The sequence below is a fragment of the Ictalurus furcatus genome, chromosome 7, assembly GCF_023375685.1.
Source record: "Ictalurus furcatus strain D&B chromosome 7, Billie_1.0, whole genome shotgun sequence".
NCBI lineage: Eukaryota > Metazoa > Chordata > Actinopteri > Siluriformes > Ictaluridae > Ictalurus > Ictalurus furcatus.
The window spans coordinates 6,002,555-6,290,912 of record NC_071261.1 but is presented as its reverse complement, the minus strand read 5'-3'; the positions used below and the strand labels follow the sequence as shown (position 1 = coordinate 6,290,912).

At 39.6% G+C, this 288,358-nt stretch overlaps 11 protein-coding genes and 3 long non-coding RNA genes across 23 annotated transcripts in view; 5 read left to right on the top strand and 9 right to left on the bottom strand.

The window, feature by feature from the left end:
- Positions 1-44,934, bottom strand: part of b4galt2 (UDP-Gal:betaGlcNAc beta 1,4- galactosyltransferase, polypeptide 2) — a 163,937-nt gene extending 119,003 nt beyond the window's left edge. Inside the window, exons 1-2 of one of the 2 annotated variants that reach the window (XM_053628021.1) lie at positions 43,119-44,934; positions 15,539-15,997 (exon numbers count right to left, since the gene is read on the bottom strand). In XM_053628021.1, the coding sequence (XP_053483996.1) occupies positions 15,539-15,875 (337 nt within the window). In that variant the 5' untranslated portion in view covers positions 15,876-15,997; positions 43,119-44,934. Of the gene's footprint in view, positions 1-15,538; positions 16,624-43,118 lie in introns of those variants that run through there. The other variant, XM_053628023.1, reaches the window with a different exon arrangement.
- A 12,223-nt stretch (positions 44,935-57,157) lies between these two features.
- LOC128609529 (heat shock factor protein 5-like) lies at positions 57,158-62,640 on the bottom strand. The gene is made up of 6 exons (XM_053628020.1): positions 62,487-62,640; positions 60,228-60,752; positions 59,714-59,989; positions 59,388-59,479; positions 59,041-59,184; positions 57,158-57,672 (listed from the first exon to the last, which is right to left on the bottom strand). The coding sequence occupies exons 2-6, from the start codon at positions 60,721-60,723 to the stop codon at positions 57,625-57,627; spliced, it is 1,056 nt and encodes a 351-aa protein (XP_053483995.1). The 5' UTR covers positions 60,724-60,752; positions 62,487-62,640; the 3' UTR covers positions 57,158-57,624.
- A 10,933-nt stretch (positions 62,641-73,573) lies between these two features.
- On the bottom strand, positions 73,574-80,881 carry LOC128609528 (heat shock factor protein 5-like). 3 transcript variants are annotated; one of them, XM_053628018.1, is made up of 4 exons: positions 80,397-80,881; positions 76,254-76,770; positions 75,740-76,015; positions 73,574-75,600 (listed from the first exon to the last, which is right to left on the bottom strand). In XM_053628018.1, the coding sequence occupies exons 2-4, from the start codon at positions 76,747-76,749 to the stop codon at positions 75,464-75,466; spliced, it is 909 nt and encodes a 302-aa protein (XP_053483993.1). In that variant the 5' UTR covers positions 76,750-76,770; positions 80,397-80,881; the 3' UTR covers positions 73,574-75,463. The 3 variants fall into 3 exon arrangements, with proteins under 3 accessions (XP_053483993.1, XP_053483992.1, XP_053483994.1); XM_053628017.1 differs by having other exon boundaries at positions 76,254-76,774; positions 80,397-80,878; XM_053628019.1 differs by having other exon boundaries at positions 73,574-75,579; positions 76,254-76,774; positions 80,397-80,868.
- Positions 80,882-90,175: 9,294 nt separating this feature from the next.
- LOC128610671 (heat shock factor protein 5-like) lies at positions 90,176-96,616 on the bottom strand. 2 transcript variants are annotated; one of them, XR_008386394.1, is made up of 6 exons: positions 96,525-96,616; positions 94,865-95,385; positions 94,552-94,643; positions 94,205-94,348; positions 92,644-92,804; positions 90,176-90,221 (listed from the first exon to the last, which is right to left on the bottom strand). XR_008386394.1 is itself a non-coding variant. In XM_053630088.1 (5 exons), the coding sequence occupies exons 2-5, from the start codon at positions 95,358-95,360 to the stop codon at positions 92,751-92,753; spliced, it is 786 nt and encodes a 261-aa protein (XP_053486063.1). In that variant the 5' UTR covers positions 95,361-95,385; positions 96,525-96,616; the 3' UTR covers positions 91,156-92,750. The 2 variants fall into 2 exon arrangements, 1 of the variants encoding a protein (XP_053486063.1); XM_053630088.1 differs by lacking the exon at positions 90,176-90,221 and having other exon boundaries at positions 91,156-92,804.
- A 3,963-nt stretch (positions 96,617-100,579) lies between these two features.
- atp6v0b (ATPase H+ transporting V0 subunit b) lies at positions 100,580-107,353 on the bottom strand. Its single transcript, XM_053628016.1, has 8 exons — positions 107,095-107,353; positions 104,804-104,852; positions 104,521-104,604; positions 103,866-103,943; positions 103,690-103,759; positions 103,552-103,603; positions 103,241-103,431; positions 100,580-100,698 (listed from the first exon to the last, which is right to left on the bottom strand). Exons 1-8 carry the CDS (start codon positions 107,162-107,164, stop codon positions 100,672-100,674), a joined length of 621 nt encoding a protein of 206 aa, XP_053483991.1. The 5' UTR covers positions 107,165-107,353; the 3' UTR covers positions 100,580-100,671.
- A 10,224-nt stretch (positions 107,354-117,577) lies between these two features.
- Positions 117,578-121,431, top strand: LOC128609524 (uncharacterized). Of its 2 annotated transcripts, XR_008386240.1 has the most exons (6): positions 117,578-117,804; positions 118,103-118,193; positions 119,139-119,243; positions 119,573-119,600; positions 119,734-119,869; positions 120,322-121,431. It is a non-coding gene; the product is annotated as an uncharacterized LOC128609524 (long non-coding RNA). The 2 variants fall into 2 exon arrangements; XR_008386241.1 differs by lacking the exon at positions 119,734-119,869.
- Positions 121,432-123,073: 1,642 nt separating this feature from the next.
- Positions 123,074-124,978, bottom strand: LOC128609522 (cystatin-like protein). Its single transcript, XM_053628012.1, has 4 exons — positions 124,675-124,978; positions 123,896-124,009; positions 123,598-123,678; positions 123,074-123,475 (listed from the first exon to the last, which is right to left on the bottom strand). Exons 1-4 carry the CDS (start codon positions 124,861-124,863, stop codon positions 123,374-123,376), a joined length of 486 nt encoding a protein of 161 aa, XP_053483987.1. The 5' UTR covers positions 124,864-124,978; the 3' UTR covers positions 123,074-123,373.
- A 15,338-nt stretch (positions 124,979-140,316) lies between these two features.
- On the top strand, positions 140,317-145,508 carry LOC128609519 (heat shock factor protein 5-like). The gene is made up of 6 exons (XM_053628010.1): positions 140,317-140,712; positions 141,877-142,401; positions 142,638-142,913; positions 143,148-143,239; positions 143,445-143,588; positions 144,998-145,508. Exons 2-6 carry the CDS (start codon positions 141,906-141,908, stop codon positions 145,043-145,045), a joined length of 1,056 nt encoding a protein of 351 aa, XP_053483985.1. The 5' UTR covers positions 140,317-140,712; positions 141,877-141,905; the 3' UTR covers positions 145,046-145,508.
- Positions 145,509-153,962: 8,454 nt separating this feature from the next.
- LOC128610659 (protein FAM50A-like) lies at positions 153,963-270,040 on the bottom strand. Its single transcript, XM_053630076.1, has 15 exons — positions 269,819-270,040; positions 266,082-266,180; positions 265,866-265,963; positions 184,189-184,273; positions 180,453-180,552; positions 174,100-174,311; positions 173,532-173,813; positions 167,370-167,416; positions 167,043-167,109; positions 161,901-161,962; positions 159,833-159,909; positions 158,792-158,846; positions 157,945-157,993; positions 154,541-154,611; positions 153,963-154,394 (listed from the first exon to the last, which is right to left on the bottom strand). Exons 1-15 carry the CDS (start codon positions 269,832-269,834, stop codon positions 154,251-154,253), a joined length of 1,464 nt encoding a protein of 487 aa, XP_053486051.1. The 5' UTR covers positions 269,835-270,040; the 3' UTR covers positions 153,963-154,250.
- On the top strand, positions 185,514-193,924 carry LOC128609520 (uncharacterized). Of its 3 annotated transcripts, XR_008386239.1 has the most exons (6): positions 185,514-187,493; positions 187,605-187,730; positions 188,184-188,304; positions 191,794-192,138; positions 192,215-192,371; positions 192,564-193,924. XR_008386239.1 is itself a non-coding variant. In XM_053628011.1 (2 exons), the coding sequence occupies exons 1-2, from the start codon at positions 192,083-192,085 to the stop codon at positions 192,795-192,797; spliced, it is 639 nt and encodes a 212-aa protein (XP_053483986.1). In that variant the 5' UTR covers positions 191,579-192,082; the 3' UTR covers positions 192,798-193,924. The 3 variants fall into 3 exon arrangements, 1 of the variants encoding a protein (XP_053483986.1); XR_008386238.1 differs by having other exon boundaries at positions 185,514-187,730; XM_053628011.1 differs by lacking the exons at positions 185,514-187,493; positions 187,605-187,730; positions 188,184-188,304 and having other exon boundaries at positions 191,579-192,138; positions 192,215-193,924.
- LOC128609526 (uncharacterized) lies at positions 199,416-209,643 on the bottom strand. The gene is made up of 3 exons (XR_008386243.1): positions 208,521-209,643; positions 207,089-207,160; positions 199,416-202,729 (listed from the first exon to the last, which is right to left on the bottom strand). It is a non-coding gene; the product is annotated as an uncharacterized LOC128609526 (long non-coding RNA).
- On the top strand, positions 216,211-219,554 carry LOC128609525 (uncharacterized). Its single transcript, XR_008386242.1, has 3 exons — positions 216,211-216,282; positions 216,441-216,551; positions 217,320-219,554. It is a non-coding gene; the product is annotated as an uncharacterized LOC128609525 (long non-coding RNA).
- LOC128609518 (heat shock factor protein 5-like) lies at positions 226,537-231,751 on the top strand. 2 transcript variants are annotated; one of them, XM_053628008.1, is made up of 6 exons: positions 226,537-226,689; positions 227,821-228,341; positions 228,578-228,853; positions 229,088-229,179; positions 229,385-229,528; positions 230,937-231,751. In XM_053628008.1, exons 2-6 carry the CDS (start codon positions 227,846-227,848, stop codon positions 230,982-230,984), a joined length of 1,056 nt encoding a protein of 351 aa, XP_053483983.1. In that variant the 5' UTR covers positions 226,537-226,689; positions 227,821-227,845; the 3' UTR covers positions 230,985-231,751. The 2 variants fall into 2 exon arrangements, with proteins under 2 accessions (XP_053483983.1, XP_053483984.1); XM_053628009.1 differs by having other exon boundaries at positions 226,589-226,689; positions 227,825-228,341.
- Positions 238,683-255,265, bottom strand: LOC128609523 (protein FAM50A-like). Of its 2 annotated transcripts, none has more exons than XM_053628014.1 (8): positions 254,657-255,257; positions 247,879-247,940; positions 245,815-245,891; positions 244,765-244,819; positions 243,910-243,958; positions 240,484-240,554; positions 240,223-240,333; positions 238,683-239,454 (listed from the first exon to the last, which is right to left on the bottom strand). In XM_053628014.1, the coding sequence occupies exons 3-8, from the start codon at positions 245,889-245,891 to the stop codon at positions 239,446-239,448; spliced, it is 372 nt and encodes a 123-aa protein (XP_053483989.1). In that variant the 5' UTR covers positions 247,879-247,940; positions 254,657-255,257; the 3' UTR covers positions 238,683-239,445. The 2 variants fall into 2 exon arrangements, with proteins under 2 accessions (XP_053483989.1, XP_053483988.1); XM_053628013.1 differs by lacking the exon at positions 238,683-239,454 and adding an exon at positions 239,983-240,099 and having other exon boundaries at positions 254,657-255,265.
- Positions 270,041-288,358: the final 18,318 nt, after the last annotated feature.

The following is a 288,358-nucleotide window of genomic DNA, read 5'->3' as shown; positions in this document are numbered from 1 at the left end:
GAATAATTCCCCCCCCATCGAATTCATTTTTCAAATATATCTCTATTTTTAATGCTTACAAACACACACTTTTTTCCTATTCATGTGTACAAAGTCGAAAGACAACGTGTGTATGTACATTTGAATTTATATATGGATAAATATGATGGAAGTATATTAAAAAACAAAAAAATGGGTCTAAATACTAACTGTATATAGACGTCTGCAGCTACATGCTTATATGTACAGCCACATATCCATCTTCCTTCACAGCTCATTTAGCCAAAAAAAAAATGCTATTTTGTACTTCCCTTCCAGCTGCCAATAACATGCTCCTGTTTTGTCATTCATCATTTGGAGGAGTTTGCCGCTCAGACTAGTTAATGCATGGATATCCTAATAGCCACCTGTGCAAACTCAGGAACCGGAGCAATTTTCTTCCTGTGTCTGCCTTGTCATGTTTGGAATTCATTGATTCCATGTCCATACTCTTGCAGCAGCTACACTTCTCTAATATGACAGTATTAATCATGTGAATCCATTAACCCCGGGGTGGTGGTGGTGGTGGAGGAGTGAAACCCACTGAGCACACAGGAAGGCAGGCAGGTCATCAAGACAGGACAATTTTGCAGAAATGTGTGGCTCCACAGGAAGTAGCCTCGTTTAAACACAGTTACAGTGCCTGTGAGAGCTCTTTGCTGTCTTCATTAGAGTTATTTTGTATGTTTTAACAACTGAAGCTCCAGCAGTGCTGAAAAGGCATAGCCAACTCTGAATTCTGAACTGTTCAGTGGTTCAAGGGCAATAAGCAACCAACTTCATCATCATTACCATGTTATTCACATGTGACCCAACACCTCTAGGGCCTTTATTTCACAGATGTGCTGCAGTGTTTCTTGTGCAGTCATTAATTAACACATTCAATGAGGCCAAACATACAGTGGGACAAGTAGTTACAGCCAAGGAGATATTTTTTTCCATCAATCTTGTGGGTAATAAAATGTTTAAAAAAAGACAAAGAATCAAGACAGTGTGGACTCCTGAACGTGATCCCAACATTGTGGCACAACATTTTTTTTAATATTTCCATCCTGAACAAAGAAAGGTTGGGTACAAACAATAAGGTTAGATGCAAATTTGACTAAGCTAGTAGTCCCCATGTAGATCAATGTATATCATGTTAATCAGGATCTCTTACACTGGGGGGTCCCCCCCCCAAATTCAAACCCATCAACCATGACAAATTATCTACAGTATGTTTTTCACTTCCAGATATTAATCACCATTCACTGTAATGAGGGCAAATCATCTGACATTTGACCTGAAGGACGCATTGGTTGAACTGTCCAGTGATAAAATACAGCGTTTAATTCCAAGACGCCAGCTGAGTTTTGGATTTCAGTCGAGAGGGAAAACCCACAGTTATCCAAGGCTGCTATGGATGTACTGATGCCGTTTGGCACTACCCACTTGTGCGAAAAGACTTTCTCGGCACTCGTGTACCTTAAAAATATATACGGACCGCGACTGAACGTAGGGGATGATCCCCGAGTGGCGGTCTCCAAAATTAAACCAATAATGGACTTGCTGTGCTCCAAGCATTGTGCATACCCATCTCATTAGGTGAGGTTCACACTGAAATGATATTAGGCTACTTTTAAATAAAATGATGGTTGTTAGGTTGTTGTGTTCTGTTGTGTTGTTGTCATTATACTGTTTGGATAGGCCAATTACGTTTGTATAATTTAACCACCTCTGAGGATTGTGGCGGGGGGCGGGGGGGCGTGGTGAGTCATGGGCACCATTACTTTGAGGGTCATGGGCTGAAAATTTGGGAACCTGTGATTTAGAGTAAAAAAAAACCTTTACATTTGGGTGAGGAAGCTGGCGTTTTGAGTGGGTTTTTCACACCCTGTCATGTCGGGGGCTATATGCCACCGCAGTAGATATTAAGGTTAGCAGTTAATTATTTAAATGATGACCCATCATGGGAAACGATCCTACATGAATTCTTAAAGAGCCATTTTTTCAGAGACGGAGTGTGGGCTTAATTATCATGAACCAGAAGAGGATACACGGGTTAAAAACAACAACAGACTTCCTGTAAGAATAATGATCAGGAGCTAATTTGCTAGCATACTGACACATTAGCATAGCAGCTTGGGGGGGGGCAGCAATATCTTCCGTGAGCAATAAGCAGGAGCTGAAAAATTCCCTGATATCTTGAAGTTCTGGTGTACAGGAGCACGTTGATTTCCTGGTAAGATACGACTTTAATTTTAATTCTATAGAACTGAACAACAACATGAAGTAACGTGCGCACAAACACGCACATCACTCTCGGAATTCAGGCAGCCATTTCTCTCCGATTCAAGAACAATCACTGAAGACACTACGACGTTCCAAGCTGCAGATCTGAAACTCTACCCAGTATAGTGAAGAATGCAGGATTCAAAAACACATGTGAGGTACAGAGAGCTGTGTGACTTGTTAACTGTGTAACTTGCTAACAGCAGAAGAAAAAAAAGAAGAAAAAAAAATCCAGACAGACTTAACACACACCCACTTCAGAATCACCTCAGAGAAAGCTTGTTGTTTACATTGTTCTTTAAATTAAATGTAAGCTGTTTAAATGGTAAATGGTCATTTTAACCTTAGTTCCAAAGCACTTTACACTGGTTCTCATTCACCCATTCACACACACACCAATGGTAGCAGAACTGCCATGCACGGTGCTAGCTTGCCATCGGGAGCAACTTGAGGTTCAGTGTCTCGCCCAAGGACATGTGGAATCACGTGTGGGCCGGGAATCGAACCGCCAACCCTACGATTAGTGGACAACCCACTCTACCACCGGACCCACAGCCGCTTCATTTAATTTTGATTCATGGAAAGCTTTTGTTTCATTATATGCTGCTAAGAATCTGAATGGCCCACATGAACACTTCTCAAACACTGTATTATTATGTTTCAATTAGACTACTTTAATAAAATGGAAACCTAAGCACACTAGTTTGTGTGCCTGAAGTACACTAGGCAGGTACTACAAGCGAAACCATGACACACACGCCCACTAGCAATTAACAGAGAGATTTACAGGTGAAAAACAAGTGCTGCCAGTGTGAGCGTGTACTAAGAGTATAGTTTTTTCATAGTCTTTACATAGTAAGCAGGTACACCTGCTGTCATTTGGTTTGAATGATTCCTCATAGTTCAATAAAAAAAAAGAATCAAAAATATTTTAAAAGCATCAGCAAACAGAATCCAAACATTTTATTTCCCTTCTCTCTACTGCTCCTGACCCAGTCTTAAGCACCCTCACTGAAAAACTGTTCTCTCAGAAGGAGAATAATGGCATCCTCCCAGAGGAAATCATCCATCTCGCCTCTCTATGCCAAGTGGAAGTCACCTGACTGTCTGAGGTTTGCTGCTGCATGGCCAAACACAAACTCTGTACTTGCTCTCTTAGCCTGCTAATCAAGTGTATCGTGTGGAACCGTGACAAAGATAAGGAGCGTTGCTCTGGATGCTTGATGATGTTTTGCTGCTGTTTTAGTGGAGGCCAGCAGGAGATCAAGGGGGGGGGGGGGGGGGGGGGGGTCACTGTCATTTCTATAGTGGTACACTGCTGTGTATCCTGATTTCTTCTGTTTTTGTGTCTCTCTCATACTCAGTGTTGGGTAAGTTACTCAAAAAAACAAAAAAAAAACAAAAAGGAATCCACTACAGATTACTAATTGCTACTTTAAAACTGTAATCTGATTACATTACTGATTACTGCATGTAAAAAGTCATCAGATTAATAATTACTTTACTTTCACGTTACTTGAACCGGAAATTTTCACAGAAATAAGTCCTCTATAGTAAAACCTATAAAAATACACTACAAAGTGAAACTCAGAGTTCTTTCAGTAATTTAAGCACGTGTCGATGTATTTCATGACCAGAAAAAGTGGATCTATCATAAACCTTGCCACAGGTGTCGTCACTGTTTGTAGGATTACCAGAGTGATAAAATATAAAACTTTTCTAACTAGGCTAGTTTGATGTCACTAGCCAAGGGGAGGCAGAGCTAAGCTATCATTGTATTGCCATGCAAAGTACATAATCTTTCCTTATGCTCTGCTCGTATCATGGTCACATGAACTGGAACTTATATAAACATTTACACTCCTTGTTTTCCTGCTCAGCATCCGAGGATATTAGTGTTCAGTTACGTATTCAGAATTGTTCAGAATTCATGTTTCTCTCAATTATTGCAAGTTGCTGAGGCCCTGAAGCAGCAAAGCATCCCCACACCATCACACTACCACCACCATGCTCGACCATAGGTATGATGTACTTTTTGTAGAATTCAGTGTTTGGTTTACGGCAGATGTAATGTACCCCTGTCTTCCAATCAGTTTCACTTTCTCATCAGTCCACAGAACATTCTCCCAAAAGGTTTGAGGATCATCAAGTGTTTTTGGCAAAATTCAGACAAGCCTTAATGTTCTTCTGGGTTAGTAGTGGTTTTCTCCTCACCACTCTTCCACTCTTCCGCTCTTCCACCACCACTCTTCCATGCCATTTTTGCCCCGTGTCTTTCTGATAGTGGAGTCATGAACAGTGACCTTTATTGATGCAAGAGAGGCCTGTAGTTCCTTTGATGTTGTCCTTGTCTCTTTTGTGACTTCCAGGATGAGTTGTTGCTGTGCTCTTGGAGGAATTTTGCAAGGTCAGCCATTTCTGGGAAGGTTTACTACTGTGCAGAGTTTTTCCATTTGGAGATAATGGCTCTCACTGTGGTTCTTTGGAGTCCCAGAGCCTTTGAAATGTCTTTGTAACCCTTCCCAGACTGAAGTATTTCAATCACCTTCTTCCTCACCATTTCTGGAATTTCTTTCAACTTGGCAGAATGTGTTACTGGGTAAGACCTTTTACCCAACTTCATGCTGTTGAAAAAGTTCTATTTAAGTGTTGATGTGATTGAACAGGGTTTGCAGTAATCAGGCCTGGTTGTGTCTCGTCCAGCTGAACCCCATTATCAATGCAGTTTCATAGATTTGGGGAATTAGTAACTACGGGGGGCTGGGATACATTTTCACACAGACACAGTTGGTACTGGATAATATATAATGTTGTAATAAATAAAATTATCATTTAAAAAAAACAGTATTTTGTGTTTACCCAGGTTGCCGTTTGTTTTATCTTAGACTTTGTCTTGATTTCTGAAACAATTTAGTATGAGATATACACAAAAACAAAAATCAAGATGGGGACAAATACTTTTTCAGAGCATTGTATTTACACTCATCATAGTATAATGGCAAAATCTAGGCTCCCTGGGAAAGCAGGCATCATGAGTTTCACTTCTGATGATGACGGAGCCAAGAGAGCAAAACTGGCCGTAGTCTTTATGTGAGAGTACTCTATCCCCTGTCAATCAGAGCGATTCACAGGAATCTTTGAGCTTGTATGTGGAGGTGGGCCAATAGAACTTTCCCCTGAGTGAGTTCGTTTAACTGCCCTAACAAAGTGGCATGAGCAGCAGTCTGAAAAGATGTTTTAGCTGGGAGGAAGCATGCATTCACCTTCAATCTCCCTGATTGGTAGCTGTTGTGCTATAGAGGAGAAGTAGCTAGTGGGAGGGAATTGTCACCGACTAAACCTGGAGAGATAATGGGGTTTACAAAAAAAAAAAAACATGCAGAAAAGACAAGTCAATACCCACACGGCACCTGCCAGCTAAGCGTAAAAAAGACTAATATTTTCCTCAAAGATATATACATGAAAACTCTCATAGTAACACATTGCTATTATCAGATTAATAGAGGGAGTCGCTGAGCAGGACATACTTTCAGAGACATAAAAAAAATTACTTCTGGATCCTGGTCATCGTACTTGGGATGGTTTCCCACAAAGAATGTACAGAGTCCAGTTTATTTTTTTGTTTCAACTGTCCACCTTCATCAGTGCTTTTGAGCACTCCTACATTTATCACACTTTAAACTCCAGAAAATTAGACACAGATGTTCAAGATTAGCTGTCAGTTATTAGAACCTGCTTCGGGAGTGCAGGTGGAACCGGTCTTATTTAAACCTCTCATATCTAGTGTCTGGTGTTCTCTTTGCTATTGAGGTGTGTGGTGTCATCATGCCAAGATCTAAAGAGTTCTGTAAGGCCTTCAGAAAAAATGGTTGTGGATGCCTATGAGTCTGGCAAGGGATTTAAAAAGATCTCAAAATTATTTGAAATACGGCGCAGATTTCAAACGACTGCCGATTTCTCCAGGACTGGCCGTCCCAGCAAATTCAGCCCAAGAGCAGACCATCTGATGCAAAAAGATGCATCCAAGAACCCTAAAATTTCGTCACAGGATCCGCTAGTAAGTCCTGCAACTGTTGGTGTCAAAGTGCATGCTTCTACAATCAGAAAGAGATTTTCAAGACCAATGAGCATATAGGTAAAGACCAGGCCTTTTGGAATAATGTGCTCTGGACAGACAAATCAAAGATAGAGTTGTTTGGCCACAGTAACAGCAGACATGTTTGGCGCAGACCAAAGACAGCTTTTCAGGAGAAGCACCTCATACCAACTGTGAAGCACGGTGGTGGAAATGTTATGGTTTGGGGTTGCTTCACTGCCTCAGGGACTGGACAGCTTGCATTCAGTGATTCAACTATGAATTCTGCATCATATCAAAGAGAGCTTGAAGATCGTGTGAGGCCATCTTTCTGAAAGTTGAACCGAAAGTGCACCTTTCAACAGGATAGTGATCCTAAACACACTAGCAAATCCACCAGGAAATGGCTTAAAAAGAAGAAATGGAGTGTTATGGAATGGTCTAGTCAAAGCTGGATTTGAATCACATTGAAATGTTGTGGGGGGAATGTTGCTGAAACAGACAGTACATGCAAGAAAACCCTCAAACATCTTGCAACTGAAAGAATATTGCATGGAAGAGTGGTCAAAAATTCCAGCAAGCCTGGTGGACAATTATGCAAAACGCCTATAAGAAGTTATTTCCGCTAATACTAGCTTCTGAGGCCAAGGGCGTACTTCCATTTTCCAGAAGAATACCCCGTCTATTGATATTTCTGTTGAACAAATGACTAAAAAAGCTAATTTCCCTTGTGGGTTTGTTCAAGTATATCAACTTTATTAATAGTTGCTGTTTCAAAGAGGATCAAATGTTTGCTCGTCCAAATATGTCAAAAAATCCAACAATTTCCATGTGGTGTACTTGTTTTTTTCACACGACTGTAGATTGAGTGGAATTTATTTCTGTGAAGATAAGTTAGAGGTCCTTGTGTCTAAGGTTGCTGCAAAATTAAAAATATATATGTTTTTAGAAGCCCTAAAAACTTGCTATTAGTAAAATCAACTGTTAACACACTTTCAGGAACAGATGGTCCAGTAATTTGTGTTTTGCAATTTTATTTCACTGAAAGTAATGCTATTACGTAGGTGTATAAAAACAGTGTGCTGTTTCATATAAAGCTGTTTTAGGGTCAAAGTCTGGTAGAAAAGAGAATCATTGTCCAACCTCACCAGCAGGAAGTTACATGACCTCTTCAGAGCTGGGTTTATTCTGTAGTGCTCAAATAGCATGTAGCAATTTAAAAGAAACCGATTCATGTGCGTTGATCTACAAGTGCTTTCGAAATAAATACAGTACATGTTCTGCTGGAAAAGATGTTCTTTGTCTTTCAGCATGCACAAAAGTGGCACGTACTGTCATAACCTCTGCATCATTCCAGACTGTTGTAAATCTAACAAACTGAGCAGAGATGCAAATCAAGTTTCCACCGTGTATTCAAAAAGTCAGTAGAGCCGAAAAGACAAATGTCAAAAATACGAAACTTGACCGTGGTGATAAGCACTTAATCTGAACCAGGGTTCACTTGGACGAGAACCAAGAGCCCAGATTTTTTCCCCAGACCCGAGTTCAGTCATTTGGTGTCACCCAAAATGAAAAGTTGGTTAACAATCTAATATTTGTGCAGCCGTCAATTTTTGTCAAAGCAACTTTGCTTTATGCGTTTGTGTCCTAATTAAGATCGTATTCCAAAATGGTTGGCAGTGTTCTCGTCAAAGCCATCTGGCATTCCCCTAAGCTTTTTCCACGGACTCATTCGTCGTGTCTTAGCAGCCAAAATCCAACTTTCTACGCAGTCACGACATACTGTACATCCCGTAGCGCTGATTCGTCCAGCCAACATGTAGCCGAATCACGATTTTGACTCTCGCAAAGAGGTTCCTTTTGGCCTTCAGAACGACTGCACTGAAGTGCATCCCTCCTCCTCATAGCATCTTCCCTTAGCAGAGAGGAAGATGAGAGAGCCAGAGAGCCAAAAAAAATCTAAATAAAAATGATGTGCTGTGTTTGCTGGTGTGCCCATGTTAGACGGATTATAGTGAAGTGTCATGGTCCCGAAACGCTGGAACTTTCTACCTTTGTCTATCTACTCTTTCCTTCTTTAAGATCCAGTGTAAAACACAATTCCTTGCTTTTTCTCTTGTGAATTTTAAAATATCCTTAGTTTTGGAACAAAATTAAACTCAGTCATAGGTTTGGGTGCTGTAGCTATAAGCTTTAACTCCTTAAGTCCTACATATGTTGCTCACTCATGTTACTACACACCTTCATTACGTAGTTTCACTGTAGCTACCAAATAATTAGTCGTATCTCCCGATAGCAGAAAGCAGAAAGAGAAACCTTGGTCCCCCCCCTTTGGGGGGGGGGGAACACAATCACAAATCACTCATCTAAAGTGGAACCTAGAGTATACTCAGGGGGTTACAGTAATCACAAGGCTCCAAAAAAAAAAAAAAAAAACCAACCAAAAAAAAAACTTCTACTTGTCTGTTTTTAGCAAGGATTACATGCATACTTTCTTTCTTAGAAATATATGCTATAAATAACCCCACAAATGGCCTTGATCAAGGGCTTAACAGTGGCAGCTTTGTGCTGGGGCTTGAATCCCCAGTCTTCTGATCAGTAACCCAGAGCCTTAACCGTTGAGCCACCAATGCCCTAAGGGACCAAATGTAATTAGACAAGCTAACAATCATTAATCAAATTGTTATCTTTAATATACTTTGTTGCAAATCCAGTGCAGTGAATGACTGCCTGGAGTCTGCAACCCATAGATACCACTAGACGCTGGGTTTCTTCCCTGGTGATGCTCTGCCAGGCTGTTACTGGACCCGTCTTCAGCTCCTGCTTGTTCTTGGGGTGTTCTGCCTTCAGGAAGTGAAATGCATGCTCAATAGGATCCAGGTCAGATAATCGGCATGGCCATTGCAGAATATTCCATTTCTTAGCCCTAAAAGAAGTCTTGGTTTGCTTTCAAAGTATGCTTCAAGCCACTGTCCATCTGCACCGTGAAGTGCCATCCAATGAGATTTGAAGCATTTAGCCGAATGTGAGGAGATAATACAGCTCCATACACTTCTGAATTCATACTGCTGCTTTAGTTAATCAATAAATACACTGACAGCCATACATGCCCACACAATAATATGAGGTGGTCAGATCTGAATCTTCAGATCACAAGCAGTTCCTTCTCCGTACACTTCTGTTCCCATCGTTCTGGCACAAACCGTCGTCTCATCTGTCCATAGAATGTTGTTCCAGAACTGTGCAGATATTTTTGATTTATTTTTAGATGTTTTTGGTAAACTCTAATCCTGAATGTAAAGCTTTCTAAAAGGTTTACATCTTGTGGTCAACCCTCTGTATTTAGTCTGGTGAAGTCTTCTCTTGATTGTTGACTTTGACACAGATATGGTCTACCTCCTGGAAGTTGTTTTTCTTCACCAGGAAAAGAATTCTTCTGTCATCCACCACAGTTGTTTTCTGTAGTCTTTCGGCCTTTTGGTGTTCCCGAGCTTTTTGGACTTTGCATTAACAGCGAGTTAACAGCAACAGATTCCAAATGCAAATGCCACATTGGAATTAACTCTAGACCTTTTATCTGGTTACTTGTAAGTAAAATAACGATATAAGCCTCAACAGCTTAGCAGACAATTGTCCAATTACTTTCGGTCCCTTAAAAAGAGGGGCTGACATATAAAAAGTTCTGTAATTCCTACAGCGTTCACCCGATCTGGACGTACATACCCAATATCCATAATGCAATATACCCTAGTAGACAGCTAAAATAACAATAATTTTGTCAACGTGTAAATATTTATGGCCTTGACGGTATGTACGCTCAGTTGATGTCAGTTAGTATTGTCAGTCATTCCAAATTCATATGGCATTTGGCTCATCATCTGTTTTTACTCGGGAAAGACACTCTTTGGCATATTTTGGGTGATACAAAATGCATAAGTGCATAAGGCATTAAGCACCTATCAGATCTTAACATTTCTACAAGACCTGTTCAATTATTTGTGCATATAAGGTCAGGAGTTGAAGCATGAGGAAAGGGAGAGAGAGAGAGAGAGAGAGAGAGGAAAGCTAATACATATGGGTCGCATGATACAGCACAACTCAACAGCTCAAGAGCCCTAGTGAAAACTCATTAGAAGTGGACGGGTGGCAAAGGCCCACTGCTTGTAGGCATATCAAATGGTGATACAGTGCATTTGTTACAATAGGTTGCCTCATTACAGCCAGGAAAATGCAACCCAATGACATTGTAACTAATGAGTATTTTTACCCCCACTGATGACATGCATTGCTCAGAGAGAGGCAGTTCTCCCCGTGGCGGAGGTCCGGGTTCCGGTTGCATAACCACAGCTGCAGCTGATCTGTCATATTCACTGTGTAGCTTTTTTCCATCATAATAGGTATTAGTGCCATTCTTGTCTTTGCTTATTTCATGCTGAGGGATAGCAGATGGGAATAACAATAAAAGGAAGAGAAAAAAGAAAAAAAAAAAAAAAACAGGCAAAAAAATGGCAGACGTCATATTTTGGTCATACGTTGGAGTTTGCCAATATTTCTAATGCATTAACCCTTACAACTCTACCCTATTTTTGTCACTTCCTTCAGTATCTTCCATAGGCAGTAGTCATACGCAATCATCCTTTTTTTTTCTTGAGGTTATACAGATTTGTGGTAGAAAAACATTTTTTTTTTTTAATTCAAGTGTGATTTTATAACTCTGAGCGAAGTTCTTCTATTTCAAATGATCCATGCCTCATCGCAGAGAATCAAATAGTTCCCAAAAGTATGAAACCTGAAAACACTGATGGAAAAAATGGCTGCAAATTGCGGCCATCAGGTCCTAATAGGTAATGTCCCACTGACGTCCACGGTTTACCTTTCTGCCGTCACAATCTCACAATGCTGAGAAAAAATTAATAAACTGTGTGCTCCATAGCACTGTCGCTTTCCATCGCTCTGCTCATTGTATCTAATGCTGGACACCAACAAACATCCATTCCAGTACGTGCACACACACTCAAACTAGGGATGGTCCTTATGCCTAATTTTATTATTCGGATATCCATTAGGGTTTATGAGCGGATATTCAGTTAACAGTTAGCGCGGGGGGGGGGGGATTATTTAATATAATGTAATCAGGTATAATTTTCCACTGAAATTAAACAGTCCACATGTCAATTAAACCTTCTGTCAGAGACAGCAAAAATGGTTATGTCTGACAGATATAATGTTGAGGATTTTTTATAAAAGCACACAGTCTGGGCAGACGCGGTCTAAAGCCCCAGCACTGCCAAGCTGTCACTCTTGGGCCCTTGAACAAGGCCCTTAACCCTCTCTGCTCCAGGGGGCGCTGTATCATGGCCGACCCTGCACTCTGACCCCAACTTCCTAACATGCTGGGGTATGTGAAGAAAAGAATTTCATTGTGCTGTAATGTATATGTGATCAATAAATACTCATTATCATTATAATGTGGGTGATGAAGGACTTCTAGTGAGAATGATTGTGTGAAACGTTTTCATTATTACCGCCAATTTCTCCCCAGTTTGGTCACCTGTCAATGCCCAGCTCTCCCCTATCATATGACCGCTACCAACCAAAAAGTGGAAGGCTAACATGAGCTTCCTTCGAGACACGTAAAGCCAACCAACCACAGCTTTTCAAACTGCTCCTCATGCTGCATCACAGGGCAGAGTAACATACTGGGAGGAAAGCACTAATCGCCCTCTTCCGCATACAAAAGCTCACAGGGACAGTACATCATCCCTCCCACTCACAGAGCACGGCTCCCTTGCCTCCAATCAACAGATGGCTGTAGCATCGTTGGGATCTGACCTCGCGATCCTAATCCTAGCCATAATATTCCTTTTTTTTTTTTTTAAATCAAAATAAATGACGTGTCTGGCTCTCTGCACGATATCCAATCAAGCGTAAACTTTACATGCGTTTCTAATGAAATGGTAATAAACATCCTTCTGTTTCGAAAACGATCTTAAAAAAAAAAAAAAAAAGAAAATGTTAATTCTTATTAAAAATGATCTAAATATAAACAACAGCAACTATACTGTTAAATCTTGTTTGGTGATATGAAGCTCAAACATTTGCATCCCCAGTGACATTCTTTAATTCATTCATCTGAACGGGCCTCATTCAGGCGTCTTCTCTCTTATAAAGAGTCAATGCATTCATTTTAGGACATTTAAGGCATACACGCACGTGTCTGCTGTGGGCATTCACGTTAGGAGAAAGTCAAGAAACCAAATCATCATAAGTAATTTGTTTGAACATTACCGATAGTGGAAGGGGAAAAATAAATAAATAAATATATAAATAAACAAACAAACAAACAAACAAACAAACATAACTCGGAACTGGAATAAGCACAAAGACACTACTCAAAAGCGTGAAGACAAATAAGAAAATGCAAGGAGATTTGCAATAATGCAAAAGAATATAAAGGAATATCTGTAGAACCGAACTTGCATTTAACGTCTTGTTGATTTCATCATTCCGAAACAGAAGTGTGTAAACTTCTGAATAAGCTTCCGGTGCCTGGATAAAAGTGTTTACGGCCCGAGTCTCCACAGTTATTCACTCTTCTATGATTTGTTTTTCTTCCTTTTGTTCGGGTTTTTCTGCACAAATGATCACGTAGGCAACTTGAATTGCTTTTCCTTGTCAGCTTCCATTCAGATATTTCCTGCATTGTATGTGTTTACAAAAGACAGCCTGGGCATAAGACACTCGGCCTCCAGGTGATGGCAAATTTGCAAATAAATAAATAAATAATATATTGAAATATGAGTGCTGCAGTAATTTTAAGAGCTCAATAGCTGTTTATACGCAATCCAGTCCTTACAATTCTTGATGAAATCTCGGCTATCATAATTCTCACTCACTATTCACTGGCCAAATTTGTAAAGAACAATATGTGTATTTTATTACATTACTGTAGGAGAACATGGTGGACATATTTACCTAGGACATGTTTGTGAATAATGGCTCGCCTGCATCTTTTCATTACTGATTTACTGCAGAGCCAAAAAAAAAAAAAAAAAACAACCCCCCCCCCCCTAATTAACGTTATAATAAGGGTGTCGAGCACAGTGCATCCTCCAATAGTTGTTCAAAGGAAAGCAGCAATATTAATGGCTGGTTTATTAGTTAGTCACTGTTTCTGTGGGTGAAACCTCCGCCTTGATAAACATACTGTGTGTAATACGTGACGTTTTGGCAGGTTTTGAGTGAGATGGCGCATGTACCCATGACTCACTCACTCCATTCATTCATTCATTCATTCATGCATTTAATCATTGTTTAGAGGTCATGTTGATTTGCCTTTGGTGATGCCCACAAAACCCCCTAATAAAAGGCCAGAGTGGAACGCCAACATGACCACAGAAAAAAATTAAAAAATAAGCCTCTCTCTGAGGTAGAAGCTGAAGTATTTTTGACTCGCGTCTACGAGAATAAAAAAAATATATTATCTAGCCACAGCACCTAAAAAGGATAAAACAATATAGAGAGAAATAACAGAGGTGAATTCGGTGTCATCCATCATGCGCTTATATATGGTCAAAATAAAATGGTTTAACCCAAAACAGAGTTTAAAAAATAAATGAAGAAAGAAAGAAAGAAAGAAAGAAAAAGGATTACTGCTAATCAACAGAGTTTATCTGCTACCAGGGAAGGCCAAACCATGACGAAGCTCTTTTTTTAAATGGAACCGGAAAAAAAAATAAAAACATAAAATGTGTGTTTACATTGAATAAAAGATTTGAATTCGACAGCAGAAAACGTTTATAAAACACAGTAACGCGTTTACAGGATTTTCGTGAATACCAAACGTTTTTGTGTAAACGCTCACACGAACGGTTTCGGCTTGATGAACGAGGCCCACAGTCTCTCCCATTTTCTTCTGTAGGCTCGCTGCACTACAGGTGCTTGAGGTCATGTGGTACAAAGTCTATCACGCATGGACATGGGCAAAAGTGGAATAGCGGTCGTCTCTGTTCTAAAACGGTTGCACGAGTGCAAACGCCGCAGAATCGATGCTGTCCTTTAAGAAGAAGTATTACTACAGCATGTACTTGGCTTCAGAAAGCAACATATCTGATAAGTAACAGATTATAATCCGAATCATAAACGCAACTAGTGACTGGGAAAAGCAGGTTAGATAATACTCATGCATTTTTTAAATTTCGAAATATAGTTTGATTTCAATTTTAAACTAAATGTTCACACGCATTTATTTCCGACAGTTTGTTCAGTGTCCTCACAGCACGTGAGCGTTATCCGCATGGATATCGACCACGGTGACATTTCAAGTGTTTTAATAATTGGACTGTGTAATGATTAATCAAATGTTCACTTTTCACTGTCCAGACTGATCATCAAAATTTCCTTCAAGGGTGCATGCCCCCATTAACCCCCCCCCCCCCCCACGCCCCCCACCGAACCCCAACCCCGATTCCCGGAGAAGGTGCCGCGTTCAGCCACCAGGGTTTATGATGTTCCAGTGGGAGACGGTGAAGAGGCTCAGCAGCTCGGATGAAATGGGTCGTACCGAGGAGAATGCTGACACTAAATCGCTTCTCGATTCCCGTCTCTGTATAGAAAGCTGAGCAGCTTTTAGACTAATTACAATCTACAGAGAAGCCAATGCACTTTGGAGAGGAAGGCCAGCAGCTCTGGGTCTCTCTCTCTCTCACACACACACACACACACACACACACAATAAGCTTCTGTCATATCTCCCTGTTTATCCACCATCCTTGTTGTTCACTCTCACATTCCCTAACATAACGAGCTCTCTGATTGGCTCATCTCACTCTAGTTATGACAGATATTATATCCTCACCATTAAAAAGTCTTAATACCTGATACACACATTTACTTCATTTTAAACTCTCCCCTTAAGCTGCCAATAATTACAGACGGGTGCATATGACATTCCCAGAGCTGCCATTATCATACCTATGAAGATTTTGTCCTATTTATTTAGTTACTATGAGGCCCCAGGCCTTTCCTGAATCATTAGCTTACTGTCCCGTTCTAGTGATACAAAATAATGGCATTGACTAAACAGACTCATGGAATACTCAAAAGCGTTTGTCGGAAAATACCTGGAGAAATACACTCATATCATATCACAGCACATTAAGTTAAAGCACCTACCCAGTCCAGGTGGTATCTCTGGGCAAGGAGGAATAGGCTTGGGGGTTGTGTGTGTGCGGTTGAGCTCAGGCTTGCCGCTGAGTGGGAGCTGTTCTGAGGCGGGTACATAGCTGGGGAAGGTGGCATTGGGCCTGGCGCTGGAGTAGTTGTAGTAGGAATGGTGCGGCCAGCGTGAAGCGTTGGCGCCGCGGCCATTGTTGAAACGGCTGAAGATGTCAAAGCGCTGACTGTAGACGTCAAAGTAGAGGATCATCATGATGAGGAAGTGCACGAGGCAGAGCAGCAGCACAGCCTTGCAGACCCGCTCCAGAGTGCGGCCCAGCATCAGCCGGCTCATTGTCGAGGGCACGCGGCGCCCGCCGCTACAGTCATCCGCTCAGCAGCTCCCCCGCCTCGCTCCGCCCTGCCTCGCCTTGCCTCGCCTCACCTCACCTCTGGGCAGCAACACAGACGAATTACCTGCAGGAGATGAGATAAACACAATGTTGCTTGAGAAGGAATGACAAGTCTGGAGTAATCTCATGATCACGCCAGCATTTTTCTGAAGCTGTTCGAATTGCACACACAAAAAAAAAAAAAGAAGTCTTTTGTATTCTGTGTTTGAAAATCTGCTACTCAGATTCCTCTCAATGGCTGTTCAGATAACTAGCCAACCTCGAATGCTTGGATTTTTGCCAGCTTAGTCATGTATTTCATAGATTTTTAACCAACACGTGGGCTACAACAAGCTTTCATTATGTCAACACTTTCTTGCAGCCATTCATTTGACAGCCCTGATTTACCATGGAGCTCGCTTGAATTATTACACATCTGAACGCCACGGGAGATCACATTATTAAAGCCTCGTTCTCATTTGCATCTTCCCGGCTCTGTGCTGTGAACAAAAGTCCAAAAGCATTTTCGGAACCAAATGCGCCACACGCAAACAAACAGACAGAGATGAAGTTATTTTCACAACAATTGTAAGAAAATGACTTTCTGTAGACGTGCTCTCCCGGGCCTGGGATCAACCGGAGTGGCCACTGAAGCCTCACTGCAAGCCATTTCAGCACTGATGGCTTTTTCCCACTCAAGCAGAACTGGGGGAAGATGAGGGAAGCAAACAGAAGTCCGGGACGCTTGGCGCTAATTTATCACGCTCTTCTCTTCTGAAGTGATCACTGGTGACAACTTTGGAGGAAAAGACTCCAGATTTCACATTCGACTGCCTGGTGGGAACTCCCAGGTGGAAAGCTCTCAGTCTGGCCACTCCTTGCTAGGACCTTACAGCATGCGAGGGTGGTCGATGGACGATGTGCTCGAACATGTGTGCGGCTATGCAAAGACTGTCCTCGATGTGCCTATTCTCTCTGTAACAGGTGAAGCAAATCATAGCTCTTGTAGAGCTGAGCGCCATCTGGGAACATTGTATATCTGCAGAAACAGTAGCACACTTTCGCAAGCTCCCTCCTCTGCCCTACTTTTACCTCCATAATGAATCAAAGTCAGCAGACAATGAAGCACCGAACTTCATTTGGAGATCTCTTCTCTTCTTAAAATGCAGAAACCTGGGCAAGCAGCAATCTTCCCTTGTGGTGTTCTAGGATGGATAGACAGGAAAAAACCCTCAGTAAGAGCCCTCCACTTACAGCTGCAGGCAGCCTGCACTAACGCCCAATGGGCCCCAAAGACTATATCTAACATTATAATGCAGTCTTTTATTTAATGATCCCCCTCCTGTGAAAACTTCAGATACTGTTTGTTGTTTCACGGCTTCGGCTCATCTGGGAGCATCGATACAACGATTTCATAATGCAGTGCCAAAGTCCAAGTTTTTTGGTCAATACCGTATGAACGAGAGATGAATGTGTGAACAAGCTGAGCACAGAGAGAGAGCGAGAGAGAGAGAGAGAGAGAGAGAGAGACCTCAATAGTAATGATTGTGAAATATTCATCAGAAAAACTGCAGGGGCCTTGTAGAAAAGACTCCTGGCAACATCCTGGGCTGTTTATTCTCCTTGCAGTTATTACCAAACAGAGAGCTTTACAGTTTAAGTATTACGGTTGGTGCAGCTCAGAGAAGGGGTTTATGGGTAAGTGTAGCGCACAGAGGAACAGTATGGCATGTGTATCTGTGGCACTTTGCATCAACCAGCCTTCAGGCGAACAGTGACTGGCTGAAGTAGAGGGGTGTGTCTGGAAACATGACATTGTGACACCTCTTCCATGGGTTTTATCCAGGGTTTCAGAATAATACTGGAAATATAATTCCTTAATCTGACTGCAAACATGACATTGCGGTGATGCAGCGCTATAACGAGCATCCGGAAAGTGCAGCAAGATAAGGGAGGGGGGAGAGAGAGAGAGAGAGAGAGAGAGCTGCAGCTCTTCTCGTCATTATGTGCTCAGTTGTACTGGACACTGTATATAATACTAAAATAGTGTTTCAGTTCATCTTCGCTAACTAAAGTGTTAGGTTAACTAATATGAACATTAGGTAAAGGTTTATGCACTAGGGGCTTATTGTACGTCCTCTTTTATTACACAATATCCATGCTTGATTTTTTTTCTGTGAAGTAAATCAGAAAAACCCCAAAGTTCGCTAGAGGCGTAACGATACACCGCATTCATGATTCGATTCGGTTCACAATACTAGCGGCACCATTTCGATGTGATTCTCAAAATATTTCTACCTAAAATTTGTATGAAGAAAGATTATGACTGAAAAGACTCCTTTTTTTAAAATTTCCAAATCATAAACAATGCTAAACAAAGTGCATTTCTGTTTGTATAAAACGAAATAAATGAACAAACTGCTATGCGGTTTAATATTGTGTAGAAAACGCACTACAGGTTCACCAGATCTTAAAAATAATGCACAAATTTTTTTACTGAATAGACAAAGTCTCTGATCTGGAGAAAATGAGCGACTGAAACATAACGAGCTCAACAGCAGAGCCTGAGGCATCATCTTAAACGTAAATAGAGCTCCAAAGTCGGCTAAAATGACCACTTTCCGCTGCCTCTTTCTTGGGCACCGTAGACTGCAGCGGTGTGGGGCTGGTGTCGTTCGAAAGCAAATGAAGAGCCCTTTTGAACTGTTAACATGGTTGTGTAACCTTATAACCTAGAATGCATGTTGGTTGTCATGATCCAGAGCATAAGCGTTGTGTTCAGCATGCGCTCTCTATGGGTTGCGCAGATTGGGACTGGTGTTCAAACTGCATTAGACTGCACAATTATCAGAATGCGTACACTATACACGTTGGAAATCAACCATTTTAACGATGCACATCACATTTTTGCATCGCTGTCACACCCCTAGTAAACTGTATCAAAATGAAAAAAGACTTTTTTATTTTTTTAAACAAATAATAAGCAGTATAATGCTTATTAGAAAATCTGCCTCAGCACTAAAGCCACTTTCAATGGGCTACACAGTGAACTGGCACAGAAATAGCAGCAACGTATAAATATTTTACATTAAAGTCATAACTTAATGGAGGTTTCAAATATACAAGAAAGTCCTCCAAAACTGGCTACAAACTGGCAATGTGACAAGTGCAGAAAGCTAAAATTTTAATAAGACTCAGATTAAGCAGTGCTGATACAACATTTTATTAATTGGAAATTTAAAGCCAGCATTCACAATTCCACTGAAAGAGAATAAATGGAATATGACCAGCCTAGAGAACAAAAACCCTACAACCTAAATTAGCCAGAATGATAAAAGCCAGAGATAGGGACTCGGACTCAACGTTAATATAAAATGCTGTGTGCAATAAATGCAGCATCAAAATAAAGGACAGTAACATAATATAAGATTTTTTTTTATACTCAATGGCCACTTCATTAGGAACACAATATTATATATATATATATACACATACATACACACACACACACACACACACACACACACACACACACACACACATACATACATACATACATACATATATGAGCAAGAAAGAAAAAATTTTGTTACATCAGACTTGCAGCTCAGAGACTTGACTCAGACATGAAAAAGTGTCTTGTGAATATCTCTGATATGAGGTAGCCCCCAAAATAAACTATAGTGCAAGCAAGACCAACACAGGCTATGACTAAAACACACATGCACCTGACTGAGACGTTACTGATGTGGGCAGCATTAATCAGCCGAGGCTCTCTGTAGTATTGGCAAAGACATTAGCTGATATAACAACCATGGTATGCTTAATAAATTGTGTCAAGCAAAACAACAGGTGGAATTCAGATGTCTTTCAGGTGGAATTTAGATATCTTTCACAGATAAACATCTGTCTGAGCAGGAGGCCTGTCTTGCAGATACCAGATTGCTGGATTGGGCTGAAATCAATCAGTCTCTTACTGCATGCAATCATTAGTTCCAGTGTATTTCTCTCACTCTCTCTCGTCTTTCAAATTTGACAGCAGAGTATCTACAGAGACTTATTATAAGTAAAGGATATCTTATCAGTAGAAAAACATACCAAAATATTTAGCAGCCTTCTAGCACGATGCACAACGGCATGTTTTGGGTATAGGAATTACAAACTAAGCAAGAACTGTGGTGCTTGAATGTTTGCGAACCCTTTAGAATTTTCTACATTTCTGCTTAAATGTGACCTAAAACATCATCAGATCTTCACACAAGTCCTAAAAGTAGATAACAAGAACCTAAATTAAACAAATGAGGAAAAATATTTTACTTGGTCATTTATTTATTGAGGAACATGATCCAATATTACATAATTGTGAGTGGCAAAAGTATGTGAACCTTTGCTTTCAGTATCTGGCGTGAGCCGCTTGTGCAGCAATAACTGTAACTAAACGTTTGGGGTAACTGTTGATCAGTCCTGCACATCGGCTTGGAGGAGTTTTAGCCCGTTCCTCAGTACAGAACGGCTTCAACTCTGGGATGTTGGTGATGTTTCCTACATGAACTGATTGCTTCAGGTTCTTCCACAACATTTCTATTGGATTAAGGTCAGGACTTTGACTCTGCCATTCCACAACATTAACTTTATTCTTCGTTAACCATTCTTTGGTAGAATGACTTGTGTGCTTAGGGTTATGTATGTACACCACTGTATGTAAGGAATAAGGGTGGCGTGGACAGCTGAACAACTGATGTTTGGCAATTTCCATTGTGCCCATCATCCAAACCTGTTTTTTGTTTTTTTTCCTCCTAACATACACTAGCTGAGTGACTGCACATCTTGGATCACTGTTCCCCTTGCTCAATAAATAAACAGGGCAGACAAATCATAAATTTATTAGCTAGACAACCAGGCAAGTAAAATCTCCAGTGTGATCGCAGGAAAATTATACGAGTTTTACTCTGAAGTTTATTTTACTCGTTTTGTCAGTGTTTCCACATACCTGCATGATCCCGATTCATCTGTGCATGCTAATTAATCCACCCAGTAAAACTTATGCAACCATAATACACCTCAGCCAATGTGTGTAGTACAGCGGTGAGGTGTGTCACACCACCGTGAAGTGCATTCAGGGGGGAAAAAACATCATAATATAAAATAAAATGGGGACGTGAACTTGTGGGGAAATACAGAGGAAAACCCATGAGACTCTAAACAAGCCGAGTTGAATACGAAGCCCATCCATTCTTCACAGCCTCACCAGCTCATATTTATTTTATAGGAAGAACACTTCCCATACTTCTCATTCACAGCTCCATAATTCAAGGGCTCCATTTCAGTCCAGAAGACTGGATGTATCTGGGAGGCATTTTCCCACTTCACTCTCACTTCCAAGACCTGAAAAGTCCCAAAGCCAACCTCTTGGGGTCTCATCCAAAATAGATGAAAACAGCTTGTTTTGATAGCACTGATAGAATCACCTTCCAATTACATATATGCTGGAAAATACTTCATCTCACTTACAACTGCCAAGCATTTTTTTCCACCACAGTGTTCTACACCATGCGATCACATTTCAGTGCCCCCCCCCCAAAGTATTCAGTATTGGCAATATTGGCACCGTGGGTAAATTTGAGCAAAGAAGACTGTGAAAAATTGTCTATAGTTTAACCTTTTGTTAAAATAAATAAATAAATAAAAAATATCACAAAAATACTCTCATGGATATCAAACAAATGCAAAAACAACACAGGTTTATCCCCAAAAAATTATCTTTGTTAAATACACTTTCCTGTTCCTAGTCACCCAGGTGTACTAAAAATATCAGTGGGAATATACTTCAAAGATATTTTTCTTACATAGATTCATAGGGGTGCCTATAATTGTTGCACACCTATATTTAACAAAGAAATATATATATATATATATATATATATATATATATATATATATATATATATATATATATATATATATATATATATATATAAAATATATATTTATTTATTTTTTATTTTTTTGGATAAACCTGTGTGAGAGCAGAGTATTTTCTGTGAAGTTTTTGAATAACAGATCAAAAGGTTAAACAAAGAATTTTTCACAGCCTTCTTTGCTTATATTTACCAAGGGCGCCAATATTAGTACCGGGCACTGTACAGGACATTGTATATCTACTGGTACCCATTCTCCAACACTAGCTTTTCACACACACTGTTTGTCGAATCACATTACAGCCAGATGTAATTACACAAATGACGTCGTTGCATTCTCAGGAACACAAAATAACTTCATCTATGCAGAAAATGTTGGTTGTGAGTCTGACAGCTTACATTTCTAAAGGTATTTCTCGGAAAGCCTTGTGTGTTGAACAGCTTGCTTTGCTTAGACAGATATAAGTGAAGGTAAGATACTGTAACGTATGCTCTTACGCTGCCTAATGATTGCGCAGGCTGTTATTTAGGGAACGCAGTGGTACGTTTGGAAATCATACTCGTCTCAGGATATGTGTTTATAATGTAGACTCTATACTACAATGTGGTGTGAGTATGGATGCTTGGCCACTGTAAGAAGACATGACAGCCCAATGCTCTATTATTACCTTCACAAAGCATCGCATCCTCAGCAACAATACTGTTCCACAGTTTGAAAATAATAATAATAATAATAATAATAATAATAACAATAACAACAACTACAGCCATGCCATTGAACATCCAATCAAGCTCTGGCTATGTATCCTCAAGCAAATGAAAGCATCTGTAATAGTGTGCTAAATTTGTATGAAGGATCCTAGCTCTATTAAATGCTCAGTGAGGAGTTTAAACATTAATGAAGGGGGTTGATTTGATTTCCCTCAGATGCTCTTCAGACTCGGCTCGCTTCGTTACAGGGCATGGTTTGAGGCTTATCATTGGCGCTTATCAAGGTTACTTGGCTTAAATTACTCATGTCAGATTACAAGAGGCATGTGACATCTAGCGCTATATTTAAAGAGACAGATAATTGGTATCTACGATTAAAGAAGGGCTGTGTAAGTAACAGAAGCGCATACGGTAATTTAGTAATCGATTTAAATTAACAAGCCTGTAACGTTTGATCCGCCCTGCGTCGTATCGTCGCCGACTCTGCCAATAATGTGTGTATGACCACGGATGCATAGGAATGTGCAGGAGAATGGAGCTGGGAGAGAGGAAGAAATGACATCAATACATGTTTCTGACAGTATTAAAGATGTTAAAAGCTTTTTCATTCTTTGATTCAAATTGCTGTGGTATAATTGGAGTGAAACACTTCAAGACATGTTATTATTGGAATATAACTCAACTTCATGGTGGTAGTAGTTACTCCATTTCACGTTGGGATGCATCACAACACCCCGTGGATTGCTGGACACCCTGTTATGTTTTATTCATTTGCATATTATCAAACCCACACACAATCATTAATGACATCATCAGCATTCAAGAAAACTTTCTATTCTATTTCTACTATCTCGGGTCAATCCAAGGCCACTTGCTAGTCGCATACAGTCCCCTCTGAAAGTATTGGCACCTCAAAGCCAATTCTATTGTTTTCGCTTTACTCTGTAGACATTTGGGTGTGAGATCAAAAGATGGATATGAAATGACAGATCAGAATTTCAGCTTTTGTTTCCTGATATTTAAATCTAGATGTGTGAAACGATTTAAAACGTGGCACCTTTGGTGGCAGACCACCTGATTTTAAAAGGTGAGCAAAAGTATAGGCACAGATTAACAGTCTAAAGTAAACAACACTTAATATTTGGTAGCATCAACTGCCCCACTGACATCACTAAACTGTTGCATTTTTCATTTGTGTTGTTTTTCCAGGTGTGTACTGCAGCTTCTTTCAGTTCTTTTGTGTTTTGGTGGAAACTGGTCCTAGCTTCAGTCTCCTCTTCAGGAGGTGAAATGCATGCTCAATTGGGTTAAGGTGTGGTGATTGATTTGGCCAGTGTAAAGCCTGTCACATTGGCAGTGTGTTTTGGGTCACTGTCTTGCTGCATGATGAAGTTCCTCCCAATTAGATTAAATGCATTTCTCTGTAAATTAGTAGATAGATTGTTTCTGTACCTTCTGAATTTATTCTGCTGCAACCATCATGACTGACATAATCCATAAAGATTAGTGAGTCTGTTCCAGAAGCAGCCATGCAAGCCCAAGTCATGACACTACCTCCACCATGTTTCACAGATGAGCTTCTATGTTTTGGACCATGGGCAGATCCTTTCTTTCTCCACTCTGGCCTTTCTATCACTTTGGTAGAGGTTAATCTTGGTTCCAGAACTTTTGTGGCTCATCTCTGGATTTCATTGTGAATCCCGATCTGGCTTTCTAAATCTTACTGCTGATGAGTGGTTTGCATCTTGTGGTATAGTCTTTATATTTCTGCACTTGAAATCTTCTTCAAATGGTGGATTGTGACACCTTCACCACTGCCCTGCGGAGGTTGTTGGTGATGTCACTAACTGTTGTTTTCGAGTTTTTCTTCACAATGTTTCTGTCATAAAATGCTGTTGTTTTCCTTGGCCGACCGTTTCTACGTCTGGTTGCTAGCAAACTAGCGGTCTTGTTCATTTTCAGGACATAATAAATTATTGTACCGGCTCTGCCCAGCACTTGTGCAATGCCTCTGATAGATTTTCCCTCTTTTCCTAGCTTCAAAACGACTTGCTTTTCTCCCATAGACAGCTCTCAGGTCTTCATGTTGGTTTATCCTTTTTAACAACAAGTCTTCACAGACAAAACCTAGGGCTCAAACCAAGAGAAGACATTCAGAGCTATTCATTCATTGAACAATCAATTTAACAGAGCACACCTGGGCAGCAAGAAACCATGCTCTAAGTTGTTTAACACATCCAGATGTAAATATGAGGAAATGAAAGCTGAAGTTCTGATCTATCGTCTCATTCATCTTTTGATCTCAAACCCAAAATGTCTTCAATGTATAGCGAAAACAATAGAATTGGCCTCGCTGTTCCAATGCTTTCAGAGGGGACTGTACATCTGAGTTAAATAACCAGGTTTAATAAACAAACTATGATCAATCATTTAATCAAGTATAACTAACTCAACCACCATCAGCAAACTTCTAATTATTTTTAATCTTGGAAGAAAAAACGCTCTACAAAAGAAGACGCTGAAGGCAAAACTTTGCGTATCCGAGTTCATGCAAGCAATCCCTTAAACGGCTTGGACAATATGAAAGTAAACACATAAGCAATAGGGGAAAACAGAAGCTTTTCGAGCATGGCGTATGTGTCAGGGCCATAATTTGTCAGATCTTGAGGACTGTACAGAGCAGATAATCAGTAATGGCAGCAGGTGAGGAAAGCAGAGGTGAGCATCATTGACCTCTGACTGCCTCCTCATTATACTGTGAAACTGCTCATCTCATACTGGCAAACATCCCGCACTGGCGCGTACACATACCGACACCCCCCAATCATCTCCACTCCACATTGGTTCAATCAATCTAAGACCACCTAAGCATGCAAAAAAATCTAATACTTTATTAAAGTCGTTAATTATTTAAAAAAAGGATTATGAACTAACAGCCCTTTTATATTAAGCCTAACATGTTAACCTGCAGCTTGTTCCTGCACACTCTGTGACAGGAAATCGACGCCTACACCACTACATTCACTCACTACGTAAGGAATAACACACAAAAACGGTGTGCCGTTATAGAAAATGTTTATTCCTCTTATACCACAGCAATTAGAAGGTGGTTACAGTGATGATGCAGCGGGCTGTGTCGTGAGGTTTCCGGGTCTGAATACTGATGAAACCCCCAACCTGATTCTGTATCTTGGAGGTGGAAGCAAGATTTGAAAAACTAGATAGGTTATGGTGGATATTTTGGGTGGGAGAGGAATTGCCGGGGGGGAGGGGGGGTGGGGAATGCTCAGTAGAAGGAATGTTCAGGGAAGTGAGGCAGCTCCTGCTAATCAGCAATGATTTTTAAAGTAGACTATTGTGACATAGCGAATGGACTGCCCAAGCAACAGAAATGACTCAACGGATTTAAAAATAAATAAATAAATTTGAGTTAACGAGACACAGTGACATCCAACCAAACAAGTTTGAGCCATAATATACACAAGAAGAACTGGGACAGTGAGAAGAGCAACAGTAGGCTAGTGTTGGGGGCGATTTTTCACAATGAATTTGCTTAATTCGAATAATTATTTCAAAATGTTCTAGTCAAGATTGTGGATTACATACATACAGTGCTGCTTGAAAGTATGTGAACTTTTTGGAAATTTCTAAATATCGGCATAAATATGACCTAGAACATGATCAGATTTTCGCACAAGTCCGAAAAGTAGGTATAATAATAATAAAAATAATATACTTGTTCATTTATTTATTGAAAATGATCCAATATTACATATCTGTAATATCGATAATTAAAATAATCGACAACGAATTTCATTACCGGTTAGTTGGGTCTCTGATGTCACCGTGGATAAACCCAGTCAGTGATGTCACTTAAACGCATTTCTATGAATAAAACATGTGAAAAAACAGCGGAAGTCACAGAGTGAGCTGCTGTGGGAAAAGTTTCACGGTCCAGATTGTCCAAAACATGAGAATGTTCTATATTAAGAGCTTTAAACAAACTGGTAAGCGTGTTAACGTGGCTCGTCGTGTCAGACGCTGCAACAGATGCGTGTGCTGTTTAATGTGTTCCAGACATGTTTTCTTCAGCACAGGAGTAACATTTTTACCTTTAAATCTTTATCTATAAATGTTCGAAATTCACTCCAGTATTTCCATTTTACATAAAGACTCGTCCTGACAGCGAGCGAGTCTCCGTTACACTTCACTGAACGAGCGCAAGTCCACGCGCGCACGTCAATCAGAAAGGAAGCGCATTAACTCTGACTAAAATATTCATTTTGATCAAATACGTTGTTTGATGCTATATTTAGAAACAAAAGTAATTGTGTTTCGAGTTCGTGCTTTTGTTTTTCTTTTTTTTAGCATTTTTAATATAGTGATGTAACTTCTGCTTTAAAGCGTGTGGACAGTCAGTTAAATTAAACATTAAAAGTGTTAATACTTTTAAAAATCCTTTGCACAATGTATAGCAAATCAGCAGATTAAACGATTATGTATTTAAAAAATCGTTAGTTGCAGCCATAACGAGTATATTTTACTGTTTGTATCACTCCGCTTGTCTGTGTTTACTACCTAAAATTTTTATTCTAGAAATAGTTCCTTAGGCTGAAACTGTTACTATACTTGCTTGTCAGTCATTCTGTGCGTTGGCATGGCAACACAGAACGCTCCATCCAGCTGTGGCTTCTGTGGGAAATATTTACATTGCACAATAATGAACAAAATATTTGCTCATATTGTATCTGAAATGCGAGTTACCTGATATTATTTCTTCTTTATAGAACTGTTTTATAAAAGCAATCATCATGCCGTTGTAGTGAATATCAGCATAGCGGTGATTACCTGTGGCCTTGTGCCTACAGCCGAATCACAGTCATGCTGATATTCACTACAGCAGTACTCCTGGCCCGGTTGATATTGCTTATGCATACTTCCAGTGCTTTAATGGTCTACACGAACATGTAAGCAGTAGAAAGTTCGAGGATTTATCATAGAGACAGTTCTGTCCACCATGTTTTTCTTAAGGCAATGCTCAAGCATGATATATTGCTTTCACTGAGAAAGATAAATTCAATGCTACCTTCAAAATTTCAACAACGTGAAGTAGCCTTAAAAGCCGTATTTTTTTCCCCAACGTTCTCTAACTTCCCTAACAGAACATAAACCGTGCTCCGATAACATTTGCCCTGAGTTGAATACCTCAGTATTTGCTGCATAATGGCTTATCAGGACATGTCTACCTTCTTCAAACGCTTTAACAGAGACTATATGTTGGCATGGACACAACCTCCATAGCTCCTACTTCTCTCATTACTTATTTCATGGCAAAAGACCAAATTTCACTGGAATCACGTCAAGCAAGAAAGCAGAGCAGCAGCTAGGACGCCCATTTTAGATCACGTTAACAAGACTGTAGCTCATGATCAGACAAATTGGAAACGTACATAATCAAATCAAGCTCTTCTTGAAAAAACAGCATGGATAATAACATCGGGGGAAAATTAAGAGAGAAATAATTACCCTGCCGACTCAAATTCATTACATGTCTGCATCTTCCATATCATGTTACTTATCTGTGAATTCTGAGATCTACAACGCCCTCCACTAATATGGAGGGCCTTGGTAAATATGAGCAAAGAAGGCTGTGAAAAATTGTCTTTATTGTTTAACCTTATGATCTTTTGTTAAAAAAAAAGTGCAAAAATAGTCTCATGCGCTCATGGAGAAATATCTTTGTTAAATGTGTGTGCAACAATTATTGGCACCCTTTTAGTCAATACTTTGTGCTACCTCCCTTTGCCAAGATAACAGCTCTGAGTCTTCTCCTATAATGCCTGATGAGGTTGGAAAATACATGGCGAGGGATCTGAGAGCGTTCCTCCATACAGAATCTCTCCAGATCCTTCAAATGTCGAGGTCCACACTGGTGGAGTCTCCTCTTAAGTTCACCCCACAGGTTTTCTATGGGGTTCAGGTCAGGGGACTGGGATGGTCATGGCAGGACCTTGATTTTGTGGTCAGTAAAGCATTTTTGTGTTGATTTTGATGATGTTTTGGATCATTGTCCTGCTGGAATATCCAACCACGGCCCATTTGAATCTTTCTGGCAGAGGCAGTCAGGTTTTCATTTCATATCTGTTGATATTTGATGGAGTCCATGATGCTATGTATCCTAACAAAATGTCCAGGTCCTCTGGCAGAAAAACAGTCCCAAAACATTAAAGAGCCACCTCCATATTTAACCGTGGACATGAGGTACTTTTCCATATGGCTACCTCTCTGTGTGCTCCAAAACCACCTCTGGTGTTTATTACCAAAAAGCTCTATTTTGGTTTCATCTGACCATAGAACCCGATCCCATTTGAAGTTCCAGTAGTGTCTGGCAAACTGAAGATGCTCGAGTTTGTTTTTGGATGAGAGTAGAGGCTTTTTTCTTGAAACCCTTCCAGACAAATTGTGGTGATGTAGGTGACTTCAGATTGTAGTTTTGGTGACTTTCTGACCCCAAGCCACAACTAACTTCTGCAATTCTCCAGCTGTGATCCTTGGAGATGTTTTGTCCACTCGAACCGTCCTCTTCACAGTGTGTTGAGACGATATAGACACACGAACTCTTCCTGGTTGATTCAGAACATTTCCAGTTGAATGGAACTTCTTAATTATTGCCCTGATGGAGGAAATGGACATTTTCAATGCTTGTGCTATTTTCTTAAAGCCACTTCCCATTTTGTGAGGCTCAACAACCTTTTGCCGCACATCACAGCTATATTCCTCGGTCTTACCCATTGTTATGAATGACTAAGGGAATTTGGCCTGTGTGTTACCTCATATTTATACCCCTGTGAAACAGGAAGTCATGGTTGAACAATTTCCAGTTTCTAGTCACCCAGGTGTACTAAAAAAAAAGTCAAATCAATGGGAATATACTTCAAATATATTTTTCCTCATATGAATTCATAGGGGTACCAATAATTGTTGCACACCTATATTTAACAAAGTTGTTTTTGTTTTTTTTATAAACCTGACATTGTGTTTGATATCCATGAGAGCAGAGTATTTTTGTGAATTTTGTTTAACAATGAATCAAAAGGTTAAACAATAAAGATCATTTTTCACAGCCTTTCTCTGCTCATATTTACCAAGGCTGCCAATATTAGTGCAGGGCACTGTACATGCACTTACGTTTCCTTGTTTATCATTTTATAATGTTTGCTTTTAGTCTGGCCTTGCCCTTAAGCTCTGGCGCAGGACATAAAGCAGCTTTTCATTTCACAATTCTGTAACACAAACAGCTTTTACTGTTTAGTTCAAGGAAAAAGCACACTTAGGGCGAGCTGCAGAAAGTCAATCGAATGTAATAATATCACAATAAAAATATTACTTTAGCCCCCATTGCTGGCTTGCAATATATTTTCCTGCAATCAATCAAATACAGAGTACTTTTGTAAAGACTTTTGAGAATAATTCCCAGTCAGCATATGCGCACTAACATGCACGACATGAACCGCATGCCCACGACTCTAAAATTATAGAGATTTTCACTTCCTCGACATGGATGAAAGCTTAGATTTTGCCAGAACATCATCCTGCCAGGTTTGGCTTTGATGTCTGTGTCATTGATTTCTGTTCAAAGACAAAGGGATCTAACTGAAGGCTCTTGCTCCTCATTTAGCCCTAATCCCAGATGTTTAGTAGAGATGCAGGGTATTCTAAAATGTACTTTAAGCTTCAATGAGAGGTCTACGCTCGTCAAAGCAGTCTATACAATTTAACATGGTGAAATCCACATTAAATCTGTTTAATATACTACAGTGTTCAGCTTAGATATATCACTTCGTGCTCACAAGTGAAACTCACAAGAACTCACAAGAAAGAACTCTATAACAAGGCCTACCATGAAAAGCATATATACCAGCCGAAAGAACACGTTTTAATTTGTAAATGCACAAAATATGAAGTTGGTACCAAAATATATGTATTAAGGTATCAAATATGCCCCATTTTACTACAATATATTGTGGCTGATGTCTGCAGAGCTCTGCTAATCAACTATTTTATAAAAGCAGACCAAGACAGCATGATTTGGAGTTCCTCGGTCTTTCTCACTGCTGAATACACCTGATTTACATGTAACAATAATATGAACATTTATTTCTCCACTGGAGAAATGCTCAAGTTTAGTGAAGATTGTCACAATTTGCATTACGTTAAAAAAAAAAAATCTCAAAAGGAAGGTTTATTCATAATCAGCTGGACAAGTAACGAATACACGTAGGCTCAATGAGTCAAGTCATATGAAATTGCTACTCAATTTCAGTTCTGAAAGTCAATATTAAAATCAATATACACCAATAATTGGTGAAAAGGCTATACACATTCATTACATATCCAACTGATTGTGAATAAGCTTACCTTCTGAGATTTTTTTTTTTTTTTTTTACATCATAGAGACATAATTTCAATAAAGTATGAAGCAAATCTCAGATGGTCAGTCCAAAGTCCTCCGGTGAATTCACATGGATTGACCCATTATCATTTCTATAGTAACAACAGAGACTTGCATGATAAACGCTCCATATGAACATGTATTAATTGTTTATATGGTGAAGTTTTCTGTAAGGAGATATTTAGTATTTGTGGAAGTGTGTAACAGTCGGAGGTAAAGTAACATGTCAAGCTGCATTTTATTTTCTTAACTTCAAGAGAGAGAATCAAAGAGGTTGCCAAGGGAATGACTGCTTTTAGCTGCTATGTAAGGAAATAGCTTGTTTTGTGGATGATAAACCACATTTAATGTAACTATAAATGGATAAAGAGTATGACATTCTTCAATTAATAAAAAAAATAATCATTGGCAAATTGCTGTCATATAAAAAATAAAAATAAAAAAACCCCATCGGAACATGCTGGACAAGAAAAATAAATAAATAAATGTCTTGATGCTAACAGTAACTCACCACACCACCATGTTGGGATTAATTACTTGTAATTACTCCCTTTGCTTATTTTTCTTATACAGCGCTGTGAAAAAGTATTAGCCCTTCAAGATTTCTTGTTTTTGTGTACATCTCATACTAAATAGTTTTAGATCTTCAAACAAAATACAACATAAAACAAAGGCAATCTGACTTAATACACAATACACTTTTCATTCATTCATTTTTTAATAAAGCAAAAGAAGTTATCCAACATCCATCACCCATGTGAAAAAATAACTGCCCCCTTAAACTTAATATCTGTTTGTGCCACTTTTAGCAGCAATAACTGCAACCAAGTGCTTCTGATATCTGGAGATCAGACTTTCACTTACTTCTAGGACTAGGATTTACTCCTACGCTTTGGATCGTTGTCTTGCTGTGTAATCCAGTTGCGCTTGAGTTTTAACTCACAGACTGAAGACCGGAACATTCTCCTTTAGGATTTTCTGGTAAAATTCAGACGAGTCTTAACATCCTTCTTAATTAGCCGTGGTTTTCTCCTCACCACTCTTCCATGGATGCCATTTTTGACCAGTGTCTTTCTGATAGTGGAGACATGAACAGTGACCTTTATTGATGCAAGAGAGGCCCGTAGGTCCTTTGATGTTGTCCTTGGCTCTGTTGTGACTTCCTGGATGAGTCGTTGCTGTGCTCTTGGAGGAATTTTGGAAGGTCGGCCACTTCTGGGAAGGTTCACTACTGTGCCGAGTTTTTCCATCTGGAGATAACGGCTCTCCAAAAAGAGCTTTGTAACCCTTCCCAGACTGATGTATTTCAATCACCTTCTTCCTCATCATTTCTGGAATTTCTTTCAACTTTGCCATAGTGCGTTACTGAGTAAGAGCTTTTAACCAACTTCATACTGTTGAAAAAGTTCTATTTAAGTGTAAATTTGATTGAACAGGGTTTGCAGTAATCAGGTCTGGTCCAGTCTGGGGTTCTAGTCCAGTTGAACCCCATTATGAATGCAGTTTCATAGATTTAGGGAATTAGTAACTACGGGGGCAAATACATTTTCACACAGGCCCAGTTGGTATTGGATAACTTTTTTGCTTCAGGCTGCCTTGGTTTTGTTTTAATTTCTGAAACAATTTAGTATGAGATATACACAAAAACAGAAGAAACCATCACCTTACTTTAGTATACTGTGGTTTTCTGAACAGTTTCATACAAATCTCTTGAAAAAGAAAAAAAAAAGAAAAAGAGCACAAAGTTAACATGTCATGTTTTCTCATAAAGTCAGCGTACTAATTTGCTTCTGTAATTACTTCTATACAGTCCCCTCTGAAACTACTGAACTGAAATTCATTTGTTTTTTGCTGTAGACTGAAGACATCTGGTTTTGAAATCAAAAGATGAATATGAGAATAAAATGTTTATTTCCTGGTATTTAATATGTAGATGTGTTAAACGACATAGAACATACAAAATGTGCTATCAGACTACCCACTTTGTAAAAAAGCAAGCCATTTTGAAGCTGAGAAATGAGGGAAAATCAGAGGCATTGCACACAAACTGGACATAACCAATAGAACAATTTGGAATGCCCTGAAAAAGAAAGAAACCACACTGGTGTCATAAGCAACAGACACCGAATGGGTAGGCCAAAGGAAACAACAACAGCTGATGACAGAAACATTGTGAGAGCTGTGAAGAAAAACCCAAAAACAACAGTTAGTGACATCACCAACACCCTCCACAGGGCAGGGCTGAAGGTCTCACAATCTGCCATTCAGTGAAGACTTCCAGAGCAGGAATATAGAGGCCATAGAACAAAATGCAAACCACTCATCAGCAGTAAGAATCAGAAAGCTGATTGGAATTCGCAAAGAAATACAGAGATGAGCCTCAAAAGTTCTGGAACCAAAATTAAAAGTAAGTACACGCTTGGTCTCAGAAGCTAGTATTGCCCCCTTTAACAGAAATAACTTCTTGTAGACCTGTTGCATAATTGTCCACTGGTCTCAGACATCGGCTTTCTGGGATTTTTGACCACTCTTCCATGCAGTATTCGTTCAGTTGCAAGTTGTTTGAGAGTTTTCTTGCATGTACTGCCTGTTTCAAATCCCCCCACAGCATTTCAATGGAATTCAAATCCAGGCTTTGACTCGGCCATTCCATAACCCTCTATTGCTTCTTTTTTTAGACATTCCTTGGCGGATTTGCTCGTGTGCTTAGTATCATTATCCTGTTCAAATGTCCACTTTCGGTTCAACTTCAACTTTCAGACAGATGACCTCACTTTATCTTTAAGCAGGCTTTTTCCTGGCACGCCTCCCATGCAGGTCAAATTTGTGCAATTTCTTTCTGACTGTAGAAGCATGCACTTTGACACCAACAATTGCAAGACTTACTAGCAGATCCTGTACTGAAATTTTGGGGTTCTTGGATGCTTCTTTTTGCATCAGACGGTCTGCTCTAGGGCTGAATTTGCTGGAACAGACAGTCCTGGTGAAACTGGCAATAGTTTGAAATCTGTGCCACTTGTAGATGATTTTTCTTACAGTGGAATCATGTATTTCAAATCATTTGGAGATGTTTTTAAATCCCTTGCCAGATTCATAGGCATCCACAACCTTTTTTTCCTGAAGGCCTTACAGAACTTTTAGATCTTGTCATGATGACACCACACCTCAATAGCAAAGGGAACACCAGACACTAGCTATGAGAGGGGTATAAATAAGACCGGTTCCACCTGCACTCCATAAGCAGGTTCTAATCACTGGCACCCAATCATCAACACCTGATTCTAATTTTATGGATTTGAAGGTGTGATAAATGTAAGGGCGTACTTACGTTTCCCATCTGTTTTTTGTTTATTTAAATTGTGAAAATTACTACAAAACGTCAATTTTATGTGTCATTTGATATAATGTATCACCTTTATTAATAGGCACTGTTTCAAAGAGGATCAAATGTTTGTGTGTCCAAATATCTCAAAAAACCCAACAATTTCCATTGGGGTGTACTTATTTTTTTCCACACGACCGTAGATATAAATACCAGGAAATAAACGCTGAAATCCAATAGCTTCAGAGGGGACTGTAATTCACTGTATTGCATGTTTTTAGACTGTATCTTTAAGAAATCAGGCTCATTCATCAGGTTTTTATATAAGGAAGTACACACCATTACATAAGAAACACAAACTATTTTCACATACCCATGTGTGTTCTTGGTAAGTAGTTGCACTTCAGGGTTTTAAAAGCAGCAAAAGAAACTAGCAGACATTGTTTCGAGAATAAAGAAAACAGGTAAGTAGCTGGATTATGCTGAGATAATCTTTTTTAGCAGTTACCCTAAATGTCTATATCTAGTGCCTTTTGATAATGAGCCTGTATCCACCAAAACACTGTCAAGCATATGTGTGAACTACAAAGCTCATTTAAAGTGCTAACTGTGCTGCTTCTGCACCGACCCAATGCTTTGCTACACTACTGCGCTTAAAACCAGCTGGAAGTGGTGAAGTAAATGTTAAATGTGCTAAAATTGCTTACATATTTTTGCTGCCTTTCTTTAGCATTTAGCCTTTAAAATAGGTGCAAATTACATCCTAATAATGTTTTTTTTTGTTGTTGTTTTTTAACTTCAGTGTCAATTTCAATTTAAGCATTATGTAATTTGAAACTTTTCATTTGGGGAAAAAACAAAAAAAATTGTATAATATAAAATTAAATAACTATAAATAAATACTATAATTCAACTGTAGTTAAGGATATACATGTTTTTATTGTATACCTTTGTAACTGCTTAGTGCTTAATGCTAACGTAACGTTTTTTTCCATTTGAAACAATGGCAGCAGAGGCTTTAAAGTCCCCATGAAATGACTTGAAACAGGGTTAACCCCAATCCCTGTCTAAACTAAAATACGACAGTAGCTTTGTATGTTAAATATGTAGAACAGTGAAGAGTTTCACAAGTGCCTTTTTTCAGCTGTTTCACAATTTCACTTCGCCGCCTTCACCCACCCCTGTTGACGTGAATGAGGAAGACGTTGTGATGTTCTAGACGACGAGATGCCATGTGTTTTCAGAGTTATACCATGCACGTTTGAGTGGAGGTCGAGCATCAGCAGCACAGATGGGGACGGAGAACCACAGTGTCGTCACCAGGATGTGTCTGACATGTCTGAAAGGTATGCTTATAATTCATCTGAATTATTAAGCTACTTGATAAAATGATCTAACTTTCTCTTACTGATGGAGAAACCCTGACAGGGCGACACAAAGAAGGAATCCTGTTCTCAATCAGTCTGAGGAAGCAAGACGCTGAACAGCCCCGTGCTGGTATAAACACTCCTCTGAAAATTGTCGGTCACATAACTGCAATTTCCACCATTTTCGAGATGAATCCACTCCAACCATTTATCCATCAATTTTCCATACTGCTTATCCTACACAGGGTCACGGGGAGCCTGGAGCCTATCCCAGGGAGCTCGGGGCACAAGGCGGGCGACACCCTGGAAGGAGGGGCCAACCCATCACAGGGCACAATCGTACCCATTCACACACACGGACAATTTGGGAATGCCAATCAGCCTACAACGGATGTGTTTGGACTGGGTGAGGAAACCGGAGTACACGGAGTAAACCCCCCGAAGCATGGTGAGAACATGCAAACTCCTCGCACATAGGGTGCAGGCAGGATTCGAACCCCCCAAACCCAGAGGTGAGGCAAACGTGCGATCCACTAACCACCGTCCCCACCCCCCCCCAACGTTTTCTCTCAACTAAGGGATGGTTGGAAAAGGGAATAGTGTGAGAAGCAAGAAGATGCACAGTCAAAAACACAGAGACAAACCCTGTTTACTGCTAATCAGTGGCCACTGTAGAGCCAGACCATCTCCAGGGGCAGAACATTTACCTTCTAGAGAGCATTTAATTGGACAAACTCAATACTAATGACACGATGAATCAGCAAAAAAAAGTATAAATAATTTTCACAGAATTGATGGACTAAAAAATATTTTAGTTCCCCCCCCCCCCCCCCCAACACTAAGGGACAGAAACAAAAAGCTTTAAAACACCAAATTTGATTTCAGGGGAACTATAAAGTGTTCAATAGCATTAAAGTCTGAAGTCCATCCCACACAGAAACGTGTGGCGGAAAATGTGCGAAACTTTCCATCTTCAAAACAAACAATTTAGGGTGTTTTCACAGCTAGTTCATTTGAGCCTTCCAAATGCTCTCAGAGCGGTTCAGCGTGTATACGTGAACAAACCAAGTGATCTCAGACCCCCCTAAAAGGACTCAAAAGCGAACCGTAGTCGGACCACCTCCGGAAGCCAACTATCCTCAACACATAAGAGCATAAAAGTGTTTCTTTTGTTTCTCAAAAAATGAAGGAAAGAGGCGATAACAGAACAGCACTACAATGCAGGGTAAAAGTTTATATTAAAAAATAAATAAATAAAAAATAAAAATACAACAGAAGTACGAGCACCCGTGACAAAATGCGTCGAAGTGGACAGTCCGCTGAATTTAAAGCATCATGAAACACTAAACTACATTTTCTGAGATTTTAACAGTGTCCGTATCACACATCATAAAAGACAATCTTAGCATTCGGTCATTTTAATTGTAGGAGAAAACTGGTTAATTTCGAGCTTTTTTCCACAATTTTCGTCTTCCTGGTTTAAAATCTCGTCCCGTCACAGGCGGTGACGTAACAATGTACTATAGTACTTCGATGACGTGTCTGTCTCATAATTATTCACAAGTCTGAGTGTTCTTATCCGACGAGAAGATACCATCTCTTAATTATTCCTGACAGCACGTGGTGCTTTCCTACAGATGTAGTAGACGAGAGAGGCGTTCAAATGGGTCAGAGGTGTTCGATTCAGTGGTGTAAGAGTTCCAGTGTGTTTATTCTGGAGCGCGATGAGAACTGGAGAAAGGTGGACTTCAGATTTGCTCATGAAAGCAGTTTGCGTCTACACAACGATGCGGTGCTCAGTCCTGAGGACTTTTCCATCCCTTCAAATGAGGTATGTGTCTAATTTTTAATCATGACAGTTTTACTTGCCTTTTGAGTTAATTAAACCGCTTAAAGCTACTCAGGCCATCGCATGCAAAACTATACAACGAGAGCTGAAAGGAAAAGTCTTCCCCCTTTTATTCGTGAAAAGCTCAAGCCTATTAGCTAGCTACCAGTCCGACAATTCTCCCATCCGCACTGCCTCCGGTTTTATTTTATGTTTTCCTCCATAGTCATGCCAGTGGCTACTGGTTCAAATAGACAGGGCAGAGGACCTGCACAGCTGTCTATTGTGTCTCCATTTAGCCCTGGGGATTCGAGAGAAGTCCTCTGCCTCATCTGCAAACTTTTTATCACTATCCAGTTCATTGTTAGTGTTTTGAAGGCTCTTCCTCTTACTCCACCTCTTCCTCTCCTGCCTTTAAATGCCACGCCTACTCCCCATCCCTTCTTTGCACAGCCATCCACGCCCATTTATTTCAAAGTTTCATAATCCTTTAAGGATTCCTGTCCCTTCTATGGCGAATTGAATGAAATTTGGGGTATAAGCTAGGGTCTGAGTTCTTCGGAAGTTGTGGTGTGAACAATAAAGGGTCTGAGATCAATTCATTACTGAAGAGGACCAAAAAAAAGAACAGGGTACTCTTTTGAGTCGATCTTATTGTGAACACCAAAAGGACTGAGGTCACTTTCGGCTGGTTCTCTTTATGGTTCACTTTAAGTGAACTGGGTTTGGTTCTTTTAAAACGAACTATATGTGGAAAACACCCTTAAAAACAGACACAAAGTTAAGAAACAAGAATAAAAGACAGTAAGAAAGTAACATTTCAGACATTTGGTCTATCAGTTGTAAAGAATGTTTTAAAGAAAACTATAGTTGAAATTGCAATGGAACTTCTGCACCAAGCTGAAAAGAGTCATGGAGGATGTGACAAACGTCCTGTTGCTCCTCCTGACCTCTTCATAGTCAATCAGGATAAGCATTTAATAAGGACTGAGTGCTTAGGAAATGTGTAATGGCAAGGTGAATGCAGTTTTTTTGACTGGCCTTCAGCCCAATTCAGCCCACCTCAGCGCCTTGGCATTCAGGTTCGCTAAAACACATTTTTTTACTTCTTAGTCATAACATTAAACACCCACACAAGCTGGAAAAATTTGGCAACAACCCACGGACATGTCTCGATGGTGTAAATACCGTCTTTAAACCACACCATGGATGGATGTGAGAATAGCATCATAACTCCTGAACAGCAGGTAGGAGAAAAATATCAGGATGGCACTACTGTACTAAACGAAGAGATCCACAAAGAGCAAGCTTCTTATCATAGGGTCTCACTGTTCCCATAACAACAAGGGCTAGTTACTAATTGATCCGTCCATGGCCCAGCAATTTAATTTGCTGGAATATAATAGAAGTAATTTGGCAACGAGACGCTTCTTGGATGAGTGGCAAAATGTCTTCAATACGTCAAACCCACGAGTCTTTCCTTACTACTACTAAACATATATGACCTGGTTGACCAAAAAAGAAACATTTTATTAGTTTCTCTATGGCACTCAAACACCTCCAATCAAAACTCTACATTTTAAGTACAACAGAGATAGAAGAAACTGAAGAAGCGATAGTAGAAATTAAGTAGACCAAAAAAGGAAGAATCCATACAAGAAAAGACAAAGAACACAAAAGATTACGAACCAAATAGCAACAATTCAGAATATATCACATTCAGCAGCAGAAGAAAAGGCTGAAGAGCAAAAGAAGAAGAGTCAAATGGAAATATAGGAGTAGTTTTAGTAATAGAAGTGAAGGAAGAATCGAAATAAGAGTGCTGGAGCTGGAGTCCGTCCTGAGATCATTAGATGAGCAAAGAATACAAAACGCCAGTCGATCGCAGGGTACCACGCGCACGCACATTCACTCACTCACTCATTCACACCCAGGGGCAATTTTAGCAGAAATAATTGAAATAGGATGAATGTGACGAAATGAAGAAGAAATGAAGAGACGATTAAAAAAAAAAAAAGATAAAAAAATGAAGGAAGAGGTAGAAGAAGAAGACGACAACGAGAGAGGCAACAGGCTTAAGCCACACTCACCAGCTCCTTCAGCTTCTCTGAGATTAATGATCTGACCTACTCTATCTTCACAGTGCAAACAACATAAAATCTGAGGTCTATTTTCTCACCACAACCAAACAACTCAAACAGAGGCAACGCCCGAGCACTCTGAAAGAGACAGCACCAAGTACACAACTCGACTTAAAAAAAGACAACATCGAAGAAATAAAATAGGTGTGTTAAGCATTCAAATATTACTTGTCTCACAGCTAACAACTGGCACCACACTACCTTGCAAATAAAATATATATATCAAAATATACATACAGTGGGGGAAATATGTATTGAACGCTTCAACATTTTTTTCAGTAAATATTTTTCCAATGAGGTTATTCACATGAAATTTTCACCAGACGTCAGTATTAACTCAAGAAATCCACAAATATAAAGAATTCACAACATTAAAGTCCATAAATAAAGTTATGTGTCATAAAGTGGAATGAATGTTGTTTATTTAAAGACCATGTTAAATTTTTTGCTGTTTAGAGTTCACTGTTTTCAGTTTCAGACTGTTTTTCTACTTTCCCGTTGTATATTTTTATTCGTTTCTTGAAAAGTTACGTTCAATACTATAAGCACAAATTGAATTCAAAATTTTTTTTTAAAAAACTCCCAAAAATTTGGCTTCTTACGAAGAAAACACAGAAAACCCTCCGTCCTGAAGACTTTCCTGTCAGAAACTTAAAGTTACGAACCACTGACACTGGAGACTCCTTCCATGTCTCCTCAAAGAGAACTCCACTAGATCAACATACAAGTCCCTGTGTAAGTTATTACTACAGAACAACATAGCACAATTGCATTAATATTAACCTGAGACATGGCGTGTAGTCGGCACTACTCTAGACCTGCTTGTTTACCTTTATCCATTTGCACTTAGCATCATTTTTACCCGGAATATCAACGTGATCTGAGAGCAGCAGACTTCCCACTTGAGAAGGATCAATGCAATCCTGCTTTCAAATCTATTCAGCTTTCATTAAGCGGTCTTCTGAATGGGACTGTTTGTTTCAGATGCATAACTGCACCTATATATGCTTCCTAACTAGTCAGCTTCGTCTTGAACCTAATGCAAGACAGCGACGATATTGTCAAGTGTGCACATTCTTAGACAAAAATCTAGGTTCAATCTAGGTTTTGCAATGTGCTCGTGTTCTGTCTACAAACAGATTGTTTTCTATCAAAGAGCCTTACAAATAGGACCCCTTCAGGAAGCTAAGAACTCTTCATTATCCAAAGAACCTTTGAAAAGCCGTTCCCCCCCAATTAAAGATTGCTATACATTTGTACGGACTATAAATTCTGTGCAGGACACACTTTAAAATAAATAAATAAATAAATCTAGAAACTTTCGCTTCGTTGGTTGTCCCTCTAGGGGAGCCATTAAATGTTCTATGTTGAACCCTACAACAGAAGGTTCCAAGTAGAACCATTTCAGGAACTATCCTTGAAGAGAACCTTCTTTAAGCCATGTGTCAATATCGTATTTACATCTCACGTAAAAATGTATAGTAATGACTTAAATAAACAAGATTTTGTATTAAAAATTACACCACAGTGCTGATTGGTCAGAAGGTGTGGATTCATTTTCTCTAAGAGCAGACCTGATGGCAGTTATAAGGAAAATTACAGGTTGTTTTTTTTTGTTTTTTTTTAAATAAAGTGCTCATACTAATGCACTATTGTTTCTATAGTAACTACGTTGTATGGCGGATGTATGGTTAAAAACACGTCATTGCTGATGTGGTGAAGTTTTCTGTACAGAGATGTTTATTCATCATTTGTGAAAGGAGTCTCCAGTGTCAGTGCTTCGTAAGAGTCAGTGGTAAAGCTTGTTTCTTGGATTTGTCCATCACAGGAAAGTCTTCCGGATAGAGGGCTTTGCAATTTCTCGGTAACATGACAAGTTGTGAGGGCAGGACTGTTTGCAGTTTTATAATGTAAGAAATAACTGACTTGATTCACAGACGTTCCATAACATTGAACAAACAAAAAAGGATCCGATCTAATTGGAAGGAACTTCATCATGACCCAAACCAGACTGCCAACACAACAAAGAAGTCATCGGGGGGGGGACGTGGAAGGTTTTAGCCTTGCCAAGTCAATCACCAGACCTTCACCCATTCCACCTCCTGAAAGGAGAAACCAACTGGTGGGGCAGTTATTATTACTATATTTACTTTAAGACGATGTGTTCCTATACTTTTGCTCACCTAAACACTGGGTGGTCTGCCTCCAAAGGTACCATGTTGTTGAAGACATCTAGGTGTATATATGAGGAAATGAAAGCTGAAATTCTGATCGTCTCATATTCATCTTTTGATCTCAAACCCAAATGTCTTCACTGTATAGCAAAAACAATAGAACTGGCCTCGCTGTTCCAATACTTTCAGAGGGGACTGTGACGATAAACAAATAAAAAGTATGACTGTTGTTGTTTTAACTGTAATCGTTGTCAAATTGCTACAGTATATGAGGAATAAAATCACGTTGGGACATACCGTTTTAGGTAAATAATCAACTTTGGGGTAATAACAGCACGCCCCATTGTGTTCTATTGCTTACTCGATCAATTCAAATATATATTTGATATATTACGGTGCAACAATTACGCCCATCATGTTTCATTCGATGTGTTTTAAAATCAAGACCCTCTGACGGGAGTCGTCGTTATCCCGACTTGTGAATGAGCCAGAGTTTATCTCAGGCCAAAAAGGCAGCCTTCTTCCAGATGGATTGCAAAGGGAGTAAAGTGCTCGTTGAATATCAAAGCGTACTGTATAAATCAGATCATAAACATCGCCGCGCGTCTACCGTGCAGCATAAAAAGCTTTCAAAACAGTACAACCCACCTGGTGAGTGCTCCGAAACCACCACCACTCAGTGTGAACAACAGATGACGTTAGAATAATTAATAACACTGAAAATGATTTAAGTGCATTCAATCTTTGGAAAGTTGCAGCAGGTGCATATAGTACTGTAACAAGTTTCTTCTAGGTCAAAAAATTAAAAAAAAGAAGGAAATGTCGACTTAATGAATTTTAAGGGTAAATTAACCCAGGAATATAACTCCACTATATGATGATAAACTTACAGGCAGCTGTAGAATAGGACAAAGTCATGCATGGCTTGCCAGTTGGCCAAGTCAAGACACTGCAGATGTGACAATAGAAGAGACTGCAACTGTGTGACCATTTCTTTCCTTCTTCCTTTTTTTAAAAAAAAATAACAATTACCAACATCCACCATGTTCCATGTTTAGTATTAAAATCAGACTCAGTTGTGTTGCAGTTGATGATAACATCAACATAGCTTGTGTTTATGATCTCTAATAAGCTCCATCAAGATGGAAGGCTATAGGACAGACAAACAAACAAACAAACAAAAAGACACACACACAAAAAAAAAGGTGGGCATATCTTGCACTACATGCATGCATTAAAAGTGCATGATATTTATGCATGCACATATATGTGTGTATATTTATTTATTTTTACCTTAATGGCAAATCCAGCCTGTTCCTCCTTCTTTAAGAATGCATTTCTTTGTTTAAGCACTTCAGCCCCTGACTAGCAGAGCAGCCTGGGGGTTTTGTTTGTTTGTTGTTATTATTATGGGAGAATTGTCCATTCCACAACAAAATAAGGGTTTCATCAAGAGTGCATGGGAGCAGTTTCTAGGAAAATGCGCACCATATCCAGGGAACACAATGCAGTGTGGTTCCTGCTCCTGCTCCTGCTCCAGCTAGCCGCCGTTATTTCCTCCTGTCTGTTAATTCATGATTTGCAGCCCGGAGCGCGAGCGCGGAGCGGTGTCGCCAAAACGTAGAAAAATGCACCGCGTGCATGTTTGCACAAAAAACCATTTGGTCGGTATTCCGAGAATCGGCTCAATTCTGTGCCCCTTGTGTTTCCATATGCAAAAAAAAAAAAAAAATCAGCGTCTTCGATGTGTGTGTGTGCGTGGATAGATGGAGCAAGCGGGAATAACAAAAAAAAAAAAAGCACTGACACACACACTCACACACTCTCAGTGAGGTTTCTGCTTCAGCATCTTTAGTACGGAGAGTCAGAAGGTTCAAACGGCAATTTACGGATTCGCCACAAGGTGGAGGAAGAGAGTAAATGGCGCACTTATATAGCGCTTTTTATCTTATATCAAAGCGCTTTACACTGGGTCTCATTCACCCATTCACACACACACACACACACACACACACACACGGTAGCAGAGCTGCCATGCAAGGCGCTAACTTGCCATCGGGAGCAACTTGGGGTTCAGTGTCTTGCCCAGGGACACTTCAGTACGTGGAGTCACGTAGGCCGGGCATCGAACCGCCAACCCTATGATTAGTGGACAACCCGCTCTACCACCTCAGCCACAGCCGCCCCAGAGTGTATGTCACCTGTATTGTGGTGTATGTCACCTGTACTGAAGACCCCATGAGATCAAAATGGAAGTTTTGTGTCTTTTAGTATGAATATGTTAGCTTTAAGGTTATCTAGACAATCTAGTGTGCTCCAAAACAATGAGAGAATTCGCATTTACAGTCTCTGGGTTAAGGCTCTGGGTTACTGATAAGAAGGTTGGGGGTTCAAGCTGCCACTGTTGGGCCCTTGAGCATCCGTATCATGGCTGACCCTGCGTTCTGACCAGCAACTTCCTAACAAACTGGGATATGCGAAGGAGAAGAAAAAAAGAATTTCACTGAGCTGTAATGTATATGTATATGACAAATAAAGGATTGTTCTTCTTCTTGTGCAGCAATAACTGCAACTAAACGTTTCTGGTAACTGTTAATCAGTCCTGCACATCTGCTTGGAGGAATTTTATCCCTTTCCTCAGTACAGAACAGCTTCAACTCTGGATTAAGGTCAGGACTTTGACTTGGCCATTCCAAAACATTCACTTTATTCTTCTTTAAACGTTCTTTGGTAGACCGACTCGTGTGCTTAGGATCGTTTCTTGCTGCATGACCCACTTTCTCTTGAGATTCAGTTTATGGACAGATGTCCTGACATTTTCCTTTAGAGTTGGTATACACTTTACACTGGTATAATTCAGAATTCATTGTTCCATCAATGATGGCGAGTCGTCCTGGCCCAGATGCAGCAAAACAGGCCAAAACCGTGATACTACCACCACCATGTTTCACAGATGGAATAAGGTTCTTATGCTGGAATGCAGTGTTTTCCTTTCTCCAAACATAACACTCCTCATTTAAATCAAAAAGTTCTATTTTGGTCTCATCCACCGACAAAACATTTTTCCAACAGCCTTCTGGCTTGTCCATGTGATCTTTAGCAAACTGCAGAGGGGAAGCAATGTTCTTTTTGGAGAGCAGTGTCTTTCTTCTTGCGACCCTGTCATGCACTCCATTGTTGTTCAGTGATCTCCTGATGGTGGAGTCATGAACATTAACATTAGCCAATGTGAGAGAGGGCTTTAGTTGCTTACAAGTTACCCTGGTTCCTTTGTGACCTCGCAGACTATTACACGTCTTGCTCTTGGAGTGATCTTTGTTGGTTGACCACTCCTGGGGAGGGTAACGATGGTCTAAACTCTTTATAGAGATGGCTTTATAACCTTTATAAAGATCAGACTCTGATAGATCCCTGCTCTGTAAATAAAATAGCGCACTCACTCACTCACACCTGATTGTCATCCCATTGATTGAAATCACCTGACTCTAATTTCACTTTCAAATTAAGTGCTAATCCTAGCAGTTCATGTACTTTTCATGCACCACTCACAGATATATAATATTGGATAGTTTTCCAAGTATTTTTTTTACAAATAAATGACCAATCATATTTATGCAGAAATAATAATTTAAAAAAAAAATTCGAAAGGGTTCACAAACTTTCAATCACCACTGTAAGTGATAAAGATGAGTTCCACTTCAATTCAACTCACTTTTGTATTTGTTTAGCACTTTTAACAAGTCTAGCATTTGGGGCACATGGTTTTTCTATTGCCGTCACGATATTTGAGATCATATTTCTGGGGTCGCTGCACAACACCAACGTAACTAGAGCTGAAAGGTGGCTAAAATGACTCGCCTCACTTCAGAAGAGAATAAACAGTACTTTGACAAAAGCCAATGAAACAGACTCTGGTTTCATTAGTACTTTCATTAGTACTTCATCAGTTGAGGGGGAAAGTACTAGTACTGTCCCCCTCAACTGATGAAGTCCACTTAGGCCCTGTTCACACCTGGCATGAACATCCTGGGTGATTGGATCATAAGTGGACAGCTCTAAGTACAGATGTGAACAGGGTTCAATGCATCTCGAAGATGATCACTCAAACCACATTCAGAGGTGGTTTAGGACACACATGACCACATATGAACAAACCATGCGCTCGTAATGGTTGTAACAGCCCGTACAGGTTCATAAGTCAGGATATGTGGGACATTTCTGCCTAAAAATAAATGCAGTGTGTAAAAATGTGTGTGGCAGCCTTCCTCCTGTAGAAACAATGTATGAAATCTAATCACAAGTGGTCACTGGAGACGTATTCATAATGCTGGGTGTAAACAGCTATGCTTCCTCGGGACACTCGAGACGACTGGATCACTCGAGACGGATGTCATTACAGGGAGGGTAAGTCGAAATCAACGAACTAACTCTTGTGACTGTTAGTAAAACTTACTGCTGAGATAAACTTCCCAGTCATCCCTTAACGTAGCTACTAGGCAGTATGATAGCTGCGTTGTTGCTTGGTGAAGATGTTCTCATGAAGATGTTCAAGTGCATTAGAACAGTCGATTACCGGTATAAATAAAAAATAAATCTTCTTAATGAAGTCCAGACTCAAGGACATTGATGCAGTCAGTTTCCTCTTCAGTCTTCAAAATGGCGGTGATTATACAGTAGAGTCTAAAAAAGACAGTGCTAAGTGAGTTGAAAGCATGTTGAGTATGAGCATATTGTGAATGACAGTCAATGTGAATGGAATGAGCACAGAACAGTGTTTATGATTACAGTAGCAGTTCAAAGGAACATGTCTATAGTATCCAGGTGAGATTATCCAGTGAAGCAGGGGTGAGTCTTTTTCGGAAGTGTAGCTCTTTAGGGTATCCACGTGGGACCATTCACATCACCACAATGTGAGTCATACATGCAGAAGCTCCAAGCAGAATTAGAGTATCACGACAAATCAGCCATTTCTGAAGGGTAAGAGGAGCCACAGCAGTAGATGTGTGTCAGGATCTGGCACTGGGATCACATCAGGCAGCAGGGGTACAAGTACATTTCGACAGAAAGAGACAGAACAGATTAGCTTTGATCTTCTCCTACAGTGGTTTAAAAGAGTGTACATTGTGATCAGAAAGCAGGGACTCCAGCATCTCTAGCTATTACAGGGAGAACATCTCTCCATAGGTTGTTACTAAAATGTAAGAATTGTCTCTAGGTTGGAAAAATTCAAGTTATTGTTACATAATAGTTTAAACAAAACGTAATCTGGGGTGAACTATTACAGCTCGAATGGAGACTGAAGGAAAATACGGAAAAACCAGAGTGGATGGAATGATTCTGAGCGTAAAACATTTTTTAAAAAAAAGAAAAAACAAAACTATAAACAAAGTTTAAATCTAACATATGTAGGAAGGTCTGCAATCTTGTTTTGCTAATCAGCTAATTAATTACATATTTTTTTAAACAACGTTGTCAGTTTTTGACATCACAGTAATACTGAGTAGTAGTGTGGTACCGGTGTTGAAAATGACTCAGTGGGATTTACTATTTTCAAAAACCAACAACAACAAAACAACAATTTAAATGTAAAAAGAATTCAAGATGAATAGTTTCGTACATCGGAAATACCCGTTTATTCTACCCCAGGCGAAAGAGAAAAAGAGGCTGAATGAGATATAAACATACATTAACATACCCTTTTTTTCCCACCAGTTTATTATATACACTAATTTGTAGAAACACTTGTTGGCCGGCTTTATCGTGTATACTGTAGTAGTACCTTCCATATAAGAGCATCATTTCTGAATAGCTGACTGTAGTTCGTCTGCCCCCTTTTAGTTATTTAAATCATTTCACTGCAAAACCCCTGTTCTGTTGAACACGTCTTAAGTTTCTGGCAGAGGTGTCCAGGTTTAGAGATAAAATGTCCTGGTCTTGGACAGAAATTCATGGTGCCAGCAATCTTCACATAAGCCACATAATATTCACACATGTATTTAAAAGAGATATTTAAATATATATATAAAGACTATCTTTAGTAACTGTTTTGTCCTGGTCATGCTTGATCTGAAGTGTATGTGGAACACCAGATTCAATGGAAAAATACACTCTTATAGGCTATCTGTTACGAAATGGGAGGTGAGGCAAAAGCAGGTGCAGATCAGCGTCTTTATTTTCACACAGCAGACAAAACACAAGAAACGCGGCCTATACTGGACAAGATTAACGAGGTTAAACATAGAACTCAAGTCGAGGCATGGAAGGAGAGCAGGACACGAAAATAAGATCGCTTAGCATGCGTAACGTATTCACCATTACATTCAGTGGGTCAAATAATACTGCGTGGAGTACATCGTAACACGAGGGCTTTAAATAGCAAACACAATCAAACTAAAACAGAAAGCTGGGGTAAATCAAGACACACACTTGAACATCAACCAATGTTTAAACAGGAGGAGAACCAAAACCAAAACAAAGGCACTTGTCCATATTCAACAGTTCAGTCTCATGCACGCACGTCTCTACAGCCGCGCCACAGTGCCCTCTGCCGGCGAGGGCGTAACACTATCACACTCAGTTATACACATTGTCATGAGTACTGAGTGGATAATTTGATCCATGTTTTTTGGGAGGAATCCAGATAAAGGAAAAAAAACCTCCACACAGACAGTACTTATAGCTTCAAGCCTGGGTCCTGGCTCTGTGGTGCTGCAACGTCACCCGCTGTGCCACCCAGCCTCCCGAAAGTCGATTTCAGCATTCCAGGTAATACCTAGTTTGTGCAATCATTTATTGCATGATTAATTCTTCATTAAAAAAAAAAAGAATAAGAAAAGACAAACATAATAAAGAGGAACAAATGAGAATGTGCTTAGTCTAATACATTACAGTTATATAAACTTCTGGAATATTGACCCAGGCTATCCGGAAATTAAATCATGGAGACACAACTGTGCCTCAGATTAATGTAGTGATAAAGATTTGTCTGTTGATGCCTTTATTTCAGCATGGTTGAAGTCGATTGTGCCAATTAGCTTTATGAAAATCTAATTACACTATCACATACAGCTGAAATGACAAGGCTCAGACACGAGTAAGAAAGGCAAGACTAGTTCCCAACTATAAGTACCTGTTCGGAAATACCTGAAAGTTGTCAGTACCTGTACGAGTACTGGAACCGTATGATTACATTTTTCATCATTTATTTATTCGGCCGACACATTAGATCTTACCCAAAGCGACTCGCAATTGAGACAGGATGCAATCCAAACAATCGATTTCTCCGTGATGATCTCTTCAATGCTGGCTCCAATTTAGAAAACATTTCTAAGAGGATGGCCCTTGGGAATTGAAAATGAATCATAAGCCAGTTATCATCATGAGCCAAAGTTTTAAAAACAAGCTTATTTGGCTTTTTGTAATGCTCTCAAAAACATTCAGCTACTCCATTATATCTTTTTTTGATTGCACGAAGCGCACTTATGACTTCAGGGAGAAGGGCTTCGTATTAGCAACGGTGTCAATTAACTATGAATGTTCCACATGAAATATAATGGGTGAATATAATGAAGAGCAGATTATTTTTCAACTGTATGCATATACACAGTCAAGAGTACACATGATGGTACACACGATTTTATATGAAGTGTCCAGGAAGTGTTGATGTGTGTACAACTTTGCCCATGCATTAGCACACACAAATCTCACAGTACCACATAGTATATACTGAGACCCCATGGCATAGTGTATGCCATAGTGTGGAAGCATGTGGACTAGCTGCTAGCATTTTCTGCTGTATGAATATTTCCCCAAATGCAACAACGTACACACAAGATGTGGTGCTGAATATTTAACAGACACCTGAATAATAGGACTGCATCTACACATGTTGACATCATTCACATTAATGAAATCCCAGCAAACACTGCACAGCTCATGGACCTAGTGAACGACCACTAAACATGAGAAATATTACTTTTGCCCTGGGCCAAATGGTGTTCAGTGACTACACTGTAATGGATGATCACGATAACCTTGGATATCCGGAATGTAAGGTACAATATGTAAGGTAATACCATATACAGGTCCAAAGATACAGTGTAGAACTCTACATTTCTGTTGATTAGTTTGTTTTCACAGTCAGTTTTCATGTACAGTATATTAAGATATGGATAAATGCACACTGGACTGAGGAGGGATGGGGCTGCACGTGTGACATGGTCCCAATTTGGAAAGCAACCAATGAACTATTTTGCCAGTTCTTACTTTAAATGCATACTTTTTTATTTATTCATTTTATTTATTACAGCCAGAGGAAAAGTTTTCTACACAAACATGATAAGCGACTTACTTTTTACTTGATGACTTGTTGCACTAAAACATTCTTGTAAGAACTTAATAAGGAAACATGATTGACACCACAAAGAATATTTCAAATAAACACAAACAAATTGTCATACTTGAAAAAAAAACAACAAGAAAAAAACGTTGTCATCCATCACCAATTAGGAAATCAAAGAGCTGCCAAGAGAATACAGGAAGAACTGCACAAGTGAAGTAATGGATATAATGTGTAATGATGAGTCTTTATTGGTCACGTATACATTACAGCACAGTGAAATTCTTTTCTTCACACACCCCAGCATGTTAGGAAGTTGGGGTCAGAGTGCAGGGTCAGCCATGATACAGCACCCCTGGAGCAGAGAGGGTTAAGAGCCTTGCTCAAGGGCCCAACAGTGGCAGATTAGCAGTGCTGGGACTTGAACCCCCGACCTTCTGATCAGTAACCCAGAGCTTCAACCATCAAGCCATCACTGCCCCTTAATGGTGTTTAAGACAGCTAAAAAAAAAACCCTAAAAAAACATATGACTCTCAGAGATATGGTTGAGTAACATATTTTTGCAGTGGCCATCTCATCCCCTGGATTCCTACCAAAACACATGGTCCACAAGTCCACAAGCACAAACCTAGAATATTAAGAAATGTTCTGAAATGGGAGTAGTGGATCCCAGGATCCCTCTGCTGTACAAGCGTCTACAAGCTTGTTAGACATTACAGGGGATTCACTGCTGCGTAACTTCATCAATTTTTAGGATGTGAATAATTTTGAAACTAGTATTTTGCAGAACAAATATACTGCTTTAGAAAACCTTATGGTGTGGGGAAAAAACATGGTGTTTTAATAAAGCTATAGAGCATGCCCTTGTGTTTAAGCTGTATGCGTTACCTGTGTGCATTACTTTATGTGGTGTTGTATTGTTTATATATTTGTTTATTCATTTAGTTTAGGATTGCAGACATAGACTGTAGCCCAGCGGTTCCAGGATAACAAGCATGTATGTTAGTCCCCCGTTGTCCTGTGCACACTGTTAACAATCGAGGAGGATGAAATGTCAGAGACTTTCCAGCAATTCCTCACTCTGTGACACCAAATTATAGCAGAGAAGAAGAGACATCAGATTCTGTTCCTCCTCGTATTTTATTTCATTACTGTGTGGATGGATGACAGGTCAAAGGATCGCAACTGGAACACTGTTTTTGTTTTTTGACTACTACTACAGATGGCTTTTAGTGCCTAAATATGTGAGTCTAATTAATAACCTGATGTGTTTTCCTGAACAATTGTTATTTGTAGTTTATAATTTGTTGAAAATTATACACCGGGAAGTACCACAGAACAAGACCATATCGATAACTCATCTCAAAACACATCTGTTTGAAAAATATTGTTTTACAAAATCATTCGACCATTTGGTTGAAGAATGGCTAAATGACTTATGAAAGTGAATCATAAATAGGACACTGATATACTGATAAGAAACTGGATATTTTACATTATTTGCTTACTTTAAGTATTTCTGGTTTCCAATACAAATACCATTACAAACCATCAGTTAACCATTAAAACCATGACCAAATGTCAACAGTGTTCTATTGCTCCTTAATGGTATACGCTAGACATAATACGCCAAAAACAGAAGCAGCAAATTACCAGTAGAGACCCACAGTGATCACTAGAGTTTCCATTAAAACAATACAATTCCCATTATAACCATTAAATCCATTCAGAATTCTATGAGGGTTTCTATTGTTTTGGGGGGACTTAGGGCACATTAATCACAACATTTTTAGTAATAATGCAATATATTATGACTGATTTGCTAACAGGTTGTGTGCTGAGTAAATTCCCAGATAGCAAAATTTGTCTGGCCCACTTGTGAGCCGCATACTTGCTTTAGTTCTGGCCCAGACACTGAAAACCGACACATACAATTCCCTCCGGCCCAGATACATATACACTTCAATATGAACATTTATTAATACCACTTTTAAAAACCACAAAATAACAAGTAAATATATTTACAGTATATTTAAAGACAAAAAAAAATAAAAATTCTCTCTCTCACACACACACACACACACACACACACACACACACACTGCTAACAACACATGCACACAAATAAATTCAACCACTTAAAAACATCAAGGACTTTTTATAAACAATTAAAAAACACAATATGAACAATATGGATTCATACAATATGAATATAATATGAATATTTATTAACAAATAAAATAAATCAAACAAGTAGATTTACATTTTGTAAAGAAAAGACATATAGAGAACATACAGTTGCGGTCGGAAGTTTACATACCCCATGCAGAATCTGCAAAATCTTAATACTTTTACCAAAATAAGAAGGATCATAAAAATCCCATGTTGTTTATTTAATGCTGTCCTGAATAAGCTATTTCACATAACAGAGGTTTACAGGCCCGGATTGGCTAATCGGGAGGACTGGGAGAATTCCTGGTGGGCCGGTCTGTTTTTTGGGCCGTGAGGGCCGGTGTTGTCATGGCACTGGGTTGAAATATGGATAATGTCCCTAGGCTACCTGCACTATTTTACTGCAGCCCCACTCTTTATTTATTATTTTCCCACAGCCCACTCGAAGAGTGCAGCCTGCAGTTTAATGATGACATAATTATCTTTTGACTCCCCCGACAGCGGCACCTTGCTAAAAAAGAACTTCAAACTGACCCGGCCAAATGTACAAAACTGAGCATCTTTTTCACCAGCACACCAAATGAGCACGATGAGACGACCGGTAAGCTTACGTTAGGATAGTTATGAGCAGTGCAAGATGCTAGCAGCCATGCAAAACAACGTTGTCTGCAAACCACCGTTCATGTTTCTGTATCAAACTATTTCTTGTAGCTCTTCAGCAGCAGCAGCCTCTATTGCTCATTGAGTGAATATAAGAATTAGAAGAATTAATATTAATGAAGAGTATAGTGTAGGGCAGTGGTTTTCAAACTTTTCCAAGGCAAGGCCACCCAAATGGCATTAACATTTGACCAAAGCCCCCCCTTTTTCAAGAGGTCTTTAAAACACATTAAAAGTACAGACTTCTGAATATATCCCCCTTTTTTTAAATTATTAATAATTACATCTTTACATTACATTAGGAATTGATTGTGTGTGTGGGTGGTTGTCTGGAAAAAAAAAAAAATCATTAAAAAAAAAAATCATTTATTTTTTAAATTGAGGCCTCCCGGGCGCCCCCTGGCGGCCCCCACTTTGAAAGCCACTGGTGTAGGCTACACCTGCTCAAAAAAAATGCCCTGAGATAATGAAGGATACCAGATGATTCAGCACTACATTAGTGAAACTGACTTAACTTGATCAGAAAGCTTTGTAAAAAGGGGAGATTTGTGGTGAGAAATGTGACAATTTGTAAAATTTGATTTAGTGTCAGAAGCAGAGCCAGGACCCAGTTGTAGGCCTATGTAGGAGATTGATGCTCTCACTGTGGAAGACACAGGTAAGCAGTTGTACCACTGTGTGAATAAGCAAACATGATCACATTAGTTACAATAGGCCTATAACAACTTTCTATGCCCAAGTGTTAGAGACCCATTATGTTTATCAAAAGATAATAGCCTAAATATACAAAGCCCATGACTGAAAGGGAATAGGATAAAAAAGTCATATGAAATAAGCTGGCATATTTTGCCACTTGGATATTTTAGTAGTTTAAATTAAAACATGCTTTCCATGTCAAATATTTTAAAGCTTGCAGAATGCTTTTTATTGTGATTAAGGTGTACTCGAGTCTAGGGATACAGAAGGAAGTGTGAAAGGGAGAGCAGAGTCTACTCAGGGACTGATAACAGAGGCAACAATTCAGCAGCAGAACCCAGAACCACAAGCTAGGAACAAGGCAGATACAGATGATTCTGTTGATAGTTTTGATCACTTTGCTCAACCTCAGTCACAAGATATACAGTGGCAAGAAAAAGTATGTGAACCGTTTGGAATTTCATGGTTTTCTGCATAAATTTGTCATAAAATGTGATCTGATCTTCATCTAAGTCAAGGGTATTGACAAATACAATGTGCCTAAAATATAAACACAAATTCTGATCCCTCATGTTTTTATTGAACACACTCATTCAACATTCAAAATGGCAGTGGAAAAAGTAAGTCAACCCTTAGAATTAATAACTGGTTGACCCCACCTTGGCAGCAGTAACCTCAACCAGGCGCTTCCTGTAGCTGTGGATCAGACCTGCACATCGTTCAGGAGGGATTTTAGCCCATTCTTCCTGGCAGAACTGCTTTAGCTCGGTCATATTCTTTGGACGTCTCATGTGTACGGCTCTCTTCAAGTCATTCCATAGAATCTCTATTGGGTTGAGGTCTGGGCTCTGACTCGGCCACTCCAAAAGGTGGATTTTGTTTTTCTGAAGCCGTCCTGTTGTGGACTTGCTCCAGTGTTTGGGGTCGTTGTCCTGTTGCATCACCCAACTTCTACACAGTTTCAGCTGACGTACAGACATTCTCACATTATCCTGAAGAATTGTCTGATATACTTGGGAATTCATCTTCAGCTCAATGATTGCAAGCTGGCCAGGCCCTGATTCAGCAAAGCAGGCCCAAATCATGATGTTTCCTCCACCATACTTTACGGTTAGGACGATGTTTTCATGATGATAAGCCGTGCCCTTTCTACACCAGATGTAGTGCTGTGTGGTTTTTCCAAATAGTTCAGTCTTAGTTTCATCAGTCCACAAAACATTTTACTTCTTGTGCAGCGCAAACTCCAAAAGTTTGAGGGGTTTTTATCAGTCAAAGTAGCTGTAGTCCACACCTACAAACTCATTTTCTTAACGAGACTCCAGGTGTGCTAAAACCTGACTCCAATTAGCTTTTTTGAGGTCATTAACTCAAGGGTTCACATACTTTTTCAACAAGCACTGAGGTTTTTTTGGTTGTTCTCAATAAAGACATGAAAGATCAGAATTTTTTTGTGTTATTATTTTAGACACATTATATTTGTCAATACTCTTGACTTAGATGAAGCTCAGATCACATTTTATCACAAATTTATGCAGAAAACCATGAAATTCCAAAAGGTTCACATACTTTTTCTTGCCACTGTACATACATTTATTTCTTATCATCCTCAACAAACTCCAAATGTTCCTATACCAAAGGTTTTCAATAGCAAAGATGGAACAAACTGCAAGTGGCTGACTTACTGGGGGGGGGGGGAACAATCTCTGTACTATTCTGTTTGTTTGGCATTTGAACCTTTGGTAAGTGATGGCCCTTTCATAAAGGGAGGCATGAAAGACTGGAAACGCATTCACCAAAGGATTGAAATTCTCATGTCTTTGGACAATGACACTGTGATAAACAAAGTTGCAGAGACCAGTGCATTGCTCAGGCGTTTATTAATGTTTTAGGGCTGGCCATGTTTCCTTGAAGCTACACTTCTGCAGAGGAAAAAGAGATGAATCCGTCATTAGAAAGCTATACTGTGAAAATAATTCTTGCAGAGAACAGTGCAATACTTGTTTTATTCTTTATTTGTGTTTAAGGATTGGATATCTGTGAACAATTTTGCACAGAATATATATTCAGATATTGCAGAAAAGGGGGTGCATGGTGGCTTAGTGGTTAGCACGTTCGCCTCACACGTCCAGGGTCCGGGGTACGAGTCCCACCATGGCCCTGTGTGTGCAGAGTTTGCATGTTCTCCCCGTGTTGCGGGGGTTTCCTCTGGGTACTCCGGTTTCCATCCCCAGTCCAAAGACATGCATGATAGGCTGATTGGCGTGTCTAAAGTGTCCGTAGTGTATGAATGGGTGTGTGTGAATGTGTGTGTGAGTGTGCCCTGCGATGGACTGGCACCGTGTCCAGGGTGTACCCCGCCTTGTACCTGGTGCTCCCTGGGATAGGCTCCAGGTTCCCTGTGACCCTGAAAAGGAGTAAGCGGTAGAAGGTGGATGGATGGATGGATTGCAGAAAAGGACATTGTGATGTTTTAAAGAATAGTGTTGGAGATTTACCCTTTAACTAATGTTCTCCTATTTGTGTTGAAGTTGTCAAGCAGCCGTTTCCTTAACTTATGCAAAGGATAAAGAGATGATGGTGTCATTAGAAAGTGCAATACATTTTATTTTAGTCTTTGTTATTACATTTTTTTATTTTATTTTTGTATTTATTTGATATTTTTTCATTTCAAGGTTTAGATATTTATTAACACTATTTTTATTTATTTATTTATTTTTACAGAAAATAGATTCTGATACTGTTAAACTTTACATTGTGTTGTTGTAAAGAATACTGTTAAATAAATCTTCCTTGTGAAATAACACTTAGGCTACTGTATTTGGACTGAATTGGAAATATTATTATTATTATTATTATTATTAAGTTGTATATAGTCAATATTATTACTAAGTACTATATATATTATTTAGTATGATCACTTATTATACCATAGCACTGTTCAGTTCTTGAATCTGATTGGTCAGAAGGTGTTGATTAATTTTCCGTAACAGCGTCAGCGCTTTGTAAGCGTCAGTAAGATTTCCGCTTTAGGAAAGTCTCCAGGACAGAGGACTTTTCTGGTTTTCTTAGTTTTCTGGTTTCTCACTAGTATGACAATGTGCGTTTATTTGTTTTGTTTTGTTTTGTTAACTTAAAGAAAGAGGAAAAACGTGAGGTTACTGAGAGAACGACTATAATGTAAGACATTTCATTCTGTGTTTAATTTCTTACCAACCTGCAACTGTTTTGTTGATACATGTAAGTATATAGTGATCAACTTAAAATCATCAACTTGTTAGTTCTTGGTAAAGTCTGATCAGTCTCTGTTCTTTAAACCTCTGTGGCACTGAATTAACTTTTATAGATGCTCTACGCCACCATCACACCACAAAGAACTGATGCATGCCTGTGCATAATCAAATCATGTACTGTGTTTATGTCTCTTTAGATTTATTCTTAGACAGCGGTATCAGCATAGCTCATAGCTTATTTCCAGCACCTCATCACATGAGTGAATAGAAATAGAAAGAGAGAAATGGTTTCATTGAATAAATCAGTTTTAATAAATCAAGTGCTTCAGTGTGCTCACGTCTCTCCATTACATACCAGCTTTAAAATATGACTATTTTTTAAAATATTTAAGATGCCATAAAAATATTACTGTTATTGAATCAAACTACAGCTAAAAATAATATTTAAATCTAATAAGTATAATAAATACAGCAAGCATTTTGTTTATCTTAAATAAAAGACAGGCACAAATGCTTTTTAAAGGAAATTATTTTAAAAGCTGTGTTTTAATCATTTATAATTACATGTCAAACACTGTTTAATAAACAAAGTGCTTTAGACATGAGCAAATAAAAGAAGAGACAAAACTGTAGCTGTAAAAAGATATCGTGCATTATAAGAGAGCAAAGAATTAACACTACACTCTAAATAAAACGTGCTCCCTAGTCAAGCTGTCTTATCAGGTAACTGGTCCCTGCGGCAGCTTCAACCTGAATAAATAAAATATATAGAAAAGACCAACATTAATGTTTCACATTACACAAAACATACAGTAGGGTGCGTCTCAATCAGCTCCCTAGATCCCTAGGTGGTGAATCAGTATATGGTGTACATGAGCTCGGGCACTGGTAAAGACCCTGACTCACTACACAGTAGGACACTGATGACTCAGTTTCCGGTAACATGACTACGTACTCGCGTTGTAAAACATCACCACTGGCACTTAACCACAACATGCAGGATGGACATCTTTCTAACATTATGTCATATTCATTTGTCTGTCATGGTACTTCAAGTAGGATCGTAGACTAGTTAGTAGATTTTTTTAAAAATCATTAAAGTCGTTAGACTCAAATAAACAATATATAGAACGTCAATTAAAGTTAAAAATCGCTAATGTAAATTGTCTGCCACATTTTTCGAGCTGAGAGGCTTCTGAAAACATGACGATTTTCAGTAAGGGAAAATAGTGAACGTCTGTGCTCCTTGGTTTTCGTGGTGCATTGTGGGATTTTTAGGGAGCGAACGTCCCAGTGCACACTGGTAGTATTTCTCAATTGAGACAGCCCTTCAAATGGTCCACTCCCTGATCAGTGTCCTGACTACTGAACTATGGAGCTGATTGAGACGCACCCATAAACTCAAATCCATTACCTCACAAACAAGTCTATAAACTTCTGATTGAAAATTCATGACAAAAAAAAAGTTTTGCAGTCATGTGCTGATTATTTAAAAACAGGTGCAAGAACAGAAATAAGGAATGAATATAATGAATAATATGGATTAACAATGGTGGCTACACACTGATTTACAGCGCAAACATTTTATGGTTACGCTATGGTGTCAGAGTTTTTCCGTACCCGAATTCAGTTTTCCTGAAAGTCAATTCAAAATTGCATAAATTATGCAAATAAACAGGTTTATTTTGTTTTTTGTTTTTGCATTTTGGTGCATCACTACAGTTGAGTATTAAAAAACACCACTTAACAGTGTGTGGTAGAAATGCTAAATGTTAGCATTTGCTATGATTTCTGATGAGTTTGATATGAGAACGTGAGATTTAAACCACATACAGTGCCCTCCATTAATATTGGCACCCTTGGTAAATATGAGCAAAGAAGGCTGAACAAAAGATCAAAAGTTTAAACAATAAAGACAAATTTTCATAGCCTTCTTTGCTCATATTTACCAAGGGTGCCATTATTACTGGAGGGCACTGTATGTTCTTGAACCGTGTAAACAGTTTTTGGTCCTGGATTCAGACTATTGGACCTTATGGTACTACGGCAGCACTGACTACACTGTAAGCACAGATACACACTCGGGGCTGTTCTTGATGGGAAATCGTCTAATCTGACCTGTATTTCATCCGCCAGTTTGAATATAGTGTCCAGGTCCACTTTCTCTTTGTCTTTCATGTCACTCGTCCTGGACTCTGGAACATCACCTGCTCTCCAGTATGGATCCTGATCAATCGGATGAGCGTATCTGACTGAGTGGCCCTGAGGAATGAGTGGAAACATTCATATTAATATTATTTACACATCAAGGTTCTACTTTTAACTGTTTGACCTCCCAGCATTCCTTTCATACTGCAACATGTACCATCAAACCTTAACATGCCTACACTGGCTAAAATAACGACACTAGCCATTTTTAGTGTTCAGAACAGTACATGAACTTAAAAAGGTTTCTCAGTTCTCACAGGGTAATAGCCACAAGGAGAGTAGGAAGCAGCTGGTTGTTGAAAGCATGGCACTTTTGAATCCAAGACGTCTGGGCTACAGCGCTGATACACTGGGGGTGGGAAACATTGAAGGTTAATAAACGAAGATTAATAAACGCCAACACTGAAATTGTGAAACAATGGACTGGGCTTCATCCTAAATTGCATACAATTAAACTACACGTCAGAATAATGCTCTATACTACTGCATTTACTAAAGTAGCGTGCAAATCGAATGCTTAAACTAATTAAGTCTGAGCTCACAACTATTATAAAGGGGACAAAATTTATTAAATCATCATCACCTGGTGTGTGAAACCCGTGCTGTGAGTGATGAGGTTTGACGCCCTGCTGCATGTGCATGACGCTGGAGGGATGTGCACTCGACGAGTCCACTGGGAAGTGGTGAGACACAGGGACCGGCACAGCGTCGTTAGTGTTTAATGTAACTGGAGAAGGATCACCATGGCCCACTACAAATGCTTGGGAGGATTTGGACGTTCTGTCGCAGTCCTTCTCCTGCTGAGGGCCATTACAGGGAAGGTGGTAAGGGGTTCCCTGATGTCCAAGCAAGACTGAACCTGAACAGATAGAGACAAGTCAAGTATTAATAAACTAAAACTACAGATGATGATCGAGGCCACAAAGTTATCCAGCTGGCACTGTACTAGCAAAATGACGTAGGCTTTCTCTTTATATTTGTCTATTTTCTCTTTTTTCTACACATTCCTATATAAAGTTAGATAAAGTTGTTACTGAAATGAATGAATGAATATATTCTGTCTATTCTTTTGATCTGCTTGTTGAAACACTACCAACCTGTTTTCATTAAGCCAGAGGTTTCCTGTGGCGAATTCAGCATCACATGATGGAAATGTTTTGATTTCCTGCTGGTCACCTCTCTCCCGGCGAGCTTGGCCTTGTTGAGAGGCGTGAGTCGCTTTAGTTTGACTAGAAGCTCAGGCTTATCCCGTTTGAAGAACGGGTTGTGAAAGTGGTGCAGCTGGGCCTTAATGGATGAGATGTTGGGATGCTTGTCTGAGACGTCAAGGTCTGTGCGTTCTTTTCTGAAACCGTACAGGTTCAGCTGGCGAATGAAACTGACGAAATCCGTCGTTCTGAAGTACTCAGACAAATGCCTGGGTTGGGACAACAGCACTTCAGCTTCGAAGGGTTGCTGATGGACAAGTATTCCTTCCCCGCTGGCGTCCCACCAGATTGAGCGAATCTGAGGATCGTTCACCAAACGCCACAACTTGGCAGGGAACTGGTTGGGGTTGATGAAGGTGACAAAAGTTGCTTCAACGATTTCCATGCCAGCTAAAAAGATTTGTAGCCAGGTGGCTAGGTAACACATAACACATTCATCTTCAGTAACAGCTGAAAATCACTAACAATAACAAGCTATAGCATTAATGTAATCAAAATTGACCATTAGAGTTGTCAAGCAACCTGACCATAGCCTAAATATTCAAACAAAAACAGACCCAAAATAATTTCTGAGAGCTACATAATCACGTGTGAAATATTTCCTATATATGAGCTCATACACCTGCTATGTGGCTCCTTTTGGGAGTTCTCTGATCCCTTATCGCTTCTCAGAGCTGTTAAAACTGGTCAGGAACCATTATGCGTATGCACCAGCGTTTAAATTCAGGAGACTGGGCAGGTGGAGGCGCCGGACAAATTCATGAATATTCAATGAGCTCGCGTGGATTTATCCAATCAGAGTAACACGTGCCTGTGACGTCGTCCGATCCCAAAGTAAAGTCCTGGTGCGTATTACCGTGAATCAGAAAATAGTGATGACGCTATTCGGCATGTTTTGTAGGAGAAACGGTGAACGTTTAGGTTAGTAGTGGCAAACATACCGCCTGCGGGGTCTCTGTGTCACGATCTCCCCATCTGATAGCGCGTTCGGAGAGATGAGGGGTGCGCGCGCATCCATGAGCTACGTGCACGAGTGCTCAGCGAGCACATGCTCTTTGGATTTTGACAACTGTGACATTGTTTACTGTGGACACGTGCACAGCGGCCTACAAACATGGCCGCCATGGACTACACTTCCCACACATACATGTTCACCTTCTTCGGAATACTAATCACACACACCTGTTTCCAATCTCACACATACTCACACCACAGTATATAAGAGACTGCTCAAACATTATGACTTTGTGTAGTATTGAGTTTAACTCATTTATCAAGCGGTTGTCCTTTGTTCTCATTTTTGTTTCATGATCTCTGACCTTGTTTATAGTTTCTCGATTCTGATTATTGCTTCGCCCTATTTATGCCTGTTTGCTGATCGCCTGAGCTTTTGCATGTTTTTGGATTACGATTTGGATTTGTCTGCCTTTGTCTTTTTTTAATAAATACGTCTTTTCCTGCACCTGCTTCCGTACTCAACTCCCTTACGTCTCGGGATGTGACACTCTGTTATTCCTCTAGCATGAAAAAACAGCTTTAGGCCATAAATTATGACAAAATGTGCTAATCTATAACTCTTCTTTAGCAAACCAAAAATGTGAAGCTGTGGCCCTGTGTCTCTCCAACAAATTTAGGGCTTTCACAGCAACGGGGATGAACACTTGTGAAATTACAACTGTAATGTTTTTGTTGTTGTTGATGTTATATAAATAATTTTAACAAAATGTTGTTTTTATTGTATTAGAATTATTTTAGTGTGTATTGATCCCCCACTTTAATATAAAAGTCAGTTCCAGGTTCCAGATTGTAACACTACAATATGGTAAACCTGTAATCTGGAAAATTTTGATTGAATTGCAGTCTGTTTGTCTTTTGATGTTTATGTATGTAGGCTCATCACTCAGGTGTGATTATATCAACCTATGACAAAACAATGCTGTGCCGTACACTTTTAACTTTTCAGTGGATATTACAGAAATTCCCAAGTTCATAACAGACTGTCATGATTGATTGAGAAATCTAAAATGTATATCCATCCATTTTCTATACCGCTTGTGGTTCAGCACAAGCGCTTCAGAGCGCTCTCATTATTCTATCCTGCTTTATTCTATCCTGTATTAACCATCTTTCTGTAATAAACCTTTTTACCTTCAGAGGACTTCAGAGGTCTGCGAGTGTTGTCTAATTTCTACGACAATTTGGCGGCTCCTGGCTGGGCTGCGTGAGTCTTTCAGCTTTTCTGGACAACTGTGGCCTTACCACTGACTGGTAGGAATCATCAAGAATTTAGAATTTAGAATTAGAATTTTATGAAGTCATAGTGTATTGCTGTCTGTGTGGAAGGGGGTCAATGAGGTTATATGATTAATTGAATGTCTAGAGATTTGGCACACACCAGAACATTTTCTGTCTGTGCACGAGAACGCATATTCACTTGATTTTCATAGCAGGTTAAATTGATTAAAACTTTGAAATTTACAGAAGCTGTAAAGAAAAAAAATATGGGGAAAACATGTAGCAAAGCACATCCTGTGACACATACTACGGTATGTACATGGTGTTCATATGTTGGTCCTAATATCACATTTATGTGAGTGAACTACGGAGAAGGCTGTCTGAACCACACTGTAAAACCCGGATAAGTTGATTGTACTTAAAAATTTGAGGAAAGTGGTTGCCTTAAAAAAATTAAGTAATGTTTACTCGATAACTTAAGTGAACTTAAACATTCCAGCCCTTCCAACAATTATTTTTAAGTTCAATGCACTAAATTCCAAGTTGATTTAACTCAAAATCATTTGTAATATCAATTGCTCTGTTCAATTACTCAACTTAGTTTCTTCAGTTAAATTAAGTAAACTTTAAATTCATTAAATTATATATTAAAAAGCAAGCAAATACCAAAAGTTTTTAAAAAATGTTTTATTTCAACTGCAATATTTTCATTTGAAAATACAATACACACAGTCAATGTCACAATCTCCCCTGCAGATGGCGCTGTGGTTGCGACGTGCAAGGGGAGCCGGAGGACGTGCGCGTGCACGAGATTACGTAAAGAGGACTGTTTCCTATGGCCTGTGTCTTGGTTTTTGTTCTCCTCCTGTTCAGGTATTGGTGATGTGTGAGGGTGTGACTGTATTGTTTCCAACTGTCTGAGTTTAAGTTTGATTACGTGAGTTATTTAAACCCCTCGTGTGGCTGCGCACTTCGCACAGTATTATATATGGATAACTAGCTAATGGAGTCCAAGTATATGTATGCGTTAGCTACCTTGATGCTAAGCGGTCTGGAATAAAGTTGGTGTGACGTTGGATGTTCGATATTCGCGGATATGCGGAAATTAAGGGACCGTCTCTAAAGTTACATACGACATTGTTAAACACGATTCTAACTTCAATAGCATTTGAAGGGAATGACTTACTGTCATATAACCAACTGTAGAGTGTTCATCTAGGTGTCAGCTATGATGCACACCTCTTAGATTTCTGATATTTAATAAAATAAACTATTAAATCACATATAAATATTGCCGTGTATTTTATTACTGCATGGGCCCATACACAAAATACACCATAATTTAAAGCTCAATGGCATTTGAAGGGAATGATGTACAGTCACACAACCAACTGTAAAGTGTTCATCTAGGTGTCAAGTATGATGCACACCTTTTAGATTGTTGATATTTAACCCTACAATGCACGAACCAAAAAAAAAAACCTGTCATAAATGCATAAAGGGGGTCAAAATGACCCGTACTGGATCGAATGGTTTACTTCAAAAAATAGATGTCCTATTAATGAAATTTATATATATATATATATATATAATATATAAAAATATACAGTATCTCACAAAAGTGAGTACACCCCTCACATTTTTGTAAATATTTGATGATATCTTTTCATGTGACAACACTGAAGAAATGACTGCTACAATGTAAAGTAGTGAGTGTACAGCTTGTGTAACAGTGTAAATTCGCTGTCCCCTCAAAATAACTCAACACACAGCCATTAATGTCTAAACCGCTGGCAACAAAAGTGAGTACAAAAGTGAAAAGGTCCAAATTGGGCCCAGTTAGCCATTTTCCCTCCCCATATATGTATGTACAGTGCATCCAGAAAGTATTCACAGCGCTTCACTTTTTCCACATTTTGTTACAGCCTTATTCCAAAATGGATTAAATTCATTATTTTCCTCAAAATTCTACAAAGAATACCCCATAATGACAACATGAAAGAAGTTTGTTTGAAATCTTTGCAAATTTATTAAAAATAAAAAACAAAAAAAAAACATAATACACAAGTATTCACAGCCTTTGCTCAATACTTTGCTGAAGCAGCTTTGGCACCAATTACAGCCTCAAGTCTTTTTGAGAATGATGCTACAAGCTTGGCACACCTATTTTTGGGCAGTTTCTCCCATTCTGTTTTGCAGGACCTCTCAAGCTCCATCAGGTTGGATGGGGAGCGTTGGTGCACAGCCATTTTCAGATCTCTCCAGAGATGTTCAATCGGGTTCAAGTCTGGACTCTGGCTGGGCCACTCAAGGACATTCACAGAGTTGTCCGGTAGCCACTCCTTTGTTATCTTGGCTGTGTGCTTAGGGTCGCTGTCCTGTTGGAAGATGAACCTTCGCCCCAGTCTGAGGTCCAGAGCGCTCTGGAGCAGGTTTTCATCAAGGATGTCTCTGTACATTGCTGTGTTCATCTTTCCCTTAATCCTGACTAGTCTCCCAGTTCCTGCCGCTGAAAAACATCCCCACAGCATGATGCTGCCACCACCATGCTTCACTATAGGGATGGTATTTTCTGGTTTCCTCCAGACATGATGCTTGCCATTCAGGCCATTGAGTTCAATCTTTGTCTTGGTCTTGGTCTGAGAGTCCTTCAGGTGCCTTTTGGCAAACTCCAGGTGCCTTTTGGCAAACTCCAGGTGGGCTGTCATGTGCCTTTTACTGAGGAGTGGCTTCTGTCTGGCCACTCTACTATACAGGCCTGATTGGTGGAGTGCTGCAGAGATGGTTGTTTTCTGGAAGGTTCTCCTCTCTCCATAAACCCTGTTGAGCTCTGGTGAACTCCATGCCCAAGAGGGTTAATCCAGTGCTGGAAAATAATGGTGGCCACACAAAATATTGACACTTTGGGACCAATTTGGACATTTTCACTTAGGGGTGTACTCACTTTTGTTGCCAGCAGTTTAGACATTAATGGCTGTGTGTTGAGTTATTTTGAGGGGACAGCAAATTTACACTGTTACACAATCTGTACACTCACTACTTTACATTGTAGCAAAGTGTCATTTCTTCAGTTTTATCACATGAAAAGTTATAATCAAATATTTACAAAAATGTGAGGGATGTACTCACTTTTGTGAGATACTATATATAAATCATGGCTTTTTTGTGTATAGGCCCATTTCGGTAGTGAAATTCATATCTAATTTACATGTGATTTAATAGCTTGTTTTAATAAATATCAAAAATCTATAAGGTGTGTGTCATACCTGATACCTTGATGAACACTTTACAGTTGGTTGTGTGACTGTACATCATTCCCTTCAAATACTGTTGAGCTTTAAATAATGGTATATTTTGTGTATGAGCCCATGCAGTAATAAAATACATGGCAAATGTTATATATGATTTAATAGTTTATTTTATTAAACATCAGAAATCTAAAAGGTGTGCATCATACCTGACACGTAGATGAACACTTTCCAGTTGGCTGTGTGTCATATCTCAGCCCAGCCACGACTCGGTTTCCCGCAAAACATCGGCTACTTCAAACATGGCCACTGAGGACTACACTTCCCACATACGCATACACTCACCTTCCCCGGAGTTCTAATCATACACACCTGCAGTCAATCACTATCACACTCTCATCACAGCATATAAGAGACTTTGGATGCATACTGACTTTGCGAAGTAAACGTTCAGCTGACTTGTTCTCTGCCGTTATCCAAGCCTTATCTCTCGTGTTTGACAAAGTGACTGTGACCATCGTTTATGTTCCCAACCTTGATTTCTGCCTTGCCCTGTTTTGTTTTGTTTGCCTGATCGCCTGACCCCTGCCTGTTTCTCGACTACGAACTTTGTCTATTCCTTTGGATTATTCTGCCTGAGTCTGTCACCCGCATCTGCTTCTGTATTCAGCCACGGTACGTGACATATTACTTCGCCTTCCTATGGAAGCAGCGGGTGATCCACTGTGGCGTCAAGCTGTTGAAGGCCATGACCGGATGATTAGTGACCAGAGACAACAGGTAGCCAACCTGACTGAGCAGGTGGCTAGGCTAGCTCAAGCCGTGCAGGTCGCTACACTGACGACTGCGCCTTTTCCTCCCATACCGGCGCCGGAGAAATACGCTGGAGATCCGGCACGCTGTCAGGGTTTTCTCCTCCAGTGCTCCCTGTTTTTCTCAAACTACCCAGACATGCCGGAGAGTCGGAGAATTATCCATTTCATGGAGCTGTTGACTGGGAGAGCTTTACTCTGGGCCACAGCACAATGGGAACAGGGAAACAGCACCATCACTACTCTGGAGCAACTGAAGGATCGATTTTGGATCGTCTTTGATCACTCTCCAGACAACAAAGAGACCGGGGAGGAACTACTTACCCTAAAGCAAGAGACGCGCTGCGTTGCGGGTTATGCTTTAGAGTTTTGCACTGTCACGGTCAGGTGCGGATGGAACCAACCCGTCCTCAAGACTATGTTACGTCAGGGATTGAACCCGGATATAGTGACAGAACTGGCATATCGCGATGATCAGCTAACCCTTGATTCACTCATTAGTCTGGCTATTCGCCTAGACCGCCTGCTACAGAGCCGCCACCCAGTACGCAGCGAGGCGGTTGTTGTGGTGCAAAGTCTCCCCGCTGAACCCATGCAGCTGGGGCATGCACGGGTTAATATGGAGGAGAGAGAGACGGTGTCGTGAGTTTCGTTGCTTCTACTGTGGTGAAGAGAGGCACTTCGTCAGACAATGCCCTCTCAAGCAACGCCGTGACTTAGGAGACAACGGAATGGCTAAGCTACATCAGCCAGGGGTGAGTTTGGTCTGTCAACCCAGAGTGTATTTCAACCTGCATTTTTGTTTCCTGTCATAGTAGAATACTCAGGACTGTGTTGTACATTAGAAGCACTGATTGACTCAGGACGGTGGGGAATTTGATTGACCAGACCACCATACAGCAGCACAACATCCCTGTTCGTCCATTAATCACACCACACCAGATACAAGCCATTGAAGGGGCCCACATGGGGCGGGGGGGTTGGGGGTTCATCACTCATTGTACTGAACCACTCAACCTCCGGACCAGCGCACTCCATCAGGAGAGCACGGTGTTCTACATCACGGTGTCCGCCAGACATCCAGTGGTCCTAGGCCTCCCCTGGTGAGAACAACACAATCCAGGTATTTCATGTACTCACAAGATCACGCACTGGTCCCCCCATTGTATCAGCGATTGCCATCAGACACCAGTGATTACCTTAGCGACCACCTCCATTAAGAGCCCGGATAAAACCACCATATTCCACATTCCACCCGAATACCAGGACCTCAGCGAGGCATTTAGCAAAGAAAAGGCTAGTGGATTACCACCTCATCAGCCCCATGACTGCGCCATCGATCTGCTTCCGGGAACTACACCACCCCAAGGAAGGGTTTACCCATTGTCATTGACTGAACAGAGAGCTATAGAGGAGTACATCCAAGAGGCACTACAGCAGGGCTACATGAGACCTTCTACGTCCCCCGCTTCAGCAGGATTCTTCTTTGTAGAGAAGAAGGGAGGAGGGCTATGACCATACATGGACTACAGGGGTCTTAACCAGTGCTGTATCAGTACCCTCTTCCGTTAGTTCCAGTCGCTCTAGAACAACTTCATGCTGCCACCATCTTCGCTAAACTGGACCTCTGCAGTGCATACAACCTTGTCCGGATCAGAGAGGGAGATGAGTGGAAGACGGGGTTTAGCACCACCTCCGGGCACTACGAATACCTGGTAATGCCATGTGGGCTTTTTAGCGCTCCCTCAGTTTTCCAGTGTCTAATTATCGACATCCTAAGGGACATGCTGGGACGTAACATATTCATGTACATTGATGATATACCGATGTTCCAAGAGGAGCATCTTCACCACGTCCGTAAAGTCCTGCAATGATTACTTCAGCACCAGCTTTACGTCAAAGCCGAAAAGTGTGAGTTCCATAAGGACACCATTTCATTTCTGGGGTACATCATCAGCCCTGAGGGGGTTACTATGGACCAAGTTAAAGTGAAAGCAGTAGTAGACTGGCCCACGCCTGCAACCGTAAAGGAGCTACAGAGATTCCTGGGTTTTGCCAATTTCTACAGAAGGTTCATTCGAAATTTCAGCTCCATAGCACACCCACTGATGTCCTTGTTGAAAGGAAAGCCCAAACGCCTGCCATGGAACCCAGCTGCCCAAGCAGCACTAGATCAGCTCAAGAAGGGCTTCACAACCACTCCCATTATCAAACACCCAGACCCATCCAAACCGTTCGTGGTGGAGGTCGACGCATCAGAGACAGGCGTTGGAGCTGTCCTCTCACAGTGTTTCGGAGAGAAACCCAAACTCCATCCTGTGGCATTCTTTTCACGTAAACTATCACCAGCAGAACGAAATTACGATGTGGACAATAGAGAACTCTTGGCCGTTAAGCTAGTCCTGGAAGAATGACGACACTGGCTGGAGGGGGCTACACACCCGTTCGTCATAGTCACTGATCACAAGAACCTAAAATATCTACGTACCGCCAAGAGGTTATCACCCCATCAAGCTCGATGGTCACTATTTTCGCCAGGTTCCAGTTCCAAGACCCGGATCCAAGAACACTAAGGCTGACGCCCTGTCTCGTCTGGACAACACTGAGGTTCAGAGGAACAACAAAGAGTACATCTTACCACCCTCATGTATTATTAGTGCCCTTTTAGGAGTGGGAGCTGGATCAAATGCTAGAGAACATTCTCCAGTCTCAGGTTCCAGCAACATGCCCTTCGGGAAGACAATTTGTGCCCAAACGGTACCGACAGGAACTCGTCGTCTGGGCCCACACGGCAGCTGGCACAGGTCACCCAAGGGCACAATGCACCTACCATCTGTTACGGGAAAATACTGGTGGCCTAATATGGAGAGGGAGATACACAGAGTAGTGGCGTCATGTTCTTCGTTTGCTCAGAGTAAAGTGCCACGGACACTCCCAGCCGGCAATCTCAAACCTCTACCCGTACCAGAACGTCCATTGTCACATATATCCATTGACTTTGTTACAGACCTACCCGAGTCCCAAGGTAACACAACCATTCTGGTAACAGTGGACCGATTTTTCGAAGTCAGTAAGGCTCGTTCCACTACACACTCTGCCCACCGCATTCATGACAGTCGAATTACTATTTCAGCATATATTCTGGTACTTCAGCATCCCGGAGGAAATAGTCAGTGATCGGGGACCTCAAGTCACATCCAGGGTATGGTCCAGTTTTATAGAAAAAATGGTGATCACAGTCAATCTCACATCTGGTTATCATCCACAAGCAAACAGCCAAGTGGAACGAGTCAACCAGGAATTAGGCTGGTTCCTTAAGACATTCTGTGCCTCAAACCCCGAGGATTAGAGCAGAGTCCTCCCGTGGGCCGAATATGCACAATATTCACTACGTCACTCAGCCACAGGCCTCACACTGTTTCAGTGCATACTAGGTTACCAACCCCCATGGAATCACCAGCAGTAGATCAGTGGTTCCAGAGGAGCGATCAGGTTTGGGTCAACACACACCAGTGCCTGAGACAGATGGCACACACCTACAAGCGTAGAGCGGATCGCCACCGCAGTGAGCATCCACGGTACCAGCCCGGCGATAGGGTTTGGTTGTCCACAAAGGACTTGAGACAACCACATTGCTGCAAAAAACTCACCCCAAGGTACACGGGGCCATTCAAGGTCCTAAAACAAATCAATGAGGTCACCTACCATCTGGAATTACCTTGACACAGTCACATAGCCCCCTCCTTCCACGTGTCACGACTCAAGCCTGTCATCACAGGACCTCTAGCCACAGAGGTGCCCTTCGAAACCCCTCCTGTACCACTGGAGATCGATGGGAAACCTGCATACTTGATCAAGAATATCCTCAACTCTAAGCGCAGGAGGGGTAAGCTGGAATATTTAATCGAGTGGAAGGGCTACGGACCTGAAGAACAATGCTGGGTTCCGACGCAAGACATCCTGGACCCACACCTGCCTGTTTCTCGACTACGAACTTTGTCTATTCCTTTGGATTATTCTGCCTGAGGCTGTCACCCACATCTGCTTCCATATTCAACCACGGTACATGACAGTGTGACTGTACATCATTCCCTTCAAATGCTATTGAAGTTAGAAACGTGTATAACAATGTCATATGTAACTTTAGAGACAGTCCCTTAATTTCCGCATATCCGTGAATATCGAACGTCCAACGTCAAACCAACTTTATGCCAGTGTGTGGCTGTGCACTTCGCACAGTATTATATATGGTTAACTAGTTAACGGAGTCCAAGTATATGTATGTGTTAGCTACCTTCATGCTAAGCGGTCGTGTTCTCGTGTCTTGTTTTTGTTTCATGCCTCGAATCTAGCTTCAAGTTTAGACCGCGTTTCATGTTTATCGACTTTATATTTGTAAATAAAGTCTTTAATCTGCACTTGCTTCCATTTCCGAGTCCCGTTTCGTAACAGTCAAGAAAATTATGTGAAATTATTTGCCAAATCCTAAAGGTCTTCTGAACTATCAGTGTGAGGAAACTTGTCATTAGCCTGTTATTCTAAAAGTGCAAAGTTACAAAGTTTCTCTTTGTGGCATTGTAGCTGAAAAAAAATTATTAGTAATATATAATATAATATAATACACACACACACACACACATAGAGAGAGGGAAAAAAGTATTGTACACACCAACATTTGTTTCAGTAAATATATTTCCAGTGAGGCTATTCACATGAAATGTTCACTAGACATTAGTATTGTACCAGTGTATATATAAATAAAATAAATTTAAAATTTCTATAAAATAGGAACATTGCAAATAAAAATTGAATCAAACCACAAAATCAGTGCCAATATCATAAAATATGCACTTCAACATTACAAATGAACCACTTGCTAGTGGAACAGTAGTAGAACAATCTGGAGGCCCGTTTTACTGTTAGCTGATTTTTCAAAGATTGAATTTTGGGAGCAGCTTACCTATCAGGTTGAGCATTACCTGCTGAATTAAGTGGAAACTGTTTTTCATACACTTATGATAGTAAGTACAGGGCATAAATCAGTCCGAAAAGAACACAGAAGGCCTGAGGCAGGTCGGCCAGTTCATCCATCACCAAACTCCCTTCAAGACGATGCTCACTTTGAATGGGTTTAGCTGAGGACTTTCTGATTCGAAGCAGAGGATCCCCACTGGAGTTTGACTGTACGAGTCCTTGTCAGTTACATCCCAACAGAGAAAGAAACAGATTGACGAAAAAATGTCCACTGAACTCGCCGGGTAGGGGTTCAAGCGGGAGAAAACGTCCAAAATTGTTTCAAACTACTGTATATATTTTTTATTACTCACAAACAGCCTCTCAATGGAAAATAGAAACAATAAAAGAAACAATAAAAACTGGCTAAAACATACTTTCTAACCAAAAGCTCCACTTGCACCCATGAGAAAAAATGGCTTCCCTTGCTTCTGCAACAGCTAACCAGTGGGGAGGTGTAGTCCGTTACACTTAAATTATTCATACATTGAAATATGTGTACAAATTAGTAGAATCTACTTAAATATTTTAGTAATGCATTCAAACTTAAATAATATAAGTATGTTGTAATTAAATTGTTAAGTAGATATGAAATCTGGGCGAACAGTGCAAGGTGGGTTGGGTGGCTATGGACTTCAGGATCAGACACTGCCTTGAAGGCACTGTAATACAACCGCAGTGAACTGGTATCAACTGGAAAATCAATTTGGGGTAATAATTTTCCAGAACATGTTTGACAGGTAGCTTATTAGCAAATTAGAATGTGTGATAATTCGCTATTGTAGTGAATGTTATCGAAAAGTTCATCCTTTAAACTATATTTGAACGAATAAATATATTGGAACGCACATAAAATGGCATTAGGGCTTTCACTAAGGGGATTCTCTAAAACAAAACAGCATGGGGAATGAAATACGTTTCTACATAACATTACAGTAGCATGTTCGCCTCACACCTCCAGGGTCGGGGGTTTGATTCCCACCGTGGCCCTGTGTGTGCGGAGTTTGCATGTTCTCCCCGTGCTGCGGGGGTTTCCTCCGGGTACTCCAGTTTCCTCCCCCAGTCCAAAGACATGCATGATAGGCTGATTGGCTTGACTAAAGTGTCTGTAGTGTATGAATGGGTGTGTGAATGTGTGTGTGATTGTGCCCTGTGATGGATCGGCACCCTGTCCAGGGTGTACCCCGCCTTGTGCCCGATGCTCCCTGGGGTAGGCTCCAGGTTCCCCGTGACCCTGAGAAGGATTAAGCGGTATAGAAGATGGATGGATGGAAGGATAACTTTACAGTTAAATATGTTTAGAAATTAGCTTTACAGTTGAAGCATGTATCAACCGAACTGTGAGGAATTTAAAGGCGGGAAGTTTTCCTCATACACTGTTCCGCCATCTAGTGGTTATAAGGAGGTATGAACTCAATAGAGTGTATTACTAGATATTTGAATGATATATTTTTATTCTTATGCAATATTTATTATAAATACCATGCATGTTTTGCCAATCTAAATTATATGCATAATATTTATTAAATATTATAAATATAATAATTTTATTATATATATATAATTTTATATTATATATATACACAATATCTTACAGTTACAGTCCATGTTCTGTGTATTTATTGTTTTGTTCTGTGTATTTATTGTTTTGCACTCATCTCACACTGTTGTGCAACAATTATTGGCAGCCTTTTAGTCAATACTTGCTGTGCTACCTTGCTTTGCCAAGATAACAGTTCTGAGTCTTCTCCTATAATGCCTGATGAGGTTGGAGAATACATGGCAAGGGATCTGAGAACATTCAGAATATATAATATAATAACATACAGAATCTCTCCAAATTAGAGATCGACCAATAACCGATATGCAGAACCAATATTTATTTATTATTTTACTTTTGTATTTGACACAATGATAACACCACCACTGAACTGAACAAAATGTTTTATTTATAACATTTTTGTCTATTTCACTTCCTCCTTGCATTCAAAACAAAACTCTTATTTATACACGAATAAATAGAGGGGTCTGAAAGAGTGCAAAAAACAAAATAATAAAAGCTTTGATGAGGTAAACTGAGGTAAATGAGGTAAATTGATTTGGGCACAGATGTGGACATCCCATATTAGCAAGGCACGTGAACGCGGCCAAGCTGCCAATAATAGGTCCTTCTTTACCTCCAGAGAGCTCCAAGAGCTGGCATCAAGATAAATTACTGCAATGCTTTGAAATAAATGTGTATGTTTTTTTTTTTTTGTAAAAGATTGTGGCTTCCGGTGTGATTGGAAAAAATCTCTACAGGATCACACGTATTAAAGCTGATCATTAACTGGCAAGATGTACGAGATGTCTTGGAGCACATATTAAAATGTGCTGGAAGTTGGGGTTTAGGTCATTCGTTAGAAGCTAGAATTCACCCAAGTGCTTTGTATTGCATGTACAGGACTACACGGATACATTATCATCATTATTATTACAGAAAGAAACAATGAAAAAACACAAAACATACAATCAAGAGCTGTAACTCTCTAAAGAAAGAGCCGTTACTGCATGCAACGTTTTTCACCAAAGGTCTATTAAAGCTATCTGACTTGCAGTGACAACCATCACGGCAAGCTTATCTCTTTAGTGGAGTACCTACATAGCAAAGAGTTACAGGGGATGAACATGGAACTCTAAATATAGTTACCTTTGCATCTTACTTCAGTAAACAAAAACACCGGGGGGTTGGAGAAAAAAAATATTAAAAATCCCCAAAGACGCTCAAATACAGTAGGAGAGATATGGAATGTTAAACATCCTCATGCCTCACATAGTTTTAAGATACTCTTATAAACTCGTCCGCCACATTGTTCGATCTGAGAGGCTTCTGAAAACATTTTCAGTATGGGAAAATAGTGAACATCTATGCTCCTTGGTTTTCGTGGTACATTGTGGGATTTTTTAGGGAGCGAACGTCCCAGTGCACACTGGTAGGATTTCTCAGTTGAGACAGCCCTTCAAATGGTCCACTCCCTGATCAGTGTCCTGACTACTGAACTATGGAGCTGATTGAGATGCACCCATAAACTCAAATCCATTACCTCACGAACAAGTCTATAAACTTCTGATTGCAAATTCATGACAAAAAAAAAGAAGTTTTGTTCAGTCATGTGCTGATTATTTAAAAACAGGTGCATAGATAAGGAATAAACTTTGATTTACACACTGATTTACACTGCAAACATTTTATGGTTACGCTATGGTGTCAGAGTTTTTCCGTACCCGAATTCAGTTTTCCTGAAAGTCAAATCAAAATTGCATAAATTATGCAAATAAACAGGTTGTTTTTTTTGTTTGTTTTTTTTTTTTGGGGGGGGGGGGGGGGATTTTGGTGCATCACTACAGTTGAGTATTAAAAACAATAAGTCTTAACAGTATGTGGTAGAAATGCTAAAAGTTAGCATTTGCTATGATTTCTGATGAGTTTGATATGAGAACATGAGATTTAAACCACATACAGTGCCCTCCACTAATATTGGCATCCTTGGTAAATATGAGCAAAGAAGGCTGAACAAAAGATCAAAAGGTTAAACAATAAAGACAATTTTTCACAGCCTTCTTTGCTTATATTTATGAGAGTATCTGACTGAGTGGTCCTGAGGAATGAGTGGGAACATTAATATTAATATTATTTACACATCAAGGTTTTACTTTTAACTGTTTGACCTCGCAGCATTCCCTTCATACTGCAACATGTACCATCAAACCTTAACATGCCTACACTGGCTAAAATAACGACACTAGCCATTGTTAGTGTTCAGAACAGTACATGAACTTAAAAAGGTTTCTCAGTTCTCACAGGGTAATAGCCACAAGGAGAGTAGGCAGCAGCTGACTGTTGAAAGCATGGCACTTTTGAATCCAAGACGTCTGGGCTACAGCGCTGATACACTGGGGGTGGGAAACATTGAACTGAAATTAAACTACACGTCAGAATAATGCTCTATACTACAGTATTTACTAAAGTAGCATGCAAATCGAATGCTTAAACTAATTAAGGCTGAGCTCACAACTATTATAAAGGGGACAAAATGTATTAAATCATCATCACCTGGTGTGTGAAACCCGTGCTGTGAGTGATGAGGTTTGACGCCCTGCTGCATGTGCATGACGCTGGAGGGATGTGCACTCGACGAGTCCACTGGGAAGTGGTGAGACACAGGGACCGGCACAGCGTCGTTAGTGTTTAATGTAACTGGAGAAGGATCACCATGGCCCACTACAAATGCTTGGGAGGATTTGGACGTTCTGTCGCAGTCCTTCTCCTGCTGAGGGCCATTACAGGGAAGGTGGTAAGGGGTTCCCTGATGTCCAAGCAAGACTGAACCTGAACAGATAGAGACAAGTCAAGTATTAATAAACTAAAACTACAGATGATGACCGAGGTCACAAAGTTATCCAGCTGGCACTGTACTAGCAAAATGATGTACGCTTTCTCTTTATATTTGTCTATTTTCTCTTTTTTCTACACATTCCTATATAAAGTTAGATAAAGTTGTTACTGAAATGAATGAATGAATATATTCTGTCTATTCTTTTGATCTGCTTGTTGAAACACTACCAACCTGTTTTCTTTAAGCCAGAGGTTTCCTGTGGCGAATTCAGCATCATATGATGGAAATGTTTTGATTTCCTGCTGGTCACCTCTCTCCCGGCGAGCTTGGCCTTGTTGAGAGGCGTGAGTCGCTTTAGTTTGACTAGAAGCTCAGGCTTATCCCGTTTGAAGAACGGGTTGTGAAAGTGGTGCAGCTGGGCCTTAATGGATGAGATGTTGGGTTGCTTGTCTGAGACGTCACGGTCTATGCGTTCTTTTCTGAAACCGTAGAGGTTCAGCTGGCGAATGAAACTGACAAAGTCTGTTGTTCTGAAGTACTCAGACAAATGCCTGGGTTGGGACAATAGCACTTCAGCTTCGAAGGGTTGCTGATGGATAAGTATTCCTTCCCCACTGGCGTCCCACCAGATTGAGCGAATCTGCGGATCGTTCACCAAATGCCACAACTTGGCAGGGAACTGGTTGGGGTTGATGAAGGTGACAAAAGTTGCTTCAACGATTTCCATGCCAGCTAAAAAGATTTGTAGCTAGCTGGGTGAAGAAAAAGGAGACTGAATGTAACAATTACTCTCTAGCACTAACTAGATAGTAGGTGGCTAGCTAACACATAACACATTCATCTTCAGTAACAGCTGAAAATCACTAACAATAACAAGCTATAGCATTAATGTAATCAAAATTGACCATTAGAGTTGTCAAGCAACCTGGCCATAGCCTAAATATTCAAATAAAAACAGACCCAAAGTAATTTCTAAGAGCTACATGATCACGTGTGAAATATTTCTTATATATGAGCACATACACCTGCTATGTGGTTCCTTTTGGGAGTTCTCTGATCCCTAAAGTCCTGGTGCGTATTACAGTGAATCAGAAAATAGTGACGACACTATTCGGCATGTTTTGTAGGAGAAACGGTGAACGTTTAGGTCAGTAGTGGCAAACATACCGCCCGTGGGGTCTATGTGCCACGATCACCCCATCTGATAGCGCGTTCGGAGAGATGAGGGGTGCGCGCGCATGCACGAGCTACGTGCACGAGTGCTCAGCGAGCACATGCTCTTTGGATTTTGACAACTGTGACATTGTTTACTGTGGACACGTGCACAGCGGCCTACAAACATGGCCGCCATGGACTACACTTCCCACACATACATGTTCACCTTCTTCGGAATACTAATCACACACACCTGTTTCCAATCTCACACATACTCACACCACAGTATATAAGAGACTGCTCAAACACTATGACTTTGCATAGTATTGAGTTTAACTCACTTACCAAGTGGTTGTCCTTTGTTCTCGTTTTTGTTTCATGATCTCTGACCTCGTTTATAGTTTCTCGACTCTGATTATTGCTTCGCCCTTTTTATGCCTGTTTGCCGATCGCCTGACCTGTTGCATGTTTTTGGACTACGTTTTTGGATTACGATTTGGATTTGTCTGCCTTTGTGTCTTTTAATAAATACGTCTTTTCCTGCATCTGCTTCCGTACTCAACTCCCTTATGTCTCGGGACGTGACAGAATACTACACCTAAACATGGAAGTAGCAGGAGAATGAGGAGAGCATCATGGCAGTAAATATACGGATTAATGGCCACGATACAAATCAGTCCAGTTTCCCCAGAGGACTGCCGCTGAACTCCCGATAGAGACTTATGGGTTGGAGAGCCACCTGTTGTTGTTCCTTGTTCACAGCCAGGTGTACTTTGCTAGCCTGGCACATCCCAAGCCTGTCAAGAAACGGTGGCTGGGGTTCTTAGTGTCCCGGTTTTATGGCCCGGCCTGTGACTGTGCGGAACAACTGATCCGTACAGGGTCCAGTGCTCTCAATAACGTCACTCAGTTTGCTGAACTTTTTCTGCAAGAGTTCGCGCAGGAGGTCTCAGCACCTGAGCTCCAGCCAGAGGTCAACATGGTGACCTCAGAGCTACAGCTTGAGACCCACGAGGAGGTCTCAGTACCTGAGCTCCTGCTAGAGGTCAAGGTGGCGACCTCAGAGGTCCAGCTTGAGACCCACGAGGAGGTCTCAGCACCTGAGCTCCAGCCTGAGGTCAACATGGCGACCTCAGAGCTACAGCTTGAGACCCACGAGGAGGTCTCACCTGCCGAGCTTCAGCCAGAGGTCAACATGGTGACCTCAGCCACAGAGTTTCAGTCTGATACCCATGAGGGGGTCTCCGCTCCAGAGTTCCAATGTAATGCCACGTTCCTGTCCCAGGTCGAGGAGACGGCCAACTCAAGCTCTGCTCTCGCCAAGTTCCTGTCCCAGGTCGAAGAGACGACCAACCCAAGCTCTGCTCATGCCATGTTCCCGTCCCAGGTCGAAGAGGCGGCCAACCCAGGCCCTGCTCACGCCAAGCTCCTGTCCCAGGTCGGTGCCGAAGACAGTACTGACCAGGTTCTGCTCATGCCTGAAGTTGTGGTCATGAACAATCAAGCTCTGATCACACCGGAGTCTGCTGATACAGACAACCAGGTTCTGCTCACGCTTGACACCGATGACTGGGACGACCAAGTTCCCCTCACGACCGAGTCAGCTGACGTGACCAACCAAGTTATGCTCACGCCAGAGTCTGTAGATACGACCAATCAAGTCCTGCTCACGCCTGAATCCACTGACACAGCCAACCTAGTTCAGCCTGCAGAGTCCACTGAGAATGTTGCTCTGCTTTACTGTTCTGCTGAGGACGTCACGCTGTTTACCTGTTCCGCTGAGAACATCGCTCTGCTTACCTGTTCCGCTGAGAACGTTGCTCTGCTTACCTTTTCCGCTGAGGACGTCACTCTGCTTTCCTGTTCCGCTGAGGACATCGCTCTGCTTTCCTGTTCCGATGAGGACGTCGCTCTGCTTTCCTGTTCTGATGAGGACGTCGTTCTGCATTCCTGTTCTGATGAGGCCGTCGCTCTGCTTTCCTGCTCCGCTGAGGACGTCGCTACGCTTTCCTGTGCCGCTGAGGACGTCGCTCTGCTTTCCTGCTCCGCTGAGGACGTCACTCTGCTTTTCTGTTCCGCTGAGGATGTCGCTTTGCTTTTCTGTTCCGCTGAGGATGCTGGGCAGTCTCCTGGTTCAGATGGGAACATTTTGCCCAGGCGGCCAGGATCGCCAATGGAGAGGAGTGTTTTGTGGCACTCCAGGAGGAGCGCCCTTGGGGGGGGGGGGGGGGGGTTATGTCACGATAAGAAAGATGAGGGATGCGCGCGCATACACGAGCTACATGCATGAGTGCTCAAATCCAAATCGCAAGTCAAAATCCCAAGAGCACATGCTCTTGGGATTTTGCGAGAGGGCCAACAAGCTCTGCTCACGCCAAGTTCCTGTCCTAGGTCGAAGAGACGACCAACCCAAGCTCTGCTCATGCCATGTTCCTGTCCCAGGTCGAAGAGACAGCTGACCTTTTGCATGTTTTTGGATTACGATTTGGATTTGTCTGCCTTTGTCTTTTTTAATAAATACATCTTTTCCTGCACCTGCTTCCGTACTCAACTCCCTTACATCTTGGGATGTGACACTCTGTTATTACTCTAGCATGAAAAAAAAGCTTTAGGCCATAAATTATGTCAAAATGTGCTAATATATAACTCTTCATTAGCGAACCAAAAATGTGAAGCTGTGGCCGTGTGTCTCTCCAACAAATTTAGGGCTTTCACAGCAACGGGGATGAACACTTGTGAAATAACAACTGTAATGTTTTGTTGTTGTTGATGTTTTATAAGTAATTTTCACAAATTGTGTTTTTATTGTATTACGTATTATTTTAGTGTGTATTGATCCCCCACTTTAATATAAAAGTCAGTTCCAGGTTCCAGGTTGGAACACTACAATATGGTAAACCTGTAATCTGGAAAATTTTGATTGAATTGCAGTCTGTTTGTCTTTTGATGTTTATGTGTGTAGGCTCATCACTCAGGTATGATTATATCAACCTATGACAAAACAATGCTGTGCCGTACACTTTAAAATTTTCAGTGGATATTACAGAAATTCCCAAGTTCATAACAGACTGTCATGATTGATTGAGAAATATAAAATGTATATCCATCCATTTTCTATACCACTTGTGGTTCAGCACAAGCGCTTCAGAGCGCTCTCATTATTTTATCCTGCTTTATGCTATTCTGTATTAACCATCTTTCTGTAATAAACCTTTTTACCTTCAGAGGACTTCAGAGGTCTGCGAGTGTTGTCTAATTTCTACGACAATTTGGCGGCTCCTGGCTGGGCTGCGTGAGTCTTTCAGCTTTTCTGGACAACTGTGGCCTTACCACTGACTGGTAGGAATCATCAAGAATTTAGAATTAGAATTAGAATTTTATGAAGTCATAGTGTATTGCTTTCTGTGTGGAAGGGAGTCAATGATATAAGAAATGCGTGTATTACACGCATAGGTAAACTCTTTTACATTCTTAAGGTTTGCTTTATTGAACCTATAAGTTATATGATTAATTGAATGTCTAGAGATTTGACACACACTAAAACCTTTTCTGTCTGTGCACGAGAACGCATATTCACTTGATTTTCATAGCAAGTTAAATTGATTAAAACTTTGAAAGTTACGGAAGCTGTAAAAAAAAAAAATGGGAAAAACATGTAGCAAAGCACATCCTGTGACACATGTTATGGTATGTACATGGTGTTCATATGTCGGTCCTAATATCACATTTATGCGAGTTAACTACGGAGAAGGCTGTCTGAACAACACTGTAAACCAGATAAGTTGATTGTACTTAAAAATTTGAGGAAAGTGGTTGACTTAAAAAAATTAAGTAATGTTTACTCAATAACTTAAGTGAACTTAACTTAAACATTCCAACTTAAACATTCATATTGTAGGAAATTAGCCAGCGGTGGGTGGAGCACAGACACACAGGAGGCCATTGTAAGGTTGCCAAACGAGTTTTTCTTTATTTGTGGTGTTCCGGGATGTGTTTGTGTGAGTGCGCGGTGTATGTGCGTGCTCGCTTGTGCTTGCGTGTGGGCGTGGGTTGCAGGATTTGCCGGAGTTGTGCCGGTGCTTTCCGGACAAATGAGGGCTCTTCTGGGCCGTCAGGCAACGCCGCGTGCGTAGTCAGGGAATGGAGGCTTCGCTCGGATCTGAATCTTATATCACGTGAGAGGATTCTCCTCAATCGAGCGGAAGAGCGGCCTTTTATACTCTCCCCTCATCTGCTGGATGGTGGAATTTTCCCGTGCAGTGCCAGCACGGCAGTAGGGAAAGGAGCGATTTTAGTTCCTTGTGTACCGGCTGTTGGTCCGTCGCGACAGTACCCCCCCCAGCTCCGAGCCTACTGTTGCTGCGTGTCGGGCTCACAGTGCATCTCGTCGCGAGAGCCCATCTGCATTCCCATGGTGGACTCCCACCCGGTGCTGGACCTGAAAAGAGAAGTCCTGTAAGGCCAGGAACCACCGGGTTACCCTGGCGTTAGTGTCTTTGGCCTTGGCCAGCTACTGTAGTGGGGCGTGGTCTGTCACCAGGACGAAGTACCAACCGGCCAGGTAATATTGGAGCTCCTTGATGGCCCATTTTATCGCCAGGGCCTCTCTTTCCATGGCTGCATATTTCTTTTCAGAGGGGGACAACTTCCGACTGATGTAGAGGACCGGGTGTTCCTCTCTGTCGAAAGTCTGTGAAAGGACTGCGCCCAACCCGGTTATGGATGCATTGGTGTGCACGGTGAATGGAAGGGTGAAGTCTGGGTTGCGTAGCACTGGAGGCCCTGGAAGGCCCTCTCCGCTTTGGCTGACCACTTCACCCGGTCTAGCTGGCCCTTTTTCGTGAGATCTGAGAGGGGGGACGCTACAGAGGAGAAATTAGGCACGAACCGGCGATAATACCCCGCCAACCCCAAAAAGGCACGTACCTGTTTTTTGGTGTAGGCCAGGGATAGTCTTTCACCGCCTCAATTTTCTTCACCTGGGGCTTCAGCAGGCCCCGGTCAATACGATACCTGAGATACTGTGCTTCTGTTAGGCCCAAGTGGCACTTTTTTGGGGTTGGCCGTCAGCACGGCCTTCCGGAGCTCCTTCAGGACCTCCCCCCAAGTGGAACAGTTGGTCCGACCACGTGGAGGAATGGATAACCACATCACCAGGTAGCCCGCCGCAAAGGGATGATGTGGACGCAGGACAATGTCCATTAGTCATTGGAACGTTGCGGTCGCCCCGTGGAGCCCGAAGGGGAGAACCCGGTACTGCCAGTGGCCGTTCGCCGTGCTGAAGGCCGTCTTCGGTCTTGCCTCTGGAGCTAGGGCCACTTGCCAGTATCCCTTGGATAGGTCCAGGGTGGATATGAATTGGGCCCTCCCCAGTTGCTCCACTAGGTCGTCCACTCGAGGGAGGGGTTAGCTGTCAAATTCCGAGACCTGGGTCAGCTTCTGGAAGTCATTGCATAGTCGGGTTTTGGTATGACCACGATGGGGCTGGACCAGGGGCTATTGGACTCCTCGATGATGTTTTCTCACATCATTCGGCCAACCCCCTCCTCTATAGCCTGGCGGCGGGCCTCCGGGACCTGATAGGGCCGCTGCTGCACCACTACTCCCGGTGGGGTCTTGATTTCGTGGTGGATCAGTTGTGTCATTCCTGGGGAGGTAGAGAACAAATCCGTGAACTGACCCACTAACTCTGATAACTGCTGTCTTTGCCCGGGAGTGAGGTCTTCCCCCAGCTGGACCAAGGTACCCTCCTCATGGCCTGTCTCTAGGGTCACGAACGCAGACACTACTGGTGCTGGCTCCACCCATTTCTTTAACAGATTTATGTGGTATGTTTGGGTGTCTGCTCGTTTACCGGGCTGTTGCAGACAATAGTTCACGGCCCCTTCCTCCCAAGGACTGTGTATGGCCCTTGCCATCGGGCTAGGAACTTGGAGGCACTGTTCGGCACTAGGAGGAGCACTCGATCACCAGGTTGGAACTCCTGGGGTTGTGCTGGGCGGTCATCTCCTGCATTTCCTGCACGTATTCAATGACCAAGCGGAATGGGGAGGGCTGTTCCTCCCAGGTTACCCGGGCCACGTCCAGCAGTCCTCGAGGTCGCTGTCTGAAGAGGAGTTGAAAGGGGGTAAAGCCCGTGGAGGCCTGGGGGCACTCCCGGATGGCGAAAAGGACATAGGGCAGGAGGAGGTCCCAGTTTCTCCCTTCTTCGTTCACTACCCTCCGTAGCATCTGCTTCAAGGTTTGATTGAACCTTTCGACGAGCCCGTCAGTCTGGGGGTGGTAGACGGACACTTTTAGGTGTTTCACCTGCAACAGCCAACACAGATCAGACATTAGTTTGGAGATAAAATGCGTCCCTTGGTCTGTTAAGATGTCCTTTGGTAACCCCACATGGTTGAAGAGGAGCATCAGCTCTTTCGCAATATTACAGGAGGTGGCTTTGCAGAGGGGCACCACCTCGGGCTATCGGGTGGCATAATCCAGGATGAAGAGTATGTACTCGTGACCCTGGGCGAACTTGGAGAGTGGCCCCATGAGGTCCATGCCAACCCGCTCGAAGGGGACGCCTATGATGGGCAGAGGGATAAGGGGAGCCAGCGGGAGCCTCTGTGGGGCGGTGCGCTGGCACCAGGGGCATTGTTGGCAGAAGCCCTGGACTTCTGCGTCCACCCCTGGCCAGACAAAGCGATCCTTCAGCTTTTCCAGGGTGCTTCACGCTCCCAAGTGGCCACTGAGTGGATGGTGTGGGCCAGGTGCATCAGTTTCTGGGTTTTGGTCTTGGGGATTACCAAGAGGTCCACCTGCTCCCCTTGGCGGCAGGCTCGTTGATAATGGAGACCACCCCGAACAAGGAAGTAGGAGGAGGGGAGCCTCTGGTCAGGGTCCTGGTCGATCCCTTCTATCAGTCGCACCTGGGCCCAGCAGTGCTTCAGGCGGTCATCCTCCTTCTGCTCCTGCCCACAATTTCCCTGCCGGTTCACCTGGTGAAACACAGATGATATCGGGTTAGCGTGTGCGTGCGGCTTACCTTCTGCTGTGGCATCTCCCTCGTCTTGTGCCAAGTAGGCCTGCCGGGCTCGGGTCTCCTTCGTGCGCTGAGGTTCCCTGCCAGATTTTGGAGCCGGGCTGGTCGGGAACCCGGGCCAGTCTCTTCCGAGGAGCAGGGGCACCAGGAGATCAGGGATAATGCCAACTAGGAGTGGCCAGGTGCCAGCTTTACCCCGGATCTGGACCTCGGTCGCTGGGACTTCCCTGGTATCCCCATGGACGCAGGTTACGGTGATGGTCCCACTCCGGCCGAGCTCTCTTGGCAGGATCGTCGGCCAGGTGAGGGTCACGGTACTCCCAGAGTCCAGCAGGGCGGTGACCGGGCTCCCCTCGACCCACACCGTCGAGGGTGTGTTGGTGGCTCCGCCCCACCGCCACATGCTTTCTGGCCGTCAAAATTCTTGAAGCTGGACTGTCTCTGCAGTGCCAGAGTCGAGGAAGGAGCAATTTTAGTTCCTTGTGCGCCGGCTGTCGGTCCATCGCGACTATATATATATATATATATATATATATATATATATATATATATATACACACACACACACACAGATATATATACAGTATCTCACAAAAGTGAGTACACCCCTCACATTTTTGTAAATATTTGATTATATCTTTTAATGTGACAACACTGAAGAAATGACACTTTGCTACAATGTAAAGTAGTGAGTGTACAGCTTGTATAACAGTGTAAATTTGCCGTCCCCTCAAAATAACTCAACACACAGCCATTAATGTCTAAACCGCTGGCAACAAAAGTGAGTACACCCCTATGTGAAAATGTCCAAATTGGGCCCAATTAGCCATTTTCCCTCTTCGGTGTCATGTGACTTGTTAGTGTTACAAGGTCTCAGGTGTAAATGGGGAGCAGGTGTGTTAAATTTGGTGTCATCGCTCTCACACTCCCTCATACTGGTCACTGGAAGTTCAATATGGCACCTCATGGCAAAGAAATCTCTGAGGATCTGCTCAAATAATTAGAGAGAAAAAACTAGCACCCTGGTATAACGATCAAACGCGTACCTTAAAACAGACCAATCGACAATTAGAACGTAAATGGCGTCAAACCAAATTGGTAATATTTCAAACAGCATGGAAGGAGAGCCTCCTGAACTATAGAAAATCTCTTAGCGATGCTAGAAAAGTCTATCTCTCCACCTTAATAGGAGATAACAAAAACAATTCTAGATTTCTATTCAACACAGTAGCAAAATTAACTAGGAATAAAACCACTACAGAAAGAAGTACTCAATCATTACATAGCAGTGAAGATTTCATGAAATTTTTCATTGGTAAGATTGAAAATATTAGATGTGAAATTCAGGCTATTAAATTAAAACCAGACAGTATTGTAACTAACCCTGTAGACGATAATATAGCAATATCAGATCAACGTTTAGAGTGTTTTGCGCCGCTTAGAGAGACCGAACTAGCTTCGTTAATCTCTTTAGCAAATTCATCAACTTGCATACTAGACCCTTTACCTACATGTTTCTTTAAACAGATTTGTCCTGGAGTAATTGAACCACTTTTAAATATAATCAATTCTTCCCTTGGGACTGGCTATGTACCTAAATCATTTAAATTAGCAGTTTTTAAACCCCTGATTAAAAAACCTGGCCTTGACCCCTCTCAACTGTCCAGCTATAGACCAATATCAAATCTCCCCTTCATCTCTAAGATCTTAGAAAAGGTTGTAGCACAGCAGCTATGCTCATACCTACACAGGAATAACATTCATGAAATGTATGAATCAGGATTTAGACCTCATCTTAGCACAGAGACAGTGCTAGTTAAAGTAGTAAATGACCTACTACTGGCCTCTGATCAGGGTTGTGTCTCGCTGCTTGTGTTACTTGACCTTAGTGCAGCTTTTGATACTATAGATCATACTATTCTCCTTGATAGATTCGAAAATGTTGTTGGCATCAAGGGAACAGTCCTCTCCTGGCTCAGGTCTTATCTGACCGATCGGTATCAATTCGTAGATGTAAATGGAGACTTCTCCATGCATACCGAGGTTAAATTTGGTGTTCCACAAGGTTCTGTTTTAGGCCCACTGCTTTTTACTTTATATATGCTACCTCTAGGTCAAATTATTCGTAAACATGCAATTAGATTCCACTGTTATGCTGATGATACACAGTTGTATGTTTCAGCGAAGCCAGAGGACAGACAGCAGCTTAGTAAAGTTGAAGAATGTGTAAAAGACATTAGACATTGCATGCTAACTAACTTCCTTTTACTTAATTCTGATAAGACAGAAGTACTTGTATTAGGACCACATGTAGCTAGAAGTAAGCTTTCTAATCACATGGTTACTCTGGATGGTCTATCTGTTTCATCATGTGCAGCAGTAAAAGACCTTGGTGTGATTATTGACTCCAGCCTATCATTTGAAGCTCATGTAGATAATATTACCAGGATAGCCTTCTTTCATCTCAGAAATATTTCTAAGATAAGAAATATATTGTCACTACATGATGCAGAAATATTAGTTCATGGTTTCGTCACCTCTAGACTAGATTATTGTTATGCCTTACTGTCTGGATGTTCCAGTAGGAGCATAAACAAATTCCAGTTAGTCCAGCATGCAGCTGCTAGAGTCCTAACTAGAATCAGAAGATACGACCACGTAACCCCAATCTTATCCACACTGCATTGGTTCCCAGTGAAATCTCGCGTTGATTATAAAATACTATTATTAACCTATAAAGCACTAAACGGTCTCGCGCCACAGTATCTAAGCGACCTTTTGGTTTTCTATGATCCGCCACGCCTACTTAGTTCAAAAGACGTAGGCTATCTGACGGTACCTTGAATAGTGAAGGCTACAGCAGGGGGAAGATCTTTCTGTTATAGAGCCCGACAGTTATGTTACAGTCTTTCAATTAGTGTTCGGGACTCAGACACAGTCTCAGTGTTTAAGTCTAGGCTTAAAACGTATTTGTTTACTCAAGCCTACCCTGACTAGACTTTCTATTATGCTAAGCACAGTCCTAACAGTCTCTTCTCTCCCTCTCTCCTTCTGCTGAGCCACACACAATTTTATGGAGATAGTAGAGATCCTGATCCTCTCTGCTCTCCGGATCTGCCTGATCCGTTTCGGATGTCCTACCTCTGGATGGAGCTCTCATCTATTCCAATTCCAGATTGCTGGGACTACGGCTGCCAAACAGACTTCATATGAATCCATAATGAACTTTTTCACACTATCTGTTGTTACCCAGATGAGGATGGGTTCCCTTCTGTCTGGTTCCTCTCAAGGTTTCTTCCTCTTAAAACATCTTAGGGAGTTTTTTCTTGCCATCGTCGCCACTCAGTGGCTTGTTCAGTTGGGGTAAATTCGCACTTTTAATATCTGTATACCATGTTGATATTTCTGTAAAGCTGCTTTGAGACAATGTCTATTGTAAAAAGCGCTATACAAATAAAATTGAATTGAAAATGGAATTGAATCTGAAAAAAAGAATTCTTGCTCCACATAAAGATGGCCTAGGCTATGAGAAGATTGCCAAGACCCTCACACTGAGCTGCAGCACGGTGGCCATACAGCAGTTTAACAGGACAGGTTCCACTCAGAACAAGCCTTGCCATAGTCGACCAAAGAAGTTGAGTGCACATGCTCAGCGTCATATCCAGAGGTTGTCTTTGGGAAATAGACGTATGAGTGCTGCCAGCATTGCTGCAGAGGTTGAAGGGGTGGGGGGGTCAGCCTGTCAGTGCTCAGACCATACGCCGCACACTGCATCAAATTGGTCTGCATGGCTGTCGTCCCAGAAGGAAGCCTCTTCTAAAGATGATGCACAAGAAATCCCACAAACAGTTTGCTGAAGACAAGCAGACTAAGGACATGGATTACTGGAACCATGTCCTGTGGTCTGATGAGACCAAGATAAACCTATTTGGTTCAGATGGTGTCAAGTGTGTGTGGCGGCAACCAGGTGAGGAGTACAAAGACAAGTGTGTCTTTCCTACAGTCAAGCATGGTGGTGGGAGTGTCATGGTCTGGGGCTGCATGAGTGCTGCCGGCACCGGGGAGCTACAGTTCATTGAGGGAACAATGAATGCCAACATGTACTGTGACATACTGAAGCAGAACATGAACCCCTCCCTTCAGAGACTATCCGCAGGGCAGTAATCCAGCATGATAACGACCCCAAACACACCTCCAAGACGACCACTGCCTTGCTAAAGAAGCTGAGGGTGAGGGTGATGGACTAAACCCTATTGAGCTCTGGTGAACTCCATGCCCAAGAGGGTTAAGGCAGTGCTGGAAAATAATGGTGACCACACAAAATATTGACCCTTTGGGACCAATTTGGACCTTTTCACTTAGGGGTGTACTCACTTTTGTTGCCAGTAGTTTAGACATGGCTGTGTGTTGAGTTATTTTGAGGGGACAGCAAATTTACACTGTTATACAAGCTGTACACTCACTACTTTACATTGTAGCAAAGTGTCATTTCTTCAGTGTTGTCACATGAAAAGATATAATCAAATATATACAAAAACATGAGGGGTGTACTCACGTTTGTGATATACTGTGTGTGTGTGTGTGTGTGTGTATATATATATATATATATATATATATATATATATATATATAATTTAATTAATAGGAAATCTACTTTTTTAAGAAAACCATTCAATCCAGTACGGGTCATTTTGACCCCCTTTATGCATTCGTGAAGGTTTTTTTGGTTCGTGCATTGTAGGGTTAAATATCAAAAATCTAAAAGGTGTGCGTCATACCTGACACCTAGATAAACACTTTACAGTTGGTTGTGTGACTTTACATCATGCCCTTCAAATGCTATTGAGCTTTAAATAATGGTATATTTTGTGTATGGGCCCATTCTGTAGTGAAATTCATATCTAATTTATATATGATTTAATAGTATATTTTAATAAATAACAAAAATCAAAAAATGTGTGCATTATACCTGACACCTAGATGAACACTTTACAGTTGGTTATTTGACTGTAAGTCATTCCCTTCAAATGCTATTGAAGATAGAAACGTGTTTAACAATGTCGTATGTAACTTTTAGAGATGGTCCCTTTTTTTCCGCAAATCCGCGAATATCGACCGTCCAACGTCACACCAACTTTATTCCAGTGCTAAGCGGTCGTGTTCTCTTGTCTTGATTTTGTTTCATGCCTCAAATCTAGCTTCAAGTTTAGACCGCGTTTCATGTTTATCGACTTTGTGTTTGTAAATAAAGACTTTAATCTGCACTTGCAGCTGAAAAAAATTATATATAATACATAATATAATACACACACATAGTGAGGGAAATAAGTATTGGACACATCAACATTTGTTTCAGTAAATATATTTCCAATGAGGCTACTCACATGAAATGTTCACTGGACATCAGTATTGTACCACTGTATGTATATGTATATATATATAAATAAATAAATTTTAAATTTCTATAAAATAGGAACATTGCAAATAAGAATTGAATCAAACCACAAAATCAGTGCCAATATCATAAAAGATGCACTTCAACATAACAAATGAACCACTTGCTAGTGGAACAGTAGTAGAACAATCCGGAGGCCCGTTTTACTGTTATCTGATTTTTCAAAGATTGAATTTTGGGAGCAGCTTACCTCTCAGGTTGAGCATTACGTGCTGAATTAAGTGGAAACTGTTTTTTATACACTTATGATAGTTCAAGTACAGGGCATAAATCAGTCCGAAAAGAACACAGAAGGCCTGAGGCAGGTCGGCCAGTTCATCCATCACCAAACTCCCTTCAAGACGATGCTCACTTTGAATGGGTTTAGCTGAGGACTTTCTGATTCGAAGCAGAGGATCCCCACTGGAGTTTGACTGTACGAGTCCTTGTCAGTTACATCCCAACAGAGAAAGAAACAGATTGACGAAAAAATGTCCACTGAACTCGCCGGGTAGAGGTTCAAGCAGGAGAAAACGTCCAAAATTGTTTAAAACAATGTTTTTCATTGTTTCACTCTTTCTCACTGAAAAAAATTAAAATTAAAATTATTCATACATTGAAATATGTCTGCAAATTAGTAGAATCTACTTAAACATTTTAGTAATGCACTCAAACTTAAATAATTTAAGTATGTTGTAATTAAATTGTTAAGTAGATATGAAATCTGGGCGAACAGTGCAAGGTGGGTTGGGTGGCTATGGACTTTGGGGTAAGAATTTTCCAGAACATGTTTGACAGGTAGCTTATTAGCAAACTAGCATGTATGATAATTCGCTATTGTAGTGAATGTTATCGAAAAGTTCATCCTTTAAACTATATTTGAACGAATAAATGTATTGGAACGCACATAAAATGGCATTAGGGCTTTCACTAAGGGGATTCTCTAAAACGAAACAGTATGGGGAATGAAATACGTTTCTAAATAACTTTACAGTTAAACATGTTTAGCAACTAGCTTTACAATTGAAGCATGAATCAACCGAGGTGTGAGGTATTTAAAGGCGGGAAGCTTTCCTCATACACTCTTCCGCCATCTAGTGGTTATAAGGAGGTATGAACTCAATAGAGCGTATTACTAGATATTCGAATTATATATACCCTGTCCAGGGTGTACCCTGCCTTGTGCCCGATGCTCCCTGGGATAGGCTCCAGGTTTCCCCGTGACCCTGAAAAGGATAAGCGGTATAGAAGATGGATGGATGGATGAATGATATATTTTTATTCTTATGCAACATTTATTATAAATACCATGCATGTTTTGCCAATCCAAATTATAAATGATAAACATTATAAACATAATAATTTTTATTATATATACATATAATTTTATATTATATATACACAATACCTTACAGTTACAGTCCATGTTCTGTGTATTTATTGTTTTGCACTCATCTCACACTGTTGTGCAACAATTATTGGCACCCTTTTAGTCAATACTTTGTGCTACCTTGCTTTGCCAAGATAACAGCTCTGAGTCTTCTATAATGCCTGATGAGGTTGGAGAATACATGGCAAGGGATCTGAGAACATTCCTCCATACAGAATCTCTCCAGATTACAGATCGACCAATAACCGATGTGCAGAACCAATATTTATGTATTGTTTTACTTCTGCATTTGACACAATGATAACAACACCACTGAACTGAACAAACCTATTTATTTATAAAAATTTTGTCAATTTCACTTCCTCCTTGCATTCAAAACAAAACTCTTATTTATACACCAATAAATAGAGGGGTCTGAAAGAGTGCAAAAAACAAAATAATAAAAGCTTTGATGAGGTAAACTGAGGTAAATGAGGTAAATTGATTTGGGCACAGATGTGGACATCCCATATTAGCAAGGCACGTGAACGCGGCCAAGCTGCCAATAATAGGTCCTTCTTTACCTCCAGAGAGCTCCAAGAGCTGGCATCAAGATAAATTACTGGAATGCTTTGAAATAAATGTGTATGTTTTTTTTTTTGTAAAAGATTGTGGCTTCCGGTGTGATTGGAAAAAATCTCTACAGGATCACACGTACTAAAGCTGATCATTAACTGGCAAGATGTACGAGATGTCTCGGAGCACTGAACGTATTAAAATGTGCTGGAAGTTGGAGTTTAGGTCATTCATTAGAAGCTAGAATTCACCCAAGTGCTTTGTATTGCATGTACAGGACTACACGGATACATTATCATCATTATTATTACAGAAAGAAACAATGAAAAAACACAAAACATACAATCAAGAGCTGTAACTCTCTAAAGAAAGAGCCGTAACTGCATGCAACGTTTTTCACCAAAGGTCTATTAAAGCTATCTGACTTGCAGTGACAACCATCACGGCAAGCTTATCTCTTTAGAGGAGTACCTACAGAGCGAAGAGCTACAGGGGATGAACATGGAACTCTAAATATAGTTACCTTTGCATCTTACTTCAGTAAACAAAAACACCGGGGGGTTGGAGAAAAAAAATATTAAAAATCCCCAAAGACGCTCAAATACAGTAGGAGAAATATGGAATGTTAAACATCCTCATGCCTCACATAGTTTTAAGATACTCTTATAAACACTAGATTTATACATCCTCTCATTCAGAACCAAAACACAGCGGAAGCGTGTCCTGGTGCCAATGCAAGAATGCACGATATTCAAAAGGATCCAGAATTGTTCGGACTATAGGATTTACAATAGATCTGGCTTAAATGTGTCTCCATAACCACGGAATAATAAACACCTCAGACAGCCATACTACATACAAATTTAAAACATTTCATACTTTTTTGTGTATGTGTTCTACAGAACAGCAAATCACACCAAGCTACACCGCTCTAGAGAAGTTCAAAACGTTCATCAAAAATACCTCGTAATCTTTCAGGGAGTTTAGACCTCTGAAATGTACTGATCATTAAGGATCATTTGCTACCTATTTTCTGTTATATCGTATCAAAGGAATATACCTGGAAAGTGATAATAATCAACTCATGTTGCTGTCATGTGAATCATTGTCAGGAAAAGGATTAAAGGCAACATTTCCAGTCATCACACTCGAAATAAAATTCGCTCCCTAGTAAAGCTGTCTTATCAGGTAACTGGTCCCTGCGGCAACTTCAACTTCAGCCTGAATAAATAAAATATATAGAAAAGACCAACATTAATGTTTCACATTACACAAAACATACAGTAGGGTGCGTCTCAATCAGCTCCCTAGATCCCTAGGTGGTGAATCAGTATATGGTGTACATGAGCTCGGGCACTGGTAAAGACCCTGACTCACTACACATTAGGACACTAATGACTGTTTCCGGTAACATGATTATGTACTCGCGTTGTAAAACATCACCACTGGTACTTAACCACAACATGCAGGACGGACATCTTTCTAACATTATGTGGCATATTCATTTGTCTGTCATGGTACTTCAAGTAGGATCGTAGACTAGTTAGTAGATTTTTTAAAAAATCATTAAAGTCGTTAGACTCAAATAAACAATATATAGAACGTCAAATAAAGTTAAAAATCGCTAATGTAAGTAATCATTTGAGATCTACAACAACAGTGTTCGTCCGCCACATTGTTCGATCTGAGAGGTTTCTGAAAACATGATGATTTTCAGTAAGGGAAAATAGTGAACATCTATGCTCCTTGGTTTTCGTGGTGCATTGTGGGATTTTTAGGGAGCGAACGTCCCAGTGCACACTGGTAGGATTTCTCAATTGAGACAGCCCTTCAAATGGTCCACTCCCTGATCAGTGTCCTGACTACTGAACTATGGAGCTGATTGAGACGCACCCATAAACTCACAAACCATTACCTCACAAACAAGTCTATAAACTTCTGATTGCAAATTCATGACAAAAAAAAGAAGTTTTGTTCAGTCATGTGCTGATTATTTTAAAACAGGTGCAAGAAATAAGGAATGAATATAATGAATAATATGGATTAACAATGGTGGCTACACACTGATTTACAGCGCAAACATTTTATGGTTACGCTATGGTGTCAGAGTTTTTCCGTACCGAATTCAGTTTTCCTGAAAGTCAATTCAAAATTGCATAAATTATGCAAATAAACAGTTTTTTTGTTTGTTTGTTTTGTTTTTGCATTTTGGTGCATCACTACAGTTGAGTATTAAAAAACACCACTTAACAGTGTGTGGTAGAAATGCTAAATGTTAGCATTTGCTATGATTTCTGATGAGTTTGATATGAGAACGTGAGATTTAAACCACATACATTGCCCTCCACTAATATTGGCACCCTTGGTAAATATGAGCAAAGAAGGCTGAACAAAAGATCAAAAGTTTAAACAATAAAGACAAATTTTCACAGCCTTCTTTGCTCATATTTACCAAGGGTGCCATTATTACTGGAGGGCACTGTATGTTCTTGAACCGTGTAAACAGTTTTTGGTCCTGGATTCAGACTATTGGACCTTATGGTACTACGGCAGCACTGACTACACTGTAAGCACAGATACACACTCGGGGCTGTTCTTGATGGGAAATCGTCTAATCTGACCTGTATTTCATCCGCCAGTTTGAATATAGTGTCCAGGTCCACTTTCTCTTTGTCTTTCATGTCACTCGTCCTGGACTCTGGAACATCACCTGCTTTCCAGTATGGATCCTGATCAATCGGATGAACGTATCTGACTGAGTGGCCCTGAGGAATGAGTGGAAACATTCATATTAATATTATTTACACATCAAGGTTCTACTTTTAACTGTTTGACCTCCCAGCATTCCCTTCATACTGCAACATGTACCATCAAACCTTAACATGCCTACACTGGCTAAAATAACGACACTAGCCATTTTTAGTGATCAGAACAGTACATAAACTTAAAAAGGTTTCTCAGTTCTCACAGGGTAATAGCCACAAGGAGAGTAGGAAGCAGCTGGTTGTTGAAAGCATGGCACTTTTGAATCCAAGACGTCTGGGCTACAGCGCTGATACGCTGGGGGTGGGAAACATTGAAGGTTAATAAACGAAGATTAATAAACGCCAACAACCAGCTGGCACTGTACTAGCAAAATGACGTAGGCTTTCTCTTTATATTTGTCTATTTTCTCTTTTTTCTACACATTCCTATATAAAGTTAGATAAAGTTGTTACTGAAATGAATGAATGAATATATTCTGTCTATTCTTTTGATCTGCTTGTTGAAACACTACCAACCTGTTTTCTTTAAGCCAGAGGTTTCCTGTGGCGAATTCAGCATCCCATGATGGAAATGTTTTGATTTCCTGCTGGTCACCTCTCTCCCGGCGAGCTTGGCCTTGTTGAGAGGCGTGAGTCGCTTTAGTTTGACTAGAAGCTCAGGCTTATCCCGTTTGAAGAACGGGTTGTGAAAGTGGTGCAGCTGGGCCTTAATGGATGAGACGTTGGGTTGCTTGTCTGAGACGTCACGGTCTGTGCGTTCTTTTCTGAAACCGTACAGGTTCAGCTGGCGAATGAAACTGACGAAGTCCGTTGTTCTGAAGTACTCAGACAAATGCCTGGGTTGGGACAACAGCACTTCAGCTTCGAAGGCTTGCTGATGGACAAGTATTCCTTCCCCGCTGGTGTCCCACCAGATTGAGCGAATCTGAGGATCGTTCACCAAACGCCACAACTTAGCAGGGAACTGGTTGGGGTTGATCAAGGTAACAAAAGTTGCTTCATCGATTTCCATGCCAGCTAAAAAGATTTGTAGCTAGCTGGGTGAAGAAAAAGGAGATGGAATGTAACAATTACTCTCTAGCACTAACTAGATAGTAGGTGGCTAGCTAACACATAACACATTCATCTTCAGTAACAGCTGACAATCACTAACAATAACAAGCTATAGCATTAATGCAATCAAAATTGACCATTAGAGTTGTCAAGCAACCTGGCCATAGCCTAAATATTCAAACAAAAACAGACCCAAAGTAATTTCTAAGAGCTCCATGGTCACGTGTGAAATATTTCTTAAATATCGAGCGTTTAAATTCAGGAGACTGGGCAGGTGGAGGAGCCGGATAAATTCATGAATATCCAATGAGCTCGCGTGGATTTATCCAATCAGAGTAACACGTGCCTGTGACGTCGTTCGATCCCAAAGTAAAGTCCTGGTGCGTATTAACGTGTATCAGAAAATAGTGACGACGCTACTCTGCTTGTTTTGTAGGAGAAACGGTGAACGTTTAGGTCAGCAGTGGCAAACATACCGCCCGCGGGGTCTCTGTTATTCTCTAGCAGGAAAAAAAAGCTTTAGGCCATAAATTATGACAAAATGTGCTAATATATAACTCTTCATTAGCAAACCAAAAATGTGAAGCTGTGGCCCTGTGTCTCTCCAACAAATTTAGGGCTTTCACAGCAACGGGGATGAACACTTGTGAAATTACAACTGTAATGTTTTTGTTGTTGTTGATGTTTTATAAATAATTTTAACGAAATGTGTTTTTATTGTATTACGTATTATTTTAGTGTGTATTGATCCCCCACTTTAATATAAAAGTCAGTTCCAGGTTCCAGGTTGTAACACTACAATATGGTAAACCCAAACATTTTGATTGAATTGCAGTCTGTTTGTCTTTTGATGTTTATGTATGTAGGCTCATCACTCAGGTGTGATTATATCAACCTATGACAAAACAATGCTGTGCCGTACACTTTTAACTTTTCAGTGGATATTACAGAAATTCCCAAGTTCATAACAGACTGTCATGATTGATTGAGAAATCTAAAATGTATATCCATCCATTTTCTATACCGCTTGTGGTTCAGCACAAGCGCTTCAGAGCGCTCTCATTATTCTATCCTGCTTTATTCTATCCTGTATTAACCATCTTTCTGTAATAAACCTTTTTACCTTCAGAGGACTTCAGAGGTCTGCGAGTGTTGTCTAATTTCTACAACAATCTGGCGGCTCCTGGCTGGGCTGCGTGAGTCGTTCAGCTTTTCTGGACAACTGTGCCCTTACCACTGACTGGTAGGAATCATCAAGAATTTAGAATTTAGAATTAGAATTTTATGAAGTTATTGTGTATTGCTGTCATAGTGTATTACTGTGATTGTGTATTGCTGTCATAGTGTATTACTGTGATTGTGTATTGCTGTCATAGTGTATTGCTGTCTGTGTGGAAGGGAGTCAATGATATAAGAAATGTGTGCATTATATTGAGAGAGAAGTATTACATGGAGCGATTTCTTATAAGAAGTTCCAGGAACTTTACCTCTGCAACGGCAGAGATATTGGTGTTTCTTAGATCCCAGCTTCAAAACTAAGATATATACTGACAGGTGTATATTATATATATATATATATATATACATATATATATATATATATATAGCGAGAGAGAGAGAGAGAGAGAGAGAGAGAGATAATTAGGGTAAAATTATTTGCTAATGGAAAGAGTCCGGTTCGAGCATTAAATAAGTAAAGAGAGTGCTTTTTAAGAGGTGTTTTTTTGCGGTGGGTTATTATCAAGTGGCATGCCCCATTGACTTATTCCACCATATCAGCGGTACATGATACATTTAGCAAATTTAACACACAAGTAAATTTTACTGAGATAAAAAATATATAATAATAATAAAAATAAATTATTTTTTTAAAAAGAAGGAAAGAGAAAACTGTAAGTCCTAAAGAAAAAAAATATGGGTAAAACATGTAGCAAAGCACATCCTGTGACACATACAATGGTATGTACATGGTGTTCATATGTTGGTCCTAATATCACATTTATGTGAGTGAACTACGGAGAAGGCTGTCTGAACCACACTGTAAAACCCGGATAAGTTGATTGTACTTAAAAATTTGAGGAAAGCGGTTGCCTTAAAAAAATTAAGTAATGTTTACTCGATAACTTAAGTGAACTTAACTTAAACATTCCAGCCCTTCCAACAATTATAAATAAAATAAAAAATAAATAAATATCAAAAATGTAAAAGGTGTGCTTCATGCCTGACACCTAGATGAACACTTTACAGTTGGTTTCATGACTGTACATCATTCCCTTCAAATGCCATTGAGTACGTGATTTGGGACACAAGCCTAGTATTTACTCTCCGAAGCGTTTTCTGAACAGATGTAACGTAATGATGTACCGACTAATTGATACTGAGATTCATTGACAACGATTTTCATAATCGATCATTATCGATTTTATCGATTAGTTGTTGCAGCTCTACTTGAAACCCTTCCAAACAACTTGTGGTGATGTAGGTGACTTTGGATTGTAGTTTTGGAGACTTTCTGACCCCAAGACACAACTATCTTCTGCAATTCTCCAGCTGTGATCCTTGGAGATGTTTTATCCACTCGAACCATCCTCTTCACAGTGCGTTGAGACGATATAGACACACATCCTCTTCCAGGTCGATTCATAACATTTCCAGTTGACTGGAACTTCTTAATTATTGCCCTGATGGTGGAAATGGGTATTTTCAATGCTTGTGCTATTTTCTTATAGCCACTTCTCATTTTGTGAAGATCAACAACTTTTTGCCGCACATCACAGCTATATCTCTTGGTCTCACCCAGTTATGAATGACTAAGAGAATTTGGCCTGTGTTACACCTCATATTTATACCCCTGTGAAACAGGAAGTCATGGATGAACAATTTCCTGTTCATAGTCACCCAGGTGTACTAAAAAATTTAAAATGTCAATGGGAATACCAAGGGTATCAATATTAGTGGAGGACACTGTATAACAGATTTTTGAAGTTTGTTATCTTACTTGTTATCATTACTATAGGCTACTATCTAGTGAATTTTTAAAGTAACCTCATAGTAGGAACCTGAGAGCCAACAATTCATCCAGCATGCAGTCTAGCAGCTTGTTTTGAGCAGTTTCAGACAGCACCATGGTGCACACACCATCGACTCCATAATCCCACTTTCCCTCTCCCATTCTTTGCAATACATCTTAAAAAAAGTTGTTCTGTACATGCTACACAAACTGCACTTTTATTTGCTATAAAACAAGACCATGAGGCCACATCAACCGTCCTCTCGATCACGTGGCAGCGTGATTCCTGCCCCAGCGGTCTCGCGTCCGTTATATTCTTCAGACCATCCTTAAAGAGAAAGTGGCATAACGTTGAAGGATACACAGAAATAAAGGTATGTCTACATTTAGTGCCTGTTAACCTGTTAACAGAGACACTGACACAGGAACAAACGTTGGACATCAGGACAGAATGTATTTGATGTATTTATTTGTTCGAGGAAGTCAACAGCATCCACTTTTCTTTTTTTTTACATTTCAAAACAGTGAAGAGAAAAAAAAAAGAAAAAAAAATCACCACAGGACAAACACAAAATCACTGGATGCCTGGTCAAAGAGAGAATCAAGAATTACAAGTGGACATTTGGGCACAGATGTGGACATCCTGTATTAGCAAGGCACGTGAACGTGGCCAAGCTGCCAATAATAGGTCCTTCTTTACCTCCAGAGAGCTCCAAGAGCTGGCATCAAGATAAATTACTGGAATGCTTTGAAATAAATGTGTATGGTTTTTTTTTTTTGTAAAAGATTGTGGCTTCCGGTGTGATTGGAAAAAATCTCTACAGGATCACACGTATTAAAGCTGATCATTAACTGGCAAGATGTACGAGATGTCTCGGAGCACTGAACGTATTAAAATGTGCTGGAGGTTGGGGTTTAGGTCATCCGTTAGAAGCTAGAATTCACCCAAGTGCTTTGTATTGCATGTACAGGACTACACGGATACATTATCATCATTATTATTACAGAAAGAAACAATGAAAAAACACAAAACGTACAATCAAGAGCTGTAACTCTCTAAAGAAAGAGCCGTAACTGCATGCAACGTTTTTCACCAAAGGTCTAGTAAAGCTAGTAAATCTGACTTGCAGTGACAACCATCACGGCAAGCTTATCTCTTTAGAGGAGTACCTACAGAGCGAAGAGCTACAGGGGATGAACATGGAACTCTAAATATAGTTACCTTTGCATCTTACTTCAGTAAACAAAAACACCGGGGGGTTGGAGAAAAAAAATATTAAAAATCCCCAAAGACGCTCAAATACAGTAGGAGAAATATGGAATGTTAAACATCCTCATGCCTCACATAGTTTTAAGATACTCTTATAAACACTAGATTTATACATCCTCTCATTCAGAACCAAAACACAGCGGAAGCGTGTCCTGGTGCCAATGCACATACAAAAACACTGGGCATTAATATCAAATTAATAGATTGGGAGTAATGGCGGATTAGCCGTGTCCTCGTCTATTGATGGCTTCACAGATGAATGAACACACACACACACACTAGAATGAACAATATTCAAAAGGATCCAGAATTGTTCGGACTATAGGATTTACAATAGATCTGACTTAAACGTGTCTCCATAACCACGGAATAATGAACACCTCAGACAGCCATACTACATACAAATTTAAAACATTTCACTGTTTGTTTTTACTTTTTTGCGTGTGTTGTACAGAACAGCAAATCACAGCAAGCTACACCGCTCAAGAGAAGTTCAAAACGTTCACCAAAAGTACTGAGTAACCTTTCAGGGAGTTTAGACGTCTGAAGAGGTGACTGGGGTCCAGTCTTCGCAATGTTAGGATTCTACTCTACAGAATCTTATATGTATATATATATATATATATATTTTACACATGTATTCATACAGTTGAAATAAAATAACCTCCAGGAATCAATACAACTCTTATACATCTTCAATAATAGGGCCAACATCACACCTGTTGAAGAGATCTCTTCTTCTGAGGTTCATGTATCTGTAACGTGTCTTAAAAGATCTGTGTTTGACTAAAACATGCATTCCTTTAAGACAAAGCGGTGCGAATGTTTCACTCTTCGGTAAACGACGGTTAAAAACAGACACGGGGGAAAAAACAAAAAACAAAAGAGAGCAAGAAAACACATTTAAATAATTTACTATGTATTTACATAGTCAGGCTGTGTATCCAACACAGCGTCGTTCTTCTTTGTTGTTCGTCTTGAAGACTGCGTCTAATCTCCCATTTTTACTTTCGATGTCTGGGGGGAGACAAACAAACAAACAGACAAAAAAAACATGTCAGACAATATTAATATTGAAGAAAATAACTGGTGGGAGGATTCAATTCATCAGCTGCACTTGAGGAGTAAGCAGACGGAACGTGATGTAGTCCGTCTCCATTTGTTTCATTTGCAGTAGCGTTACCAGGATGAATTTAACAACTACACACATCAGATCAGTCTCCAGGGTCTGACTAATAAATTCTCATCATGCCACATGTCAAATTTTTTAGTGTGGCCAGATGGAGAACTAATATGGAGCTTGTTGTTGCACACGTTTTCATTATATTAGTTTTAACTTACTGTATATGGAAGTATAGGATACGTCTTGTCTTTTTTATCTCTTCATATAAAAAAAGAGCACATTTTTGCATACATTTAATTCATTTAAATTTCCTGATCATGCAAAAAAGTTGGCGGGTATGATTTTGTGGATTACCTAGAGGCGAACATGAACGTGCATCAAGTAACAAAACAGAAAAAACCCTCAAAGCACGACAAAAGTCTACTGTGGATGATAATTAGCAGCGCCTCATATTTTTGAGAGACATTCCTAGCATGATAATGTCACATACCATACTCAATTACAGTAAATAGGAAACCCCTCAGAATTTTGCAACAAAGGGGGAAGAGGAAGAAAAAAAAAAAGGAACATGGTGGTTTCAGGAAGACAGTCATAACGCATTTCCTCTTCCTGTATGCAGGAAAGGTGTTTAGGGGCGTTTTCAGACCTAGAGATCTGGGTTTTGTTCCGAAACGGGGACGTAAATTATTACAATGTTGCATTTTCTCCTTGTCTTGGTTCGTTTTCACAAAGCAACATTTCAAAGAGGATCAAAATGTGTCCTGCAAGTCACATGTGAGTAAACGGTCCTCTCAGTGCTCAGTCGTTAGACCCCTAGGGATCATCCATCAAGATGGAGAGACAGCAGCTCTGCAAGCTTATTGTGATTATTTTTTAGCTGTAGTTATTATTATTGAGCTAATTTAGTCATGTAAAAAAAGTACACCCCAATGGAAATTGTTTTTTGAACATATTTGGACAATCGAACATTTGATCCTCTTTGAAAAGAGTGCGTATTAATAAAGGTGATACACCATCAAATGACATAAAATTTACATTTTGTAGTAATTTTCACAATTTAAATTAAAAAACAAAAAAACAAAACGGATCAATCACATGGGAAAAGTAAGTACACCCCTACATTTTACACACATTTAAATCCATAAAATTGGAATCAGGTGTTGAAGATTGGGTTCCAGTGATTAGAACCTGCTGAGGGAGTGCAGGTGGAATCGGTCTTATTTATACCCCTCTCATATCTAGTGTCTGGTGTTCCCTTTGTTATTGGGGTGTGTGGTATCATCATACCAAGATCTAAAGAGTTCTGTAAGGCCTTCAGAAAAAAGGTTGTGTCTGAGTCTGGCAAGGGATTTAAAAAGATGAAAGACAGCTTTTCAGGAGAAGCACCTCATACCAACTGTGAAGCATGGTGGTGGAAATGTTATGGTTTGGGGTTGCGTCACTGTCTCAGGGACTGGACAGCTTGCATTCCTTGATTCAACTCTGAATTCTGCATCATAAAGAGAGCTTGAAGATAACGTGAGGCCATCTGTCTGAAAGTTGAACCGAAAGTAGACCTTTCAACAGGATAATGATCCTCTGCACACTAGCAATTCCTCCAAGGAATGTCTCAAAAAGAAGAAATGGAGGGTTATGGAATGGCAGAGTCAAAGCCCAGATTTGAAATGTTGTGGGGTTGTAGTTGAAACAGGCAATACATGCAAGAAAACCCTCAAACATCTTACAACTGAAAGAATATTGCATGGAAGAGTGGATGCCTGGTGGACAATTATGCAAAACGCCTATAAGAAGTTATTTCTGCTAAAGGGGACAATACAAGCTTCTGAGGCTAAGCGTGTACTTACTTTTCCCACACAAGATCACCACATCTATTGATATTTCTGTTGAATAAATGATTGGAAAAGCTAATTTTCCTTGTGGTTTTGTTCAAGTACATCAACTTTATTAACAAGTGCTGTTTCAAAGATGATCAAATGTTCGCTTGTCCAAGAACAATTTCCATGGGGTGTACGTTTTTTATTTTATTTTTTTACACGAGTGTATATGTTCCACTGAGCTATTAAAGCCCATCTGCTTGAGATGCTCGCTAAACACCTGGTAAAACTGTATTTTTAAGCGTTTTTGAAAGTCGTTATAAATACGTTTTTAACGTAACGCACTTCCCATCATGCACTGCTATACAGGTCGGTCCTTTGTGTCGTATTGCTTTAACAGCACAAGCGAACTTCTCCAGAGTTCGTTTGCAATTGTTTTGGTGCAGATCCAAGTGCAAATGCCATGTTCGTATAGGTCTAAACGAACCCGAACCTAGTGAGAAAACACACCATGGTTCCGAAACAAACGCTTTAAACAAGGCAGGTGTGAAAACGCCCTTAGTGTCATTATGCGATATAATACTCTCTCATGATGATACATAAAGTGGGAAGAATTACCCACCTGCAAAATGGCTACAATGACTCCAAACAGCCCGATGGCACTGCCAAAGATTTCCACAATGAGAATCTTAACAAAGAGGCTGGCGTTCTGGGCATCAGCCAAAGCCGCCCCACTGCCCACGATGCCAACGCAGATGCCACAGAAGAGATTGGAAAAGCCAACAGTGAGACCCGCCCCGAACATGGAGTAGCCTGGAAATACGGCATCATAAAATGCTTTAACCAACTTAATGAACAGAACCAATTTTCCAAATTTCAGAAATGAAGTTTAAATCAAATCTAAATCTCCTTTTCATTTGGGCCTTTTTATACCTGCTTGGTAGTTCCTGGCTCCAATTGTCTCTGGAGTTGTGCCACTGAAAGTCTAGGGCACAGAAGGAAGTTTAAAAGGACCAATTATTAAAATACTTACAAAAACAGAAATAAACCAGTCAACTTTTAAAAGCTCACCTCCGCCATGTTACTTATGACAATCGCCATGATGATCCCATAAATGGCAACAGCTTCACAAAAGATTATACTGCAGAGCAAAGGTCATAACACAACGTCAGCAATATTCACATCAAATGAATGAACCAAAAATAAATAAAATTTTTAAAAAAAGACAGAATGCAGATAGAACAAACCTGACGAGGTTTTTGGTCTTAATTCTCGGGGCCTTGACTCCTCCTCCAATGATGCTGGAGCCAGTTATATAAATTCCCCTGCAGAGATGAGAACATACAACAGGCTTAATACTAATAACTATATACTAATACAAACCAACCAGGACAGCCAGGAACCTTGGGGTGACCTTTGAGGACCACTTGACCTTCACAGACCATATTTCAACAAATGCACGATCCTGTAGGTTCATTCTGTACCACAACATTAAGAAAATCCGACCCTATCTCACTGATCATGCCATACAGCTAATAGTCCACGTTTACATCACTTTCAGGAATGTCCGATGATCTCTCCTCCACTTAGTAGTTCTCTATTTATACTACTAAAGAAAGCAAAACGGGACCTTCACAAACGTGAAAATGAGCAAACATGCTAAACTTTATCATAGCAATTGTATAAGAAACCGGGTTATAATGCCAGGTTATAACCTCCTTTTTGGTGAGTAATGTAGCAGACCTTTGGCATGTGTACACGACTTTTATGAAAAGGCATTCAGAGGTTAAGGCAAATACGGGCATTTCAGCTTTTTCCACATCGTAAAATCCCCCCCTGACCTCAGTGTGAGCCGTTCTCTTGTGAAAGAAGGAGAAAAGAGGAAACAGCATAAGCTCTTACCAAGCCGCTCCAACCACAGACAGCGAGATGGCCAGGCCGATTCCAAGGTTGGCCCACATATACGGGGACGTCTCCGTCAAAAACCTGCCAGAAGAGACGCAAAGATTTTAAAGCGCAGAGAGATTACGCAAGATCCCAAATTATACCGATTCTTGTATTCTTGATCAGACTGACCTCATAAAGGATATACATATGAATAAAAGTCAACTTTGAGAGACCAGAGAAAGGAAACGTATTCTCTTGGAAAAGGCCTACGATTTAAATATTCACACTCGGCACTCACCATGCCACGTCGAACCTGAACCCAAGGTCAAAGATGGTATAACAGATTCCTGAAGAGAAACGTGAAAAATAGATTCGATTAGTCACAACAGAATCTGAAGGAAGCACACACATTCAGACCCGATCATAAAATAATTAAGGCGGGACGGTTCAAGACGAACGCAATCTAACCGAGACGTCTTTCTGCATTAAGAAGCAGAAACAACGTTAAAGACATCGAACATCTTCCACAAGTAAAAAGAGGCCCGTGACAGTGTGTGCGCCGTTGAGGATGTGTGTGATAACTCACGCTCATGTGAGAATGGTTCGTTCCTCATTTAGCCCAGGTTACAAAGACTAGAAAGACTTCAAATACTTAACAGCTATGAATGACTAATAAATTAAAATACTCTAATTTAACCGAGCAGACAATTTGTATTTCTCTCTTTTGAACTATTTTTTTTAATGATTGGAATTTTTTAAATCTGTTTTTCCTTTTTCCATGAAACACTTTGATATTTTGCAAAAGGTGAATAAAGACACATGGTCCCAGGTTTGACCCTGAACTCAGGTTACATCCTGTGTGACGTTTCTGTGTGGGTTTCCTCTGGATTCTCCTCCTTTCTCTGGATTTTCTGGACTCCCCTTAACATGTGGTTCTGTATTGTGCCCGAATAAATGTGTCATTTAATACATACTTTGCGTACGGTAATATTCTATTAATTGAAAATGATGCATCGTTTGTCTCGTTAAAATTACAACAAAGGTTTCTGTCTTGGATTCTTACATCTCGCTTGTTACAGGCGTTTATCGAAGTCTCTCCTGTCACGCCTGAATCTGACTTTGTCATATTGAGCACTATGTAGTGTCTAGAGCGGCGATATTTTACATTCTTAAATAGGGTCAGTGAACAGGAAAGGCGTTTGGATTACGGCCTGACCGTGTATTTGTACAGGGCTACGATAATACGACGTTAGTCCTGCGTGAAGGCGAGTAGAAGCGTCGAGGCGGCAGAGGAAAAGCAAGCTCAGGAAAGTAAAGCGAGCCGAATCGTAGCGTCCAGTGGAAAAGTGGCTTAAATTCCCCCTAGGTGTGAACAGGCGTGTATATAGCATCCCATCCATTCCTGCCTCGCACCCACAATTCCTAGGATAGACCCCAGATCCACCGTGACCCTGACCAGAAAGATGAATGAATGAATAAAAGTCTCACTGTATTAATTTCAGTATACGGCTCCACTCTTTTGTTAGCAAAACTCATACTGTAATTCATATTGTGCATCATTCCTCAGTGGAACGGCAGAATGAATAAACTGACGAAAGAATGAGTACCATGATGTTTTGGACATATTGAGCAGGAATATGAATAGTTACATTATACTAAAGTAGAAAAAAGGGGAAGGTGCAGACTACTGGTGCGCTAATATTTACTGGAAAAAAAACCAGTAGGAAATGAACAGCTGGAAAATTCATGAGTCTCAGTGTCATGATTAAAACCTGTCCAACAAAAACAAGAAGTCACTGGCCTTTATGATACATACATACATATACACATACATAACATTTATTCATTTAGCAGATGCTTTCATCCAAAGCGACTTACAAATGAGGAAATACAAGCAAAGCGAAGAAAGTACAAGTAGTGCTACCATGCAAGATTTATAATTGTTGAGATATATATATTATATATTATATATATACAGAGAGAGAGAGAGAGAGAGAGAGAGAGAGAGAGGTGTGTGTGTGTATATATAGATAGATAGATAGACAGATGTGTACGTAGATACATGTATGTATAGATAGATAGATAGATACACACACACATTATAGTTATATAGATATCTCACGGAAATAGTGAGAATTCGCAAATAAAAAAAAATAAAACTTAGCATTAATCCGATGTAAACACTAACGTTAAGGCCGATGCTCTCTATAACAGCGCCACCGCTAACTAGCCGTTAGGTTAGCAGCTACTTAGCACTGTATGTAGTAAGTGGTGAGTTAGAGCTCCCTAAAGTACAAATTACAATCCTCAGCAATCTTTAACAGCATTTATTCAGCAGTATCTCCATTTTTATGTCGATGAAGTCTACCTGCGCTGCGTGACACACGCCATTAACCTGAGCAGCTGCTCCACTCGCTAGCTATTACATTAGCAATGCTAACCGTGGACAGACACATCTACCTTATCAGGAAACCCACGAATCTTATGAACAAACGTTTTCACGCCATTCATCAAGAATTGATGGAAGATTGAGAGGAAATGGCGGGAATTATAATAAATAAATAAAGATATCAGTGCACGAGAACATACCGACGATGAGGATGGTGCTCCAGAAGGCCAGAGTGACCCCGGTGTAGAGAATTGCGTGGCCGTTCATCATCCACTCCACTAAAAGCGCCAGTTTTGCTACCTAAACGCGCGCCCACGGATTAATCTACAGCCCGGTGTGGCTCGAAAGGCTTTCGGATTAAAGTTTAAACGAACGAAACGGCTCGTTTGCTAGCGCTGAACCGGAGGAGCCTGAAAATCCTGCAGCCATCCAGAGAGAGGAAGCGGAGATCAGCTGATCATGTGACGAGCACCACTTTAGCACGTGACTCATCTTCACACGGAAGGCGCACGCCGCGTTCACCAAGCTGTGTGTTAGTCAGTGCAGTGGTTTTCAGAGTGGGGGCCGCCAGGGGGCGCCCGGGGGGCCTCAACAATGTGGGGTGAAAAATAAATACATGATTCTCACTCTCAGACAACCACACACACACACACACAATCAATTAGTAATGTAATGTAATGTAAAGATGTAAGATGTAATTATTAATAAAAAAGGGGGATATATTCAGAAGTCTGCATTTTTAATGTGTTTTAAAGACATCTTGCAAAAGGGGGGCCTGGGTCAAATGTTAATGCCATTTGGGGGGCCTTGCCCTGGAAAAGTTTGGGAACCCCTGAGTCAGTGTACTACTGTGTTCTCCTTTGCATCGTCTCTTTATTTTAGCATGCTGGAACATACAGCTGTTTTTAAAATGACTTCTGGTAACAGGCCCGTCGTGCAAATCGGCCAGGCCCCGGACAACCCATTCAGAATAGTCCCACAAAGAAAAATACACAACCCATCATATGTAAACTGCTGTAATGCATAAGAGAACTAGAAGTCATTTTAATTCAGTTTTCAGCATTGCTTCAAGAACTTTGCTGTACACTTCCTTAAGTTAACCAGTCTTTCCCGCTTTCTTTTTTTTTGGTTTTAGATGCAAGAATGAAAGTGACTAATGGAAGATAATCTAATAAGAGAATCTTAACATCCACTATATGGCCAAAAGTATTTAGATACCTGATCATACTGTAATACCCATAAGTTCTTGCTGAACATCCCATTCCAACGTTCAGTTCTTCAACACCAAACTTGGCAGAACATATCTTTGTAGACCTTGCTTTGTGCACACGTGTATTGTCACATGGTGGGCGGCTGTGGATCAGGTGGTAGAGCGGGGTGTCCACTAATCATAGTGTTGGCGGTTTGATTCCCGGCCCACAAACTGAAGTGTCCTTGGGCAAGACACTGAACCCCAAGTTGCTCGCGATGGCAAGTTAGCATCTTGCATGGCAGCTCTGCTATCACTGGTATGTGAGTGTGTGTGTGTGCGTGAATGGTTGAATGAGACACAGTGTAAAGCGCTATATAAGTGGAGACCATTCACCATTGTCTAGAGCACTTTAGTTTCAGTGAAGGGAAATCTGAAAGCTATGGCATACAAAGACATTCTAGACCAGTGGTTCTCAAACTGGGGGGTCTACAGAAAATAATGATAAGTTCATAAAGCTTAAACACATGTTCACTAACACAATCAGAAATATACCTCAGTGACCTCTATTAGTGAGAAGTAAAACATTTAGTTTCAGTTTTAGATCTGGAAAAAATTTAAACAGAATAACCATATAAATTCTAATGTCGAGTGTTTTCTAGAACATTGTTGAACATGATAGGGATGTAATTGTCACAAAAGCCCAATACCAATCCGGAGGACAGAATGGTCTTCACCCATGCAGTCCAGTGGTAAAGGAATGTTAAGTGAACAAAAAAAACAAAAAAAACAATGGAGAACTTAAAATTCTTGAGTCTGACTCAAATCACAGCAAGGCCTATCAGATTAGGGGATACATGATACATGATAGCATTTCATACACAAGACAATAAATGCATTATAATGTGTAAAGTTGTATATTCTACTCCTGGACACAATTAAACAGAAACATTACAGTACTGTAATATCAATAATGTTTATATGATTATAGAGTCAGGGTCTTACTCTGTAGCCACAACTTAGGTTTTGACTCCAGGGAAGGTCAAAGTCCTCCATGATCCATGATGATAACTACCTGCCTGATTCACAGAATGTACTGTTTCCTGGCGTTCTTATGAGGTTATACACACCAAAGCTAAATATTCATTATGCCAGCTATTTAAACAGTAATGTTTTGAAATTTCGTCAAGTGGTTGGATAATCCATATAAGCAAGTTGTTCCAACGTCTGCTGCAGTACTAAGATGCAGAAGATTCATTTTATCTGATAAATATCAATCTTTGTCAGTGCCATCGGGCTGTTTGGAGTCATTGTAGCCATTTTGCAGGTGGGTAATTCTTCCCACTTAATGTATCGTCATGAGAGAGTATTATATCGCATAATGAGAATGACACTAAGAGCGTTTTCACACCTGCCTTGTTTGGAGCGTTTGTTTCGGAACCATGATGCGTTTTCTCACTAGGTTGGGTTCGAAATTCGAAATTTCTATTCAACACAGTAGCAAAATTAACTAGGAATAAAACCATTACAGAAAGAAGCACTCAATCATTACATAGCAGTGAAGATTTCATGGAATTTTTCATTGGTAAGATTGAAAATATTAGATGTGAAATTCAGGCTATTAAATTAAAACCAGACAGTATTATAACTAACCCTATAGACGATAATATAGCAATATCAGATCAATGTTTAGAATGTTTTACTCCCCTTAGAGAGACCGAACTAGCTTCATTAATCTCTTCAGCAAATTCATCAAATTGCATACTCAATCCTGTACCTACATATTTCTTTAAACAGATTTGTCCGTTTTTAAATATAATCAATTCTTCCCTTGGCACTGGCTATGTACTTAAATCACTTAAATTAGCAGATACCACTGATTAAAAAACCTGATCTTGACCCTCTCAACTGTCCAGCTATAGACCAATATCAAATCTCCCCTTCATCTCTAAGATCTTAGAAAAGGTTGTAGCACAGCAGTTACGCTCGTACTTGCATAGGAACAACATTCATGAAATGTATCAGTCAGGATTTAGACCTCATCATAGCACAGACACAGCGTTAGTTAAAGTAGTAAACAGCCTACTACTGGCCTGTGATCAGGGTTGTGTCTCGCTGCTTGTGTTACTCGACCTTAGTGCAGCTTTTGATACTATAGATCAGGGGTGTACAAACTTTTTGCAAAGAGGGCCGGATTTGGTGAGGTGAAAATGTATGGGGGCTGACCATTCAGCCTGACATTCTTTGAACCATTAACATTACATGCAAATGAACTATTTCATGAAATTTTTTATTGCAAATGGCATGCTTTTCATTTCCTCACACAGAACACAAATAAATCTAAACAAGTTTTTACCAAAATCAAAATATTTGAAGACCACATAAAATGAAGAAAATGTCTGTCAGGAAAAAAAACTTTTGGGAAGATTAAACATATTTATATTCATTTGAAACATTACATATTATTCACTATTAAATGCTCACTGAAAACTTCTAAATTCAAAACATGTGAACAGGAAAATAACACCAACAGTAATCTTATTCAGAAGTAAGAAACATTGAGGGCTATATGAATCCTTGTATCACTCGTTTTTTTTCGTTATTTAATTGACCATCAAAAATCAAAAATATGCTATTTGATTTAAAATCGGATATCAAAAACGAAAAAGGTCGTGTTTTTCATTATTTCAATTTTAGACTCGGATCAAAAATACAAAATGGAAAAGCGGGCTGCCGGACCGAATTTGATTTTAATATTTAATTTGTCGGGTTTACGAGACCCAGTTTGATTGTCAATTCAAAAACAAAAGAACAAATGATACACAGATTAAAAAAACTCAGCACATATTCAAAACTGTGGTTTTGATCGTCATAAATAACTTTCCTGCACTAATGTGAAGGGTGATACTGAGATCTGGACTGCAGTAAATAGGCCAGGTCTGGCTCAAAAACTGTGGTTTTGATGCGCAAGATGTCACGCAGGTGAGAGTCACTTAGTCTCGTCCTCACGCGGTTCTTGTTAATGTTCATAACCGAGAATGTCTTCTCGCACAAGTATGTTGAGCCAAACAAGCTCAGCATTTTCTTGGCAAATGTTCGAATCTCTTGGAACCTGCCTTGATCCAGCTGGCGGTAAAAGTTGACCAGAGGGAGCTGTTTGTACCAACTGTGACACTCGGCGTCACACTGCAGCTCAATGAGCTCCAGCTGCAGGTGGTCTGGAGCGTCATCAGGGTCCACGGAGAAAGGAAAGGAAAAAAGCGCAAGGTCACACAAGGGTCACGCAGCGAGAGTGCAGCCAAAGGGCTACTGCCATGTTCTGGTGAAATATAAAATAGCTTTTTTTGTACGCGTGTATTTTATACTGTGGTCAACAGTGCCGGCGGGCCGCAAATTATTGATTTTATGACAGAGGCTGCGGGCCGGCGGAAATTTGAACACGGGCCGCATTTGGCCCCCGGGCCGGACTTTGGATATGCCCGCTATAGATCATACTATTCACCTTGATAGATTAGAAAATGTTGTTGGCATTAAGGGAACAGTCCTCTCCTGGCTCAGGTCTTATTAGACCGATCGTTATCAGTTCTTAGATGTAAATGGAGACTTCTCCACGCATACCAAGGTTAAATTTGGTGTTCCACAAGGTTCTGTTTTAGGCCCACTGCTTTTTACTTTATATATGCTACCTCTAGGTCAAATTATTCGTAAACATGGAATTAGCTTCCACTGTTATGCTGATGATACACAGTCGTAAGTTTCAGCGAAGCCAGAGGACCGACAGCAGCTTAGTAAAGTTGAGGATTGTGTAAAGGACATTAGATGTTGGATGCTAACTAACTTCCTTTTACTTAATTCTGATAAGACAGAAGTACTTGTATTAGGAGCACGTGTAGCTAGAAGTAATCTTTCTGATCTCATAGTTACTCTGGATGGACTTTCTGTTTCATCATGAACAGGAGTAAAAGACCTTGGTGTGATTATTGGTTCCAGTCTATAATTTGTTGCTCATGTAGATAATATTACTAGGATAGCCTTCTTTCATCTCAGAAATATTTTGAAGATGAGAAATATGTCACTACATGATGCAGAAATATTAGTTCATGGTTTCGTCACCTCTAGACTAGATTATTGTAATGCCTTACTGTCTGGGTGTTCCAGTAGGAACATAAACAAACTCCAGTTAGTCCAGAATGCAGCTGCTAGAGTCCTAACTAGAACCAGAAGACACGACCACATCACCCCGATCTTATACACACTGCATTGGCTCCTAGTGAAATCTCGCATTAATTATAAAATACTATTATTAACCTATAAAGCACTAAATATATAGCTCTCTTATAGAGCCCCACAGTTATGGAACAGTCTTCCTATTAGTGTTCGGGAGTCAGACACAGTCTCAGTGTTTAAGTCTAGGCTTAAAACATATTTGTTTACTCAAGCCTACCCTGACTAGACTTTCTGTTACGCTAAGCACAGTCCTAATAATCTTTTCTCTCCCTCTCTCAAGCCACACACGATTTTATGGAGCTACTAGAGATCCAGATCCTTTCTGCTCTACGGACTCACCTGATCCGTTTCGCATGTCCTACCTCTGGACGGCGCTCTCATCTACTCCAATTCCAGATTGCTGGGACTACGGCCGCTTCTAAGGCCAAACAGACTTCATATAAATCCATAATGAACTTTTTCACACTATCCGTTGTTACCCAGATGAGGATGGGTTCCCTTCTGAGTCTGGTTCCTCTCAAGGTTTCTTCCTCTTAACATCTTAGGGAGTTTTTCCTTGCCACCGTCACCACCAGCTCACGCAATAGGGATAAATTCACACTTTTAGTATCTGTATACCGTGTCTATATTTCTGTAAAGCTGCTTTGAGACAATGTCTATTGTAAAAACGCTATACAAATAAAATAAAATTGAATTTCTAATGCATTGATGTAACTGAAATTGCTAGTATATACTCAGAGAATTTACTCAGAGAGTAGCCTATACTTTGTTTACGTTCACCATGTTAGTAGAAAGTAGTAGAGAGCTTTGTCATACTATACAAATAAAATCCACATACAGTACGACAAGGCCACATTCTCCAAGGCCTTGTTGCAATAAATTAAAGTAAAGTAACAATATTATGGTACAAGGTGAGATATGAGTGCCTACCAGTGCTCTTAGGTGACAAAAATCAACGTGTTTTATTGTAATTATAAAATCAGGATTACAAATTCAACAACTCAATTTGTGTGTTTAACATATTTACAATATATTTACATGAAACTCTTCCCACACTTGGAGCACAAAAACGACTTCTCTCATGTGTGAACACGCTGGTGTCGTTTAAGACTACTCCCTTCACGAAAACTCTTCTCACATTGGGAGCGGTGATCCGGCTTCTCTCCTGTGTGAATGCGCTGGTGTGTTTGCAGACTGTCTTGTTGAGCAAAACCACTCCCACATAGTGAACACTGATATGGTTTCTCTCCTGTGCGAGTGCTCTCGTGTCGCTTGAGAACATTTTCCTGAGAAACACTCTTTCCACGCTGAGCTGTAGTGATTTTTATCCTTTCGCTTTTCTTTGCGAGTACATTTCTCGGGGTTCTTAGCGCAGGAGTACGAGGTGACATTCTTCTCTGGAAGAGAAAAAAAAAGAATAACTGAAATTGGATATTTAAAATAAATTTCCTGTTTCATTATATTTCATTAGAAATTAATACTTTTTTCATATTTGGGAAAGAATTGGGAAAACCAATGCAATGAAAATAATATAGAAGTAAAAAGCAGCAGCAGGAATCGGGACACTTGAAACATGAGTTACAAAATAATGTGTTGGTTTCCCCATTTTCCCAATTTAGATCATTGACTGTCTCCCTCATTTTTTGCCCTTTGAACATCATATTATTATTATTATTATTATCGCCCAAGTAAAGAGTAGTCTGTGTTTAAGTACTTGCATCTCTGCTACATAGCTGCTACCACATGCTATAGTGATCATGAATGTAATCCAGACACAAAAACCAACACAAAACCATAACTAAAAACACCATACCACAGTTAATAAAGCTACCAAAACTGAATGAGGCAGTAGCTTGCATTTAAAAAATTAAAAAATTTTTAAAAAAACAAAAAAACAAACAACCTTTTCTTAGTTAGTCAGTTTTCTATGCTTATGTGTTACACAAGGTTATACTGCACAGTAAGAGCATTAGCATGGTCCTTGGCAAACGCACACCATCAGTTCCACCATTCCCACCTGGCTCTCAATTCCGCCTCCCGCTTCCTCTCACCTAGTCACCTGTTCTATTTATTGCTTCCGAAGACCACACCCTTCTCTTCATCTCTCTTTTTTTTCTTCCGTTAATTAAAACACCACGGAATGGAACGGACTCTGCCTCTGCGTCACTGTGCAGCTATCCGTTACACTCACTCTCCCCCTTGGGAAGTCAACCCTTGGTTGACATCCCCTTGGTAGCCTAGGAAATCGTCGTCATCTGAGGAGTCTATAAAGATTTCCAGAATTTTTTGCTTTTCTTTCCTGTCCATTTCTTCCGCTGTAGGGTAGCAAGGTTTTAAGTTGCACACATGAACATTCCAAACATCTTCTCCAGTTCTTCAAACGTGTCAGCAGAAGGGCGCCGTCGTATTTAATCTCACCTCTTCTCGTGAGATTTCGCGTGCGATTTGCAAAATGCTGCCTGATGACCCAGCAAACACAAACGCGCTTTCGACGAAGTCAAGCAAATCCCCGCCGTTTAAATGAAAGCTACAGTTAGTCGAAAAGAGGCTTGATCATGACGAAAAAAATCATTGACGTCGAATATACGTAGAAAAGAAGCTTGAACAATGTTAACATTCTTGAAATGCTATATTACTTTAAAATTATGCGAAAAAAACCCAACTGATTAATGAAGTTACTGCTGTGTAATTTCAAAGAAACACATCTAGATGCGATTGTTCACTAAGATTTATTTTTATTAGATTTTTTACGGGAAAACGAAATCGCTTGCATACGAAACTGCACATACGAAACCAAAACAAACGAAGCTAAGCACGCGCAGATATGGTCCCTAAACCACGTTGGATTTCACTGTATAGGCTACATCTTGAACTGGTATGTTTGTGTTATATATGAATGGATTGTTAAATAGATTATACTCTAGGCATTTCCAGGACGTGTAAAAATGTTGTTTATATTATATATCCTGAATAAAAAAAGTCCCAATCCCTTCATTGCTAATATGTGGTTGAAATCACGTTTAATAAAACATGTAGTGAGGAGCTGAGAGAGAGTTGCCCCTCCCCCACAGGGAAAACTACATCTTTCCCCCTGGAGTTCATTCTCTCACAGCCTCATCTGAGTGGAGCAGCAGAGCTGGGCACTAACTCAATAAGTAATGAGTAATAAAGTAATGAGTAATAAAAAAGTAATGTTTTTTCTCCTTATCTTTACACATAGTTATAAATCTGTTATGTAGTTTAATTAAATTAAATCATTAAACAGCGCTTCAGCTATACAGTTTAAAGAGAAGACAGTTAACTAGCGGTAAGCCCTAAGATTAAATCTACTGAAAATGATGATAAAAGAGGCGTTTGGTCTGGAGAAGGAGCCGGTTTTGGACCGGTCCCACCGGACCCTTCAGCCGAAGCCCAAGCCTGGTGAACGACCACGAGCTATTGTGTGCAGATTCCACTATCACAGTGACTGTGTTGACATTTTACGCCGTGCGAGAGAGATCCAGCGGATTAAAGCGTGGGATTTGACCATCTCCGTTTTCCCTGACTACACAGCCAAGACAGCCTGGGCCCGGGCCGCGTTTAATGAGGTTCAGCGTCAACTCCGTGGTATTGAGAGCGCTCGCTATGGAATACTTCACCCGGCTCGGCTTCGCATTACATATAACGGTGTTCAGAAGGACTTTATTTCAGTGGAGGAAGCAGGAGACTACGTTAGACTTCTTTTATTTTTATTTTTTGCACTCGGCCTTCCAGCGCTACAGAATTCGGATTCTTATTGAAGATATTGTCATTGCATTACTCCACCTAGATTTTGTGTACTTACTCCTCTTAAAATGTACTTCTGTATTAATGTGCTTCTCTGTTTCGATGCTCTGACCGGTTAGAGTTTCTGTTTATTTAATTGTATTAGTGTTATCTCCTCGGCTTTACGTGCTACACTGTTATATTATTTGTTACAAGTCTTTAAAAGGTAAGGACATTATATTTATTATAGTGTGCAGACTGTTTATCAGTCTTGGTAATTTTGTTGGTTAGTTCAGCTTACTCTCCGAGTTGTATTCACATTGTGGACAACGTTCGGTTTTTGTAGGATACACTGCTGTCTCATTTGTTTATGGAGACTTTGGGTGTGTGGGTGTTTGGAGGATTGTGAGAGTAAGCAGAACATGCCAATGCTTTGAAGGATGTAATGTTATTTAATTGCGAATCTGTTTTTAGAGGATTTAAACCTAACATGGTGAACAAATTATATTATAGAATTCAGGCAATTTTACTGGGGTTATCTCATACAGTGTAGCAAGTAATAATCTGGAAAGACCTTTGAAATATCACAGTCTAAAACTGGATTTAAAGAGAAGCAAATTAGTAAATGAATCATACGTAAATGAATCACATGAAAATGTATCACTTGAATATGAATCTCATGAATATGAATCTCATGAAAATGAATCATACATAAATGAATAAATAAATTAAAGACAAAAAAAAGAAAATAATTTAAACTGTGATGTAGAGAGTAGATACTTCTTTTGAGTAAAATCTAACATGTTAAAGTTCAAGGCTCAAGGTTTACTTCTTCCTGTGGACCTTTTCGTTTTTATTTTTATTTTTACACCCATTTCCACCACAAAAATGTTAGCTTTCTAGCTAACATGCTACTGCACAGATTAGTTTAGCACAGCATGAATTTTAGCTAACATGAGCTTAAAATGGACGTTCGTCTTTAAATCACAGCATTTTGTCTGAAGTTGTAAATAGCTGATTTTTTAAAAATGCTTTTTGTATGCTTATGTTAATAAGTTCTCAGTGTATATATTACCACTAGCTTGCTGCTAGCCGAAGTTCAGTCGGTTAGTTAGACAAGATGGCGGATAGTTACATAAGATGGCTATGTCTGTCTTACATCAAGGGCTATCTTATTGCAAAATTAAACTTAGCGAAGACTTAACTTACCTTCTTTTACGAGCTGGTGTTTCTGTCCTCCGTTCCTTCTGGCCGCTTTCGCGCTCCCTGTATTCCTCGTCCGTTAATCAGCCCACCTTTTAAATTAACCAATCACAATGCAGCATGTGTAATGGACAGCGCTCTTGTCCAATGAAATGTCCTAATGCTGAGTCCCCGTTCACAGTTCTTTTTGCAGCAATTTGTGCAACTTTTAGTGGATTACTTTTACCAAAGAGTTAATAATTCATTAAAAGTAATCAAATGTAGTTATGCTGATTGTACTCAGAAGTAGGAAAAATCTATTATTGTGCAGTTTGAATGAGTGAAAATATGATATATGAATCGGCTATATACCCCAATAAAACTGTTATAAGAATAAAAGGTTAATATAGTTAACTAATAATGGCGTTTTTGTTCTATACTCTTTATATTAGGTTTATCAAAATTGTTTATTCACACTGTCAGAGGTGTTCAGCCAGGAATTCTTCATTCTCAAAATGCCACGGTGGTTTAATAAACTGGACCTTGGCCTCTTGCTGGTTTTTGGCAGGTAAATTATTGATTATGATATGCCTGGAACGTTTCTAATGCTGTTTTTCTGTGCTTTTTATGTGAAATCAGTGCACACTTCCAGTGTTGAAGTATGCCAACCATCTATTATCATAAATGTTACAACTGATTAAAAAAAAAAAATTATATGCTTCATCTTCATCATCAGTTTTTTAAATAGTAAAAGTTGGACAAATGTATAATTGTCCAATTACTGTAACACTAGTATATGCAAAAAGTTGTAAAACCAACTGGTATGTATTAATTGTGTAAGAGTGTGCCTTTTCTGTCATCTCTAGTGTCACCATCGTTGCAGCTCCATTTCTGACACCAGTCAAGCATAAATATTGCTCTTCCATAGAAGTTACATGTGCGTTCGATGGTAGTGGGGTAAGTCTTTATTACACCTAGGTAATTTAAGGAAAAACCAACATTTAGTGTCTTAGTGAGGTTTTGGGCACCACAGGCCACCAGAACAGTTTCAGTGGGCCTTGGCATAGATTCTCCAATCTACTGAAGTGAAGAGATGAAAACCAAAAGATTTGTATAGAGAGTGCTAGAACGACACTGGTGTACTAAGATGCGGAAAAAAAGTAATACGGTCAGATGAGCCATCCCTCTCCATATTCTCAAGTGGTTGAGGTCATCTGTGGCATACACCAAGAGAAAAGGAGAGGCATGAATGCTGCACCCCAATAACAGGGGTCCGCTGGCTCTGTGGAGTTGGCATGTTTTGGGTCCTCTTGTCCCCTTAGAGGAAGAAGCTACTGCAAATCAATGAAAATTTGGTCCGAGTGATCACCTTTATCCTACAATGAAACATTTCTCTCCTGATGGGAGTGGTCTCTTCCAGGATGACAATGCCCCTATTGCCCTCACTGAATGGTTTGATGAGTTCACAGTCACCAGATCCCAACCCAGTTGAACACCTATGGGAGATTTTGGACTGATGCGTTAGACAGTGCTCTCTGTCTACATCATCACAATCAAAGCACTTGGAAGAATGGTGTTCACCCCTCCAGTTGAGTTCAGAGACTTGGAGAATCAATGTCAAGGAGCACTGAAGCTGTTCTAGCAACCTGTGGTGGCCCAACACCTTACTGAGACACTTTAAGCAGGTTTTTCCTTTGTAGCCTGTCTGTATGTGAAAATAGGATTAAATCATATACTATACTATGGTCCATGAAGTAGTTAAAGTTGGAAATGTAAGTAAGAAATGTAACTGAAAGAGAGAGAGGCATTTTGATTTTGATTATATGATTGATTTTTGATTCAGTTTTCAAATGCTTATTTGTACTCAGAGCGGTTATTTTGTGTCTGTTGACATTATTTCAGGGAAAGTGAAGCTTCCTAAATTTGAAAATGGCACAGAGGTATGACTCACGCTGGAGAAGAAAAGTCAAGAGCCAGCAAAGTACTTGCAAAAGATGCAGAAGAAAGGTGAGAAGATTTCAGATGTTTTTGTTGTTATCATGTTCTTCTCCCAGCCAAATTTCAGCAGCTGCTTTGCTTCTGACAGCATTGATAAATACTTTTATATAACTAAGAAATTGTTTTTTGTTTGAAATGACAGTTTACTAAGAATATACTTGCCAATTTATTAAGTACACTTGAATAAAAATAATGCAGTATAATTTTGTAGACTGTAATTTGTGGTGCTGTTGAACTGTACTGAGTTATATTGAGGTCTTCCTACTATTTAGCACATCCAGTTGAAATATGCATTATGGTTGAAGTATGGTAACTGTATTATTTATCTCAATTTTTAGCTAGACACACAAGGAGTGGAGAATGCAGGTAACAACTATTCAAAAATATAAAACATCTAACTCCATAGAGTAATGAAGTGTGATCAATTTTCTACACAAAGAATTTTGGTTCCATAGTAATTGGGAAAATGAATATGGTATACTGTGAACTATTCCCTCAGACTACTTCCAGTGTCAGCACTGACTATTTTGGTTGACTGTATATACAAAGAATTGGCTGGAGAGGGCTTGGACAGCAGCACACTTATCTGAAAGCTGAAATGTGTAGGAAGGTGCTATGTCCCTGTATCCATCCAGGTGTGTCTGCACAGTTGGCCGACATGCTTACTGGGCTACCATAATGTCATTTGAACTGTATTCATATAACTGTATAACAAATATTCAGATGTTTCAAAGATAGCATCTGGTCTATTCATATAGTGGCAATGTAAGAAATACCATGTTATAGAGCTTTAAATTCTGATCAGTAGTAGTGTTAATAGTGTTAACAAAACACTACTTACTGATGTGAGACTTGCACTTGTACTTGAATTGGTTTACAAAGCTTTAAATGGCAGTTCAGGCTACTCTGACACCTTGATGTCTAGTAATTGGTAATGTGTTTAGACTTACAGAATTACTATGGAAAATAACCACAAGGAGACTAGTGAGCCACAAACTTACCAATGCTGCTTTTCAACAATTTGTGTACATGACTGACAACAAATCTATAAAACGTATTACAACATTTTTCTTCTTTTGGTTTCTAGAATCAAAGTGGAGGCCAGATGACTATTGCACTGAAGGAATACCTTGTCTTCCTGAATATACTACATTTACACCAGTTATGTCAGTTCTGAGATTTTGGCAGGTTTGCTTTGATACAGCTAACATGCTGTCTTCATTGTCTAAATGGCTGCATTACAAGAAAGTGATAATTTTCTGAAAATGAAAGACACTTGGAGCTGAGTGATATTAATGATAGACTCTAACTGATTATCATCCTCGTTAGTAATAAGCTGTTTTCCCAATGTCTATGTCCTATTTAATAATATTGTTAGATTATTGATGTTGAAATATCCAGTGAAAAATATTGTTGTATTTGCTTTTGTCTAGATTATGTAAACCCAATTTTCACCATGTAAATATCAAAACATATTTAAAATGTATTGGAAGTTTGTTTTTGTCATGGACAAGCATATAAAATCCATTACAATGAGGAACATGTATTTGAGTTTCTTTATGATTTTTTTTTTTTAAAGAAACCATTAAGTTTGTATGAGAAAGTGTTGGAGATCTTTACTTGTGCTGTCTGAGCTCACCATGAGATGCACGAATTAGACTGGGATGAGAATATATTGAGATTATAGAGAGAGCTCTCTGGTTTCTCTGCCTGAGATCAAAAAGACGCACCAAACTTGAGACAATCTGAGAATTATTTGAGAGCTTGATGAGATCTATTTTGAAACTTAAAAGGAGGCTACTTTGAGATTTTGTGATGCTTTTTCCCCACGAGAAAAAACTGAGAAACAGGAGAAATAAGCCATAATCTCATTTTGGTTTCACACAGATCTCATTGTTGTCTAGGAGAATACATGAGATGTTTTTGACAGCTCTTTTCTAATTTTCTTTTCCTCTGGGGGCCTGAGTCCAGTTCAGATTCAATTTTGGAATTTCATTCCTCTCCCTCGCTTGACAGACTCCAAACTACTCTAATGATCTTGTATATACTGAGAATTCCATTGGGTTTGATGTCTGATTAATAGTTTTCTTTGATTAGCAATACATGGGTACATCTGGCTGTTACAGTATTGAATGTCATTTTCAGCTTCACTTTGTCTGCATTTACTATAATTCATGCATGTTTATTAAAAATATTCACGGAGTTTGTTAAACTATATCACTGTTGTCTCTCAAAAGTACTTGTGTACTTCAAGAAATTATAGGTACAAAAAGGATTACACACATCTGATTAGAAAAAATAGTATTGTAATGTGTGTAACTTTGTGTATAAATATTTGTGTAGTGTATTTACACCACATTATGAGGTATATACAGCCAATTACAAAATACTATATGCATGTGTATCATTGAGCATATATTTGTATATGAATGATTACAAAATCTGATTAATATCTTGCAATGCTGGAATCAAAAACTGGAACTTCATGTATATGTTGCGGTTCTCCTCATGTAGTGTTTGTCCCCCTGCAACATCATTGTCAACTGTCTAATTTTTCTTCTTCCATATTTTAACTACAATTTTTGCAAATTTTAATTCATTCTTAACCACTTAGAGCCATTACATTTAGAGGCTTTGTTCCGCTGTATAATATCCGCTTGGTTTCGACGTATAATATCCGCTTAGTGACGTTACATTTAGAGGCTTGGTTTCGACGTATAATATCCGCTTAGTGACGTTACATATAGAGGCTTGGTTTCGCCGTATAATACCTGCTTAGAGCCGTGACATTTAGAGGCTTGGTTTCGACGATAAAATGCGTATAAAAGTGTCCCTGTTTTACGGCTTGAAATCGGCTTGATTATACGTCATATCGACGCTAATCTTTGCGACTTTTTGCCGACTATTCTACGTTGAATTGTTTGCTGGGCCAATACTCACCAGTAGGCAGTACCGACACTTCCACATTTGACTTTTTAGCGTACCGGCTCTTCTTACCAGCTGCCAGTACTCTTTCCCTTTCTCTCCATTTCAGGTTCTGGCTGATTCATAATTGCCCTACATAAATTACATTACCCAGGGGGCACTATGTGACGCTGACCTGTTCAGGTTCTCTCAACAAGTCCCAAGATAAATAACGTTAACGCTAGTCTAACGTTATGTAATGTAACATTAATGCTAAGAAACGTTTATGCAGATAATGTCGGACTTTGTGCTCCAAAACGGCACAAAGAGAACACATGAGTCAGAGAATGTCTAGCTAATGTTAGTGCCACTCCTAGCAGCAAGGAGCCTGTTGATGTCACATCAGCCAAAACACCTGTAGCTACCGCTACCACAGCCAAGAATAGCATTAACAATAATGTCAGAAAAGATGAATGGCCCGACTGTTGGTCAAAGGATGAAATGATGTATTTATGCTCCCAGAACTGTCTCATTGTCAGCTTGGGTGCAAAATATATAGCAAAGTGCTGCTCAGAGCAGGGGCCGAGGCCTGCAGCTGAGTGGAGTGTGTTTCATTTCTGCCTTTTGAAATCAAGTTCAAGTTCTTCATTGTATGTGCGGTCACTACACAATGAAATTCTTCAAATTGTATTAGTCATACACACCAATTTACTGAAACAACACTGTCTATGAACAATGAGCTATGGACTATGAATTTAAATGAATGAATTTATGGACACAGACTTTAAAAATGCTAGAATGTCACTTGAGAAGAGAAATATTTCAGTTCATTTCACCAGATGAAATGGTTTCACCAGGCAACAAAACAAATATAGACTGAGATAATGAAATGATTAAGTACAGAATCAAACCTGGAAATCAAAACCAGAAAACACTCCTCTTAAATGTGCTTTATTTATTAATGTGTGTAATCACGGTTTCATAAAGTAAATCTTTGCCCATTACTACATTTCCTTTTATAACAGTGAAGACCTGAACCCAAATTCTCTATTTAATCAGATCACTTTTCACTTCTAATACAACAAAATGTGGTTATTTAAAAAAAAATAATAATTATTTGCAACTATATTAACTATTTCAGTGCCCAGAATAAAAATGGTTAGATTTTTTAAATATCCTTTAACCCTTTAATTTGTGCTGTTGTGATTTGTGCAGCTTCACACACATCCGAGACATCAACTCTGCTCATTATTCTCAGACAACAATTTCACTGACAAAATGTCTGATCCTCCAATGTGATGACCAATACATTTGCCTCGAATTTTAGTGCGCTGTTGCTGAAAAAGAAGCAATTACTTTTTTTTAATTGAGTTTGTAATATAATCTCTAACACCACGTACAGAAGATGTTTTTAGTTTCCCTGTGGTGTGTATTACTATATTTGCTGCAGTATACTTACATTAATGACATCAATCTTCTTGGCACAGTCAACCAGTTCATTACCATCATTCGTCTTACACACAAGACAGTCAATCACGGGCTGTGTAAAATAAAAACGTTATGGCCTTTCGTTTAGGAAAGCTTTTATCGATGCTATAAAATATCCACCATTAGTGTTTCTATGGTTAAGACGTATGTTCATATGAAACAGAATTTGTTTGTCGATGTCAAAAGGTTAATGATGATAAACCGAAAGGTTATAGACCTTCTTGGCTTTATAAGATCAAGAATAAGGCCAATAAAGATATCATACACACCGTTTTTTCTTTTTGTTCATTACATTCGTCTCGGTGCTCATATGCATCATTTGAAGCCTTCTTGCATGTTGTGACTTTCAGAAGGACATTTACGTTCAAGATGCTCTCTCTAGTCTGTGAAAAATGGTATTGCGTAGCCACGTTAGCAAACACATATCTTTAAAATAATGATTTGAAGGCATGGTGGTAAACAGGAAATGGCCAATTATGTGTTGTAAACATTATTTATGACATTATATTTATTTGAACAGATCTTACTGACAGTTATTTGTGATTGTCGCCAAACATTTGCATTTTAACTGCCGATAGCATACATATTGAGCTTGAAAAAAGAGGCTGGTGAGCAATCATCTGTTTAGAGCTGCTATAATGTGAGTCCTAACAGGAAATAACTTGTCTTGTAGGGGTTCCATAACATTACATAACTATAAACAGTCACAAAAAGTGCCATCTGTTGTTCTGTAATGAATTCAGATTTGTGATCATTAGCAAATCACTGCGGTTTAAACAGAACGACACACTTTGTTCAGTGCTGCTATACACAAATAATACACTTCAGGGTGGTAATGGCCATCTGCACTGCGTCAGCATGGTCTGTCACGTTATTCCTTTGTTATCTGACATTATGGCAGTAGCTACCTCATAACCAAAGTCTAAACCAGTAAATACAAGCCAAATATGTCGGCCCCTGCGGCAGGTGTATAAATAATTGTTTATACGGTATTTGAAATGTTATGTGCATAAGTAAAGCAACTCCTCAAAATAGTGACAGAACTTACCACTGGAGTGCTGATGAGTGAATGAAAAGCAATATGATAACCCGCTCCAAAGTCTTGGTTTGCCTTTTTCAGCGCTTTGTCAACGTGTTTTGTCACTAAACCATTCAAGCTTCTGTAGTTATCAGATGTCTGGGCAGAAACCAGAAGAATCAGGGCTGCCAGCAGCAAAACCTTTAGGGTACCGTCCATGTTGTGCAGGAAGACTGAGCTCTGTGTGTGTCGCAGATCGTGTCTAACTTTGTAACTGCCCTGCTGCCCTGTAACACACACACACACACACACACACACACACACACACACACACACGTACCCACCCCCACCCACCTTCAGCCATACCTCATTACCTTTGCTAGCCTTATTATCTATTACTTACGATATTGTTAACTACATTCACCTGTTCTACTCTTCACTCAGAAATTTGAAACACCTTTTCTCTTTAATTCATCCTCGACATAAGTACTATCTATATACCTTTATAATGGAATGCTCCTCACCCTAGTGTTCTGAGGTGGTTCTGACAACGGTACACATATGAGATCAAATACTGTCTGAACTAGGAGCTAGTATATGAGGCCGATTGAGAACGGTGTGTCAGATACCCTTCGTCTCTTATAGGTGTTGTAAAATTCTATAGAACCATATGTATTGAGCACAACTTAAGAAACATTCAAACACGACTGGGAGCACCATTTAAAACAATACCTAAAACACAACTTAACACTTAACAACACAGTGCTCGGATAACATTTAAAACTCGTTTTAAATTTTAATAAATTTTAAGGAGGGTCACAGAATTGATCTGCCTCAAAAGTGGGGGCCTCCCCACCCTCACAGACCACACAAAACTACTGCAGAAACATTGCTTTAACAGATGTTCTGCTTACCTTTTCCTATGGTTGGCTGGTCTGGATGGCGGAGCTGTGTCCCCTCAATCAGGGTCCGGGGTACCCGTTGAACCCCCCAGGCTGGCTTGCCAAAACGGTGTCGGATAATTTGCTTCTCCAAAATACATTGGCCCTGCTAGCTCACAAATTCAAACTATAAAATTGATTAAAATATATCTATCTATCTATCCATATATATATATATATATATATATATATATATATATATATATATATATATATATATATATATATATATATATGCCAAAGTAGACAAGGTACAGTGTTTATGTGGACACTCGTTTCTTAGTGATGAAGAATAATAAACAAATGTGAACACGTGTCTGGTATATTTTACAGAAACTGCACATGAATACTGGACATGTAGAAAAAGCTTACAGCATTTTAAAAGGCTGAAAATAACATATTTGATATTTAAAAAAAGGTTCATTCCACGTTATGGCATTAAATGCTGTCCAGCACAGAACACATGGGAAATCTTTTGGACTTTGGTTTGAGTAAACAAAAAACATGTTTGTGTTTCTGCTTGCTTCACTTAAAAAAACATACTCTGTCAAGATCTTGGCTCTTAATCAAGGTCAAAAAATAAAAGCAATGGTATAAAATAATTTGATCTCTGTCTTAGATAATGATGCATTCTTTCACAGCACATGCTTCTTTTCCTCAATCTTCTTTTCCTAGAACATATTCATCCTTCATCTATAACCATTTCTAAACAGAGATATCTGTATTGAAATCACAAAATTTAATAAATGTACACATTCACAATAAAACAAATGATAAAGGGGTTCATGTTAAACCTATGTTTTCATTCAGTATTACATAATGAATCGTGATATATCTGTGTAACCTATGATATATGATGTAGGACCAGCTTCTGTAATTAAAGTGTTCGAAGTATAATAATAGCTCCAAGGCCTTAATCGATGACCTGGCTGCAAAAAAACTTCTTGTATAGTTGTGATATTCCTACTCTAGTTTAGAAAGATCGTGACTTCCTCAACGCTGAACTTTCCATCTCAGAAATACAAGATACAATTGGCTCTGATGAGTACCCTAGTGAATTTTACAAAGAATTCAGTGATCTATTCTCACCTTATTTATTTAAAATGTATACTCATTCAAATACTGTTGGCATATTGCATCATACCTTAAATGAGGCTACTTTTGAAGTACAGTATCACTTAAAAGGGTGAAGATCAAGAAGTAAGTAAGTAGATATAGGCCAATTTCACTTCTGACAAATTCATTTTGGCTAAAGTTTTCCCCATCAGGGTTAGATCTGTAACTGACAAACTTACTCACCCTGATCAGACAGGATTTATACAAATAGGCACTCCTTTCCAAATCTTAGACGTCTTTTTAAAATAATCTACTCCCACACTACAGATGATTTGGTTATTGTTTCTCTTGATGCAGAGAAGGTTTTTGACCATTAGAGTGGCCTTATTTGTTCCCAGTTTTGAGAAAATGTGATATTGGTGATAGTTTTGAAAGTGACAAAAATTCTTTACCGTAAGCCCTATGTGAGAATTCTTACAAATAAGATGCTCTCTTCACCATTTCACCTATATCGAGTTACCAGACAGGGTTGTGCTTTATCTCCCTTACTCTTTGCTTTGTACCACTTGAAGTACCATGGAAATGGTTTTGGACCTCATTTCCACATGGACGTTCTCGCTGTGGTTGCTGGGACTACGGTTGCTGCGATGGCCTTGGGACTGCAATTACCACATGCAGTTTTGCACTCAGGTCTCCTTTAGTGAACATTGGACTAGTTCAACAAACAGACTTCATATAAAAAACATACATATTGCTAAATGGCTTGACTGGTGTCTGTGGTGTCGACCAGGTGTTCCCTTCCGCCGCTATGAATACCCGAACATACTGAAGTCGATTTCAAGGCTATTGCTTTGGGTATAGCCAAAGCAAAGAGAAGGGGTGAGAGTGGGCAGCCCTGACTGGTGAAACGAGACAAAGAGAAATGCGGAGATGGTTCCGAATTTGTTTTCAAGCTGAGGGGGAATTATAGTAGACGTAGCCGTGAAATTAGTTTGGGGCTGAAACCAAATTTTTGTAAAACTGTAAATAAATAATCCCGTTCCACCCGATCAAAAGCCTTCTGTCTAGTGAGAGAACCATTCCTGGCATTGGAGAGCTAGATGGAGTGAAGATCATATTTAAAATTCTGCGTATATTGGATGACAACTGATGACCCAGTGTAAAGCCAGTTCGATCATCTGATATAAGGGGTGAAAGACGAACCTCTAAGCGTTTAGCCAATACTTTAGCTAATAATTTGACATGGTTATTAATTTGGTCTGTAACTGCCACAAAATGTAGGGTCCTTGTCTTTCTTTAATATTAAGGAGTTAAAGACATTAATTAGTTCTTGGTTTAAGGACGCTGGTAAGAAGCCCTGTTCTAAGGAATGATTGTATAGTTCTAATAATAAGCGGGATAGATGAGTGGAGAACGTTTTAAATTCTATAGGGAAGACATCCGGATCAGGAGCTTTATTATTATTCATGGTTGAGATAAAAGATGCTATCTCCTCCAAGCTGAGAGGCTGATCTAGGCTACTGGCTAATGTCTGAGTTTATCTTTGGGTATATCTAGCTGAGAGAGGAAGGACTGAATGGCAGTGGGGTCTGAGCGAGTTTCTGATTTGTAAAGATTGCAGTAAAAAGAGGAGAACTCCGAGTTTATTTTAACTGGATCTGTTATGAGGTTATTTGGGGAGTCACACACCTGTGAGGTTAATTGAGAAGCCAAGTGGTGCCTGAGCTGAGATGCTAAAAAAATGGCTGGCTCTATCACCGTGCTCATAATGGGTTGCTTTTGTACGTTTTAGTAGGAACTCAGCCTTGTTGGTGGTCAATGAGTCACATTCAGTTCAGTTTTAACCATGTTTGCAGCTGGCCCCTGTGTATTTGCTTCGGGACTAGTCATTTATGTTGTTGTAGAAATAGAAAAATAGAAGAAGGGGAAAAAAAGTGTATACTGTGTGCACCACAAAAACACAACTTATGAATTGAGGGGATGTAGAGGACGGAGCGGAGAGGACAAAGTGTGGATTATTGGCTTTAAATAATCCCTTATTTTATTCGACAGTACTTTTAAGCAACATTTTGAAATCGATACCCAGAGTTCAAGAGCGCTTTTTGTCAGCTCAGCTATCACGTACTTGGAGGACAGTAGTTGCACTTTAACTTTTTAAGTGCAGCTAGCTGCCTTTTCCTAAAAGTTGGTTTGTGTCACGGTTTCCCCTTTAAGCGGCACGCGGGAGAGCATGTGAGCGCGCATGGACAAGCAAGGTGCGCGAGCACCTGCTTTTCCCTGGTTGACAATCGTGACATTTCGACACATGCATTTGTTATGTCTCCTCCCTGTTCTGTCATTGGCTATTGTTTCACGTGGGTCTGAATTACCATCAGTCGTCAGCCATTAGGACGCTGATTATGTTTGTGTATATATACCGCGAGCCTCCCAGCACACGGCGCGGAATATTAGATAAGATATATTAGAGTAGATTAGTTTAGAGTCCTTTCCATAGTTAGTCATCGTCATAGCCCCTGTCATGTTTCATGTTTAGATTCATGTGTTTAGTTCACGCTGGTTTCTCCGCTCCCAGTTCATAGTCATAGCTTATGTTTCATGTTTTGTATCTCGACCCTGTTTTCCGTGACCACGACATAGTTTCCTGCCTTGCCCCGTTTATACCTGTTTGCCGATCGCCTGACCTCTTGCATGTTTGTGGATTACGTTTTGGATCACGTTTTGGATTTACCTGCCTGTGTCTCTCAATAAAACTGTTAACCTGCGATTGCATCCGTCCTTATCTCCGTTGCGTCACGAAACATAACAGTTTGAGGGCAAATTACCTCTTGTACTTTGACAAGAGCAAAAAACAAAACTTGACGTAAAAGATATGTAAGGCCTTCACCTTGGGTTAAATAAACAGACAGATCTGGCAGTTGTTAACATTCTCATAGTGTTATTACTTTGTCATGTTTGAATTGAACATTTAGAACAGATTTTTCATATTTAAAATGTTCAGAAATAAAACAAAAAAAATTAAAAAGACTCCTTTGAGAGTCATTTTAAATGGAAGCTGAGTTGTAGAAACTTGTATAGTATAGAACATACAAGATGTGTATAGTGTGTACGAATACAATACGTTTCTAATGAAATATGACCTTGCTGGTATTTTTTTATGCTTTTCCCTGCTGTCTGCAAGTTGGATACATGGAGTGGATTTCCAAAATGAATTATTTTATTATCCACGCTTGCTATTAGGTCTGATGACATTTGACAAATATCACGTTGGGTAAGGGTCCAGTTTTGTGGTGGAAATATGGGTCTATTATGCCTAAATGTGTCTAAAACCTTGCTAGATAAGTGTGAATGTCACGCTTTGATCACGTGCCATAGCAAAACAGACCGAAGCCTAATCAGTTTAGTCAGAAAGCCTGGAAATGTGACAGAAAAAACACTCATTTTTAATGAGCTTTATTTACTAATCTGTTTAATTATGGTAAAGCACTGTTTCAAAAAGTTGTACTTTTTTTGCATTAACTTTAGGAAGTACACATCTGCAAAGGATTTGTAACCAAGTATTAAAGTGCACCTATTATGGTTTTGATAATAATGTGACTAATTTTGTTTTAAAGATCTCATAGAATAGATTTACACGCATCCGAGATCAAAAACACTTTAACGTGCTCATAATTTAAACTGCAGCATTAGATTTTTCCCCAGTGTCACAAACGACTCATTCAATGATCCGTTCTAAATTATTCATTCTAAACTCCTCCTTTCAGAGAACATACTCTGCTCTGATTGGTCAGACGTCCCAGTCTGTTGTGATTGGTCTACCACTGTCAGCAAGCAGCCGATGAAAACCAGAGGCGGGGCTTTTTGTTTCAAACCTACATAGGTTAGTACAGGAAGTAAAGTCTGGAATTATTAATGACTCATTTCACCTGTTCAGAATCGATTCCTTCTTTCGGGAGTCGATAACTCCGTTTGTCGTGCGCTTTGATTTTTTTAATTTTTTTAATTTGAGTTTTTACATTCACAAACAGCTTTATAACACATTACATGAACGGTAATATCTGAACAAGCATAATAGGTGCACTTTAAAAATGTGTTAGCAATCAAATTTATGATTGATATTTTGTCCAATTAATTTTGGTCCCTTGAAATCAGTCACCTGATTTGGATGTCCAGTACTCTCAAATTAAAGCATAAAGTCTGCACTTTGAGCTCGCATTCACTGCATTTCTCACCTCATAAGGTGCGATTCTCCATGACGATATTTCATACATTTTTCATAGTTCTGTGAATAAGGGTATTGTGTAGCCACATTAGTACACACATCTTTAAAATAATGTATTGAAAGCATAGTGTTAAATATGAAATGACAAATGATGAGTTCACTGGTTTTAATATCATTTAAGATTATTTACTACATTATATTGCACCACAGTTTTGGACTTACCTTCTGTCCCAGCTCTTTCCTTTCAGGATCCACCATCTCATAAGAACAAAATGGGATTTATTAAAAGGAAAGGTGATGTTACACAACGTAAACAATCGACTGTCCCAATTTAACCTTCCCTAAACCAGAAGGTCCATTCAAACACCTAATGATTTCATTGAACTGACAGATCTCACATTAGTTGCCTAATGCCTTCGGCTCTCCTGTATTTAGCACGGTCCTTCAATCTCTCAGCTTCAGCTCTCATTTGATTCAAAACACCTAATATGCTATCACATTCTTTCTCTAAACGTCCATGTTTTGATATCAGCTTTTCAGTTCTCGTCACATCCAGCGTGTCGAGTTGTAAATCTCGCAGGTCTTGCTGGAGGAGCAGAACATCAAGAACTGCTTTCTTAGCGGCCCCTGAATCAGAAGGTTTTCCAGTCCGTACCTGGGGAACGGCTTGAGCCCTTTCTTTTTCTTGGCCCTCTTTTTCTCCTGACACGGTTGTGTTTCCCCGGGCTGTCAAGGTTGAGGTTCTTTACATAGTTTAATCATAACACAGTTTAATCGTAATCCCATAACATAATACATCAGCTTGTATTTTACAACTAAGCAACAAATAACGGTAGGGCTGAGGCTACATAATCCTGAGATCTAAATCTCCTACAACAGTGGATATTTTTCTGTACCATCACACATAGACATTAGGGGTGTAACGATCCGACGAACCGATGTATCGATGCCATGCGCAAACATCGATGCACGTATCATTTTTAAGAGCCGGAGTGGCTAACTGGGATTACTGACTTACTGAAATACTTCATATTTGCTTGAATGAAAACCAACTTTTTAAAAAAAAAAAAAATCAATGCCAGGCCCCTGAATCGATCGACTGAATCGAAAACGCGCAAATATCGAATCACTGGCGAAAAGAATTGATATATTAGATCGTATCATCATGAAACGTGCGATTTACCCCCCTAATAAACATATGGGTACAACCATCAACTTGAGTAAGAAAGTCGCAAGCCATCAATAAGGTAAGCCTCAACTAAAAATAAATGAATATAAACTTTTTTTTGTTAGGGAGTAATTCTTGTAGATGTCAACAACAGGCGATGTAATGACGTAACGTAATATAAATATTGTGATTATTCACGTCGTGATCCTGTGGATATCGTTATTAAAGTACTGTTATGAAACTGACTGAATGCACTGGGACTTGCTGTACCGAGTAGCTGACTGGACAGTGAAGTGCACCTATTATACTTTTTTCAGATATTACCTTTCATGTAGTGTGTATATAGAGCTGTTTGTGAATGTAAAAATTAAAAAAATCAAAGCGCACGACAAACAGAGTTATCGACTCCCAAAAGACGGAACCGATTCTGAACAGCTGAAACGAGTCATTAGTGATTCCAGACTTAATTCCTGTACTAACATACGTAGATTTGTAACAAAAAGCCCTGTCGGCTGCTCGCCAACAGCGGTAGACCAATCACGACAGACTGGGACGTCTGACCAATCAGAGCAGAGTATGCTCTCTGAAAGGAGGAGTTTAGAATGAATCATTGAACGAGTCATTTGTGACACTGGGGGGAAAAGAGTAACGCTGCAATTTAAATTATGAGCATGTTAAAGTGTTTTTGATCTCGGATGCGTGTAAATCTATTATACGAGACGTTTAAAACAAAATTATGCAAAAAAGTTATTATCATAAAACATAATAGGTGCACTTTAAAATCCTCCTCCATGTGAAATAAATGAAACGCCTCACCAAAGCATAATGAACAAATTACTGTGGCATCACCATACAGTATATCGCGTTGTATACAAACCCTTAAGACGGACAGCTGGACAGTCAGTGCGTTCTTTAAACTTTAGTGTAAAAGAAATTGTCATGCGCGCCTCCCCGGTCTCTTCCCATCTTTGTTCCCATCTTCCCGGAAGTCAACACTGGCAAACAGGAAACATGTCAGAGTCAAGGGAGCTGAAATCTCGCACCGAAGTGTGGGCTGTAGACGTTACTGCAGGGTTGATGCATACAGTATCACTCTTTCCATCCATCCATCCATCCATCCATCCATTATCTATACCGATTATCCTATAGGGTTGCGGGGAACCTGGAGCCTATCCCAGGGATCATGGGGCAGAAGGCGGGGTACACCCGGGTGCTAATACATCTCATCAAGCGTGAACTCCTTTAATACTGTTTAAAAAGCATCTCAGGGAAATTCCTCAAGAAATCGGATGAGAAAACACCAAGAATACATTTCTGGAAATTCTAGGCAAAAAAAAATCTACTTTGAAGATGCTAATCTTATCTTTAAGAAAAGCTCAAGTAAAAAAAAGAATGATTTGGCAATGAGGGCTTAACAGATGTTAGCTTGAAGGCTGCTTAATATGTAATGATAAAACCTCAAAGAATACTAATTATACACCAATTATGCCAGAATTGTATCAATTGTAATAATCCAGACCGCTATTTATATATGTATTATCATTTAAACACAAGTTCTGTTGCAATAAAGGAGCTAATAAACTATCTATCTGGAACTCAGTACAATGTTAGACTTTAAGCACCCATTCAGCTGAAAGGTGTTACGAGGTTTTTACGAGGAAATTTTCAAAAATAAGGGAATAAATGTCTGTGAAAGAGAGTTCATTTGTTTTTGCTGAGAGCGCGTTGTTTCTCAGCGTGTTCGCATGACGCTGTCGATGGCAGAGAGCTTACGGTTGGTAAGATCGACAAGGCAAGCCACCTCTGGCTACAGAAACCAATGAGAGTCTTCCCCCATTTACATCTTAGGGGAATCCAGCTGAGAGGCGGAGTTCCGTCCACGAAGGCACGAGGGTCTCGCGGTAGACCCGACAAGGCAGATGATATCACATGCCGGGGGGCCTGTGCTATGCGGGAGACATTAAATCATGTTCTCCAAGTATGTGAGGTCACGCACCAGGCCCGCTGTGCCCGCCATAACAGAGTGATGCGGTTGGCGGAGAAAATGCTTAGGAAGGTCAAGCGGAGTATACGGACAGAGCCTGTGATTGCAACTGCACACTCATACATCAAGCCTGACCTGGTGATGGAGGAACCGCTAAAGTTGACGGTATTGGATGTTTCGGTGGTAGCTGGATGCCGTATGACAGAGACATGGAACCTTAAGGTTGAGAAATATGGGTCTTTTAGTAACATCGAGGCCATAAAAAGATGGAGAGAGACAGAGAAGGAGATAATACAACTCCCGTTGATCTTTTCAAACAGAGGCCTTTTGTATGAGCCCTCAGGGGCCTTACCTTTGCCTGTCAGTAATAAATGGGTCAATCCGTTGCTACAATTGTTACACGAGATGAGTATTATAAATAAAAATGTTTTTTTTAAAAAAGAGGCATTATCCGAGTCTGTCACAGAGAAGGATCTATCGCCTTTATGATCCTTTATGATCCTGATGTTTGCATAGCCATTAGCGCCCGGTTGGGTGCCTCAGGAAGAGAATATCAACCTGATAACATGTGTTAAAATATTTCATTATTCTGATTTATTCTGGATTTTTTTTTATCACAACATAATTCCCATAGTTCCATTTGTGTTACTCCAGAGTTTTGATGATTTTATTATAATCCTAGCGTTAGAATGAGTGCGTCTAAACTTTTGAGCAGTAGTGTAGGTCAATGTTCTATCGATTTGCTTGCTTTTCTAGATGTTCCGCAATCATGGGGCAGCACACTAACTGTCCCACTTAACCCCATAAAGTTCTGATTGCTCATAGCGGTCAAAAATGGGAACTGCAATACGCACTAATTGAGGACCATTGGGGTGTGAATCACTCTGCCCTATGCTCGCTGTAGTCACATTTTCAGTGGAGGAGGAGAAGAAACTCAGAATATTAATGACAGGTTTGCCGGAGTGGGCTAGTTTAAAAATACTTTGTGGCCACCAAGAACTTGTTTTCGAAGTGGGCCAATACTCACCAGTAGGCAGTACCGACACTTCCACACTTGACTTTTTAGCGTACCGGCACTTCTTACCAGCTGCCAGTACTCTTTCCCTTTCTCTCCATTTCAGGTTCTGGCTGATTCATAATTGCCCTACATAAATTACATTACTCAGAGGGCACTATGTGACGCTGACCTGTTCTGGTTCTCTCAACAAGTCTCAAGATAAATAACGTTAACGCTAGTCTAACATTAATGCTAAGAAACGTTTATGCCGACAATGTTGGACTTTGTGCTCCAAGAGGGCACAAAGAGAACACGAGTCAGAGAATGTCACCACAGAGCTTCAAACAGAAGCTTTAACATCATTAAATGCAGGCCAGGAGCAGCTAGCTAATGTTAGCGCCACACCTAGCAGCAAGGAGCCTGTTGATGTCGCATCAGCCAAAACACCTGTAACTACCGCTACAGCTAATAGCAAAGGCTACAGCAGGGGGAAGAGCTTTCTCTTACAAAGCCCCACAGTTATGGAACAGCCTTCCAATTAGTGTTCGGGACTCAGATACAGTCTGTGTTTAAGTCTAGGCTTAAAACGTATTTGTTTACTCAAGCCTACCCTGAATAGACTCTCTGTTACGCTAAGCACAGTCCTAATAATCTTTTCTCTCCCTCTCTCCTTCTGTCGAGCCACACACGATTTTATGGAGATACTAGAGATCCAGATCCTTTCTGCTCTACGGACTCACCTGATCCGTTTCGCATGTCCTACCTCTGGACGGCGCTCTCATCTACTCCAATTCCAGATTGCTGGGACTACGGCTGCTTCTAAGGCCAAACAGACTTCATATAAAACCATAATTAACTTTTTCACACTATCTGTTGTTACCCAGATGAGGATGGGTTCCCTTCTGAGTCTGGTTCCTCTCAAGGTTTCTTCCTCTTAACATCTTAGGGAGTTTTTCCTTGCCACCGTCACCACCGGCTCACTCAATAGGGATAAATTTGCACTTTTAGTATCTGTATACCGTGTCTATATTTCTGTAAAGCTGCATTGAGACAATGTCTATTGTAAAAACGCTATACAAATAAAATAAAATTTAACTGAATTTCTAATGCATTGATGTAACTGAAATTGCTAGTAAATACTCAGAGAATTTACTCTGAGAGTAGCCTATACTTTGTTTACGTTCACCATGTTCTCCAAGGACACATTCTCCAAGGCCTTGTTGCAATAAATTAAAGTAAAGTAACAATATTATGGTACAAGGTGAGATATGAGTGCCTACCAGTGCTCTTAAGGTGACAAAAATCAACGTGTTTTATTGTAATTATAAAATCAGGATTACAAATTCAACAACTCAATTTGTGTGTTTAACATATTTACAATATATTTACATGAAACTCTTCCCACACTTGGAGCACAAAAACGACTTCTCTCATGTGTGAACACGCTGGTGTTGTTTAAGATTACTCCTGTCACTAAAACTCTTCTCACACTGGGAGCAGTGATACGGCTTCTCTCCTGTGTGAATGCACTGGTGCGTTTGCAGACTGCTTTGTTGAGCAAAACCCTTCTCACAGTGTGAGCACGGATATGGCTTTTGTCCTGTGTGAATGCGAAGGTGCGTTTACAGACTGCATTGATGAGCAAAACTCTTCTCACATTGTGAGCAGAAAAACTGCTACTGTCCTGTGTGAATGAGCTGGTGTTGTTTGTCAACTCCCTTCACGAAAACTCTTCCCACATTGGGAGCAGTGATCCGGCTTCTCTCCTGTGTGAATGCGAAGGTGTTTTCTGAGAGAACTGTGCTGTGTAAAACCACTCCCACATAGTGAACACTGATATGGTTTCTCTCCTGTGCGAGTGCTCTCGTGTCGCTTGAGAACATTTTCCTGAGAAACACTCTTTCCACGCTGAGCTGTAGTGATTTTTATCCTTTCGCTTTTCTTTGTGAGTACATTTCTCGGGGTTCTTAGCGCAGGAGTACGAGGTGACATTCTTCTCTGGAAGAGAAAAAAAAAGAATAACTGAAATTGGATATTTAAAATAAATTTCCTGTTTCATTATATTTCATTAGAAATTAATACTTTTTTCATATTTGGGAAAGAATTGGGAAAACCAATGCAATGAAAATAATATAGAAATAAAAAGCAGCAGCAGGAATCGGGACACTTGAAACATGGGTTACAAAATAATGTGTTGGTTTCCCCATTTTCCCAATTTAGATCATTGACTGTCTCCCTCATTTTATTGCCCTTTGAACATCTTATTCTTCTTCTCTTATTATTATTATTATTAGAATCGCCCAAGTAAAGAGCAGTCTGTGTTTAAGTACATGCATCTCTGCTACATAGCTGCTACCACATGCTATAGTGCTCATGAATGTAATCCAGACACAAAAACCAACACAAAACCATAACTAAAAACACCATACCACAGTTAATAAAACTACCAAAACTGAACGAGGCAGTAGCTTGCATTAAAATAAATAAATGAATGAATAATAATAATAATAATAATAATAATAATAATAATAAAAACACTTCTTAGTTAGTCAGTTTTCTATGCTTGTGTGTTATAGAGCCAGGAGCTGGGTCAGACAGCATTAGCACCAAAGATAGAGCATGAAGCATAAAGCAGAGGCAAGACACAAATTGGAAGTGGGTGTCTTGATCCAGGTATGTTCAAGGCTCAATTCTTTCCAAGCAACTTTACTAAGACTACAGGAAAGCATATGTACTGCTATGCTTACTTTTGGATGTCCTCACTGCATTGTTCCACTCATTGTGCTGTTCTGTCTTGAATAAGTGGTTTTATGTTGGTGGTAGTGGGTTTGCCATCAGCTGCCTAACCCAATTACATTTATGAAAGCCAGATTTGCTTTATTAAACACCCACACACTGACCAACAAGGCATCACTTATGATTGGACAACATTGGCATCATGCACTCCCATTGTCTATATAGGAGTCGTCCTCTTGTGAAAGCTGTACCTGAAGTACATACAGCCAGTTGGACAGTAGGTCTTGCCCACCCATATTCGTAGTGGACACTCTACTTGTTTAGGTCTGAAGCATGCATGCTGTGAGATATAGTCCATGTTGGAAAGTGTGTGCTGTCAATCACCTAATCAGCCACACCCTTTCATGCACCACCAAATAAACTCCTATAATATTTATTTATCGTATAAAGGAAAATATCAGTTGAGATATGAAGGCCAACTGAAATTGTAAACACCAAAAACACTACTCCCTAAAATAATTTGTAGAGATGTACCGTACAGCCTACATAGGTATAATAATAATAAATGATATCTATCAAAACATCTATACACCTCAATCAAATTAGGACAGTTTATTTGATCAGAATTTATTTTCTGGCCTGAAAGATGAAAGGAAACTTATTTTTCTGATGAATGTATACCTTCTTCTGGATAGAGATTGGACAGTGGGAATATAATGCTGTGTTTTCTGTCCATATAATAATCAATTTAGTTGACTCTATGCATCAACTTAAGCTCAGATTGCAGGAAATTCACCTGGGCAGGGCCTGTATTCACATCGTCCACGTGTTTCAATAGTTTCCCAGGGTTATCTGAAACTTGTGTCTCCATCATTAAATATTCAGCAAAGCAACTGCACGAGTTTCGCAAAATTTGGAATTTTTGTTTGTTGGTTTTCAGCAAGCAAAATCATCATCAGCAGACCAGAAACGTGTCAGCAGTAGGGCGCCATCGTATTTAATCTCACCTCTTCTCGCGAGATTTCACGTGCGATTTGCAAAATGCTGCCTGCCCCTTTATGCATTTGTGAAGATTTTTTTGGTTCATACATTGTAGGGTTAAATATCAAAAATCTAAAAGGTGTTTCTCATAGCTGACACCTAGATGAACACTTTACAGTTGGTTATATGACAGTAAGTCATTCCCTTCAAATGCTATTGAAGTTAGAAACGTGTTTAACAATGTCGTATGTAACTTTAGAGACGGTCCCTTAATTTCCTCATATCCGCGAATATCGAGCATCCAACGTCACATCAACTTTATTCCAGTCAGCCACGTGAGGGGATTAAATAACTGTAATCAAACTTAAACTCAGACAGCTGGAAACAATAAAGTCACACCCTCACACATCACCAATACCTGAACAGGTGGAGAACAAAAACCAAAACACAGGCATGTGTCCATAGGAAACAGTCCTCATTACGTAATCTCGTGCCCTCCGGCTCTCCGTGCACGTCGCAACCACAACGCCATCTGCAGGGCAGATTGTGACATGGACTGTGTGTATTGTATTTTCAAATGAAAATATTTCAGTTGAAATAAAACATTTTTCTTTTACTTTTGGTATTTGCTTGAATTTTTAATATATATATATATATATATATATATATATATATATATATATATATATATATATATAAAATTTAATGAATTTAAAGTTTACTTAATTTAACTGAAGAAACTAAGTTGAGTAATTGGACAAAGCAATTGATATTACAAATGATTTTGAGTTAAATCAACTTGGAATTTAGTGCATTGAACTTAAAAATAATTGTTGGAAGGGCTAGAATGTTTAAGTTAAGTTCACTTGTTATCGAGTAAACATTACTTAATTTTTTTAAGGCAACCGCTTTCCTCAAATTTTTAAGTACAATCAACTTATCCGGGTTTTACAGTGTGGTTCAGACAGCCTTCTCCGTAGTTCACTCACATAAATGTGATATTAGGACCAACATATGAACACCATTTACATACCATAGTATGTGTCACAGGATGTGCTTTGCTACATGTTTTCCCCATATATTTTTTTCTTTAGGACTTACAGTTTTCTCTTCCCTTCTTTTTTTAAAAAAATATTTATTTATTTATTTATTTATTTATTTATTTATTTATTATATATTTTTATCTCAGTAAAATGTACTTGTGTGTTAAATTTGCCAAATGTATCATGTACCGCTGATATGGTGGAATAAGTCAATGGGGCATGCCACTTGATAATAACCCACCGCAAAAATACTGCACCTCTTAAAAAGTACTCTCTTTACTTGTTTAATGCTCGAACCGGACTCTTGCCATTAGCAAATAATTTTACCCTAATTCTCTCTCTCTCTCTCTCTCTCTCTCTCTCTCTCTCTCTCTCTCTATATATATATATATATATATATATATATATATATATATATTTGTCCAAAACTAAGATATATACTGACAAGTATATATATATATATATATATATATATATATATATATATATATATATATATATATACCTGTCAGTATATATCTTAGTTTTGAAACTGGGATCTAAGAAACACCAATATCTCAGCCGTCACAGAGGTAAAGTTCCTGGAACTTCTTATAAGAAATCGCTCCATGTAATACTTCTCTCTCAATGTAATGCGCACATTTCTTATATCATTGACTCCCTTCCACACAGACAGCAATACACTATGACAGCAATACACAATCACAGTAATACACTATGACAGCAATACACAATCACAGTAATACACTATGACAGCAATACACAATAACTTCATAAAATTCTAATTCTAAATTCTAAATTCTAAATTCTTGATGATTCCTACCAGTCAGTGGTAAGGGCACAGTTGTCCAGAAAAGCTGAAAGACTCACGCAGCCCAGCCAGGAGCCGCCAAATTGTCGTAGAAATTAGACAACACTCGCAGACCTCTGAAGTCCTCTGAAGGTAAAAAGGTTTATTACAGAAAGATGGTTAATACAGGATAGAATAAAGCAGGATAGAATAATGAGAGCGCTCTGAAGCGCTTGTGCTGAAAATGGATGGATATACATTTTAGATTTCTCAATCAATCATGACAGTCTGTTATGAACTTGGGAATTTCTGTAATATCCACTGAAAAGTTAAAAGTGTACAGCACAGCATTGTTTTGTCATAGGTTGATATAATCACACCTGAGTGATGAGCCTACATACATAAACATCAAAAGACAAACAGACTGCAATTCAATCAAAATGTTTGGGTTTACCATATTGTAGTGTTACAACCTGGAACCTGGAACTGACTTTTATATTAAAGTGGGGGATCAATACACACTAAAATAATACGTAATACAATAAAAACACATTTCGTTAAAATTATTTATAAAACATCATCAACAACAAAAACATTACAGTTGTAATTTCACAAGTGTTCATCCCCGTTGCTGTGAAAGCCCTAAATTCATTGGAGAGACACAGGGCCACAGCTTCACATTTTTGGTTTGCTAATGAAGAGTTATATATTAGCACATTTTGTCATAATTTATGGCCTAAAGCTTTTTTTCCTGCTAGAGGAATAACAGAGACCCCGCGGGCGGTATGTTTGCCACTGCTGACCTAAACGTTCAGCGTTTCTCCTACAAAACATGCAGAGTAGCATCGTCACTATTTTCCGATACACGTTAATACGCACCAGGACTTTACTTTGGGATCGGACGACGTCACAGGCACGTGTTACTCTGATTGGATAAATCCACGCGAGCTCATTGGATATTCATGAATTTGTCCAGCGCCTCCACCTGCCCAGTCTCCTGAATTTAAACGCTCAAGGCTGGTGCATGCGCATAACGGTTCCTGACCAGTTTTAACAGCTCTGAGAAGCGATAAGGGATCAGAGAACTCCCAAAAGGAACCACATAGCAGGTGTATGATCTCATATATAAGAAATATTTCACACGTGATCATGTAGCTCTTAGAAATTATTTTGGGTCTGTTTTTGTTTGAATATTTAGGCTATGGCCAGGTTGCTTGACAACTCTAATGGTCAATTTTGATTACATTAATGCTATAGCTTGTTATTGTTAGTGATTTTCAGCTGTTACTGAAGATGAATGTGTTATGTGTTACCTAGCCACCTGGCTACAAATCTTTTTAGCTGGCATGGAAATCGATGAAGCAACTTTTGTCACCTTGATCAACCCCAACCAGTTCCCTGCTAAGTTGTGGCGTTTGGTGAACGATCCGCAGATTCGCTCAATCTGGTGGGACACCAGCGGGGAAGGAATACTTGTCCATCAGCAAGCCTTCGAAGCTGAAGTGCTATTGTCCCAACCCAGGCATTTGTCTGAGTACTTCAGAACGACGGATTTCGTCAGTTTCATTCGCCAGCTGAACCTCTACGGTTTCAGAAAAGAACGCATAGACCGTGACGTCTCAGACAAGCAACCCAACGTCTCATCCATTAAGGCCCAGCTGCACCACTTTCACAACCCGTTCTTCAAACGGGATAAGCCCGAGCTTCTAGTCAAACTAAAGCGACTCACGCCTCTCAACAAGGCCAAGCTCGCCGGGAGAGAGGTGACCAGCAGGAAATCAAAACATTTCCATCATATGATGCTGAGTTCGCCACAGGAAACCTCTGGCTTAATGAAAACAGGTTGGTAGTGTTTCAACAAGCAGATCAAAAGAATAGACAGAATATATTCATTCATTCATTTCAGTAACAACTTTATCTAACTTTATATAGGAATGTGTAGAAAAAAGAGAAAATAGACAAATATAAAGAGAAAGCGTACGTCATTTTGCTAGTACAGTGTCAGCTGGATAACTTTGTGGCCTCGATCATCATCTGTAGTTTTACTTTATTAATACTTGACTTGTCTATCTGTTCAGGTTCAGTCTTGCTTGGACATCAGGGAACCCCTTACCACCTTCCCTGTAATGGCCCTCAGCAGGAGAAGGACTGCGACAGAACGTCCAAATCCTCCCAAGCATTTGTAGTGGGCCATGGTGATCCTTCTCCAGTTACATTAAACACTAATGACGCTGTGCCGGTCCCTGTGTCTCACCACTTCCCAGTGGACTCGTCGAGTGCACATCCCTCCAGCGTCATGCACATGCAGCAGGGCGTCAAACCTCATCACTCACAGCACGGGTTTCACACACCAGGTGATGATGATTTAATACATTTTGTCCCCTTTATAATAGTTGTGAGCTCAGCCTTAATTAGTTTAAGCATTCGATTTGCACACTACTTTAGTAAATACTGTAGTATAGAGCATTATTCTGACGTGTAGTTTAATTGTATGCAATTTAGGATGAAGCCCAGTCCATTGTTTCACAATTTCAGTGTTGGCGTTTATTAATCTTCGTTTATTAACCTTCAATGTTTCCCACCCCCAGTGTATCAGCGCTGTAGCCCAGACGTCTTGGATTCAAAAGTGCCATGCTTTCAACAACCAGCTGCTTCCTACTCTCCTTGTGGCTATTACCCTGTGAGAACTGAGAAACCTTTTTAGTAGTTTATGTACTGTTCTGATCACTAAAAATGGCTAGTGTCGTTATTTTAGCCAGTGTAAGCATGTTAATGTTTGATGGTACATGTTGCAGTATGAAAGGAATGCTGGGAGGTCAAACAGTTAAAAGTAAAACCTTGATGTGTAAATAATATTAATATGAATGTTTCCACTCATTCCTCAGGGCCACTCAGTCAGATACGCTCATCCGATTGATCAGGATCCATACTGGAAAGCAGGTGATGTTCCAGAGTCCAGGACGAGTGACATGAAAGACAAAGAGAAAGTGGACCTGGACACTATATTCAAACTGGCGGATGAAATACAGGTCAGATTAGACGATTTCCCATCAAGAACAGCCCCGAGTGTGTATCTGTGCTTACAGTGTAGTCAGTGCTGCCGTAGTAGCATAAGGTCCAATAGTCTGAATCCAGGACCAAAAACTGTTTACACGGTTCAAGAACATACAGTGCCCTCCAGTAATAATGGCACCCTTGGTAAATATGAGCAAAGAAGGCTGTGAAAATTTGTCTTTATTGTTTAAACTTTTGATCTTTTGTTCAGGCTTCTTTGCTCATATTTACCAAGGGTGCCAATATTAATGGAGGGCACTGTATGTGGTTTAAATCTCACGTTCTCATATCAAACTCATCAGAAATCATAACAATCATAACATAACATTTAGCATTTCTACCACACACTGTTAAGTGGTGTTGTTTTTTTAATACTCAACTGTAGTGATGCACCAAAATGCAAAAAAAAAAATAAAATAAACCTGTTTATTTGCATAATTTATGCAATTTTGAATTGACTTTCAGGAAAACTGAATTTGGTACGGAAAAACTCTGACACCATAGTGTAACCATAAAATGTTTGCGGTGTAAATCAGTGTGTAGCCACCATTGTTAATCCATATTATTCATTATATTCATTCCTTATTTCTGTTCTTGCGCCTGTTTTTAAATAATCAGCACATGACTGAACAAAACTTTTTTTTGTCATGAATTTTCAATCAGAAGTTTATAGACTTGTTTGTGAGGTAATGGATTTGAGTTTATGGGTGTGTCTCAATCAGCTCCATAGTTCAGTAGTCAGGACACTGATCAGGGAGTGGACCATTTGAAGGGCTGTCTCAATTGAGAAATCCTACCAGTGTGCACTGGGACGTTCGCTCCCTAAAAATCCCACAATGCACCACGAAAACCAAGGAGCATAGATGTTCACTATTTTCCCTTACTGAAAATGACGCCATGTTTTCAGAAGCCTTTCTGATCGAAAAATATGGCGGACGAATGCTGTTGTTGTAGATCTCAAATGATTACTTACATTAGCGATTTTTAACTTTATTTGATGATGATTTATTTGTGATGTTTTACAACATTTTTTTAAATGATTTAAAAAAAAATCTACTAACTAGTCTACGATCCTACTTGAAGTACCATGACAGACAAATGAATATGACATATAATGTTAGAAAGATGTCCATCCTGCATGTTGTGGTTAAGTACCAGTGGTGATGTTTTACAACGCGAGTACGTAATCATGTTACTGGAAACTGAGTCATCAGTGTCCTAATGTGTAGTGAGTCAGGGTCTTTACCAGTGCCCGAGCTCATGTACACCATATACTGATTCACCACCTAGGGATCTAGGGAGCTGATTGAGACGCACCCTACTGTATGTTTTGTGTAATGTGAAACATTAATGTTGGTCTTTTCTATATATTTTATTTATTCAGGTTGAAGCTGCCGCAGGGACCAGTTACCTGATAAGACAGCTTGACTAGGGAGCACGTTTTATTTAGAGTGTAGTGTTAATTCTTTGCTCTCTTATAATGCACGATATCTTTTTACAGCTACAGTTTTGTGTGTTCTTTTATTTGCTCATGTCTAAAGCACTTTGTTTATTAAACAGTGTTTGACATGTAATTATAAATGATTAAAACACAGCTTTTAAAATAATTTCCTTTAAAAAGCATTTGTGCCTGTCTTTTATTTAAGATAAACAAAATGCTTGCTGTATTTATTATACTTATTAGATTTAAATATTATTTTTAGCTGTAGTTTGATTCAATAACAGTAATATTTTTATGGCATCTTAAATATTTTAAAAAATAGTCATATTTTAAAGCTGGTATGTAATGGAGAGACGTGAGCACACTGAAGCACTTGATTTATTAAAACTGATTTATTCAATGAAACCATTTCTCTCTTTCTATTTCTATTCACTCATGTGATGAGGTGCTGGAAATAAGCTATGAGCTATGCTGATACCACTGTCTAAGAATAAATCTAAAGAGACATAAACACAGTACATGATTTGATTATGCACAGGCATGCATCAGTTCTTTGTGGTGTGATGGTGGCGTAGAGCATCTATAAAAGTTAATTCAGTGCCACAGAGGTTTAAAGAACAGAGACTGATCAGACTTTACCAAGAACTAACAAGTTGATGATTTTAAGTTGATCACTATATACTTACAATACATGTATCAACAAAACAGTTGCAGGTTGGTAAGAAATTAAACACAGAATGAAATGTCTTACATTATAGTCGTTCCCTCAGTAACCTCACGTTTTTCCTCTTTCTTTAAGTTAACAAAACAAAACAAAACAAATAAACACACATTGTCATACTAGTGAGAAACCAGAAAACTAAGAAAACCAGAAAAGTCCTCTGTCCTGGAGACTTTCCTAAAGCGGAAATCTTACCGACGCTTACAAAGCGCTGACGCTGTTACAGAAAATTAATCAACACCTTCTGACCAATCAGATTCAAGAACTGAACAGTGCTATGGTATAATAAGTGATCATACTAAATAATATATATAGTACTTAGTAATAATATTGACTATATACAACTTCATAATATATATATATATATATATATATATATATATATATATATATATATATATATATATAAACATGCACACACAGGAACACCGGAGACCAGAAACAAACAAAAGAGAAACTAGGATAGCATATAAACAGAATAGTGCAGGACAGCCATTGATGAGACACCATTAGTGAGACTTCCTTTGACAACATTTTCATGTTATTTTTCTCCTAAGAAGAGCAGTGGTATAGATTCACATTTATTTACTTGGCAGCAGTTTTGTACAATTTATTTAAACAGTAATGTTTTGAAATGTCGTTAAGTGGTTGGATAATCCATATAAGCAAGCTGTTCCAACATCTGTTGCAGTACTAAGATGCAGAAGATTCATTTTATCTGGTGCAAATCTTAGGACCAAGAACCTGACCAAGAGGAAGCCTATTTCTTCAGGCAGATTATAGAATTGCAGAACACTGCAAGCGAAATAGAGTGAGTGTGCAAATCGAAATAGGCAAAGAAATTTAATGTTCTTAAATGACTTCAACCCAATTAAGCATTCTTTTCACTTACTGAAGGCAAAATTGAAGGCAGAAAGACCCACAAACAAGCAGCAACTGAAGGAGGCTGCAGTAAAGGCCTGGTAAATCGTCTCAAGGGAAGAAACTAAGCATTTGATGAAGTCAATAGGTCATTGACTGCAAAAGATTTGCATTCAAGTATTAATAATAATAATAATAATAATAATAATAATATTTATAAGTGTATTCGTTTGTTCAATTACTCAGTTCACTGTGAAAATGGAGGGACTCTGTAAAAGTCTCTGTAATATCTCTGTAATTCCTAAACAGTTAATGCAATATTTTTGTTAAACCTCTTGAATTAAAGCTGAAAATCTACACTTCAATCACTGCTTCATTTCAAATCACAAAAACTGTGGTGGTGTACAGAGGCAGAATAATGAAACTCGTGTCACTGTCCAAATACTTATGGACCTAACTATATCTATTAAGGGTTCAACATAATGACATTATCTGTATCTATAATTGTTTAGTGTATCTGCATCTGTATGCAGATTTAACACCCCACCCCACCCCAAATAATAGTGCATCTCCTATTTGTGATTGTATTTGTGTCTGTTCAGAACATTATTCATTGCAAATAATGTATTCATATTCAGTTACTGTAATAACTAAAGTAGAGGTGTTAATTCTTTTACCGGAAGTAATGATGGCTGCTCACGACACTCCTCTTCAGGAGTAAAGCTATCAGGAACAAGGCAACAAAATTTAGTGTACTCCACATCTGTATCAGCATCTGCCTGTATATGATTGTGTGTGTATATATAAGTGATAAGCCTCACTGTAGTAGTATTTTTCTGGAATATACTGGTTGTAACCATATCATGATTCGTCATTCATGTTTCGTCTTCAAATCAGCATCCTGCAGAGGACTTATAGTGGCACAACTACAGTATAGAAGCCATGCATAGAACAAAAGTATTACAAAATCATTACAAAATTAAAAATCTCTTGCTAGTTTATCTCTCAAAGTTAGCATAGCAACTGTACGATTACAAATGGACTGCAAGAAACTTTCAGGTCATTTTAAATACTTGGTTATGCCTGATGGGCTTGTAAATGCTCCTTCTGTCTTTCAGAGAATTTCTGATTCGATGTCATACACTGATGATGTCCTGATCTAGTCCAAGACCAAGCATGAATATGTACAACAAGTACATGCAGTCCTACAAAAACACGTAGAAATCAACCTGTTCCACTAGAGAACTGGTAACATCCAGCTTGGTCAATCCTCTACCAGACCACCAGAGGGCGCCCGTCCAGTGAGTTTTGAAAGAATTATTTGTTATTTATTGTCATTTACTGTTTGTTCCTTATATAAAGCATATGGACTTCAGCTTTGTTATAAAGCTTTATATTTTGTCCCCTCACTTGTGTAAGTTCTGATTTTGTCTTGATAGTCTAAAGTCAAGAGTGTGTAAAACTCTGCCTTGCCTTGCCTCGCCTCATTTCTGCCTTTTGCTGCCCTTCTGATTTGTGGCTTATTGACCATGTCTGCCTTCCTAACCATATTATTAGAATGTGATTTAAAGTTTGTATTCTCAGAGAGTTACTGGTATTTGACCTGGAATGTTCTGACCCTGCCTTTTGTCTTAATAAACCTCTGTTCCAAGAGTACTCATATAGACAGGGGCAGACTTAGGGTGGTGGGCTTGAACCATTGTTGGGGCCCTATACATACACCAGGACATAAATTTATAACTGGTCCAGCCAGAAAATGTAAGGATGCTATAACACAAAACAGCAGCTACTATAATAGCATGATGGCATGGCATTAGCAAACATTTTATTATATACATCCCCAATCAAGAAAAAGTTGGGACAGTATGGAAAATGCTAATAAAAACAAAGAGGAGTGATTTGTAAATGTAATTTGACTTGTGTTTAAACAAAAAACATATAAAGACAGGGTATTTGATGTTTTACCTAATCAACTGCATAGTTTTTTGAAGGTAAACGTTTATTTTGAAATTGATGCACGCAACATGTTCCGAAAAAGTTGGGACAGGGGCAATTTAGGACTAATAGCAATGTGACGAGTTGAAATGAGAAGGTGATGTGAAACAGGTGAGGCAATCATCTAATCATAGTATATAAGGAGCCTCCAAAAAAGGCCTAGTCCTTAAAGAGCAAGGATGGGTCGAGGCTCAACTATCTGCCAAAAGAGGCGTCAGTGAACACTTTGAGATAAACATTCCCCAAAGATAAATCGGTAGGAATTTGGGCATGTCACCTTCTACACTGCACAATATAATTAAAAGATTCAAGGAATCTGTCAAATCTCTGTGAGTAAAGGGTGAGGCCGAAAACCACTTCTGAATGTGCGTGATCTCCGATCCCTCAGACATCACTGTCTTAAAAACCGTCATGAGTCTGTAATGGAGATCCTGACATGGGCTCGGGAATACTTTGGTAAACCTTTGTCAGGCAACACCATTCGCCGCTGCATCCACAGATGAAAGTTAAGGCTTTACTATGCAAAGCAGAAGCCGTACATCAACACTGTCTGGAAGCTCCGCCCACTTCTCTGGGCTCGGTCTCATCTGAGATGGACAGTAGCACAGTGAAATCGTGTTTCAAATAATTTTTGGAAATTTTCAAAACAGCTGTCATGTTCTCTGGGCCAAAGAGGAAAAGGACCATCCAAGCTGTTATCAGTGTCAGGTCCAAAAGCCAGCGTCTATGATGGTATGTGGGTGTGTCAGTGTCCATGGCATGGGTAACGCACATCTGTAGGGCAGCATTAATGCAGAAAGACATGTACACATTTTGGAGAAACATACACTGCCATCCAGAGCAGGACAACGCCAAACAACATTCTGTCCAGATTACAAGCGAATGGTTGCATAAGCAGAGAGTTCGGGTGCTAGCATGGCCTGCCTGAAGTCCTGACCTGTCTCTTATTGAGAATGTGTGGCGCATTTTGAAGTGCAAAATAAGGCAACGACGGCCCTGTACAGTTGTGCAGCTGAATAAATGCATAATGGACAAATGGGGGAAAATTCCACTTGCTAAACTTAACCAACTTGTGTCTTCACTCAGCGTCATGGGTATTGCTTTCTTTTACTTTTTAATTACTTCTTTCCTTTTTTCATTCTACCATGCTCAGAGACAAGATGACATAACAAGGGCAAGATGACAAGATTACAGTATAATAGCTGTTGACAGTGCATGTCTCAATCTTTACTGGCTACTGCAAGAGAGTAGACTACAAGAGAGTGTGATGCGCTTTCATTCTTATTTCAATCTAATCTAACGATATTATTGTCTGTTTAAGAGCCTTGGGGGTCTGTCTATGCAGACATCATAAGGATGATGGGAAACAGGTAAATGGCCTCTGGAGCATATTCCCCACCCCCATAAACAAACTGCAGGTATACAGTGGCAGCTAATGTGCATTAAAGTTGGGTCATTTCTACTGAAACAATGGAATTTATTTGTATGTGTCTGTGCTCATTCCCATTCCAAAATCTCCAACATCTCAGCTCAAACATGTCCCCCCACACACACACACACACACACACACACACACACACACACATATATATATATATATATATATATATATATATATATATATATATATACGTGTATAGACGAGGACGCGGGCAGCCTTCCGGACAGTTCCCTCAAGTTCCCTGCCTCCCCAGGGGAACAACGTGCTCCCAGCCTTCGCCCAAACCCCTGTACTGGACAGAAAAAAGACCCTATCCCTATCAAGGACTGAGGGGAGTGCGAACAGGACAGGTCCGACTCAGGAAGGGGAATCCGTGTCACTCTTTGACAGCCTGACAGGCTCAACAAAGGCTCAATTCCACCGGGAGATACGAGCAAAAAAACACATGGTATGCAAACACAACAGGACCCGAAAAATACACCCACCAGGTCTAAGGTTTCCTCTGACACGGACAGAAATCCTTCCGGGCCACCGTTCCATAGGCCAACTCGTGCCGGCTTGAAAGTTGGGCTGGAAATATTCCTATGGTAAAGCATTCCAGGATTTTTTTTTCTTACTGTCAGGGTTACAGAGGAGTTCGAATATACTGTAATACATACTAGGCTTACAGCAAGACCTATGTGACTACTGAGAAAAATGTAACAGTTCTTTAGGAGAGAAATATAAAAAGACAGGTGTATGACTTTCATTGACTTCGCTTAAGACTCACCTCACAAGTATAGTTGGTTTCTATGTGGAGATTGAGCAAACTGTATGTATGATAAGTGCTGTTTACACTGAAGTCCTAAGAGGTGAACCACAACAAAATCCATTACTCTGCATTAAAGCAGAACAACTGGATGCAGTGTTGTATATATTTATTTGCAGTTAGAATAATGAAAATATTTTTTGATAATAGTTCCAGATATTTTAAGAGCCTACTGACAGTAGGTTCATATAAATGTATTTTTATTGCATTATCTTTTTGCATTTAATTACAAAATAAATAAGATTATTTTGTGTTGTAAACAAATGTGTTTAAATTTTTCCAATGTGTTCATCAAGAATGAATGATATGGCATTAAAATAATTACTGGGTGAATAATTTCAAAGCTGAATGTAATTCTTTTTTCTTCTTATTAAAAGTATTATTGGATTTGGATGTGTTCGTACCTAGTTAAATAAATGATTAGACTTGGTTAAATTCTGATTTATTCTGAAATTATTGTCTCTAGTAGATTACGTTAAATCCTTGTTACCGCAAATCTGCGACCAGGTTAGTACAGGCTAAAATCCAGGTTTAGGTGGAGCATTGGGGCACGCCAACTGAGATTTTAGAGTCCAGGCTAACAACTTGGCGTTAAGTGTACTTAGTGTGTACAGGCTCGATAGGAAATTTCCGTTTAGGACAACAAAGTTGATCGACCAAGTCTAAATAGGATCAAGTCTGAACCTCTGATTATTGTAATATTTTTTCTAGTTAAGTGTACATAGGAATCTGTGGCATGATTATATTAAGCTAATTTTAATTCAGATATTATTGGTCTATCTCTGTAAATTTAGTGGTCATGACCTCTGACTAGAAATAACGTTACTATAATTTAGTGTTCCTATCTAAGGGGACTAAGCAAGGAATTTTTTAGAAAAAGGCAAGTATGGGCGGCCATCTAAATAGTATTACTCAATTACCTCTTGCTAATGACCAGGACTGGTGAGTTCATGACCGTGAGATCCGCGTACACGACCGGTACGAGACTCTGAGCGACATGGAATCCGAATGAACAAGCACAATTTAAACTATAGAATAAACTAGAATTAATCAAATGTAAAAAATCAAAAGTATTTACAGATCTGCGTTCTACAAATAATTAGGAAACAAATACAACACTGAGGTTTTTACAATTGGAGTCAGATTTAATTTAAGACAGAGTCAAACAGAATTGGAACGACAAATTTAATAATCTAAATGTATTCGCATCGCTTAAGAAAAGACAGGAACACACAGGATACCGTCACTGGATACCATCGTCACTGGATACCATCGTTGGACCGGTGAGTGGACCCTTACATAACCAACATTTAGAATTATTACTTAAACATAACCTATACTGTATGTATAATCAATATTTAGAAGCATAATCTAAAACCATAGAACACTTTTTAATCGAGTTATATTCTAAGTGTGTTCAGAGCTAGAAGACTTCTATGTTTTACTGCACAGCAGGTGTTTTGTCTACAACAGCTTCACTCTATGGCAATAAATTAGCAATTAGACATTCACCAAAACTGTTTTTCCAATCAAAGCCCTTTAAGCTTGCAAACCAGTGTCAAAATAACAGATCAGACTTCCAGGATGAAGTGTACCAGGCTGGGACTAAAGCCAGAAAGTCATTCATGTATAAGGGTCAATTTATAAAGGTAAAAACCCTGTTCTGATGAACGCATGCGCCACAGATATAAGATATCATTTATACATTATTAAGGCGATGGAGATTGGTTTGTTTTTAGAAAGAAAAGATTAATACCCCGCCTACAGATAAATTTACTGTTTGAGAAAAGTATATAAAGGCTTGTGTGTGTGTGTGTGTATAATTCAGACTTTCTGCAGACTGTCTCACTTTACTGTTTCAATGAAGTTTAATTACTTTTTGACATCTACAAACCCTCTGTTTCTGAAGTTTTTTGTTAGGCTGGAAAGATTGTTTTCCATGAAAAAATCCACCAACATCCCAGAGTTGAAGCTGTTCTGTACTGAGGAATGACCTAAAAATTCCTCCAAGCCGATGCGCAGGACTGATCAACAGTTATCGGAAACATTCAGTTGCAGTTAATGATGCACAAGGGGATCACACCAGATACTGAAAGCAAAGATTCACATACTTTTTCCACTGAAAGATATTTAATATTGGATCATTTCCTCAATAAATAAATGAACAAGTAGAATTTGTTTAACTGGGTTCTCTTTATCTACTTTTTTTTTTTTTTCTACTTTTAATGTTTTAGGTGATATTTATGCAGACATATTGAAAATTCTAAACTGTTCACAAACTTTCAGGAACCACTGTATAATAAACTGCCTGGCATATTAAAAAAAGCAATATTACATTTAAACAGTGTGAAAGAAAACAGAATTCACAGAATGTGGAATTATCAAAATGTGTGTATTTCCTAGAAGACTTTAACTTGAAAAATCTAAACAGAAAAAATTCTCTCAATACCAAAAAAAAAAAAAAAAAAAAAAAAAAATGCAAACATCTTTTATTTATTTATAACATTGCATTAGTGCAGAAGGTCTTCTGGGGGAAAAAAAGCAATATATTCCTAAAATCTGAACATAACATGGATGCAAAGCGCCACCTCATCTGATCTAAAAAGGGAGGAAGAAAATGTCTTAATATAGTGACTATAGTTAAATGAAACATATCACTAACATGCAGAACTTTTAATTTATGTAAATAACATACAATGTATAACAATTACATTAAATTATACATTGAATACACATTAGTGACCGGTTATAACTGTACAACAGGGGTCGGGAACCTATGGTTCGTGAACCATATATGACTTTAAATTACTGCCAATGGCTCAACAGTGGGGGGGTGGGGGGGTGGGGGCACGAAAGCCAGTGTGTCAATTCAATTTTCCAGTCCGAATTGACAGACGATTTTGCATATTTGGAAGTCACATTAACGGTAAGCAGTGTTCAATTTACTCTTACTTACATAGGGCATGTTTTATTCATTTACCATTTGACGAAACTATCTTATTCATTTACCATTTGACGAAACTATTAAAGTTAGTTAAATGAAGTCCAAGTGCCACCTACAGGCAAAATGTGTAATGGCCTTTATTACATTACCACTTTTGATAATTATGCAATCATAGTAAAGCCAATAACTAATAACAAGTAGACATAAAAACGTCAGAAAATGTGTTAACCTTTCTCTGGGTCTTTAAAGAAAAAGATATAACTTTTTGGGGTTTTTATGGCTCTGCCAGCTGAAAAGGCTCCTGACCGCTGGTGTACAAGGTGTGTATTTATATTGCTATTAGTCAATAAAGAACCAAAGTCATAAAAATGTTATGGATGTTATGGATCTTTGAATCTGCCATAAAAAAGTGCAAGTGAATGCATTTTAATCTGCAAAAAGCACAAAACTTATATTTACCGTGTATTTGTCCCATTTTTTTTCAGGATCATAATGCTCCCAGCGGCTGGCAGGAAATATGTGTTTGTTTTTTTCATACCAGCTCCTCAGAACCACTTTTCCTGCATGAGACTTTAAACACACACACACACACACACACACACACACACACAAATTAACATCTGTGGACAAGATTCCATGTCAAACAGATTTATGTGAACTGTTCATTATGATGAATGGTTATTGGACTTAATGTTTAGGTCACACTATGCCTTTACCTCATCTTTCTCAACTGTAGCATCATTTACCAATCGGATATCGTCATGAACATAAAAACTGAAAAGTGGTCCTGGATTAAGACACACAAATTAAAATTGATACAGGTCAAGTGCTTCAGTTCACATCAAACATCAGTACAGGGAAAAATGTGATCTCTGTGACTTTAATTGTGGCATGGATGTTGGTACCAGAAGGGCTGGTTTGAGTATTTCAGAAAGTGCTTATCTCCTGGGATTTTCACAAACGGCAGTCTCAAGAGTTTAAACAGAATGGTGTGAAAAGCAAAAAACATCCTGTGAATGGATCAGCTTATTGAGTGAGATCAGAGGAGAATGACCAGACTGGTCTGAGCTGACAGGAAGTCTATAGTAACTCAAATAAGCACTCTACAATCTTGGTGAGCAGAAAAGCATCTCAGAACACAAAACACATCAAATATTGAGTTGGATTGGCTACAACTGCAGAAGAACACATCAGCTAACTGTCAGCCAAGAACAAGAAACTGAGGCTATCATGTGCACAGAATCACTGAAACTGGACAGTTGAATACTAGAAAAAGACCAGGTGATGGTCAAGTTTGGGTGAGCCTGTGCCCATGATAGCCTCGGATTCCTGTTCTTGGCTGACAGGAGTGAAACCCAATGTGGTTGTAAAGAGTGATTATTTGAGTTACTATATCCTTCCTGGCAGCTCAAATTAAATTGGCTATGGTCATCTGACCTCTCTTATAAACAAGGCATTCCACCCACAGATGTGTAACTCGGTCAATGTTTTTTGTTGAGTAATTTTGAGGGGACAGCAAATTTACACTGTTACACAAGCTGTACACTCAAAACTTTACATTGTAGCAAAGTGTCATTTCCTCAGTGTTGTCACATGAAAAGATATAATCAAATATTTACAAAAATGTGAGGGGTGTACTCACTTTTGTCAGATACTGTATATCTATACACACACACACACACACACACACACACACACTGATGCTTGAAAGTTTGTGAACCCTTAAAAATATCATCTGCATACATATGTCCGAAAACATCAGATTTACATGTAAGCCTTAAAAGTAAAGATAAATAATAAAGAGAACCCAATTAAACAAATGAGAAAAATATCATACTTGGTCATTTATTTATGGAGGGAAACGATCCAATATTATATATCTGTGAATGGCAAAAGTATGTGAAACTCTAGGATAAGCAGTTCATTTGAATATGAAATTAGAGTTAAGTGTTTTCAATCAATGGGATGACAATGAGGTGTAAGTGAGCACCCTGTTTTATTTAAAGAACAGCGATCTATCAAAGTCTGGTAGTTACAACACGTTTTGGGAAGTGTATCATGGGATTAGTCGTTGATCATCGGGCTGGAAAAGGTTGCAAAACCATCTCTAACGAGTTTGGACTCCACCGATCTACAAAGATCACGCCAAGAGCAATAGGTCTACTTAGGGCTACACAATTAATTGAATATTGATCTTGATTATGATTTTGACTGCCCACGATTACATGAACATGATCGACTGCGATACTGATGTTTAAATTCGTCCTCCGCTCATAGAAAACTCTGCTGCACATCAAATCAAGCGTTTCCTAAACTTACAGCCAATCACCATAGAGTGGCACAGGGATGATGTCATTTTGTACGCCAAAACCTGGAAACGAGTTAGCATTTTAACCCTTTCGGTTCCATTGTCCTGAAGTCAATGGGCTTTTTTTTTTAATGGGATTTTGGTTAAAACCCTGAAATAAAGTCTGTGGTGAACACAAGCTCAAAATATTTTCACGTTTTGTTCTACGACACAAAATACACCAGTAATACCCCACTCGTGAGTTTTTAAAGCTTTTACGTGTATTGAAAAGGACAGTTTCTAACATGTTGCTAAATGGAACTACAGACGTTGTCAGGGACATTAAATGTCATCACGTCGAACAGGAAAAAACTTTGCAGATAAACTGGTTCAGGTCCGCTGTGCACAATTCCCAAAAAACATGGATGAAGATTCATCCACAGAGTAAATCCGTATTATGGAAAATGTTTCAAATCAAGTTTGGAAAAGTTTGTTGAAAGCTTGTCGACCGTGGTTTAGTTAGTTTATAGTATATGGTTAGCTTTTTATTTTTGCAGATTGTATTTAGGCTTCAAACTTGAAAATGATCTTGATGGACAAAACGTGTTAGTGTTGTAAACTTTTGTTGATCAGAGCTTATCTTTTGCAATAATCCAAAAGCCTATGTGAAAATCCTATTGGGTTTTTGTCGTGGGAACCGGTGTGATGATAACTTCCCGGTTCCGGTACAGAATGACGTCGTCCCTGCACCTCTCTATTGGTTCATTTGGCTGCGACTCTCCTCCTGTAAACACGGTTATTGACTTTTCTGCATTCGCCTGAATTGTTTTCATTTGGTTGCATATTGTGATATTTGATGCATATTTTCATTTGGTTGATGGCCTTTTTATTTTTACTTATCCTATATGTTGGATACAATTTTATTTATATCTTGCTTCTACAAGATGATGCACTTTAAGGATCAGTCTAATTTGCTGCAAAGATTTGTACATTAGCAGGAATGTAGCACGACATGGAGGTGAAAGCAGCGGTCTGTTTATTTAAATGTGAAAGTGCAATCAAAATATGTTGGCCCTAAAATTAATGAATAATCGTGATCTAAATATTGATCAAAATAATCATGATAATCATTTTGGCCATAATCATGCAGCCCTAGGTGTAATAGTCTGTGAGGTCACAAAGGAACCCAGGGTAACTTGTAAGCAACTAAAGGCCTCTCTCACATTGGTTAATGTTAATGTTCATGAGTTCACCATCAGGAGAACACTGAACAACAATGGTGTGAATGGCAGGGTTGCAAGGACAAAGCCACTGCTCTCCAAAAAGAACACTGCTGCCTGTCTGCAGTTTGCTAAAGATCACATGGACAAGCCAGAAGGATATTGGAGAAATGGTAAGTCATCTGCACTTATGTAGCGCTTTTTTAAACCTTAGCGGTTCCAAAGCGGTTTACACTATGTCTCATTCACCCACACACACTCACACGCAAGCGCTAACTTGCCATCAGGAGCAACTTGCGGTTCAGTGTCTTGCCCAAGGACACTTCGGCATGTGGAGTCATGTGGGCCGAGAATCGAACCGCCAACCCTATGTTTAGTGGACAGATGAGACCAAAATGTGTGAAAATCTGTTGTTTTAGGTCATATTTATGCAGATATATAGAAAATTCTAAAGGGTTCACAAACTTTGAATTCTAAAGGGTTCACAAACTCCATACATACACATAAGCCCTGAAGACAAATTTATATGCATTGAAATATTGGTTTTAAATGGGTAGAATGACTCAAACAGTCTGACATACTTGGGTGTTAAAAATATCAGAAGCATGCTTACCACTTTTGCCTCTAGCTTTTGTCACAATGAAGTCATAGAAGCTGTGGTGCTGGAAGAAAAAAAAAGTGAGTAGTGAGTAACAGTGAAAGTTGCTTACAGTGAGAATGGTGCAGTGAAAGTTTTTTTAAATTAATGATTTAGGACTACAGTTATCAGTATACAATTTATATTTATATGTATATGTGTGTATGTGTTTATATATATATATATATATATACACACACACACACACACACACACTCTGTATACATACATGTATACACACACACTTTTCGAAGATGATGTAAGCTACTGAAAAAAAAAAAACATATGACCTTTCTTTGACTACAAGACCATTTGAATCTGTTCCAAAACCTAGTTAGTTCATCTGCTGGTTCCAATGATAAAAATTCCTTATCCACACTTGTTGAACCACATATTGCGGTAATAAGAATCCCGGGCAGTTGGACGGACAGACGCATGAACAGCCTTAAAACATAATGCCTCTACCACTCAATGGTGGAGGCACAAAAAGAACTCCGCTACATTCATAGAAGTTTTGAACCATTGGAACAAATGTCAGAAGTACTTTACTTTGTCACAAAGCAGCTTTACAAAACCTTGTGAGCAAGCTGATGGGGCCAAGGATTGTTGGATGATTAAAAACAAAAAGCATGTGATGTCAGAAGGTTATTTAAAAGTGTGTTCAGAAACCAGATACCTGTGGTTAAAGGAAAAAAGCAAGCATTTTTAAAAACACTGCTCAAAGCCTCATTAATAATGTTTATAATTGGTTTTATCATAATCATCATCACTGTGTAATTAGGGCCTTATTTTAGGGATTCATTCTGTGTTTGACTGCTCTTACATGAGGGATGATCAAGTCCTCCTTAATGTACATGAGCTGCTCCACTCTAGCAGACCTGTGGGGCACGAATACAATAATATTACTTAACAATGCAAAATCAATTAACAGATCCACAAAACAATTCAATCAGAATGTACATAGTATTGTTTAACAAATTTTTACTTTGTACGTATAGACATGAACAAAAATGTATTCATAAGCATAAACAAAGACATGTACACAAAACCTAAACTGCTAATGAAAATATATTAATATATACACTATTAATTCCCAACATTAGAACTTTGCTGCAAAGCTGTTGCTGGCAATTACAGTTTTCCCATGTATAGGGCAAGATATTATTATTATTATTATTATTATTATTATTATTATTATTATTACTATTATGATTATATACAGTGGTGCTTGAAAGTTTGTGAATATAGAATTTTCTACATTTCTGCATAGATATGAACTAAAACATCAGATCTTCACAGAAGTCCTAAAAGTAGATAAAGAGAATCCAATTAAACAAATAAGACAAAAATATTATATGTGGTGATTTATTTATCTAGGAAAATAATCCAATATTACATATGTGAGTGGCAAACGTATGTGAACCTTTGTATATACATACACACAGTATCTCACAAAAGTGAGTACACCCCTCACGTTTGTGCAAATATTTGATTATATCTTTTCATGTGACAACACTGAAGAAATGACACTTTGCTACAATGTAAAGTAGTGAGTGTACAGCTTGTGTAACGGTGTAAATTTGCTGTTCTCTCAAAATAACTCAACACACAGCCATTAATGTCTAAACCGCTGGCAACAAAAGTGAGTACACCCCTAAGTGCAAACGTCCAAATTGGGCCCAAAGTGTCAATATTTTGTGTGGCCACCGTTATTTTCCAGCACTGCCTTAACCCTCTTGGGCCTGGAGTTCACCTGCATTTAAGTGGGAAAATTTAAGAGGACTATTGCAAAGTGTGTTGTATGTTCCACACTTCCTGACTTGTTTAAGCTCTTTTTCAGTTTATCAGCAATCAGTGTTCTTGCCTTAACTCTCTGAAGTCTTTTCTCAGAACCTCCAGGGCTCTTTGGAGAAACTGCTCAATAGAATCGCCCTTCTTCATCTAGAGTAAGAGGTATGAAGACACACAAACACAGACATATGTAAATAGCCAATTCTTTTCTTTTTGCTATACACAGACAACATTTGGGTTTGAGATCAAAAGATGAACATGATCAAAAGATAAACACAAAAGATCAGAATTTCAGCTTTTATTTGCCTGATATCCACATCTAGCTCTGTTAAACAACTTAGAACATTGCGACCTTTAGTGACCTCTAGAGTAGCCAATTTTGAGGTGAGCAAAAGTATAGGAACAGACAGTCTTAAAGAAATAACACTTAATATTTGATTGAATATCCCTTACTTGCATTAAGGCCAACCCATTGACATCACCAACTGTTATTTTCTTCATTTGTGATGCAATCAGGTGCGAGTAAGGCCGTATTTTATTAATAGAACAGTAATCCATCAGAGTCTGATCTTCACAACACTTGTATCATGGAAAGGAGATTTCTGAGGACCTCAGAAAAAGAATTGTTGATGCTCATCAGTCTGGAAACGGTTACAAATCCATCTCTAAAGAGTTTGGAGTCCTCTAGTCCACAGTCAGACAGATGGAGGAAATTTAAGACCATCGTTACCCTTTCCCAGGAATGGTCGAGAAACAAAGATCACTCCAAGAGCAAGATGTGTAATAGTCCACAAGGTTACAAAGGAGCCCAGGGTAACTTTTATGCACATTAACATTGGCTAACGGTGTGCATGGCAGCATTCCAAGGAGAAAGCCACTGCTCTCCAAAAAGAACACAGATGCCCCTCTGCAGTTCATGTGGACAAGCCAGAAGGCTACTTGAAAAATGTTTTGTGGATAAATAAGACCAAAATATATTTTTTGGTTTAAATGAGAAGGCTTATGTCTGGAGAAAGGAAAACACTGCATTCTAGCATAAGAACCATATCCCATTTCTGAAACATGCTAGTGGTAGTATCATGGTTTGAGCCTGACTTGCCATCATTGATGAAACAATTAATTCTGAATTAAACCAGCACATTCTAAAGGAAAATATCACTACACTGAATCGTACGTATTGTACCAATAGCCGAGCAGTAGGTAATGCCATTGTATGCGATTTCAGACACAGCCATGGTTTGGGAATGCATGGTTGTTTCTGGAATAGGCTCACTAATCTTTATTGATGATGTGACTCATGATGGTAGCAGCAGAATGCATAACAATTTAACGATGCCAGTGGGTTGCCGGCTTGGAGCAGTTATTGCATGCAAGGGACATGCAACCAAATATTAAGTTGTGCAAGTTGGGGTGTGCTCAAGTGCTGGTTTGTGAATGGACGGCAGAGCCAGAGAAGGTGAGTGGTGAGGAATGCACACCTGTGGGGAATTCTATTAATTAATGTTGTGTTGCAGTGAGGAGATGCGAGGATAAAAAGGGGAGAAACGAGAGCCGAGAGAGAGAGAAGCCAGCACAAAGCAGTGTGTGTGTGTGTGTGTGTGTGTGTGTGTGTGTGTGTGTGTGTGTGTGTGTGTTTGAGTGTGTGAATAAAATATGCTGGAAAATGAAAGAAAATAAAGCTCCTTTTGAGTTGTCCAGACCTGCCTCCGGTTTCCTAATTTCTGCCGAAATAATATTGAATGTACCATAAGTGTTATATACTTTAATTTATTTTGAGACATCTATTCTAATACTTTAGCTCACCTAAAAACTGGGTGGTCTGCCAAAGGTGCCCTTTTCTAGGTTGTTTAGCATATATAGATGTAAATATCAGGAACTGAAAGCTGAAACTCTGATCTATCGTCTCATATTCATCTTTTGATCTCAAACGCAAATGTCTTCAGAGTATAGTAAAAAAAGGAGAATTGCCTTTGCCATTCCAGTAGTTTCAAAGGGGACTGTATGTATCATCATATCCAGAATATTATGCATATAGGAAGAAAAATCTGTTTGTTCTAATATCAATGCAATAAATAACAAATTAAGGTTTAATGGGAGAAAAGAATAATATTTTGCTGTTATTAGGCTGTCATTGTGGGTACCTTGACTGTTTTCCGGTGTCCAGCTCCATCCCAGTAACTGAAAGTGATCTCAATTTCTTCACCTGAATAGGAAAAAAGTCAAATTTAAGTACATTTTGTTAAGTTTATTCAGTCTGTTAGCAACTCGTTTTTATTTCACCTACTCAGCATAGTGAAGTTCTGACACTTTTTGGGCCAATGTAGATTATTATTCAGGTGTATGCTCAGAACATATGAGTCAAAAATACTAGTTACTGGTGAAGTCAGGAGAGGAATGGATCCTGCTCCTTCTAGGGTGAACTACTGCTTTTTCTGATCTCTTTCCAGTTACTTGGTCTTGAATCTCTTCATGAGACCCAAGGGACCCACCCACCAAAATTCTCATGAGGTTATCAGTAGGGACACACCGAAATAATAATAAATGAAAATTCTTGGCCGAAGCCGAATATAATTAAAAACTTGGCCGAAAGCCGAAGGCCAAATACCGAACACGTTTTTTCACGTTTTTTCCATTTATTTTGCCTTTTTTTTTTTTTTTTTTACCATTGCATGAATTAAATAGTCAAAATGTGCTTTTTACTATTTTGTCTTGCTCTTCAAAGAAAAAAATCAATTACAAAAGCTACAATTTCAAAATATTTATTTAACACTGAACATTTTTTTAAATTCCAGCAGGCATAGGCTACCAACAAGGCACAATATAACTTTAAATAAATGAGTAAAATAAAAATATTTTGATGTGGTCATCTTTGAGCCCCTTGAATAGCCGATGTTAGGCCTATAACGGACTGCTGAAAGAATGGAACACTCTGTAGCCTACAACTAAAAAGTTCATTAAAAAGTACATTGACAAGCGTGCAGAAAATGGTTCTATTGGGTTCTATAGGGCTGATATAGTATAGTTAGCTACGTTGTTAATGTTATGTTCCTTGATAGATTTAGTTAGTTTAAACTATAGATTAGTTCATTTAGTCCCCGCTGGTTTTTCCGCTCCCAGTCAATAGTTCATGTTTCTTGTTTTGTGTTTTGAACCTGTTTACTGTGACCGCGACTTTGATTCCTGCTTTGCCTCGTTTATGCCTGTTTGCCGATCGCCCGACCCTTTGCCTGCCTTGACTAAGTTTTTTGGATTACGATTTGGATTTGTCTGCCTGCCCTTAAATAAATACGTCTTTACCTGCTTCCATACTCTACTCCTTTACGTCTCGCGACGTGACAGAATACTCATGAACAGAAACAAAACAAACACACGTCCATGCACGTTTACTGTCCACAGTAAACATCCGAAGAGCACGTAGCTCGTGCACGTAACTCGTGCACGCGCGCACCCCCTCATCGAGGTCGTGACATTCGTGCGTCTCACTCTGGTTGCTAGGCTATTTTGTCGAGTCATCAAACACGTCATTGTTTGGTCAAATTTATTCGGCCTTTTCACTTATTCGGCCGAACACTGGAAGTGCTTTTTTTGCTATTTTCGGCTGAATAATTTTGGTTGCCCAGCATTCGCTGCATCCCTAGTTATCATAGTTCGTGCTTACCCTGGCTCAAGAATAACATAACAGATTTCACTTTGAAAACCACTAACCATTACAAACTGACAGACTCTCATTCCTAATTGAAGTAGAATTCTTCACGTCTCAAGCACATCAAAAGTTCCATTAATTATTCACAGTTAAATAGACTTAAATTCATTTGCAGTGAGAATGAAGACTTTTGCCAGAAAATTAAGGAAGTGTGCACTTTTTAAATAATAATAATAAAAAAAAAATTATATACAACTTTTTATTCCCAAAGAAATCACAGATCTTGTCATGGCCCATATTAACACTATTGAGAGAACAGATGCACTGACCTCTAAACAGTTTACTGCTAGAATAGAGAGAATTCCTTTGGTCCGCACTTATCATGCCACTAATACAACAGTGATTGACGTAATACTTAAAAACTTCAAAATCCTACTGGACAATCCTGAGACAGTCTCCCTTTTTAAGGAACCTCCACTAATTTTCTTCAAACAGAACAAAAATATCGAAGACCAAATTTTCAGGAGTGAATTAAATGATCAGGCCAGTAGAATCTATGGTACTCTTGCATGAAATCATACAAGATGTTCCACATGCAAATTCATTAATACAGCCATTAAAATCACAGAACCTAAAGGATGTTGTTTATTACCCATCACTCCTTGTGCATCAACACAGTTGACATTTATCATCTTTTCTGTAAGTAATGTAATCAGCTATAAATTGAAGAACTGGAGGAGACTGGCTGATTATTTTTTTCAAGCACCTTCGTAGCAACAAAATGAAATGGACAAATAGAACCCAATTAAACAAATGAGAAAAATATTATAACTTGCTCATTTATTTATGAAGGAAAATTATACAATATTACATATCTGTAAGAGGCAAAAGTATGTGAACCTCTAGGATTAGCAGTTAATTTGAAGGGGAAATTAGAGTCAGGTGTTCTCAATCAATGGGATGATAATCAGGTGTGAGTGAGCACCCTGTTTTATTTAAAAAACAGGGCTCGATCAAAGTCTGTTCTGCAAAACACATACTTGTGGAAGCGCATCATGGCACAAAGAAAGGAGATTTCTGATGACATCTTGGGGGGGTAAAAATAACATAAAATAAAGGAGTTGTTGATGCTCATCAGGCTGGAAAAAGTTACAAAACCATTTCTAAAGAGTTTGGACTCCACCAAACCTTAATCCGACAGATTACTGTATGTACAAACAAAAGAAATTCAAGGCCACTGTTACCATCCCCAGGAGTGGAGACCAACAAAGATCACTCCAAACGCAAGATGTGTCTGTGAGGTCACAAAGGAACCCAGGGTAACTTCTAAGCAACTACAGGCGTCTCTCGCTAATGTTAATGTTCATGAGTCCACCATCAGGAGAACACTGAACAACAATGGTGTGCATGACAGGGTCGCAAAGAGAAAGCCGCTGCTCTCCAAAAAGAACATTGCTGCCATTCTAAACTTGGACAATCACATGGACAAGCCAGAATGCTACTGGAAAAATGTTTTGTGGATGGATGAGATCAAAACAGAACTTTTGGTTTAAATGAGAAGGGTTATGTTTGGAGAAAGGAAAACACTGCATTCCAGCATAAGAACCTTATTCCATGTGTGAAACATGGTGGTGGTAGTATCGTGCTTTGGGCCTTTGCATCTGGACCAGGACAACTTGCCACCATTGATGGAGCAAGTCTAAAGGAAAATGTCAGGACATCTGTCTGTGAACTGAATCTCAAGAGAAAATGGGTTATTCAGCAAGACAATGACCCTAATAAGCACACAAGTCATTCTACCAAAGAATGGTTAAAGAAGAATAAAGTTAATGTTTTGGAATGGCCAAGTCAAAGTCATGACCTTTATCCAAGAGAAATAATGTGGAAGGACCTGAAGTAGGGTCCTTGATATAATTTTACCAAAAGTTGAATAACCGTTCGATATACGTTTATGCATCACAGATGATATGCGTATATGCACAAAATACTGTGTGAGTGCGTGTTGCAGAGCGGGCAGCTAATGTAGTGTTGTTTACCAACACGGTGGTAGCTAACAAGATTTTTGTTAGAGTGGAGAAATGAGCGACACTGGAGCAAATGCAGTGCTGCCAATGACCAGCTCAAAGGACGATGACATAATCGACAGAAAAGGTCATTCAACTTTGGTAATTTGGAGATGTTTTGTCTTTTTACAATGTGAGACATAAAAGTGCAGCGTGCCACAGATATGTGCCAGTAAAGACAGGCAACACCACAAATCTATTTCACCATTTAAAACATCACCCGTTAAAACACGCAGAAAGTCAAAAATTACTATCACAAACTAGTGTTATTAGTGGAAGTGGAGCATCTACAAGAACCAGGCCAGTATTCAGTGCAACTACACCATGCCTTATGACAAAAACGAGAAGACATCACAAATGCAGTTGCATTGCATAGACATGCTTCCCATTAGCACTGTCAAAAATGAAGATTCAAGAAGTTCTCTCTCTCTGTCGGTCTCTCTCTCTCTCTCTCTCTCTCTCACACACACACCTTCGAGTACTCAGGTCAATACCATGGAGATATAAACTAACAGTCGTCACACGCCGTGGCTCGAGGTAGCTGCCAAAAAAATATTTCTTACTAAAATATTTCATAGTTTGTATGCAAACAATTTTTTTCATAATGTTACAGTTGGACTTTTTTGTAGCAGAAAAGAACACTCAGTATGTAATTGGTTATGTAGCTTCATATTCTAGTTGAAGCATTTTTGTAATAAATATAACGGGATAGTAAGAACTGAACTGCCACTTCATTTATCAAAGTTCTTCCACCACAAAAATAGGGCTGGTCTTGGGCATTAAACTACCACCGACCTGCGCTGGGTATAGTGTAGTGGGGGAAACTTTCCATCAATGTGTATATGCTGTGTGCACAGATATTAAAGAAAAATGAATGCGGCGTTGTATCAGGCTGCTGCATGTGGTGGAGGCCAATGAAATCGCATACCGTAATTCCGTGGAATATCTTGTGTCACAGGTTTGCAGTGTGCTGGATGGCACAAACATCCCTATTCTTCCCCCGACTGATGAATAAATTCGGTCATGTGACACTTTTTGCACGAATGCCATTTTTTCTCAACAGAAACTATTTTCCAAACAATTCCCCCCAACATTTAAAGTATCGACGTAGAATTTATGTGCTAAAGTTAAATGAAAAAGATTATGTCGACCTATGTGAAATTTTATTGATAATTTGCATTTCCATCAGCTATATTGGCAAACATTTTAATGCACTAAAGCTTTCATAACCAAAAAAAACCCCCCAAAAAACTTTGATGGAAACGTGGTTAATGTCTATAGGCACAATTATTCAAAGAAAATTCTATTTTCTTTTTTCCTACCATTGTTTGCATTATTCTTTTCCCTATCTGGTGATGTAATAATGGACTTTATGGCATTCGACTGCATAGCTTAAACACACTTAACTATCTTGATTTATTAAAACACAAAATAGAGATTCCTGTGAAACAAAAAAGTAAATAATACCAATAATTAAGATTCCTTTACAAGTACAAATAAGCGTAATAGCCTACATATTACAGCAGCCTTATTCATGTTCAGATACATACAATAATTGTTATTTTCATATCACTTACTCTTGATTTTCTCCTGCTTCTGCTCCCATTCCTGTCTAAGCTCCTCCCTCAGGCGATTTTCCTCCTCCTGGACACAAAAGACACAAAAACAAACAACACAACTCGTTTAAACACCAAACAATATAGCCGCAAGTGGCAATCTGCAGGGTCCAAGCACCCTTGCTAAGCGTTTCAGAATTCTAAGCGCACCATAGATTAACATACCGATACATTAACATATTTCTGATTTTAACCCAATGCTGAATAATGGGAATTCATAGCAAATACTACACAATAAAAATATATATATATATATATATAATATAATATAAGCCTGCGCTGGCTTGCCATGTGAATCAAATTGCCTCCCTCAAAGTCCTGGTCAAGATTATTCACTTAGCAGAATGCTAGCGAAGGCTAGAATTCTATTTTGCAGGACAACTGACAAGGCTGTCAGGTCACTGTGGTAACTTGGCTGACTAACTGAACACAGCCCATGATACATCATACAGGTTGTACTTTGAAAAACACATTCTACTTTTCCTCTAAACCAGGGGTCGGGAACCTATGGCTCGCGAGCCAGATGTGGCTCTTTTGATGGCTGCATCTGGCTCGCAGACAAATCTTGATTTAAAAAATAATAACGTTAAAAATATAAAACATTCTCATGTATTTCAATCCATTCATTTCCTACCGCTCATGTTCATGGTTGCGGGTGGCTGGAGCCAATCACAGCTGTCCTCAGGGACAACACCAAATTTTTATTGGATAATGCGTAACGTACACGGGTCGTTGTGAGGTCAGGAAGTAAACTTCCCTCCTTTTAATCAAGTAGTCAGCTAGCTAACTGCAGAAACCCTTTTATCGAAGAAGATGGCTAAAAGAAAAAAAGATGAGGAGTATCGTACTTTTCAGCAGGAATGGACAGAGGAATTCGCCTTTGTGGAGAGAGCAGGTTCTGCAGTGTGTCTAATATGCAATGATAAAATTGCATCGATGAAACGGTCAAATATAAAGCGGTACTTCGACACACGCCATACTACATTTGCATCGAAATATCCTGCGCGGGACAGCAGGAAGAAAGCATGTCAAGAGCTACTGTGCAGAGTGCAAGCTAGTCAGCAGCAACTCCGTGTTTGGACCCAACAAGGTGACTGGAATTCGGCTAGCTTTGCTGGTGCTTTAGCAATTGTGAGAAACGGAAAGCCATTCACAGATGGGGAGTATGCCAAAACATTCATGCTTGATGTTGCCAATGAACTTTTTGACGACTTTTCGGATAAAGACAAGATAATCAAACGAATAAAAGACATGCCTCTGTCGGCAAGAACTGTTCACGATCGTACCATCATGATGGCAAATCAAATTGAGGCAACACAAGTGAAGGACATAAATGCAGCACCATTCTTTTCTCTCGCTTTGGATGAGTCAACAGACGTAAGCCATTTATCCCAGTTCAGTGTGATTGCAAGGTATGCTGCCGGTGACACACTACGTGAGGAAAGTCTTGCTGTTTTGCCTATGAAAGGGACAACAAGAGGGGAGGATTTCTTCAAGTCTTTCACTGAGCTCGCTAAAGAAAAAAATCTACCGATGGATAAACTTATTTCGGTGTGTACTGATGGTGCTCCATGCATGGTGGGGAAAAACAGAGGATTCGTAGAGCTTCTTCATGAACATGAAAAGAGACCCATCCTAAGTTTTCACTGCATCCTACATCAGGAGGCGCTTTGTGCTCAGATGTGTGGCGAGCAGCTTGGTGAGGTGATGTCGCTGGTCATTCGGGTGGTCAACTTTATTGTTGCCCGAGCTTTAAATGATCGCCAGTTTAAAACACTGCTGGATGAAGTTGGGAATAATTATCCTGGTCTGCTTCTGCACAGCAATGTGCGTTGGTTGTCAAGCGGGAAGGTGCTCAGCCGTTTCGCGGCTTGTCTGAGCGAAATCCGGACTTTTCTTGAAATGAAAAACGTCGAGCATCCTGAGTTAGTTAACACTGAGTGGCTCCTGAAGTTCTACTATCTCGTGGACATGACTGAACATCTGAACCAGCTCAATGTGAAAATGCAAGGCGTTGGAAATACAGTCTTATCCCTTCAACAAGCAGTGTTTGCATTTGAAAACAAGCTAGAACTCTTCATCGCCGACATTGAAACAGGTCGTTTACTACACTTTGAAAAACTGGCAGAGTTTAAAGATGCATGCACAGCAAGTGACCCTGCTCAACATCTTGATCTTCAGCAGCTAGCAGGCTTCACATCTAATCTCCTGCAGTCATTCAAAATGCGCTTTGGAGAATTTCGTGAGCACGCTCGTCTTTTTAAGTTCATCACCCATCCACACGAGTGTGCAGTGGACAGCGCCGACCTGAGTTACATGTCTCCGTCAGAGATTTTGAGCTACAAGCTGCTGACCTGAAGGCCTCAGACATGTGGGTGAATAAGTTCAAGTCACTGAATGAAGATTTGGAAAGACTTGCACGACAGCAAGCAGAGTTGGCGAGCAAACACAAGTGGGGAGAAATGAAAAAACTTCAACCCGCGGACCAGCTGATTCTCAAAACTTGGAAGGCGCTTCCCGTCACATACCACCCACTGCTGCGTGTGAGTATTGCTGTACTGACAATGTTTGGCTCTACGTATGCATGTGAGCAGTCTTTCTCACATCTAAAGAACATTAAGACCAACCTACGATCATGTTTAACGGATGGAAGTCTCAACGCCTGCATGAAGCTTAACCTCACCACGTATCAACCAGACTACAAAGCCATCAGCAAAACCATGCAGCACCAGAAGTCGCATTAATGGTAAGAAGTACTTTATTCATCATTGGTTAGCAACAGCATAACAACGTTATTAAAAATAATTCAGAGACTTATTGTACTTAAAAAGTATTGGTCTTACATAAAATGCACACATTTACTTGTATTTAGTTTTAAACATATTGTATGGCTCTCACGGAATTACATTTTAAAACATGTGGCGTTCATGGCTCTCTCAGCCAAAAAGGTTCCCGACCCCTGCTCTAAACAAACACATTTTGTTATTTTTATTTATTTATTTATTTATTTATTTATTTTAACAGTTCACTGGTGCAGGTGATGGTATTTTCATTGTTGCAGGTTTCTTCTATTCCATATAGTCTAGCCTAGGGAAGTGCATCAAAAGTCAAAAACTTTTACCTCTCTTTCCCAGTCTGGAAGAAAGCTGGTGTCGACATCAGGATTCTTCCCCAGCCTCTTTTTCTTAACCGGGGTGTCTAGCAAACAGCAACAAGTCAAATTAATAACAAAAGTTGAAATCTATAATCACAGCAACATGACTGAACTGGTTATCTATGCAAATGTCAACTACTAGAAAAAAAGTTCAGGTGAACTTGCAGGTAGGGCTGCACGATTATGGCCAAAATGATAATCCCCATTATTTTGATCAATATTGAGGTCTTGATTATTCATTGATTTTAGGGACAACATATTTTTATTGTACTTTCACATTTAAATAAACAGACCACTGCTTTCACCTCCATGTTGTGCTACACTCCTGCTAATGTACAAATCTTTACATCAAATTAGACTGATCCTTAAAGTGCATCATCTCGTAGAAGCTAATTATAGGATAAGCAAAAATGCCATCAACCAAATGAAAATATGCATCAAATGTACCAATATGCAACCAAATGAAAACAATTCAGACGTATGCAGTGTCTACAGGAGGAGAGATGCAAGACAATTTCTTTTCTCCAAAAAGTAGGAGCACAGTTGAAATTTAGTGTTTTTTTTGTTTGTTTTTTGTTTTTTAAAGAGATGGTAGCATTAATGTGCCACAATATAACACACAAGCAGGCATGAGAAACATAGTGCGTGATGAATAAAAGATGGCGGTTGTGAGATCGGGAAAGTGAGAGAAGCAGATGATGTTCAGTGTTAATCGTCATCATAATGGCTTCCCTGCAGAATTTCCACACTTGTTCGGTTGACTGAGGAGATGAAAAGCAGTGTGAAAGTAACTGTTGCACGGTGTAGATGCATATTGGACTTCCTGTAGTTTTTATTCCGATTGTATTATACAACATCGACCAGGTCACTCGCACCGGTGCGAATAAATATTTATTTACAGTCGCACAAAGTACTTCAGTTGCAAATATGAGTGAAATGGTTGCACTTTAGAGCCCTGAGTTTATCTGCAAAGTTTTTTCCCCGTTCCGCGTGATGAGGTTTAATGTCCCCGACAACCTCTGTAGTGCCATTTAGCATCGTACTAACTAGTGTTATGATTTCCCTTCGCGCAAGCGCTGGAGCTCACAGAGAAACTGGCAGCTCGAGCGCTAAAATGCAAACTCCATCTCCGGGTTTTGGCACTACAAAATGACATCAGCCCTGCGCCGCACAATGTGATTGGCCGTAAGTGTAGGAAGTGTTTGATTTGAGTGGAGAAAACAGCAGAGTTTTCTATGAGCAGAGGACGAACTTTAAACGTCAATATCGCAGTCGATCATGTTCATTTAATCGTGGGCAGTCAAAATCGTAATCGCGATCGATATCTGATTAATTGTGCAGAACTACTTGCAGGGCTATCGCTATGTACAAGTAGTCTTGGAAACTGGTAAATATAACACTAGAACATACAATGAAGTCATATTTACAGGTAGGAAACTTGGGATTCTGCATGAGGGGTTTACAAGATGTGATGTGTGTAAACTTTTAGCCCAGTGAATTTTTTTTGTTACAATACTTACAATGTAATTGGAATTGGGAACAATCATATACAGTGGTGCTTGAAAGTTTATGAAACCTTTAGAAATGTATATATATCTGCATAAACATGACCTAAAACATCATCAGATTTTCACACAAGTCCTAAAAGTAGATAGAGAACCCAATTAAACAAATGAGACAAAATACTACTATATATAATTTATTGAGGAAAATGATCCAATTACATATCTATGAGTAGCAAAAGATTAGCAGTTACTTTTTAAGGTGGAATTGGAGTCAGGTGTTTTCAATCAATGGGAGGACAATCAGGTGTGAATCAGCTCCCCATTTTATATACATAAAAAATAGGGCTCTATCAAAGTCTGCTCTTCAAAACACGTCTGAGGAAGTGCATCATGGCATGAACAAAAGAGATTTCTGAGGACCTCAGAAAAAATTTACAAAACCATCTTTAAAATGTTTAGACTCCACCAATCCACAGACAGACAGACTGTGTACAAATTTAGGACATTAACGGCCACTGTTACCCTCCCCAGAAGTGGTTGGGAAACAAAGATCACTCCAAGAGCAAGATGTGTAATAGTCTGCAAGGTCACAAAGGAACCCAGGGTAACTTCTAAGCAACTAAATGCCTCTCTCACATTGGCTACTGTGAATGTTCATGAGTCCACTATCAGGAGAACACCAACAGTGGTGTGCATGGCAGGATTGCAAGGACAAAACCAGTGCTCTCCAAAAATAACATTGCTGCATATCTGCAGTTTGTTAAAGATCTTGTGGACAAGCCAGAAGGCTATTGGCAAAAAGATAAGAACCTTATCCCTTCTGTGAAAGATAATGGTGGTAGTATCATGGTTTGGGCCTGTTTTGCTGCATCTGAGTCAGAATGGCTTGCCATCATTGATGGAACAATGAATTCTGAGTGATACCAGCATAACCTAAAAGAAAATGTCAGGACATTTGTCCATGACCTGAATCACAAGAGAAAGTGGGTCATGCGGAAAGACAGCGACCCTAAGCACACAATTCGTTCTACCAAAGAATGTTAAAAAGAAAAAGAAAAGAAGAATGTTAATGTTTTGGAATGGCCAAGATCAGCAAAATCTGATTAAGATTTGATCACATTTTTGTAGAAGTTTTTTTCTTTTTAACTTCTATCGTGTCGCGATACCAAAAATCTAGTAGTCAGTACTTATATACCACCAAAAGTACACGATACCAAAGTCAATACCACGGTGTGGTATAATTAAAATAAATAAATAAATAAATAAATTTTTTAAACTCTCCTGGAGGACATCCTCCTCTGGCTGATATGGGCAGAGAGAGAGAGAGAGAGAGAGAGAGTATGTTAGTCTGACACTGTCAGACTGTAGTTAATCTCTGTCTGACAATGACTAATAAAACAGTGGAGGCTACAAGTGCTAAGGTGCACTCCTAAACGCGCACACACACACACCCTTGTACTCCGAATGCAAGCATTCGTTTAAATTCACTGATATCCTGGCAGGCCAAAAAGATTTATTAAAAGCATGAACATTTGAATAATTATTAGTGACATTAGGCTACATTTAGCTGACAGGACACGGGCTGAATGGCGATGCATGGTGGCCCATTAGGATAGTTTATAACACTGCAATGTGTTAGCATCGTTAACACATAACAGGCTATCGCTAACATTACATGGAGCATAGCGTTAGCGGGGTGTGCCCTCCATTTACGGCAGCCGCCGGATGGCCCCACCCCGACCATCCGTTCTACCCAAAGGACTTTGCCCGGGGGGGGGGGGGGTTTCTCACCGTAACCTGCATCCATGGGGACACCCGGGAAGTGCCAGCAGCCGAGGTCCAGATCCGGGGTAAAGCCAGCGTCTGGCCCCTCCAGGTGATCCCCGAGCTCCCGTTGCCCCTGCTCCTTGGAAGGGACTGGCCAGGATTCCCGATGGGCCTGGCGATTGAGTCCGGCAGGCCGCGGCGATGCACGAAGAGGACCCGGGCCCGGCAGGCCTACCTGGCCCAGGACGACGGAGACGCCGCCACGGAAGGTAAGGCCCCCCAACACACTAACTCTCTGTCTTCTGTCTTTTTACCAGGTGACCCGGGAGGGGAAGTTTGGACGGGAGCAGAAGGAGGACGACCGCGTGAAGCACTGCTGGGCCCAGGTGCGAGTGATGGAGGGAGTCGACCAGAGCCCTGACCTATGACTCCCTACCTCGTACTTTCTCGTCCGGAGCGGTCTCCTCTATCAGTGGGCCTGCCGCCGCGGGGAGCAGGTGGACCTACTGGTGGTGCCCAAACCAAAGACTCAAATAGTAATGCATCTGGCTCATACCCATCCCCTCGGCGGCCACCTGGGGCTACGAAACACCCTGGAATAGCTGAGGGATCGCTTTGTGTGGCCCGGGATGGACGCGGAGGTCCGGGCCTTCTGCCAGCAATGCCCGCAGTGCCAGCGCACTGCCCCACGGAGGCCCCCGCCGGCGCCCCTTATCCCTCTGCCCATTATCGGCGTCCCCTTCGAGCAAGTGGGCGTGGACCTCGTACACAGTCCTCGAGCGCCAGGGCCCCGTCAACTGCCGCCTGCAACAGCCCAGTAAGCGCGCGGAGGAGAAGCTCTACCACGCGAACCTTCTAAAGAAAAGGGTGGAACCGGCACCGGTAGTGTCGGCGTACGCGGCCCGGGACACAGACCATGGCAAGCGTACCTTGGTCGGTTTGGGGGAGGACCTTACCCCCGCCCAGAACAGGAGCTCACCGAGTTGGTAGACCAATTCTCTGATGTGCTTTCGGCCTCCCCAGGGATGACACAGCTGGTCCACCACAAGATCAAAACTCCTCCCGGCGTAGTGGTAAGACAAAGGCCCTACCGTGTTCCAGAGGCCCGGCGCAAAGCCATCGAGGAAAAAATTGGCCGAATGCTGCGGGATCGCATCATAGAGGAGTCCAGCAGCCCCTAGTCCAGCCCCATCGTCGTCGTGCCGAAGCCGGACGGGAGTATGCGGCTTTGCAACGACTTCCGGAAGCTGAACCAGGTATCGGAGTTCGACAGCTATCCCCTCCCCCGAGTGGACGACCTCGTGGAGCGACTGGGGAGGGCCTGGTTCATATCTACCCTGGATCTGACCAAAGGTCCTGACCAAAGGTCCTGACCTAGCGCAAGTTGCGCTAGCGCCGGACGCAAGGCCCAAGACGGCCTTTAGCACGGCCACCGGCCACTGGCAGTACCGGGTTCTCCCCTTTGGGCTACACGGAGCACCCGCAACGTTCCAGAGGTTGATGGACATCCTCCTGCGGCCCCACCGCATGTTTGCAGCTGCCTACCTGGACGACGTAGTCATCCACTCCTCCACATGGGCAGACCACCTGCTTCATCGAGGGGAGGTCATGAAGGCGCTCCGGGAGGCTGGCCTGACAGCCAACCCCAAGAAATGCCACCTAGGGCTGACTGAGGCCCAGTGCCTGGGATACCGCATTGGCCGGGGGATGCTGAAGCCACAAACAAAGAAAACCGAGGCCGTAAAGGACTACCCTCAACCCACGTCAAAGAAACAGGTACGTGCCTTCTTGGGGTTGGCGGGATACTACTGGAGGTTCGTGCCTAACTTCTCTGCTGTAGCTTCCCCCCTCTCAGATCGAGACACCCTCTGGGCCCGCCACCGAGCGGCAGTAGGCTCGGAACTGAGGGGGGGGGTACTGTCGCGACGGACCGACAGCCGGTGCGCATAATAAGAAAGTCACTCCTTCCCCGACTGCCAGCGGCCGGCGATTGGGGAGTCCGAAGGGAAAATTTCACCACTCAGGCGACAGCGGAAGAGTATAAAAGGACGTTCTTCCACCCGTGCGGGGAGGACGGCTAAGATACAGACTATAGCACGACGCCACCATTACGCTAACCTCTCTCTCTCTCTCCTTCTCTCCCCCGAAGGTTCGAGTGCGGACAAGGCCGCCGGATGGCGAGATCGCATACGACGGTGGATGACAGCACGGGAAAAACCCCCACACACCTCCTGGGAACCCCGACACGCCCTCGGGAGCGTCGCAAGGCCAGCCACACCCCCACAGAACCCCCTCACACTCACGCCTCCTCACTGCAGACAGCACCTACATAGAAAAATGAAACCCTAACCACTGGATCACTAAAACCTGCCTCTTGTGAGTCTGTGCTCAGCCCTTCCCCAAGCTAATTCCCTTACAATATATATATAATATAATATAATATAATATAGAATTAATAATAAAAATCAATAAAAAAAGACAATAAAATCAATAAAATTAAGACAAACACCCCTTCTCAAGTACATGTAAAAATACAAAAGACCAATCCTTCAAGGTATTGTGGGGCAGAGGTATTTATGAAACTCAGCAACTCACAACTGGGGTTCTTCAGGGGTCGGTTCTGGGTCCACTTCTCTTTTCTATTTATACTACATCTCTGGGGCAGGTGATTGAGTCTCATGGCTTCTCATATCATTCCTATGCTGATGACAACCAGCTGTATTTGTCCTTCCAGCCTGATGATCCATCTGTTTCTGTACGAATCTCTGCTTGCCAGTCTGACATCTCGGACTGGATGAGGGAAACACCACCTTAAGCTCAACTTGGCAAAATCAGAGCTTCTCGTCATCCCAGCCTGCCCCTCAATCAACCACAACCTCAATTTATACCTTGGCTCCAGCACACTCAATCCAACCAGGACAGCCAGGCACGTTGGGGTTATTTTTGATAACAGCTTGACCTTTACAGACCACATTTCAACAACTGCACAGTCCTGTAGGTTCATTCTGTATAACATCAAGAGAATCAGACCGTATCTCACCAAACAAGCTACACAGCCACTAGTCCAGGCTCGTCATATCAAAACTGGACTACTGCAATACACTACTGTCGGGCCTCCCAGCCAGCTCCATCAAAACCCTCCAGATGATTCAGAATGCATCATCATCCCCCCTTCATCTCCCTCCACTGGCTTCCTGTGGCTGCCTGCATCAAATTCAAGGCTTTGATGCTCACGTAGAAGACCTTGTCAGGAACAGCACCCCGTACCTCAACACTAGCCTGAAGGCTTACATTCCCTCATGCAATCTGCGATCGATTAGTGACCGATGCTTAGTAGTACCTACTCAGTGTGGCTCAAGGTCCGTTTCCAGAATCTTCACACTAACTGTCCCTCAGTGGTGGAATGAACTTCCGACCTCAATCCGGACCGCAGAATCTGTCACTATCTTCAAAAAACAGCTAAAAGACCCACCTCTTCTGTGAGCACATAACTAACCCCTAAAACACCAACCCCACATTATCCTTAATGGGGATACACCTGCTCCCCATTCACACCTGAGACCTTGTAACACTCACAAGTCACATGACACCGGGGAGGGAAAATGGCTAATTGGGCCCAATTTGGACATTTTCACTTAGGGGCGTACTCACTTTTGTTGCCAGTGGTTTAGACATTAATGGCTGTGTGTTGAGTTATTTTGAGGGGACGGCAAATTTACACTGTTACACAAGCTGTACACTCACTACTTTACATTGTAGCAAAGTGTCATTTCTTCAGTGTTGTCACATGAAAAGGTATAATCAGCTATTTACAAAAATGTGAGGGGTGTACTCACTTGTGTGAGATACTGTATGTTCTTCCAGTATATACTAATCAGACATCTAGTATGCAATACGCATAATTATGGGGCTTTTGTAATTGTTAGGATTTTTAGGTGTACATGCACCAAGAGTGCAGGAACCCTTTTGTAACTGTTAGTATTTTTATTCTTATTTATTATTATCTTATTTATTATTATTTTTCTGCCTTAAAATGAATCATGCAGACCAAACCATGAATCCTACTGACATAAAACTTGGTGAACAGGAGAACCCCCTCCCGCTACTCAGGCAAGTTAAATGGGCTGTATTGGCTTAATGGCCTATAGCACAGAGTTTTACGTTTTGGTCCATATCTCACGAACCGTAAGCCCCACAAACAAATATTTAGTGTGATAAATGTATATTACTTATTGCTCTGATGAAGAAGATAGGTATGCATCCAGATGCTAGACAAAGATAACGAGGGTGAATGCAACACAGGGGAAAGTCTAGATGCTTTAAGAGGAAATAGTAATTCCTCAACTCCTCAATTCCTCAAAATGATTAAAGCCCTCACAGTGGTATGAATGGGTAATGATTTGGTGACATAATCGCAAATCCAAAACTAAGCCTAAATCCTCATGAGCACCACACCTCTCTTTCTTAGTGAAGCACCCACTGAAAAACCTGAAAGAGCTCTGGTTGTAGAAGACTATCTCACGACATGTGAAATTAGCTAGGGCTTTAGTTGTATACAGGGAGCCAGGGTACCGGACATAGCATGTAATATTGAAGTCAAGCATAGATTTTCAAAGTTTTTTTATAATAGTTTTTAATAACAGTTTTATAATAGTTTATAATAGTTTTACACATAAAAGCTAATGGTGTATGCTTTCATCAGTCAGAGGTTAATAAGAGTAACACTATAGAAGTATGTAAATTAGCAAAGGTGATGTTCGATGCAGTAATTTGCTCTGGACCATTCCAATACAGCATTGCGATGCAGCTTATAGCAGGTCATGGTCACTGAACTGCTGGATGTCCAGGTGGTGGTCCAAAAACAATGTGGATTTTATAGATAATTGGAGTGATTTTCACTTCACTTAAATTTTATTTATATAGTGCTTGTAACAATGGACAGTGTCCCAAAGCAGCTTTACAGAAATATGTACATTCAGAATATAAATTTTAAATGTATGAATTTATACTTAATGAGCAACCCAGAGGTGACATTGGCAACAAAAAAACTCCCTGAAATGATATGAGGAAGAAACCTTGAGAGGAACCAGACTCAAAAGTGAGCCCATCCTCGTCTGGGTCAGAGCTCTACAGTGTGACCATTTCACTCGCATTTGCAACTGAAAAGTACTTTGTGCGACTGTGAAAATATATTTAGTCGCACTGGTGCGAGTGACCTTTTCAAAATTGTATAATACAATCGGAATAAAAACTGCAGGAAGTCCAAAATGCTCGTTACTTTCGCACTGTTTAGTCAACCGAAGCGCTAAGTCAATCTCCTCAGTCAAATGAACAAGTGTGCAAATACTGCAAAGAAGCCACTATGATGACAAGAGTAACACTGTACACCATCTGCTTCATCTTGACAATCTCACAAACCACCATCTTTTATTGATCATGCAAAATAATGACCTGAACCCGTGACTGTGACAAGCTCGTGTAGCCACAGCGGTGTCGGGTACGAGTAAATTAATAATAATGCTAAAGCTACAAGATGGTTTGTAAATTCAAAATTCTTTATTAAATAACTCCTCACCAATCATATTCAACTTTTCAGTCTGCAAACATACAGTACACTGCCGCGCTCCCTTCAGCCTCTTCACCAACTCTAATAGACAGTGCATTCATTTAATTTAAACTCAGGGTTGCCAGGGTTTTCATGTTTTGATTTAATCCCACAAATCAGTCGATCAAGATGACAAGAAATCGGTATCGGCTGTAAAAATCCTGATCCGAGCATCCTTATTCACCATTAAACTAAAGAGCTTTGCATTTGGCGTGTAAACAAACTCTCCCAATCACATCCTATATGAGATTATTCAGATGTATACACAATATACGCAGAGTGGCTCGAGAATTGGCTTTGGAGAATTTGGAAAATGGCTAATAGTGCAGCTTTAAATATATTTAACAGGAGCAGACTTCAAAACACTGAACATTGAGGTTTGTTGTATTTGTTTACAAGGTGGAACAGGACAACGGTTGTTTTTTTGCATACAGCCAGTAAAATTTACTGAAAATATTAAAATTTAGTTTATCAGAAGGTAAATGAATCTGTCATGGCGCTACACTATGTTCCTAAATTCTGTCATAATTGTCAAGCTCAAGTTCTCATGCCTACTTGTGTGTTATATTGTGGCACATTAACATTACCACCTCTAAAAAATTAAACAAAAAATAATAACCCTAAACTTCAATCATACTCCTTAAAAAAAAAAAAATTGCCGTAGAGCCCCGACTCTCCTGCCTTTCCCTACCATGCCCACTCCCCCTCCTTTCTTTGCACAGCTATCCACACCCATTTAAGCTGGATTTTTCAAAAACATTGAGAGGTAGACTTGAGCTAATGGCCTAGGCATTATAATGCTGATCCTTGTTCTGACTCAGTTCATCTCAACCTTACACTATTTTAGGCAGTGGAAAACATGCAAAATTATAGATTATTTTTGCCATTCTTGCTGGAGACAAGGAATCTAACATCTACTCAGTTCACCATCTTGCCCAAAACACAATGCTGCACTACAGTGCCACCATGAGGTCAACTGGGCCCATCTCACAGATGAACTGAATGGAAGAAGAGCTATATCCATGACCAAGTTTTGTGTCTCTATGACCTCTAACTGGTCAATAATAGAATAGAAATCAATAACAGAATAATATACAAATCTGAATGCTAAACATTCGAATAACTTACAGTCTTCATCGTCTCCTTCATCTGGATTGAAAGACAACGAGCGAATTTTCTTTTCTGTTCCTCTTTTCTCTTTTTCTCTTTCTTCTTCTCAAATCTTCTAAAAGAGAACAGATCAAAAGTCAAATAAGAATGACTTGAAATTTAAAGCAAATTCAATAAATTGATCTGGGGTGTCTGCAAAGATTATAGATAATTAGCAGTAAATGGCTCACAACCGAAGCTCTTCAGACTGCTCCTTCTTAGCCAGCTGCTTTTCGCGCTCTTTTACAAGGGCTTCTTGCTTTGCTTTCATGTCTTTCAAAGTCACCAGACCTAAAAGAAAATTTATTTTTTATTGTAATTTTTTTTTAAAAAATCGGCAGCTTAAAAAAATAATCTTAATCAGATCTCCTGCACTTCACAATTTTTGTGTTTGAATGTACTGTAACTTCTGTACTGTACAGAGCTTCATCTGTTATAGCATCTTGAGTAATAGGCAAACTGTGGAATCTACTGTGGCATTATCATGGACTAGCACTAGCCAATCATGTTGCAGCGGCACAGTGCATAAAATCATGCAGATACAGTCCAAGAGCTTCAGTTAATGTTCACATCAAACTTCAGAATTGGGGAAAAAGTGTGATCTCTGTGACTTTAACCATGGCAGGGTTGTTGGTACCAGCTGGTTTGAGTATTTCAGAAACTGCTGCTCTGCTGGGATTTTCACACACAACAGAATGGTGCAAGCAAAAACAAACATTGAGTGAGTGACAGTACCGTGGGTGGAAACACCTTGCTGATGAGAAGAGAGGTCAGAGAAAAAGAAAAGAGGTCAAAGGAAAATGGCCAGATTGGTTCAAGCTACCAGGACGGCAGCTCTTTACACTCTTTACAACCATGTTGAGCAGAAAAACATTTCAGCATGCACAAAACATCAAACCTTGAAGTGGAAGGGCTACAACAGCAGAAGCCCAAATAGTATTCTACTCCTGTCAGCCAAGAACAGAAATCTGAGACTATATGCACAGATTCCCTGAAACTGGACAGTTGAAGGTGAGGAAAAAATTACCTGGTCTATTTCCAGTCTTCAACTGACCAGTTTTGAGGAGTCTGTGCCCATGATAGCCTCGGATTCTTGTTCTTGGTTGACCGGAGAGGTACCTGATGTAGTCTTCTGCTGTTGTAGCCCATTCACCTCAAGGTTTGATGCATTGTGCTTTCTGAGATGGTTTTCTGTTCACCACGGTAGTAAAAAGAGTGCTTATTTAAGTTACTATAGATGTCCTGTCAGCTCATACCAGTCTGGTCATCCTTCTCCATCATCAACAAGGTGTTTCAGCATGGAGACCCTCTGCATACAGGATGTTTTTTGTGTTTCACAGCATTCTGTGTAATCTCTAGACTGTTGTGTGTGAACATCACAGGTGATCAGCAGTTTCTCATGTACTCCAACTAGCCCATCTGGTAGCAACAACCATGCCACAGTTAAAGTCACCAAGACCACACTTTCCCCCCTATTCTTAAGAGTGAGGTGAACATTAACTGAAGCTCTTGGCCTGTATCTGCTAGATGTTATGCACTGTGTAGCTGCCATTTGAATGGCTGACAGAATAACTACACAAATGAGCAGGTGTACAAGTGTTCCTAGTAAGTAGTAAGTAGTCAGTGAGTGTGTCTATACAGTCATGTGGAAAAATAAGCACATACCATTGAAATTATTGTTGTTGTTTTTTTACATAATTGGACAAGCAAACATTTGATCCTCTTTGAAACAGTACCTATTAATGAAGTTGATACACTATCAAATGACACATAAAATGGCCATTTTGTAGTCATTTAAATGAACAATAAACAAATCAGTTGGAAAAAGTAAGACCACCCCTACATTTATCACACCTTCAAATCCATAAAGCTAGAATCAGGTGTTCGAGATTGGGTGCCAGTGATTAGAACCTGCTCGGGAAGTGCAGGTGGAACTGGACTTATTTACACCTCTCATATCTAGTGTCTGGTTTTCCCTTCTGCTATCGAGGTTTGGTGTCATCATGCAAAGATATAAATAGTTCTAAATAGTACCCAGCAAATTCAGCCCAAGAGCCGACTGTATGATTCAAAAAGAAGTCTCCAAGAACCCCAAAGTTTCATCACAGGTTCTGCTAGGTAAGACTTGCAACTTTTGGTGTCAAAGTGCATACTTATACAATCAGAAAGAAATTGCGCAAATTTGACCTGCACGGGAGGCGTGTCAGGAAAAAACCTTTACAAGACTACAGTTTGCCAATGAGCATATAGACAAAGACCAGGCCTGTGCTCTTGACAGACGAATCAAAGGAAAGTTGTTTGGCAAAAGTTACAGCAGACATGTTTGGTGCAAACCAAAGGCAGCTTTTCAGGAGAAGAACCTCATCCCAACTTTGAAGCACAGGACCACTTCCACCACCATGCTGGACCGCAGGTATGATGTTCTTTTTGTGGAATTCTGTGCTTGGTTCACGCCAGAGGTACCAGACCCCTGTCTTCCAAACAGTTCCACTTTCGACTCATCACTCCACAGAACATTCTCCCAAAAGGTTTGAGGATCATCAAGGTGTGTTTTGGCAAAAATCACATGAGCCATAATGTTCTTCTGGGTCAACAGTGAGTTTCGCCTCACCAGTTTTCCATTGATGCCATTTTTGCCCAGTGTCTTTCTGATCGTGGAGTCATGACCAATGACCTTTATTGATACAAGAGTGGTCTGAAGGTCCTTTGATGTCCTTGGCTCGTTTGTGAATTCCTGGATGAGTAGTTGCTGTGCTCTTGGAGGAATTTTGGAAGGTCAGACACTTCTGGGAAGGTTCACTACTGTGCAGAGTTTTTCCATTTGGAGATAACGGCTCTCACTTTGGCTCTTTGGTGTCCCAGAGCCTCTGAAATAGCTTTGCAACCCCTCCCAGACTGATGTATTTCAATCATCTTCTTCCTCATCATTTCACGAATTTCTTTCGATATTTTGCATAGTGTGTTACTCAGTAAGACCTCTTAACCAACTTCTTGCTGTTAAAAAGTTATATTTAAATGTTGATTTGATTTAAAAAGATTTACAACAATCAGGCCTGGTTGTGTCTAGTCCAGCTGATGAATGCGGTTTTATAGATTTGGGGAATCAGTAACTATGGGGGCAAATACATTTTCACACAGGACCAGCTGGTATTGGACCAACTTTGTGCTTCATTAAGTAACATTAAATACTGTATTTTGTGTTTACTCCGATTGACTTGTATTAATGTCTGAAACAATTTAATACGAGAAATACTCAAAAACTGAAGAAATCGGGATGTGAAAAAGTATTTGCCCCAGCAATATATAGATGCCTGACACAGACATGAATTTTTGCAAGTGGTCCACTGCACATGCAAATCCCTGACATAACCCTAGCCCCAAGTATGTCACTTAAAAGATAGCCTGCCAAAAAATATTTTCATGAATAGAGAGAGCCAGTAACAAACCATTTGCAACATAACCTGAAAGAATAAAAATGTATATTATGAACATAGAGTAAAAGCAAATGGTTTAAAATAAAAATTAGTTAGCTATTCGCTTCACTGGTAACACTAGTGCCCCTGACTCTATTCATATGTATCTCCGTGAAATCAATATTTGTGTAACACCAACTTTCAACACTGACAGGAGTTAATGCAAGGAGTAAATCCTGCAAAACTAAATTATTATTATTAATAATAATAATAATAATAATTTAACGTGTTTCATCTAATTTAAAATGTGGGGGGAAAACGTTTTATGGATTTTTTTCTTTAAAAAAGACCCTTAAACTAAGTGTTCAGACTCTTTCGTATAACATTTAAAATAGTCCGAATTGCTGAGACTCTAAATACTTTTTGTAAATCTGTGTAATGTTACCAATATAAAATAAGGAAAACAGTACAGGAATGTCTTAAAATGGAGGATTTAACTCTGAAGCTTGCTTACCCACAGTGCGTGACATAAGCTCTTGCTCAAAATCATCATAGTGAGCAGAGAACTTTTTATCAAAGTTGGATTTCACAATGTTGTCCTGAAAGGCAAAAAGAAAAAAAGTTACATCACTTGCACACTGATATTAAGGTGTGTGTATATTTAATAGGTTGTTTCTTAGAATACTTGCAGACAGCATTTTTCAGTTTTTAAATTTGTGTTTAAAGATCTGCTGACGAATTATGAGTAGTGACTGTTTACTTGAAAATTTACTGCAAGAGCATATTGGTTTGTAGTAAAAAATACTGTCTGGAACAATGTGTGTCATGTGTAATCCACATGAATCTGATGGGGTTGAGTACAAGGCAATAGCACGTTTAACAGTGGACATTGTCACAAAGCAGCTTGACAGAAATCCGGATATGGATTTAGATTCATCCCTAAATGAAAAGAGGTGACAGTAGCAAGAAAAAAAAACTCATTGAGATGACCTGAGGAAAAAACCTTGAGAAAAACCAGAGTCAAAAGGGAACTGATTCTCTTCTGCGTGACACCAGATAATGCATCAATATTATGATTATGAGTTAGTACTCTTCCACAACTGTATAAGTCAATCTGTACTAAATGTGTTGAAAGGAACTACAGTATGAGCAACAGAGTCATTTTTATTTAATTCGTATTTGTTTTCTTGAAAACGTGTTGCTTAGTTTTGTCAAAACTTTAGATAAATTTGGTTTTGGATCTAGTTTCATTTGTGTGAAAACCCTGTACAACAAACAGTTGGGTGTTTTATGAAAACTCAGGCTCAGTTCTTGCATTTCCTCATATTTCTCTTATGCAGACCTTAATACTTGAAAATCTATTGATTAGGGCCCAAGCACCGATGGTGTGAAGCCCCACTGGATCTGCTCCGTTTATTAGGGCCTCAGCCTGCACCAGAGGTGCTAAAGCCCTTTTGTTTTTGGAATGTTTTTCACAATTATTATTATTAGTATTTTTTTTAACACATTCACCCGTTTTAAGGCATTTGTCATGTGTGAAAACTCACGAAACTTGGCACACACATCAGACCTGCATAAAATCAAAAATGTACGTGTGTGATCGAGGAGCTCTACAGGGCCACCAAATGCACTCAATGGTTGGGATGAAGTTGGTCAGAGGTGTAAAAGATTTGGTATGGTTATTGATCTCATCATGTAAGATAGTTCACTTGGTTTTACTTGACTCCACCCAACAGGAAGCCAGCCATGTTGGATGGAATGTAGGATTTAGAAATTTTCCCGCTGTGTTTGACAGTTCCGAATGAGTTTATCGCTGCGGTTGCCACACAGTTTGATTATCACAAGTTTTGGCGGGGACATTGTTCTCATCATGACAGACATCTTTCCTATTGGCTTGTATTAGTTCCGCCCAACAGAAAGTCGGCCATTTGGTTTGTTTGAAAAAAAATGCATGCTCTGGATTTTGAAATACTCCTCCTAGGGGATTTATGTGACATGCACCAAACAAGGCCAAGACAGTGAAGATGCTAAATTGCGAACTGATTTTTCATATAATGAACTGTGTTGCCATGGCAAGGCGATAAACTTATGGCATAAGAATGAGATATAGGGAGAGCTCTCATCTATGGTTTGCATTGTGTGATTTAGGTAAAAATTGAGTTTAATATTTGGTATTGGAGGCTGAACACAGGGATGTGACTATTGCGGTGCTCCGTTATAGTGCCACCAACTGGCAGCAGGAAGTGTGGCCCTTTTTACATACTTTGTAATAGCACTCCCATTTTTAAGATAATACTTTATTAATCCGCAGATGGAGGAATTAGGGTGGAGAAATTTTACCTGAATTACTTCAAACTTGTCCAGAATAAGGTCAAGACAATCATTCACTCAACTGTCAACTCAAATCAATATTAGCACCATGCTTTAAAACTGAGATATGTTTGCCAATTTGCTCTGGCTACAACATGCAAGGGCCTTACATCCCCCTGTGACAGGGGGGCCCCTCATTATTATTATTCTTTTCCCAAATGAATCATGTTTTTTTTTTACACACATGTTAGAACCGGTGGAAATTTACATCTGATAGGGGTTCCAGAACTGAGTGTGGGAAAATGCTCCACGAAATAGCTCCACCGACAAAATTTCAACGATGTGTGCCTCGTGCTACCTACACGTATGGAATTTGATACACATGTAACATGCCTATACGTACAAAAAAGTCTCTTGAATCCATGCCCTAAATTCAGACATTTTGATTTTTCTCTTCGATTTTTGCCCCGTTTTTGCCATTTCCAGACCTCATAATTTAACGAACTCCTCCTAGGATTTCATCGGATCAACATTCAGTCAGTCTCATATGAAAGCCTTGACGATGCTAAATTGCAAAGCTTTTGAGTTTTCGCTGCATGGCGATCTCACAAAGTTCGATGTTTTGCCATGAAACAGGAAGTTGTAATAACTCAAATATACAATGTTCAATCTCTACCAAACTTCACGTTTGATACGAATCCTGGCCTGAAGACAACTACATGTCAATATTCAGTTATAGTCATAGCGCCACCTGCTGGCAACAGGAAATTACATGTTTTACATCGTGATACAGTGCATCCGGAAAGTATTCATAGCGCTTCACTTTTCCCACATTGTGTTATTTTACAGCCTTATTCCAAAATGGATTAAATTCATTATTTTCCTCACATTATTTTCCTCAATTTGCAACACACTGTAATTGCGAACTGTCCAGTTCCGTGTAAATAAATAGATGCACGCGTTCGACAAACGACCTCGGTCTGGAATAAAGTCGGTGTGACGTTGGATGTTCGATATTCGCGGATATGCGGAAATTAAGGGACCGTCTCTAAAGTTACATACGACATTGTTAAACACGATTCTAACTTCAATAGCATTTGAAGGGAATGACTTACTGTCATATAACCAACTGTAGAGTGTTCATCTAGGTGTCAGGGATAAGAAACACCTTTTAGATTTTTGATATTTATCAAAATAAACTATTAAATCATATATAAATTAGACATGAATTTCACTGCAGAATGGGCCCATACACAAAATATAACATTTTTTTTAAAGCTCAGTAGCATTTGAAGGGAATGATGTACAGTCACACTTCCAACAAGAAGAGCAATGGGCCAAGAGATCACAAACTCAAAGACCAGCAAAGCATTGTTCAAAGTATTGCCCAGGTATTATTATTGTTTTATTGGGGTAGGGATAGTAGAGAATTGACAAGGAAATATAGGATAGAAGAGTGGGGGTGTGATCAGGAAAATACCCTATGAGCTGCGAAACGAACCCTTCACGGTAGGAGAGAAGCAGTTGTTTTGTCGCCTTTCTCTACATTTAGACTCAACAAAGATTTAACAAATAAATAGGTTTTTGATGTTCATGATTTTCTTTATTTACACTGCCTAGAGAGTACTTCAAGATGAGAAGAAACTGGCTCAGTGAATGTGACTAGGTGGACATAAAATGGAATGGAGGACAAATGAACCATTCACACAACAGGACTGGTACAGCTGTGGAGTGTTTGTCATGCAGGTTGGATTTCCTCAATAAATTGTACGACATAAAGAAAAACAAAGAGTTTATCTTATAATAAACTCTGACACAGTTCTTATGAATTTGTGGAGCAGAATGTTGATTTACTTCAGTCTTGTAAGAACCCTGGAGTGTACCTAGACAACAAACCAGAATGGAGCGGGTAAATTGAGGCTTGACAGAGGAAGGGTCAGAGCAAACTGTACTTTATGTCGAGGCTCATGCTCTTCAATGTTTGTTCAATGTAGATTATGCAAATAGTGTATTGAATATGATTAATGGATTTAGTTGTATGTGTTTTGTTTGGTTGTATGTATGGCTGCTGTGCTGAAACAATCTCCCCTGGAAAAAAAAAAAAAAATATATATATATATATATATATATATATATATATATATATATATATATATATATATATATATAATTTATTTATTTGTTAATTTTTTGCCATAGATGGCAAAAGAAGTTGTTGGTGTGTTTCCACATATCCCTTGCCATTTGACTATAAACTCATCCAAGGAGCACATGGAACATCTGCGACTGACAATGGCAGAGGAACTTCTGAAGGCCTCAGGTAATTTATTACTTGTACAAAAATGCCTGTCATTTAGACTATGGTATAAAGTGTAGATTTTTATCACAGAAAAACCACACATGTTGTAACATCATATTAAGTATTAGTATTAAATAGTAAACATATGGTAATGCTATTCAAAGTATGTACCATTTGCCAACAGAGCTAACATATAACTGCATGTTTTCAGTATTCAACTGGGGACATTACTGCTCATTATGTGCTGACTCAAAATCCCCGGGTGGTGGTACAAAAACATTTTGGGTGGGTAATGAAGCATTGGTTATAACATTTTTGTGGGCACATCATTTTGTTTACAAGTGCGTGTTGTGTGTGTGTAAGAGAGTGAGTGATTGAAAGAGAGAGAGTGAGAGAGAAACTAATTGATTACTGAGCAATTTGATAAGATTACTATGATCATTTTTCACATTGAATGTCACTGCTGCAAGTGGTGGTTTCATGTGGCATGCCTTTCTATGTCAGAGAAGCAGTTCAAAAGGGCTCAAAAGGTCAACAGGAAGTCCTGCCTATGTAAATCATTTTGAATTCCTTTGGCTCCCATCCACAATCTAAACATGTACATAAATAAATTAAAAGAAAACAAATAAAAATGTTTGAAATATTAAAACATTCATGGATCATCCGTTCTTTTAATTATTTCATTGATAGGACATCTATTTTTTTTTTGAAGAAAACCATTCAGTCCAGTACGGGTCATTTTAACCCACTTTATGCATTCGTGAAGGTTTTTTTGGTTCGTGCATTGTAGGGTTAAATATCAAAAATCTAAAAGGTGTGCATCATACTTGACACCTAGTCCAACACTTTACAGTTAGTTGTGTGACTGTACATCATTCCCTTCATATGCTGTTCAGCTTTAAATAATGGTATATTTTGTGTATGGGCCCATGCAGTAATACAATTCTTGACAATATTTATATATGATTTAATAGTTTATTTTGATAAATATATTTTTTTTTAAAAATCTAAGAGGTGTGCGTCATACCTGACACCTAGATAAACACTTTTGTTTGGTTTTATGACAGTTGGTTATATGACAGCAAGTCATTCCCTTCAAATGCTATTGAAGTTAGAATCGTGTATAACAATGTCGTATGTAACTTTAGAGACGGTCCCTTAATTTCCTCATATCCGCGAATATCGAATGTTAAATCAACTTTATTCCTCTTTGGAACTGAAGAAGCTTCACGAAGTACGAAGTACTCTTCTTGTACTATTTATTGGCGGTTGGCAAACCAGCTTCTGGTGCATTACCCCCACCTACTGGACTGGAGTGTAGCGCGTCAACGCTTAGGGAAAAAAAATAATAATAGTAATACAGTGGATCCTCGGTGTTCGAACGCACTTGAGCTCGAACAATTCGGTGTTATAATGTATTATTATTATTATTATTATTATTATTATTATTATTAATAATAATAATAATAATAATAATAATAATAATAATGCAATTATTAATATTAATAAATATCTTATAAGCTTGTATAATTTCCTGTTTCTTTTAGATATCTTTTCACATCGATTCTAATATTTTTATCCCCTTGCTTTTTACTCAGTAGATGTTCTAAAGTCATATTCTTTTCACCTTCTTTCTGTACTTTTGTTTCCAGTATTTGTCGTTCTCTGTTGTATGCTGTACACTGCAATAAAACATGTTCAGCATTTTCATTCATTCCACAGAGCCTACATAATCCTTTTGGAAGTTTTTTTATTTTTTTTTTAAACTAATTTAAGGTCTACTATAGGCATTACAAACATCCAAAGTGGGATTGCAGACATCGGGACTGTATGACTATATTTTATCTTGTTTAAGCCTATAGATTTCACAATTTCTTCTGCTTCCCATCCTATACTTTTTACATTTCCTCTTCCGTGTTCCCAACATTTTGTAAATACTGTCTTGGTTGGATGTTCTTTATTATGTTCCTCCAGGGATACCCAATATACCATTTTTAGTTGTTTGAGTGTTTCTACTAATGGCATTTCTCCCATTTCTACTTACAGGGCACTTTTGGGTGATGTTCTAAATGTCCTGCAGCATAATCTTAAAGCATGTATCTGCACCACCTCAATCTTTTTCAGCATAGACTTGCTCGCTGGACCGTATACCATACTCCTATAATCTATGGCTGATCTGATAATGGCCAGATATTTATTTCTAAGAGAGCTGCAGCTTGCACCCCATTCACTTTCTGCTAAACATCTCATAATCTTTAGTGCTCTCTAACACTTTGTCAACAGTTTTTCCACGTGTATTAAATGTCAGTTTTTCATCCAACCACACGCGTCCACAATTTTACCACTGACACCTGTTCCAGAAGAGTGATACATTAATGTGAACATTTCTCTTTTTTGCAAAACATATTACCTGTGTTATGGCTTCTGATATGTGAAAACCCCATTTTTGAGCCTTTCAATTATATTTATTGCTGCTTGAACTTTCTTAACTGTATATGGTATATCTGTATATCTGCCTCTTTTCCAAAGTGCCCTGTTGTCTGCATATAATCATCTTCCCATATCCTGTTGTACTTAATTGAATGTATAATTTATCAAATGTGTCCTTGTCTTCTTCTTCTTGAGTTTAACGGCTGCTGGTAAGATACAACACATTGTTAAGTTTCTGCCATCTGCTGGTATGGAGACAGGGGTCTCTGCAGGTTGGAGTAATGGGTGTGCCAAAAGCTAGGGGGCATGTCCAAGGGCGTAGAATTTAATAGAGATGCTAGGGACTTGTCCCTACCAATAGGCTCTATACACGCATATCTCCGTGTTTGACACAAGGCTGTTCATCAGTTTCCAGTAGGGGAGATTTAAAGTGGCGGAGGAAAACCTGGACAAACTGTCTATGAAGTTGACTTGTTGTTTGCTGTATTTGCCTAAAGTTACAAAAGTGTCAGGTAAAACCGGGCCACAAATGAGATCTCCGTGAGAGCTCATTGCTACCGCTCTATGAAGAAATCAGAGACGCCACACCAACTGAGAGTAGGACTGGTAGATTAAATGTGATGTTCAAAGTTCTGTTGAACATATTCTGAGTTTTTACCGTTCTAACGTTACCACAGTTCAGCTTGTATAACCACAGAAGCACAGATGTTATCTTAGCTAGTATGGATGATTATTGTACAAAATTAAAAAGAATAAAAAATCTAATGCAGTTCTATGAATGTCAGATGAATAGCAATGCGTTATCACTGCAAAGCCTAGTGGCAATGCAAACAGTGGCAATGCAGACAGAGGGGGCATCAGCAGATACTGGGTCGCGTGGAAGTTGGCATGTTTTCTAGTTAGTCAATAACACTGTAAACAAATGGGAGTTTGTTTTAAAATCTGAATAATAATCATATGAAATGTAGTTTTACCTGACGTGATGGCTGCAAATGCAGAGAGTATTTCCTTTACTTGGCTACCCTTCAAACTGCTCATGTTCTACCTCAAAACTGTAGTTGTCTTTTCTGTGTATTTCAGATGACATTACGAGATCTAGAGCCAGTTGTGCTGGTTAACAGCTTCTGCTCTTGTGTGACTGGGAGTGGGATATGCAACCATTTGGTTGCTTTGCTTTACCAGACAGCCCATTACTCTGAATGTGGAATGTCTGTCGTTCCTCCTGTCCTTTCATGCACCCAAACGGAACAGAAGTGGCATAAACCACGAACAGTGGTTTGGATCAATTAAATATCTGGCACAAGGTTTGTTTTGCTATAGTCTTAATGCCATTAATAAATAGGGAGTGAAGCCAGGACCGGTGGATGCCATGGTGGTATTGAAGCCCAAACCAGGTATTTCAGCAAGTGGAATCAGATATGCAGAGTAAGTGTAAACAAGCACACTATATTATACTGTGTAGCAAAAAATGGTTATTGATTGCCTGATAATGTTATTGCAGATCTGCACTATACAGGGCCTACATTGGTGAGCTGCCAGACCCATCAAGCCTCGACCATAAAGCTGCCTATGCTGACTTCACACCAGGCTCTCTTCCCCTTACCTGCACAATGAATCTCTCACCTCACAAGCCACTCATGGACTCGATCTTCAGTAAGGTACAAGCTGGCAGTATCCTATTGTATAAGCATCCACCACCTACACCTGATGGTGTTATCACCCATAAGGATGCACCCCCATTCCCAAAAGTGCCACCAGACGGCTACCAATTAAAGCCAACAGATTGTACATATGTGCCAACAAACCGTGAACAGCTGCATCTCAATTCACTGTCTTTGACTTTGTCACAGTCACACCTCATTGAAGAAGCAACAAGATGTCAAAGTGCAGCACCTGAGTGGCATTCACTGAGGAAGGAGAAGGTAACTGCTTCAAGTTTTAGGGAAGTTAGCCACGTTAGAGGTCCAAATGCTGCAGTAGACCTAGCTGAGAGGATCATCCAAGGGACAAGACAAACAGCAGACATGAAGAGGGGACTGGATGTGGAGGAAGGTATCTTAAAGGACTTTAAAGGAAAAGTGTAAACTTAAGGAAATGTGGACTGGAGATTCATCCAGTTGCACCTTAGCTGTTTGCGTCACCTGATGGGCTGCTATATGACCTGCTTGAGAGACCATCATTTGGCTTGGTTGAAAAAAAATGCCCAAATGCACTAATTTACTTTATGTAAGCACTTTATGTAAAATGTGTAGATCTTATTTAGGTCTGGGTTGTCAACTGTGGTTATGTGTTGTTTTATGCAGCACCATGATCCTGGAGAAACGTTTTTTCATTTCACTGTGTACTGCACCAGCTGTATATGGTTGAAATGACAATAAAGTGAACTTGAAACTTGAAACTACATTGACTGCAGGTACCTCAGAGTTTACCATGGCATATACAAATTGAAGAAAAGCCATCATTATTATTGGCAAGTGCAGAGGCAGTTGCTTATCACAGGTATGGAATGGTGTGACTTTGTTGTCTGTGCCCATGATTATATGTTTGTGCAGCAAATTTACAGAGACACTTCTGTGTTAAGCTCCCTGAAACAGAGGTGTGATTTGTTTTTCTTTTATACATACAGTGAGGGAAAAAAGTATTTGATCCCCTGCTGATTTTGTACGTTTGCCCACTGACAAAGAAATGATCAGTCTATAATTTTAATGGTAGGTTTGGCCATTGTGGAGAGTTTGGAATCTGATTGATTGATTGCTTCTGTGGACAGGTGTCTTTTATACAGGTAACGAGCTGAGATTAGGAGCACTCCCTTTAAGATTGTGCTCCTAATCTCAGCTCATTACCTGTATAAAAGACACCTGGGAGCCAGAAATCTTTCTGATTCAGAGGGGGTCAAATACTTATTTCCCTCATTAAAATGCAAATCAATTTATAACATTTTTGACATGCGTTTTTCTGGATTTTCTTGTTGTTATTCTGTCTCTCACTGTTCAAATAAATCTACCATTAAAATTATAGAATGATCATTTCTTTGTCAGGGGGCAAACGTACAAAATCAGCAGAGGATCAAATACTTTTTTCCCTCACTGTATCTACCAAAATACCTCTCCGTGCACAAGTAACTGAAGAGGCACAGTGCTGAGGAAATGAATTTATGCATGATTTTACAAACATGTAATTTTATTTTGTCAGGTCATCTGATTAAAGTATTTGTTTCACAATTCTATATTTGTTCACAGTTTCATTTCAAATTATGTCAGTACAGTGAATGATATGAAGGGCTCAATCTAAGGTTGAAACCAAAATTATTTGTTTCAGGCGATTATATAAGTCATGAAAAATATTGATAGATATTTAATTCCATTTCTGCCTGTCTAATTCGGCTTCTACAGTGTTAGCAATTGCTTGCCCAGACTTTACCTAAAGACCCATTTTGGTAGTTGACCAAGAGACAGGCTAGTGTACAAAGTTGATTGATGCGGTATCTGAGTGAAAGACGGATTACTGTACTGAATATCTTGTGCTCCTTCACCCTTAAAATGAGTCGCTCAGCATGGCCTCTCAGTCTTGCAAGTAGATTGTGCCCAAACAGGTGTGCTCTCTTTGACAGGAAGGTAGGTACAGTATGTGGACTCTGCACGGAACACAGTCTTCCACAAGGAAACCCTTATCTACCATTATAGTGTTGTTTCTATTTTTTCCAAAAGTTAAACAGTAATAAGTTTCAAAGTCAAGTACTTACATCAGATCAGCTAGTAGATGAAGAAAAACACAAAGAACCATGAGTGATAAAAGTGCAACTTATTGTCCACCACACGAGATCCCACAGTGCGACGTCCCAAGTGATCTAAAAAAAAAACCCTAGTTACGGGACTCCCTTCTATACAGTGGAAACAGCCCTGGTTTGTTTAAATACCAATACACTTGATTTCTGGGTGATTTCCATTAAGTCTGAATGTTAGGCTTATTACAAAAACTGTCATGTTTGATTTTCTTGTACTTCTGAAAACCATTATTTTTTATTTTCTGGAATTTTCGACAACCATTGTTTCTGATTTTCTGGTATTTCGGAAAAGCATTATTTTCAAGTTCATGGTATTTTTTTCTTCTTACATTTCTAGTTCCTCTTTTATTTATTTTTTTTAACTACTTCTGCTTATTATGGCATTTTGATCTGACCATCATTGAACGAGGACCTTAGCTGTCATTGTACTTTATCATGGGTAAGTGTATGTATTTCATTATTTGTCAATAGTATATGTTTAGGATGATTCTTAAACTGTAAATGAATATTAGCCATTTGTTTCATTATTCACGGTATGTGTTCCATGTCTGAGTGTGTGTATGTGTGTGTGTTTCCTTTTATTGTAGAGGCTATGTAATGTCTGACTCAGAGGGGCCTTCTTTTTATGAGGAAAAGAGTATAGTATAACTTTGTTTTTGTTTTTTCCCTTAGAGATGCATGACTTATGCCTAGACCTGAACACTCTCTATCAACTAGCACATCTTACTGCTGATCTGTCACCTCTGGGTGACGTTTGTAAGGATCCGGCTAGATCCTCACGGATTTCTCAGGAAAGTTGATATAACTCAGCCGGACACAGATTGAAAGTGCTGGTCTTCGTTTATTACACTGCAGGATACCATAGGCTTACGCATGGTTACAGGTCGGTCATTAGAAGAGGATTAACCGAGTAAACATCCCAAAGATGGTACATTAACATGAGACTGCATGTCAGCACAAGATGTGGAGGTCACAGAGAGGGAGAACAGGGCAGCGACCACACCCCTTGATCCCACCTGACATCATCATAGCCGATCATTACATATTCCCCCCAAAACAAGGGCTGTCCTCAGGCTGTAACATAAAGGAAACTTAACAGCACCTAGGTGCTTGCGTGACAGCTGTCATATGTAGGGCTACAGAAAGCAGTACCATTAATCACACCTCTGCCTGTTCCACGTAACTATAGCCCAACATACTGCAACAAGAACAGCATTTCTTTTTCTCAATGTGCACTGAATTAACATCTTCAGAACTTCACACTTGCCTGAAATAATATTGTAACATCAAACCCTCAAGGCACACAGGCATTAACAGTATTTCAAAAACAAAGCAATATGTCACACGTTGAGTAGGTACTACTAAGCGTCGTTCGCTAATTGATCGCAGATTGCGTGAGGGAACGTAAGCCTTCAGGAGAGAGTTGAGGTAGGAGGGTGCTGTTCCAGACAAGGTCTTGTAGGTGAGCATCAAGGCCTTGAATTTGATGTGGGTGGCTACAGGAAGCCAGCAGAGGGAGATGAAGAGGGGTGTGACATGGGTTCTCTTGTGCTGGTTGAAGACGAGATGCCATAGTAATTATGGACCAGGAACAATATTTATGGGAGGGATACAAACAGTTAAACAAGCCCAATTATTATAGGAAATTGGAAAAGCCAATCTCCATAGACACGGTACCTATGGTAAAAGAAATGGCCCAGAACCAGTACACCAAAAAATACATCAACGCAAAACAAAACTACTACCTGCTGGGGAATACGGAACCGAGAAGCAGGAGGTTCTACATGGGGTTCTACTACCAAAAATACACAAGGACCAAACAAAATGGAGCAGGCCCTATGAAATTCCCCCAGGAAGGCCCATAGTATCGGATTGCGGCAGTGAAACCAACTACATGGCCAAGATCTTGGATTATTATTTAAATATTTGGATGGAATTAAATATTTGGATGGAGCTCAAATCTTCTAATTCCAGACTGCTGGGACTATGGCTGCTCTAAATGAACACACACTGACACATGCATGCTCACAGAGACATCCGGTTTATTCATGCAAAACAGAAGTATTCATACACATTGATAACAGCAGTGTGTGGACGATTTCTACTGGTGCAGGTGCCAGACAGATTTAGAAAAAACACACAGCACACAGGGTCATACTACAAAATAAGTCTACATGTGTCAGCTATATTAAAGATAGCAGTTGATCAGCTTATTCAAAGAGGTAATTAAATAAATACATTCATCATAGGTATTTGATAGCACAGAGACACACAAACAGAAACTATAACTCCGTATTCCCTGTATCCAAGGTGTCTTAATACAGTTCATAATATGACAGTACATGATAAGAGAATTTCCTTTCATTCCTCTCTTTTATTCCAGTGTAGCATAGAATAAACCAAAAGGAATTCTCTAAAGTCATAGGTTAACATCACCCTTCCACAGAAAAACATGTTAATGGTTTTGTGATGAGAGCTAATACAGAAAAAACTATATGTATATGTGTAAAATGTGAATCAGGTCAACCAGCAGGACAGGATTTCCTTCTTTTGTAGACACGTTCACCGATGCTCAGACTTCGTCAGGGGTACAGGTACGTTCCCGAATGGGCAACCTGTCATAAAGAATAGGTGGAGGAAAAATTGAACGGGCAGAGCTCATTTGTTAACAGCTTTTAACCAACTTGCATGTCTCCCGGATCGGTCTGAGGTCATAACCGCATTTCTAGTAACATACACAACCTCATGCAGACCCTCATATTTAAGCTCCCCTAGCTGTTTACCATTTGGGAACCCACAGCAGCACCTGGTCTCCTGGAACAAAAGGATGTGTGGGTTTCTGTGAGGGGTAAAGGTAATTTTAATTTAGCACGTATACATCACGTCAAGCAATTTAGACGCATAGTCATCTAGATGAATATCGACACCACTTCCTGCAGACTGAGAAAGGTTAGTAGACATTTTCCAAGCCGTGGGGAAAGGTCGACCGAATAACACCTCATAAGGTGAAAGGCCTGTGGTTTTAGATGGCGTCATTCGAATTTCAGTAAGAACAGCAGGTAAAAGGTCAGGCCAGGCAGTACTCCTCTGCCAAAATCCTGTCGACAGTTTTAGCATTTTCCCTCGCACACAGAAAAGCCTCAACCCATTTAGAGAAACGGTCTACAATAACCAACAACATTATATGAGGTCCAACGGTTGGCATATAGGTAAACTCGAACTACAGACATGGAAAGGCATCAAAAGGCCTCTGCTTTACAGCAGAACCAGTGGCATTGTTTTGTAGACATATCACCATCGTGAGAGATGTGTCTTTATTTGAGGACGTAAGTCACGTATACAAAATTTGGAGGTCATATCAGACAACACTCCTGATAGAGGACGATGTGAGACACCATCTTTGTTTTGACGATTGCGAGAGTTGTTGGTTTAGATTTGTGGAGATTAGATTGTCGACCAGTGTGGAAGGTGAGATTGGCGGGCTTAGAACACGATCCGTCTACAAAAACATACTTACTGTTAAACCACGGAGTATCAGATAGATCAGATCGAATGCTACCTGAAGAAACAGTTTCTTTTAAACAATCATGATTTTCAGGTAAAGGAATGTTGTCATCCTGTGAATTTAGCAAACGGTGTAAAGCATGAGCAATAGAGCTGTGGAACATTTACTGGTCAAATTTGCGGTAGCACAGAGAATAGCTTCATAACCACTTCTGCACTGAGCCATCATGTTTTGTTTCTCAATGTTGGATAATATCTGTTTCACCTGAAGGGTCATGTGAAACACCAATGGTGTCAAAACCAATCGTTCTGCATCTGCTACCAAAACAGCACCACTCCCAGCCACTGCCAGAAGACAGCCAGAGAGTCCAGCAGCCACGAAAACCACCCCCATGCTCTTGTGCCAGAATGCCTGAGGCCACACTCCAGAATGTTCATGAGTGTACAGATGGAAAGGTTTTGTGTAGTCTCCAGGGCTAGAGAGGAACATAAAGCATTTTTTTTGCATAAACAGTCGCAGGAGTATGTGTCACAGGAGTCAAAAGTGGATCAGAATGTTCTACGATGGCCCTGAGCTGTTTTGTAGCGGGCAGCTGAATAGTCATCACAACCGCCATCCGGCCATCCGACAGCCTTCTCTGTACTTTTGATAAGAGAAAACCCAAACATTTGACTTCTGTTTTACATAGGTGCAATTTTGTACGTGAAACCTTGAATCCATCTTGAGCCAGATGTTCGAGCATGCTCAAGGTTGCAGTCCAGCAGCTTCTGACTCAGCAGTGATAAGGAGATCGTCCCGTATTGCAGTACACGGGCGTCGTCATGGAGATCTTGCAAGGAGTCTCACCACACGAGAAAACACGGGGTCAACGTAGCCCTGTGGCAGGCGTGTCCAGGTCAGCTGGTGTCCCCTATGCAAACAGTGGCTGAACACTGAAAAAGGCAGAACACAAATCCACCACGCTAAACCACACATGGTGTGAAGGTATTAGTGTCATAATAGAAGGCATATCAGGAACAATAGGTGAAATCGGGCCTGAGGTCTTGTGTAAATTGCCATGTGCAATTTACTTGGGAACAGGCTTGGGAATTGGCTTGGGAACAGGATTTAACTGGCGTGTTATACAAGCCTACACAGGGCTTCAAACCGCCTTGCTGTAACAGAGAATTAACAATAACATCAATGCCAAGGGCTTTCGATTCAGACAAGGGATATTGTTTTACATACACAGGATGAGAATGTTTTGACTTAGCCTGATAGGACATTGCATGTCCTTGTGGTCTGCCCACAGAGAGTTAAGCAGAGTCTGTAACCGTGGATCTGATTTTGTGAGAGAACAGAGACACATTGAACAGCTGATTTATGGTTTACTGCGTTTCCACAATCAGAGATTTAGAGACCGCTAATTAAGAGCCCAAGAATGCAAAATTAAAAGGACACTCCGGCATGTTTACGAATTCATGCATGAAAATTAATTCATCCAAACGTTATAATAATTTGTACTAATATTCATAACAGTCCCTGAATATTATATACAATGGCAATAAAAAGAAAGTCTTTCGTTTGCGTTAAAGTGACGTATCAGTGCACCGTTCTGACCGCGAGAGCAACAACAGAGCACACACGTCTCTCCCTCTCTCGCGCGCACTCTCTCCCTTGCTGTCTTTAAATTAACGTCATCATGGAATTCAAAACACTTTCATTCAGTTTACAAACAGGGAAACACACGGAATTAAAATCAATATTAAATGAATTAAAAGCTACGATTAAGTATGATCGGCACACTGGGTCGCAAGAGCTCTGTGGGCATCCCTATTGATTGTGATAATAAGATGGTTGGCCATACATATGAGGAGCGGGCTGATACTGACCAGGCTGATAATATGGGCCAGATTGTGCAGGAAAATACTGCAGGACACCTCTTACTATAAAACCACGACCACCTTGACCTCTTCCTCGCTGCCGATCTCGTTTTTTTAGCACGACAGTAACGAGCCCAGTGGCCAGGTTTCTTACAATAATGACACGGAAGAGCCAGGCTGGACGGAGACCCACCCATAACTTGGAATACAACACACACAATAACACAATAATACTCTAAATATAAACACTCGTAGGCAAACCACACAGACAGTTGCAAATTATTCTACGTAATATAAAATACAATTATTAAGCAGGCATGACGTTACAGAGGAACATAGACCAGAGTACAGATTATTAACGACAGACAATCACTCATTTATCTCATTTATAATTATGGGTTCGGAATACACCGCATCAGGGAAGAAAGAAAAAACACTTACCGTGGTCCAGAGTAATCGCACGTCTGACACCAAATTGTTAGATTTTCAGTTTGATTACAAAGACAAATCAGACAGTGACCACCCTGTCTCTTTAATCACAATTGATTATATTGTAATAGAAAATGTAAAAATTCCAAAATAGAAAAATGGAAAAAGCAAAAAATACAAAATCCATCACATCCTTTCTCAGGGGATGTGTTAGCAATGTTTGTCTTCGACCCAGATACTTTGCTTATCGCAGGGGGCCACCCTTGTGGAGAGGTCAAGCTAGTACTTACACCCAGGGCATGGCTCATCAAACTTCTCCGTCCTCACTTGAGGAACTGGAATCTGTTCCATCCTGTTGCAGCCGATCAGAGATTCAATCTGGCTCACTGATTGTCTCATTCAGCTCTAGTTCAGTACTGTTCTAGAGACTAGTCAAGGGCTTAAGAGTCAATTGCGGAAAGGTTGTCCTGGAAGGGACGTCTGCTTGGGCCTCTTTCTCCTTCGGCAGGAGTATCAGGCTCGTCAGAACCGCAGCAGGAGCCCTTATTCCCTCCTGCTCTGTTGGTATGACCAGTAACAGACCACCTTCTTTGCCATCGCCTGAGACTGCCATTCTCCTTTACCTTCATTTAAACCCTCTCTCAGGTCTTGGCTTGTTCTTTCTTCTGCAATGTCAACCATTGGATCGTCCCCTTCGATCACCTGATCCTCCTTTCTCCTAGGTTTTAATCTAGGTGCTCACTTTCACTCACCCTTCCCTTCTGGGCTGGAACACCCCTAGGTACACAAGTTCTCCAGGAGTCACTGGACTGTCTCCTCTCTCGGTCCCCAGCTCTGGTCCTGTGAATAGATAGCTTCATACATAGCAGTAAGTTATCGCATATATGCTCTTAGTTCCATCTGCAATTACTCCAGCAGCAGTCCTTCATAAGGACCTCTCAGATATGACACAGACATGGGTCAACCCATAAGCATTTCATGCGGTGTTAGATGCATATTTCTGTTAGTCTGCATGCGATAGGCCATGAGTGCAAGAGGTAGAGCATCTACCGAAACGAGTTTAGCGTCAGCACAAATTGCGTTAAGCTTAGCCTTAAAGGTACCACTTACCTTTCCCACTATTCCCTGTGACTGAGTGTGATAAACACATCACAATTTTAATTTATTCACAGTTAATGTAACACTGTTTTTTAAACAAATGCTGAGCCATTGCCAGAGCTAATCTGAGATGGTATGCCAGATCTAGGAATTACGGCTCAAAAATTTAATTACTGTACCAGCAGTTTAGTCTGCTGATGGCATTGCCTCCCTGCATCTGCTAAACCTGTCTCTCACCAAGTGCTTAAACGGCCCTTCTGGAATTGATATGTGCCCTATTGATACTGATTTTCCCTTTCTGACATTGTTTTGAGCATAAATATCACACCCAGAAAAAAAAAGTATCCATCACTGCCTGTAAGTACAGAGACCAGTACTCTTGCTGTTTTATCTTTCCCATAACTTCCCCCTCGCGCACTGGTTAAAACCATGCGGATCTGAAATTAACCTGTTTGCACTCTGTAGTGATAGCTTCTAATTCAGCCAACTGGGCAGAGCAGGGTGCTCATAATGTTTGTGAAATTTCAGACACAAAATCTTTCAGATAGAACATCTAAAAAGGTCAAATTTAAGCTCGAGGAAATATGAATTTCGGCTGGGCAATTGTGAGTGTTCTCAGTCATTGGCTCCACAGAATTAATTAGGCAATACAACACTACAGTTGGTGTATTAGGCACACTAATAGGTTTAATAGTTACATTTTGGGTGGCACAAAGAATAAATTCATATCCTGTTCTTTGTTGAGCCGTCATGTGTTGTATGCGGATGTTAATAAAAATGGAAGTAACCTGGTGTGATGAGTGTAAGATCAATGTGTGAGAGAGCAATTTTCCCAGTGATCTGCACTAAGACATCAGTTCCAGCCATGGCACGCAAACGTGCTGACAATCCTTGTGCCACCAAATCCAATGTTTTCGATAAATAAACTAAAGACCAGCAAGCGCCCTCATACTCCTGAGCTGGCAACCTGCATCGGCGCCGCCTCTCTCAGTCACATATAAGCAAAAGTCTGTTGTAGTTTGCCAGCCATAGTACAGGTGCAGAGCATAAGTCTTTTCCTTAGAACACCCAGCTCTCAGGATTTTGTCATGAAGAGAGCAATACACTGAAGACCATACCTGATAACGTCCAGGAAGCTTAACATTTGTTGTGTGGTATGGGGCGGAGGATGACCGCAATCATGTCATGTCGGCCTTGGGAGCGTGAGAGGGAGTCTCTGACCACAGAGGAGTAAACCGCAGGGGAGTCCACAGCCCCTGAGGAAGATGCTCCCAGGTGTATTACTGATCTTGGAATATTAAGGGGAGTAACAGCCTTGAGCTCTCACATGCAGGCACACTGGAAAAAGAGTTGAACACATTTCAACAACAGAAAAATAATAATTATCATATGGAATGGAAGAGGTTACAGTAGGGACATTGGGCACTAATGGAGTTACTGGGATGACTAGGTCAGTGATTTTGCAAATTTTGTGTAAAAGTCATCCTCTTCCAGCCTTAAACATTGGTTACTTGGTGTGTTGTATAGCAGAACTTATCGCCTTCAGTCTTCCTTTTTTCTGGATCGCACAATCTGGGAAAATATTTTTTATATATTACAGGTCTGAAAGGTCTAAGCAAATTACACAACGGGCAATCTGGCAGATGTCGAAAATGTTTACAATACCAAGTTCTTGACTGCTCTACAATTTTTAAACCAGTCACAGCGGTTATTGATAGCAAGTAATTATTATATTACAAACAGTCCCACCAGACTCACACCCCACAGTTTGTACAAGATTCAACCATTCAATGAAAAAGCAAAAATATCTCACAAAGTTCTGTTTTACCCATCTCAATCTGAATATCACACACACAGTGCTTAATTTTTTTCTTTCTTTTTTTTCTTCTTTCACACAGAAGCAGGCCTGCCCGTGCAGAAAACACCACACACACACACACACACACTTAGGCTTTCACTCACACTTGTCTCCAAAACTAATTTTCAGAGCTTATCAAACAAACAAACAAACAAACAAAAAAAAACCGCTCACAACATTCTCATGATCTTTCTGGCTGACCTGACGGCAATCTATCAGATGCATAGCATGTTTCTATCTCTCTCTCTCTTTTCTCGCGGGAGTCTTCTGTGCCAAATGATATGCCATGATGGTGGGGAGTTGCTCCTCATGTCAGGGACGGCGCTGTCTGGGTCACTTGTTGAGTGTTTGTTGGCGTAGGAGGAGGGGATGTAGCCTTCATCTCAGTTGTTTCGCCTCACTCGTATCCATCCATCCATCCATCCATCACCTTTGTCCTCCACCACCACGGCAAACACCTCGCCCTCCTGCATGGAGATCGTGCCCTCGCTAGAGCCTGGGAAGTTGTACAGAGCTGTGCACTGGCTGATGAGAGTGGAGAGCTCTTCTTCCTCAAAGTCATCATCAAACTCAGCGTAGATGGCCTGAGAGGGGTCCGGGGTGCTCTCATCCGAATGAGCACCATCAGGACTGCATGCATTGTGGCCACCATTGTTGTTCAGGGAGTGAGTGGAGTAACGATGAGTGGAGTCTCCTCTTCCCCCGGCTCCTGCGAGCCACGACTCGTATTCGTTAATTTCCCTCTGAGCTTTTTGATGATGTTAGTTGTCTGGGTGTTTTGCGGTGCCAGACTAGCAGAATCGCCCATCTGGGGATTTTTCTCAAACGTCTTTCATCTTCCCCAGAGCCTCGCTTTGATCTAGTTTCTTCTGCAGCGCCTTGCTGATGTCATCGATCTTCTGTTGTAGCCATTTTCTCCTCTGCTCCGGGGGAAGATGACCGAAATCCCCAGTGGCAGCCGGCTTGCCCTTCTTGCTGAACAGCCAGAAAGGTTTGCTCTTGTTTTTGCCCAGCAGATCCATTGGATCTTTGGGCATGCCCAGGCTGCTGTAAGATGAGGCCCGGTTGATGCCCTGGCTGTAGTCCTCAAACTCCAGATCGCCAGGACGCTCAAAACCTGATTTGTGCTGCTCCATGAGGACCATGGAGTCGTTCTTCTCATTAACATTGGTGCTGGCTCTGGCGATGCCCTGCAGGCACTTCCCGATGATGGGCATGACTTGCCTTTCCATGTCGGCAAACAGGATGTTGGCTTGTGATAGCTTCCGTACACGCCTTTCATCCATGTCCTGCAGCTTATTAAATATCTGCAGCATGTCAGTGAAATAGAACTGGTTCTGCTCCTTGTTGAATTTCTGCAGCTGGGCAGCATAGTCATTGACTACGTTTACATGGACAGCAACAATCTAATTATTGACCTTAATCTAAGTAAGGTAATAATGTGATTAAGGTGTTTACATGAGTCGCTTTTAGAATACTCCAGTCATGTACCCGTTTTACATGTTATTGATCATAATCAGATTAAGAGCCCGCGTCATTACGTCACCGCGCCACGCCGTCCGACGTCCCTCCAGAATTTCACGTATCAACATACAGTTCGTCCTCGTTATGGTACCATAAACAGTTTTGGGTGTTTTTATTTAAATTTTTTACGAACGCTTCAAGTGCGGTTAATTATTAGTCATGCTATACGTGCAAATAGACGACTGCTTGAAGCCGTGGGCTGCGTCTCAAATCGCATACTTACCTACTGTATAGTAGCCGAGATGCATGTATTTTTCCCCACTACCGGCCTATAGTAGGCAAGTATGCAGTTTGGGACACAGCCGAACTCTCTTGTTCGCCGTAAAGCGTAAAACTGCCGTGTGTGATCGTGTCCTGTCGCAAAATGCGGTGAAAATCCTCACACGATGTTCATAATGTGATTAAGGTGTTTACATGTCTGTAATGCACGTCCATAATACGATTAAAACAGGAGTAATCCACCTGTCTTAATTCAATTAGAGCTTAATTAGATTATGACCATAATTAGATTAAGGTTGCTGTTTACATGGTAGTTTCTTAATCAAATTATGGTCTTAATTAGATTAAGAGTGGATTATTGTTGTCCATGTAAACGCAGTCATTGTTACATTCTTCTGCGACGTATGCACGCATACGAGCTTGCTGTTTAGCCTTTTCCACATCCGCTTTTGTAGCATTAGCTGCGTTTACATGGACAACAATAATCCACTCTTAATCCGATTAAGACCATAATCTAATTAAGAAACTACCATGTAAACAGCAATTTTTACTTACCTTAATCTAATTTACATTTATTTACATTTATTCACTTAGCGGACGCTTTTATCGAAAGCGACTTACAAATGAGAAATATACAAGCAAAATTAATTAAGGTCATAATCCAAGTAAGCAATAATCTAATTAAGACAGGTGGAGTACTCCTGTTTTAGTCGCCTTATGGACGTGTAGTAGTGACATGTAAACACCTTAATCACATTATGAACGTCGTGTGGGAGTTTTCACCACACTTTGCGACAGGACACGATCACACACGGCAGTTTTACGGCGAACAACGGCTGTGTCCCAAATCGCGTACTTTCCTACTATAGGCCTGTAGTGGCGAAAAATACATGTATCTTGGCTACTATATAGACGGTAACTACAAGATTTGGGACACACCCACCGCTTCAAGCAGTTGTCTATTAGCACATACAGAATGACAAATAATTAACTGCACTTAAAGCGTTCGTAAAAAAAATAAATAAAAACACCCAAAATTGTATACGGTACCATAACGAATCAACATGGTCAATCATGTTGAGTTTGGGCTTGTTTAAAAGCTAGAAGTATCTACAATTGGTCCATGTGGAAGTCAATCAAGTTAGACTGCCCGATTAAAATTTAGGAGGCGGGTTGTTCAGCATAGCCAAAGCAGATTAGCTTTTTTTAGATGGTGTCTCAGTTCAGTTTATGGCTAATTACTAATTTCCAGAGGGGTGGGATACCAAAACACTTAATGCATTTTGAAGAGGACATTTGTGACTAAATATGGAACTTTGCATTTGTTTTCTTCAATAAAGCTGATGGACTTTATACCGATGGAAATGTGCATGATTTATAAAACCACGAGCGAACTGGATTTTCGTCTATGTAGGTAACGTAAGGTAGTAAACGTTTATACAAGTCCGATATTTGGTTTAAATGTTATAATTTTATTGTGGCAGTAGTATATGGTGTTTTACTATCAAAAAAGCTTTAGTCATGCTCTCCGATTTATTTCTGTCTCAATGTTTTCGTGGAGAGGTGTAAATTGTTTGTTCAGGAGGGAGCTCAAACACCGCCCATTTCCCATCCCCCTGCTCACCAGGGGTTAAGCATACAGTCATGAAAATTGAAAATGTCCGATAAGTCGTTTTCCATTCCACCGGCGGAGTGAACGAAAGTGTCGCGGCGAAAGGGGTTGAAAACTTTCTTCAACGTGTACAGTGTCAACGGCTTCACTCCGACTAGGACACGTCTGCCTATACAGTAGTTCGGCAAGTTCACTGCATAACACTGTTAGACCGTAAGTGTCAAATCCACATTTCTCAGTGTTCAATCTGACTCCCTTTTACACACAGACTCTGCAGGCTTGCAGAGACACCTCTCATAAAATACTACAACAGACACACATATATACTACTTTTGAGATCTAAAAACCCTCTTTTCTTAATTTAGTTCAAAATTTGAAGGAGCTTTTGTAAGGGAAAAAAACACTGTCTCAGGCTGGCCTGTAGGAAAACCATGCAAGTATTTAACCCCCCCCCCCCCCCAAAAAAAAGCAGAAGACTACTTACCCTATAATGAGTGGCCACGCTTGCACGACTTCTGCAGGGTCAGCCTCACCGGCCGAGTCTCCCTCTTTGCTCCTAGAAAATCACGTCGGGGATCACCAATTATGCCGTGAATAATTCAACCTTTTTAGCCTAAGTCAAAAACTTAAGAGACAGAGAGTTTAGTAGATGTCAAAAAGTAAATAAACTTTATTGAAAACCAATAAAAAGTGTGACAGTCTGCAGAAAGTCTGAATTATACATACACAAACATGTCTTTATATACTTTTTGGAAACAGTAAAATTATCCCTAGGTGGGGCATTCACCTTTTCTTTCTAGGAACAAACCAATCCGTATTGCCTTAATTAATTATTCATGTCTATGTGTTATCTTAAATTTGGAGAGCATGCGCAGTTAGTGGTTTTTCTTGAAAAGATTTTATGAGGACAAGGTTTCTTTTTTACAAAAAGGTTTCACTCAGACAGAGTCTTTGTTTTTTGTTTCTCTCTGATCAACACTCCCTTCTTATGTCTCAATGAGCTTCTGTCCGTTTCTATCTGCTGAAACCTCCCTTCCTAAGGCCTTATCGTAACTCCTTAATTGGTATCTGCCTCAAGGTTATTTACTTACACACATATCTACTGCCAATTTATTGCTGTGCAGAAAGGTGCCAGCTAATACAGAAGAACTTTTATTGTACAGTAAGACACGGCGTTCATCCAACTCAAATCCACTCAGAATATAACTTGATCAAACATTGTTCTATGAATTTAGATTATGCTTCTGTTGATTATACATATAGATTATGCGTTTTGACCAATACTGATTATTCGATTATGCTTAAGTAATAATTCTAAATGTTGGTTACATATTGAGTACACTTCATGAACATATCCAAATGTTAGTTACACATATTGATTACAGTTCATAAATATTTTCCATAAGATTAGAGAGAAACAAGTCAGGAAGAAGGACAGCATGTCAACAAACACAGTCATAGTGTTTACTTAGCTTCTCCCCTCTTTTGGCCTCTCTTTCTATTTTTTCTCTGCCGAATTGCAATTACGTGCTTCTTTAATCGATACCGTTTCTGTTGCGATAGCTCTCCAAGGCTGCTAATGTTCCTCGCCTGTATTGCAGAAGCAAGCTTATCTAGGTCTGAAAAGAACTCACTCACTTCAACACTTTTGCTTCATCCAGAATTTTTTTAATTTGGTCCACAGTATAAAAGTTGGTTACTTTTAACACCTCTGACCATTGTTCATCATCTCTCATGCTGTCATCAGTACACTGAGACAGTCCATCCAGCTCATCAACTGAATCCTCCTCCACTGCCTGTGCATTTATCTGAATCTCTGTCTCACTACTATCCACTTTCTGAACTTTAACAGGAACAACAGCAGAGCTGCATCCAGCTTGTTCAAAACTCTCCACATTAACATCACTTTCACTCACCTCCTCTGCCCCTTTGCCTCCTGGGAAGGCCTTTCTGCTGGTCTCTTCATCACCTTTGTTTGCTGCGTTGCTGTAACCTCTGTAGTATCACGGTTACTGTTATTGTTAGATGATCCGTTTTCAGCTGTATCATCATGTAACTGCTGATCATTGTCCACCTTTTTTAAGTGGACAGAAGGACACTTTGTGTCCTAAATCACCACATTCAAAACACTTAAAATTGTTGGTACTTGCATACAGCATGTAAGAGCGCTCTCCGTGACTGATGCAGAAAGAGATCTCTAACACGCGCTCAGGTGAAGTCAGAAACACGAACACCTGCCGTCTAAATGAGAGGGCGTGTTTTAATGCTGTATTTTTGCATCCTAGTGGAATCATTCTGATGGGACTTGCGGTTTTCCTGTATCGTGCCAGTTCCTTAAGAATGACGTCGTTTGGAATAAAAGGTGGTACATTTGAAATGGTGGTTTTTGTGGCCGGAGTCGCTAAAGGAGTCACGGTCACATAACTTCCTCTAACCCATACTCCGTTCTCGGTCAACTGACTAACAAGCTGTTCTGTTTTCAAAAGCACTACGATCGCGTTTTTCATTCGCGATGCTGAGAGGATATTATCAAAGTACCTCTCCTACCGCCACGAGCAGTTCCTCCACGCTTACGCCGAGCTCAGGCACACACCTGCAGCCATTGCACCGGGAGGTGTGCGAGTCCGTGTACAGACGTCATGACACGAGAAAAGCCGCGAGCGGCCTAATATATACGGGACTTTCTAACTTTGTTATAATTCTAACACGTAGAGGGGGAAAGTAAGAGAAAGAAACTGAAAAAAAACCCTGTCTTTCACGCTCTCACCAACACGCTTCACTCGCTCCACAGTACTCGCGCATGCGCGCGCGCACACACACAGACAGTAAACAAACATGCAGACAGTTTAGTCATATATTTAACCTTTTCTTTTAACCCAAAAAAGAAAGTCGGTTGTACTTTTTTTTAGGAAACTATCAGCTTTTAAACGTCCGTATGTACTGTATTTATTTGTCTGTATTTGAGCGCATCTGGTGGACAGCCGCCATTTTCTAATTCCAGGTCAAAGAGATAAAGTAGCGCCGATGTTCATCTCACTACCCAAATTGAACTGAGTATTCTTTCACTGAAAATAGTACCTTGTCTTATGTTGAAATTTTTTTTTTACTTTTGTTTTTTCAAATATCAGTCCATATCATATGGAACAATAACCTTGTCTTTAATTTATTTATTCATTTTCATATGGTTCATTTACATGTGATTCATTTACGTACTATTCATTTACATGTGATTCATTTTCATGAGATTCATATTCAAGTGATACATTTTCATGTGATTCATTTACGTATGATTCATTTACATGTGATTCATTTACTAGTTTGCTTCTCTTTAAATCCCGTTTTAGACTGTGATATTACAAAGGTCTTTCCAGATTATTACTTGCTACACTGTATGAGATAACCCCAGTAAAATGGCCTGAATTCTATAATATAATTTGTACACCATGTTAGGTTTAAATCCTCTAAAAACAGATTCGCAATTAAATAACATTACATCCTTCAAAGCATTGGCATGTTCTGCTTACTCTCACAATCCTCCAAACACCCACACACCCAAAGTCTCCATAAACAAATGAAATAGCAGTGTATCCTACAAAAACCGAACGTCGTCCACAATGTGAAAACAACTCTGAGAGTAAGCTGAACTAACCAACAAAATTACCAAGACTGATAAACAGTCTGCACACAATAATAAATATAATGTCCTTACCTTTTAAAGACTTGTAACAAATAATATAACAGTGTAGCACAAAAAGCCGAGGAGATAACACTAATAAAATTAAATAAACAGAAACTCTAACCCGGTCAGAGCATCAAAACAGAGAAACACATTAATGCAGAAGTACATTTTAAGAGGAGTGAGTCCACAAAATCTACGTGGAGTAATGCAACGACAATATCTTCAATAAGAGTCCGAATTCTGTAGCGCTAGAAGGCCAAGTGCAAAAAATAAAAATAAAAGAAGAGCGAAAAAGACTCCGCTGTGTAGGTGATGCAGTTCAACCCGATATCAAGAGTTTAACATAGTCTCCTGCTTCCTCCGCTGAAATAAAGTCCTTCTGAACACCGTTATATGTAATGCGAAGCCGAGCCGGGTGAAGTATTCCATAGCGAGCGCTCTCAATACCACGGAGCTGACGCTGAACCTCATTAAATGCGGCCCGGGCCCGGGCTGTCTTGGCTGTGTAATCAGGGAAAACGGAGATGGTCAGATCCCACGCTTTAATCCGCTGGCTCTCTCTCGCACGGCATAAACTGTCAACACAGTCACTGTGATAGTGGATCTGCACACAATAGCTCATGGTTGTTCACGAGGCTTGGGCCTCGGCTGAAGGGTCCGGTGGGATCGGTGCAAAACCGGCTCCTTCTCCAGACCAAACTCTTCTTTTAACAAGGCCGCTACGGCAGCGCTTGTACAGGTGTCAGTGCCCTCTGGAACTCCCACTATCCTAACGTTATTCCGCCGTGACCTCGACTCCAAATCCTCACATTTATTCTCTAATTGAGTCACAGTCGCAGTGAGAGACTCGATAGTAGTCTTCATGTGAACTATGTCATCGGTGCAACCGGAGAGAGCGTGCTCCATTTCCACCACAGTACCTTTCAGTGTTGCCTTTCAGTGTTTCAGTACCATATGTAGCCTCGGTAGAAACTTTATCACTAGCCAGCTGTGTTTTCACGGCCTGCAGGTCTAGCTGGATAGTAGACAGCGCACCCCCGAGAGTCTCCTGGAGCTTCTGGAGCTCCTTTTTTAAAATATCGGCGATGTCCTTGCTCAGTAAAGCGAGCAACTCAAGCCTGAGTGCGGTGAAGTCAGGGTCACTGCTCGGCGACACGGATACAGAGGGAGAAGGGGACTCACTCGCGGCGTGCACACTTGGCCTCAGTCGTGTCTGAATGCTACCACGGGTTTTCGTGTTCTTTCCAGACATTTTAACGTACCACAAAGTTAAAATTGCAAACAAGGAAACAAAATAGAATAAGTCAAAACATATTGTATGACCGAAAAGCGCAAATTAATTACAATTTTAATCGAAATCATCAGGAGCCTCCAACTTTGCGTCCTACTCCATCGAATTCCGAATCCTTATCATCTGACTGAAATCTGTTGTTATTCCTGAGCCAGGGTAAGCACGAACTCTGATAACCTTATGAGAATTTTGGTGGGTGGGTCCCTTGGGTCTCATGAAGAGATTCAAGACCAAGTAACTGGTAAGAGAGAAAAAAAAGCAGTAGTTCACCCTAGAAGGAGCAGGATCCATTCTTCTCCTGACTTTACCAGTAACTAGTATTTTTGACTCATATGTATGGAGCATACACCTGAATAATAATGTACTAGTGTAATAATCTTAACTCTGAGGCACAAAAAGTGTCAGAACTCGACTATGCTGAGTAGGTGAAATAAAAACGAGTTGCTAACAGACTGAATAAACTTAACAAAATGTACTTAAATTTGACTTTTTTTTCCTATTCAGGTGAAGAAATTGAGATCAATTTCAGTTACTGGGATGGAGCTGGACACCGGAAAACAGTCAAGGTATCGACAATGACGGCCTTATAACAGCTAAATATTGTTCTTTTCTCCCATTAAAACTTAATTTGTTATTTATTGCATTTGTTACAGGCCTCAAGCCTGTATGAGTATGAGTAACCTGTGAACCTGTGAATTGTGTCCTGTTTTGTACAGTATAATCAGACACAGTAGGTGTCACACATTGATATTAGAACAAACAGATATTTTTTTGTATTTTTCTTCCTATATGCACAATATTCTGGATATGATGATACATACAGTCCCCTTTTGAAACTACTGGAACGGCAAAGGCAATTTTCCTGTTTTTACTATACACTGAAGACATTTGCGTTTGAGATCAAAAGATGAATATGACACGATAGATCAGAGTTTCAGCTTTCAGTCCCTGATATTTACATCTATATATGCTAAACAACATAGAAAAGGGCACCTTTGGCAGACCACCTAATTTTTAGGTGGTATATATATATATATATATATATATATATATATATATATATATATATATATATATATATAAACACATACACACATATACATATAAATATAAATTGTATACTGATAATTGTAGTCCTAAATCATTAATTTAAAAAAACTTTCACTGCACCATTCTCACTGTAAGCAACTTTCACTGTTACTCACTACTCACTTTTTTTTTCTTCCAGCACCACAGCTTCTATGACTTCATTGTGACAAAAGCTAGAGGCAAAAGTGGTAAGCATGCTTCTGATATTTTTAACACCCAAGTATGTCAGACTGTTTGAGTCATTCTGCCAATTTAAAACCAGTATTTCAATGCATATAAATTTGTCTTCAGGGCTTATGTGTATGTATGGAGTTTGTGAACCCTTTAGAATTCAAAGTTTGTGAACCCTTTAGAATTTTCTATATATCTGCATAAATATGACCTAAAACAACAGATTTTCACACATTTTGGTCTCATCTGTCCACTAATCATAGGGTTGAAAACACTTTTTGTGCAGATAGGGTTGTCCACTAATCATAGGGTTGGCGGTTCGATTCTCGGCCCACATGACTCCACATGCCGAGGTGTCCTTGGGCAAGACACTGAACCGCAAGTTGCTCCCGATGGCAAGTTAGCGCTTGCGTGTGAGTGTGTGTGGGTGAATGAGACACAGTGTAAAGCGCTTTGGAACCGCTAAGGTTTAAAAAAGTGCTACATAAGTGCAGACGACTTACCATTTCTCCAATATCCTTCTGGCTTGTCCATGTGATCTTTAGCAAACTGCAGACAGGCAGCAGTGTTCTTTTTGGAGAGCAGTGGCTTTGTCCTTGCAACCCTGCCATTCACACCATTGTTGTTCAGTGTTCTCCTGATGGTGAACTCATGAACATTAACATTAACCAATGTGAGAGAGGCCTTTAGTTGCTTACAAGTTACCCTGGGTTCCTTTGTGACCTCACAGACTATTACACCTAGGGCTGCATGATTATGGCCAAAATGATTATCATGATTATTTTGATCAATATTTAGATCACGATTATTCATTAATTTTAGGGCCAACATATTTTGATTGCACTTTCACATTTAAATAAACAGACCGCTGCTTTCACCTCCATGTCGTGCTACATTCCTGCTAATGTACAAATCTTTGCAGCAAATTAGACTAATCCTTAAAGTGCATCATCTTGTAGAAGCAAGATATAAATAAAATTGTATCCAACATATAGGATAAGTAAAAATAAAAAGGCCATCAACCAAATGAAAATATGCATCAAATATCACAATATGCAACCAAATGAAAACAATTCAGGCGAATGCAGAAAAGTCAATAAGCGTGTTTACAGGAGGAGAGTCGCAGCCAAATGACCCAATAGAGAGTTGCAGGGACGACGTCATTCTGTACCGGAACCGGGAAGTTATCATCACACCGGTTCCCACGACAAAAACCCAATAGGATTTTCACATAGGCTTTTGGATTATTGCAAAAGATAAGCTCTGATCAACAAAAGTTTACAACACTAACACGTTTTGTCCATCAAGATCATTTTCAAGTTTGAAGCCTAAATACAATCTTCAAAAATAAAAAGCTAACCATATACTATAAACTAACTAAACCACGGTCGACAAGCTTTCAACAAACTTTTCCAAACTTGATTTGAAACATTTTCCATAATACGGATTTACTCTGTGGATGAATCTTCATCCATTTTTTTTGGGAATTGTGCACAGCGGACCTGAGCCAGTTTATCTGCAAAGTTTTTTCCTGTTCGACGTGATGACATTTAATGTCCCTGACAACGTCTGTAGTTCCATTTAGCAACATGTTAGAAACTGTCCTTTTCAATACACGTAAAAGCTTTAAAAACTCACGAGTGGGGTATTACTGGTGTATTTTGTGTCGTAGAACAAAACGTGAAAATATTTATTTCTTTAAAGACTTTATTTCAGGAAATCCCATTAAAAAAAAAACCCATTGACTTCAGGACAATGGAACCGAAAGGGTTAAAATGCTAACTCGTTTCCAGGTTTTGGCGTACAAAATGACATCATCCCTGTGCCACTCTATGGTGATTGGCTGTAAGTTTAGGAAACGCTTGATTTGATGTGCAGCAGAGTTTTCTATGAGCGGAGGACGAAATTAAACATCAGTATCGCAGTCGATCATGTTCATGTAATCGTGGGCAGTCAAAATCATAATCAAGATCAATATTCAATTAATTGTGTAGCCCTACGTACACCTATTGCTCTTGGCGTGATCTTTGTAGATCGGTGGAGTCCAAACTCGTTAGAGATGGTTTTGCAACCTTTTCCAGCCCGATGATCAACGACTAATCCCATGATACACTTCCCAAAACGTGTTGTAACTACCAGACTTTGATAGATCGCTGTTCCTTAAATAAAACAGGGTGCTCACTTACACCTCATTGTCATCCCAGTGATTGAAAACACTTGACTCTAATTTCATATTCAAATGAACTGCTTATCCTAGAGTTTCACATACTTTTGCCATTCACAGATATATAATATTGGATCATTTCCCTCAATAAATAAATGACCAAGTATGATATTTTTCTCATTTGTTTAATTGGGTTCTCTTTATTATTTATCTTTACTTTTAAGGCTTACATGTAAATCTGATGTTTTCGGACATATGTATGCAGATGATATTTTTAAGGGTTCACAAACTTTCAAGCATCAGTGTGTGTGTGTGTGTGTGTGTGTGTGTGTGTATAGATATACAGTATCTGACAAAAGTGAGTACACCCCTCACATTTTTGTAAATATTTGATTATATCTTTTCATGTGACAACACTGAGGAAATGACACTTTGCTACAATGTAAAGTAGTGAGTGTACAGCTTGTGTAACAGTGTAAATTTGCTGTCCCCTCAAAATTACTCAACAAAAAACATTGACCGAGTTACACATCTGTGGGTGGAATGCCTTGTTTATAAGAGAGGTCAGATGACCATAGCCAATTTAATTTGAGCTGCCAGGAAGGATATAGTAACTCAAATAATCACTCTTTACAACCACATTGGGTTTCACTCCTGTCAGCCAAGAACAGGAATCCGAGGCTATCATGGGCACAGGCTCACCCAAACTTGACCATCACCTGGTCTTTTTCTAGTATTCAACTGTCCAGTTTCAGTGATTCTGTGCACATGATAGCCTCAGTTTCTTGTTCTTGGCTGACAGTTAGCTGATGTGTTCTTCTGCAGTTGTAGCCAATCCAACTCAATATTTGATGTGTTTTGTGTTCTGAGATGCTTTTCTGCTCACCAAGATTGTAGAGTGCTTATTTGAGTTACTATAGACTTCCTGTCAGCTCAGACCAGTCTGGTCATTCTCCTCTGATCTCACTCAATAAGCTGATCCATTCACAGGATGTTTTTTGCTTTTCACACCATTCTGTTTAAACTCTTGAGACTGCCGTTTGTGAAAATCCCAGGAGATAAGCACTTTCTGAAATACTCAAACCAGCCCTTCTGGTACCAACATCCCTGCCACAATTAAAGTCACAGAGATCACATTTTTCCCTGTACTGATGTTTGATGTGAACTGAAGCACTTGACCTGTATCAATTTTAATTTGTGTGTCTTAATCCAGGACCACTTTTCAGTTTTTATGTTCATGACGATATCCGATTGGTAAATGATGCTACAGTTGAGAAAGATGAGGTAAAGGCATAGTGTGACCTAAACATTAAGTCCAATAACCATTCATCATAATGAACAGTTCACATAAATCTGTTTGACATGGAATCTTGTCCACAGATGTTAATTTGTGTGTGTGTGTGTGTGTGTGTGTGTGTGTGTGTGTGTGTGTGTGTTTAAAGTCTCATGCAGGAAAAGTGGTTCTGAGGAGCTGGTATGAAAAAAACAAACACATATTTCCTGCCAGCCGCTGGGAGCATTATGATCCTGAAAAAAAATGGGACAAATACACGGTAAATATAAGTTTTGTGCTTTTTGCAGATTAAAATGCATTCACTTGCACTTTTTTATGGCAGATTCAAAGATCCATAACATCCATAACATTTTTATGACTTTGGTTCTTTATTGACTAATAGCAATATAAATACACACCTTGTACACCAGCGGTCAGGAGCCTTTTCAGCTGGCAGAGCCATAAAAACCCCAAAAAGTTATATCTTTTTCTTTAAAGACCCAGAGAAAGGTTAACACATTTTCTGACGTTTTTATGTCTACTTGTTATTAGTTATTGGCTTTACTATGATTGCATAATTATCAAAAGTGGTAATGTAATAAAGGCCATTACACATTTTGCCTGTAGGTGGCACTTGGACTTCATTTAACTAACTTTAATAGTTTCGTCAAATGGTAAATGAATAAAACATGCCCTATGTAAGTAAGAGTAAATTGAACACTGCTTACCGTTAATGTGACTTCCGAATATGCAAAATCGTCTGTCAATTCGGACTGGAAAATTGAATTGACACACTGGCTTTCGTGCCCCCACCCCCCCACTGTTGAGCCATTGGCAGTAATTTAAAGTCATATATGGTTCACGAACCATAGGTTCCCGACCCCTGTTGTACAGTTATAACTGGTCACTAATGTGTATTCAATGTATAATTTAATGTAATTGTTATACATTGTATGTTATTTACATAAATTAAAAGTTCTGCATGTTAGTGATATGTTTCATTTAACTATAGTCACTATATTAAGACATTTTCTTCCTCCCTTTTTAGATCCGATGAGGTGGCGCTTTGCATCCATGTTATGTTCAGATTTTAGGAATATATTGCTTTTTTTCCCCCAGAAGACCTTCTGCACTAATGCAATGTTATAAATAATTAAAAGATGTTTGCATTTTTTTTTTTTTTTTTTTTTTTTTTTTTGGTATTGAGAGAATTTTTTCTGTTTAGATTTTTCAAGTTAAAGTCTTCTAGGAAATACACACATTCTGATAATTCCACATTCTGTGAATTCTGTTTTCTTTCACACTGTTTAAATGTAATATTGCTTTTTTTTAATATGCCAGGCAGTTTATTATACAGTGGTTCCTGAAAGTTTGTGAACAGTTTAGAATTTTCAATATGTCTGCATAAATATCACCTAAAACATTAAAAGTAGAAAAAAAAAATAAAAGTAGATAAAGAGAACCCAGTTAAACAAATTCTACTTGTTCATTTATTTATTGAGGAAATGATCCAATATTAAATATCTTTCAGTGGAAAAAGTATGTGAATCTTTGCTTTCAGTATCTGGTGTGATCCCCTTGTGCATCATTAACTGCAACTGAATGTTTCCGGTAACTGTTGATCAGTCCTGCGCATCGGCTTGGAGGAATTTTTAGGTCATTCCTCAGTACAGAACAGCTTCAACTCTGGGATGTTGGTGGATTTTTTCATGGAAAACAATCTTTCCAGCCTAACAAAAAACTTCAGAAACAGAGGGTTTGTAGATGTCAAAAAGTAATTAAACTTCATTGAAACAGTAAAGTGAGACAGTCTGCAGAAAGTCTGAATTATACACACACACACAAGCCTTTATATACTTTTCTCAAACAGTAAATTTATCTGTAGGCGGGGTATTAATCTTTTCTTTCTAAAAACAAACCAATCTCCATCGCCTTAATAATGTATAAATGATATCTTATATCTGTGGCGCATGCGTTCATCAGAACAGGGTTTTTACCTTTATAAATTGACCCTTATACATGAATGACTTTCTGGCTTTAGTCCCAGCCTGGTACACTTCATCCTGGAAGTCTGATCTGTTATTTTGACACTGGTTTGCAAGCTTAAAGGGCTTTGTTTGGAAACACAGTTTTGGTGAATGTCTAATTGCTAATTTATTGCCATAGAGTGAAGCTGTTGTAGACAAAACACCTGCTGTGCAGTAAAACATAGACGTCTTCTAGCTCAGAACACACTTAGAATATAACTTGATTAAAAAGTGTTCTATGGTTTTAGATTATGCTTCTAAATATTGATTATACATATAGATAATGTTTAAGTAATAATTCTAAATGTTGGTTATGTAAGGGTCCACTCACCGGTCCAACGATGGTATCCAGTGACGATGGTATCCAGTGACGGTATCCTGTGTGTTCCTGTCTTTTTGAAGCGATGCGAATACATTTAGATTATTAAATTTGTCGTTCCAATTCTGTTTGACTCTGTCTTAAATTGAATCTGACTCCAACTGTAAAAACCTCAGTGTTGTATTTGTTTCCTAATTATTTGTAGAACGCAGATCTGTAAATACTTTTGATTTTTTACATTTGATTAATTCTAGTTTATTCTATAGTTTAAATTGTGCTTGTTCATTCGGATTCCATGTCGCTCAGAGTCTCGTACCGGTCGTGTACGCGGATCTCACGGTCACGAACTCACCAGTCCTGGTCATTAGCAAGAGGTAATTGAGTAATACTATTTAGATGGCCACCCATACTTGCCCTTTTCTGAAAAATTCCTTGCTTAGTCCCCTTAGATAGGAACACTAAATTATAGTAACGTTATTTCTAGTCAGAGGTCATGACCACTAAATTTACAGAGATAGACAAATAATATCTGAGTTAAAATTAGCTTAATATAATCATATTAATCATTTACAATATTAATTATATTACAATAATCAGAGGTTTAGACTTGATCCTATATAGACTTGGTTGATCAACTTTGTTGTCCTAACTGGAAATTACCTATCGAGCCTGTACACACTAAGTACACTTAACGCCAAGTTGTTAGCCTGGACTCTAAAATCTCAGTTGGCGTGCCCCAATGCTCCACCTAAACCTGGATTTTAGCCTGTACTAACCTGGTCGCAGATTTGCGGTAACAAGGACTTAACGTAATCTACTAGAGACAATAATTTCAGAATAAGTCAGAATTTAACCAAGTCTAATCATTTATTTAACCAGGTACGAACACATCCAAATCCAATAATACTATTAATAAGAAGAGAAAAGAATTACATTCAGCATTACATTACAGTCAATTTCAAAACATAATAATACAACATGGTCAAATACCTGATAAAGAAAAACTACACACAGTGATCGTGTGGGAGATCTGGCCAAAGATTCAGATTCCCTGAATCTTTGGCCAGCTCTCCCCTAAATATCCAGATGCTCTGTGGGTCCACCAAATGGTGGTGTTTTTGATTATAATTTGATGTCTGTGGAAGGATGTACCTAATTTACATACAGGAGGTAGGGTATACCTTTAATGGCATGCAGTATTTTTCTCTAGATCTTGATAGTGATTTGAACTGTTGCTGATGGGATGAGACCATATTTTCCAGACGCACTGAGACCTTTTGTATGATAGAAAATATGTATAGTCAACATCTTATTCACATTAAAACATGTTAATGCATATAAACCTTAGGTGTGTTTAAGGTGGTCTCGACATAGAGAGAGAGAGAAGGGTGTGAGGAGAGAGGAAGAAGGAAACAATCACTGTATAGCGTTTGAAGAGCAGCAGTGTGTATGGACACATAGGAGGAATGTGAATAATTTTTGTTAGGGCATACTTGAATTAAAAGTGACTTTCTACACATCAATTGTCACTTTTTTCACCTTATCATACTTTATCACCAAGTTTTACATTTTAATGTAAACAATCATATTTCGTATTATTTTAGGTCAGAAACATTTCATAGTACTATATTATGTCTAACTATGTGAAAAATACGTAACTGTTCGTAAAAAAGTTCGTATAATGTAATGCTGAATGTAATTCTTTTTTCTTCTTATTAATAGTATTATTGAATTTGCATGTGTTCGTACCTGGATCCGCGTACACCAACGGTACGAGACTCTGAGCGACATGGAATCCGAATGAATGAGCACAATTTAAACTATAGAATAAACTAGAATTAATCAAATGTAAAAAATCAAAAGTATTTACAGATCTGCGTTCTACAAATAATTAGGAAACAAATACAACACTGAGGTTTTTACAATTGGAGTCAGATTCAATTTAAGACAGAGTCAAACAGAATTGGAACGACAAATTTAATAATCTAAATGTATTCGCATCGCTTAAGAAAAGACAGGAACACACTGGATACCGTCACTGGATACCGTCGTCACTGGATACCATCGTTGGACCGGTGAGTGGACCCTTACATAACCAACATTTAGAATTATTACTTAAACATAACCTATACTGTATGTATAATCAATATTTAGAAGAATAATCTAAATAAAAAATTCTGTTTGACTCAGAGTTGAATCAAGGAATGCAAGCTGTCCAGTCCCTGAGACAGTGACGCAACCCCAAACCATAACATTTCCACCACCATGCTTCACAGTTGGTATGAGGTGCTTCTCCTGAAAAGCTGTCTTTGATCTTTTTAAATCCCTTGCCAGACTCAGACACAACCTTTTTTCTGAAGGCCTTACAGAACTCTTTAGCTCTTGGTATGATGACACCACACACCTCAATAACAAAGGGAACACCAGACACTAGATATGAGAGAGGTATAAATAAGACCGATTCCACCTGCACTCCATAAGCAGGTTCTAATCACTGGAACCCAATCTTCAACACCTCATTCCAATTTTATGGATTTAAATGTGTGTAAAATGTAGGGGTGTACTTACTTTTCCCATGTGATTGATCCTTTTTTTTTTTTTTAAATTTAAAATGTAAATTTTATGTCATTTGATAGTGTATCACCTTTATTAATATTCACTGTTTCAAAGAGGATCAAATGTTCGATTGCCCAGATATGTCCAAAAAAACAATTTCCATTGGGGTGTACATTTTTTTTACATAACTAAATTAGCTCAATAATAATAATAATAATAATAATAATAATAATAATAACTACAGCTAAAAAATAATCACAATAAGCTTGCAGAGCTGCTGTCTCTCCATCTTGATGGATGATCCCTAGGGGTCTAACGACTGAGCACTGAGAGGACCGTTTACTCACATGTGACTTGCAGGACACATTTTGATCCTCTTTGAAATGTTGCTTTGTGAAAACGAACCAAGACAAGGAGAAAAAGCAACATTGTAATAATTTACGTCCCCGTTTCGGAACAAAACCCAGATCTCTAGGTCTGAAAACGCCCCTAAACACCTTTCCTGCATACAGGAAGAGGAAATGCGTTATGACTGTCTTCCTGAAACCATGTTCATTTTTTTTTTCTTCCTCTTCCCCCTTTGTTGCAAAATTCTGAGGGGTTTCCTATTTATTGTAATTGAGTTTGGTATGTGACATTATCATGCTAGGAATGTCTCACAAAAATATGAGGCGCTGCTAATTATCATCCACAGTAGACTTTTGTCGTGCTTTGAGGGTTTTTTCTGTTTTATTACTTGATGCACGTTCATGTTCGCCTCTAGGTAATCCACAAAATCATACCCGCCAACTTTTTTGCATGATCAGGAAATTGAAATGAGTTAAATGTATGCAAAAATGTGTTTTCTTTTTTTATATGAAGGGATAAAAAAAGACAAGACGTATCCTATACTTCCATATACAGTAAGTTAAAACTAATATAATGAAAACGTGTGCAACAACAAGCTCCATATTAGTTCTCCATCTGGCCACACTAAAAAATTTGACATGTGGCATGATGAGAATTTATTAGTCAGACCCTGGAGACTGATCTGATGTGTGTAGTTGTTAAATTCATCCTGGTAACGCTACTGCAAATGAAACAAATGGAGACGGACTACATCACGTTCCGTCTGCTTACTCCTCAAGTGCAGCTGATGAATTGAATCCTCCCACCAGTTATTTTCTTCAATATTAATATTGTCTGACATGTTTTTTTTGTCTGTTTGTTTGTTTGTCTCCCCCCAGACATCGAAAGTAAAAATGGGAGATTAGACGCAGTCTTCAAGACGAACAACAAAGAAGAACGACGCTGTGTTGGATACACAGCCTGACTATGTAAATACGTAGTAAATTATTTAAATGTGTTTTCTTGCTCTCTTTTGTTTTGTTTTGTTTTTCCCCCTGTGTCTGTTTTTAACCGTCGTTTACCGAAGAGTGAAACATTCGCACCGCTTTGTCTTAAAGGAATGCATGTTTTAGTCACACACAGATCTTTTAAGACACGTTACAGATACATGAACCTCAGAAGAAGAGATCTCTTCAACAGGTGTGATGTTGGCCCTATTCTTGAAGATGTATAACAGTTGTATTGATTCCTGGAGGTTATTTTATTTCAACTGTATGAATACATGTGTAAAATATATATATATATATATATATATATATATATATATATATATATATATATATATATATATATATATATAAGATTCTGTAGAGTAGAATCCTAACATTGCGAAGACTGGACCCCAGTCACCTCTTCAGACGTCTAAACTCCCTGAAAGGTTACTCAGTAATTTTGGTGAACGTTTTGAACTTCTCTTGAGTGGTGTAGCTTGCTGTGATTTGCTGTTCTGTACAACACACACAAAAAAGTAAAAACAAACAAACAGTGAAATGTTTGAAATTTGTATGTAGTATGGCTGTCTGAGGTGTTCATTATTCCGTGGTTATGGAGACACGTTTAAGTCAGATCTATTGTAAATCCTATAGTCCGAACAATTCTGGATCCTTTTGAATATTGTTCATTCTAGTGTGTGTGAGTGTGTGTGTGTGTGTGTGTGTGTGGGTGTGTGTGTGTGTGTGTGTTCATTCATCTGTGAAGCCATCGATAGACGAGGACACGGCTAATCCGCCATTACTCCCAATCTATTAATTTGATATTAATGCCCAGTGTTTTTGTATGTGCATTGGCACCAGGACACGCTTCCGCTGTGTTTTGGTTCTGAATGAGAGGATGTATAAATCTAGTGTTTATAAGAGTATCTTAAAACTATGTGAGGCATGAGGATGTTTAACATTCCATATTTCTCCTACTGTATTTGAGCGTCTTTGGGGATTTTTAATATTTTTTTCTCCAACCCCCCGGTGTTTTTGTTTACTGAAGTAAGATGCAAAGGTAACTATATTTAGAGTTCCATGTTCATCCCCTGTAGCTCTTCGCTCTGTAGGTACTCCTCTAAAGAGATAAGCTTGCCGTGATGGTTGTCACTGCAAGTCAGATTTACTAGCTTTACTAGACCTTTGGTGAAAAACGTTGCATGCAGTTACGGCTCTTTCTTTAGAGAGTTACAGCTCTTGATTGTACGTTTTGTGTTTTTTCATTGTTTCTTTCTGTAATAATAATGATGATAATGTATCCGTGTAGTCCTGTACATGCAATACAAAGCACTTGGGTGAATTCTAGCTTCTAACGGATGACCTAAACCCCAACTTCCAGCACATTTTAATACGTTCAGTGCTCCGAGACATCTCGTACATCTTGCCAGTTAATGATCAGCTTTAGTACGTGTGATCCTGTAGAGATTTTTTCCAATCACACCGGAAGCCACAATCTTTTACAAAAAAAAAACCATACACATTTATTTCAAAGCATTCCAGTAATTTATCTTGATGCCAGCTCTTGGAGCTCTCTGGAGGTAAAGAAGGACCTATTATTGGCAGCTTGGCCGCGTTCACGTGCCCAAATGTCCACTTGTAATTCTTGATTCTCTCTTTGACCAGGCATCCAGTGATTTTGTGTTTATGTCCTGTGGTGATTTTTTTTTTTTTCTCTTCACTGTTTTGAAATGTAAAAAAAAAAGAAAAGTGGATGCTGTTGACTTCTTCGAACAAATAAATACATCAAATACATTCTGTCCTGATGTCCAACGTTTGTTCCTGTGTCAGTGTCTCTGTTAACAGGTTAACAGGCACTAAATGTAGACATACCTTTATTTCTGTGTATCCTTCAACGTTATGCCACTTTCTCTTTAAGGATGGTCTGAAGAATATAACGGACACGAGACCGCTGGGGCAGGAATCACGCTGCCACGTGATCGAGAGGACGGTTGATGTGGCCTCATGGTCTTGTTTTATAGCAAATAAAAGTGCAGTTTGTGTAGCATGTACAGAACAACTTTTTTTAAGATGTATTGCAAAGAATGGGAGAGGGAAAGTGGGATTATGGAGTCGATGGTGTGTGCACCATGGTGCTGTCTGAAACTGCTCAAAACAAGCTGCTAGACTGCATGCTGGATGAATTGTTGGCTCTCAGGTTCCTACTATGAGGTTACTTTAAAAATTCACTAGATAGTAGCCTATAGTAATGATAACAAGTAAGATAACAAACTTCAAAAATCTGTTATACAGTGTCCTCCACTAATATTGATACCCTTGGTATTCCTATTGACATTTTAAATTTTTTAGTACACCTGGGTGACTATGAACAGGAAATTGTTCATCCATGACTTCCTGTTTCACAGGGGTATAAATATGAGGTGTAACACAGGCCAAATTCTCTTAGTCATTCATAACTGGGTGAGACCAAGGGATATAGCTGTGATGTGCGGCAAAAAGTTGTTGATCTTCACAAAATGAGAAGTGGCTATAAGAAAATAGCACAAGCATTGAAAATACCCATTTCCACCATCAGGGCAATAATTAAGAAGTTCCAGTCAACTGGAAATGTTATGAATCGACCTGGAAGAGGATGTGTGTCTATATCGTCTCAACGCACTGTGAAGAGGATGGTTCGAGTGGATAAAACATCTCCAAGGATCACAGCTGGAGAATTGCAGAAGATAGTTGTGTCTTGGGGTCAGAAAGTCTCCAAAACTACAATCCAAAGTCACCTACATCACCACAAGTTGTTTGGAAGGGTTTCAAGTAGAGCTGCAACAACTAATCGATAAAATCGATAATGATCGATTATGAAAATCGTTGTCAATGAATCTCAGTATCAATTAGTCGGTACATCATTACGTTACATCTGTTCAGAAAACGCTTCGGAGAGTAAATACTAGGCTTGTGTCCCAAATCACGTACTCAATGGCATTTGAAGGGAATGATGTACAGTCATGAAACCAACTGTAAAGTGTTCATCTAGGTGTCAGGCATGAAGCACACCTTTTACATTTTTGATATTTATTTATTTTTTATTTTATTTATAATTGTTGGAAGGGCTGGAATGTTTAAGTTAAGTTCACTTAAGTTATCGAGTAAACATTACTTAATTTTTTTAAGGCAACCGCTTTCCTCAAATTTTTAAGTACAATCAACTTATCCGGGTTTTACAGTGTGGTTCAGACAGCCTTCTCCGTAGTTCACTCACATAAATGTGATATTAGGACCAACATATGAACACCATGTACATACCATAGTATGTGTCACAGGATGTGCTTTGCTACATGTTTTACCCATATTTTTTTTCTTTAGGACTTACAGTTTTCTCTTCCCTTCTTTTTAAAAAAATAAATTTATTTTTATTATTATTATTATTATATATTTTTTATCTCAGTAAAATTTACTTGTGTGTTAAATTTGCCAAATGTATCATGTACCGCTGATATGGTGGAATAAGTCAATGGGGCATGCCACTTGATAATAACCCACCGCAAAAAAACACCTCTTAAAAAGCACTCTCTTTACTTATTTAATGCTCGAACCGGACTCTTTCCATTAGCAAATAATTTTACCCTAATTATCTCTCTCTCTCTCTCTCTCTCTCTCTCCCTCTCTCTCTCTCTCTCTCTCTCGCTATATATATATATATATATATATATATATATATATATATAATATACACCTGTCGGTATATATCTTAGTTTTGAAGCTGGGATCTAAGAAACACCAATATCTCTGCCGTTGCAGAGGTAAAGTTCCTGGAACTTCTTATAAGAAATCGCTCCATGTAATACTTCTCTCTCAATATAATGCACACATTTCTTACATCATTGACTTCCTTCCACACAGACAGCAATACACTATGACAGCAATACACAATCACAGTAATACACTATGACAGCAATACACAATCACAGTAATACACTATGACAGCAATACACAATCACAGTAATACACTATGACAGCAATACACAATAACTTCATAAAATTCTAATTCTAAATTCTAAATTCTAAATTCTTGATGATTCCTACCAGTCAGTGGTAAGGGCACAGTTGTCCAGAAAAGCTGAAAGACTCACGCAGCCCAGCCAGGAGCCGCCAGATTGTTGTAGAAATTAGACAACACTCGCAGACCTCTGAAGTCCTCTGAAGGTAAAAAGGTTTATTACAGAAAGATGGTTAATACAGGATAGAATAAAGCAGGATAGAATAATGAGAGCGCTCTGAAGCGCTTGTGCTGAACCACAAGCGGTATAGAAAATGGATGGATATACATTTTAGATTTCTCAATCAATCATGACAGTCTGTTATGAACTTGGGAATTTCTGTAATATCCACTGAAAAGTTAAAAGTGTACAGCACAGCATTGTTTTGTCATAGGTTGATATAATCACACCTGAGTGATGAGCCTACATACATAAACATCAAAAGACAAACAGACTGCAATTCAATCAAAATGTTTGGGTTTACTATATTGTAGTGTTCCAACCTGGAACCTGGAACTGACTTTTATATTAAAGTGGGGGATCAATACACACTAAAATAATACGTAATACAATAAAAACACATTTCGTTAAAATTATTTATAAAACATTATATATTAATTATATATTAGCACATTTTGTCATAATTTTTGGCCTAAAGCTGTTTTTTCCTGCTAGAGAATAACAGAGACCCCGCGGGCGGTATGTTTGCCACTGCTGACCTAAACGTTCACCGTTTCTCCTACAAAACATGCAGAGTAGCGTCGTCACTATTTTCTGATACACGTTAATAAGCACCAGGACTTTACTTTGGGATCGGACGACGTCACAGGCACGTGTTACTCTGATTGGATAAATCCACGTGAGGTCATTGGATATTCATGAATTTGTCCGGCGCCTCCACCTGCCCAGTCTCCTGAATTTAAACGCTCGAGGCTGGTGCATGCGCATAACGGTTCCTGACCAGTTTTAACAGCTCTGAGAAGCGATAAGGGATCAGAGAACTCCCAAAAGGATCCACATAGCTGGTGTATGTGTTCATATATAAGAAATATTTCACACGTGACCATGGAGCTCTTAGAAATTACTTTGGGTCTGTTTTTGTTTGAATATTTAGGCTATGGCCAGGTTGCTTGACAACTCTAATGGTCAATTTTGATTACATTAATGCTATAGCTTGTTATTGTTAGTGATTTTCAGCTGTTACTGAAGATGAATGTGTTATGTGTTACCTAGCCACCTACTATCTAGTTAGTGCTAGAGAGTAATTGTTACATTCAGTCTCCTTTTTTTCACCCAGCTAGCTACAAATCTTTTTAGCTGGCATGGAAATCGATGAAGCAACTTTTGTCACCTTGATCAACCCCAACCAGTTCCCTGCCAAGTTGTGGCGTTTGGTGAACGATCCGCAGATTCGCTCAATCTGGTGGGACACCAGCGGGGAAGGAATACTTGTCCATCAGCAAGCCTTCGAAGCTGAAGTGCTATTGTCCCAACCCAGGCATTTGTCTGAGTACTTCAGAACGACGGATTTCGTCAGTTTCATTCGCCAGCTGAACCTCTACGGTTTCAGAAAAGAACGCATAGACCGTGACGTCTCAGACAAGCAACCCAACGTCTCATCCATTAAGGCCCAGCTGCACCACTTTCACAACCCGTTCTTCAAACGGGATAAGCCCGAGCTTCTAGTCAAACTAAAGCGACTCACGCCTCTCAACAAGGCCAAGCTCGCCGGGAGAGAGGTGACCAGCAGGAAATCAAAACATTTCCATCATGTGATGCTGAATTCGCCACAGGAAACCTCTGGCTTAATGAAAACAGGTTGGTAGTGTTTCAACAAGCAGATCAAAAGAATAGACAGAATATATTCATTCATTCATTTCAGTAACAACTTTATCTAACTTTATATAGGAATGTGTAGAAAAAAGAGAAAATAGACAAATATAAAGAGAAAGCGTACGTCATTTTGCTAGTACAGTGTCAGCTGGATAACTTTGTGGCCTCGATCATCATCTGTAGTTTTACTTTATTAATACTTGACTTGTCTATCTGTTCAGGTTCAGTCTTGCTTGGACATCAGGGAACCCCTTACCACCTTCCCTGTAATGGCCCTCAGCAGGAGAAGGACTGCGACAGAACGTCCAAATCCTCCCAAGCATTTGTAGTGGGCCATGGTGATCCTTCTCCAGTTACATTAAACACTAATGACGCTGTGCCGGTCCCTGTGTCTCACCACTTCCCAGTGGACTCGTCGAGTGCACATCCCTCCAGCGTCATGCACATGCAGCAGGGCGTCAAACCTCATCACTCACAGCACGGGTTTCACACACCAGGTGATGATGATTTAATACATTTTGTCCCCTTTATAATAGTTGTGAGCTCAGCCTTAATTAGTTTAAGCATTCGATTTGCACACTACTTTAGTAAATACTGTAGTATAGAGCATTATTCTGACGTGTAGTTTAATTGTATGCAATTTAGGATGAAGCCCAGTCCATTGTTTCACAATTTCAGTGTTGGCGTTTATTAATCTTCGTTTATTAACCTTCAATGTTTCCCACCCCCAGTGTATCAGCGCTGTAGCCCAGACGTCTTGGATTCAAAAGTGCCATGCTTTCAACAACCAGCTGCTTCCTACTCTCCTTGTGGCTATTACCCTGTGAGAACTGAGAAACCTTTTTAGTAGTTTATGTACTGTTCTGATCACTAAAAATGGCTAGTGTCGTTATTTTAGCCAGTGTAAGCATGTTAATGTTTGATGGTACATGTTGCAGTATGAAGGGAATGCTGGGAGGTCAAACAGTTAAAAGTAGAACCTTGATGTGTAAATAATATTAATATGAATGTTTCCACTCATTCCTCAGGGCCACTCAGTCAGATACGCTCATCCGATTGATCAGGATCCATACTGGAAAGCAGGTGATGTTCCAGAGTCCAGGACGAGTGACATGAAAGACAAAGAGAAAGTGGACCTGGACACTATATTCAAACTGGCGGATGAAATACAGGTCAGATTAGACGATTTCCCATCAAGAACAGCCCCGAGTGTGTATCTGTGCTTACAGTGTAGTCAGTGCTGCCGTAGTAGCATAAGGTCCAATAGTCTGAATCCAGGACCAAAAACTGTTTACACGGTTCAAGAACATACAGTGCCCTCCAGTAATAATGGCACCCTTGGTAAATATGAGCAAAGAAGGCTGTGAAAATTTGTCTTTATTGTTTAAACTTTTGATCTTTTGTTCAGCCTTCTTTGCTCATATTTACCAAGGGTGCCAATATTAATGGAGGGCACTGTATGTGGTTTAAATCTCACGTTCTCATATCAAACTCATCAGAAATCATAACAATCATAACATAACATTTAGCATTTCTACCACACACTGTTAAGTGGTGTTGTTTTTTAATACTCAACTGTAGTGATGCACCAAAATGCAAAAAAATAAATAAAATAAACCTGTTTATTTGCATAATTTATGCAATTTTGAATTGACTTTCAGGAAAACTGAATTTGGTACGGAAAAACTCTGACACCATAGTGTAACCATAAAATGTTTGCGGTGTAAATCAGTGTGTAGCCACCATTGTTAATCCATATTATTCATTATATTCATTCCTTATTTCTGTTCTTGCGCCTGTTTTTAAATAATCAGCACATGACTGAACAAAACTTTTTTTTGTCATGAATTTGCAATCAGAAGTTTATAGACTTGTTTGTGAGGTAATGGATTTGAGTTTATGGGTGCGTCTCAATCAGCTCCATAGTTCAGTAGTCAGGACACTAATCAGGGAGTGGACCATTTGAAGGGCTGTCTCAATTGAGAAATCCTACCAGTGTGCACTGGGACGTTCGCTCCCTAAAAATCCCACAATGCACCACGAAAACCAAGGAGCATAGATGTTCACTATTTTCCCTTACTGAAAATGACGCCATGTTTTCAGAAGCCTTTCTGATCGAAAAATATGGCGGACGAATGCTGTTGTTGTAGATCTCAAATGATTACTTACATTAGCGATTTTTAACTTTATTTGATGATGATTTATTTGTGATGTTTTACAACATTTTTTTAAATGATTTAAAAAAAAATCTACTAACTAGTCTACGATCCTACTTGAAGTACCATGACAGACAAATGAATATGACATATAATGTTAGAAAGATGTCCATCCTGCATGTTGTGGTTAAGTACCAGTGGTGATGTTTTACAACGCGAGTACGTAATCATGTTACTGGAAACTGAGTCATCAGTGTCCTAATGTGTAGTGAGTCAGGGTCTTTACCAGTGCCCGAGCTCATGTACACCATATACTGATTCACCACCTAGGGATCTAGGGAGCTGATTGAGACGCACCCTACTGTATGTTTTGTGTAATGTGAAACATTAATGTTGGTCTTTTCTATATATTTTATTTATTCAGGTTGAAGCTGCCGCAGGGACCAGTTACCTGATAAGACAGCTTGACTAGGGAGCACGTTTTATTTAGAGTGTAGTGTTAATTCTTTGCTCTCTTATAATGCACGATATCTTTTTACAGCTACAGTTTTGTGTGTTCTTTTATTTGCTCATGTCTAAAGCACTTTGTTTATTAAACAGTGTTTGACATGTAATTATAAATGATTAAAACACAGCTTTTAAAATAATTTCCTTTAAAAAGCATTTGTGCCTGTCTTTTATTTAAGATAAACAAAATGCTTGCTGTATTTATTATACTTATTAGATTTAAATATTATTTTTAGCTGTAGTTTGATTCAATAACAGTAATATTTTTATGGCATCTTAAATATTTTAAAAAATAGTCATATTTTAAAGCTGGTATGTAATGGAGAGACGTGAGCACACTGAAGCACTTGATTTATTAAAACTGATTTATTCAATGAAACCATTTCTCTCTTTCTATTTCTATTCACTCATGTGATGAGGTGCTGGAAATAAGCTATGAGCTATGCTGATACCACTGTCTAAGAATAAATCTAAAGAGACATAAACACAGTACATGATTTGATTATGCACAGGCATGCATCAGTTCTTTGTGGTGTGATGGTGGCGTAGAGCATCTATAAAAGTTAATTCAGTGCCACAGAGGTTTAAAGAACAGAGACTGATCAGACTTTACCAAGAACTAACAAGTTGATGATTTTAAGTTGATCACTATATACTTACATGTATCAACAAAACAGTTGCAGGTTGGTAAGAAATTAAACACAGAATGAAATGTCTTACATTATAGTCGTTCCCTCAGTAACCTCACGTTTTTCCTCTTTCTTTAAGTTAACAAAACAAAACAAAACAAATAAACACACATTGTCATACTAGTGAGAAACCAGAAAACTAAGAAAACCAGAAAAGTCCTCTGTCCTGGAGACTTTCCTAAAGCGGAAATCTTACCAACGCTTACAAAGCGCTGACGCTGTTACAGAAAATTAATCAACACCTTCTGACCAATCAGATTCAAGAACTGAACAGTGCTATGGTATAATAAGTGATCATACTAAATAATATATATAGTACTTAGTAATAATATTGACTATATACAACTTCATAATATATATATATATATATATATATATATATATATATATATATATATATATATATATATAAACATGCACACACAGGAACACCGGAGACCAGAAACAAACAAAAGAGAAACTAGGATAGCATATAAACAGAATAGTGCAGGACAGCCATTGATGAGACACCATTAGTGAGACTTCCTTTGACAACATTTTCATGTTATTTTTCTCCTAAGAAGAGCAGTGGTGTAGATTCACATTTATTTACTTGGCAGCAGTTTTGTACAATTTATTTAAACAGTAATGTTTTGAAATGCCGTTAAGTGGTTGGATAATCCATATAAGCAAGCTGTTCCAACATCTGTTGCAGTACTAAGATGCAGAAGATTCATTTTATCTGGTGCAAATCTTAGGACCAAGAACCTGACCAAGAGGAAGCCTATTTCTTCAGGCAGATTATAGAATTGCAGAACACTGCAAGCGAAATAGAGTGAGTGTGCAAATCGAAATAGGCAAAGAAATTTAATGTTTTTAAATGACTTCAACCCAATTAAGCATTCTTTTCACTTACTGAAGGCAAAATTGAAGGCAGAAAGACCCACAAACAAGCAGCAACTGAAGGAGGCTGCAGTAAAGGCCTGGTAAATCGTCTCAAGGGAAGAAACTAAGCATTTGATGAAGTCAATAGGTCATTGACTGCAAAAGATTTGCATTCAAGTATTAATAATAATAATAATAATAATAATAATAATAATAATAATAATAATATTTATAAGTGTATTCGTTTGTTCAATTACTCAGTTCACTGTGAAAATGGAGGGACTCTGTAAAAGTCTCTGTAATATCTCTGTAATTCCTAAACAGTTAATGCAATATTTTTGTTAAACCTCTTGAATTAAAGCTGAAAATCTACACTTCAATCACTGCTTCATTTCAAATCACAAAAACTGTGGTGGTGTACAGAGGCAGAATAATGAAACTCGTGTCACTGTCCAAATACTTATGGACCTAACTATATCTATTAAGGGTTCAACATAATGACATCATCTGTATCTATAATTGTTTAGTGTATCTGCATCTGTATGCAGATTTAACACCCCACCCCACCCCAAATAATAGTGCATCTCCTATTTGTGATTGTATTTGTGTCTGTTCAGAACATTTTATTTGTTCATTGCAAATAATGTATTCATATTCAGTTACTGTAATAACTAAAGTAGAGGTGTTAATTCTTTTACCGGAAGTAATGATGGCTGCTCACGACACTCCTCTTCAGGAGTAAAGCTATCAGGAACAAGGCAACAAAATTTAGTGTACTCCACATCTGTATCAGCATCTGCCTGTATATAATTGTGTGTGTATATATAAGTGATAAGCCTCACTGTAGTAGTATTTTTCTGGAATATACTGGTTGTAACCATATCATGATTCGTCATTCATGTTTCGTCTTCAAATCAGCATCCTGCAGAGGACTTATAGTGGCACAACTACAGTATAGAAGCCATGCATAGAACAAAAGTATTACAAAATCATTACGAAATTAAAAATCTCGAAATCGAAATTAGTTTATCTCTCAAAGTTAGCATAGCAACTGTACGATTACAAATGGACTGCAAGAAACTTTCAGGTCATTTTAAATACTTGGTTATGCCTGATGGGCTTGTAAATGCTCCTTCTGTCTTTCAGAGAATTTCTGAATCGATGTCATACACTGATGATGTCCTGATCTAGTCCAAGACCAAGCATGAATATGTACAACAAGTACATGCAGTCCTACAAAAACACGTAGAAATCAACCTGTTCCACTAGAGAACTGGTAACATCCAGCTTGGTCAATCCTCTACCAGACCACCAGAGGGCGCCCGTCCAGTGAGTTTTGAAAGAATTATTTGTTATTTATTGTCATTTCCTGTTTGTTCCTTATATAAAGCATATGGACTTCAGCTTTGTTATAAAGCTTTATATTTTGTCCCCTCACTTGTGTAAGTTCTGATTTTGTCTTGATAGTCTAAAGTCTGTGTAAAACTCTGCCTTGCCTTGCCTCGCCTCATTTCTGCCTTTTGCTGCCCTTCTGATTTGTGGCTTATTGACCATGTCTGCCTTCCTAACCATATTATTAGAATGTGATTTAAAGTTTGTATTCTCAGAGAGTTACTGGTATTTGACCTGGAATGTTCTGACCCTGCCTTTTGTCTTAATAAAAGACAAAAAAATAAAAACTCTGTTCCAAGAGTACTCATATAGACAGGGGCAGACTTAGGGTGGTGGGCTTGAACCATTGTTGGGGCCCTATACATACACCAGGACATAAATTTATAACTGGTCCAGCCAGAAAATGTAAGGATGCTATAACACAAAACAGCAGCTACTATAATAGCATGATGGCATGGCATTAGCAAACATTTTATTATATACATCCCCAATCAAGAAAAAGTTGGGACAGTATGGAAAATGCTAATAAAAACAAAGAGGAGTGATTTGTAAATGTAATTTGACTTGTGTTTAAACAAAAAACATATAAAGACAGGGTATTTGATGTTTTACCTAATCAACTGCATAGTTTTTTGAAGGTAAACGTTTATTTTGAAATTGATGCACGCAACATGTTCCGAAAAAGTTGGGACAGGGGCAATTTAGGACTAATAGCAATGTGACGAGTTGAAATGAGAAGGTGATGTGAAACAGGTGAGGCAATCATCTAATCATAGTATATAAGGAGCCTCCAAAAAAGGCCTAGTCCTTAAAGAGCAAGGATGGGTCGAGGCTCAACTATCTGCCAAAAGAGGCGTCAGTGAACACTTTGAGATAAACATTCCCCAAAGATAAATCGGTAGGAATTTGGGCATGTCACCTTCTACACTGCACAATATAATTAAAAGATTCAAGGAATCTGTCAAATCTCTGTGAGTAAAGGGTGAGGCCGAAAACCACTTCTGAATGTGCGTGATCTCCGATCCCTCAGACATCACTGTCTTAAAAACCGTCATGAGTCTGTAATGGAGATCCTGACATGGGCTCGGGAATACTTTGGTAAACCTTTGTCAGCCAACACCATTCGCCGCTGCATCCACAGATGAAAGTTAAGGCTTTACTATGCAAAGCAGAAGCCGTACATCAACACTGTCTGGAAGCTCCGCCCACTTCTCTGGGCTCGGTCTCATCTGAGATGGACAGTAGCACAGTGAAATCGTGTTTCAAATAATTTTTGGAAATTTTCAAAACAGCTGTCATGTTCTCTGGGCCAAAGAGGAAAAGGACCATCCAAGCTGTTATCAGTGTCAGGTCCAAAAGCCGGCGTCTATGATGGTATGTGGGTGTGTCAGTGTCCATGGCATGGGTAACGCACATCTGTAGGGCAGCATTAATGCAGAAAGACATGTACACATTTTGGAGAAACATACACTGCCATCCAGAGCAGGACAACGCCAAACAACATTCTGTCCAGATTACAAGCGCATGGTTGCATAAGCAGAGAGTGGCCTGCCTGAAGTCCTGACCTGTCTCTTATTGAGAATGTGTGGCGCATTTTGAAGTGCAAAATAAGGCAACGACGGCCCTGTACAGTTGTGCAGCTGAATAAATGCATAATGGACAAATGGGGGAAAATTCCACTTGCTAAACTTAACCAACTTGTGTCTTCACTCAGCGTCATGGGTATTGCTTTCTTTTACTTTTTAATTACTTCTTTCCTTTTTTCATTCTACCATGCTCAGAGACAAGATGACATAACAAGGGCAAGATGACAAGATTACAGTATAATAGCTGTTGACAGTGCATGTCTCAATCTTTACTGGCTACTGCAAGAGAGTAGACTACAAGAGAGTGTGATGCGCTTTCATTCTTATTTCAATCTAATCTAACGATATTATTGTCTGTTTAAGAGCCTTGGGGGTCTGTCTATGCAGACATCATAAGGATGATGGGAAACAGGTAAATGGCCTCTGGAGCATATTCCCCACCCCCATAAACAAACTGCAGGTATACAGTGGCAGCTAATGTGCATTAAAGTTGGGTCATTTCTACTGAAACAATGGAATTTATTTGTATGTGTCTGAGCTCATTCCCATTCCAAAATCTCCAACATCTCAGCTCAAACATGTCCCCACACACACACACACACACACACACACACACACATATATATATATATATATATATATATATATATATATATATATATATATATATATATATATATATATATATATACGTGTATAGACGAGGACGCGGGCAGCCTTCCGGACAGTTCCCTCAAGTTCCCTGCCTCCCCAGGGGAACAACGTGCTCCCAGCCTTCGCCCAAACCCCTATACTGGACAGAAAAAAGACCCTATCCCTATCAAGGACTGAGGGGAGTGCGAACAGGACAGGTCCGACTCAGGAAGGGGAATCCGTGTCACTCTTTGACAGCCTGACAGGCTCAACAAAGGCTCAATTCCACCGGGAGATACGAGCAAAAAAACACATGGTATGCAAACACAACAGGACCCGAAAAATACACCCACCAGGTCTAAGGTTTCCTCTGACACGGACAGAAATCCTTCCGGGCCACCGTTCCATAGGCCAACTCGTGCCGGCTTGAAAGTTGGGCTGGAAATATTCCTATGGTAAAGCATTCCAGGATTTTTTTTCTTACTGTCAGGGTTACAGAGAAGTTCGAATATACTGTAATACATACTAGGCTTACAGCAAGACCTATGTGACTACTGAGAAAAATGTAACAGTTCTTTAGGAGAGAAATATAAAAAGACAGGTGTATGACTTTCATTGACTTCGCTTAAGACTCACCTCACAAGTATAGTTGGTTTCTATGTGGAGATTGAGCAAACTGTATGTATGATAAGTGCTGTTTACACTGAAGTCCTAAGAGGTGAACCACAACAAAATCCATTACTCTGCATTAAAGCAGAACAACTGGATGCAGTGTTGTATATATTTATTTGCAGTTAGAATAATGAAAATATTTTTTGATAATAGTTCCAGATATTTTAAGAGCCTACTGACAGTAGGTTCATATAAATGTATTTTTATTGCATTATCTTTTTGCATTTAATTACAAAATAAATAAGATTATTTTGTGTTGTAAACAAATGTGTTTAAATTTTTCCAATGTGTTCATCAAGAATGAATGATATGGCATTAAAATAATTACTGGGTGAATAATTTCAAAGCTGAATGTAATTCTTTTTCTTCTTATTAAAAGTATTATTGGATTTGGATGTGTTCGTACCTGGTTAAATAAATGATTAGACTTGGTTAAATTCTGACTTATTCTGAAATTATTGTCTCTAGTAGATTACGTTAAATCCTTGTTACCGCAAATCTGCGACCAGGTTAGTACAGGCTAAAATCCAGGTTTAGGTGGAGCATTGGGGCACGCCAACTGAGATTTTAGAGTCCAGGCTAACAACTTGGCGTTAAGTGTACTTAGTGTGTACAGGCTCGATAGGAAATTTCCGTTTAGGACAACAAAGTTGATCGACCAAGTCTAAATAGGATCAAGTCTGAACCTCTGATTATTGTAATATTTTTTCTAGTTAAGTGTACATAGGAATCTGTGGCATGATTATATTAAGCTAATTTTAATTCAGATATTATTGGTCTATCTCTGTAAATTTAGTGGTCATGACCTCTGACTAGAAATAACGTTACTATAATTTAGTGTTCCTATCTAAGGGGACTAAGCAAGGAATTTTTTAGAAAAGGGCAAGTATGGGCGGCCATCTAAATAGTATTACTCAATTACCTCTTGCTAATGACCAGGACTGGTGAGTTCGTGACCATGAGATCCGCGTACACGACCGGTACGAGACTCTGAGCGACATGGAATCCGAATGAACAAGCACAATTTAAACTATAGAATAAACTAGAATTAATCAAATGTAAAAAATCAAAAGTATTTACAGATCTGCGTTCTACAAATAATTAGGAAACAAATACAACACTGAGGTTTTTACAATTGGAGTCAGATTTAATTTAAGACAGAGTCAAACAGAATTGGAACGACAAATTTAATAATCTAAATGTATTCGCATCGCTTAAGAAAAGACAGGAACACACAGGATACCGTCACTGGATACCATCGTCACTGGATACCATCGTTGGACCGGTGAGTGGACCCTTACATAACCAACATTTAGAATTATTACTTAAACATAACCTATACTGTATGTATAATCAATATTTAGAAGCATAATCTAAAACCATAGAACACTTTTTAATCGAGTTATATTCTAAGTGTGTTCAGAGCTAGAAGACTTCTATGTTTTACTGCACAGCAGGTGTTTTGTCTACAACAGCTTCACTCTATGGCAATAAATTAGCAATTAGACATTCACCAAAACTGTTTTTCCAATCAAAGCCCTTTAAGCTTGCAAACCAGTGTCAAAATAACAGATCAGACTTCCAGGATGAAGTGTACCAGGCTGGGACTAAAGCCAGAAAGTCATTCATGTATAAGGGTCAATTTATAAAGGTAAAAACCCTGTTCTGATGAACGCATGCGCCACAGATATAAGATATCATTTATACATTATTAAGGCGATGGAGATTGGTTTGTTTTTAGAAAGAAAAGATTAATACCCCGCCTACAGGTAAATTTACTGTTTGAGAAAAGTATATAAAGGCTTGTGTGTGTGTGTGTGTGTATAATTCAGACTTTCTGCAGACTGTCTCACTTTACTGTTTCAATGAAGTTTAATTACTTTTTGACATCTACAAACCCTCTGTTTCTGAAGTTTTTTGTTAGGCTGGAAAGATTGTTTTCCATGAAAAAATCCACCAACATCCCAGAGTTGAAGCTGTTCTGTACTGAGGAATGACCTAAAAATTCCTCCAAGCCGATGCGCAGGACTGATCAACAGTTACCGGAAACATTCAGTTGCAGTTAATGATGCACAAGGGGATCACACCAGATACTGAAAGCAAAGATTCACATACTTTTTCCACTGAAAGATATTTAATATTGGATCATTTCCTCAATAAATAAATGAACAAGTAGAATTTGTTTAACTGGGTTCTCTTTATCTACTTTTATTTTTTTTTTCTACTTTTAATGTTTTAGGTGATATTTATGCAGACATATTGAAAATTCTAAACTGTTCACAAACTTTCAGGAACCACTGTATAATAAACTGCCTGGCATATTAAAAAAAGCAATATTACATTTAAACAGTGTGAAAGAAAACAGAATTCACAGAATGTGGAATTATCAAAATGTGTGTATTTCCTAGAAGACTTTAACTTGAAAAATCTAAACAGAAAAAATTCTCTCAATACCAAAAAAAAAAAAAAAAAAAAAAATGCAAACATCTTTTATTTATTTATAACATTGCATTAGTGCAGAAGGTCTTCTGGGGGAAAAAAAGCAATATATTCCTAAAATCTGAACATAACATGGATGCAAAGCGCCACCTCATCGGATCTAAAAAGGGAGGAAGAAAATGTCTTAATATAGTGACTATAGTTAAATGAAACATATCACTAACATGCAGAACTTTTAATTTATGTAAATAACATACAATGTATAACAATTACATTAAATTATACATTGAATACACATTAGTGACCAGTTATAACTGTACAACAGGGGTCGGGAACCTATGGTTCGTGAACCATATATGACTTTAAATTACTGCCAATGGCTCAACAGTGGGGGGGTGGGGGCACGAAAGCCAGTGTGTCAATTCAATTTTCCAGTCCGAATTGACAGACGATTTTGCATATTTGGAAGTCACATTAACGGTAAGCAGTGTTCAATTTACTCTTACTTACATAGGGCATGTTTTATTCATTTACCATTTGACGAAACTATTAAAGTTAGTTAAATGAAGTCCAAGCGCCACCTACAGGCAAAATGTGTAATGGCCTTTATTACATTACCACTTTTGATAATTATGCAATCATAGTAAAGCCAATAACTAATAACAAGTAGACATAAAAACGTCAGAAAATGTGTTAACCTTTCTCTGGGTCTTTAAAGAAAAAGATATAACTTTTTGGGGTTTTTATGGCTCTGCCAGCTGAAAAGGCTCCTGACCGCTGGTGTACAAGGTGTGTATTTATATTGCTATTAGTCAATAAAGAACCAAAGTAATAAAAATGTTATGGATGTTATGGATCTTTGAATCTGCCATAAAAAAGTGCAAGTGAATGCATTTTAATCTGCAAAAAGCACAAAACTTATATTTACCGTGTATTTGTCCCATTTTTTTTCAGGATCATAATGCTCCCAGCGGCTGGCAGGAAATATGTGTTTGTTTTTTTCATACCAGCTCCTCAGAACCACTTTTCCTGCATGAGACTTTAAACACACACACACACACACACACACACACACACACACACAAATTAACATCTGTGGACAAGATTCCATGTCAAACAGATTTATGTGAACTGTTCATTATGATGAATGGTTATTGGACTTAATGTTTAGATCACACCATGCCTTTACCTCATCTTTCTCAACTGTAGCATCATTTACCAATCGGATATCGTCATGAACATCAAAACTGAAAAGTGGTCCTGGATTAAGACACACAAATTTGCTCTTAGCATTAAAATTGATACAGGTCAAGTGCTTCAGTTCACATCAAACATCAGTACAGGGAAAAATGTGATCTCTGTGACTTTAATTGTGGCATGGATGTTGGTACCAGAAGGGCTGGTTTGAGTATTTCAGAAAGTGCTTATCTCCTGGGATTTTTACAAACAGCACTCTCAAGAGTTTAAACAGAATGGTGTGAAAAGCAAAAAACATCCTGTGAATGGAGGGTATCCAGGCTGAAACAGCTTATTGAGTGAGATCAGAGGAGAATGACCAGACTGGTCTGAGCTGACAGGAAGTCTATAGTAACTCAAATAAGCACTCTACAATCTTGGTGAGCAGAAAAGCATCTCAGAACACAAAACACATCAAATATTGAGTTGGATTGGCTACAACTGCAGAAGAACACATCAGCTAACTATCAGCCAAGAACAAGAAACTGAGGCTATCATGTGCACAGAATCACTGAAACTGGACAGTTGAATACTAGAAAAAGACCAGGTGATGGTCAAGTTTGGGTGAGCCTGTGCCCATGATAGCCTCGGATTCCTGTTCTTGGCTGACAGGAGTGAAACCCAATGTGGTTGTAAAGAGTGATTATTTGAGTTACTATATCCTTCCTGGCAGCTCAAATTAAATTGGCTATGGTCATCTGACCTCTCTTATAAACAAGGCATTCCACCCACAGATGTGTAACTCGGTCAATGTTTTTTGTTGAGTAATTTTGAGGGGACAGCAAATTTACACTGTTACACAAGCTGTACACTCACTACTTTACATTGTAGCAAAGTGTCATTTCCTCAGTGTTGTCACATGAAAAGATATAATCAAATATTTACAAAAATGTGAGGGGTGTACTCACTTTTGTCAGATACTGTATATCTATACACACACACACACACACACACACACTGATGCTTGAAAGTTTGTGAACCCTTAAAAATATCATCTGCATACATATGTCCGAAAACATCAGATTTACATGTAAGCCTTAAAAGTAAAGATAAATAATAAAGAGAACCCAATTAAACAAATGAGAAAAATATCATACTTGGTCATTTATTTATGGAGGGAAACGATCCAATATTATATATCTGTGAATGGCAAAAGTATGTGAAACTCTAGGATAAGCAGTTCATTTCAATATGAAATTAGAGTCAAGTGTTTTCAATCAATGGGATGACAATGAGGTGTAAGTGAGCACCCTGTTTTATTTAAAGAACAGCGATCTATCAAAGTCTGGTAGTTACAACACGTTTTGGGAAGTGTATCATGGGATTAGTCGTTGATCATCGGGCTGGAAAAGGTTGCAAAACCATCTCTAACGAGTTTGGACTCCACCGATCTACAAAGATCACGCCAAGAGCAATAGGTCTACTTAGGGCTACACAATTAATTGAATATTGATCTTGATTATGATTTTGACTGCCCACGATTACATGAACATGATCGACTGCGATACTGATGTTTAAATTCGTCCTCCGCTCATAGAAAACTCTGCTGCACATCAAATCAAGCGTTTCCTAAACTTACAGCCAATCACCATAGAGTGGCACAGGGATGATGTCATTTTGTACGCCAAAACCTGGAAACGAGTTAGCATTTTAACCCTTTCGGTTCCATTGTCCTGAAGTCAATGGGCTTTTTTTTTAATGGGATTTTGGTTAAAACCCTGAAATAAAGTCTGTGGTGAACACAAGCTCAAAATATTTTCACGTTTTGTTCTACGACACAAAATACACCAGTAATACCCCACTCGTGAGTTTTTAAAGCTTTTACGTGTATTGAAAAGGACAGTTTCTAACATGTTGCTAAATGGAACTACAGACGTTGTCAGGGACATTAAATGTCATCACGTCGAACAGGAAAAAACTTTGCAGATAAACTGGTTCAGGTCCGCTGTGCACAATTCCCAAAAAACATGGATGAAGATTCATCCACAGAGTAAATCCGTATTATGGAAAACGTTTCAAATCAAGTTTGGAAAAGTTTGTTGAAAGCTTGTCGACCGTGGTTTAGTTAGTTTATAGTACATGGTTAGCTTTTTATTTTTGAAGATTGTATTTAGGCTTCAAACTTGAAAATGATCTTGATGGACAAAACGTGTTAGTGTTGTAAACTTTTGTTGATCAGAGCTTATCTTTTGCAATAATCCAAAAGCCTATGTGAAAATCCTATTGGGTTTTTGTCGTGGGAACCGGTGTGATGATAACTTCCCGGTTCCGGTACAGAATGACGTCGTCCCTGCACCTCTCTATTGGTTCATTTGGCTGCGACTCTCCTCCTGTAAACACGGTTATTGACTTTTCTGCATTCGCCTGAATTGTTTTCATTTGGTTGCATATTGTGATATTTGATGCATATTTTCATTTGGTTGATGGCCTTTTTATTTTTACTTATCCTATATGTTGGATACAATTTTATTTATATCTTGCTTCTACAAGATGATGCACTTTAAGGATTAGTCTAATTTGCTGCAAAGATTTGTACATTAGCAGGAATGTAGCACGACATGGAGGTGAAAGCAGCGGTCTGTTTATTTAAATGTGAAAGTGCAATCAAAATATGTTGGCCCTAAAATTAATGAATAATCGTGATCTAAATATTGATCAAAATAATCATGATAATCATTTTGGCCATAATCATGCAGCCCTAGGTGTAATAGTCTGTGAGGTCACAAAGGAACCCAGGGTAACTTGTAAGCAACTAAAGGCCTCTCTCACATTGGTTAATGTTAATGTTCATGAGTTCACCATCAGGAGATCACTGAACAACAATGGTGTGAATGGCAGGGTTGCAAGGACAAAGCCACTGCTCTCCAAAAAGAACACTGCTGCCTGTCTGCAGTTTGCTAAAGATCACATGGACAAGCCAGAAGGATATTGGAGAAATGGTAAGTCGTCTGCACTTATGTAGCGCTTTTTTAAACCTTAGCGGTTCCAAAGCGGTTTACACTATGTCTCATTCACCCACACACACTCACACGCAAGCGCTAACTTGCCATCAGGAGCAACTTGCGGTTCAGTGTCTTGCCCAAGGACACTTCGGCATGTGGAGTCATGTGGGCCGAGAATCGAACCGCCAACCCTATGATTAGTGGACAGATGAGACCAAAATGTGTGAAAATCTGTTGTTTTAGGTCATATTTATGCAGATATATAGAAAATTCTAAAGGGTTCACAAACTTTGAATTCTAAAGGGTTCACAAACTCCATACATACACATAAGCCCTGAAGACAAATTTATATGCATTGAAATATTGGTTTTAAATGGGTAGAATGACTCAAACAGTCTGACATACTTGGGTGTTAAAAATATCAGAAGCATGCTTACCACTTTTGCCTCTAGCTTTTGTCACAATGAAGTCATAGAAGCTGTGGTGCTGGAAGAAAAAAAAAGTGAGTAGTGAGTAACAGTGAAAGTTGCTTACAGTGAGAATGGTGCAGTGAAAGTTTTTTTAAATTAATGATTTAGGACTACAGTTATCAGTATACAATTTATATTTATATGTATATGTGTGTATGTATATATATATATATATATATATATATATATATATACACACACACACACACACACACACTGTATACATACATGTATACACACACACTTTTCGAAGATGATGTAAGCTACTGGAAAAAAAAAAACATATGACCTTTCTTTGACTACAAGACCATTTGAATCTGTTCCAAAACCTAGTTAGTTCATCTGCTGGTTCCAATGATAAAAATTCCTTATCCACACTTGTTGAACCACATATTGCGGTAATAAGAATCCCGGGCAGTTGGACGGACAGATGCATGAACAGCCTTAAAACATAATGCCTCTACCACTCAATGGTGGAGGCACAAAAAGAACTCCGCTACATTCATAGAAGTTTTGAACCATTGGAACAAATGTCAGAAGTACTTTACTTTGTCACAAAGCAGCTTTACAAAACCTTGTGAGCAAGCTGATGGGGCCAAGGATTGTTGGATGATTAAAAACAAAAAGCATGTGATGTCAGAAGGTTATTTAAAAGTGTGTTCAGAAACCAGATACCTGTGGTTAAAGGAAAAAAGCAAGCATTTTTAAAAACACTGCTCAAAGCCTCATTAATAATGTTTATAATTGATTTTATCATAATCATCATCACTGTGTAATTAGGGCCTTATTTTAGGGATTCATTCTGTGTTTGACTGCTCTTACATGAGGGATGATCAAGTCTTCCTTAATGTACATGAGCTGCTCCACTCTAGCAGACCTGTGGGGCACGAATACAATAATATTACTTAACAATGCAAAATCAATTAACAGATCCACAAAACAATTCAATCAGAATGTACATAGTATTGTTTAACAAATTTTTACTTTGTACGTATAGACATGAACAAAAATGTATTCATAAGCATAAACAAAGACATGTACACAAAACCTAAACTGCTAATGAAAATATATTAATATATACACTATTAATTCCCAACATTAGAACTTTGCTGCAAAGCTGTTGCTGGCAATTACAGTTTTCCCATGTATAGGGCAAGATATTATTATTATTATTATTATTATTATTATTATTATTATTATTATTATTATTACTATTATGATTATATACAGTGGTGCTTGAAAGTTTGTGAATATAGAATTTTCTACATTTCTGCATAGATATGAACTAAAACATCAGATCTTCACAGAAGTCCTAAAAGTAGATAAAGAGAATCCAATTAAACAAATAAGACAAAAATATTATATGTGGTGATTTATTTATCTAGGAAAATAATCCAATATTACATATGTGAGTGGCAAACGTATGTGAACCTTTGTATATACATACACACAGTATCTCACAAAAGTGAGTACACCCCTCACGTTTGTGCAAATATTTGATTATATCTTTTCATGTGACAACACTGAAGAAATGACACTTTGCTACAATGTAAAGTAGTGAGTGTACAGCTTGTGTAACGGTGTAAATTTGCTGTTCTCTCAAAATAACTCAACACACAGCCATTAATGTCTAAACCGCTGGCAACAAAAGTGAGTACACCCCTAAGTGCAAACGTCCAAATTGGGCCCAAAGTGTCAATATTTTGTGTGGCCACCGTTATTTTCCAGCACTGCCTTAACCCTCTTGGGCCTGGAGTTCACCTGCATTTAAGTGGGAAAATTTAAGAGGACTATTGCAAAGTGTGTTGTATGTGCCACACTTCCTGACTTGTTTAAGCTCTTTTTCAGTTTATCAGCAATCAGTGTTCTTGCCTTAACTCTCTGAAGTCTTTTCTCAGAACCTCCAGGGCTCTTTGGAGAAACTGCTCAATAGAATCGCCCTTCTTCATCTAGAGTAAGAGGTATGAAGACACACAAACACAGACATATGTAAATAGCCAATTCTTTTCTTTTTGCTATACACAGACAACATTTGGGTTTGAGATCAAAAGATGAACATGATCAAAAGATAAACACAAAAGATCAGAATTTCAGCTTTTATTTGCCTGATATCCACATCTAGCTCTGTTAAACAACTTAGAACATTGCGACCTTTAGTGACCTCTAGAGTAGCCAATTTTGAGGTGAGCAAAAGTATAGGAACAGACAGTCTTAAAGAAATAACACTTAATATTTGATTGAATATCCCTTACTTGCATTAAGGCCAACCCATTGACATCACCAACTGTTATTTTCTTCATTTGTGATGCAATCAGGTGCGAGTAAGGCCGTATTTTATTAATAGAACAGTAATCCATCAGAGTCTGATCTTCACAACACTTGTATCATGGAAAGGAGATTTCTGAGGACCTCAGAAAAAGAATTGTTGATGCTCAACAGTCTGGAAACGGTTACAAATCCATCTCTAAAGAGTTTGGAGTCCTCTAGTCCACAGTCAGACAGATGGAGGAAATTTAAGACCATCGTTACCCTTTCCCAGGAATGGTCGAGAAACAAAGATCACTCCAAGAGCAAGATGTGTAATAGTCCACAAGGTTACAAAGGAGCCCAGGGTAACTTTTATGCACATTAACATTGGCTAACGGTGTGCATGGCAGCATTCCAAGGAGAAAGCCACTGCTCTCCAAAAAGATGCCCCTCTGCAGTTCATGTGGACAAGCCAGAAGGCTACTTGAAAAATGTTTTGTGGATAAATAAGACCAAAATATATTTTTTGGTTTAAATGAGAAGGGTTATGTTTGGAGAAAGGAAACACTGCATTCTAGCATAAGAACCATATCCCATTTCTGAAACATGCTAGTGGTAGTATCATGGTTTGAGCCTGACTTGCCATCATTGATGAAACAATTAATTCTGAATTAAACCAGCACATTCTAAAGGAAAATATCACTACACTGAATCGTACGTATTGTACCAATAGCCGAGCAGTAGGTAATGCCATTGTATGCGATTTCAGACACAGCCATGGTTTGGGAATGCATGGTTGTTTCTGGAATAGGCTCACTAATCTTTATTGATGATGTGACTCATGATGGTAGCAGCAGAATGCATAACAATTTAACGATGCCAGTGGGTTGCCGGCTTGGGGCAGTTATTGCATGCAAGGGACATGCAACCAAATATTAAGTTGTGCAAGTTGGGGTGTGCTCAAGTGCTGGTTTGTGAATGGACGGCAGAGCCAGAGAAGGTGAGTGGTGAGGAATGCACACCTGTGGGGAATTCTATTAATTAATGTTGTGTTGCAGTGAGGAGATGCGAGGATAAAAAGGGGAGAAACAAGAGCCGAGAGAGAGAGAAGCCAGCACAAAGCAGTGTGTGTGTGTGTGTGTGTGTGTGTGTGTGTGTGTGTGTGTGTGTGTGTGTGTGTGTTTGAGTGTGTGAATAAAATATGCTGGAAAATGAAAGAAAATAAAGCTCCTTTTGAGTTGTCCAGACCTGCCTCCGGTTTCCTAATTTCTGCCGAAATAATATTGAATGTACCATAAGTGTTATATACTTTAATTTATTTTGAGACATCTATTCTAATACTTTAGCTCACCTAAAAACTGGGTGGTCTGCCAAAGGTGCCCTTTTCTAGGTTGTTTAGCATATATAGATGTAAATATCAGGAACTGAAAGCTGAAACTCTGATCTATCGTCTCATATTCATCTTTTGATCTCAAACACAAATGTCTTCAGAGTATAGTAAAAAAAGGAGAATTGCCTTTGCCATTCCAGTAGTTTCAAAGGGGACTGTATGTATCATCATATCCAGAATATTATGCATATAGGAAGAAAAATCTGTTTGTTCTAATATCAATGCAATAAATAACAAATTAAGGTTTAATGGGAGAAAAGAATAATATTTTGCTGTTATTAGGCTGTCATTGTGGGTACCTTGACTGTTTTCCGGTGTCCAGCTCCATCCCAGTAACTGAAAGTGATCTCAATTTCTTCACCTGAATAGGAAAAAAGTCAAATTTAAGTACATTTTGTTAAGTTTATTCAGTCTGTTAGCAACTCGTTTTTATTTCACCTACTCAGCATAGTGAAGTTCTGACACTTTTTGGGCCAATGTAGATTATTATTCAGGTGTATGCTCAGAACATATGAGTCAAAAATACTAGTTACTGGTGAAGTCAGGAGAAGAATGGATCCTGCTCCTTCTAGGGTGAACTACTGCTTTTTCTGATCTCTTTCCAGTTACTTGGTCTTGAATCTCTTCATGAGACCCAAGGGACCCACCCACCAAAATTCTCATGAGGTTATCAGTAGGGACACACCGAAATAATAATAAATGAAAATCCTTGGCCGAAGCCGAATATAATTAAAAACTTGGCCGAAAGCCGAAGGCCAAATACCGAACACGTTTTTTCACGTTTTTTCCATTTATTTTGCCTTTTTTTTTTTTTTTTACCATTGCATGAATTAAATAGTCAAAATGTGCTTTTTACTATTTTGTCTTGCTCTTCAAAGAAAAAAATCAATTACAAAAGCTACAATTTCAAAATATTTATTTAACACTGAACATTTTTTTTCATTTCAGCAGGCATAGGCTACCAACAAGGCACAATATAACTTTAAATAAATGAGTAAAATAAAAATATTTTGATGTGGTCATCTTTGAGCCCCTTGAATAGCCGATGTTAGGCCTATAATGGACTGCTGAAAGAATGGAACACTCTGTAGCCTACAACTAAAAAGTTCATTAAAAAGTACATTGACAAGAGTGCAGAAAATGGTTCTATTGGGTTCTATAGGGCTGATTATATTGGGGATATATACCGCTCGCATCCCTGTACACCTCGCGCAGTATTATAGCAGATATAGTATAGTTAGATACGTTGTTAATGTTATGTTCCTTGATAGATTTAGTTAGTTTAAACTATAGATTAGTTCATTTAATCCCCGCTGGTTTTTCCGCTCCCAGTCCATAGTAATAGTACATGTTTCTTGTTTTGTGTTTTGAACCTGTTTACTGTGACCGCGACTTTGATTCCTGCTTTGCCTCGTTTATGCCTGTTTGCCGATCGCCCGACCCTTTGCCTGCCTTGACTAAGTTTTTTGGATTACGATTTGGATTTGTCTGCCTGCCCTTAAATAAATACGTCTTTACCTGCTTCCATACTCTACTCCTTTACGTCTCGCGACGTGACAGAATACTCATGAACAGAAACAAAACAAACACACGTCCATGCACGTTTACTGTCCACAGTAAACATCTGAAGAGCACGTAGCTCGTGCACGTAACTCGTGCACGCGCGCACCCCCTCATCGAGGTCGTGACATTCGTGCGTCTCACTCTGGCTAGGCTATTTTGTCGCGTCATCAAACACGTCATTGTTTGGTCAAATTTATTCGGCCTTTTCACTTATTCGGCCGAACACTGGAAGTGCTTTTTTTGCTATTTTCGGCCGAATAATTTTGGTTGCCCAGCATTCGCTGCATCCCTAGTTATCAGAGTTCGTGCTTACCCTGGCTCAAGAATAACATAACAGATTTCACTTTGAAAACCACTAACCATTACAAACTGACAGACTCTAATTCCTAATTGAAGTAGAATTCTTCACGTCTCAAGCACATCAAAAGTTCCATTAATTATTCACAGTTAAATAGACTTAAATTCATTTGCAGTGAGAATGAAGACTTTTGCCAGAAAATTAAGGAAGTGGGCACTTTTTTTAATTATTATTTTTTTTATACAACTTTTTATTCCCCAAGAAAATCACAGATCTTGTCATGGCCCATATTAACACTATTGAGAGAACAGATGCACTGACCTCTAAACAGTTTACTGCTAGAATAGAGAGAATTCCTTTGGTCCGCACTTATCATGCCACTAATACAACAGTGATTGACGTACTACTTAAAAACTTCAAAATCCTACTGGACAATCCTGAGACAGCCTCCCTTTTTAAGGAATCTCCACTAATTTTCTTCAAACAGAACAAAAATATCAAAGACCAAATTTTCAGGAGTGAATTAAATGATCAGGCCAGTAGAATCTATGGTACTCTTGCATGAAATCATACAAGATGTTCCACATGCAAATTCATTAATACAGCCATTAAAATCACAGAACCTAAAGGATGTTGTTTATTACCCATCACTCCTTGTGCATCACCACAGTTGACATTTATCATCTTTTCTGTAAGTAATGTAATCAGCTATAAATTGAAGAACTGCAGGAGACTGGCTGATTATTTTTTTCAAGCACCTTCATAGCAACAAAATGAAGGATATCTCCTTACCAGTGGCAAGATACTTCAATGTTGATGGACATAACATTAATGACGACATTAATGTCTCCAACATTAATGGAGAAAGAGCTCACACATTATACATACTTTTTTTTTTTTTACTGCAAACCAATATGTTCTTAATGTAAATTTTCATAGTCAAAATTCATTATTTGTCAACTGATCAGATGTTGCTTGCATAAGTATTCAAAGCTTTCAGAATAGTACTTGGTAGAACCAGTGTTTGCTGCAATAACAGCATTAAGTCTGTTGGGGTAAGTTCCTACCACCACACTGTTTGGGAGAGATTTTTGCCTATTCATCCTGACAGATTTGCTCCAGATTGTTCAGGTTGGTTGGATGTTGTTTGTTGACTGCAATGTTTAAACATCGTCAGATTCTCAATGGGATTCAGCGCTAGACTTTGGCATGGTCACTGCAGAAATTTTCCCTTTTTGATTTAAATATTCCTGCATTGCTTTGACCTTGTGTTTGGGAACACTATTCTGCTGAAAAGTAAACTTTTCACTAAGCTTTCATTTTTTTGAAGATAGAAGCAGGTTCTCTTGTAATATCCTCCTGTATTTTGCTCCATTCGTTCTCCCTTCAATTTTGACAAGAACCCCAGTTTCTGAGGATGAAAAGAATCCCCAAAGCATCTTGTTGCCACCACATTTCACTGTAAAAGATGGTGATAATTGCGGTAAGGCCTGCATTAGGTTTGCTTTATACGCAGTGCACTGAAACCCGTCTCAAAAAATATCTTGATTTTGGTCTCATCACACCAAAAAAATAAAAAATTACTGGGTCACACTTATCAGTCTCTCCAGGATTTTGTGAATGCAGAATCACATTAATGCAAAATCAACAACAACAACAAAAAATTCAGAGGAGATTGCAATTTTTCAAAATTACTAAAGATTTTCCACAGATTTGGGCCAACACATCATGTGTCATCACAACACATTCATTCATTCAAAGCCCCCTTTGATCTACATGCTTTGAACATGAGTACAGCTAAAACGTCTCATATATGAACAAACATCACTGCAAAAAATGTCATGCAATTGCAATTTCACCAAGTCAAGCTACTGTCTGCCAAAAAAAGAACCCCACAAAAAAACTCCTCAGGTTGCATCGTAAATTGTGGGGGGAAAAAAGCCACAGTAAAATCAAGCATTTTTGGCCACAAAAATCACAACAAAAAACCCCCTAAGAAATCCCGTACTAAACTCAGAAATCCTGTCTTTCACATGGCTCTTCGACAACGATTTCTTTCTATACAGCCTCCAGTACAACCCAGGGCTCTGAAATGGTTGTCTTCTGTACCTTCACTCAGCCACTATACTCTAACTTCTTCAGTGTGACTATTGAGACACTGTGGCTTCCCTCTCCAGTCTTTCTCTTGTTTTTGATGGAGGGCCTTATCTACAATGGTGCTTGAAATTTAGTGAACCCTTTATAATTTTCTATATATCTGTATAAATATGACCTAAAATATCATCAGATTCTAAAATCCTAAAAGTAGACAAATAGAACCCAATTAAACAAATGAGAAAAATATTATAACTTGCTCATTTATTTATTAAGGAAAATTATACAATATTACATATCTGTGAGAGGCAAAAGTATGTGAACCTCTAGGATTAGCAGTTAATTTGAAGGGGAAATTAGAGTCAGGTGTTCTCTATCATTGGGATGATAATCAGGTGTGAGTGAGCACCCTGTTTTATTTAAAAAACAGGGCTCGATCAAAGTCTGTTCTTCAAAACACATACTTGTGGAAGTGCATCATGGGGGGGGGGGGTAAAAATAAAATAAAATAAAGGAGTTGTTGATGCTCATCTGGCTGGAAAAAGTTACAAAACCATTTCTAAAGAGTTTGGACTCCACCAAACCACAATCTGACAGATTACTGTATGTACAAACAAAAGAAATTCAAGGCCACTGTTACCATCCCCAGGAGTGGAGACCAACAAAGATCACTCCAAAAGCAAGATGTGTAATAGTCTGTGAGGTCACAAAGGAACCCAGGGTAACTTCTAAGCAACTACAGGTGTCTCTCACATTGGCTAATGTTAATGTTCATGAGTCCACCATCAGGAGAACACTGAACAACAATGGTGTGCATGACAGGGTCGCAAAGAGAAAGCCGCTGCTCTCCAAAAAGAACATTGCTGCCGTTCTAAACTTGGACAATCACATGGACAAGCCAGAATGCTACTGGAAAAATGTTTTGTGGATGGATGAGACCAAAACAGAACTTTTGGTTTAAATGAGAAGGGTTATGTTTGGAGAAAGGAAAACACTGCATTCTAGCATAAGAACCTTATTCCATGTGTGAAACATGGTGGTGGTAGTATCGTGCTTTGGGCCTGTTTCGCTGCATCTGGGCCAGGACAACTTGCCACCATTGATGGAGCAATTCTAAAGGAAAATGTCAGGACATCTGTCTGTGAACTGAATCTCAAGAGAAAATGGGTTATTCAGCAAGACAATGACCCTAATAAGCACACAAGTCATTCTACCAAAGAATGGTTAAAGAAGAATAAAGTTAATGTTTTGGAATGGCCAAGTCAAAGTCATGACCTTTATCCAAGAGAAATAATGTGGAAGGACCTGAAGTAGGGTCCTTGATATAATTTTACCAAAAGTTGAATAACCGTTCGATATACGTTTATGCATCACAGATGATATGCGTATATGCACAAAATACTGTGCGAGTGCATGTTGCAGACCGGGCAGCTAACGTAGTGTTGTTTACCAACACGGTGGTAGCTAACAAGATTTTTGTTAGAGTGGAGAAATGAGCGACACTGGAGCAAATGCAGTGCTGCCAATGACCAGCTCAAAGGACGATGACATAATCGACAGAAAAGGTCATTCAACTTTGGTAATTTGGAGATGTTTTGTCTTTTTACGATGTGAGACATAAAAGTGCAGCGTGCCACAGATATGTGCCAGTAAAGACAGGCAACACCACAAATCTATTTCACCATTTAAAACATCACCCGTTAAAACACGCAGAAAGTCAAAAATTACTATCACAAACTAGTGTTATTAGTGGAAGTGGAGCATCTACAAGAACCAGGCCAGTATTCAGTGCAACTACACCATGCCTTATGACAAAAACGAGAAGACATCACAAATGCAGTTGCATTGCATAGACATGCTTCCCATTAGCACTGTCAAAAATGAAGATTCAAGAAGTTCTCTCTCTCTGTCGGTCTCTCTCTCTCTCTCTCGGTCTCTCTCTCTCTCTCTCGGTCTCTCTCTCTCTCTCACACACACACACACACACACACACACGTTCGAGTACTCAGGTCAATACCATGGAGATATAAACTAACAGTCATCACATGCCGTGGCTCAAGGTAGCTGCCAAAAAAATATTTCTTACTAAAATATTTCATAGTTTGTATGCAAACAATTTTTTTCATAATGTTACAGTTGGACTTTTTTGTAGCAGAAAAGAACACTCAGTATGTAATTGGTTATGTAGCTTCATGTTCTAGTTGAAGCATTTTTGTAATAAATATAACGGGATAGTGAGAACTGAACTGTCACTTCATTTATCTTAAATGAACTTATCTTAAGTTCTTCCACCACAAAAATAGGGCTGGTCTTGGGCATTAAACTACCACTGACCTGCGCTGGGTATAGTGTAGTGGGGGAAACTTTCCATCAATGTGTATATGCTGTGTGTACAGATATTAAAGAAAAATGAATGCGGCGTTGTATCAGGCTGCTGCATGTGGTGGAGGCCAATGAAATCACATACCGTAATTCCGTGGAGTATCTTGTGTCACAGGTTTGCAGTGTGCTGGATGGCACAAACATCCCTATTCTTCCCCCGACTGATGAATAAATTCGGTCATGTGACACTTTTTGAACGAATGCCATTTTTTCTCAACAGAAACTATTTTCCTAACAATCCCCCCCCCACACACCTTTTAAAGTATCGACGTAGAATTTATGTGCTAAAGTTAAATGAAAAAAAGATTATGTCGACCTTTGTGAAATTTTATTGATAATTTGCATTTCCATCAGCTATATTGGCAAACATTTTAATGCACTAAAGCTTTCATAACCAAAAAAAACCCCAAAAAACTTTGATGGAAACGTGGTTAATGTCTATAGGCACAGTTATTCAAAGAAAATTCTATTTTCTTTTTTCCTACCATTGTTTGCATTATTCTTTTCCCTATCTGGTGATGTAATAATGGACTTTATGGCATTCGACTGCTTAGCTTAAACACACTTAACTATCTTGATTTATTAAAACACAAAATAGAGATTCCTGTGAAACAAAAAAGTAAATAATACCAATAATTAACATTCCTTTACAAGTACAAATAAGCGTAATAGCCTACATATTACAGCAGCCTCATTCATGTTCAGATACATACAATAATTGTTATTTTCATATCACTTACTCTTGATTTTCTCCTGCTTCCGCTCCCATTCCTGTCTAAGCTCCTCCCTCAGGTGATTTTCCTCCTCCTGGACACAAAAGACACAAAAACAAACAACACAACTCGTTTAAACACCAAACAATATAGCCGCAAGTGGCAATCTGCAGGGTCCAAGCACCCTTGCTAAGCGTTTCAGAATTCTAAGCGCACCATAGATTAACATACCGATACATTAACATATTTCTGATTTTAACCCAATGCTGAATAATGGGAATTCACAGCAAATACTATACAATAAAAAATAACATTCTATAAAAAGGAATAAAGCAATAAAAATGTGGAGATTGTCAAATCTCAGTGTGGATGTGGTAAAGGAAAAGGCCTGTGCTGGCTTGCCATGTGAATCAAATTGCCTCCCTCAAAGTCCTGGTCAAGGTTATTCACTTAGCAGAATGCTAGCGAAGGCATAACTTGGCTGACTAACTGAACACAGCCCATGATACATCATACAGGTTGTACTTTGAAAAACACATTCTACTTTTCCTCTAAACAAACACATTTTGTTATTTTTATTTATTTATTTATTTATTTATTTATTTTAACAGTTCACTGGTGCAGGTGATGGTATTTTCATTGTTGCAGGTTTCTTCTATTCCATACAGTCTAGCCTAGGGAAGTGCATCAAAAGTCAAAAACTTTTACCTCTCTTTCCCAGTCTGGAAGAAAGCTGGTGTCGACATTAGGATTCTTCCCCAGCCTCTTTTTCTTAACCGGGGTGTCTAGCAAACAGCAACAAGTCAAATTAATAACAAAAGTTGAAATCTATATCCACAGCAACATGACTGAACAGGTTGTCTATGCAAATGTCAACTACTAGAAAAAAAAGTTCAGGTGAACTTGCAGGTAGGGCTGCACGATTATGGCCAAAATAATAATCCCCATTATTTTGATCAATATTGAGATCTTGATTATTTATCAAGATTATTCATTGATTTTAGGGACAACATATTTTTATTGTACTTTCACATTTAAATAAACAGACCACTGCTTTCACCTCCATGTTGTGCTACACTCCTGCTAATGTACAAATCTTTGCATCAAATTAGACTGATCCTTAAAGTGCATCATCTCGTAGAAGCTAATTATAGGATAAGCAAAAATGCCATCAACCAAATGAAAATATGCATCAATTATAACAATATGCAACCAAATGAAAACAATTCAGACGTATGCAGTGTTTACAGGAGAAGAGACGCAAGACAATTTCTTTTCTACAAAAATTTAGGAGCACAGTTGAAGTTTAGTGAATTTTTGTTTTGTTTTGTTTAGTTTTTTTAAGAGATGGTAGCGTTAACGTGCCAGAATATAACACACAAGCAGGCGTTAGAAACAGTGCGTGATCAATAAAAGATGGCGGTTGTGAGATCAGGAAAGTGAGAGAAGCAGATGATGTTCAGTGTTAATCGTCATCATAATGGCTTCCCTGCAGAATTTCCACACTTGTTCGGTTGACTGAGGTGATGCAAAGCAGTGTGAAAGTAACTGTTGCGCGGTGTAGATGCATTTTGGACTTCCTGTAGTTTTTATTCTGATTGTAATATACAACATCGACCAGGTCACTCGCACCAGTGCGAATAAATATTTATTCACAGTCGCACAAAGTACTTCAGTCACAAATATGATTGAAATGGTTGCACTTTAGAGCCCTGAGTTTATCTGCAAAGTTTTTTCCCCGTTCCGCGTGATGAGGTTTAATGTCCCCGACAACCTCTGTAGTGCCATTTAGCATCGTACTAACTAGTGTCATGATTTTCAGTCACGCAAGCGCTGGAGCTCACAGAGAAACTGGCAGCTCGAGCGCTAAAATGCTAACACCATCTCCGGGTTTTGGCACTACAAAATGACATCAGCCCTGCGCCGCTCAATGTGATTGGCCGTAAGTGTAGGAAGTGTTTGATTTGAGTGGAGAAAACAGCAGAGTTTTCTATGAGCAGAGGACGAACTTTAAACGTCAATATCGCAGTCGATCATGTTCATTTAATCGTGGGCAGTCAAAATCGTAATCGCGATCGATATCTGATTAATTGTGCAGCCCTACTTGCAGGGCTATCGCTATGTACAAGTAGTCTTGGAAACTGGTAAATATAACACAAGAACATACAATGAAGTCATATTTACAGGTAGGAAACTTGGGATTCTGCATGAGGGGTTTACAAGATGTGATGCATAATGCAAACTTTTAGCCCAGTGAATTTTTTTGTTACAATACTTACAATGTAATTGGAATTGGGAACAATCATATACAGTGGTGCTTGAAAGTTTATGAAACCTTTAGAAATGTCTATATATCTGCATAAACATGACCTAAAACATCATCAGATTTTCACACAAGTCCTAAAAGTAGATAGAGAACCCAATTAAACAAATGAGACAAAATACTACAATATATAATTTATTAAGGAAAATGATCCAATTACATATCTATGAGTAGCAAAAGATTAGCAGTTACTTTTTAAGGTGGAATTGGAGTCAGGTGTTTTCAATCAATGGGAGGACAATCAGGTGTGAATCAGCTCGCCATTTTATATATATATATAAAAATAGGGCTCTATCAAAGTCTGCTCTTCAAAACACATGTCTGACGAAGTGCATCATGGCATGAACAAAAGAGATTTCTGAGGACCTCAGAAAAAATTTACAAAACCATCTTTAAAATGTTTAGACTCCACCAATCCACAGACAGACAGACTGTGTACAAATTTAGGACATTAACGGCCACTGTTACCCTCCCCAGAAGTGGTTGGGAAAGATCACAAAGATCACTCCAAGAGCAAGATGTGTAATAGTCTGCAAGGTCACAAAGGAACCCAGGGTAACTTCTAAGCAACTAAATGCCTCTCTCACATTGGCTACTGTGAATGTTCATGAGTCCACTATCAGGAGAACACCAACAGTGGTGTGCATGGCATGATTGCAAGGATAAAACCAGTGCTCTCCAAAAATAACATTGCTGCATATCTGCAGTTTGTTAAAGATCTTGTGGACAAGCCAGAAGGCTATTGGCAAAAAGATAAGAACCTTATCCCTTCTGTGAAAGATAATGGTGGTAGTATCATGGTTTGGGCCTGTTTTGCTGCATCTGAGTCAGAATGGCTTGCCATCATTGATGGAACAATGAATTCTGAGTGATACCAGCGTAACCTAAAAGAAAATGTCAGGACATTTGTCCATGACCTGAATCACAAGAGAAAGTGGGTCAGGCAGAAAGACAGCGACCCTAAGCACACAGTTCATTCTACCAAAGAATGTTAAAAAAAAAAAGAAAAGAAGAATGTTAATGTTTTGGAATGGCCAAGATCAGCAAAATCTGATTAAGATTTGATCACATTTTTGTAGAAGTTTTTTTCTTTTTAACTTCTATCGTGTCGCGATACCAAAAATCTAGTAGTCAGTACTTATATACCACCAAAGGTACACGATACCAAAGTCAATACCACGGTGTGGTATAATTAAAATAAATAAATAAATAATTTTTTTTAACTCTCCTGGAGGACATCCTCCTCTGGCTGATATGGGCAGAGAGAGAGCGAGAGCGAGAGAGAGAGAGAGAGAGAGAGAGAGAGTATTTTAGTGATCAATCACTGTCTGACAATGACTAATGAAACAGTGGAGGCCACAAGTGCTAAGGTGCACTTCTAAACGCGCACACACACACACACACCCTTGTACTCCGAATGCAAGCATTCGTTTAAATTCACTGATATCCTGGCAGGCCAAAAAGATTTATTAAAAGCATGAACATTTGAATAATTATTAGTGACATTAGGCTACATTTAGCTTACAGGACACGGGCTGAATGGAAATGCATGGTGGCCCATTAGGATAGTTTATAACACTGCAATGTGTTAGCATCGTTAACACATAACAGGCTATCGCTAACATTACATGGAGCATAGTGTTAGCGGGGTGTGCCCTCCATTTACGGCAGCCGCCGGATGGCCCCACCCCGACCATCCATTCTACCCAAAGGACTTTGCCCGGGGGGGGTTTCTCACCGTAACCTGCATCCATGGGGACACCCGGGAAGTGCCAGCAGCCGAGGTCCAGATCCAGGGTAAAGCCAGCGTCTGGCCCCTCCAGGTGGGCCTGATCCCCGAGCTCCCGTTGCCCCTGCTCCTTGGAAGGGACTGGCCAGGATTCCCGATGGGCCCGGCGATTGAGTCAGGCAGGCCGCGGCGACGCACGAAGAGGACCCGGGCCCGGCAGGCCTACCTGGCCCAGGACGACGGAGGCGCCGCCACGGAAGGTAAGGCCCCCCAACACACTAACCCTCTGTCTTCTGTCTTTTTACCAGGTGAACAGGGAGGAGAAGTTTGGACGGGAGCAGAAGGAGGACGACCGCGTGAAGCACTGCTGGGCCCAGGTGCGAGTGATAGAGGGAGTCGACCAGAGCCCTGACCTATGACTCCCTACCTCCTACTTTCTCGTCCGGAGCGGTCTCCTCTATCAGCGGGCCTGCCGCCGCGGGGAGCAGGTGGACCTACTGGTGGTGCCCAAACCAAAGACTCAGACAGTAATGCATCTGGCTCATACCCATCCCCTCGGCGGCCACCTGGGGCTACGAAACACCCTGGAGAAGCTGAGGGATCACTTTGTGTGGCCCAGGATGGACGCGGAGGTCCGGGCCTTCTGCCAGCAATGCCCACAGTGCCAGCGCACTGCCCCATGGAGGCCCCCGCCGGCGCCCCTTATCCCTCTGCCCATTATCGGCGTCCCCTTCGAGCAAGTGGGCATGGACCTCGTGGGCCCCCTTCCCAAGTCTGCCCGGGGCCATGAGTACATCCTGGTCATTGTCGACTACGCCACCCGGTACCCCGAGGCGGTGCCGCTGCGCAAAGCCACCTCCCACAACATCGCCAGGGAGCTGGTACTCCTGTTCAGTCGGGTGGGGATCCCAAAGGACGTGCTGACCGACCAAGGTACGCCTTTTGTGTCTAAACAAATGTCCGATCTGTGTCGACTGTTACAGGTGAAGCACCTTAAGACGTCAGTCTACCACCCGCAAACCGACGGGTTAGGGTTAGGGTTAGGTGGGTGGAACCAGCACCGGTAGTGTCGGCGTACGCGGCCCGGGACACAGACCATGGCAAGCGTACCTTGGTCGGTTTGGGGGAGGACCTTACCCCCGCCCAGAACAGGAGCTCACCGAGTTGGTAGACCAATTCTCTGATGTGTTTTCGGCCTCCCCAGGGATGACACAGCTGGTCCACCACGAGATCAAAACTCCTCCCGGCGTAGTGGTAAGACAAAGGCCCTACCGTGTTCCAGAGGCCCGGCGCAAAGCCATCGAGGAAGAAATTGGCCGAATGCTGCGGGATCGCATCATAGAGGAGTCCAGCAGCCCCTGGTCCAGCCCCATCGTCGTCGTGCCGAAGCCGGACGGGAGTATGCGGCTTTGCAACGACTTCCGGAAGCTGAACCAGGTATCGGAGTTCGACAGCTATCCCCTCCCCCGAGTGGACGACCTCGTGGAGCGACTGGGGAGGGCCCGGTTCATATCTACCCTGGATCTGACCAAAGGTTACTGGCAAGTTGCGCTAGTGCCGGACGCAAGGCCCAAGACGGCCTTTAGCACGGCCACCAGCCACTGGCAGTACCGGGTTCTCCCCTTTGGGCTACACGGAGCACCCGCAACGTTCCAGAGGTTGATGGACATCCTCCTGCGGCCCCACCGCATGTTTGCAGCTGCCTACCTGGACGACGTAGTCATCCACTCCTCCACATGGGCAGACCACCTGCTTCATCGAGGGGAGGTCCTGAAGGCACTCCGGGAGGCTGGCCTGACAGCCAACCCCAAGAAATGCCACCTAGGGCTGACTGAGGCCCAGTACCTGGGATACTGCATTGGCCGGGGGATGCTGAAGCCACAAACAAAGAAAATCGAGGCCGTAAGGACTACCCTCGACCCACGTCAAAGAAACAGGTACGTGCCTTCTTGGGGTTGGCGGGATACTACTGGAGGTTCATGCCTAACTTCTCTGCTGTAGCTTTCACCCTCTCAGATCTCACAAAGAAGGGCCGGCCAGACCGGGTTAGGTGGTCAGCCGACGCAGAGAGGGCCTTCCAAGCCCTCGCAAACTTTCGACGGAGAAGAACACCCAATCCTTTATATTAGCCGGAAGTTGTCCCCCGCTGAGAGGAAATACGCAGCCGTCGAACGAGAGGCCTTGGCAATAAAATGGGCCATCAAGGAGCTGCGGTATTACCTGGCTGGCCGGCACTTCGTCCTCGTAACAGACCACGCCCCCCTACAGTGGATGGCCAAGGCCAAAGACACGGACGCCGGGGTAACCTGCTGGTTCCTCGCCTTACAGGACTTCTCATGTCAGGTCCAGGGGGGGGCCCAACATGGTAATGCAGATGGGCTCTTGCGGCGAGACACCCTCTGGGCCCGCCACCGAGCTGCAGTAGGCTCGGAGCTGAGGGGGGGGTACTGTCGCGACGGACCAACAGCCGGCGCGCATAATAAGAAAGTCGCTCCTTCCCCGACTGCCGGTGGCCGGCGATTGGGGAGTCCGTCGGGAAAATTTCAACACTCAGGCGACAGCGGAAGAGTATAAAAGGACGCTCTTCCGCCCGTGCGGGGAGGACGGCTAAGATACAGACTATAGCACGACGCCACCATTACGCTAACCTCTCTCTCTCTCTCCTTCTCTCCCCGAAGGTTCGAGTGCGGACGAGGCCGCCGGATGGTGAGATCGCATACAGCGGTGGATGACAGCACGGGAAAACCCCACACACACCTCCTGGGAACCCCGACACGCCCTCGGGAGCGTCGCAACACCAGCCACACCCCCACAAAACCCCCTCACACTCACGCCTCCTCACTGCAGACAGCACCTACATAGAAAAATAAAACCCTAACCACTGGATCACTAAAACCTGCCTCTTGTGAGTCTGTGCTCAGCCCTTCCCCAGGCTAATTCCCTTACAATATATATATATATATAATATAATATAATATAGAATTAATAATTAAAATCAATAAAAAAGACAATAAAATCAATAAAATTAAGACAAACACCCCTTCTCAAGTACATGTAAAAATACAAAAGACCAATCCTTCAAGGTATTGTGGGGCAGAGGTATTTATGAAACTCAGCAACTCACAACTGGGGTTCTTCAGGGGTCAGTTCTGGGTCCACTTCTCTTTTCTATTTATACTACATCTCTGGGGCAGGTGATTGAGTCTCATGGCTTCTCATATCATTCCTATGCTGATGACACCCAGCTCTATTTGTCCTTCCAGCCTGATGATCCATCTGTTTCTGCACGAATCTCTGCTTGCCAGTCTGACATCTTGCACTGGATGAGGGAAACACCACCTTAAGCTCAACTTGGCAAAATCGGAGCTTCTCGTCATCCCAGCCTGCCCCTCAATCAACCACAACCTCACTTTATACCTTGGCTCCAGCACACTCAAGCCAACCAGGACAGCCAGGCACGTTGGGGTTATTTTTGATAACAGCTTGACCTTTACAGACCACATTTCAACAACTGCATAGTCCTGTAGGTTCATTCTGTATAACATCAAGAGAATCAGACCGTATCTCACCAAACAAGCTACACAGCCACTAGTCCAGGCTCGTCATATCAAAACTGGACTACTGCAATACACTACTGTCGGGCCTCCCAGCCAGCTCCATCAAAACCCTCCAGATGATTCAGAATGCATCATCATCCCCCCTTCATCTCCCTCCACTGGCTTCCTGTGGCTGCCTGCATCAAATTCAAGGCTTTGATGCTCACGTAGAAGACCATGTCAGGAACAGCACCCCGTACCTCAACACTATCCTGAAGGCTTACGTTCCCTCATGCAATCTGCGATCGATTAGTGACCGATGCTTAGTAGTACCTACTCAGTGTGGCTCAAGGTCCGTTTCCAGAATCTTCACACTAACTGTCCCTCAGTGGTGGAATGAACTTCCGACCTCAATCCGGACCGCAGAATCTGTCACTATCTTCAAAAAACAGCTAAAAGACCCACCTCTTCTGTGAGCACATAACTAACTCCTAAAACACCAACCCCACATTATCCTTAATGGGGATACACCTGCTCCCCATTCACACCTGAGACCTTGTAACACTAACAAGTCACATGACACCGGGGAGGGAAAATGGCTAATTGGGCCCAATTTGGACATTTTCACTTAGGGGTGTACTCACTTTTGTTGCCAGCGGTTTAGACATTAATGGCTGTGTGTTGAGTTATTTTGAGGGGACAGCAAATTTACACTGTTACACAAGCTGTACACTCACTACTTTACATTGTAGCAAAGTGTCATTTCTTCAGTGTTGTCACATGAAAAGATATAATCAACTATTTACAAAAATGTGAGGGGTGTACTCACTTGTGTGAGATACTGTATGTTCCAGTATATACTAATCAGACATCTAGTATGCAATACGCATAATTATGGGGCTTTTGTAATTGTTAGGATTTTTAGGTGTACATTCACCAAGAGTGCAGGAACCCTTTTGTAACTGTTAGTATTTTTATTCTTCTGCTTATTATTATTTTTCTGCCTTAAAATTAATCATGCAGACCAAACCATGAATCCTACTGACATAAAACTTGGTGAACAGGTAGAACCCCCTCCCGCTACTCAGGCAAGTTAAATGGGCTGTATTGGCTTAATGGCCTATAGCACAGAGTTTTACGTTTTGGTCCATATCTCACGAACCGTAAGCCCCACAAACAAATATTTAGTGTGATAAATGTATATTACTTAGCGCTCTGATGAAGAAGATAGGTATGCATCCAGATGCTAGACAAAGATAACGAGGGTGAATGCAACACAGGGGAAAGTCTAGATGCTTTAAGAGGAAATAGTAATTCCTCAACTCCTCAATTCCTCAAATTGATTAAAGCCCTCACAGTGGTATGAATGGGTAATGATTTGGTGACATAATCGCAAATCCAAAACTAAACCTAAATCCACATGAGCACCACACCTCTCTTCCTTAGTGAGGCACCCACTGAAAAACCTGAAAGAGCTCTGGTTGTAGAAGACTCAACCATCTCACGACATGTGAAATTAGCTAGGGCTTTAGTTGTATACAGGGAGCCAGGGTACCGGACATAGCATGTAATATTGAAGTCAAGCATAGATTTTCAAAGGTAGTTTTACACATAAAAGCTAATGGTGTATGCTTTCATCAGTCAGAGGTTAATAAGAGTAACACTATAGAAGTATGTAAATTAGCAAAGGTGATGTTCGATGCAGTAATTTGCTCTGGACCATTCCAATACAGCATTGCGATGCAGCTTATAGCAGGTCATGGTCACTGAACTGCTGGATGTCCAGGTGGTGGTCCAAAAACAATGTGGATTTTATAGATAATTGGAGTGATTTTCACTTCACTTAAATTTTATTAATATAGTGCTTGTAACAATGGACATTGTCCCAAAGCAGCTTTACAGAAATATGTAAATTCAGAATATAAATTTTAAATGTATGAATTTATACCTAATGAGCAACCCAGAGGCAACATTGGCAACAAAAAAACTCCCTGAAATGATATGAGGAAGAAACCTTGAGAGGAACCAGACTCAAAAGTGAGCCCATCCTCGTCTGGGTCAGAGCTCTACAGTGTGACCATTTCACTCGCATTTGCGACTGAAAAGTACTTTGTGCGACTGTGAAAAAATATTTAGTCACGTGACCTGTTCAAAATTGTATAATACAATCAGAATAAAAACTACAGGAAGTCCAAAATGTGCAACAGTTACTTTCACACTGCTTTTAATCTCCTCAGTCAACCGAACAAGTGTGCAAATACTGCAAAGAAGCCACTATGATGACAAGAGCAACACTGTACATCATCTGCTTCATCTTGACAATCTCACAAACCGCCATCTTTTAATGATCATGCAAAATAATGACCTGAACCCGTGACTGTGACAAGCTCGTGTAGCCACAGCGGTGTCGGGTACGAGTAAATTAATAATAATGCTAAAGCTACAAGATGGTTTTTAAATTCAAAGTCCTTTATTAAATAATTCCTCACCAATCATATTCAACTTTTCAGTCTGCAAACATACAGTACACTGCCGCGCTCCCTTCAGCCTCTTCACCAACTCTAATAGACAGTGTATTCATTTCATTTAAACTCAGGGTTTTGCCAGGGTTTTCATGTTTTGATTTAATCCCACAAATCAGTCGATCAAGATGACAAGAAATCGGTATCGGCTGTAAAAATCCTGATCCGAGCATCCTTAATCACCATTAAACAAAAGAGCTTTGCATTTGGCGTGTAAACGAACTCTCCCAATCACATCCTATATGAGATTATTCAGATGTATACACAATATACGCAGAGTGGCTCGAGAATTGGCTTTGGAGAATTTGGAAAATGGCTAATAGTGCAGCTTTAAATATATTTAACAGGAGCAGACTTCAAAACACTGAACATTGAGGTTTTTTGTATTTCTTTACAAGGTGGAACAGGACAACGGTTGTTTTTTTGCATACAGCCAGTAAAATTTACTGAAAATATTAAAATTTAGTTTATCAGAAGGTAAATGAATCTGTCATGGCGCTACACTATGTTCCTAAATTCTGTCATAATTGTCAAGCTCAAGTTCTCATGCCTACTTGTGTGTTATATTGTGGCACATTAACATTACCACCTCTAAAAAATTAAACAAAAAATAATAACCCTAAACTTCAATCATACTCCTTAAAAAAAAAATGTTGCCGTAGAGCCCCGACTCTCCTGCCTTTCCCTACCATGCCCACTCCCCCTCCCTTCTTTGCACAGCTATCCACACCCATTTAAGATGGATTTTTCAAAAACATTGAGAGGTAGACTTGAGCTAATGGCCTAGGCATTATAATGCTGATCCTTGTTCTGACTCAGTTCATCTCAATCTTACACTATTTTAGGCAGTGGAAAACATGCAAAATTATAGATTATTTTTGCCATTCATGCTGGAGACAAGGAATCTAACATCTACTCAGTTCACCATCTTGCCCAAAACACAATGCTGCACTACAGTGCCACCATGAGGTCAACTGGGCCCATCTCACAGATGAACTGAATGGAAGAAGAGCTATATCCATGACCAAGTTTTGTGTCTCTATGACCTACAGCTGATCAATAATAGAATAGAAATCAATAACAGAATAATATACAAATCTGAATGCTAAACATTGGAATAACTTACAGTCTTCACCGTCTCCTCCATCTGGATTGAAAGACAAACAAGCGATTTTTCTTTTCTGTTCCTCTTTTCTCTTTTTCTCTTTCTGCTTCTCAAATCTTCTAAAAGAGAACAGGTCAAAAGTCAAATAAGAATGACTTGAAATTTAAAGCAAATTCAGTAAATTGATCTGGGGTGTCTGCAAAGATTATAGATAATTAGCAGTAAATGGCTCACAACCGAAGCTCACAAGCAACTGCTCCTTCTTAGCCAGCTGCTTTTCGCGCTCTTTTACAAGGGCTTCTTGCTTTGCTTTCATGTCTTTCAAAGTCACCAGACCTAAAAGAAAATTAATTTTTTATTGTAATTTTTTTTTTTAAATGGGCAGCTTAAAAAAATAATCTTAATCAGGTCTCCTGCACTTCACAATTTTTGTGTTTGAATGTACTGTAACTTCTGTACTGTACAGAGCTTCATCTGTTATAGCATCTTGAGTAATAGGCAAACTGTGGAATCTACTGTGGCATTATCATGGACTAGCACTAGCCAATCATGTTGCAGCGGCACAGTGCATAAAATCATGCAGATACAGTCCAAGAGCTTCAGTTAATGTTCACATCAAACTTCAGAATTGGGGAAAAAGTGTGATCTCTGTGACTTTAACCATGGCAGGGTTGTTGGTACCAGACGGGCTGGTTTGAGTATTTCAGAAACTGCTGCTCTGCTGGGATTTTCACACACAACAGAATGGTGCAAGCAAAAACAAACATTGAGTGAGTGACAGTACCGTGGGTGGAAACACCTTGCTGATGAGAAGAGAGGTTAGAGAAAAAGAAAAGAGATCAAAGGAAAATGGCCAGATTGGTTCAAGCTACCAGGACGGCAGCTCTTTACACTCTTTACAACCATGTTGAGCAGAAAAACATTTCAGCATGCACAAAACATCAAACCTTGAAGTGGAAGGGCTACAACAGCAGAAGCCCAAATAGTGTTCTACTCCTGTCAGCCAAGAACAGAAATCTGAGACTATATGCACAGATTCCCTGAAACTGGACAGTTGCAGGTGAGGAAAAAATTACCTGGTCTATTTCCAGTCTTCAACTGACCAGTTTTGAGGAGTCTGTGCCCATGATAGCCTCGGATTCTTGTTCTTGGTTGACCGGAGAGGAACCTGATGTAGTCTTCTGCTGTTGTAGCCCATTCACCTCAAGGTTTGATGCATTGTGCTTTCTGAGATGGTTTTCTGTTCACCACGGTAGTAAAAAGAGTGCTTATTTAAGTTACTATAGATGTCCTGTCAGCTCATACCAGTCTGGTCATCCTTCTCCATCATCAACCAGGTGTTTCAGCATGGAGACCCTCTGCATACAGGATGTTTTTTGTGTTTCACAGCATTCTGTGTAATCTCTAGACTGTTGTGTGTGAACATCACAGGTGATCAGCAGTTTCTCATGTACTCCAACTAGCTCATCTGGTAGCAACAACCATGCCACAGTTAAAGTCACCAAGACCACACTTTCCCCCCCATTCTTAAGAGTGAGGTGAACATTAACTGAAGCTCTTGGCCTGTATCTGCTAGATGTTATGCACTGTGTAGCTGCCATTTGAATGGCTGACAGAATAACTACACAAATGAGCAGGTGTACAAGTGTTCCTAGTAAGTAGTAAGTAGTCAGTGAGTGTGTCTATACAGTCATGTGGAAAAATAAGCACATACCATGGAAATTATTGTTGTTGTTTTTTTTTACATAATTGGACAAGCAAACATTTGATCCTCTTTGAAACAGTACCTATTAATGAAGTTGATACACTATCAAATGACACATAAAATGGCCATTTTGTAGTCATTTAAATGAACAATAAACAAATCCTTTGGAAAAAGTAACACCACCCCTACATTTATCACACCTTCAAATCCATAAAGCTAGAATCAGGTGTTTGAGATTGGGTGCCAGTGATTAGAACCTGCTCGGGAAGTGCAGGTGGAACTGGACTTATTTACACCTCTCATATCTAGTGTCAGGTTTTCCCTTCTGCTATCGAGGTTTGGTGTCGTCATGCAAAGATATAAATAGTTCTAAATAGTACCCAGCAAATTCAGCCCAAGAGCCGACTGTATGATTCAAAAAGAAGTCTCCAAGAACCCCAAAGTTTCATCACAGGTTCTGCTAGGTAAGACTTGCAACTTTTGGTGTCAAAGTGCATACTTCTACAATCAGAAAGAAATTGCACAAATTTGACCTGCACGGCAGGCGTGTCAGGAAAAAACCTTTACAAGACTACAGTTTGCCAATGAGCATATAGACAAAGACCAGGCCTGTGCTCTGGACAGACGAATCAAAGGAAAGTTGTTTGGCAAAAGTTACAGCAGACATGTTTGGTGCAGACCAAAGGCAGCTTTTCAGGAGAAGAACCTCATCCCAACTTTGAAGCACAGGACCACTTCCACCACCATGCTCGACCGTAGGTATGATGTTCTTTTTGTGGAATTCTGTGTTTGGTTTACGCCAGAGGTACCAGACCCCTGTCTTCCAAACAGTTCCACTTTCGACTCATCACTCCACAGAACATTCTCCCAAAAGGTTTGAGGATCATCAAGGTGTGTTTTGGCAAAAATCACATGAGCCATAATGTTCTTCTGGGTCAACAGTGAGTTTCGCCTCACCAGTTTTCCATTGATGCCATTTTTTCCCAGTGTCTTTCTGATCGTGGAGTCATGACCAATGACCTTTATTGATACAAGAGTGGTCTGAAGGTCCTTTGATGTTGTCCTTGGCTCTTTTGTGAATTCCTGGATGAGTGAGTAGTTGCTGTGCTCTTGGAGGAATTTTGGAAGGTCAGACACTTCTGGGAAGGTTCACTACTGTGCAGAGTTTTTCCATTTGGAGATAACAGCTCTCACTTTGGCTCTTTGGTGTCCCAGAGCCTCTGAAATAGCTTTGCAACCCCTCCCAGACTGATGTATTTCAATCATCATCTTCCTCATCATTTCACGAATTTCTTTCGATATTTTGCATAGTGTGTTACTCGGTAAGACCTTTTAACCAACTTCTTGCTGTTAAAAAGTTATATTTAAATGTTGATTTGATTTAAAAAGATTTACAACAATCAGGCCTGGTTGTGTCTAGTCCAGCTGATGAATGCGGTTTCATAGATTTGGGGAATCAGTAACTATGGGGGCAAATACATTTTCACACAGGACCAGCTGGTATTGGACCAACTTTGTGCTTCATTAAGTAACATTAAATACTGTATTTTGTGTTTACTCCGCTTGACTTCTATTAATGTCTGAAACAATTTAATACGAGAAATACTCAAAAACTGAAGAAATCGGGATGTGAAAAAGTATTTGCCCCAGCAATATATAGATGCCTGACACAGACATGAATTTTTGCAAGTGGTCCACTGCACATGCAAATCCCTGACATAACCCTAGCCCCAAGTATGTCACTTAAAAGATAGTCTGCCAAAAAATATTTCCATGAATAGAGCCAGTAACAAACCATTTGCAACATAACCTGAAAGAATAAAAATGTATATTATGAACATAGAGTAAAAGCAAATGGTTTAAAATAAAAATTAGTTAGCTATTAGCTTCACTGGTAACACTAGTGCCCCTGACTCCATTCATATGTATCTCCGTGAAATCAATATTTGTGCAACTGGAGTTACTGAAAACTAAATCCTGCAAAACTAAATTATTATTATTAATAATAATAATAATAATAATAATTTAACGTGCTTCATCTAATTTAAAATGTGGGGGGAAACGTTTTATGGATTTTTTTCTTTAAAAAATATTTTTAAAAAGACCCTTAAACTAAGTGTTCAGACTCTTTCGTATAACATTTAAAATAGTCCGAATTGCTGAGACTCTAAATACTTTTTGTAAATCTGTGTAATGTTACCAATATAAAATAAGGAAAACAGTACAGGAATGTCTTAAAATGGAGGATTTAACTCTGAAGCTTGCTTACCCACAGTGCGTGACATAAGCTCTTGCTCAAAATCATCATAGTGAGCAGAGAACTTTTTATCAATGTTGGATTTCACAATGTTGTCCTGAAAGGCAAAAAGAAAAAAGTTACATCACTTGCATACTGATATTAAGGTGTGTGTATATTTAATAGGTTGTTTCTTAGAATACTTGCAGACAGCATTTTTCAGTTTTTAAATTTGTGTTTAAAGATCTGCTGACAAATCATGAGTAGTGACTGTTTACTTGAAAATTTACTGCAAGAGCATATTGGTTTGTAGCAAAAAATACTGTCTGGAACAATGTGTGTCATGTGTAATCCACATGAATCTGATGGGGTTGAGTACAAGGCAATAGCACGTTTAACAGTGGACATTGTCACAAAGCAGCTTGACAGAAATCCAGATATGGATTTAGATTCATCCCTAAATGAAAAGAGGTGACAGTAGCAAGAAAAAAAAACTCATTGAGATGACCTGAGGAAAAAACCTTGAGAAAAACCAGAGTCAAAAGGGAACTGATTCTCTTCTGCGTGACACCAGATAATGCATCAATATTATGATTATGAGTTAGTACTCTTCCACAACTGTATAAGTCAATCTGTACTAAATGTGTTGAAAGGAACTACAGTATGAGCAACAGAGTCATTTTTATTTAATTCGTATTTGTTTTCTTGAAAAAGTGTTGCTTAGTTTTGTCAAAACTTTAGATAAATTTGGTTTTGGATCTAGTTTCATTTGTGTGAAAACCTTGTACAACAAACAGTTGGGTGTCTTTAATTCATTGATACTTCTAAGTTTTATGAAAACTCAGGCTCAGTTCTTGCATTTCCTCATATTTCTCTTATGCAGACCTTAATACTTGAAAATCTATTGATTAGGGCCCAAGCACCGATGGTGTGAAGCCCCACTGGATCTGCTCCGTTTATTAGGGCCTCAGCCTGCACCAGAGGTGCTAAAGCCCTTTTGTTTTTGGAATGTTTTTCACAATTATTATTATTAGTATTTTTTTTTAACACATTCACCCGTTTTAAGGCATTTGTCATGTGTGAAAACTCACGAAACTTGGCACACACATCAGACCTGCATAAAATCAAAAATGTACGTGTGTGATTGAGGAGCTCTACAGGGCCACCAAATGCACTCAATGGTTGGGATGAAGTTGGTCAGAGGTGCAAAAGATTTGGTATGGTTATTGATCTCATCATGTAAGATAGTTAGTTCACTTGGTTTTACTTGACTCCACCCAACAGGAAGCCAGCCATGTTGGATGGAATGTAGGATTTAGAAATTTTCCTGCTGTGTTTGACAGTTCCGAATGAGTCTATCGCTGCGGTTGCCACACAGTTTGATTATCACAAGTTTTGGCGGGGACATTGTTCTCATCATGACAGACATTTTTCCTATTGGCTTGTATTAGTTCCGCCCAACAGAAAGTCGGCCATTTGGTTTGTTTGAAAAAAAATGCATGCTCTGGATTTTGAAATACTCCTCCTAGGGGATTTATGTGACAGGCACCAAACAAGGCCAAGACAGTGAAGATGCTAAATTGCGAACTGATTTTTCATATATTGAACTGTGTTGCCATGGCAAGGCGATAAACTTATGGCATAAGAATGAGATATAGGGAGAGCTCTCATCTATGGTTTGCATTGTGTGATTTAGGTCAAAATTGAGTTTAATATTTGGTATTGGAGGCTGAACACAGGGATGTGACTATTGCGGTGCTACGTTATAGTGCCACCAACTGGCAGCAGGAAGTGTGGCCCTTTTTACATACTTTGGAATAGCACTCCCATTTTTAAGATTATACTTTATTAATCCGCAGATGGAGGAATTAGGGTGGAGAAATTTTACCTGAATTACTTCAAACTTGTCCAGAATAAAGTCAAGACAATCACTCACTCAACTGTCAACACAAATCAATATTAGCACCATGCTTTAAAACTGAGATATGTTTGCCAGTTTGCTCTGGCTACAACATGCAAGGGCCTTACGTCCCCCTGTGACAGGGGAGCCCCTCATTATTATTATTCTTTTCCCAAATGAATCGTGGTTTTTTTACACACATGTTAGAACCGGTGGAAATTTACATCTGATAGGGGTTCCAGAACTGAGTGTGGGAAAATGCTCCACGAAATAGCTCCACCGACAAAATTTCAACGATGTGTGCCTCGTGCTACCTACACGTATGGAATTTGATACACATGTAACATGCCAATACGTACAAAAAAAGTCTCTTGAATCCATGCCCTAAATTCAGACATTTTGATTTTTCTCTTTGATTTTTGCTCCGTTTTTGCCATTTCCAGACCTCGTAATTTAACGAACTCCTCCTAGGATTTCATCGGATCAACATTCAGTCAGTCTCATATGAAAGCCTTGACGATGCAAAATTGCAAAGCTTTTGAGTTTTCGCTGCATGGCGATCTCACAAAGTTCGATGTTTTGCCATGAAACAGGAAGTTGTTATAACTCAAACATACAATGTCCGATCTGCTCCAAACTTTGCCCCAAACACACGTTTGATAACAGTCCCAGCCTGAAGACATCTACATGCCAATATTTAGTTATAGTCATAGCGCCACCTACTGGCAACAGCCTCGTACTCTAACAAACTTTTACCAGAGATTTAATCAGATCAACATCATAGTCGGTCAGTCTAATCCAAAGGCCTTGCCCATGTTCAATTGAGAAGCTTTTGGGTTTTCCTTGCAGGGCGTGTCCATGGTAGCCTGACAAAATTCTGTATAAAATGAATCACATTTTTGAACATGCCTAAACATGCTCGAAAACTCATTAAACGAATTAAGTGTGGCAAAATGGCTTGACAGTGCCATCTACAAAATTTCAAAAAAGCAGCCCTTGTACTGCATTTCACCTACATGTAAGAAAATCTGTAAGCATATGTAACATGTTAAAATGTACAAAAAAAAGTCTCAGAGCCTTATCCTAAACACAACACGAAGTCAGCCATTTTTATATTTCTCTGCCATTCTTGCTCAGATTTAGCCATTTCCTGGCCTCGTACTTCTAGAGATTTCATCTGAGCAAACCTATTTGGTCAGTCTAATCTAAAGGCTTTGTTGATGTTAAACTGAGGATGTCTGACAAATTTCAATGTTTCACCATGAAATAGGAAGTTGTTATAACTCAGACATACAATGTTCAATCTCTACCAAACTTCACGTTTGATACGAATTCTGGCCTGAAGACAACTACATGTCAATATTCAGTTATAGTCATAGCGCCACCTGCTGGCAACAGGAAATTATATGTTTTACATCGTGATACAGTGCATCCGGAAAGTATTCATAGCGCTTCACTTTTCCCACATTGTGTTATTTTACAGCCTTATTCCAAAATGGATTAAATTCATTATTTTCCTCAAAATAATATAACAGTGTAGCACAAAAAGCCGAGGAGATAACACTAATAAAATTAAATAAACAGAAACTCTAACCCGGTCAGAGCATCAAAACAGAGAAACACATTAATACAGAAGTACATTTTAAGAGGAGTAAGTCCACAAAATCTAGGTGGAGTAATGCAACGACAATATCTTCAATAAGAATCCGAATTCTGTAGCACTGGAAGGCCAAGTGCAAAAAATAAAAATAAAAGAAGAGCGAAAAAGACTCCGCTGTGTAGGTGATGCAGTTCAACCCGATATCAAGAGTTTAACATAGTCTCCTGCTTCCTCCACTGAAATAAAGTCCTTCTGAACACCGTTATATGTAATGCGAAGCCGAGCCGGGTGAAGTATTCCATAGCGAGTGCCCTCAATATCACGGAGTTGACGCTGAACCTCATTAAATGCGTCCCGGGCCCGGGCTGTCTTGGCTGTGTAATCAGGGAAAATGGAGATGGTCAGATCCCACGCTTTAATCCGCTGGATCTCTCTCGCACGACATAAACTGTCAACACAGTCACTGTGATAGTGGAATCTGCACACAATAGCTCATGGTTGTTCACGAGGCTTGGGCCTCGGCTGAAGGGTCCGGTGGGATCGGTGCAAAACCGGCTCCTTCTCCAGACCAAACTCTTCTTTTAACAAGGCCGCTACGGCAGCGCTTGTACAGGTGTCAGTGCCCTCTGGAACTCCCACTATCCTAACGTTATTCCGCCGTGACCTCGACTCCAAATCCTCACATTTATTCTCTAATTGAGTCACAGTCGCAGTGAGAGACTCGATAGTAGTCTTCATGTGAACTATGTCATCGGTGCAACCGGAGAGAGCGTGCTCCATTTCCACCACAGTACCTTTCAGTGTTGCCTTTCAGTGTTTCAGTGTTTCAGTACCATATGTAGCCTCGGTAGAAACTTTATCACTAGCCAGCTGTGTTTTCACGGCCTGCAGGTCTATCTGGATAGTAGACAGCGCACCCCCGAGAGTCTCCTGGAGCTTCTGGAGCTCCTTTTTTAAAATATCGGCGATGTCCTTCCTCAGTAAAGCCAGCAACTCAAGCCTGAGTGCGACAAAGTCAGGGTCACTGCTCGGCGACACGGATACAGAGGGAGAAGGGGACTCACTCGCGGCGTGCACACTTGGCCTCAGTCGTGTCTGAATGCTACTACGTGTTTTCGTGTTCTTTCCAGACATTTTAACGTACCACAAAGTTAAAATTGCAAACAAGGAAACAAAGTAGAATAAGTCAAAACATATTGTATGACCGAAAAGCGCAAATTAATTACAATTTTAATCGAAATCATCAGGAGCCTCCAACTTTGCGTCCTACTCCATCGAATTCCGAATTCCGAATCCTTATCATCTGACTGAAATCTGTTATGTTATTCCTGAGCCAGGGTAAGCACGAACTCTGATAACCTTATGAGAATTTTGGTGGGTGGGTCCCTTGGATCTCATGAAGAGATTCAAGACCAAGTAACTGGTAAGAGAGAAAAAAAAGCAGTAGTTCACCCTAGAAGGAGCAGGATCCATTCTTCTCCTGACTTTACCAGTAACTAGTATTTTTGACTCATATGTATGGAGCATACACCTGAATAATAATGTACTAGTGTAATAATCTTAACTCTGAGGCACAAAAAGTGTCAGAACTCGACTATGCTGAGTAGGTGAAATAAAAACGAGTTGCTAACAGACTGAATAAACTTAACAAAATGTACTTAAATTTGACTTTTTTTTCCTATTCAGGTGAAGAAATTGAGATCAATTTCAGTTACTGGGATGGAGCTGGACACCGGAAAACAGTCAAGGTATCGACAATGACGGCCTTATAACAGCAAAATATTGTTCTTTTCTCCCATTAAAACTTAATTTGTTATTTATTGCATTTGTTACAGGCCTCAAGCCTGTATGAGTATGAGTAACCTGTGAACCTGTGAATTGTGTCCTGTTTTGTACAGTATAATCAGACACAGTAGGCGTCACACATTGATATTAGAACAAACAGATATTTATTTTTTTATTTTTCTTCCTATATGCACAATATTCTGGATTTGATGGTACATACAGTCCCCTTTTGAAACTACTGGAACGGCAAAGGCAATTCTCCTGTTTTTACTATACACTGAAGACATTTGCGTTTGAGATCAAAAGATGAATATGACACGATAGATCAGAGTTTCAGCTTCCAGTTCCTGATATTTACATCTATATATGCTAAACAACCTAGAAAAGGGCACCTTTGGCAGACCACCTAATTTTTAGGTAAGCGAAAGTATTGGAATAGATGTCTTAAAATAAAGTATATAACACTTATGGTACATTCAATATTATTTAGGCAGAAATTAGGAAACTGGAGGCAGGTCTGGACAACTCAAAAGGCAACTCTCGGCTCTCGTTTCTCCGCTTTTTATCCTCGCATCTCCTCACTGCAACGCAACATTAATTAATAGAATTCCCCACAGGTGTGCATTCCTCACCACTCACCTTCTCTGGCTCTGCCCTCCATTCACAAACCAGCACTTGAGCACACCCCAACTTGCACAACTTAATATTTGGTTGCATGTCCCTTGCATGCAATAACTGCTCCAAGCCGGCAACCCACTGGCATCACTAAACTGTTATGCATTCTGCTGCTACCATCATGAGTCACATCATCAATAAAGATTAGTGAGCCTATTCCAGAAGCAACCATGCATTCCCAAACCATGGCTGTGTCTGAAATTGCATACCATGGCATTACCTACTGCTCGGCTATTGGTACAATACGTACGATTCAGTATAGTGATATTTTCCTTTAGAATTTGCTGGTTTAATTCAGAATTCATTGTTTCATCAATGATGGCAAGTCAGGCTCAAACCATGATACTACCACTAGCATGTTTCAGAAATGGGATAAGGTTCTTAGGCTAGAATGCAGTGTTTTCCTTTCTCCAAACATAACCCTTCTCATTTAAACTAAAAAAAATATATTTTGGTCTTATTTATCCACAAAACATTTTTTCCAGTAGCCTTCTGGCTTGTCCACATGAACTGCAGAGGGGCATCTGTGTTCTTTTTGGAGAGCAGTGGCTTTCTCCTTGGAATGCTGCCATGCACACCATTGATGTTCGGTGTTCTGCTGCTGGTAGGCTCATTAACGTTAGCCAATGTTAATGTGCATAAAAGTTACCCTGGGCTCCTTTGTGACCTCGTGGACTATTACACGTCTTGCTCTTGGAGTGATCTTTGTTTCTCGATCATTACTGGGAAAGGGTAACGATGGTCTTAAATTTCCTCCATCTGTCTGACTGTGGACTGGAGGAGTCCAAATTCTTTAGAGATGGATTTGTAACCTTTTCCAGCCTGATGAGCATCAACAACTCTTTTTCTGAGGTCCTCAGAAATCTTCTTTCCATGTTACACTTCCACAAAGTGTTGTGAAGATCAGACTCTGATGGATTACTGTTCTATTAATAAAATAGGGCCTTACTCGCACCTGATTGCATCACAAATGAAGAAAACAACAGTTGGTGATGTCAATGGGTTGGCCTTAATGCAAGTAAGGGATATGCAATCAAATATTAAGTGTTATTTACTTTAAGACTGTCTGTTCCTATACTTTTGCTCACCTCAAAATTGGCTACTCTAGAGGTCACTAAAGGTCGCAATGTTCTAAGTTGTTTAACAGAGCTAGATGTGGATATCAGGGAAATAAAAGCTGAAATTCTGATCTTTCGTGTTTATCTTTTGATCATGTTCATCTTTTGATCTCAAACCCAAATGTTGTCTGTGTATAGCAAAAAGAAAAGAATTGGCTATTTACATACTTCTGTGTTTGTGTGACTTCATACCTCTTACTCTAGATGAAGAAGGGCGATTCTATTGAGCAGTTTCTCCAAAGAGCCCTGGAGGTTCTGAGAAAAGACTTCAGAGAGTTAAGGCAAGAACACTGATTGCTGATAAACTGAAAAAGAGCTTAAACAAGTCAGGAAGTGTGGCACATACAACAGACTTTGCAATAGTCCTCTTAAATTTTCCCACTTAAATGCAGGTTAAATTACACTTAATCTTTGCGTAGCTGTTACATTAAAGGTTACATTAAAAATACAGATTTCTGAATATATCCCCCTTTTTTATTAATAATGACATATTACATCTTTACATTACATTAGGAGTTTATTGTGTGTGTGTGTGTGTGTGTGTGTGTGTGTGTGTGTGTGTGTGTGTGTGTGTGTGTGGTTGTCTGAGAGTGAGTAAGAGAAAACATACTAGTGGGAAAGATTGGCTTGGTGGCTCCGACCAAATTGTTGAGGCCCCCTGGCAGCCCACACTTTGAAAACCACTGATCTTATCAACTATGATAGTTTCTTCAAATGGTAAATCAATACAAGATTCAGTATGTAAGTAAGAGTGAATTGAAAACTACTTACCATTAATGCGACTTCCAAATATGCAAATTTGTCTGTCCGTTTGTACTGGAAGGATCGGTTCTCGTAGTCTTTTTTTTTTTTTCATTTAGCAATTGCACTTTTGTTTAAAAACTGAAAAGAGACTATGTAGTTTTCACCCAATTTATGAATTAGACCAGGAAATTTCCGTTCTGCTCCACATTGTCCAGTGTAGTTTGAACTTGTTGTGCAACATCACGATTGGTTGGTGCCTACATGGCAAACGGCACCGATTATGTGTTATGTAATTTTTTTAAAATATGTGGAGTTTTAATTGAATTGACACGCTAGCTTTCATGGTTGTTTTTAGCCAAAAAAACTCAGTTGGGCTATAGGCAATCACTGAAAGAGCCTTAGGTTCTCGACCCCTGTGTTACATTGTAAGTCAAATCAAATCAAAAACTAGGAGAAAAGCACATTAACAGAGCTATGTTGCACCCCCTTAAATGCATGTGCACACTACATATTACTTCACTACAGTTAATTAAGGCCTAGTAAAGATAACAACATGTCTCATCTTCTTTATGCATTATATCACTAAATACGAGCTGTATTTTTGGACATTGAAGTTGTTGTAAAGCCTTAGACTTGGGCTTAACTTAACACATCAGCACAAAAAAAGTTACTCTACAGCACTCGCTTCACTATGCATAGTTTTCATACAGCCACAAGGTGGTGATGGCACTGTAGTGATTGGACCCGTCATTGCTGCTTGCAGCTATATTTAGGGCACAAACATTGGCTTGGTGGAGGGGCTCTGCAATGCCCTCTTTTACATGGTACATAAACTTGGTGCATATATCGTGCATACTAGTGCGTATATGTACGAAACTCAGTAGACATGTTCTCATCGACCCAAGCAACTTTCAGAATCGTTATCTCCGCCAAACAGGAAGTGGTTAGATGAAACTTGAGCTATAAGTTTAGTACTGGGGATTGATCACATGCATTGGCTATTGTGAGTCACAGTCTTGGCAAGATAACTGGCAGCAGTAAGTGTGTGATTTACAACAGATTTTACAATAATCCTCTTATCTTTACCCAGATCAACTTAAACTTGGTCAGAATAATGTCAAGACACAGCTAATGTAAAATTGTTAAAAGGATTTTTGGTTCTTATCTAGTGTTGCTGTGGTTACGTATCAAACATTAATTCTCATTTCTGGTGTTTTTGAGGCCCTTAGCATACTTCATATTTCATGAAAGTGAGCACACCTATCAGAGTTGTTGGTCATTAGGAGTAGGCAAAAGCTAAGATATGGGCATGGAGGAAGGGTTCTGCAACGCCCCCTTTTGACTAAAGTTGTGGGGTCAGTTTTACCTATAGTCACCAAACTCTGTACATTTACTGCTCTCGTCAAGCTGGACAACTTTCAAAATGAGTCATTAACTCCACCCAACAGAAAGTCAGTCATTTTGGATTTAATGCAGATTTTTTGAAAATTGCTGGCTCTGCAGTTGTGCATATATATCCTATGGGATTCATGTGATTGTAACCAAACTTGGTCAACATTATGCAAAGACATTGCAGATGCTAAATTGCAAAGGGAATTTTGATATCTTGAACAGTTTCACCAGCGGTTAACTAGCGGTTAAGACTCTGTGTTACTGATCAGAAGGTTGGTGGTTCAAGCCCCAGCACTGCCAAGCTGCCACTGTTGCGCCCTTGAGCAAGGCCCTTAACCCTGTCGTTTCCAGGGGTGCTGTATTATGGCTGACCCTGCGCTCTGACCCCAGCTTCCTGATATGCTGGGGTATGCGAAGAAAACAATTTCATTGTGCTCTACTGTAATAAAGTACTGTAATACCAATAAAGACTCATTAATTGACATGTTCTGCATCCAATGAGTCATTTAGATGATACTTTACCTGTATGTTTGGTACTGGTGGCTAATCACATGGATTTCATCACTGCTTGCAGCTATATATACATTAACTCACAAAAGTGAGTACACCCCTCACATTTTTGTAAATATTTGATTATACATTTTAATGTGACAACACTGAAGAAATGACACTTTGCGTCAATGTAAAGTAGTGAGTGTACAGCTTGTGTAACAGTGTAAATTTGCTGTCCCCTCAAAAGGACTCAAAAAAAAAAAAAAGATAAACAAATAAGTTTATCTTGGTCTCATCAGACCACAGGACATGGTTCCAGTAATCCATGTCCTTAGTCTGCTTGTCTTCAGCAAACTGTTTGCAGGCTTTCTTGTGCGTCATCTTTACAAGAGGCTTCCTTCTGGGACGACAGCCATGCAGACCAATTTGATGTGGTGTGTGCCGTATGGTCTGAGCACTGACAGGCTGACCCCCCACCCCTTCAACTTCTGCAGCAATGCTGGCAGCACTCATACATCTATTTCCCAACGACAACCTCTGGATATGACGCTGAGAACGTGAACTCAACTTTTTTGGTTGACCATGGTGAGGCCTGTTCTGAGTGGAACATGTCCTGTTAAACCTGATATGGTCTTGGCCACCGTGCTGCAGCTCAGTGTCAGGGTCTTGCCAATCTTCTTATAGCCTAGGCCATCTTTATAGTAGAGCAACAATTCTTTTTTTCAGATCCTCAGAGAGTTCTTTGCCATAAGGTGCCATATTGAACTTCCAGTGACCAATATGAGGGAGTGTGAGAGCGATGACACCAAATTTAACATACCTGCTCCCCATTCACACCTGAAACCTTGTAATACTAACAAGTCACATGACACCGGGGAGGGAAAATGGCTAATTGGGCCCAATTTTGACATTTTCACTTAGGGGTGTACTCACTTTTCTTGCCAGCGGTTTAGACATTAATGGCTGTGTGTTGAGTTATCTTGAGGGGACAGCAAATGTACACACTACTTTACATTTTAGCAAAGTGTCATTTCTTCAGTGTTGTCACATGAAAAGATATAATCAAATATTTACAAAAATGTGAGGGGTGTACTCACTTTTGTGAGATAATGTAGGTATGTGTATATATATATATATATATATATATACACACACACACACACACATATATTTGAAGGTGAAATTAGAGTCAGGTTTTCTGAATCAATGGGATGAAATTCAGATATGAGTGAGCGCCCTGTTTTGTTTTTTTAAATAACAGAGATCTATCAATGTCTGATCTTCACGACATGTTTGTGGAAGTGTATCATGGCACGAACAGAGGATATTTTTGAGGACCTCAGAAAAAGAGTTGTTGATGCTCATCAGGCTGTGAAAGGTTACAAAACCAACTCTAAAGAGTTTGGTCTCCTCCAGTCCACAGTCAGACAGATGGAGGAAATTTAAGTCCATCGTTATCCTCCCCAGGAGTGGTCAAGAAACAAAGATCACTCCAAGAGCAAAATGTGCTATAGTCATTGAGGTCAAAAAAGAACTCAGGGTAACTTCTAAGCAACTAAAGGCCTCTCTCACATTGGCTAATGTTCATGAGTCCACCATCAGGAGAACATTGAACCACAATGTTGTGCATGGCAGGGTTGCAAGGAGAAAGCCGCTGCTCTCCAAAAAGAACATTGCTGCCCATCTGCAGTTTGCTAAAGACCATGTGGAGAAGCCAGAATGCTATTGGAAAAATGTTTTGTGAATGGATGAGACCAAAATAGAGCTTTTTGGTGTAACTGAAAAGCATGTTTGGAGAAAGGAAAACAGTGCATTCCAACATAAGAACCTTATCCCCTGTGTGAAACATGGTGGTGGTAGTATCATGGTTTGGGCCTGTTCTTGCTGCATCTGGGCCTGGACTACTTGCCATCATTGATGGAACAATGAAGTATACCAGCAAATTCTAAAGGAAAATGTCAGGACATCTGTCCATGAACTGAATCTGAAGAGAAAGTGTTCTGGAATGGCTAATTCAATGTTCTAACCTTAATCCAATAGAAATGTTGTGGAAGAACCTGAAGCAAACAGTTCATGTGAGGAAACACACCAACATCCCAGAGTTGAGGCTGTTCTGTACTGAGGAATGGGCTTAAATTCATGTGCATTACTGATCAACAGTTATCAGAAATGTTTAGGTGCAGTTATTGCTGCTCAAGAGGGTCACATCAGATACTGAAAACAAAGGGTCACTTTTGCGAATCACATATGTAATATTGGATTATTTTCCTAGATAAATAAATCACCACATATAATATTTTTGTCTTATTTGTTTAATTGGATTCTCTTTATCTACTTTTAGGACTTCTGTGAAGATCTGATGTTTTAGTTCATATCTATGCAGAAATGTAGAAAATTCTATATTCACAAACTTTCAAGCACCACTGTATATAATCATAATAGTAATAATAATAATAATAATAATAATAATAATAATAATAATAATAATAATAATATCTTGCCCTATACATGGGAAAACTGTAATTGCCACCAACAGCTTTGCAACAAAGTTCTAATGTTGGGAATGAATAGTGTATATATTAATATATTTTCATTATCAGTTTAGGTTTTGTGTACATGTCTTTGTTTATGCTTATGAATACATTTTTGGTCATGTCTATACGTACAAAGTAAAAATTTGTTAAACAATACTATGTACATTCTGATTGAATTGTTTTGTGGATCTGTTAATTGATTTTGCGTTGTTAAGTATTATTATTGTATTCGTGCCCCACAGGTCTGCTAGAGTGGAGCAGCTCATGTACATTAAGGAGGACTTGATCATCCCCCATGTAAGAGCAGTCAAACACAGAATGAATCCCTAAAATAAGGCCCGAATTACACAGTGATGATGATTATGGTAAAACCAATTATAAACATTATTAATGAGGCTTTGAGCAGTGTTTTTAAAAATGCTTGCTTTTTTCCTTTAACCACAGGTATCTGGTTTCTGAACACACTTTTAAATAACCTTCTGACATCACATGCTTTTTGTTTTTAATCATCCAACAATCCTCCATCAGCTTGCTCACAAGGTTTTGTAAAGCTGCTTTGTGACAAAGTAAAGTACTTCTGACATTTGTTCCAATGGTTCAAAATTTCTAAGAATGTAGCGGAGTTCTTTTTGTGCCTCCACCATTGAGTGGTAGAGGCATTATGTTTTAAGGCTGTTTATGCGTCTGTCCGTCCAACTGTCCGAGATTCTTATTACCGCAATATGTGGTTCAACAAGTGGTGGAATGTTTGTAGGATTTATATGGAATTTTTATCATTGGAACCAGCAGATGAACTAACTAGATTTTGGAACAGATTCAAATGGTCTTGTGGTCAAAGAAAGGTCATATGTTTTTTTTTCAGTAGCTTACATCATCTTCAAAGAGTGTGTGTGTGTGTGTGTGTGTGTGTGTGTGTGTATACATGTAAGTATGCAGAGTGTGTGTATATATATATATATATATATATATATATATATATATATATATATATATATATATGTATATATATATATATATATATATATATATATATATATATATATATATACATATAAATACACACACACACACACTTATACATATAAATATAAATTGTATACTGATAATTGTAGTCCTAAATCATTAATTTAAAAAAACTTTCACTGCACCATTCTCACTGTAAGCAACTTTCACTGTTACTCACTACTCACTTTTTTTTTTCTTCCAGCACCACAGCTTCTATGACTTCATTGTGACAAAAGCTAGAGGCAAAAGTGATACGCATGCTTCTGATATTTTTAACACCCAAGTATGTCTGACTGTTTGAGTCATTCTGCCCATTTAAAACCAGTATTTCAATGCATATAAATTTGGCTTCAGGGCTTATGTGTATGTATGGAGAGAGAGGGAGTGAGAGTGTGTGTGTACACAGTGGTGCTTCAAAGTTTGTGAACCCTTTAGAATTTTCTATATATCTGCATAAATATGACCTAAAACAACAATTTTCACACATTTTGGTCTCATCTGTCCACTAATCAGGGCTGGCGGTTCGATTCTCAGCCCACATGACTCCACATGCCGAAGTGTCCTTGGGCAAGACACTGAACCGCAAGTTGCTCCCGATGGCAATTTAGCGCTTGCGTGTGAGTGGGTGAATGTGACACAGTGTAAAAGCGCTTTGGAACCGCTAAGGTTTAAAAAAGTGCTACATAAGTGCAGACGACTTACCATTTCTCCAATATCCTTCTGGCTTGTCCATGTGATCTTTAGCAAACTGCAGACAGGCAGCAGTGTTCTTTTTGGAGAGCAGTGGGTTTCTCCTTGCAACCCTGCCATTCACACCATTGTTGTTCAGTGTTCTCCTGATGGTGAACTCATGAACATTAACATTAGCCAATGTGAGAGAGGCCTTTAGTTGCTTACAAGTTACCCTGGGTTCCTTTGTGACCTCACAGACTATTACACCTAGGGCTGCATGATTATGGCCAAAATGATTATCATGATTATTTTGATCAATATTTAGATCACGATTATTCATTAATTTTAGGGCCAACATATTTTGATTGCACTTTCACATTTAAATAAACAGACCGCTGCTTTCACCTCCATGTCGTGCTACATTCCTGCTAATGTACAAATCTTTGCATTAAATTAGACTGGTCCTTAAAGTGCATCATCTTGTAGAAGCAAGATATAAATAAAATTGTATCCAACATATAGGATAAGTAAAAATAAAAAGGCCATCAACCAAATGAAAATATGCATCAAATATCACAATATGCAACCAAATGAAAACAATTCAGGCGAATGCAGAAAAGTCAATAAGCGTGTTTACAGGAGGAGAGACGCAGCCAAATGACCCAATAGAGAGTTGCAGGGACGACGTCATTCTGTACCGGAACCGGGAAGTTATCATCACACCGGTTCCCACGACAAAAACCCAATAGGATTTTCACATAGGCTTTTGGATAATTTCGTAATATTTTAGGTCAGAAACATTTCATAGTACTATATTATGTCTAACTATGTGAAAAAATCATATTGGACTACGTCGGGCAATTGATTATATGAGTTTGTTAGAAAAACCACTTTCCTTTGCTCCTAGCGCCTTCTGAAGCACTGTATAGCGTTCTGAGCGTATAAAGAGCACCAGTGTGCATGGACACACAGGATGAATGGGAACAAGTTTTGTTATGGTACTTTTGATGGAAAGTGACTTTCTGACCTTCAAATGGCACTTTTTACAACTTATCATACTTTATACAACTATACAGCGCTTCAGAAGGTTTTTCTAACAAACTCATATAATCAATTGCCCGACCTACTCGAATATACAGTATCCAATATATAATAAATATAATTGTTTACATTAAAATGCAAAAGTTGATGAAAAAGTATGATCAGGTGAAAAAAGTGACATTTTATGGTTAGAAAGTCACTTTTCATCAAAAGTACAATAACAAAACTAGTTCCCATTCATCCTGTGTCCCTTTACACACCTGTGCTCTTTATACGCTGAAAACGCTATACAGCGAACGAGAAGGCGCTAGGAGCAAAGGAAAGTGGTTTTTCTAACAAACTCATATAATCAGTTGCCCGACCTACTCCAATTTGATTCTTTTCACATATTTAGACATAATATAGTACTATGAAATGTTTCTGACCCAAAATATTACGAAATATGATTGTTTACATTAAAATGCAAAAGTTGATGAAAAAGTATGATAAGGTGAAAAAAGTGACATTTTATGTCTAGAAAGTCACTTTTCATCAAAAGTACAATAACAAAACTAGTTGCCATTCATCCTGTGTCCCCTTACACACCTGTGCTCTTTATACGCTCAAAACGCTATACAGCGAACGAGAAGGCGCTAGAAGCAAAGGAAAGTGGTTTTTCTAACAAACTCATATAATCAGTTGCCCGACCTACTCCAATTTGATTCTTTTCACATATTTAGACATAATATAGTACTATGAAATGTTTCTGACCCAAAATATTACGAAATATGATTGTTTACATTAAAATGCAAAAGTTGATGAAAAAGTATGATAAGGTGAAAAAAGTGACATTTTATGTCTAGAAAGTCACTTTTCATCAAAAGTACAATAACAAAACTAGTTGCCATTCATCCTGTGTCCCCTTACACACCTGTGCTCTTTATACGCTCAAAACGCTATACAGCGAACGAGAAGGCGCTAGGAGCAAAGGAAAGTGGTTTTTCTAACAAACTCATATAATCAGTTGCCCGACCTACTCCAATTTGATTCTTTTCACATATTATAGTACTATGAAATGTTTCTGACCCAAAATATTACGAAATATGATTGTTTATATTAAAATGCAAAAGTTGATGAAAAAGTATGATAAGGTGAAAAAAGTGACATTTTATGTCTAGAAAGTCACTTTTCATCAAAAGTACAATAACAAAACTAGTTGCCATTCATCCTGTGTCCCTTTACACACCTGTGCTCTTTATACGCTCAAAACGCTATACAGCGAACGAACAGGCGCTAGGAGCAAAGGAAAGTGGTTTTTCTAACAAACTCATATAATCAGTTGCCCGACCTACTCCAATTTGATTCTTTTCACATATTTAGACATAATATAGTACTATGAAATGTTCCTGACCCAAAATATTACGAAATATGATTGTTTACATTAAAATGCAAAAGTTGATGAAAAAGTATGATAAGGTGAAAAAAGTGACATTTTATGTCTAGAAAGTCACTTTTCATCAAAAGTACAATAACAAAACTAGTTGCCATTCATCCTGTGTCCCCTTACACACCTGTGCTCTTTATACGCTCAAAACGCTATACAGCGAACGAGAAGGCGCTAGGAGCAAAGGAAAGTGGTTTTTCTAACAAACTCATATAATCAGTTGCCCGACCTACTCCAATTTGATTCTTTTCACATATTTAGACATAATATAGTACTATGAAATGTTTCTGACCCAAAATATTACGAAATATGATTGTTTACATTAAAATGCAAAAGTTGATCAAAAAGTATGATAAGGTGAAAAAAGTGACATTTTATGTCTAGAAAGTCACTTTTCATCAAAAGTACAATAACAAAACTAGTTGCCATTCATCCTGTGTCCCCTTACACACCTGTGCTCTTTATACGCTCAAAACGCTATACAGCGAACGAGAAGGCGCTAGGAGCAAAGGAAAGTGGTTTTTCTAACAAACTCATATAATCAGTTGCCCGACCTACTCCAATTTGATTCTTTTCACATATTTAGACATAATATAGTACTATGAAATGTTTCTGACCCAAAATATTACGAAATATGATTGTTTACATTAAAATGCAAAAGTTGATGAAAAAGTATGATAAGGTGAAAAAAGTGACATTTTATGTCTAGAAAGTCACTTTTCATCAAAAGTACAATAACAAAACTAGTTGCCATTCATCCTGTGTCCCCTTACACACCTGAGCTCTTTATACGCTCAAAACGCTATACAGCGAACGAGAAGGCGCTAGGAGCAAAGGAAAGTGGTTTTTCTAACAAACTCATATAATCAGTTGCCCGACCTACTCCAATTTGATTCTTTTCACATATTTAGACATAATATAGTACTATGAAATGTTTCTGACCCAAAATATTACGAAATATGATTGTTTACATTAAAATGCAAAAGTTGATGAAAAAGTATGATAAGGTGAAAAAAGTGACATTTTATGTCTAGAAAGTCACTTTTCATCAAAAGTACAATAACAAAACTAGTTGCCATTCATCCTGTGTCCCCTTACACACCTGAGCTCTTTATACGCTCAAAACGCTATACAGCGAACGAGAAGGCGCTAGGAGCAAAGGAAAGTGGTTTTTCTAACAAACTCATATAATCAGTTGCCCGACCTACTCCAATTTGATTCTTTTCACATATTTAGACATAATATAGTACTATGAAATGTTTCTGACCCAAAATATTACGAAATATGATTGTTTACATTAAAATGCAAAAGTTGATGAAAAAGTATGATAAGGTGAAAAAAGTGACATTTTATGTCTAGAAAGTCACTTTTCATCAAAAGTACAATAACAAAACTAGTTCCCATTCATCCTGTGTCCCCTTACACACCTGTGCTCTTTATACGCTCAAAACGCTATACAGCGAACGAGAAGGCGCTAGGAGCAAAGGAAAGTGGTTTTTCTAACAAACTCATATAATCAGTTGCCCGACCTACTCCAATTTGATTCTTTTCACATATTTAGACATAATATAGTACTATGAAATGTTTCTGACCCAAAATATTACGAAATATGATTGTTTACCTTAAAATGCAAAAGTTGATGAAAAAGTATGATAAGGTGAAAAAAGTGACATTTGATGTCTAGAAAGTCACTTTTCATCAAAAGTACAATAACAAAACTAGTTGCCATTCATCCTGTGTCCCCTTACACACCTGTGCTCTTTATACGCTCAAAACGCTATACAGCGAACGAGAAGGCGCTAGGAGCAAAGGAAAGTGGTTTTTCTAACAAACTCATATAATCAGTTGCCCGACCTACACCAATTTGATTCTTTTGACATATTTAGACATAATATAGTACTATGAAATGTTTCTGACCCAAAATATTACGAAATATGATTGTTTACCTTAAAATGCAAAAGTTGATCAAAAAGTATGATAAGGTGAAAAAAGTGACATTTTATGTCTAGAAAGTCACTTTTCATCAAAAGTACAATAACAAAACTAGTTGCCATTCATCCTGTGTCCCCTTACACACCTGTGCTCTTTATACGCTCAAAACGCTATACAGCGAACGAGAAGGCGCTAGGAGCAAAGGAAAGTGGTTTTTCTAACAAACTCATATAATCAGTTGCCCGACCTACTCCAATTTG

Coding starts and splice junctions, on each gene's coding strand:
- LOC128609529 (XM_053628020.1), bottom strand. CDS start 60,723: ATGGAAATCGTTGAAGCAACTTTTGTCACCTTCATCAACCCCAACCAG. Junction 59,990..60,227: donor CTCTGGCTTAATGAAAACAG/GTTGGTAGTGTT, acceptor CTATCTGTTCAG/GTTCAGTCTTGCTTGGACAT. Junction 59,480..59,713: donor GCACGGGTTTCACACACCAG/GTGATGATGATT, acceptor TCCCACCCCCAG/TGTATCAGCGCTGTAGCCCA.
- LOC128609528 (XM_053628018.1), bottom strand. CDS start 76,749: ATGGAAATCGTTGAAGCAACTTTTGTCACCTTCATCAACCCCAACCAG. Junction 76,016..76,253: donor CTCTGGCTTAAAGAAAACAG/GTTGGTAGTGTT, acceptor CTATCTGTTCAG/GTTCAGTCTTGCTTGGACAT. Junction 75,601..75,739: donor GCACGGGTTTCACACACCAG/GTGATGATGATT, acceptor GTTTAATTTCAG/TTCAATGTTTCCCACCCCCA.
- LOC128610671 (XM_053630088.1), bottom strand. CDS start 95,360: ATGGAAATCGATGAAGCAACTTTTGTTACCTTGATCAACCCCAACCAG. Junction 94,644..94,864: donor CTCTGGCTTAAAGAAAACAG/GTTGGTAGTGTT, acceptor TCCCACCCCCAG/CGTATCAGCGCTGTAGCCCA. Junction 94,349..94,551: donor CTCCTTGTGGCTATTACCCT/GTGAGAACTGAG, acceptor CTCATTCCTCAG/GGCCACTCAGTCAGATACGT.
- atp6v0b (XM_053628016.1), bottom strand. CDS start 107,164: ATGATGAACGGCCACGCAATTCTCTACACCGGGGTCACTCTGGCCTTC. Junction 104,605..104,803: donor TTCAGGTTCGACGTGGCATG/GTGAGTGCCGAG, acceptor CTCTTCTGGCAG/GTTTTTGACGGAGACGTCCC. Junction 103,760..103,865: donor AAGACCAAAAACCTCGTCAG/GTTTGTTCTATC, acceptor TTTGCTCTGCAG/TATAATCTTTTGTGAAGCTG.
- LOC128609522 (XM_053628012.1), bottom strand. CDS start 124,863: ATGGACGGTACCCTAAAGGTTTTGCTGCTGGCAGCCCTGATTCTTCTG. Junction 123,679..123,895: donor ATGAACAAAAAGAAAAAACG/GTGTGTATGATA, acceptor TATTTTACACAG/CCCGTGATTGACTGTCTTGT. Junction 123,476..123,597: donor AGAAGATTGATGTCATTAAT/GTAAGTATACTG, acceptor CTTCTTTTTCAG/CAACAGCGCACTAAAATTCG.
- LOC128609519 (XM_053628010.1), top strand. CDS start 141,906: ATGGAAATCGATGAAGCAACTTTTGTCACCTTGATCAACCCCAACCAG. Junction 142,914..143,147: donor GCACGGGTTTCACACACCAG/GTGATGATGATT, acceptor TCCCACCCCCAG/TGTATCAGCGCTGTAGCCCA. Junction 143,240..143,444: donor CTCCTTGTGGCTATTACCCT/GTGAGAACTGAG, acceptor CTCATTCCTCAG/GGCCACTCAGTCAGATACGC.
- LOC128609520 (XM_053628011.1), top strand. CDS start 192,083: ATGGTGGTATTGAAGCCCAAACCAGGTATTTCAGCAAGTGGAATCAGA. Junction 192,139..192,214: donor AGTGGAATCAGATATGCAGA/GTAAGTGTAAAC, acceptor ATGTTATTGCAG/ATCTGCACTATACAGGGCCT.
- LOC128609518 (XM_053628008.1), top strand. CDS start 227,846: ATGGAAATCGATGAAGCAACTTTTGTCACCTTGATCAACCCCAACCAG. Junction 228,342..228,577: donor CTCTGGCTTAATGAAAACAG/GTTGGTAGTGTT, acceptor CTATCTGTTCAG/GTTCAGTCTTGCTTGGACAT. Junction 228,854..229,087: donor GCACGGGTTTCACACACCAG/GTGATGATGATT, acceptor TCCCACCCCCAG/TGTATCAGCGCTGTAGCCCA.
- LOC128609523 (XM_053628013.1), bottom strand. CDS start 245,891: ATGAAGAAGGGCGATTCTATTGAGCAGTTTCTCCAAAGAGCCCTGGAG. Junction 244,820..245,814: donor AAAGACTTCAGAGAGTTAAG/GCAAGAACACTG, acceptor CGTGCCCCACAG/GTCTGCTAGAGTGGAGCAGC. Junction 240,100..240,222: donor AAAAATGGGACAAATACACG/GTAAATATAAGT, acceptor ATTGACTAATAG/CAATATAAATACACACCTTG.
- LOC128610659 (XM_053630076.1), bottom strand. Junction 180,553..184,188: donor GCTTATGTCACGCACTGTGG/GTAAGCAAGCTT, acceptor ATTTTCTTTTAG/GTCTGGTGACTTTGAAAGAC. Junction 161,963..167,042: donor GAAGCAGGAGAAAATCAAGA/GTAAGTGATATG, acceptor TTTCCTATTCAG/GTGAAGAAATTGAGATCACT.